Source organism: Ambystoma mexicanum, chromosome 6q (assembly GCF_040938575.1).
Source record: "Ambystoma mexicanum isolate Mex_15411 chromosome 6q, UKY_AmexF1_1, whole genome shotgun sequence".
NCBI lineage: Eukaryota > Metazoa > Chordata > Amphibia > Caudata > Ambystomatidae > Ambystoma > Ambystoma mexicanum.
Genome location: NC_090937.1, coordinates 785,785,917 through 786,074,274, shown reverse-complemented (window position 1 = coordinate 786,074,274; position 288,358 = coordinate 785,785,917).

The following is a 288,358-nucleotide window of genomic DNA, read 5'->3' as shown; positions in this document are numbered from 1 at the left end:
TCAAACTCTGCCTGGGTATCCAGGTCTTTCAAAATCAATTTATTGCTTTCCTCTTTCTCTCTGTCTAGTTGGATTTGCAGGGTGGCTACCTGCTCTGTGCATGCCCTGTTGAAATTGATCTGTTTCTCCTGCTTTTTCTGGCTCTGCAGTAAGGAGTCCAAACTGTCTTGGTGCTCCTTCTGCAAAGCCAGAATTCTGGTATCCTGGTCTGTCTTTTCCTGTTGCAGTATATCCATGTCCTCTTTTATTTTAATGATATACTGCCTACTATAATTTTCTGACTCCTGGCTCCTCTGCAGCCTCTGCTCAGTAGAGACCAGGTCAGATTGGGCCTTTTCTAACGCCATCTGTTGCCTATTTGCCAGATCTTGGCCTTCAGCACATTTGTCCTGCATGGCTCCCATATATAGATACAAATATGCCGCTATTCTGGCAATCTTATTGTGTTCATCTTTGGCCTTAGAAGCCATATATAATTCACTCAGGGCCACATGTAATGGACCCTGATCTCTCCATGTATCTGACCCTGTTTCAGTGACCTGTTGCGCGATTGCCTGCAACCAGACCGTTTGGTCCTGATGAGTCCACTCACCTCTCACAAATAGCTTATGTAAGAAGTGCTCTCTGGCTATTTTGTTGTCTACCAGTGTCGTCATTTTGGAGATTTGAGTTCCTTCCTGACTTACTGAAGTTTGTATTTTATTTTGCAAAACGGACCGTCTCCTTAGAGTGTTCCTTTGAGGGGTGCTTTCACAGTGTAAAACAGCATGGTGATCTACCCGGATATGTGTATCCGGTCAGTTGGCACACTGTATTAAGCTGCACAAATGGTAAATCTAACCCAGAATGTCCCGGCTCCGAGGCCCCACTTTGTAAGCGATATTCCATCAACACTACAGCTAGGTCAATGCCTAGTCTGGGATGCTGAGGAAAACCCTTATTGATGTATTTGTATGTCCAGTTCAGTACTCTGGATGACAACCCTTGTATAATACCCCCCTCTTAGAATCACCCCGACCCCACTGAGCCAAAAAGGAGGTTTGTTTTGCAAATTAAAAGGTTTATTTGAAAATTTAACAAGATATATATCACACTTTTATAATAAATTAATAATTGATATCACACTTATGATATAATATTGATCAACAATGGGTAATCTGGCACTAGCACACTTCTTTACAATCAATGAGGAGTTAGTATAGGATGGATAAGGTAGCAAACATACTTTTATGGTTTCAAGGGAAAAGCAATGAGGAATAAAATGCAGTATAGAAATACTTGATATGATTTTAGCAAAAGATAAGATAATCACTTTTTCTCTGGCAATTCACCCCCCACCCCCCTATGCAATGTAAGAAATGGAAGGAGATGGAAAGAGGAGCACACAGTTCTCAGGAATGCAATCAAATACAATACGAAATTCAGTTCCCCCCCAGCAAGCTTAGAGGAAACAGGTAGAAGTTTGAAACACAGGCCCAAAATGCTTTGAATGTGATGACAATGAAGTGAGAAATGTGCTAAAAATGCTTTTAATTCCCTCTAGAGGTTCAGGGTGGGTGATATCTAGTTTATATTTGCTCAGGTTCACTTTGGCAATGCTCTAGGAGTAACTAGCAGGTTAAAACGAATTTTAGCAAAGGAAAGCAAGGAGCTGCTGATTTTTACACGTGGCTGAAATTGTGCAAAATGTCAAATCGCGGCAAATTTAATCGCGTGCGTCGAGCTTGATTGCGGAGGCACTATAAGAAGTAGGAAGTCGGTTCTAGGTTAAATTCTGCTCCTAGCACAAACGGTTCCAGAGATACGGCCGATTTCGTGAAGGTAGTTTTTCGGATTTGAAATTTAAAAGTTCAAAATGACAGGTGACAGTTTTCAGCTTTAAAAAGGACAGAATGACACACACGATTCCTATGAGGTAGTTCTAAATAGGTTAAAATAGCTTGAATTAGATCATTTTAACTAAGAGATTGGTTCTGCACAGTTCTGCTAGGTACTCACAATATAAATTTGAAATAGGCCTCGTCACGGATCTGGTCAACACGTCCAGCGGCGGTTCTCTCTGCTCGGGGGGTCAATCAGGCACGGGTTCTGCTGACAGCGATCCGGATCTCTGGTTCTGCTCACAGCGGTCTCGGTCTGGTCTGTGGTTCTGGCAAAAGTTCTTGGCAAAGAATTCAAACAGCTCGCCCGGCTGTTGAATAGTTTGGTTAGGTTTTCTGGATTCTGAAGGCCTGCTGAGAATACTTTTGCTTGCAGTGGGCCTTCTAGGTTCAAAGTTCTGTAGTCTATGGGTCCCTGGTTCTGGTCTCTGCCTGGATAGGATGTCGGCCGTCAAAATGCTCCGCAGAAATGGAAAATTAATCTCTCTACCTGTCCCAGCAGTCTCTTTTTATGTGTTTTGGAAGTGGGTGTGTGCGTGGCATAACTAAGCCTGCCCCTATCTACTTATCATTGGCCCAATTCTCCCCTCTCCCATGATTGGGGGAAGGAAATGGATTGTCATCATGATGAGGTCTGTTTATGGGTCAGAGGATCCTCCCCTGGTCAATTTGCCCACAAATCTATATTTGATTCAAATACATATTTCCCAGATACACAATTTGTTGAAATTACATGTACACATTATATATTCCTTATGGTCCATGCTTGTCCGCCTCTGATCTTCCTGGGGGCTTGCATTAAAAAATGACGACATTTTGCGCTTTTTGACTGGTTTTGCAATATTGGATTTTCATCAAAAATAACACAACTGTACACCCTCCTTCTCCACACATTCCAGCTATTTACTAGGTTTCTAGCATAAACCCAGTGTCTGTAATATCAATAAATAGCGGGGTTTGGTCCTAGAACACCGTAGAAATTGGAGTTTGGACTCAAATCGTCAGGGCATTTTTCATACCAAGAATCTCAAAGTTGTACATTCCTGTCATTTGGTTACAATAAGTTATTAATGTTTCTATAAAATATATATTTGCTGCAATAGGAATACACACTCAAGTCTGGCCTGCCCCTTGAAGCTGGGTGGGTCAGGGATCACATGTCTCTGCTCAAAGGCAGCTCTTTGTTTACAGCCAACATTAAAAATTAACATACCCCATTCAACTGAAAGGGGCTATTGTCTCTCTCCGCCAGGCTGAAGGGGAAACCCCCTCCCTCTCACTCAGAAGGGCCATGTGATATCCTGCCTCCTGTTGTGAGTCTCTAGGGTGTTAAGAGTTCTCAGCCTCTTGGCCTCTGGGAACAGCAGGTGGCTAAGATTTCTAATTAACCAACAGGCTTTGAAGTCTCTGCCCCTCTTGCAACTCCTAAATACAGTTTCCCTGTCAGAGTTTAGACCGCTCGCGCCGATTTGTGGACAAAGCTGGTACTGCACCCATTTTTGGGATCTGTCTTGAATTACTGCATTTCAATAGAGTGGTCTTTTGCTTGATAGAATAGGACCCTTGCTTAACATTGTTTTGATGGCATCCTTACAGTAGAGTGGTGATGTGGAACCCCCCACAAGAAGGTTGTATCTTTGGAGTGGTCTTGTGCCAACTGCGCAGTTCTCCTGGATTCTGGCGTGAATGTGGGCGGCGACAATTCATCCCCACATCCACCCAGTCTATTGATTTAGTTTGTTCTGGGATAGAATAATGGGCGGCGACAGCTCATCCCCACATCCACCTAGTCTATTGATTTAGTTTGTTCTGGGATAGAATAATGGGCGGCGACAGCTCATCCCCACATCTACCCAGTCTATTGATTCAACATGGGTCAAAACCCTTGACAACACCTTGGGCCTCATTACGAGGTGGGCGTTAAGGGGTTAACAGCGCTGGTAAAGGAGCCGGAGCCGTTAACCCATGCCGCCCTATTATGACGGCCACTCGCGGGACCCGCTCTGGACGTCTGGTTTTACCAGATGTCCTTAGCGGGTCCCGCAAGAAGCCCAGCATGCTAACAACAGGCCCATCATTAATGGGCCCTTTGTTAGCATGCTCCCCATTCCCATTGAGCCCTAGGGGGGCTCAAATGGGAATGGGGATGGTCTGGGTTCCCTGAATGGGGAAATACCGGTCCCTCCAAGGTCGGAATGGCCCGTTTATTCCCCAGTGACGGCCTCGTTACGAGTTTGGAGGCAGCCAGGCCCTTAATAAGGGCATGGCTGGCTCCAAACTTGGATCCCGGTCCGTGGTTCCTGAATGGGGAACTAACGGGCCATTCCGACCTTGGAGGGCCCGATATTTCCCCATTCAGGGAACCCTGACTGTACCCATTCCCATTTGAGCCTCCATAGGGCTCAATGGGAATGGGGAACATGCTTACAATGGGCCCGTTAATGACAGGCCCGTTGTTAGCATGATGGGCCACTCGCGGGACCCACTAAGGACGTTTGGTAAAACCAGAAGTCCAGAGCGGGTCCCGCGAGCGGCCCTCATAATAGGGCGGTAAGGGGTTAACGGCTCCGGTGCCGTTAACCCCTTACTGCCCACCTTGTAATGAGGCCCTTCATGTAAGTATCCCCAGGGTATTTCAGCATTCACTCAGGCAACCTCAAACATTGCTTGAACAATTATGGCATTAGAATATTAGACCATAATGATACCTTCCTCTGGAGTTCATGTTACCCAGACAAAAAGTGTTGTACCGATTTGTAGGTACCTTCACAGAAGGGACAGTACACTTTCTCAGTTCTATACCATGGATTAGTTAAAGGTGACAATGGCAAGATGTTCAACCTGAATTTCATATAAAGTGCAAGCACAAACAGTGATTTTATATCCACTATTTAATTCTCGCGCTCCCACGACATTTTATTCTCCAGCTGGTACAAGCTGAAAGATACGCAATTAGTCATCTCTTTGATGATGACCCAATCTCTAAATGATAATTTAGCCATCATTACCTGATATTGACAAAGGGTCTAGTCAGAAACATCCACGGTTCAGAGAGTAGAGCATTGATCTAATATAGGCAAACCATGGGAGTCTTCTGGCTCCCTCACATTTCATCAGATCGATAAGTACCTCAAGGTAATTCCCCAATTTGTGGTTAGACCACAGTTTCACCCAGTACAACAGTTATTTTCAGGTAAATCATTTCACTAATCGAGGTGAGACCATGCTCGAAATGTATACGCTGGTTAGGCCCACTCTTGGTAATTTTAGCAGTTTTTTGAGAAAAACAAAGTCAGTAATTTCTAAACGAGAAATGTTCCCATGACCCCACAGTTTGGCTCCAGAGGTGGCTGCCTCTAATGCCTGACAATTAAACATTTCCAGGGCCAGCGGCACAAGATTGTTCCCACACTTCTTGACAAAGTTTATGACTGCTGTGCCACACCGGTTTAGGGTTAGATTGGCTTTGGCAATATTGCAACCCCATCTGCCATTGTTAGGGAATCTAAACCCGAGGTAATCAAGCACCTTGACTTCCACGATCACTTGCCCACCAATGTGGATAAATAAGAATATTTACTCATTCTCTTGCAGCATGCATCTCATCAGTTTGGTTTTGGAAGTGTTAACAAATAAACCCTGCAGGTCGCAAGACTTTACAAACTGTGTGGCAAGTTGATTAAGTCTACTTGGTGTTCAAGAGATCAGAACCACATTGTTTGTAAATATAAGGATACTGATTTGGACACCAGCTAGTTCTGGTGAATCCACAAAGTCAGCAGGGAGATAGCTTACAATATCATTAAAATAAATGGAGCAAGGCGTTGGAGCGAGAACACCCACCAGCCTAATGCCCCTCTCCACAGGGAACTCCCTAGAGCACTCTCCACTACTCACATACCTGAATTTGGCCGTGTTGTTGGTATACAACAGGGATTGCCATGAGTACTGGGAGAGGGATATTCTTGGCTTGGAGTTATTTCCATAACTCAGTGACAGGCATACCATCAAAGGCTACAGTCAAGTCTATACAAAGTAGTTTCAGCATGCCTTGGACCATGACAACATATTTATCAATTAGAGTACCCCTTCTGAATACCTGTTCGGAGGTGCTAAGACCTTTCCCACACTCTGCTTGCATGTCGATGATCCTGTTTAACTGTTCTGCCCATTCCTCCAGTCTAGTGAGGACAAGTTTACCATACATTTTACCAGTAGAGTCAAGGAGGGAGATAGGGTAATAATGACCCGGTTCATTTCTTCCCCCATTCGATTATTTGGGGATGCTCTCAGCTTGAACCGTGTTGGTCCAGCAAAATTAATTGAATATGCTCAGGAGATAGGCAGACCAGACCGTGTGTTCAAATTATGCACATAGATTCCATCCGGTTTGATGCCTTTGAGAAGTTATTCCAGGGAACCCGACAGAAACACAGGGCTACCGAGAAGGAGAACAGGGCAGCCTGTGAGGAATTATGCAAAATGAGAACTGCCATGCAGCACATGTCCTGGAGACGGCACTCCTACAGATGGTCACATTCTCCATTCAGAGCTCCACTCTGAGTGTTATCTCATAGGAACAACATACACCAAGTAATGCAGCAGTGGCTGCAGCACCATTGGCTCCATATGCAAGAGAGGAAGGACACGAAAGGACATCCCTGTCATTGAGGAAAAGTGACCAGCATGCACAAAGATTGTATGGGCAAGGAAGAGTGTTTAACATTTCTGTTATTGTTAGTTTTACTGTCAGAATAGCCATTTTCCTTGCCTTCATGTATATAGTTAATTGTTGAAAACTAATGTCTAATGTGTCATGTAAGGACCAATTCCACCAATGGTGTCTGTCCTTTTCATGATCAGATCCATTAAGCCAGTGAGTGGATCATACCATGTTACTGTAACAGACAAAGCAACCTCCTGTCGGAACAGTGATAATGGTGCTTGGTGCATCGCCTGGTTTATCAACACAGAGAGAATTGGTAGGTGTCTCAAAAAGCTACTGACAAAACCCTTCTTTATGCAATCTGATATTACCTGTTTACTTGCTCTAACCAATTGATTAACAGTTGTCTGATAACAGAACAGGGGCAGTGATGGACAATAACATGATGTATGGGCGACATGCCTCTGAGGCGTTTTGCATGTCAGAGGTTTTCATTGCACAGAAACAGATATAGGGCATGTATCACTTTAAGCATGAGTATTTTGAAGCAAAACAATAAATGAGTAAGTCCACTGACACTGTCTCTAGTTTGAATCACACCCATTCCCTGTAGGGTAATGCTGCCCCTAGCTTAGAGCTGATGCGCCACCTATCTAAAAGAAAGGGCAAGAGAGAATCTATCCCTACCTCTACAATGTATTGTTCATGTAACCTGAAAGAATTGAGCCTAATCCGTTCACAGTGTGGACATTTCTCAGAGGAGTATCTCCTTTCAGCTATGGGTAATTTCTTTATTCACCCTCGATGAAGTGTGTACACAGAGTAAAAGGCAAGGGATATACTATGACTCAATACGGTAAAAAATATTTTATATCTTCAGAGTTTGTATCAATAAGACAAATGAGCTACTTCACTGGTCGCCCCTGTCTTTAGCTCCAGTGTACTTCCAATCTGACCAATTTAGTCGGACAGGTATTGCCAATTTGTTGCCAGTGAAGCAATTGACACATGATATCAGTTCACATATACCGTATCCCCAGATCCCTTTAGTGATATTGTGCAAAGTCGGGGTCGCCCGGTTTCGAAGACACATTCAGTGTGGTCATCTTCTTCAGGACCAATATTTTTGGATGTGTAACAGTGTCCATCAGACAGCATGGGGCATCCAGGCCCGACCTAGGAAACAATTAAACCAATATTCATCTGTGTATTGTGCTGGGCACAGAGGTAGGGATAGATTCTCTCTAGCTTTTTCTATCAGGCGGCGCACTGGCTCTAACCTAGGGACAGCATTACCCTACAGGGTTAGGATCTGCTTCTTAATAGAGATAGTGTCAGTGGATTTACTCATTTATTTTTTTGCTTCAACATACTCATGCTTAAAGTGATGCATGCCCTATATCTGTTTGTGTGTGCTAATACATATTGAGAACTTAACAGTAGGGTGTATACCCTTTGTATTCAATCAAAACATTTCTTTTCTCTGATTGTTTTTAGAAGTTTCATTGACCAATGACCAGAGTACTTGATCATCATTCCTGCTAAGGTATCACAGATATAAGGCACATCACACCTTCATTGAAATATCTCACAAACCTCTCATCCCATATTGCAGCTGCCACATCCCTCTGCTCAATGGCTGCATCATGTGGGATAGGTGGTTGTCTGAGGGCAATGTTGTGTAGCACTATACAAGCAACTATCATGTTGCATAGTGCCAGGCATACAATAGCAATCCCCACCCCTGAGTGGTCCAGGAGCCTGTGGGATGTTTCAACCCACTTCTGCTCTGCAATGCGGCATCACTGTGTTATGATGGTGCCAGAAAACATCAAAATGGCTGCAAAGCCCTTGTGCATGCCAGAACCTCGGAAAGTCGCGCTTTGAAATGCACAAAAAGATGGCTGCCCAATCTGCCACGCATGTTGTAAGGGGTTGAACAGAGATCTCACTCCTGAAATATGTCACGGGGCTCCACAACAAGTAAAAATGGAGTACAGAAGGAAAAAGCAGTGTTTGGGTAAATGAAACCCCAAAAGCTTGCTTCAAATCCCTTTTTTTGTAGCGGAAACTGCAAAATTCCTGTACAAAACACCCTCAAACATCCAAAATTCTTGCTGGGTGCTACAATTCACTTAGTTAAGAAATCATTGTGAACTTGGAAGGTCCGGAAAAGCTGAAAGCATAAAGGGATATTGACAGCAAAACTGGCCTGTCTGTGGATTTCAAAAATCTCAGTGGGCTGCTGGAATGTCAGCTGCCAAGAGCTTGCCTGATTAAACTTTAAACAAGTATAAACTGAAATCAAATGTTTGCAATCTAAGAGGCCTGTTACTGAGCGTAACCATCTTGTAATTGTTTTGTTTGATCCCATGGTTTAATCTTGAATCAGAATTCTAGCTCCTGTTTTGAAATCACAAGTTTGTTTTAAGCTAAGGGAAAATGGAACAGAATTAACAATTAAATGAAGCCTGGCTAAAAGCTACCAAACTGGATTATCAGGTTTCTCCACAGAAGGATGGCCTTTCCCCATACCACCTGGAAATCACACCAAAGCGATAATTATAGGGTTCGGAAAGAACGTGGTCTACAGAGGCGAAAGGGAAAAAGGAACAACTGCTACTAAGGAAATCCGGGGTGTGAGGACAGTCGTAATGGCCTCTGCCAAGAGCAAACAGAGAGGAGACTGCTTCTGGACTGCAGGGAGACAGTAAGAGGCGGACCCGAACAACCATCTGTGGCTGAACCTTCACAAAGAACATTTTCTTAAAAGACTTATAATTTGCCAGTGAAAATTATACTAAATATAAAAGTAATAGATTTTTTAAACTAAATTTTGGCTGCACGTTTCAAGAGGTGGAAAAATCGTGTCACATGTTCTGGAGAGAAAGGGCAAGAAATGTGATTTTACACAAAATGTATTTCTGCTAGAAGTATGAAACTTTATACACTTATGCCCATGTTAAACGTGCACACTTGTAGAAATGTGCTTATAAATTGGACATTGTGTTCCAGATGAAAAGGGCAAAATTCTGTGACAAGCCGAGCCAAGATCCCACAGCTACGGGGTTTTGAGGGATCGATGCTATATAAAATATGTAATCTGTATATGTGATTGTTATAGAGGTTGCACATGTGTAAATATGTATGGTGCCAAAAGTATATTTTGTGTTCAAGGGGCTAGGGGTGGATTCTCTGCCTCATAAAATCACACAATAAAGGTGACACACTGTTACTCTCCTCCTATCAAGGCAGAGAGGAGACTCTGACTGTATCACCTGTTATAGGGGCGAGCTTAGGATAAACCAGCCCACACACCCCTTTATCATAGCATAAATAGAGACAGCTCACCACTCAAAAAATACAGACAGATTCACTCACCATCCCAATACTGGCGGAGCACCCTGCTGCTGAACTTTACATCTTCCTTGCTCCAGACTCCAGAAACTTGGCAAAGCAAAACCCAGTGCATAGCTGAACCATTTCCATCTAGGCCTCAAATTCCAGAACCAGAACCCCACAAACCTAAGGGGAAGCATCAAAATACAGCTGGGCTGCACTGTACTGCTTGTCTGCTAAAAGAATTATCATCAGAACCAAGAAGGGCAGATCCAATCCAGTTCTGTGCCATGCTGTGACCAGAGCTGGATTGGATCTGATTGCAGATCCAATCCGATGTGCCCAGCTGTCCGTCCTAGAGCCAGATACAGTTCCCTGACCAGAATCTTGATGGACCAGAATCCTGACGGTTCCGTTTAAAAACATATCTAGTGAGTATCTATAGATAGAACTGTGTCAGTAGCATACGTACTGTCCATAGTCAATCCCTATCTTAAACCCATCCTGTCTTGTATTCAGAACCTGTATTGTTAGGAATACTTTTGAATCATTTGAACTCTCTCTAAACCATTCTATCTTCCTCCTGCAATAGTATTGCTAAAACTATCTTTGTGCTGATCTTTTCCCATCTGAAGAAGGTGAGTCCTTAGCAGGCAGTCATTCTTATCAAGTGGCTGTGTTCCTGTGGGACCCTGCTTTTGTTCATAGTCATCCTCTAGTGTAAGACATTTTTTTGTCAATTTAAAAGTGCATTCCTGTTTCCCATTCTTGTGCCTATCTCGAAAAAACGACCTCAACTAAAAGGTCCATAACTTCCTCGGATTTGGTGCTACAAACACAATTTCAACTTCTGCTTGTAGGTAATATCCACAGCTTTAAATGGCATCTAAAACATCCCAAATCCCTATGGTTCTCCAGTTATCGTGATTATCGCGCAGTGAAAAGTTTGCCACAAATTTCGTTTTAGGGAAATTCTGACACGTGTAAAACAGCTTTGATTGCTTCCGACTTGAATTTTAAGATTTCAAATTGTTTCTTGGTATTAAATCATTGCTTGTGTTTGTGTGCAACTATCTGAAGTGGCTCCCATAAGAATGTATAACAATTTCAGCAATTTTGACCATATTTGGTGTTTTTGCCCAGTCCATTCTAAGATAACTTTAAAAGCCATTCTGACAGCTTGACAGTCAATTCTGTTTTTCTCATGTGTTTGCTGGGGGGAAAGTGGGATTGATATTTTGTGTGAATTTTACCATTCCTGAATACCTGCGCTCTCCTATCTCTTTACATTACCTATTGGGGGATTGGGGATTTGCTGGGGGAACGTTTAACCACAGTGCTATCTGATCTGAACACACACACAAAAGTATTATTTCTGTGCTGAATCGTTTTGCTCACTATTACTCCTTGTGTATTAAAGAGATTATTCAGTGTTACATCACCCCATTGGTGATGATTTTATATCCATTAAAACATAGCGTGATCAAGTTGTAAATGCCTAAATAAATATTTTAACTTTGCAAACCAGCCTGATTCCTGGTTCAGTGTGACCGGGGGGGGGGGGGGTTCTAGGAGAGGGGCATGTAATGAGTGGTATATCGTTCAGAATAAAGAACTTTTAGACAAAAATAAATAAGGATTTCAGTTGTGCATTACATGCTAGGCATTGACTTGGATGTGTGCTGGATTGAAATCACTTACAGCTTGGGAGCTTGTCACGGGATCCTGAATTAGATATACCACTTGTGACAGTCTAACACAGCGTGCTAACTGATGAGGTACATACACTTTGTTGGGCTACCATACTGTGCTACACTGTAAAAACACCCTCCAATAGAAATACTCAAAGGAGTTGGGCCTGTTTTGCAAAAGTAAAAGTAACCCTGAGATAAATCTGAAGGAAATAAATATTTCCAGAATGGCGATCTTAGTGGAAATCAATATGGAAAAAGAACACCCACTGCACAAATTGTTTGTCAGGGGTGAATGGGTAGAGCAGGATGAGAATGTCTGGCTGCAGGAAATCAAACAACAAATCAGTGCCATAGAATCAGATACATGGCAGGAGCAGGGTCCATTACACCAGGCACTTAGTGAATTGTATATGGCCCCAAAAGTAAAAGAAGAGCAATGTAAAATTGCCAAAATAACGCCTTACCTATACCTCCACATTGGAGTAATACAGGAAAAATATGCTGAAAACCTAGATCTGGCAAAAAGGCAAGTACAGTCCCTTAAGAAATCCCAAACTGATTTGGACTCTGCAGAGCAAAGGTTACAAAAGAGCCAAGAATCAGAGGGAGAAACCAGACAGTACCTGACAAAAGTAAAGGAAGATATGGATCTCCTGCAGCAAGAGAAGGTAGAGCAAGATACCAAATTACTGACACTGCAAAAGGAGTGTCAAGAAAGGTTGGATTCTGTACTACAGAGCCAACAAAAGCTGGAACAGCAAGTAAATTATAATAGAGCCTGTGCAGGGCATATAGTTGCCCTAGAAAATCAGATTGATGAAATGAAGCAGGAAAATAATAAATTAATAATGAAGGATCTCCACACTCAAACAGATTTTGATGAGGAGCGCCAGAAATTATGTGCCATTAGAAAACAAAGGGACAAACTGGCTGCACAGAGGGGTACTCTAAATCAGGAAAGGGACGCCTTAGGCCAGGAAGTCAGCCATTTAAAATCCAAACCAAAATGGAAGAAAATCACCTGGCCCTTCAGGGACTGGGTGAACTCAAAATGGACTGTGAAAAGCTGTTAGAGCATACCAGGAGGGTGGAAGATGCTCTGGCAAAGAATAATCAGGCCAATAAGGATCAGACTCAGGAGGTCAGTCTCCTGCAGCAACAGATGACCCAATACTCCAAATGCAGACAGGAAGCAGAGAGAGACAATGAGGCTCTCTGTGAAAGAAATGGCAGGTTCCATAGACAGATAGCCATGCAGGAAAATCTAATAGAGACCAGTAAGGCCTTAATAGAAGAACAAAAGGGTCAGATTCTTGCATGCCATCAGGGAGTAGGGGCTGAGAGAGATGAGGTCAGATGGGAGAGGGAAACCCTTGAGCATAACCTCAGGAACCCTGTTCTCACCTGAGACTTTAACCATTTCAAATCCATAGACTCTGCCACCCCCATGTCCACTGGCTCACATGAACCAAGGGCCATGTGGATGGTAGACTTCAACCGAATGGGAAATATGGGGCTAATAGGTCAGTGCTTCCCAGAAATGGATGGGCGGGCATCTCTGTACAGGTTCCCAAGTGCTAGGGCCATCTTCTCTGATCAGGGAGACCCTAGTGAGGGGAGAATCAGAGAAATGAATCCTTAGAAATATAATTTACCAAGAGATCAGGCAGTTTGGTGGGGAATTCCATGACTCTTCTGAGCGCCACAGGTCCCAAGAGTCTAGGCCCCCACATTCTGCCAGCCATTCCCAAGCTCGCAGAATCCGGGAATTTCTAGAAGACCAGACAGCCACCTCTGGTAGCAGTGCCTCTGAGTCAGAGGATGGGTGGACCAGGGTGACCAGAACTAAAAAGGCCAAAAAAGTCAAGAGGGCTTTACTTAAGGATCCCCTGAAAAAAATAAAAGCTATTAGGAGCGGCATCACGCCCTACCACTAAAATGCCAAATATTCGGTTTGGGAGCACCTTCAATTATTTGAGCAGATGATGGAGACTTTGCATCTGAAGGACAGCCAAAATGTATTCAGTATGTAAAGTGGATGTTTTCTCCTGAGTACTCCAGCTTCTTTGCAGGGCTGGAGGATGCAAACCATTCCAGATGGTCCACCTATAGGGCGGCCATCCTGAAACAGTTTTCCATTCATAGGAACCCTCAAGAGGCTCGCAAAACAGCCTATAACTTACAATGTGGGGAAGACCCGGCCCCACAAGAATTTGTTCAGGAATTGAAACGCGTCTTTGCGCAGACCACTAGAAGGATGCGCACTGACAGCAAGGAATTTGTGAACACCTTCTTTCATGCTCTCCCTAAATACATTATGACCCAGCTAGTGAGAGACTTTCATGAGAAAAGATCACTAGACTGGGTCATTGAACAAGCAACGCCCATCTATGAAGTTCAGAAGCCGTTGGAAAGTAAAACCATTCGCAAAAGCCCCAAACCAACCAACACCCCTGCTGCTGCTTAGGTGTCGGAGGTGAAGGTTGCCCCCATTTTAGATGTGGAGATGGGGGGCATAAAAACCTTCCGCGCAGAATCCAACCAACCCCAAACACAGAAGGTCCTTGGGCCAATCCCAAATGGGGAGCCAGGGAAGTAACCCCACAAATGGGACCCCTAACTCCCCTGACTGCATCAGCCCATGCTACAACAGAAATAGACCGATCCCGGGCTATGTGTGGACCCCTCCAGCCCAAGGGGGGGATCCAACCAGGCAGCTGGAAACCCAGGAAACTTCCCTCCTCACTTTCCCCACGAGCGCAGTAAACCCCCAAATGCCGGACCAAATTTCTTTCCCCAGTACCCGCCAAACTTCAACCCCCAAAACAACACATCTTTCTTTCCCCACTTTCCTGAGCCCAGACAGCCCAATCCAGGAGAGGGGAGGCCAAGGGTGGAGGGGTACCCAAACTTTCCTAACCAGGGGTATTATGCGAGAAGGGATAGCTACCCTTCCCAGGATCAACCCAGGGTAGATCTGAGGACCCCATACCAGCCAGAGCGGGTGTCCCAACTAGAGCACCAGGTCCAGGACATGGCACAGGATCTGGGTCGCATGCTGAGGGCTCAACAGAACCCTCAGATGAGCTCAGAACTCCTCGAATCCAGGGTCTGGTGCTCCAGAACAATGACGGGTGAAGACCCCCGACAAGTTCCCAGGCAGGAGGCACAAGGGAAAGGGGGGTGAAAGGCCTTAGAAGAAGGTCCCTTCCCCACTTGTGAAAAGCCCCTGAAAACCCAGGAACCGGAACCAAAATCTCCTACACCCGAAAGTCTGCAACCCAAGGAGCAGAGGGTGGGGAGGTGAAATAAAGAGTATAAAAAGGCCCATTTTGTGGAGGAGGTGGACATCTTCCAGTTTAAAGGAGAGGGGTCCCCAGAGGATTCTGGGAAAAGGATCTTCTCCTCCAGGGATGGGGGAACTCCTCCCAAAGGAAAATGAGTCCCAAAGGATCCAAATCCAGACTGGGTAGATGTGGGGACCGAGTTAAAACCGCCCATCATCAGTACCCAGAATGACCAGCACGAAAATCCGCTGGTTCAAACCCATCCTGTTGACTGCCTCCGACATGGGGGGGGGCAACCCAGAATCAGAACCAGGGTAACCCAAAACACCCCCCATATCTAGCTGTTACCTTTTTCTTACAGGTTCCCAAGATCCCAAACAGAATGCTGCCAAAATCACCTCTCTGTCAGTATCCCAAGAAAAGAAATTAACCCACCAGTCGGCCAAAAATGTGCATTATCTTTGCCCCCTTGAGGAAAAGGAGGGAAGTCCAAATACAGGGGCTATGTACAATTTTGGCACTGGTGGAAATTGGATCCCAAGCCACCCTTCTGTCAAAAAGGGCCTTTGATCAGCTGAATTCGGGAAGGGGGGAGAAATACCAAATTCCTCTCACCCCTCTTCCTGGGCAACTTCAGAACTTCGATGGGAAGGAAATTCCGGTCAAGGGGACTGCAGATTTAGACATTAAATTTGGGCGTCACAAGGTGAAGCACCCGGTCCTAGTTGTGACTCCAGAGGCACACCTTGTTTACTAGGGAATGACATCCTGCGTAGATTGTCTCCCCTCATAGATTGTGTAAACAAGGTCCTCTGGACCCGGAATAACCTACCAATAAAATTAAAACAGAGTGTCAACCATATTAGTTTAAATGGCACATGCCACATGGTTGAACAAAAACATGACCTAATTGAATTCCACTTCCAAAATAATCAAATCCCAGACGTGACTGTAATTGCAGTACGACAACAAACTGGTGATGGGGAGTCCTCTCTATTTCTGAAAATCAACCTTACTTCCAGGTGGCATTCCACACTGGAAGGAAACACTCTGAAAGTCTGTACAAATTCACAATCATAAAATCCCATTCCTATAGTCCAAAAAGATGAGAAATCAGCTCAAAGCTTGGCTGAGATTAAGAAATCTGGAGAGCAGTTGTTCATCCCTATTCAGTTAAATGAGGGGAAGCACTCTGTTCTCTTCCGAGTGTGTGTGAACAACGGTAAGAGCTTCATCAGCGAGGCCATGTTCCGGAAACTCCCAAAAGATCCAGCCATTCCCATATTTAAACTGGTAGACAAATGGGAAATGGACCTGGAAACACCCAATTCCAAACATCTCCTGCCAAGCAGGTGTATGCTCAAAATTTCCATAGGCAACATGAGCATAGCCCATAATTGTTGGGTCGTGCAAGATGTCCCTGCTGCATTTTATTTAGGCAGTGCCATTTTCAATTGCTTTGCCATTAGTTTGGACCTAATAAACTTCAAAGCTTGGTCCCGATTAGCGGGTAATCCCATGGACTTTGATGACCCCGAGAAAGCATTCGGTCAGCTCAACTCCTGCTATATGCAGTTGAAATTCAGATTGGAGAGGAAGTCGCCATCCCAGAATGGACCGACAATTCTTAATGGAAGTAAACATTAAAAGAGGACAGAAACTGAAAAATTCTGACGCCTATGTCCATCTCAATGTTCCTTTCCAACAGCAAGGTTTGGGGGTAAACCCAACTCCACTAGTCAACATAGAACACAACACCATTCCAATAGAGGTGGATAACAGTGACCTAAAGAGTATCACTCTGGGCGCAAGCACCATTATTGGAATGGCGGTTTATGACCAACATTTTTTCCATAGATTTAGGTACGAACTGTTAGGACCAATCCCCAAGGACTGTTTTGACAGTAATAGCGACGATGACACAACACCAGACAGGATCTTCACCCGGCATTTGGGGAATTTCCAGGTGTACTCATCCTGCCATTATGGTAAAGAATATGTGACCTGTGACTTCAGGCGGGATGAGGTGATATTTCAAGTCCACAAGGACTGCCTTTACCACCTGAAGCCATCAGTCCAAATTAACACTCTGACCAGGGACTTCGCCACCCAGCTGGAGAAGGCCGCTGAGATAGCCAAACCAGAAGTCTTTCCAGGCTTCAGGCAGATGGTTGAAGAGAGAGTCAACCTAGCTGATGCCTGTGAGACTCTGGAGCAAAAGCAAAAATTGAAACAAGTGTTCTTAGATTTTCAAGATCTCTTTGCGATGGACTCATATGACTGTGGTCATACCGACATCCACACAACAACAATTCCCACGGACCCTGGCTTAACTCCAGTGTTTGTGAGGCAATATCGCTTGCCTCTCACATCAATCGAGTCCCTTACTGAAATAATTAAGAAGCTTGAGTCCCGTGGGATAATTTGACCAGTCCATAGCACCTTCAATAATCCGGTGCTGGGGATTTTGAAACCAAACGGCCAGTTGAGACTCTGTGCTGACCTAAGGGAGCTCAATAAACAGGTCCATACTTCCCGATGGCCTCTTCCCTACATTGACCAAGGGCTTTCCCAGATCCAGGGGTCACAGGTATTCACCGCAATTGACCTGACCAATGGGTACTGGACTGTACCTGTCAGTAGGGAGGACCAATACAAGCTGTCCTTTATCTTCGGGGGGCAGCAGTACACTTGGACCCGGACTCCCTTCAGATACATCAACTCCGGCAATGAATTTAACATCTTTCTACATAAGGCCATGCCAGACCTGGGTGAAATGGGTAACCTGGCCTATGTAGACAATGTTCTAGTCAAAAGTTCAACTGTGGAGGAACACATAGCGGAGATCCGTTATGAAATGCCTGTGAGACTCTGGAGCAAAAGCAAAAATTGAAACAACTGTTCTTAGATTTTCAAGATCTCTTTGCAATGGACTCATTTGACTGTGGTTGCACGGACATCCGCACACCACCAATTCCCACGGACCCTGGCATGACTCCAGTGTTTGTGAGGCAATATCGATTGCCTTTCGAATGAATGGAGTCCCTTACTGAAATAATTAAGAAGCTTGAGTCACATGGGATAATTCGTCCAGTCCACAGCACCTTCAATAATCCGGTGATGGGGATTTTGAAACCAAACGGCCAGTGGAGACTCTGTGCTGACCTAAGGGAGCTCAATAAATGGGTCCATACTTCCCGATGGCCTTTTCCCTACATTGACCAAGGGCTGGCCCAGATCTAGGGGTCATAGGTTTTCACGCAATTGACCTGACCAATGGGTACTGGACTGTACCTGTCAGTAGGGAGGACCAATACAAGCTGGCCTTTACCTTTGGGGGCAGCAGTACACTTGGACCCGGACTCCCTTCGGATACATCAGCTCCGGAAATGAATTTAACATCTTTCTACATAAGGCCATGCCCGACCTGGGTGAAAGGGATAAACTGGCCTATGTAGATGATGTTCTAGTCAAAAATTCAACTGTGGAGGAACACATAGCGGAGATCCGTTATGTCCTGGCACAGTTGAGGGCTGCCGGAGCAAAACTCTCCTTTCAATAGGCACAGTGGTGCAGAACCCGTGTCAATTTCTTGGGGCATGAGATAACTCCTCAGGGTCTCTGTCCCCAGGAAAAGAAAGTAGAAGCCCTCCAGAAAATACAAGACCCCACAACTCTGCGTGAACTAAGGAGACTCCTTGGACTAACTAATTACAGCAGAAAGTTCATTGAGGATTATGCAGAGATCAAAAGACCCCTGATCCATCTTTTGAAGGGGATGCCAAGTGGGAGTGGGGTTCAGAACAAGCTGAGGCAGTAAGACAACTCAAAAGAAGCCTCTCTCAAGTACCTTGCCTGGCTTACCCTGTTAAAAACAAGGAGTTCTTCTTAGAGACAGGGTTCTCAAATTCATGCTTCACTGCAGTATTATATCAAAAGCATGACAAAGTCAATAAGGTAATCTCCTATGCGAGTAAAAGGTTATCCTCTGTGGAGGAAAAATTCAGCGATTGTGAGAAGGCACTCCTGGCAACGGTGTGGGCATTGAAGAATTACTGCCCGTTTATCCAGGGGGAACATATCATAGTGGAGACTCCACACCAACCTTTGCAGTATCTTCAAAGTGACAGAATCCGGGCCGGAAATGTGAGTAATTCCCGAATTACTTCCTGGATTCTGTCAATGCAAGGCTTTCCTGTGGAGGTCAGATATGGCCAAAACAAGAAGAGTCCCCTCGCGCAAGGTCTGGCTGACTTGCATGATTGTGCCAGAGGAAACTGTCTCGAGGATGAAAGTCTTAAAATCACAGAGAATATGGAGCCCTACCTTAATTCCCCACACAAAGTCTATGAAGAAGACCAGTGTGAGGGACTGCTCACGGTCATTGTGGATGGGTGCTCCTACCATGTTGACAACAACAGGGAGAAGGAAGTTATGGCCGGCGTAGGGAATGCATGGGTGAATGATGCCCCAGAACCCTCTGCTGGGTACAAAATTGGTCCCCGAATTAGTCACGTGGCAGAGTTGATGGTAGTGCATCAAGCCATCCTCACTGCTGTCCAATACCAACTCCACGAACTGGTCATAATCACTGATTCATATTATGTACGGAACGGTTTCGTGGAGCACCTGGTTAATTCAAAAACCAGAGTCATGCTATGTGCTAATAATGAACCTTTAAAACATGGAAAATTAATACAAAATATTGATGATCTGGTCACCTCGAATGGGATGACTATCTACTGGAAAAAGATCAAGGGTCATTCTAAAGTAGAGGGACCAGAGAATACTGGAAATGATCTAGATGATCAGTTGGCCAAAACCAGAGCCATCCAAGGAGACCTACTTCAGATTGAGTCCCTGTTGGGGGAAATCCAGGTCACTGCTATCACTAGGTCCCAGAAAAATGCTCACAATGAACTCTCAACTGCACAATGGAGTAAGGAGACCCCAGATGCTGATTTGATTACGGCTCAAAAAAGGGATCCAATAATTGGTAAATTTTATCAACACATTGAGGACCCTGAGAGCTTTCCCCTGACGGATACCAATTACATTGGGAAAGAGGACCTAAGAGTGTTGATGAAATGTCCAAAAATGTTCCGAATCCAAGACAGTTTGTTGATGAGGAGATCCATAGCTGGCCATGACCAGTGGATGGTCCCTACCTTATTCCGAAGCCTGATGCTAGGTCACGCCCATGATGCGGCCACAGCCAGTCATAGGGGGTTTCATACGACACTACAAATCTTGCGAGAGGTTGCATACTGGCCACACATGGGGCAGGACCTCGACCAATACTTGAAGGGGTGTCTTGTGTGTGCACAATTTCAGCCAACATCACTCACACACTGTGCTCCCTTCCAAAAGAGGGGGATGACACTGCATTGGTCAGATTTACAAGTCGATTTTATTGGGCCCGTGATTCGCTCCTCTAGGGGGAACAAGTACATGTTGACTGTGACATGCTTGTTCACTAAATGGGTGGAATGTCTCCCGGCCCCAAATTGCAAGGCAGAAACAGCAGCTGCCCTGATGATCAATCACATCTTCCTGTGTTTTGGACTACCCCAAAGAATTGAGTCAGACCGAGGTAGCCACTTCACTAGCAAAGTGATGACTAAGATGTGGGAGATACTTGGGGTCAAAAGGAAACTACACATTGCCTACCGGCCAATCTCTAGTGGTGTAGTTGAGAGATACAACAAGACTATTGTGAGCATATTAAAAAAGTTTGTGGCAGATTCTGGGCTAAGTTGGGATATTCGATTACCTCTTCTCTGGTTGGCCATCAGATCTACCCCTTCTTCGGCAACAAAAATGTCTCCTTTTGAGCTGATGACTGGACAAAGGATGGTGCTACCCCTGCATCTGCTCTACAGAAACCAAGAACAGATCTTGATAAATGCCTCCACAACTCATGAGTATGTTGACAATCTGAGAAAACACCTTCAACATGCTTTTTCCTATGCTCAGTGGAATCTAGAAAGATCTGCAGGTGGTATGAAGACCCACTATGACCTTAAGACAGCTAAAAAAGAATACCAAGTAGGAGACTCGGTCTACTTGTACAATTTCCAAAGGAACCAATCCAAGCAGCACACATTCCTCCCAACTTGGTGGGGTCCTATTGAAATTTTAGACAGAATCTCACCAGTCGCCTACCAAATCTGCATCCCCAAGGGCAGTTTGGCAGAAGGGGAAGACAAGTGGGTCCACATAAACCAGCTGAAGAGCTGCCATCCCAGGCATACTCTGCGGCAAATAGAGGAGCCAACCGGAAACCCAGAGGGGGACATTCCAGATACCTAGAAAAATCCAACTGTTAAAATCATTAGTAAATACAGGTGGGGAATATTGTAAATTGTATTTCAATGTATGCATCTGCCCCACTACATGAGTAGTAGTGGGGAAATTTCCATAACCATGCTCTGTTCTGTCTCATAGCATTGGAACCAAGAATTTCTAACTACCAAGCAGGAGCACTCGGGGACTGGGAGGAAAGACCCAAGGAGCCTGGAGCATCACTCCATACTCCCATCCAGAACCGGCGAGGAGAGCATGTCGATCCAGCATTGATGGGATCCCAATCTCCCGACTTCCCCGTGATGGGCGGTCAAACTCAAGTCGTGGGGGGGGCACTGTGGGATGTATCAACCCACTTCTGCTCTGCTATGTGGCATCACTGTGTTATGATGGTGCCAGAAAACATCAATATGGCTGCAAAACCCTTGTGCGCACCAGAACCTCTTAAAATCACTCTTTGAAATGCACAAAAAGATGGCTGCCCAATCTGCCATGTATCTTGTAAGTGGTGGAACAGAGATCTCACTCCTGAAATATGTCACGGGGCTCCACAACAATTAAAATGGAGTACAGAAGGAAAAAACAGTGTTTGGCTAAAGGAAGCCCCAAAAGCTTGCTTTAAATCACTTTTTTTGTTGCTGAAACTGCAAAATGCTGGTACAAAACACCCTCAAACATCCAAAATTCTTGCTGGGAGCAACAATTGACTTAGTTAAGAAATCATTATGAACTTGCAAGGTCTGGAAAAGCTGAAAGCATAAAGGGATTTCAACAGCAAAAGTGGCCTGTCTGTGGATTTCAAACATCCCTGCGAAGCAGTGGGCTGCTGGAATGTCAGCTGTCAATAGCCTGCCTGATTAAACTTTAAACAAGTATAAACTGAAATCAATTGTTTACAATCTAAGAGGCCTGTTACTGAGAGTAACCATCTTGTAATTGTTTCGATCACATGGTTTAAAATCTTGAATCAGAATTCTAGCTGATATTTTGAAATCACAAGTTTGTTTTAAGCTAAGGGAAAATGCAACAGAATTAACAATTAAATCAAGCCTGGCTAAAAGCTACCAAACTGGAATATCAGGTTTCTCCACAGAAGGACGGCCTTTCCCCATACCACCAGGATATCACACCAAAGCGATAATTATAAGGTTCGGAAAGAACTTGGTCTACAGAGGCAAAAGGGAAAAATTAACAGCTGCTACTAAGGAAATCTGGGGTGTGAGGACAGTCGTAAATGGCCTCTGCCAAGAGCAAACAGAGAGGAGACTGCTTCTGGACTGCAGGGAGACAGAAAGAGGCGGACCCGAACAACCATCTGTGGCTGAACCTTCACAAAGAACATTTTCTTAAAAGACTTATAATTTGCCAGTGAAAATTGTACAAAATATAAAAGTAATAGATTTGTGAATCTAAATTTTGGCTGCTCATTTCAAGAGGCAGAAAAATTGTGTGACATGTTCTGGAGAGAAGGGGCAAGAAATGTGATTTTACACAAAATTTATTTCTGCTAGAAGTATGAAACTTTATACACTTATGCCCATGTTAAACGCGCACAAATGTAGAAATGTTCTTATAAATTGGACATGGTGTTCCTGATGAAAAGGGCAAAATTCTGTGAAAAGCCGAGACAAGATCCCACAGCTACGGGGTTTTGAGGGATAGCTGCTATATAAAATATGTAATCTGTATATGTGATTGTACATATGTAAATATGTATGGTGTGAAAAGTAGATTTTGTGTTCAAGAGGCTAGTGGTGGATTCTCTGCCTCATAAAATCACACCGTAAAGGTGACACACTGTTGCTCTCCTCCTATCAAGGCAGAGACTCTGACCGAATCACTCTCAAAGGGGTGAGCTTTGGATAAACCAGCCCACACACCCCTTTATCATAGCATAAATAGAGACAGCTCACTATTCAAAAAAGACAGATTTACTCACCATCCGGATACTGGCGGAGCACCCTGCTGCTGAACTCTACATCTTCCTTGATCCGGACTCCAGAAACTTGGCAAAGCAAAACCCAGTGCATAGCTGAACCATTTTCAGCTAGGCCTCAAATTCCAGAACCAGAACCCCACAAACCTAAGGGGAAGCACCAAAATACACCCGGGCTGCGCTGTACTGCCTGCCTGCTAAAAGAATTATCACCAGAACCAAGAAGGGCAGACCCAATCCAGTTCTGTTCCATGCTGTGACCAGAGTGCATTGCAGATCCAGTCCAGTCCTGTGCTGTTCTCTGACCAGAGCACCTTGCTGATTGCAGATCAAATCCGATGTGCCCAGCTGTCTGTCCCTGAACCAGATCCAGTTCCCTGACCAGAATCTTGACGGACAAGAATCCTGACGGTTCCGTTTAAAAACATATCTAGTGAGTATCTATAGATAGAACTGTGTCACTAGCATATGTACTGTCCATAGTCAATGCCTATCTTAAACCCACCCTATCTTGCATTCAGAATCTGTATTGTTAGGAGTACTTTTGAATCATTTGAACTCTCTCCAAACCATTCTATCTTCCTCCCGTAATAGTATTGCTAAAACTATTTTTGCGCTGATCTTTTCCCTTCTGAAGAAGGCGAGTCCTTAGAAGGCAGTCATTCTGATTAAGTGGCTGTGTTCCTGTGGGGCATTCGTTTAGTTCATAGTCATCCTCTAGTGTAAGAAATCCTTCTGTCATTTTAAAAGTGCATTCCTGTTTCCCATTCTTGCGCCTATCTTGAAAAAACGACCTCCACTAAAACGTCCATTACTTTCTCCGTTTTTGTGCTAGAAACAAAACTTCTGCTTGTAGCTAACATCCACAGCTTTAAATAGCTTCTAAAACTGCATCCCAAATCCATATGGTTATCCCGTTATCGTGATAATCACGCAGTGAAAAGTTTGCAGCAAATTTCATTTTAAAGGAAATTCTGACACGTGTAAAACAGCTTTTGATTGCTTCCGACTTTAATTTTAAGATTTCAAATTGTTTCTTGGTATTAAATCTTTGCTTGTGTTTGTGTGCAACTATCCAAAGCGGCTCCCATAAGAATTTATAACAATTTCAGCAATTTTGACCATATTTGGTGTTTTTGCCCAGTCCATTCTAAGATAACTTTAAACACCATTCTTACAGCTTGACAGCCAATTCCGTTTTTCTCTTGTGTTTGCTGGGGGGAAGTGGGGTTGATATTCTGTGTGAATTTTAACATTCCTGAATACCTCCTCTCTCCTATCTCTTTACATTGCCTATTGGGGGATTGAGGGGTGTGCAGTGGGAACCTTTAACCACAGGGCTATCTGATCTGCACACACACACACAAACGTATTATTAAAGTCAATGGCACATCACCCCTGGGAGACCCACTATGCTCTCACTATGCCTTCCCTTCTGCATGAATCAAGGGGCATTGTGATATAGTGTCTGCCTGATAAAAGGATCACTCATAGGCTTGGTGCATTGCCCTTGACTGTGAGGGCTTGGAGATTCCCGAGGTGATGAACTGGTCCTCTGAAAAGAGCATGTGAAAAAGAAATTCAGACTAGTGGTGATATGGAATGGGTTTACATTATGGTCGTAGTAAAGCCCCCTCCTACTGACACGACTGGAAGTGGTACCTCTTAATTAGCCAGTTGAAATAAGGTCCTCCTCCTCATTTAGATCCTTTCCCTTCTCATTCTCCTGCTCCTCATAAAGTGGCGGAGCAGTATGGTGGCTTGTGGATTGGCCATTCCGGATTGTCATCATCCTTATATTGTTACAAACTATATAAAAAGTCACTGATTTACTGAAGAACATCAGAACTCCACAGTGCAATGAAACAGTTGTTAAGTAGATTCGTAATTGTCATTTTGCTACATATCTTTTAGAGTAGAATTGCATTCATTCTATTTTTGCCACAATATCTAAGTAAGTTAGCAAGACGTGAACCCAGAACGGTTCCCCTGTGAGTTATCTATAAGCTTCCTGGGCACTATCGCCCTGGTAGAATGCTGGCTGCTATATACGTAAGTCTATGTTTAAATGGCCAAAAGCATGCTGGGCACCATATACCTGAGACTGGGTGTGGATTTAAATATGCATGTTGCAAACTTTTCAAAATGTTCTGTATCACCTACAAGGCATCCACATCCCTTCTGAATTCACTTGCAGACAAACCTAACACCTCGGGCACACTCCTCTAGGAGACAGATCATTGCTAGACTGAAAACTACAGTAGCATACAGGGAAACAACCAGGCAACAGTCATTCTCCTGACATCATCCCAGTGATATCGGGACTTCTCCAACACTCCTGCAGTTCAGGAAGGGAATGAAAACCCTGAAAATCAGGTAATTCCTTGGCGTGACTTAGGTAACAGGGTGCCTAGTTCTACCACTGCTCAAGACTCATTGTAAACTTTCTCTGTGTACTTCAAATTCTTGTTCAGGGCTCTAGTGCTCTCTTGCTAAGTTTGCTCTACATAAAATACAAATACAAAAATAGAAAACTTTATCTGTGGGACAAACACCATGTAGGAAAGCAAAGGAGTACCATTATCCCTGTCGGGAAAGAAATCCTGATGAATTATAGTGTAGTTCTTCCACAAGTTTTCTGTTTAGATTGCTTCACGTGAAGAGCCCCTGATTTCTTTATAGAGAAGCCCGTATCACCAGTAGGCTTCTATTGCATTACTCCTCCTGACATGAAGAACGTCTTTTAAAACATTTTCTGTCATGTTTTCTGTAGGTCTGCCACAATTGTTCTCGTTTTCTGGATACATTCGGTCTCCCTCTTCCAGGATACTTTGCTTCCTTTAAATGGGCTTTCTAAATTAATTCCAGGAACTCCAATGTCAAGTTCCAGCATGCAACATTGTTTCTCAAAGTGGCTTTCTGGATGCTCTGTCGAATGTCACACTTCAGGCTCTAGTATGTGGTGTCGTTCTTAAGGCACTGTCAGAACTGTGTAACTTTTCAAGGCAGAGTTCTCAATATGCTTGAGGAATATAGCACATGTGAGGCCCACCCACATTGCAAGTTAAAAAATGTTTTATAGGAACTAACACATAAAGCTCCAGAATGCAGTGTCCCTTCTCTATCCAGCTTCCTGAATTTGCTGTAGGAATTCAAAATTCAAGCTCCATCAGACATTGTTTCTTCTGAATGTGGCTTGCACCATTCAGATTTCGCCTTGATTGCTTCTCCTCTGCATCTCAGCCAGTGCCCTCACTCTGGCCTCTGGCGTCCACCTCTGTCTCAGTACTAGTCATTACTTCAACCTCAGCTCTCGCCATATTTCCCTTCCTGCTCTCATGTTAGGATCCGCATGTCAGAGCACCTTACAGTGGCTTCCCCCAGCCTCAATGTTTGTGTCTCTCCTTGTCTTCTATACGTTTGTCCTGCTTACAATGGTCTTCTCCGCAATGGGAGGGTTCCACGTCTCATCACCTCATCACCTCAGAAGACAAAAAACAACACCTCGATGTTTATCACTGGTACTTCATACACTCATGCACAACAACAATATACTTCGAAAAACTACAATACTAAGCAGCATACCAGAATTTCAACACACCTCAAAAAGAGATGTTCAGAATGATTAAAGAAAATAGAAATCACAAATCATGCAACAACACCCCTATAACATTGATATTGATATTGATATTTTATTTGTATCCGGCTTATGCACATGTGTGGCAGAGCGCGACGAGGCAAGGTAGGGGAACAAGGGAGAACAAAAAAACAATCTTACTAGGCCCAGTGACATTGAAAACGCGCAAGTGCATGGGAGAAGGAAAGGGGAGAGTGCATGGGAGGGAGGAGAAGTGGAAAGTGCTCAGCAAAGGAGTACAGAGTGACATTGAACACACGCACGTGCATGGTAGAGGGAAAGGGGAGAGTGCATGGGAGAGGGGAAAGGTGGAAAGGGCACAGCAAAGGAATACAGATAAATAATAAAATAAATAAATGCATAATAAAAAGCCACAGACAGTGGTAGTGCAGCCAGAAGGCGCCAAGTGCTAGGTTTAAGGTAACTGACAGGGTCTGTCTGATAAGTGCAGAAAAGGGGGGGGGTTGTATGGTTACAGATACAGACTCCCAGTGCAAGCGATTGCCAGGAGGCAGTGCAGGTGGGTGGCAAGCTGAGCAGGTACCTGGGCCCAAAATTCAGAAGCTAAACCAGGTGCACAGTGCCAAGACAGAGCAGATCAGCAGGGGAGGGAAAGAGCGAAGGCAGAAACAAAGAGGAAGGTGCTTCCGGAACATGTTAAAAGATGTCAAAGTAATCACCAACCATTCAAAAAATAAAGACAATCCAGCAGACATGGCACAAACAGACAGAAAAGGCAAATCATCTCATGAAGATCTATGAACTGGCACTCGCTACACCCTACCCAGATACTCCCTCACTTCTAACTACTAAGAACATGCTGGTTGGCTCTCTATGAAAGAATGCTGTCTTTTCAAATTCCTCCTAGTCTACAAAGCTATCAATAGTTTGTTCCTCAGTAGCAGGCTCTCTGTAACAAGAAGAGAGCCCACATCCAAGCCCGGGTCTCTGTGGCATCAATTATCTTATTTTATTACCATCTCATTCACTTGGTACCACCTCTGCGCTCAACCTCATGATTCCATACCCACCCTTAGCCTCCTCTCGCTTTCGATCTGTCTCTCTAATTGCCCAGCTCCACTGGCACCCACTGCCCATAACAATCAAAGCCAGACCATCTGGATCACTTTAAAGCTGGGCTCAAACTTCACTTACTTGCTAAAGTGGGTGCACGCCCTGCTCTCTCACCCATTCACCTTACCTGAGGAAACGAGTGACTCAAGTGACACATAATAATGTAATGTTTCATGTTTAAATACTACTCATCTTTAGGTTGAAGCCATTGCCCCATTAAGGTGTGGTAACCTCTGTATGTCAATTGTTTTTGTATTTATATTTTGTTCTGTTTACTTTGTTTTGCCCCTGGTACTTGTCCCACTTGCTTACACCCACATAAAATGGCACACCTCTTGTTCTCATCTTTGTGCTATTGTACAGTCACGCTTCTAAATCCAGATATTGGGATCATATTCTCTCTTTGACCCATTTAGCTCAGCTACCTAGGAACGCACAATACTCCCAACAGGGAATGTTTGCTCCAAACTCCATTGTTTACATGATATTCACTCTGGAAGGCACACTCTGGATGGTCGGATCTCCTCAGACCTTCCCCTTTCTATCCCTCTCACCACTCCTCTCTCCTGGAGTGATACTTTCCTCCCAGCTCATCCTCTCTTCCCCTCATGCTAAGCCAATTCCAGCAATGCCACCCACCTTCTCGGTTATCCGACCCCTGAAGCGTGTGTCAGTTGATGCTTTCCCTGCCACTTTCTCACCCCTCCCTCCCCCCTTGGCTGACTCACACCCTGAAGCAGCCCTTTCCATGCTCCACTCTGCTATATCGGATACTCTCGATGTTCTTGTCCATGTCATGAGGATCCGCTTGAAGCCCAAAGCCAAGTGCAATTCCTGGTACGACTCAGACCTTGTCACCCTCAAATGCAAGTGCATGGTGTCTGAGAGAAAATGGCATGCTTCTGGCTCATCCTCTGACAAACTGGCCTGCTGCCTGCTCCAAAGGCAATACAGGCTCTCTGTCTGCAACAAGAAGAGAGCCCACATCCAAGCCCGGGTCTCTGTGGCATCAAACAACTTTGCCATACTCTTTAAAATTTGCATGGAACTGGCCAATCCTGCTGCAGTCTCTACCTCTCCTGTCCCTTCCCAGGCCCTCTACATGGCTCTGGCTTCTCATTTCATCTCTAAAACTCAGGACATCCTATCCTCTCTCTATTCCTCTACTCTTCCTCTGGCCCTTCTTTTGCCACCTCTCCTCCCTTCTTCTTTGCCTTGCCCCTGTTCTTCCCAGACAATGTTTCTATACAAGTCTGATCTATGAAAGTCTCGTCAAAACAGGTTCATCCCTGTTCCTCCAAAACAATCAAGGACCAAATTGACTCCCTGGCTCCTGCTCGGGCCATCTTCTCCAACCACTCCTTCACCACTGGAGTCTTCCAATTACCCTGAAGCACTCCCTTGTGCACCCTCTTCTTAAGAAACCGTCTACTGACCTGTCCTGCACGGCTAAATATGGCTCAATCTCCATCACTCCCTTCCTGGGCAAACTCCTGGAAAAGCTGGCCATCTCCCAGCTTAATCTTCACACTGAATCTGTTGGTTGTCTACATGACCATCAGTCTGGCTTTAGAGCTGCCAGAAGCACAGAAGCTCTTCAACCTTGATTCCAACACCCCCTGTGTCCTCATCTTACTTGATCTCTCTTCTGCATTTGACACGGTCAACCACCCCATCCTGCTCAATCGTCTCTGTGATAACATGGGTAACACTGGTCAGGCCCTGGCTTGGCTGACTTCTTTCCTCTCTGATTGACCCTCCCAGGTCAAAATTGGGTCCTTCCTCTCCTCTATCTCTATCGCTACCTGTGGTGTTCCCAAGGGGCCTAACCTCTCTCCCTGGCTGTTCAACCAATACCTGGCATGTCTTGCTACTGCATTTCTGCTCTCTGCCACAACATTCAGTGCTATGCGGATTACACTCAGCTAATTTTCAGGCTACCTTCGGCTACCTCTTCTCTGTCTCTCATCACTAACTGTCTGTCTGCTATCCAGGAGTGGTGTGCCACCAATGATCTCTACCTTAATGCCAGTAAGACTGACATTCTCCTCATCAGCACACCCACTCCCTTCTTTCCTGTCGCTCTCTTGCCGGCCTCTCTTGGCCCTCATCCTGCTCCCACCTGCGAGGCTAAAAACCTCAGGGTCATCTTCGACTCCACACCCTCCTTCTCTCCTCACATCTCTCACATCTCTAAGAAGTCACACCACCAACTACACCTCCTCAGAGGTATTCTACCTTTCTTCTCCTTCCCCATAAGCTCACTGCCTCCAGAGCTCTGGTTCTCTTTAGGCTGGATATTGCAACAGCCTCTTTCTAAATCTGCCTGCTTCTACTCTCTGCCCTCTGCAACTCATCCAGAACAGGACTGTGCGACTTGTCCTTGGCCTCAAGCCCAGGGATCGTATCTCTCCAGGAAGGAAATCTCTGCACTGGCTCCCCGTGGCTACGAGGATTAAGTTTGAAACCCTCTGCATTGTCCACAAGGCCTTCTGAGGCCTGGGGCCTCAATACCTTCAACTCTCTCTTCCTAAATATCTTCCTTCTCCAGTTCTTCGCTCATCCGCCTCCAACTCCCTCAGGGTCAGTTGCTTCTCCAAGCAACGAGTTGGTGGTAGCACCTCAAAACCTTCCTGTTTGCTTCTGCTTTCTCTCTTCCTCTCCCCTGCTGAATTCCTGGCTGAAACTGTACTGGTTACCTGGCCTCTCTCTGATCTCGTGCCCAGGTCCTCTCCCCCTGCAGTCCCCACCAGCACTTGACACTTGAAGTATGCACTTACCCTGCACTTGCCACCAGCTGGCCCTACTTCTCTCAATGTTTTATTATTCTTTTATCCCATGTTCTGCACTGCCCCACCCCCTCCCACTCGGGTCTTTTCCTCTTCCCCCTTCCCCTGCACTTGCACAATCTGAATGACACCTGACCGAGTAGGATCGTTGTCTCTGTCTTCCCTCTGTTCCCCCTACTTTGTCGCGTCGCGCCTTGAAACACTTGTGTATAGGCGTGTTATAAATGCAATATCATATCACATCATAAATGTTATGCTAAGTTACGGAATTTTCATCTTGATCAGTTTTGCAGCATGCCTTATGGCACAGAATCCCTTGTCATTACCTCCAACTCTTATCATATTTGGCAAATTATGAAAGATAGACTGTTAGTACTAGCTGGGAATTGAATATAATGGTAATTTTATTGTGCATTATTTTAGGAAATATTTATTGATTTGGGACTATCATGAAATTTGTAATAATCTAGTTTTTATTTTATCTGAAAGGTTTTTTGAACTAAATGCAAAAAATAAATAACCAACCATCTGTACATTTCTTATTGTAAGTAATTTTTGATAGAAATTGACATTCCTGTCCTTCAAATTAAAACAGTTTGAGATTAAGAGATGCTGCCTTAGATGCTACAAATAAGTGGACAATACCTAACTCATCTCGAAACTCACAACAAACAATGGCACAAATGCCGAGCATGCAAGATACCTTGCTCAAATGAACTTGTGTGTGACCAGAGGCAACCTGACCCTCAACCCAAATGAAATGGAAATCATTATATGTCCTACAAATGCCTCACTCACACAACAAACACGTGATATGATTTGATAGGTTATTTATAACACGCTTAATACCCAGAGGTGTCTAAGCATGGACCCGGGGATAAAACCTGCGTTGCTCCGTATCGTCTTGCTTCCAAGGTGAGCACGTTGCCCCTGAGCTATCCTCCCGAGACATGCGCTACAGAGATGACTTAAAGAGGCGGGCACTTGTCTATCAAAATTGAAAGTGGTTGAGGACCTCTGAAATACAGCAAACTACAGTTCCAAATCAATGCTGTGGTAACACATTGCAAGTTATACTATCCAAGGACCAACCATCCAAATTGGAGTTGATGATCAGCTATGAATTCTGGAGCAAGACTCATCGGGTTGACAGGAACTGTACCACTCAAAAGACACCATTGCCCTTTAACAGCTACTTAGTTTAACCTGTTCAGTTGTGGGAGCTTTGGCAGCTTTCAAGTATTTATTTATGTTTTCCAATGTTTTCCAATGTTGATTATTATAAAGCACGCACTGGACAACAGATAACCACAAAGGGTTTTCTCAGTGCTGAAATACGACAAATAATAAGGCATACAAATAAAAGGCAAACAAGAAGAAATATAGCCTATAGTAAAAATGTAAACCAAGATAAAAGAGCAAAAAAAGAAGACACATTGCCTGGAGCGTGAGACCACTCAAGCCTAAAGCTGAGCAGAAACAGCCAAAATTGACAGTAATCATCCTGGAGACCTGGGCAAAAAAGCCAGGATACCAGTCAAGTCCACAGGAGGTAACATACACAGGCCAAGTATTAAACAGCCCTCAAAAAGGAAAGATGGTCAGGTGGCATAGTGAGAGCCCTTTCAAGACTCTTGATGCCAGATCACAAACATTTGTATCGTTGCAAGTGTACATTTCCATGGCATTAACACAAGTGCAAAAAACATTTGGGCCATATTAGAAAACCTTTCCACCATCATAAATGCACATTTACATGGTATTAGCACTACGACAACATTTTCCGTTTGGTAAATAAAATATTCTCGCAATGCAATTGTGCACCATTGCAGATTTTCCATAGTGCTAATTCAGGATAGTATTAGTACTAGGGCAATCCTTGTTCAGAAATGCATTGAAAGCATATGCTATTTGCACTACAGAGTTTTTACATTAGGGCAAACGTAGCCCTAGTTCTAATACCATGCAAAATTGTACTTGCACCAGTGCACATTTTTCTGTAATCTGGCCCCAGGTGTATAAAAAAGATGCTAAAACAGGTCTAGGGTACTTTTTCATGTCTTGGCAAGTGGAGTGGGGGCACAGAATGGAAATCCAGTGTGTTGCCCCATATGCTCGGCCTGCCATTATTAAATGGTGTTCAACTAGCATGTCATTTCCATGTTGACAGAAAACCATTGGATTCCTATTGAAGCAGCCTGCTGGTGGGCAGTGATGGCTGGTGAATTATTAAATTGGAGGGCATATATGTCCATAACTAAGCAGTGAAGAGACATCAAGTGAGATGAGCATAGCGAGGAAGCATGAACCAAGCAAGACAGGTTTGAGGCTTTTCTCCCCCCAAAAACATATATTTTTTAATATTGGGTTAAAATCATACATTTTTAGCACACTTTCTGTGAAAAACTGGGTTAAAAGCTATTTTGCAGTGTGTTTTGAAGGGTGAAATATCAAAATATCTAATAGATGAAGTTATCGACATTGCACAGGAGCATTTACCAGCTCATTTTCATGATGCCTTTCCACACAATACACGCAAAATATTGTCATGTTGTATGTGCCAATGTTGTATGTGCCAATACTTGTCTATGCTGCACCAATATATGCCAGTAAGAAAACAAAGGCTGCCCATCAATGTGTGCCAATAGAGGAGAAGAGGGTAGAGATGGACTGGGCACCCAGAAAAAATGCTATATCACAGTAAAGACATATGCCCAGACTGGACCCACCAATGTGATTCAGTACCACGTAGGAACACTCATTATGCTGCCTCCACCCTTGATGCCCAGAAATAAAGGCCATGCCACAGTAAAGAAACAGGCAGACTGGACCCACCAATGTAGGCCAGTACCATGTAGCAATACTCATCATGCTGCTTTCACCCTTGATGCCCTGTAAAGAAATGCCCTGCCGCAGATAAAAAAAAAAAGAGCATGTGAAGACTGACCCACCAATGTGGCCCTGTGCACAGTAGGACAATGGTCATGCTGCCTTCACCTTGATGCCCAGTAAATACATGCCATACCACAGTAAAGAAACATGTCCAGACTGGACCCACCAATGTGAGCCAATACCACTTAGGAACTCCACATACACTCGTGTAGATGGGCTGCTAGCATTGCACATTTCATTGCACTTGTGCTTTTCATATGATGTACGCAGGCTGCAGGTCACATATTGATTTAACGGCAAACGGCTCCCGTCATGCCCTGCATGACATACTCAATGTCTCTGGCAGATGTTTGACTCAGTCCAGTCAGTGCACTGTGAGTCCAAGCAGCCTCCAACCTGCAATAGTAAAATACTGTTTTTCCACAATGTGTCCCCCCTTCACCACTTCAACAGGGAGGAGTGTTTCCACCAGATGTGAAGAGGTGGACACTCTTCTTCATCCAGAAGAGGCCAACTGACACTGGCTGACAGGGGTATGGGAGGGTAGGACAATGAGCATGCTCCAGGATCAGGGAGAAGCAAGGGGAAGGAAGGGGGCATTCAGACGACAAGGCCAAAAAATAACATTTAGGTAAAAGGAAAGTCCTAATCCTATGTTGCCACTACTTTACACATTTGTACCCGCTTCAGTGGCTATTTAAATGGTCCACATAGGTGTACATAGACAGGTGCTTCAAGATTATCTTGCTATAGTGCTGCTTTACCCTGAACCCCACACATAGGAAACCTTTATCTTACTCTCAGTGATACTGAATGGGCAAATACGGCCATACCTGCCTTTTTACACAGCACTGTCTTTGCGATGACGCAGCCATATAAACACAAAGTAGAATATTCGGATTTCTTATAATGTCATTTTCAGGAGGATGGCTAAAAAAGAGCCATACAATGACACCTCATCATACTGACTTTAATGCTCAAAAGATCTCATTGCCAGGGGAATCATTTCCTCCTGTGGATTTCTTATTTCATAGCGTCTCCTTTTTTTCCTACATGTTGCTAATTTTGTTTCTGGTTTATTGGGAATTTTGGAGGCACATTTTCATTTTTTTCTGCATGATGGATGATGCCGGTCAGGGGCAGTGAGTGAAGAGCGGGGCTATATATAATGGAAGATTTTATGTGCGTGCCCTTCATGTTGTTTATTGCTCAGGCACTGGAGCAGAGCCATCTGCACTTAGAACACGGCGATCCAGCATCTGAAAAATGCTGCACTGGAGAGAAAGTGAATCTTAAGTAAGGCTGAGGCCACGCAGCTGCACAGCACAGCATCTGCCTTGTGGCCAAAGGTCCTGAGCTGGGCCTTTACTTGTTCATGAGCTGCCATTCCACTTCCAAGATGCTTTGCGTGCATGTCAGACAGCCAGAATCGGTGTTGCTGTGTTTGAACCGAAAATAAAGCACGATATGCCCATTATATACATATGATAAGGATGCTATTCATGCCTTCCATTAAAAGAAAACCTGACAGATCAATCTAAAGTCACTGTAGAGGTGATGTCACAAAATGGATGGCAAGGGACACATCATGGGTTCTGGGGAAATCTGACAGAAAGGCCATTTCCTTAAAACGATTAATTTAAAAGGCAAAATGTGGCATATTAGTTTGGTTTGCATTTTAATACCCTATTTCTGTTTTCTGCAAACACGATCCGAGGCTCCCTAGACAGGAACTTCATTTAGGGGTCCCAAAGGTCAAAACGGTGTCCCCTGAGGTCTCCCTTGCTACCCCTGTGGTCTCCCTTGCTACCCCTAACAAAATAAAAAATGTTTTAAGGCAAGCTCCTGGGCTGTGGCCAGCGCCATGTGGCTCTTTGGTTCTGGAGTGGCTGGCTTTCCTGTTTAAGCATTTTAATTTTTTTTTTTTTGAAAGAACAGGGGTTCCACACAAGTCTAACCCTTTCAGCCGGGACCCTAAATAAAAAGGGTATAGGAGTCCCAAATAATGTGTCCTCCTGGAATTCTATAGAATAATTGCTAGCCTCATTAAAGGTTTATTTCAGGCACACTTCAGGGTGTGAGACACTGATTTAGTCTGTACTTAAACACCTCAACTCAGCCTTTCATTCTTTTGAGGTCGATAAATGAGTACCAACACAGGTTGGGTGATAGTGTATGTATATTTTTTCTATGTAAAGCGCTTAAGCGTAAGTGCTATATAATAACACATCATTACACACTGATCTTAATGATACATATGGTGATCCATTGTTGTATGAAATGTATATCACATTATAGTGATATCGTGACCATATTTTTCGTAGTGTACTTAGGAACAATACTATGTGATGCCACTTCCTATTTTGTCAAGGGGTGAAAGGTCATGTTCAATCGCTTCCCCCATTATAACTTTGGGGTGGGATCAAATTACATCACTTCCTGTGATGTCATCAGAGGTCAAGGGTCGTGTGATGTCACTTCCGCTACCCCTGGCATTTTGGTGAAATGACATCCCTGTCCCAAGAGTGTGCTTCAGTTCTCAGAGTACAGTGCTTCGTATGTAAATCATTAAGTGCGAGGACACAACATGACTAATCAAGGCCCTACTGATGGTTCTGAGGTCTGGAGTGAGCCACTGTACACTTACGTTTACCTTGCAATCGTGTGGCTTTGCTGTACTGTGTAGTAAACTCAGCACCCAAACTCCCTAATGTGCTTTGCATGGCCATGATTGTTATTCCCTAATGCTTCTATGAGCCTGGACCTACGAATTAAACTATTACTTTCACTTTGTCTCCCTCTCAGAGGAGCTAACTCTGAGTGTCTCCCTGATGCCACTCATTATATATCTCCTCCGCAGCCTATATATGCTCCCCAAATCTGTTGAACCTTGTACACCCAACTGTCTGACAATCCAATGAAGCAATAGAATAGTGGAGTCTTTGTGAAAATGCGCTTATTTTTCAGGGGCATACATTTTGGAGGAAACCCTTTTGTATAGGGGCACAAATCAAATGCATCTGACATTTCTGGATACAATTTAGACTAAAAGAAGTTTTAAAAAAAGGTTTTGTTTATGTACTGCTCAGTTGAATGCTTAGTAATGTAGGACGTTAGTAGTTCTGATCAGAATGCAGATGCCAATGTTGGAGCTCATCAAAGTGTAACCCCCTGATGGGGGAAGAACGACACAAACATAAATGTAGGATCCCCCCCGGTGCCTGATGCCATGTGGGAAAGGTTGAGGCAGCGCGAGCGCAGCACCCTTAGAAAAGGTTTGTGCGACCCTCAGGATGGAGTGTCGAGCTGGAGCTCCACTGAATGGTGCCGAAAAAAAAGAGAATGAATAGCTGATTGATCCTGCCTTTTTTGCATTGCCCCATTGCCAGGAGGGGGTGGGGTATTCACTGCTGCGGCCCGGACTCAAAGTTTATTTTAAATGGACTTCTATTATCTTTTTGAAGGACTTTGTCTTTTCTATTTTTAAGGAACTACTTACATATTTAAAGGACTCGTTTTGGTATCAAAGGCCGTGTTTTAGTTGTATGCAGTTATAGTGTACATGCAAGTCCTCTTTTTTATAAGATACTAAAAAACCTCTGGTGTACTGAGGCAAGGTATCAAAAGTCATATCCATCACTAAAGCACTTACACCATCATTCCTGTGTCTGCTTTTCCTTGTGTGTGGTTTATAGTTATTATAACCTCGTGTCTATTCCTAGGGGATTTTGGGATTCCTGCTAACCATTGCCTTTCCTGCCCACGTCCCTTTGCTAGAGAAGTAAAGTCAGGGTGAGCCCATGATCGGGTAAGCAGGGGTTGGTGGGGACAGGTAATAGGTGGGTATTTAAAAGTGTATGAAAAAGTGTATTGATGTGTCCACCTGCAACTGCCTCACACCAAGTATATTAGGTCCAGCCCCCCCCCCCGAAACAATAATGATACAACTTGGAGGGGCACTTGATACAATAAAGTGCACTGTTTGCAAGAGTTCCTTTTTTAAGCACATGTACACATAAACTAATGCAAATGAAATCAAGGTAACTTTTTTGATCATTCCCCAAGAGAAAACATGGCCACTGTTTGAACATACGCGCCGTGTGAGAGTTTCCCCCTGTGAATGAAAGCAGATCATCTGCATGGTAACAAGTGGAACCAATAACTAAGTCAATAATTCAGCAGACCATAACGTAGACTTTTGCAGTGAATTATTAACTAACACAGAAATAGAAAAACGTATTCAAACCTATGGTAGTGGTAAAAAAAAGGTAGTAAAACATATGACTAAACATAAAACATGCCATTTCTGTAGCACTCACAGCACACATTTGTCTTTTGGAGCTTAAATTCTAGGGTCTAGTATTTCCCAATTCAAATGAAACACAAGTATTATCCTCTGAGTGGCGAAAGGATGTGACAAACCTACTGGTTACATTGGAATCTCTGCAGCAGGGACACTAACTCACTGAGTTACTTTACAAACACACACTCACAAGTGAAATAGATGTCAAATGATTCAAAAGACTTGGTTGAGACTCTCCCAGGGGCTATCCATCCAAGAACAAGTCAATAGTCTGTGTTTGTGCTGGTAGAGAGTTTCCCAGACCCCCCTCTGTGTTGCATACCAAGTAACTTTGGGTCTCACCCTAAGTTACCATGGGAATCCAGACGTGGACCCGTTGCTCACTGCTCTTAGAGAGGCATAGCTTCACCTCACTGATGATTCCCAACTAGGCTGAAACACGTGTATGGGGTTGCTGTGGTACTCTTGTTAGAGGAGAATTGACTAGCATTTCGGTGCTGGACTGCCTCTGGGCAGGACAAAGACTGCTATGCAGGGACATTTCTTCTCTGTGAAAAGAACAGTGAGCTAAATACTTGTTTGAGACTCTCCCAGGGTCCATCTACCCAAGACCAAGTCAATGGGCTGTGTTTGTGCTGATAGAGAGTTTCCCAGACCCCCTCTGTGTTGCATACCAAGTAACTTTGGGTCTCACCCTAAATTGCCAGGGGAATCCAGACATGGACCCGTTGCTCACTGCTCTTAGAGAGGCACAGCTTCACCTCACTGATGATTTCCAACTAGGCTGAAACACGTGTATGGGGTTGCTGTGGTACCCTTGTTCAGAGGAGAATTACCTAGCATTTCGGTGTTGGACTGCCCCTGGGCAGGACAAAGACTGATATGCGGGGACATTACTTCTCTGTGAAAAGAACAGTGAGCTAAAGACTTGGTTGAGACTCTCCCAGGGGCCATCCACCCAAGAACAAGTCAATGGGCTGTGTTTGTGCTGGTAGAGAGTTTCCCAGAGCCCTCTCTGTTTTAGATGTCAAATGAGATTTGAAGGGTACGAGCTGATGGACATTCAAAATCAATGTGTACCAATAATGATAGGAAGTGGATTGTGCTTAAAAATAATTGAAGTTACAAATAAGTTGTTTCCATTTCAACAACAAATCAGAACCATGTATACAATGTATTGGGCATATAGTATAATGTGCCCTCTTTGCCAGAACTCCTGTTTATCTTCTTCTCAGTGTTCCCGATCCCCACCATTTATCTTATCTCAGAAATATGGGATACTGCTGCACAGGCACTGTCCTTAAGGTAAATGTATGTGAACACCTTATTAGCACACAACTATGGCTTTAAGCTGTGTAGCCATGTCTGCCTGGTAAATGAATGCTCAGGAGAGGGAACATCTGGTAAGGGTAGATAACGCATTATATGTCCTGGTGCTTTATTTAATATCTATGGGCCAGATACCACCATCAGAAAACACGCCGTGCGGAGGTCCATCTTCCACTCAGAGAAAACATGTCTCTTAACCAAGCAAAAGGCACATCTTGTTAACAGTTTAATTTCTTCAGGGCATCTTGTGTCTGCCTTATTAGAAACATTGCTCTTGTGAAATATGGAATATTCTGAATTGGTATCATCTGTGTACTCATAGGTTGTACAAAACAAAAAAACATCACTTATTGGTGCCCTCAGAGACCATCAGCAGGTACCAAGGATCTGCACGGAACTTTCACTCCACATTCTGATTCTCAATCTCAACAGGTGTGCCCTTTTGAAGTACTGGGAATATTGACACCAGAGACATGCCAGGAGCACCAACCTCAGGTATTAAGTGAAAGAGATTGTATTTGTTGCTGTTCAGCCAAGATTTAGTCCAACCATGGTCAGGCTCAATGTGTGGCAGAAGGTAGGCCAGATAGAGGGCCCAGCATGCCTACAGAGCAGACATCGTACAGGCGAGGTGCACAGCACAGGAGAAGGGGTTTGCACCAATTGTGCGCCACATTGTCAAATTAGGTCCCTCGCAGCTTTTCCATCCAAAAATCTGAAATCTAGATACACAAAGTAAATGAAGATAAATGACCCAATATGCATTCAAAGCACATCATCCCATATATATCGCTTGGGGTCAAGCAGGCGGGAAAATCCGGATGCACCCAGGCAAGTGCCCAATGCTGGAGAATGTCAGTTACATGTGATGTGACCCACTAGACCACCCAAGTCTATCCAATATTTGAGGCTCCATGATTCCAACAGGTGAGATCCTCCCTTCCTGAGCATATGCAATTGGACTGAGCAGAGTTATACAACTACATAGATGAACTTCAGAAACATCATACATGTGCCAGCACCAGTTCATGGATTTTGCTTTGAAGTTCCCAGAAGCTGATATTATGTGAGCTCTCCACAGCACAACCCATGGATGCGTGAAATTGTGTTGGGTTTATTAGCTACTGAGTTTTTTTGTTGTTGTAGTTATTGACTTCGAAATGATTCTTCACAATATTTCTTATACTCTCTTAAGAGTCCTCATTGTCCACATTACCATAATGTCTCAGTTGCATGGATGCAATTCAGGCTCTGAAGGCTTGATCAGTACCACTATTATGCAGACCTTAGTGTCCTTTTTCTGAGAAAGATAAGCTGTCTTCGACCAGTGGCACATGCACCATCTCCTGTCCTGCACATCGGGTGCACTGCACAAGGTCCTGCACCAGTCCTCTTCCCCTGACGACCCTGCACAACTGCCATCTAAATAAAAAAATAAAAAAATAAATCAAAATCTTAATTTCTTCTTGGGCTTCAGCAAGAGGACACATAATAAAAGGTAAAGCTGTGCATTTCTTTCTGTATACAATACACATCTTTTACTTAAAGGATTTCACATATGTTCTCTTTTACAGCACAATTCATCTATATGAGCTTTACCAGTAAAGCAAGATCTTCCTGGAACATACATGTGTCAAGAGCCATGTCCCCAGTGGTCCATTACAAAAGAGGGCAACATCTCCTTGCACACCATATTATTATAGTCACCTTCCACATCTCTGACAGTTGAGACTGATAGATAATAATCCCAGTGTGTAGGCAAACACAACATTCACTTATTTGGATGTCAATTGTATGCAAATATAATTGCATTTTATGTGTGATGGCAGTCGTCGTATGCACTCCTTTGATGCCACGTTCCCAATCACAGTATACTATGTCAGCCTTATTGCTCCCACACATTGGTTCAAGGGCTTTCAGCACACACAATGAGGAGGCTGAAAAAAGAGGGTCAGTGTAAACAATGTGGGGCTGTATCTCCCTGTACGGCGCATTGCAAGTGTGCAGCCAGCATGATGGGATGGCAAGAGTGACTGCCGGCAAGGTAGTAAGTCAGCTTGGAGTCTGGAAGAAGTGACAGCGCACAGGGATAGGCCATAGGAGGGAAATGCGCTGTGGAATGGGGCAGCTGGCGGGTGGGTGCTTCTCTCCTTGCAGAAGGTAAGTTACTGGGGGAAGGGATGGCAGATAGGGAGAAGTGAATGACGGTGTGTGAGGAAGCAATGGTGGGAGGACATTTTAAACTGAGCGAGATTAAAGGAGAACAGAGGCACTGTAATTGTTCTGGTTTGCAAGTACAGGGGGAGGCAGGGTGCAGAAAAGCGGACAAGGAGCAGCGGCAGACAGCAGCATGTGCACACAATGGTGCACCTCTATTCAGGATGCCAAGTTGTGCAACATTGAGAAAATAAAGGCAGATACTGCATCCAAACTCAGACTTTGGTTAGAACCATCTCTAACAGGAAAGCCTTGAGACCCCACATTTTGCGACCTCTGTTTAAATTCAGGAATGACTCAGAATCCGAAATTGTATCTATACAAGATAGAGTCAAGCCCACAAACTGCAAAGGAGACATCAGTCCGGCGTCCATTGTCAAATCCTGTGCCTCTCGGCTTTCCCTACTCATCACAAACATTGTGAACACCTCCTTCCAAGAACGCTTTGTCCATCTGTCCATCAAGCAGCCTTGGATTTCACCTCTGCTTAAAAAGACATCTCTTGACCCTAACCTTATGGGCAACTATCTTCCCATCACGAATACACCATTTCTATTAAAGATCCTAGATAAGGTTGCTTACCTTATCTCTTCAACTTTCATGCTGGACTTCCTTTGCATAATGTACTCATGGTGGTCCTGAATCATGCTGTTCCCATCTTCATCTTCTATCCTGGCTTGCAACATTATGCGTTACTACTGACTTCTGCAATTGTATTTGCTCTCCCCTCTTGCTTCTCCATTGTTTTTGACTGCTTACTCTCTGTTCTCTCCTCCTCTCCCTTTCTCCCTTTCACCCTTTTCCTATCTCCTCCCCTCCTCCCCTTACTTTCTTCTGTGCACCTACTCTATCAGAAATGTCCCTGAACCTAGTATAATAGCAACCTCGTCTGTCTCCTCCCCCTTACTTGTCCCCCCCCCCTCCCTCCAGCACCATCTGAAATGCTGTCAGGCCTAGTACGATAGTCGCTTGTTTTGTTCCTCCTCTCCCTTTCTGACCCCTCTCCCTCACCTTTTGTTTTTCCCCGGCTCTACCAGATATGTCGCCAGGCCTAGTATGGTAGATGCCTGTCAGACCAAGTACGATAGTTAATTTCACATCCTTATTGTTCATGGCCTGTAAGAATGTCATTGTATTTTCCCTTTTTCCCTCTCTTACCTTGAAGCACTTTGAAACACATTGTGTATAGGCGCTATTTAAATAAACTATCACATCATATCATAACATCAGATTCGAGATTTTTTAGGCACTCATGACATATTGGGACAGAAACAGTCAGGTTTCAGAAGTGCCCACAGCACAGAGTCCACATTACTGGGCTTTAATGCTAACATCCTGCACTACTGCGAAAAGGGAAAAACTGCACTCATGATGCTCTTAGACTTGACAGCAGCGTTTGACTTAGTTTATCACTCTACACTCGAATCCAGACTGCAAGACAGTGCCTCCTTCTCCCCTGATGCAAAATTGGAATAAATCCTTCTTGGCTGATCGTATATCCAAAGTCTATCATGAGGATGCTATGGCTGATGGTTGCCTGATAACCTGTGGAGTTCCTCAGTGGTTCTGCATGTCTCCAAGCCTGTTCAACATCTTTAATCTACCTCTTTTTGAAATGTTAGATGAAGAAGGCGTTGTGTATGCCAATTATGCCGATGACACAGTGTCTCATCCCACTTTCAGGCAACCACATAATTGACACCGTCACCATCAATGCCATCTATAACCTCATTCATATCTGGTTGGTAGATAATGGGCTGGCTCTGAACAATGCCAAAACTGACTCATGATCGCTGGCACTGCACCCCAGCTTTGTAAGCTTCATGATGCTTTCCGGGTCTTTCAAATTGCAGAATGAACTCTAGCTACCCTGCCAAAGGTCAAGACATGTGGAGTATTTCTAGACAAAGAGCACAACATGAAGGCTCATATCAACAGCCTTGTTTCCAGCACGTCATATTACATCACATGACTCCCACAACTCAGACCATTTCTTGATTCACTCAAATGCGCCACTCTTGCTCGCACAATCATTGCAGCTCGTCTTGATTACTGTGCTGGCCTTCTGCAGGGCTTTGGTAGGGGCAACATCAATCTCTTACAGGTTGTCCAAAACAATGCAGTATGCGTGGTAAAGGGTCTGCGTAGATCCCACCATGCAACTTGTGCTAGGTGGGCCTTACACTGGCTTCCCATTGACAGACGCATCCATTTTTGGACACAACTTATTACACACAATTGTCTTTATGGAAAAAGTCTGGGCTATCTTTCAGGCAGACTGTCATGGCTTCCAAAAAACATCAAACAAATCCTACCTCCTGCATATCCCAAAGTTTAAATTATCACTCGTTACTGGAGGATATTTTTGCTATGATGCCCTGCCTCCTGAACTAAGGGCCTGCTTGTCTTTGGTAGGTTTGAAGCATGGTGCGAAAATGATCCTGTTTGGCTAATAGCACCACCTTTTCGGCTATTGACTGGTCCCTTATGTGCCCTTCTGTTGCAAATTTTTGTATGTCCTTGTCTAGCGCTATTATGCATACGGGCTCTGTGTCTTAGCGCTTTAGAAATACAATCAATAAATACATAAATAAATGATCATGGTGGTTCAGCCAAGAAGGAAACATGAATTCTTGCATTAACCAGCAAGTTCAACCTGGAATTCCTACATTCTGAGTGACTGTGCCACCACTAACATTCCTAAAGTGCCTCATCTGCCCACCATGTGGCGCTTTAATGCACTGTCCTGTTGTATAAGCACCTTATAAATAACCAATAAAATAAATAAAATAAAATATCCTCTATTGTCATCTTTCTTGACCTTCCTACAGCCTTCCACACTGTAGACCACAATACTCATCTAACCACAATGTACAACCATGGTGTTTGTGGCCCAGCACTTAAATGCATGAAGTCCTACCTTTCTGACCACTTCTGCACATTGTCCTGGGACTCCCAGTACTCTACTCCCACACCTCTCCAAGCATTTCCACTGGTGCCCTCCTTTTCACACCTCTTCCCTTGTCTCTCTTATCCACTCATTTGGCTTATTCTACCAGCTGTTTGCCCAGGCTCAAATATCTCGCTCTCATTCTCTATCCACTGAATGGCAATGTACCATCTCATGCTAAACGTCTCTGATACTGAAATGATCTAACGTTTAAGTAAACCCCAAAGCTAGTGCTCTTTTAAAAAATGCATGCTCAAAATATTCCAGTAGTGGTGTAATTTCAACATAACTTCATGTATTGCAACATAAACTTTTATCACATATTTTATACGAGTGCTTGTGTGTTAGTAGAGTGATAGTAGTGACTTGTAGTGTACTCCAAGATGCCGGCTACATAGCCACGAGTTTCGCCCTTGAGGGCTTTATCAAGGCAATACAAACCTCTAAATTGTGAACACAGCTAGTGTAACTCGGTAGCTGATAGTAATTCACAGTCCAAATTGTCATGTCCAAAATGGGGGGAATGAAAGGAAAAAGAAATACAAGAAGAAAAAACAAAAGACCCTGTCTGAACCACTTTTCCCACACCACAGGAAGGAACATTCATACCGAGGTCAATTAGGAAGTTATTCTTTCTACGCAATTGGAGATTTCAGATGTTTTTTCATTTCGATGTAAACTGAAATTTACAATATACCTTGAATGGTAGGATTTATGCCACGTTATTTTCAAATCCAATTGATTGTTATTTAAATTTGCAAGACATTAGTGGCTCTTTACATTTACTTCCATGTGTATAGTCTATGCATAATATTCTCTTTATGTTCCTCTTTTCCCCTTGGGTGTTCTGTGTGATGGCCAGCCCTTGGTCTTTACATCTGTCCATCCACTGGGTTTTCTGCACAACCTATGGTTATGTATCCACTCTACCCTTACTTTTGGATAATCACAATATACTGAACAACCGTGGATATATCTACAACACCAGATATGAAAATGTTTGAGCAATACAGCTTAAAATCCTCTGCACCATTCCTTTGTAGAGTTCTTATTGAATAAGTAATACCTTATTCCTATATGTTATAATTTGGCATTTGTTTTAATTACTATTTAAATTATTGGTGATACTACAAGGTTTTCAGTATCATCCAGCAGCAGTAGTTTCTTGTTTCTGTTTAATCTCCACATGCACCCATCCTGCTGCCTGTCCATTAGGGCACCTTAACAATTATGTTTTTTTGAAGAACAAGCAATTAGCATGTTTATAAGTTGTGGCACCAAGAAATAAAAGACACGACTAGTGTAGGGAAATATATATTGAAAGATTATCACCTTGGAATCTGATATTAATTCAAGGTTAAACAAATCGTTCTGAGGTGGTCTGTAAGGTTCAAAGATGCTGGCCTAGCATAACAGCCTAGTTTGTGCTGGACAACAATATATCTGTTAAGCCAATTGAGAAAGACATATTTGTATCTTCTAAATGCTCTATATCATGATACGAGCACAGCGTTTAGAAACTACTCACATGGGCATTGATGCCGCTGTATCATCTTATTAGTTCTGTAGGCTCTGTAATTCCCTCTTAGAAAGTTACATGGTGCATCCTATATGTTATAAGATATGGAATTGATGCTGAATCTCACATAGTCTCATCTATTAATTAAAGTCCTTGTGCCATATGTACTTACTGTAATATGGGTATCAGGCCCTGTAGGGCCACACTTGGAGTGCCACGTGGTGAGCAAGCTGCCATGTAAAAACGTTGGTAATATAGTTGTAATGATGTCATCATGCGCTACACACGTGATGTCATAGGTAAAAAAAGTTACTTTGAAAAACATGACATGTTTGTCGCCAATCCGAATTGCTCGTTGAGCGAATTCAATCTGTATGGTATAACCTGTTGTGAAGTAGGGCTCCACCAAAAAAATGTTAGAGCTCACAGATTTCCATGATCCAGAATATTATGGCTAATTGTTATAGTTAAAGTATTATTCTTATGTTGTTGTGACTAATTAAAATATTGCCCATCTCAGACGAACAGGTATTTGCTTATTAGTTAGAAACTTATCTTTACAGCACACTCTCCCATAAGTAGATAAAAAAAGCCATTCCATAATACTCCTTGGTGCCCAATCTTATCTCAAATTGTTATGGTTGCAGTATTTTTCATAAATTGTTATTACTAATTGAAATATTGTCAATCATCATTCCTTAATTACATTAGACATTGCGCAATACTTTTCATGACTATACACATTCTGATGATGTAAATTTGTTTTATAGATCAACGGAACATTTCCAGTTCATTATCCATGTTAATCCCTTGTGCAATAGTCCTGAGCTTGCATATCTACCTTGCTTCCATTTTCTTATGCTCTTTTCTCAGTTGCCCCCGGTAGGTGATGGCTTGCCTGATCAATAGCTAAGAATCTCACTTCTTTTTGTTGCCAGTGTGGTGAGCATCCTTCCAATGCTGTGCACATTGTATCCTCAGATCCTGGCAACCAATGGTATGCAGGTGTCTCTTATGCGTACTCGCAATTCGAGAATTGTACTTCCTATATACAATTTCCTGCATATACACATGATGATGTAGATAACAAATTTGCTTCGGCAATTAAAACAAATTAATGTAAATGTTACCAAATCTTGGCACAAATGTTTGTGTGTTATCCATAGTATAAGGACACATCGAACAGAACCCACACTTGTAAAATCAAGTCACCTGTTGTGCTGTGGTAAGCCAGTTCCCTTGTGTCTTATGCGGTTTCATATAACTGGGACATAACCTATTGTGAGTGGTTGGAGCCTTAGTATAAACTAATGTAGATTTGCTTCCAGTGTACATCATAAGACATTCATCTACTTAAGAGATGCCAGTGCTTCCTGAGAATATTATACAGTTTTTTGCTCCTATCACTATACTGTGTAATAAATCTAACTTTATCCTGCACTTTATATTTGGTTTTACTACAGTAATTGTTGCCTGTGATTCATTTGTCTCTTTTCTTTGTCTTAGCCATTAGTTCTGCTGTCGCTATCTTATCATGTGTGTATCCTCTTCATCTAAACCTGTTATTTACCATCTCCATTTCTTTTGCAGTAATCTCAATTTCACTGCAATTACGTCTTGCCCTAATGATCTCTCCCACTGGAATGCTATGTATTATGTGTTGAAGGTGGCAACTTGTTGCCAACAGTGTTAAATTTACCTTTGTTGGCCTACGATAGGAATGAGTTTGTATAGTGTCATTGCTAATGTAAATAGTCAAGATGAGAAAACATATTTCTTTTTGTTAACATGACCCACGAATTCCAGTCCATAGTTGCTCGTAATAAGGTAAGTAGTGGATGACATATATTATTCTGGTGTGCCATCCAAAATTACCAATATCTCATCAATGTAACAAAATAATTTGAGTACGTACTGTGTCCAAGCCTGCTCTGGCAGTACATATGTCTGTTCAAACTGAGCCACAAATAAATGTGATCAATATAGGTGTATAATGCTTTTACATCAAAACTTGCTAAGCAAATGTTGTCCTTCCACTCTATACCACTCAACATTTGTATTATGGGTGACGTATCATGAAGATGTGATTTCAATTTAGTAACCATTGGTTTCAAATACTGATCTACATATTTCGATTCATTTTCAGTGACCCAACCTATGTTGCTAAGAATAGGTCTAACCTCAGGGAGATCCAAAAAAGGTTAGTGGATTTTAGGAAGAAAATAAATTGTAGGCAAAATTGGTTCCTCGTTACAAAGATAAGTTCTGTCTCCATCTATAAGTATGCCACTATCATGCCCTTTGTGTATGATCTATGTGTACTATGAGGATGTCCAAATTAAAGTAATCCCGTAATCCTCTCCTGTCCCTCACACTCAAAAACAACTTTAAGGTGTAAAGGGTTATGTTTCTTGCCTTCTCAAAATGTTCAACAATATTCAAAGTTTAACAGAAGAGTTCAAAATTCAACAAAAAGGTTTCCTTGTGGACAAAATTCACTGTTTCTCAGAAGAGCCTCCTTCTCTAGTCATGTTGCTTTAAACAATCAGTTCCAAAAAGAATCACCACATTTCGAAGAGGATTTCTGTCTCGCCTCAGAGCATTCACATTGCTTGAGGAAGTTGTTCCCTTCCCAAGCTTTCTCTTCACTTCCATTTCTAAAGTTACCATTCATCCTAAGGACCTTTCATTTCTGCACTTTGTTCACAGTTCTCATTTCACAATTCACAATGTTCTTGTCTTCCTTTACCTTTCTCTCTGAATAAACACCACAGTTCACATGTATTCTATTCAATTTTCTCTTGATAGTCCACAAAGCATGTCATGCACACTTCTCTTCACCTGGTATGCTCTCCTGCCAGGGCTTTGATATGAAAACACTTAACTTATGTTAACCTGATATACTCCCCTGCCAGGACTTTATATATATATATATATGTATATATATATATATATATGAAACACTTAACTTGCCTTCACCTGATATCCTCTCCTGCCAGAACTCTATATATAAAACACTTACCTTACCTTCACCTATTCCTGTTCCTTCATGAAGGTTTAATTGCCCCGTTTACTGCTTATTTAACATAGACTTTGATTTTTTTAATGGCTTGCCATTTGCTTTCTCTTTGTGTTTTCATGAAGCAGCATCATGTATTATACCATCTGGCTTCTCATTTATATTTAGTGCATTCCTGGTTAGTTACAGGCTTTCCCTCATTTCCATTACTTTTCTCTTGATTATTTTCTAAGTGAGGTTCTCATGTGCCACCAACCCAGCAATCCTTTTACACTCCCTGGGCTTACCAGTTGCCTTTGGTGTTGCCTCACCTTAATCTGCTTTGCTGCGCTGCCTCGGTCTGTGCCCGGTGAAGCGCAGCCTTGCTACTGTGCCTCATTCCTCTGTGCAAGGTTCCCGCAGCGTTTCCATTTCTTGCGGTGAACCGCTGGCATCTCATTCTCTTCTCTCCACAGTCAGGTCAGTTTCTCTGCTGTTTGCAACAGTGCATATTCTTCCCACATGGCTTTCAGATGCGTTCCTGACCAGCATGCAGACCAGTGTCTGCTCTCTCTGTTTCTTCACCTGACTGCCGTGAACTGGGTTCTCTGTCTTTCATCCCTCCTTCCTTTGCTTCCCATCAGCTGGGGTTAGGGTGAATTTAAACTTCCTGGTTCAATTCCTCCCCTTCCAACAACTAGACTGCTGTATTTGATACTTTGTCCTAGTAATCATCATTACTCCTCTCCTCTTCCTCCAGACAGTGTCCATAAAACCACCACTTGGATGGCATTGATGGAGTAACTGCTGAGCTTCATTAGGAGTAATCCCTACTACTCCTGGTCTCTTCCTCATGTCAGTGGCTGTATATCTTCCTCTTGATTTATATTGAAGAGTTGAACACTGTGCTCCATTGGGAGTAATCTTTATTGTTCCTGACCTCTTACTCATCCCAGTAGTTCATATGTGGTCCCTATTGGAATCTTGGGGGAAAACTAAAGCAGACCTATTAGGAGGTTGGGGAGAGATATGACAAGATGCCATAAGAGTTTGGGAAATTGATGGAACATCCCTCAAGGGAAAGAGGGGTATGTGGTTTCCTTCAACCATGTCCCATAATTCCCTAGAGATGTACTCCTACCCAGGATGTCCTCCCTCATGTAGCTGCCCCTGCCCCCGGGTCAGGAGCAGGTAGCGACTGACTTGCCCTGGCCACATAGGAGGAAGCTATCTTACGGAAAGTGGGGAGGACATCGCTAGATTCACACAGTATCTTTGTACAATTTCTGTTGTGGTATTCTTCCTCACTTTAATATAACATCATGGTGTTTCAAATGTCTAAAACTCATGAGAATATAGTCCTCTTTGTTCAGTATAATACAATATTTTGTTCCTTAGCTAGGTCATTTAGTGCACTGCACTCCTGCATTGTAAAAATTGTTGTTTCATGTGCGGAATTATCTTTGTGTCGTTATCCATAAGTTGATGAATATCTGTAAGTGTTGCCTTGTAAAATGTTTCTATGATGCTATCCGGAGCCATGGCTGTGGTAAATTTGGATTTACCTCTCAAATAGGAGTCCATGATAGTATCTGATGAAATGTCTAGGGGCCTCATTACAAGTATGGAGGTAGCCATGATGCCTTTAGCGGCATGGCTACCCCCATACCGGGTACCGGGTCTGGGTTCCTTTAATGGGGAAATACCGGGCCATTCTGACCTTGGAGGGCCCGGTATTTCCCCATTCAAGGAACCCGGAACCCGGTACATCCCCATTCCCATTTGAGCCCCCATAGGGCTCAATGGGAATAGGGAGGATGCTAACAATGGGCCCGTTAATGATGGGCCAGTTGTTAGCATCCTGGTCTGCTCATGGGTGCCGTTAAGAACGCCTGGTTTTACCAGGCGTCCTTAGCGGGTCCCACGAGCAGACCTTGTAATGAGGCGCTAGAGGGTTAACGGGTCCGGCAGCTCTACCGGAGCCGTTAACCCTCTACCGCCTTCTTCGTAATGAGGCCCTAGGTCTTTAAAAATGAGAGTGCCTGGTGTTATTGTGTCTTCGTTCAATGATCCGAGTAATCTTGTGTCCTCTATGTCTCCTGGTGTGAAGGTGCTGGGTTAATTCCGGTATCAAAAATACTTGGTTTCATAATTTTATTTGGAAAACACATTTTCAGCTTAAATGTTCTCACAAATTTAAACAAGTAAATTTGTGTTTCAATAGATATGGTGGGTGCAAAATAAAGACCTTTAATAAGTGCTCTGTTCTCTTGTATGTCCACTCGTCTATCTGAGAGATTAGTCATTAAGTTCTCAGGGTTTACGGCCCAGGACTTGCTGATTCCTTTAGTCTGACCTTGTCCTTAGTTTCCTTGTCTGTTGTGCTTCTTCCTCTTGTCTTCCTTCCTCCTCTTCTACATCCCATATGTCTTTGTTGTGTATTATATCTTTGGCGATTGCTTCTGCGAATCTCATGTTTTGTGTTGTCCTCCCTATTTAAAAAGCTTTATTTGTTCTAAGAAACTCTTCTTCATACTCGCTTGAGGCTGTCCTCGGTTGAGGCTGTACTTGGTTGAGGCTGTATATCACAATTGATAACTATCTCGCTTTCATTCTCAATGCCAGAGTTAGCCAGTGAAGAATTTGGTGTGCTATCTTGTGAGCGTACTGTTTTAGTATTATCATTGTATTTGGACTGAAAAATTTAAACTCAATCTTCCCTAGAATCTCTGTCATCCCTGAATAATTTTCGAGTATTACGCAGTTTAACCTCATCCTGGTGTTTTCTAAGTGTACCGTCCAATGTTTTATGATTCTCAGCTTTAGTTGATTCTGCAGATGGCAAATCCTCCATTTATTTTTCTAGTATTTTTATTTGCACTTCAATTCCCTTATGTTCCACATTTGCATGTTCAATAAGCAACTATATCACGTTACTACCATAGACATATACGAATATCAGCAATATGAGTCGACTTAATAAACACAGACCTGTTCCAGATGCAGCAATGAGGCTAAAGAGAAATCCCCCTGAACAACTCTACGCCCCTGCACTGAATTCTGGAGTCAGGGAAATAGGATTCCCATGGAAAGCCTCAGGTGAAGAAAATCCTGCCGGCGGAAGCCTTCTTTCTGGTGTAGGGATTGTGTCGGCTCTGGACCGGTTCCCTCTCTGCCTCTATAGTCGTGTGCTGATGTAGCCTGTCAGAATAGTAAAGAGAGAAGGTAAGATTGTTGTCAAAATGTGTGAAGGATTATTCGAGGGATTCTTATTCCTGGCTGCTGGTGGAAGCTTGGGTTGGATGAGTCATGTGCTGTGAAGAAACAGATGTTTAAGAGGTGTTTGGAGGGAATTCATCTGGAGAGCGGGAGAACTGATGAATTGTAACGCACCAGGGTCCACGATAATCAGAATCCGGGAACTGCGTTGGAGCAAGGGAGGAGCTAGGGGTTTGGAGGCCACGGACGGAGGATTCTGCTCTGCAGGTGTAGATGTAAGAAGTTAGAAAGAATCCAAAGATCAAAAGCGGCAGAGTGAAAGTTTGCTGTAGGCACATACCCATTTGGTGGTAGAGATGGGTGTTTCAGATCGGTGTCGGAAAGCGAGACCGAAGAGGGCATGGAACGGGCTGATGGAGAACCAGTGACTGAAGAAGCAGTGACGTGCTGCTCCATAGAATGCTCATGCAGATATCCATGGGGAAATCTGGTAGTATACACATTCTTAGTCCCCTCTGTATTTTGTTCTGTTGATAATATTTCTGCATAGTACCTCATTCACTAGATTTGTTGATTTCTTTAATAGACACTCTTTTATGTTGAAACATTTTACTGAATTGATCTACTTCCTTCCTCTAACCCACCTCTCCTCCATCTTCCCACAGCTCCTTTCCTCTCAACATTCTTACCTTCTCTGCCGCTCCTCGTACTCTATATGTCTCCTTTGGCTATAATCTCAAACTGTTCATCTCCAAATCTGTCACTGAGGCCTGCATCAACATGTTCACTCTCTGTACAATCCATCCTCTTTTACTGTTCTCTACCACTAAACACCTTATCTTGTCTTAAAGTCAATGTCTGTGTGAATGTTCTCCTGGGTCTCTTTAACTATGCCTGCACCCCTTAACAAAGTTCTTAACATTGCTGTACACACCCTCTCCACCCTTCATTTTTCTTCCTGACTTCCTTCTATCACCTTCAATCCAGATTAATGTTCTTGCAGTATTGTGCCAAATACACATTCTTCCTCCTTATTCTTAAATTCATTCATTTGCTTGAACCCTCCTGCCTCTTGGACTTGATCTCCCTCTAATCCCCATTCATACACTTCATTTTTCCACCCAATGCAGTATCTGCACATCCCACCCTGCTGGCTTCATTATGGTTCTGTTTCTAATCCATGCTTGTCACCGTCCTCCATCAAATATGGTAAATTTATGCCAATATTCAAATCTCTACTCAAAAGTCAATGGCCCTCATTACGACCCTGGCGGAGTGGGTTACCGCCAGCGGTAATCGTGGCGGACCCGTCCGCCCTACTACGAGTTCCCGTAGCGCCATGGAGCCTTTCTCCGCCTGGTTTTACCGGGCGGAGAAATCCATGGCGCTAAGGGACCTCGTTGTTAATTACGCCACCGTACTTTACTTTAATGAGGGCCAATGTTAGTATTTATCTGTACAATTCTCTTCACTGGCATGGATCCACACAGTCTCATGACTCATGTGGAGACTGCTAATGTTTTGTAGTTATATAATGGTTTCTAGGTAAGCTTTATACTTTGTTGTGTTTGATAGAAGAGATAGATTGAAATTGTTATAATGATGGCATAGCTCACTGGGGGGTACGGTTAGGAATAATTTCAATAATGTATATAATAGAACTTTAGTCTGACTTCTGTTGGACTCCTTTCAATCAAAACTATTATATGTTTTTGTGTAGTGTCTTTGTGTTTGTCTTTGTTGGAGAGGATAAGATGCTTTACACTTTAGCTTTGTATATTTCTAAAAAATCCACTGTGCTTACACTGTCTGTTCAAAATGTCAGGTAGCTATGCTAGTCTACCTAATGATGCAAATTCAAGGCACGTTAATCCTAATATATTTGCTGAGTACCAAAAGTCAGAGCTTAAAAACTCGAAAATGTAAGACATCATGGGATTGTTATCATTTGGTATGGCGGAACATGAAAGGTTTGTCCTGTGAAGAGAAAGAAAGTTTTGTATATATTTTGAAGGGAAAGAACTGATGTGATTTTTTTGCAGGAAACACATCTTGCAGAAGGCACTGGGAATCTCCTTACTGACTCAAAATACTCAAAAATATGGCTAAATTGTTATTTGTCAAAATCAAGAGGTGTAGGGATTTAATTTCGAACAGAGCTGTGAGTATGTGCCAATAAGGTAGCCATAGATGATGAGGGATGTATCATTTTGGTTGACTTAAGATATGAAGACAGACTTATCACCCTTGGTTCTATATATGACACATGTGTTGGTGGGAGAAGCTTTTTTGAATCCTTAACCAACCTGTTACGCGGTATGGGGGAGAATTGGTGGTTTTAGGAGGGGATTTCAATTGCATATTAGATCACAAGATGGATTGGTCTTCAACATGTGCTTTCAGTGGAAAAAGTCAAGCAGAGAATTTCGTGAGTTTTTGAATATATGTTACGCTCACCTGGCTCCCACAGGGGCTTTGGTCAGACCCGGACTGCTGCTGCCTCCACCAACGTGATGCGTAGTGCAGAGATGACAGACTGGGCTGGCCCACCTAATCTCGTCTGCTTGACCCGTAGAAGGATTCTCCTGCAAGTGGAGAGAGGAATTTAGCCACCCGTGGATTCTAGTGATGGCACCTCCCTGCTCTCCCCACTAATCACCTCCGAAATCCCCTTCCAGTACTCTCACCTTATATTCCTGAAAGATGAGCTCTCCATCCTGCGTGGAGTGCAGGGGCGCGTAGATACCAGTTGCTTCACTGGTTAGAAGGCGTTGGGGAGTTCCGGACGAGAGTTGACTCTGAGGTTCCTGGCGAAGACCAGTAAGTATAGAGTTCATAGAGTTCAATATGTCCGATGTTCACTCTTGTCCCATTCCTTTCTTATCTTGCAGTGGAGTTCGAGAAAAGATGGTCTCGTGGTGGTAGATGGCGTTCAGGTAGGAGTCTGTATTACCCGATGCTGTCCGGTAAATGATGCATGTAATTAACGTGTTGTTTTCTCTTTTTCAGATGCAGCGTTTGAAGATGTGAAGAGTTAAAGAATTATGCCTCCGGTGGTAAATCAGGTAAGTCTATGGTGGTAAGTGGTAGTAAGAGAGATTGTATTTGTTGACTCTCTCGGCTCACCTGGTTATTTCTTTTGTCCCCAGATGCCAGAGCCCGGCGAAGAAATGATGGAGGCAGCGCCGGATCGAAAGGTGCTGTGAGGATTGGTGAGTATGGCACGGCCCTGCACCTGGCGATGCGATGCATGTAGAAAGAATGTTCTTTCCAGGTGCTGAGACATGATGGTTCCGGAATCAGGTGAGAAACTGGAATGAAGTTTGTTTTCTAACCTTGCATCTACTTTCCTTCTTCTCTAGGAGCTGCGGATTCAGGACGGGCGTGGCTGAGGTCTGGAAGCTAACTTGCAGGCACAGTGAGCGTTACGCTGCTGGAGGCAGAATAACATGAAGCGTGTGTTGCTGGTCGGGCGTGGTTTAAATAGCCTCAAAAGTAGTCCCAGGTAAGAAGTCCCTAGAACCACACCCGAGTAAAAAATAGTCCCTGTGGTAAAATAGTCCCGTTCAGGCTTCATGTTGGATTGGAGTCATTTCCAGCATGGTCTGCCTGAGGTAAGTAATGACTATGAGCCTGGTGCCTTAGGCGCCAGGACTGATTTCTACACCTAAGGTGCCAGGACTGAACCCAGATAGCCCCTAGCAGGGGCTGCTGAGGTTTTACTAAATGTCTAGATGCCTGCTCCCAGGGCTGATGGGCTTGGCCCAGATGCCTGGGGGTAGGCATCATGACAATATATTTGATTTGGTTGATGCTTGGCGATATTTACACCAGGGAGAAAAAGAATTCTCATTTTACTCCCCGGTTCACGATTCTTTTTCTAGAATAGATTATGTTCTATGTCTTGATAAACTAGCTGACACTGTCATTGAGGCAAAAATCTGTGAGTGGCATCTCTCGGATTGCGCGTTAGTTGAGATTAAACTAGACTTCGGTTTGAGTAGACGTAGGTTCAGCAGGTGGATACTTAAACCGTTCATACTGAAGGAGGAAAACGCTTCAAAAGCTTTATGTAATTTTGTTGTGAATTACTTTAGTGAGAATAATGGATCAACCGAAAGTTTAATTGTATGGGACTCCTTTAAAGCCTCAATTCGCGGAGAATTCATGAATTTGGCTGCTAGAGTGAGGACAAATAGGGGAACGAAATTGAGAGAACTTGAATTAGAGTTAGGGGACTTGCAAAATGCTTATGCTCGGACTAGAGCCGAAGAGGTTTGTGTTAAATTGGACAAAGTAAGGGAACTGCTGAGATGTGAAGTTGATGCTCAGGCTGATAGAGGTGTATTTTACTTGAAACAATGATATTGGGAGGGAGGGGATTGTGGAGGTAGATTACTGGCAAATAAATTGAGGGGTCTCTCAGAAAGGTCTTACATTCAAAAGGATAATGGGCTGGGTGGTGATTAAAAAGGAAGAGATAAGTGAATGTTTTCACTCTTTTTATGCCAATCTATATACTGAGGACCGTATCCCACTGGAAAGTGAATTAGCTAATTTCTTTGATAAGATTGAAGTTCCTTGCCTTTCCAGTGAAGGTATAGTTTTTCTAGATTTTCCAATTTCTCTGTCGCAGAGGTTCTACAATCTATTAATGGGTTAAAGATTGTGAAATCTCCAGGTTTAGATGGTCTACCCATTGAATTTTATCAGGCATTTGGTGTTCAGTTAGCACCAGAACTGTGTGATCTTTATAACAGTTTCCTAGTAGAAGGTATTATGTGTCCGTCGATGAAGAAAGCCATTGTTACAGTGATTCCCAAGTCAGGACGAGATACATCTAAGTGTTGCAACTACCGTCCTGTATCATTGCACAGTGTGGATGTGAATATTTTTACAAAGGCACTGGCCAACAGATTGAATGAATATATATGGGACATAATTGATAAGATGCAAGTAGGATTTATGAAACAACGCTATGATTATGATAATATTAGAACGCTTCTTGATGTTTTGAATTTGTCAAACTCAGAGGCTGAAGAACTTTTGCTAATTATATTAGATGCAGAGAAGGCTTTTGACAGAGTAAATTTGACTTTTCTAAATCATACTTTGGTGAAAATGGGTTTTGGACCCTTCTTTATTAATTCTGTTGGAGCGTGACAATTAGATATTAGTGCCAGGTTTTGGGTGAATGAGGATTTATCAGCTTCTTTTAAACTATTCTGAGGCACACAACAGGGTTGCCCATTATCACCTTACCTTTTTAATTTGGCGTTGGAGCCCTTCTTGATTTATATTCAACAGAGCAAGATTCTTACAGGCTTCAAGGTAGGGGTGGTGAAATTAAAAGTACTGGCCTATGCGGATGAATTTACGATTATTCTTGGTAATCCAAACAGAGAGAGAGGTTCAATTTGATGAAGAGGTGGGTATGCTTTTAGGCTACAAGATTAATTTGGAGAAAACGGTAGTGTTCCCTGTTAGAGATACCCCATATGTAATCATTTGATAGACTGCGACTGCAAGTGGGAAAATGAAAATGTGAAATATTTGGGGGTGTATCTTACTAGAGATATGAGGAGACTGGTTGGATATAATGTGGATAAAGTTATAGAAATTCCTCATAGAGATGTTCGCAAATGGGGAAGACTTTTATTGAGCATCTGGGTGAAAGTTAATCCGATCAAGATGGTGCTCCTACCAAAAGTCCTATATATCATTCAGGCACTCCCTTTAAAGTTTACAAAAAAGGTTCTGGGATGTATTGTCATGCGCCGCCTTCCGCGGATACTGTGGTCCCGATCACGGCTGGCAGGCCGCTATCGAGGCGCCCCACCATGCCTTTCCAGCGTTGCTTTTTAGTGGTCTAGCTTTTCTGAATCCGTGAAAGAGGGAGGCTTATCAGCCACGCCCTCCCTGTTCACAGTGCGTTGCAACCCGCTTCAATCAGCTGCTCTTCCCGGTTTCCATTAACGCTAGTTTTTCCCTTATTTTTCCTCTGTTTTTCCCTGTTTCTGGTGCTTCTTCAGAGTGTTGCCTTCTCTTGGCTTCACTCTCTCTTGTTTCCCTTTTCCTAGCTGCGGCCCTTCCCCCACTTTCTTTCCTCTCTCACTCCCTTTCCGTTCTGTTTACTTTCCGTGCTCTGGCTTCCTCTCTGCGTCCCTCACCCTTACTGGTTTTCAGTCCGGTGCTGGTGTGTTTGCTGGCTTCTTTACCTTTATGTCATTACATTTACTTACCACGTTCCAGTTCTGGTTGCTCCGCACTTCCGAGCAGTTACTTCCTCTGGAATCCATTGGAGCCCACATTCCATTCTGCATCCATGCGGCTGACGCCTGCAATTGCTATTCAGCTGTTGGGGTTTTTTGTGCCCGGCTGGCTGTTTCCCCAATCTGTCCCTTTCGGGAGAGGGGCCGCAGGTAGTGCTTGTTATAGCAATACACTGTGGCTTCCTTCCATGAGAGAGACAATTGCTCAGAAGAAAAAGAAAAGAAGAAGAAGAAGAATGATTACTGCGCCCAAAGACCTCAGATATCTTCAATTCTGGACTATTCGTCAGGTGAGGAGGAGGAGAAAGAGGGAAGGACGGAGTTGGGGGAGGTACAGTCCTCGAATGCTGACACTTATAGATAAAGTGTTTCATAGTTTCTATGGGGGGTAGGTAAGAAACCACAAATACCACAATATGTTAAGATCCGCAGTGTGCGCGATGGGGGATTTGGATACCCTATTCTTGAAAATTACTGTAGAGGATTTATATTAAAAAAGTCAGTTAATTATTTCACTCCTGATAATCCATCAATACCATTATGGGCTCAGATTGAGATACAAAAGATGAGGTCATATCACATAGAGAGTTTATATTCATTGGGGAAGCTACCGAGACATGTGTCTGACTTACAAGCAGTGGTTGATACCAAAGAAGCAGTAACATCACTGATATTGGGAAGTGGGCAAGGATTGTACATTTATAGTCGGCTTCCATTTGGCACAATCCAGGATTGCATATTAATAATAAAATGTTATGTTGGAGGCGTTGGATTAACAGAGGCATATTGTCAATTGGAGACATCTGGTGTGATGGAGGAATGCTAACCTTTGAATTTGAGAGAGAAATTTGGTCTACACAGAAGGGAATTGAGGAGAAATTAATTGTTGGGGGCTCTGATATCCAAAAGACAACAAATGATGGATGTACCATTGATGCAATGGCCTAAAGGATGAGATTTCCACATAAAGTATCCATTTTTTTTAAGCTCTTCCCATTTGAGGATCGGTTATTAGTGTCATGGGACAAGTTGAGGCTTAATTGGTCTAAAGAATTGGGCAGGGTTATCTCAAAGATGGAATGGGAAAGAGTACAGAATGTTCCCATAAGGGCGAAAGTTGACTTGAATCTGTGCTAAATTCATCAAAGGATTTTTGGGCGCCTTTATTGGATCCCGGTTAGGATGAACAGGTTGGGCTTATCAGACAGTGAAAGATGCTGGGGATGTCAAAAAGAAAACACCACCTTGTTAGATATGCTGTGGAATTGTACCAGAGTCATGGGGTTTTGGAATGATGCATTGGATAGGATTGGCATGATATGGAATATTGTATTCCCTAGGATTCCATCAGTTGTGCTTCTGAAATCCCCAAAATGTAGTTGATACTTTTATTATACGATATTGAGTTGGGTTTACAGGGTTCTCTTGGTAGCAACCCGACAAATATTAAGAGTTTGGAAAACCAGGAAAAAACCAAGTGTTGAGGCATTCTCGTGAATGTACAGCTTCTTTCGAGCTTTGAGAAGATAAAGTTTGGTAAATGGCATAGAGAAAATACAAGGAACAGTGGGGACCTTTTAATGAGTTTTATGAACAATAATAAGCTAGAATGTGGTTTTGGCAGATCCTTCCCTAAACTGCCACCTGGCCTTTGGAATAATCTCCCCACCCACATTCGACTGGAAACCAACTACATGAGTTTCTGCAAGCAAGTGAAAACTCTCATTTTTAAATAATCTCTCTGTTGAACCCACTTCTAGGCCCACTGATCACTTGTCCGTCTGTCCCCTCTTTCAAAGCACCCGTCCATCTGTAACATGTCCTTGTTTCGGCGCCCGAAGCCCGCGGGCTACCGGCACATTATACATTTTTAAAATAAATAAATAAATAAATAATGTATAGGGTATGGTTTAACACTTCAAGGTAGAAGGGGGTATATCGTGGGAGGTGGTGTTGGTCATGTTCTGTGTTTTTTTTGTTGGTCAAATTAATGTATAGATCTGTAGTTATATCATCATTTAATTGTTGTTAGTTTGATGCTTCTAATAGTGTTTTGATTGTTTTATTGAGTGTTATTTTCTGGTTTTAATGATGGTATTTATCTTGCATGTTGAACTTGTTGTTTATGTAATGCTTTGTTGATGTTTTATGGTTATTGAAAATCTAAATAAAGAGCATAAAAAATTAAATAAAAAAGTCACATACTATCCACTGAATCTGACAGGCCGATTCATGGAATTAATGTGCGCTGAAATTTTCAGCGCAAGCCTGCGAAAGCGTGCGAAAATCACAGCAAAACCTGCGCACAGCCATTCATGGAAGTCCGTGCACGTGGAAATCCATGGATGTGCGCTTAAATCCTGTTTGGCGTACGCTGGCACACACGCCTTCAAACAGCGTGCGCTAAGCGCACAGCAAAAGCGCACATAGCGCGGTGCACACAACAAAAGTAGGCGTAACACGGGGCGTGACACACGGAATGGGGAACAACGCGTGAAAATGTGGGCATCACGGGGGATGTACAGGAGGCAAGTGCGCGGAACGCCCACACGCTCGCCTACAACACGTATTCATGGAATCGAATAGGGCAAACCAGCGCACGGGCAAAGACGCGCACAGGCCTAAACACGTCCGCCACACGAAGGCAGGCGGTAGCGTCCCTGCGCATGAAAAAATGTGCGCTAACAAAAAGCACGTACATACAGCTATGATGAATGTCCCATACTGTGTCCCTCTAGGACAAATGATGTGCAAAGGGGTACGCGACAAACACGGACACCCGCTGTGTGAAAAATAGCGTGTGCGTGTATTTCGGGGGGGGGCTCGGGAAGTTTCACACGCGATAGGCCTTGGGCGAGTGGGGTACATGTATAACTGGGGTTCGCGTGAAGTCTCACACGCGATTGGATCCGGGTACGTGTATTTCTGGGGTTCGCGTGAAGTTTCACACGCGATTGGCCCTGTGCGAGTGGGGAACGTGTATTTCTGGGGTTCGCTTGAAGTTTCACGTGCGATAGGCCTTGGGCGAGCGGGGTACTTGTATAACTGGGGTTTGCGTGAAGTCTCACACGCGATTGGATCCGGGTACGTGTATTTCGGGGGTGTGCAGGAAGTTTCACACGCGAAAGGGTCTGTGCGAGTGGGGTACGTGTATTTCTGGGGTACACGTGGAGTTTCACACGCGATAGGCCCTGTGCGAGTGGGATACGTGTATAACTGGGGTTCGCGTGGAGTTTCATACACGATTGGCCCTCTGTGAGTGGGGTACGTGTATTCCTGGGATTCGCGGGAAGTCTCACACGCGATTTCAGCAGGGTACATGTATTTCAGGGGTGCCTGGGAGTCCTACATGTGAATTGGCAGTGTGGGTCCTCCCAGATGTTCCCTCTACACCCTCCACGGCCCCTCAGGCATCCCACACCACAGGGGACTACTCTGCACCCCTGGTCATGTCCCGCAGGCAGCCCATCCACCATGGGCATGCCCCCCAGCCAAGCCACATGTCAGCTTGCACTACTGATCACCAACGCATGACCCCCTGCACCCCCACCCCCCAGCAGTGCAGGGCACCTGCCAGCAGGCCCCCACTCATGTCCCACTCCTGTCCCCCAGCACCCCCAACCCCCAGCAGTGCAGGGCACCTGCCAGCAGGCCCCCACATATGTCCCCCAGCACCCCCACCCCCCAGCAGTGCAGGGCACCTGCCAGCAGGCCCCCACACATGTCCCCCAGCACGCCCTCCCCCCAGCAGTCAGGGGCACCTGCCAGGAGGCCCCCACACATGTCCCCCAGCACCCCCACCCCCCAGCAGTGCAGGGCACCTACCAGCAGTCCCCCACACATGTCCCCCTGCACCCCACCCCCCAGCAGTGCAGGGCACCTGCCAGCAGGCCCCCACTCATGTCCCACTCATGTGCCCCTGCACCCCCACCCCCCAGCAGTGCAGGGTACCTGCCAGCAGGACCCCACTCATGTCCCACACATGTCCCCCAGCACCCCCACCCCCCAGCAGTGCAGGGCACCTGCCAGCAGGCCCCCACTCATGACCCACTTTTGTCCCCCAGCACCCCCACCCCCCAGCAGTGCAGGGCACCTGCCAGCAGGCCCCCACACATGTCCCACAGCACCCCCACCCCCCAGCAGTGAAGGGCACCTGCCAGCAGGCCCCCACACATGTCCCCCTGCACCCCCATCCCCCAGCAGTGCAGGGCACCTGCCAGCAGGCCCCCACACATGTCCCCCAGCACCCCCACCCCCCAGCAGTGAAATGCCGATCTCATGACACAAACCAAAAGTCAACTATGTACATCAACACATGTCCATCACACATACACTGGTTGGCATTGCTTGTGTAAACCCACATTTTCACATGCATCAACCCAATGAGCAAACCCCACACATGGAACTAAAAAATTTAAATGTATTATGTACATAAAATCAAAAATGAAATGAAAGCATACCAAAATATGAAACATGAAATGAAAAGCATGTGAAAAAGATGATTGAACGAAAATGATAACCAATCCAAAAACATTAGAAAGAAAAACAGTCCAAAGTCACCCTCCAACAACGCAAATACAAAGGAAATGTAAAAAAAAATCTCCATTGCTTCATGTTCATAATAAAAAAAAAAAAGAAATCAATCCATAGTCCAACTATTTACAATCCATTGTCCGGAAAAAATAAATCCATTGCTCCATGTCCATGATGCAAAAAAAAATGAAAAATGAATACATGATGAAACTATATACAATCCATTGTCCAAGGATTTAAAGGGTCCATGACCCCAACCAAACAAATGAAACCTACCTAACAAACTACCTAAAAATATTACTATATACAAATTTGTGTGGCATTGTCCATTGACCACAAATAAAAGGAAAACGAAAAGGAAACCTAACTCTAAAAACTATTTACAAGGGCAGCGGGCTAGTCCGACGGCTCACTTTTGGATGTCCCAGGCCAGGGCATCATCGAACTCCTGCTCAATGTCCTGGTGGCGGTCCTCTTCCATGGCCCCGAGGGTTCGACGACAACATGTTCTCCTCCACTCCCTGCGAATTGCCTCGAGGCACTCGGCCCGCCCTGACCATCGTGAGCCGTGCCTCTTCTGCCTGATGCCGCTCCGCATCTATAGCATGGCCTAACCGCTGCCACACGGAAGACACTTCCAGTCCTGGGTCCTCCTGCCCTCCGGCCGATGCCTGCCCCTCCGATGTCAAAGGCCCCGAGCCATGATGGCTCCCGCCTTGTTGCTGCTGCTGCTGTGCCTCTGCCTGTGCCCTGGCTCTTGCTGCCTGCACATCCTCCTCTGGCTGGGGTGCAGTTGTTGAGGTGGCCACCCCTGCTGGACGTCCGACTCCCGACTGTGGCAGGGATGTGTCCTCCACCAGCCTGGCCGCAGGGTCAGAGACAGCTCCACAGGGTACCCAGGTGATACATGGGTGGGAAGATGGCATGGAGGACGACTGGGGCATAGGGGGTTCAGTTGAGAAGGGGGTCGGAACAAGTTCCAGAAAACAGAGGAATCCGGCCCTGGTGAGCTGTCCCAGTAGGTCAACGCGGTCAACGAGCCAATCGAGAAGACGTGCAGTATCCTCATGAAAAGACTGCAGGTCACCTCGCATGGCCCGTTGACGCAACGCCACCCCACCCAGGGCAGGCTCAACCCGGTCCCGGATAGCCACCTCCGCAGGGAGAGGAAGGCCAGTTGTTGTAAGCGGATCCCCTCCCTGAAAACGGGTCTGGACGTAGGCATCCCTGCTGGTGCAGGATGATGCAGTCACAGGATTGGGGACAGGATTACACACAGGCACCTCCGCGGTGGCCTGTGCTGCCTCCTGTCCCTGCCCCTGCACTGCACCACTAGCACCAGTGGAATCCCCACCTCCAGACCCCATGTCTGTCCCTTGCACGGCCTCCTCCTCCACCAAACCCCCCACCAACCTGGATGACTCCATGCCATCTTCCTCCGTCGCACCCTGTGGGGTCTCAGCTGCCCCTTCTGCTGCCGAGGAGTCCAACTCCGACCTCCGCCTCTTGGACCTTCCCTCGGCAGCTGCGGCCTGGGACGCGGCACCGGACTCCTCACTCCCCGACAAGATGACAACCTGGGAGGGGAGCCGGACCTTGCGTCTCCGGCTGGTGGGACGATCCCTGCCGCTGTGCTCCACAGCACCATCTCCGCCCTCTTCTTCAGTTGACGCTGCAGACAGGGAGAGATAAAACACAGGCATCAGGGCACTGTACAATGGACTGATACACACATGACAGTTGCACATGAGAGCCATTGTTTAACTACAGACAAGGCATCACACTCCACGACACACATGTCATTTTAACTCACACACATGAACATTTCAACAGCAATATTGCACCGGGCAGCACCATCCATACACATTCAACAGTATGAACAGCCAAAGGTCAGCCTGACATCACATGAAACACAAGGAGTGCACTAGACATGCACACACGCCACCACACTTACATGCATGTCTACATATCCTCCAACTGTTGCAGTGATGAGATCCCCATACATGTCACATCTGCCATTCATCCTTCTACATATCAGTGTCACGTGCATCCATGTTGCATCACAGTGGCACACTTGTCAGATACACATACATGCACATGTACACAGTGCAGCTACATGCAGCTGGAACCAACATCCATGCGTGACACCACAACCTTGACAACTTACATACACAGTCATTCAAACATGTGTGCTCACACATCTGCATTTGGCCTGCATGCTTACCTACACATACTCCATCCATGTGTCTCACACATGAGAGGACTCGCATGTGTCAGCCTCACGGACCTGTACATACACATCCATACATGGCCCTACAAAACCACATGTGCAACCTGCACACTAGTGGCACACCACCACACGCACAGCTTACAATCAGTATGCATGTACACTTACCGCTCGACTCCAGACGGGTCTGCCTCCGAAGGGTCTGGGCGTGGAGCGCTGGGCCTACGCGTTCCAGGACCCTCATCTGGATGGTACTCATGCTGCCCCGGCCCCCCTAAGGGCCTTTCCTCGAATTACACGCTGACGTGCACTTTTTTCACGTGCCAAATCACTCCGTATCAAGCTGGCCACGCGAAAACACACAGAAGACCATGCTCCTGCCCTGAAGGCCATTTTCCTGCCCCCAGAGCTCCAAGCACGCTCCCACCTGCCATCTGCTGCTGCCTCACTGCCTGCTGCCCACGTGCCCTGCTATTTGGTGCCTGCACATCAGCGATCTGCAGGGGTCCAGTTGCTGTGTCCACCCCTGCTGGAACAGAAGACTCCCGACTTGGATACCATTGCTCCACAGCCCAGCCCCAGGACACAGTTGCCCACCCACGCCTGCCTCGGGGGTCACCATGTCGGGGCAAACACCATCTGAGACCACTGGCGACCCGCAACCAGAGGGGCAGATGGCCACCAGCTTCAGTCAGAAGGAAGTTGGTGTCCTGGTGGAGCATGTTCTGGGGCATTATGATGCCCTCTTCGGAACATCACGCGCCAACAAGGAAGGATGGGATAGGATCTGGGACGACTTTGTGGTTGCCATCAACGCGGAGGGGGTGGCAACCAGCAACATCAAGCAAGTCAAGAAGCGCTTGGAGGACTTGAGGTCCAGGACCCTCATAAAGGCCCGGCGCCTCGTGGAGGGGGGCCGGGGCAGCATGAGTACCATCCAGATGAGGGTCCTGGAACGCGTAGGCCCAGCGCTCCACGCCCAGATCCTTCGGAGGCAGGCCCGTCTGGAGTTGAGCGGTAAGTGGCCAAGCATTGCTGTGTGAGACAGGGCATTTTGCACGGTGCTGGTTGTCTGATACTTGCCTGTATGTGTGACATAGGCCATGTACGTATGTGTGTGTGCTGGGACATCATGGTCATGCATGTGAGACCAGTAATGTGTGAACCACATTGTTGGTGCATGTGTTACAATGCAACATGTGGAGCAGCATGCGGAATGCACACATTAATGCATGCCTGTCTCTGTTATTGGACATGGGTGGGGTGTGAGAGATGGGTGCTTCTGTCATGGACATGCATGGTGTCCATGTCTGTGTGTCTTACTTGGGTGTCTGTGACTTGTAAATGCCATGGATGCATGACACATGTATGTGACAATGTTCAGATTCACTGATGCAGCCTACTCATCCTTGTATCCACTGTGTCTTAGGTGTACAAGGCCAGATGGATGAAACTACGGTGAAGTGTGTGCATGTGCTTGGCATGACCCATGATGCATGTGAGTTTCAAACCAGCATTGTATGTTTCAAGAGTCCCTTGGACATGTATGCTAATGTTCATAGCATACGCCATGCCTGTTACCGCATGTGTTTTTCCTGCACTGACCCATGTGTTGTGGAGGGACATGATGGAAGTGATGTTTGACAGTGCCACTCATCTGCTATTGCTTCCTGTCTTGGGGACCATTGTACAGTACCCTGATGCTTGTGTTCTATGTCTCCCTCTACACAGCAGCAAGTGATGAAGAGGGCGGAGACGGCGCTGTGGAGCAAAGTGGCGGGTTTGCCCCCACCGGCCGGCGACGCAAGGCCCAGTCATCCTCCCAGAAATTACCATCGTCCGGGAGTGAGGGGACTGGTGCTGCGTCTGCCACTACAGCTGCAGCAGAAGGGGTGGGTGAGCCCCCACAGGGGATTGCAACAGCGAAAGACGGTGTGGAGCCATCCAGGTTGGTGGTTTCCACAGAGGAGGAGGAGGCTGCTACTGAGCCGCACATGGGGCCTGGTGGGGGTGGTACCACTGGTGCAAGTGGTGCAGTCCAGGGGCAGGGGCAGGAGGCAGCACAGGTCGCCGTGGAGGGGCCTGTGCATGTCACTGTCCCTGACACTGTGACTGCACCACCATGCACCAGCAGGGATGCCCCATCCCAGGCCCGTCCGCAGGTAGGGGGGATGTCCATGTCATCTGACACTCCTCTACCTGCGGACGAGGGGACCCCTGACCGTATGGAGAAGGTCCTGATTGGTGTCGCGTTGCACACGCGTGATATTCATGATGACGTGCGTGCTTCCCGGGGGGAGGCATCATGGCTCGGGGCCATCTACATCAGAGGGGCAGGCATCGGCCGGAGGGCAGGAGGACCCTGGAATGGGAGTGTCTTCCGTGTGGCAGTGGTTGGGCCAGCGGATAGGTGCGGAGTGGCGGCGGGCAGATGAGGCACGGCTCACAATGGTCAGGGCGGAGAACTCCATGCGCAGGGCACTGAGGCCGGCTGAATGCCTTGAGGGAATTCGCAGGGAGTTGTAGGTGGACATGGCGTTATCCCAGCGAGACCTCGGGGCCAGTGAACAGGCCCGCCTCCAAGACATTGAACAGGAGTTCAATGATGCCCTGGCCCATGACATAAACAAGTGAGCTGTTAGACTTGCCCGCAACCATTGTATATAGTTCATTAGTGTTAAGTTTCATTTCTTTTTTCTTTCATTTGGGGCGCATGGACTATGCCCCACATTTTTGTATTTAGTTAGTAATTAGGTAGGTTTCATTGTAGGTTTCATTTATGTTGTTGGCTCATGGACCCTGGATTTGCTATTTGTACATAGTTTTACAGTCGATTTTTCTCCTTCATCTTATTTTTTTTCACCATGGAGCAATGGATATTATGCTTTTCTTTCCCTTTGAATTTGCTGTGTTGGACGGTGACTTTGGACACATTGGGCCTCATTACGACCCAGGCGGTAAGTTACCGCCTGGGCCGTCACTTTACCACCATGGCGTAAACTACGTTTACGCCATGGTGGTTGGCGGACTTACCGCCCCATTCCGAGGTTGGCGGGGCGGTAAGTCCCCAATCCCCATTTACCCTTCCCCATTCCCATTTTTGCCCCATAGGGCATAATGGGAGTGGGGAAGGCGTTAATTACGCCACCGTAAATTACGGTGGCGTAATTAACTCCATGGTCCCTTAGCGCCATGGATTTTAACACCCGCTAAAAGCGGGTGTTAAAAGCTCCATGGCGCTAAGGGACCTCGTAATTGGCGGTAAGGGGTCGGCGCAGCTAACGCTGGCGTAAACCCCTTACCGCCAGGGTCGTAATGAGGCCCATTCTCATTTGGATTAATTTGGATTCTCATTTTATTTATTTATCATTTTTTGGGACATGCTGCATTTTGATTATTATTGGCATTATTGTGTGTTTTGATTTCATTCCCTTCATTTTTCATGTGTGGTCTTCTCTCATTGGTTTCATGCATGTCACAATGTGGGATTTCTCAGTCATGTGTTGCCATTGTGTGGGTCTGACAGACTTGTACTCATGCGCATAATGCTTATTTGTGATCTATCATGTAATGGGGATTTCAATTTGGAGTGGATGTAGAGCTTGGTTGGGTGTTTGGACTGGGGTGGCGTGGGGTGGGATTTGAGTGGCCATAAGAGCCAGGGATCTGGATTGTGATGATGTGTTGGCTGGGGGACATGTGTCGGGGCCTGCTGGCAGGTGCCCCTCACTGCTGGGGGGTGGGGGTCCTGGGGGACATGAGTGGGGGCCTGCTGGCAGGTGCCTGTCAATGCTGGGGGGTGGAGGGGCTGGGGGACATGAGTGGGGGCCTGCTGGCAGGTACCCCTCACTGCTAGGGGGTGGGGGGTGCAGGGGGACATGAGTGGGGGTCTGCTGGCAGATGCCCCTCACTGCTGGGGGGTGGGGGTGCTGGGGGACATGAGTGGGGGCTTGCTGGCAGGTGTCCCTCACTGCTGGGGGGTGGGGGTGCTCGGGGACATGAGTGGGGGCCTGCTGGCAGGTACCCCTCACTGCTGGGGGGTGGGGGTGCTGGGGGACATGTGTCGGTGCCTGCTGGCAGGTGCCTGTCAATGCTGGGGGGGGGGAGCTGGGGGACATGAGTGGGGGCCTGCTGGCAGGTGCCCCTCACTGCTGGGGGGTGGGGGTGCTGGGGGACATGTGTCGGGGCCTGCTGGCAGGTGCCTGTCAATGCTGGGGGCATAGGGGGTGCAGGGGGACATGTGTTGGGGCCTGCTGGCAGGTGCCTGTCAATGAAGGGGGGCGGGGGAGCTGAGGGACATGAGTGGGGGCCTGCTGGCAGGTGCCCCTCACTGCTGGGGGGTGGGGGTGCAGGGGGACATGAGTGGGGGCCTGCTGGCAGGTGCCGCTCACTGCTGGGGGGTGGGGGTGCTGGGGGACATGTGTCGGGAACTGCTGGCAGGTGCTCCTCACTGCTGGGGGGTGGGGGTGCTGGGGGACATGTGTTGAGGCCTGCTGGCAGGTGCCCCTCACTGCTGGGGGGTGGGGGTGCTGGGGGACATGTGTCGGGATCTGCTGGCAGGTGCCTGTCAAGGCTGGGGGGGTTGGGGGGCTGGGGGACATGAGTGGGGGCCTGCTGGCAGGTGCCCCTCACTGCTGGGGGGTGGGGGTGCTGGGGGACATGTGTCGGGGCCTGCTGGCAGGTGCCTGTCAATGCTGGGGGTGTGGGGGGGTGTGGGGGACATGATTGGGGCCTGCTGGCAGGTGCCCCTCACTACTGGGGGGTGGGGGTGCTGGGGGACATGAGTGGGGGCCTGCTGGCAGGTGCCTGTCAATGCTGGGGGTGTGGGGGGGCTGGAGGACATGATTGGGGCCTGCTGGCAGGTGCCCCTCACTACTGGGGGGTGGGGGTGCTGGGGGACATGTGTCGGGGCCTGCTGGCAGGTGCCTGTCAATGCTGGGGGCATGGGGGGGTTGGGGGACATGAGTGGGGGCCTGCTGGCAGGTGCCCCTCACTTCTGGGGGGTGGGGGTGCAGGGGGACATGAGTGGGGGCCTGCTGGCAGGTGCCTGTCAATGATGGGGGTGTGGGGGGGTTGGGGGACATGAGTGGGGGCCTGCTGGCAGGTGCCCCTCACTGCTGGGGGGTGGGGGTGCTGGGGGACATGTGTCGGGGCCTGCTGGCAGGTGCTCCTCACTGCTGGGGGGTGGGGGTGCTGGGGGACATGCGTTGGGGCCTGCTGGCAGGTGCCCCTCACTGCTGGGGGTGGGGGTGCTGGGGGACATGAGTGGGGGCCTGCTGGCAGGAGCCCCTCACTGCTGGGGGGTGGGGGTGCAGGGGGACATGTGTTGGGGCCTGCTGGCAGGTGCCTGTCAATGAAGGGGGGTGGGGGAGCTGAGGGACATGAGTGGGGGCCTGCTGGCAGGTGCCCCTCACTGCTGGGGGGTGGGGGTGCAGGGGGACATGAGTGGGGGCCTGCTGGCAGGTGCCGCTCACTGATGGGGGGTGGGGGTGCTGGGGGACATGTGTTGGGGCCTGCTGGCAGGTGCCCCTCACTGCTGGGGGGTGGGGGTGCTGGGGGACATGTGTCGGGACCTGCTGGCAGGTGCCTGTCAAGGCTGGGGGGGTTGGGGGGCTGGGGGACATGAGTGGGGGCCTGCTGACAGGTGCCCCTCACTGCTGGGGTATGGGGGTGCAGGGGGACATGAGTGGGGGACTGCTGGCATGTGCCTGTCAATGATGGGGGTGTGGGGGGCTGGGGGACATGAGTGGGGGCCTGCTGGCAGGTGCCCCTCACTGCTGGGTGGTGGGGGTTCTGGGGGACATGTGTCGGGGCCTGCTGGCAGGTGCCTGTCAATGCTGGGGGTGTGGGGGGGGGGCTGGGGGACATGATTGGGGCCTGCTGGCAGGTGCCCCTCACTACTGGGGGGTGGGGGTGCTGGGGGACATGAGTGGGGGCCTGCTGGCAGGTGCCTGTCAATGCTGGGGGTGTGGGGGGCTGGAGGACATGATTGGGGCCTGCTGGCAGGTGCCCCTCACTACTGGGGGGTGGGGGTGCTGGGGGACATGTGTCGGGGCCTGCTGGCAGGTGCCTGTCAATGCTGGGGGCGTGGGGGGGGCTGGGGGACATGAGTGGGGGCCTGCTGGCAGGTGCCCCTCACTTCTGGGGGGTGGGGGTGCAGGGGGACATGAGTGGGGGCCTGCTGGCAGGTGCCTGTCAATGATGGGGGTGTGGGGGTGATGGGGGACATAAGTGGGGGCCCGCTGGCAAGTGCCCCTCACTGCTGGGGGGTGGGCGAGCAGGGGGACATGAGTGGGGGCCTGCTGGCAGGTGCCTGTCAATGCTGGGGGGTGGGGGGGCTGGGGGACATGTGTCGGGGCCTGCTGGCAGGTGCTCCTCACTGCTGGGGGGTGGGGGTGCTGCGGGACATGTGTTGGGGCCTGCTGGCAGGTGGCCCTCACTGCTGGGGGGTGGGGGTGCTGGGGGACATGTGTCGGGGCCTGCTGGTAGGTGCCTGTCAATGCTGGTGGAGTGGGGGGCTGCGGGACATGAGTGGGGGTCTGCTGGCAGGTGCCCCTCACTGCTGGGGGGTGGGGGTGCTGGGGGACATGAGCGGGGGCCTGCTGGCAGGTGCCTGTCAATGCTGGGGGGATGGGGGACCTGGGGGACATGAGTGGGGGCCTGCTGGCAGGTATCCCTCACTGCTGGGGGGTGGGGGTGCTGGGGGACATGGGTGGGGGCCTGCTGGCAGGTGCCCCTCACTGCTGGGGGGTGGGGGGTCTAGGGTACATGAGTGGGGGCCTGCTGACAGGTGCCCCTCACTGCTGGGGGGTGGGGATGCGGGGGGACATGAGTGGAGGCCTGCCTGTCAATTATGGGGGGTGGGGGGCTGGGGGACATGAGTGGGGGCCTGCTGGCAGGTGCCCCTCACTGCTGGGGGGTGGGGGTGCTGGCGGACAAGTGTCGGGGCCTGCTGGCAGGTGCCTGTCAATGATTGGGGTGTGGGGGGGCTGGGGGACATGAGTGGGGGCCTGCTGGCAGGTGCCCCTCACTGCTGGGGGGTGGGGGTGCAGGGGGACATGAGTGGGGGCCTGCTGGCACGTGCCCCTCACTGTTGGGGGGTGGGGGTGATGGGGGACATGAGTGGGGGCCTGCTGGCAGGTGCCCCTCACTGCTGGGGGGTGGGGGTGCTGGGGGACATGTGTCGGGGCCTGCTGGCAGGTGCTCCTCACTGCTGGGGGGTGGGGGTGCTGGGGGACATGTGTTGGGGCCTGCTGGCAGGTACCCCTCACTGCTGGGGGGTGGGGGTGCTGGGGGACATGTGTCGGGGCCTGCTGGCAGGTGCCTGTCAAGGCTAGGGGGGTGGGGGGGCTGGGGGACATGAATGGGGGCCTGCTGGCATGTGCCCCTCACTGCTGGGGGTGGGGGTGCTGGGGGACATGTGTTGGGGCCCGCTGGTAGGTACCTGTCAATGCTGGGGGCATGGGGGGGATGGGGGACATGAGTGGGGGCCTGATGGCAGGTGCATCTCACTGCTGGGGGGTGGGGTTGCTTGGGGACATGTGTCGGGGCCTGCTGGTAGTTGCCTGTCAATGATGGAGGGGTGGGGGGGCTGGGGAACATGAGTGGGGGCCTGCTGGCAGGTGCCTGTCAATGCTGGGGGGCTGGGGGAGCTGGGGGACATGAGTGGGGGCCTGCTGGCAGGTGCCCCTCACTGCTGGGGGGTGGGGGTGCAGGGGGACATGAGTGGGGGCCTGCTGGCAGGTTCCCCTCACTGCTGGGGAGCGGGGGTCCTGGGGGACACGTGTCGGGGCCTGCTGGCAGGTGCCCCTCGATGCTGGGGTTAGGGGTGCTGGGGGACATGTGTCGGGGCCTGCTGGCAGGTGCCTGTCAATGCTGGGGGTGTGGGGGGGGCTGGAAGACATGAGTGGGGGCCTGCTGGCAGGAGCCCCTCACTGCTGGGGGGTGGGGGTGCTGGAGGACATGAGTGGGGGCCTGCTGGCAGGTGTCCCTCACTGCTGGGGGGTGGGGGTGCTGGGGGACATGTGTCGGGGCCTGCTGGCAGGTGCCTGTCAATGAAGGGGGGCTTGGGTTGCTGAGGGACATGAGTGGGGGCCTGCTGGCAGGTGCCCCTCACTGCTAGGGGGTGGGGGTGCAGGGGGACATGAGTGGGGGCCTGCTGGCAAGTGCCCCTCACTGCTGGGGGGTGGGGGTGATGGGGGACCTAAGTGGGGGCCTGCTGGCAGGTGCCCCTCACTGCTGGGGGGTGGGGGAGCAGGGGGACATGAGTGGGGGCCTGCTGGCAGGTGCCCCTCACTGCTGGGGGGCAGGGGTGCTGGGGGACATGAGTGGGGGTCTGCTGGCAGGTGCCCCTAACTGCTGGGGGGTGGGGGTGCTGGGGGACATGTGTCAGGGCCTGCTGGCAGGTGCCTGTCAATGCTGGGGGGTGGGGGGGCTGCGGGACATGAGTGTGGGCCTGCTGGCAGGTGCCCCTCACTGCTGGGGGGTAGGGGTGCTGGGGGACATGAGTCGGGGCCTGCTGGCAGGTGCCTGTCGATGATGGGGGGTGGGGGGCTGGGGGACATGAATGGGGGCCTGCTGGCAGGTGCCCCTCACTGCTGGGGGGTGGGGGTGCTGGGGGGCATGTGTCGGGGCCTGCTGGCAGGTGCCTGTCAATGATTGGGGTGTGGGGGGGCTGGGGGACATGAGTGGGGGCCTGCTGGCAGGTGCCCCTCACTGCTGGGGGGTGGGGGTGCAGGGGGACATGAGTGGGGGCCTGCTGGCACATGCCCCTCACTGTTGGGGGGTGGGGGTGCTGGGGGACATGAGTGGGGGCCTGCTGGCAGGTGCCCCTCACTGCTGGGGGGTGGGGGTGCTGGGGGACATGTGTCGGGGCCTGCTGGCAGGTGCTCCTCACTGCTGGGGGGTGGGGGTGCTGGGGGACATGTGTTGGGGCCTGCTGGCACGTGCCCCTCACTGTTGGGGGGTGGGGGTGCTGGGGGACATGAGTGGGGGCCTGCTGGCAGGTGCCCCTCACTGCTGGGGGTGGGGGTGCTGGGGGACATGTGTCGGGGCCTGCTGGTAGGTGCCTGTCAATGCTGGGGGAATGGGGGGGCTCGGGGACATGAGTGGGGGCCTGCTGGCAGGTGCATCTCACTGCTGGGGGGTGGGGTTGCTTGGGGACATGTGTCGGGGCCTGCTGGTAGGTGCCTGTCAATGATGGAGGGGTGGGGGGGCTGGGGAACATGGGTGGGGGCCTGCTGGCAGGTGCCTGTCAATGCTGGGGGGCTGGGGGAGCTGGGGGACATGAGTGGGGGCCTGCTGGCAGGTGCCCCTCACTGCTGGGGGGTGGGGGTGCAGGGGGACATGAGTGGGGGCCTGCTGGCAGGTTCCCCTCACTGCTGGGGTTGGGGGTGCTGGGGGACATGTGTCGGGGCCTGCTGGCAGGTGCCTGTCAATGCTGGGGGTGTGGGGGGGGCTGGAGGACATGAGTGGGGGCCTGCTGGCAGGAGCCCCTCACTGCTGGGGGGTGGGGGTGCTGGAGGACATGAGTGGGGTCCTGAAGGCAGGTGTCCCTCACTGCTGGGGGGTGGGGGTGCTGGGGGACATGTGTCGGGGCCTGCTGGCAGGTGCCTGTCAATGAAGGGGGGCTTGGGTTGCTGAGGGACATGAGTGAGGGCCTGCTGGCAGGTGCCCCTCACTGCTAGGGGGTGGGGGTGCAGGGGGACATGAGTGGGGGCCTGCTGGCAGGTGCCCCTCACTGCTGGGGGGTGGGGGTGATGGGGGACATAAGTGGGGGCCTGCTGGCAGGTGCCCCTCACTGCTGGGGGGTGGGGGAGCAGGGGGACATGAGTGGGGGCCTGCTGGCAGGTGCCTGTCAATGCTGGGGAGTGGGGGGGCTGGGGGACATGAGTGTGGGCCTGCTGGCAGGTGCCCCTCACTGCTGGGGGGTAGGGGTGCTGGGGGACATGAGTCGGGGCCTGCTGGCAGGTGCCTGTCTTTGATGGGGGGGTGGGGGGCTGGGGGACATGAGTGTGGGCCTGCTGGCAGGTGCCCCTCACTGCTGGGGGGTGGGGGTGCTGGGAGACATGAGTTGGTGATCATATTGCAATGTGACATGTGGCATGGCTGGGGGGCATGCCAATGGTGGATGGGCTGCCTGCGGGACATGACTAGGGGTGCAGGGTAGTCCCCTGTGGTGTGGGCTGCCTGCAAGGGCCGTGGAGGGGGTAGAGGGGACACCTGAGAGGACCCACACTGCCAATTCACGTGTAGGACTCCCCGTGCACCCCCAAAATACGCGTTCCCCGCTCTGACAGCAAAATCGCGTGTGAAACTTCATGCGCAGCCCAGTAATACACAAACCCTGCTCCAATCGCGTGTGAAACTTAGCGCGCAGCCCCGAAATATACGTACCAAGGCCAATCGCGTGTAAAACTTCCCTCGCACCCCTGAAATACAAGTACCCTAGGCCAATCGCGTGTGAAACTTCCCACACACCCCTGAAATACACGTACCCTGCCCAATCCCGTGTATAACTTCCCGCGCACCCCTGAAATACACGTACCCAGCCCAAACACGTGTGAAACTTCCCGCGCACCCCCAAAATGCACGTACCCAGGCCAATCGCGTGTAAAACTTCCCGCACACCCCTGAAATACACGTACCCTAGGCCAATCGCGTGTGAAACTTCCCGCACACCCCTGAAATACACGTACCCAGCCCAATCGCGTGTGAAACTTCCCACGCACCCCTGAAATACACGTACCCAGCCCAATCGCGTGTGAAACGTCCCGCGCACCCCTGAAATACATGTACCCAGACCAATCGCGTGTGAAACTTCCTGCGCACCACTGAAATACACGTACCCAGCCCAATCGCGTGTGAAACTTCCCACGCACCCCTGAAATACACGTACCCAGCCCAATTGCGTGTGAAACTTCCCGCGCACCCCTGAAATACACGTACCCAGCCCAATCGCGTGTGAAACTTCCTGCGCACCACTGAAATACACGTACCCAGCCCAATCGCGTGTGAAACTTCCCGCGCACCCCTGAAATACATGTACCCAGACCAATTGCGTGTGAAACTTCCTGCGCACCACTGAAATACACGTACCCAGCCCAATCGCATGTGAAACTTCCCACGCACCCCTGAAATACACGTACCCAGCCCAATCGCATGTGAAACTTCCCGCGCACCCCTGAAATACACGTACCCAGCCCCGTCGCGTATGAAACTTTCTGCGCACCCCTGAAATACACATACCCAGACCAATCGCGTGTAAAACTTCCCGCGCACCCCTGAAATACATGTACCCTAGGCCAATCGCATGTGAAACTTCCCGCACACCCCTGAAATACACGTACCCAGCCCAATCGCGTGTGAAACTTCCCACGCAACCCTGAAATACACGTACCCAGCCCAATCGCGTGTGAAACTTCCTGCGCACCACTGAAATACACGTACCCAGCCCAATCGCGTGTGAAACTTCTCGCGCACCCCTGAAATACATGTACCCAGACCAATCGCGTGTGAAACTTCCTGCGCACCACTGAAATACACGTACCCAGCCCAATCGCGTGTGAAACTTCCCACGCACCCCTGAAATACACGTACCCAGCCCAATCGCATGTGAAACTTCCCGCGCACCCCTGAAATACACATACCCAGCCCAATCGCGTGTGAAACATCCCGCGCACCCCTGAAATACACGTACCCAGCCCAATCGCATTTGAAACTTCCCGCGCACCCCTGAAATACACGTACCCAGACCAATCGCGTGTGAAACTTCCCGCGCACCCCTGAAATACACGTACCCAGGCCAATTGCGTGTGAAACTTCCCGCGCACCCTTGAAATACACGCACCCAGGCCAATCGCGCGTGAAACTTCCCGCGCACCCCTGAAATACACGTACCCAGGCCAATCGCGTGTGAAACTTCCCGCGCACCCCTGAAATACACGTACCCAGGCCAATCGCGTGTGAAACTTCCCGCGCACCCCCGAAATATACGTACCCAGACCAATCGCGTGTGAACCTTCCCACGCACCCCCAAAATACACATGTCCAGCCCAATCGTGTGTGAAACTTCCCGCGCACCCCCGAAATACACGTACCCAGCCCAATCGCGTGTGAAACTTCCCGCGCACCCCTGAAATACACGTACCCAGCCCAATCGCGTGTGAAACTTCCCGCGCACCCCTGAAATACACGTACCCAGCCCAATCGCGTGTGAAACTTCCCGCGCACCCCTGAAATACACGTACCCAGACCAATCACGTGTGAAACTTCCCACGCACCCCTGAAATACACATACCCAGGCCAATCGCGTGTGAAACTTACCGCACACCCCTGAAATACACATACCCAGGCCAATCGCGTGTGAAACTTACCGTGCACCCCTGAAATACACATACCCAGCCCAATTGCGTGTGAAACTTCCTGCGCACCACTGAAATACACGTACCCAGCCCAATCGCGTGTGAAACTTCTCGCGCACCCCTGAAATACATGTACCCAGACCAATCGCGTGTGAAACTTCCTGCGCACCACTGAAATACACGTACCCAGCCCAATCGCGTGTGAAACTTCCCACGCACCCCTGAAATACACGTACCCAGCCCAATCGCATGTGAAACTTCCCGCGCACCCCTGAAATACACATACCCAGCCCAATCGCGTGTGAAACATCCCGCGCACCCCTGAAATACACGTACCCAGCCCAATCGCATTTGAAACTTCCCGCGCACCCCTGAAATACACGTACCCAGACCAATCGCGTGTGAAACTTCCCGCGCACCCCTGAAATACACGTACCCAGGCCAATCGCGTGTGAAACTTCCCGCGCACCCTTGAAATACACACACCCAGGCCAATCGCGCGTGAAACTTCCCGCGCACCCCTGAAATACACGTACCCAGGCCAATCGCGTGTGAAACTTCCCGCGCACCCCTGAAATACACGTACCCAGGCCAATCGCGTGTGAAACTTCCCGCGCATCCCCGAAATATACGTACCCAGACCAATCGCGTGTGAACCTTCCCACGCACCCCCAAAATACACATGCCCAGCCCAATCGTGTGTGAAACTTCCCGCGCACCCCCGAAATACACGTACCCAGCCCAATCGCGTGTGAAACTTCCCGCGCACCCCCGAAATACACGTACCCAGCCCAATCGCGTGTGAAACTTCCCGCGCACCCCTGAAATACACGTACCCAGCCCAATCGCGTGTGAAACTTCCCGCGCACCCCTGAAATACACGTACCCAGACCAATCACGTGTGAAACTTCCCACGCACCCCTGAAATACACATACCCAGGCCAATCGCGTGTGAAACTTACCGCGCACCCCTGAAATACACATACCCAGGCCAATCGCGTGTGAAACTTACCGTGCACCCCTGAAATACACATACCCAGGCCAATCGCGTGTGAAACTTACCGGGCACCCCTGAAATACACATACCCAGGCCAATCGCGTGTAAAACTTCCCGCGCACCCCTGAAATACACGTACCCAGCCCAATCGCGTGTGAAACTTCCCGCGCACCCCTGAAATACACGTACCCAGCCCAATCACGTGTGAAACTTACTGCGCACCCCTGAAATACACGTACCCAGGCCAATCGCGTGTGAAACTTCCCGCGCACCCCTGAAATAAACATACCCAGGCCAATTGCGTGTGAAACTTACCACGCACCCCTGAAATACACGTACCCAGGCCAATCGCGTGTGAAACTTCCCGTGCACCCCCAAAATACGCGTTCCCCGCTCTGACAGCAAAATCGCGTGTGAAACTTCATGCGCAGCCCAGTAATACACAAACCCTGCTCCAATCGCGTGTGAAACTTAGCGCGCAGCCCCGAAATATACGTACCAAGGCCAATCGCGTGTAAAACTTCCCTCGCACCCCTGAAATACAAGTACCCTAGGCCAATCGCGTGTGAAACTTCCCACACACCCCTGAAATACACGTACCCTGCCCAATCGCGTGTATAACTTCCCGCGCACCCCTGAAATACACGTACCCAGCCCAAACACGTGTGAAACTTCCCGCGCACCCCCAAAATGCACGTACCCAGGCCAATCGCGTGTAAAACTTCCCGCACACCCCTGAAATACACGTACCCTAGGCCAATCGCGTGTGAAACTTCCCGCACACCCCTGAAATACACGTACCCAGCCCAATCGCGTGTGAAACTTCCCGCGCACCCCTGAAATACACGTACCCAGCCCAATCGCGTGTGAAACGTCCCGCGCACCCCTGAAATACATGTACCCAGACCAATCGCGTGTGAAACTTCCTGCGCACCACTGAAATACACGTACCCAGCCCAATCGCGTGTGAAACTTCCCACGCACCCCTGAAATACACGTACCCAGCCCAATTGCGTGTGAAACTTCCCGCGCACCCCTGAAATACACGTACCCAGCCCAATCGCGTGTGAAACTTCCTGCGCACCACTGAAATACACGTACCCAGCCCAATCGCGTGTGAAACTTCCCGCGCACCCCTGAAATACATGTACCCAGACCAATTGCGTGTGAAACTTCCTGCGCACCACTGAAATACACGTACCCAGCCCAATCGCATGTGAAACTTCCCACGCACCCCTGAAATACACGTACCCAGCCCAATCGCATGTGAAACTTCCCGCGCACCCCTGAAATACACGTACCCAGCCCCGTCGCGTATGAAACTTTCTGCGCACCCCTGAAATACACATACCCAGACCAATCGCGTGTAAAACTTCCCGCGCACCCCTGAAATACACGTACCCTAGGCCAATCGCATGTGAAACTTCCCGCACACCCCTGAAATACACGTACCCAGCCCAATCGCGTGTGAAACTTCCCACGCAACCCTGAAATACACGTACCCAGCCCAATCGCGTGTGAAACTTCCTGCGCACCACTGAAATACACGTACCCAGCCCAATCGCGTGTGAAACTTCTCGCGCACCCCTGAAATACATGTACCCAGACCAATCGCGTGTGAAACTTCCTGCGCACCACTGAAATACACGTACCCAGCCCAATCGCGTGTGAAACTTCCCACGCACCCCTGAAATACACGTACCCAGCCCAATCGCATGTGAAACTTCCCGCGCACCCCTGAAATACACATACCCAGCCCAATCGCGTGTGAAACATCCCGCGCACCCCTGAAATACACGTACCCAGCCCAATCGCATTTGAAACTTCCCGCGCACCCCTGAAATACACGTACCCAGACCAATCGCGTGTGAAACTTCCCGTGCACCCCTGAAATACACGTACCCAGGCCAATTGCGTGTGAAACTTCCCGCGCACCCTTGAAATACACGCACCCAGGCCAATCGCGCGTGAAACTTCCCGCGCACCCCTGAAATACACGTACCCAGGCCAATCGCGTGTGAAACTTCCCGCGCACCCCTGAAATACACGTACCCAGGCCAATCGCGTGTGAAACTTCCCGCGCACCCCCGAAATATACGTACCCAGACCAATCGCGTGTGAACCTTCCCACGCACCCCCAAAATACACATGTCCAGCCCAATCGTGTGTGAAACTTCCCGCGCACCCCCGAAATACACGTACCCAGCCCAATCGCGTGTGAAACTTCCCGCGCACCCCTGAAATACACGTACCCAGCCCAATCGCGTGTGAAACTTCCCGCGCACCCCTGAAATACACGTACCCAGCCCAATCGCGTGTGAAACTTCCCGCGCACCCCTGAAATACACGTACCCAGACCAATCACGTGTGAAACTTCCCACGCACCCCTGAAATACACATACCCAGGCCAATCGCGTGTGAAACTTACCGCACACCCCTGAAATACACATACCCAGGCCAATCGCGTGTGAAACTTACCGTGCACCCCTGAAATACACATACCCAGCCCAATCGCGTGTGAAACTTCCTGCGCACCACTGAAATACACGTACCCAGCCCAATCGCGTGTGAAACTTCTCGCGCACCCCTGAAATACATGTACCCAGACCAATCGCGTGTGAAACTTCCTGCGCACCACTGAAATACACGTACCCAGCCCAATCGCGTGTGAAACTTCCCACGCACCCCTGAAATACACGTACCCAGCCCAATCGCATGTGAAACTTCCCGCGCACCCCTGAAATACACATACCCAGCCCAATCGCGTGTGAAACATCCCGCGCACCCCTGAAATACACGTACCCAGCCCAATCGCATTTGAAACTTCCCGCGCACCCCTGAAATACACGTACCCAGACCAATCGCGTGTGAAACTTCCCGCGCACCCCTGAAATACACGTACCCAGGCCAATCGCGTGTGAAACTTCCCGCGCACCCTTGAAATACACGCACCCAGGCCAATCGCGCGTGAAACTTCCCGCGCACCCCTGAAATACACGTACCCAGGCCAATCGCGTGTGAAACTTCCCGCGCACCCCTGAAATACACGTACCCAGGCCAATCGCGTGTGAAACTTCCCGCGCACCCCCGAAATATATGTACCCAGACCAATCGCGTGTGAACCTTCCCACGCACCCCCAAAATACACATGCCCAGCCCAATCGTGTGTGAAACTTCCCGCGCACCCCCGAAATACACGTACCCAGCCCAATCGCGTGTGAAACTTCCCGCGCACCCCCGAAATACACGTACCCAGCCCAATCGCGTGTGAAACTTCCCGCGCACCCCTGAAATACACGTACCCAGCCCAATCGCGTGTGAAACTTCCCGCGCACCCCTGAAATACACGTACCCAGACCAATCACGTGTGAAACTTCCCACGCACCCCTGAAATACACATACCCAGGCCAATCGCGTGTGAAACTTACCGCGCACCCCTGAAATACACATACCCAGGCCAATCGCGTGTGAAACTTACCGTGCACCCCTGAAATACACATACCCAGGCCAATCGCGTGTGAAACTTACCGGGCACCCCTGAAATACACATACCCAGGCCAATCGCGTGTAAAACTTCCCGCGCACCCCTGAAATACACGTACCCAGCCCAATCGCGTGTGAAACTTCCTGCGCACCCCTGAAATACACGTACCCAGCCCAATCACGTGTGAAACTTACTGCGCACCCCTGAAATACACGTACCCAGGCCAATCGCGTGTGAAACTTCCCGCGCACCCCTGAAATAAACATACCCAGGCCAATTGCGTGTGAAACTTACCACGCACCCCTGAAATACACGTACCCAGGCCAATCGCGTGTGAAACTTCCCGTGCACCCCTGAAATACACATACCCAGGCCAATCGCTTGTAAAACTTCCCGCGCACCCCTGAAATACACGTACCCAGGCCAATCGCGTGTGAAACTTTCCATGCACCCCCGTAATACATGTACCCCACTCGCACAGGCCCTTTCTCGTGTGAAAGTTCCTGCGAACCCTGTAATACACATACCCTGCTGAAATCGCGTGTGAAACTTCCCGTGAACCCCAGTAATACACGTACCCCACTCGCACAAGCCCTTTCACGTGTGAAACTTCACGCGCACCCCAGTTATACACGTTCCCCACTTGGCGTTTGCTGTTGGCAGCCCTGTAAACTGGTCCAGGGTTAGCGCAACCCTTTGCGCTGAATTGGGAATTTTGATGGCTTTTCCCTGCGCGAGTGCGTTCTTGGGGGCGTAACTGGCGCTGCTGCAGGGTTGCTGCGCCACTCTGCGCCACGGCTGGTTTTGGAGGCTAAAATCCATGAATACGCTGTGCGCGGAAATCGATTTTAGCGCACGCGGCTGGCGCAGACATTCGCACGCGCACACTGTGCACCAGCCGCGTGCGCCACTTTTGTGCGAAATTCTATGAATTACCATGTTAGTGTGTGAGTCTCTTAATTTAGCTGTGTATATATGTCAGAAGTTTATGTACCATTTATTGGTTTTTAATATTTATTGAATAGTCATTTTGATCTTTTTTAACAGCTGGTGTTTTGTTAAATTGTGTTGGTATGTTATACTTTCGAGCTAGTTCATACAGTGGATATCTTTAAATCTACTTCCACCCCCATACTCTTGTTTATTGAACAGTTATAAGCTGCCACGCCCTGAAGCTCCCTGTTCTTGCATTGCATTCTTAACCTCGTGCAGTTGTGACCCATATGGAATCACTTCAGATGCCCCAAGAACGGCATCATATGCCTGGCCAGTCTCCATATTTAAGGTATGGTGATGCAGGTGCTGTCATCATATGCCAAGTTCAGGCTCGCATCCCCTGTTCCTGCAAGCAAACGTAGGCCGCTGAAAAAGATACCAATGGCCGTAGGTACCTTCACTCTCCAGTATCACCCTCAACATCATTTTGAGTGTCAATTAAAAATGTGTTTCAATAATGCATGTTCAGGGCTTGGACATTCAAAGATATGGCCACTAAACTTATAGGTCAAATGACTTAATAAAGTTAATGACCCCTGAGTATATTTCCTTAGGTAGGAGTAAAATTAATGTTTCTGAAATTAATAACTACTGTTTGTTTGAAAATATGGGTATTTCTGTCTGAAAAATGTATTCTATATTTATTTTATTATTTATGTTCTTTCATGAGGTGATTTAAGGCATACATTAAGTAGCAACAAACAATTAAGTAGTACCATTGCATAATTTGCTAAACAAAACCAAAGAGATGTTCATTATATTTGCTTTTTAGGTAGTGGTGGTCACTTGAGTCCCATTCCACTGTTAGAACATCAGTTGTGAGTAGCAGCAGCCATGATGGTTGAGCAAATGGCAATACTGTGCGCCTGGAAAAGGTGGGTTAGGTGAAATGAGGACATTGTTGTTGTTTCATGGAATGGTCTACAAGCTGCAGGGAGAGAGTGCACATTTGGGTCAGTCTGAAGTAGTTTCCCTGAATATTCACATTAACAAAGATGCACTTTGAACTAATTCCCTGTTGAGCAGTTCAATTTAGGAAGAGAGACTTGACTCAGGTTAAAGTTCTTAAATGGGTGCCTGCATCTACGGAATATATGTGTTTGCTTAAATAACTACCTTAATTAACCGTTATGATGTAGTAATTTTAAAAATGCAGCTCGTGCTGTCACCTCTTACTCACATTAGGTATCTCCATCTGTCCCATTACTTAAGTGACGGCAAGGTCATTTGGCGTGAAAGGTGTGGGCTGGTGACGAGTCTAGCAGCAATCACTGCACCTCTGATTAGAGTAGTAAAGACCAGTGCTTCATGAAATGCCACCCCTAGACACGTGTAGTGAGGCTGCTCCTTTACATATGCATACTGCATTATGACATTGTTACCAGTTAGAAGGTACTGTCACGAATACTTTTATTTGTAAACATTGAAATAATTACCAATGGCACATTCGATAATACTAACAGACCTATTATTGTTAAATTGCCTGAAAAATGAGTCTTCCTTATCGCTCTCCTCCTCTCCCCAGTATAGTGTCATGGCTCCTGTTACAAAATATCCTTCATTAACTTGACTGACCACTGGATGACAGTTACTTAACCAATGCAAGGTAATAGCTGCTCTTACATTTCAAAATCGAGTTTACTGTGGGAAAATGTAGTGCAATGATACTATTTTGAAATGGACTAATTCAACAATAGTACACGTCTGGTTCTCGTTCCATCGGTATTTGTATCTTTGTAGTCTTCCTTTCTCTTCTTCTCTTTTCTCTCATTTTATTCCGCTTTCCATTTTTCTTTTTTCATATTTACTCCATTTCTTTTCTACAGTTACCCATCCTCCTTTTTTCCTTTCTTTTTCATCTGTTTTCTCTTTACTGCAGTCCCATTTTCCTTTCTATCTATCCTTATCTCTTTCATGTATTTGTTTTAATTCTTTCAATGCCCTTCCCATTCCATCTGTTCATGTTATTTCTTTCTTTCATTTGATCTTTCTTTCTTTCTATGTGTCAGTGTTCTTTATTTCCTTTCTTCCTCTCATCCGGCCATATCTGTCTTATTTCTTTCATCGATCCATTTAATATCCTCCTATTTCTTCCCCTCACTTTCCTTCACTCACATTCTTTCCTTCCTTTCCTTTCCGTCTCTCACTATCTCTTTTCTTAGATTTGTATACTTTCTTTTTTTCTTCTTTTCCATTTTAGAATTGGAGAAGCGCACAAGAGTGCATTCCTTAGCAGCAAGCATCCTGCATTCTTGCTATGCCACCCACGTGTTGCCCATGGCGGATGCTGGATGCGCCACTGCAGGAGGTGAGGGTGCTCCTGTGCACCCTCCTCTGACTGCAACTTTATTGGTGGCTTTGAGCCCGCACGATATAATCAATGCCTTTATACTAGTGCTTCACAAACGTGACATCCTGACATATACTTCCTGGTTCCTGGCTCTGAATCGTCCTGGATGCAGAGTAGCAGAGGGACTGGGCAAACTGTCAGGTAGGTTGCTTTCTGTTTGCTTGTCTGTTAGTGTGTGTGTCTATGTGTTTTATATGTGCTGGGGGGAGTGTTCCCGTGAAAAGGCAGAATTGTTTATGTGCCTCAGCGTCCTGAAGTTCTTTAAAGTGATGATGCTGACATATGAAGAAGGTTCTAGCAGCATCATCATGATATGAGGCAGTGATTAAATATATGGGGGACCATGAGTTTCATGAACGGGATTGAAGTGCCAATAATTACAACTAGTTGGACACTTGCATCAGTAAACCACATTGCAGTGTCAACGATGACATAAATCCAATAGTTGTAAAATTATTTTACAATGGGAATGATGTCATATGGTATAGAAACCATCATTGGAAATGCATTTTACAATGGAATGATGCAATGATGATATAGAGTGTCGACACCAGCATAAGGAACGGTTTTAAAATGGCAATGATGACAAATGTTATGAGCACCAGTGTTATGAAAAACATTTACAGTGGCAATCATGCCATATATATTGGACAGCAGTAATTGAAGGTGTGTCTACAATGACAGTGAGGACGTATTGTGGGGACATGCATCACAAATAGTGGCTACATATGCTTGGAACCTTTGAGACTGAGTTCACTATTTTCTTGTGAAACATTGCGTCCACAACAGTGTAATATACTTTTACAAAACTCCACAGAAGTGTTGCCTCAGTGAAACATATGCTAATGCGTGTATGCTAGTATGAGCATGTTTTCTACTGGGACAAAATTGCCATTGTTCGTGCAGGCTGAAATCACAATTTACTTGAAGCAATACCGATGCCAGAATTATATTGTGTGTTACTGTGGCAACATTCTCATAGTATGTTGTGTCTGAAATAATAGTTCTCTGGGAGCAGTGTAAACATCAACTTTAGAATGTGCTGTAATGAGACAACGCTGGCATGGTATAACTGAGACATATGTGTGTTGCCATTGCCCCCAAACAGTTCTGAAGGCCATATCAGTGTTGCCCAAGTAAATCAAATGATCATGTCATCATAATAATGTGCTTTATTTGAGCTAAACTGGCACCCCCTGTTTGGACTAGCATAACAGTTTACCAGGGGGAAATAGAGATGCCGGTAGGATGATAATATTTGATTAAATGGGGCATCTTTGTTTGGCAATGAAAAAAGCGTGATGGTGAGGTTTAAACTGATCACCTGGCACATCGAACTGAACCTTGCCATATTTAGTTACCTGACCTCTAGTGGCAAAACACTTGAAGGTAACTCTGATTGTGTTTAGCAGTTCTCGAAGTTCTGATGGTATTTTACTAAGGGACACAGAAATAGTTTTTGTTCATTAAATTATACATTATAATGGCAGGCATTTTTAGGCACGTTTGACTTGCTAATTTACAACCGCCATTTTTCCCGCCGTCATAGTGGGCCACTGCATCCAATACTTTTTGTATGTGAGGTCTTCTGTGCCTCAAGTGTGAACACTTTGTTTTGGTGAAATGCCCCTTTATGCTCTTGGTGATCTGACATTTTAATATTTCATGTGGCGTTCTCTAAGATTGTCTGTAAATCGTATGCATCTGCATACCATTTTTTCAAAGGATCGGTATGTAAAATGAATCAAATTGACCCCTTTTTAAAAGAAATATTTTCTGGATAAAACCATTTCCAACTCCGCTGCTTTGTGCACTTGCTAGGCGCGAGGATACCCACAGATTCGGTGCTAAAATCTTTGCCTCGCCACGTTAACAATTCACCAAACCGCCAATGTTAATGGGAGGACACTTCAGTGGCGGCTGGTGAGTTTGAAAGTTGGTGGGGCGTAAAATTTCCAGGGCGAATTTAGTAGCGAGCACGCGCAGCGTGCGAGCCCACTCCCCCCGCGAAAATTTTGGAAAAATGGCCTACAAAATGTGCAATTTACTGTCCAAAAAACCCACCGAAATATGAAAAAAAGCATTCGGTTTTACATATTAATGGTGGTACACTATTCTTACGTGTGCAAGTGTGATGGTGTATTTTACAGCAGCTTGTATTGAGAATAGCTGGTACTATGGTGTATGCATAAAGAAATTCATTATATAGTCAGTAATGATAGAAACATGTTTGTCATGCTGTTACTGGCATTCACATGCACTCATCCTCTTACTAAGGTGGGATTTTAGGCATTTTCTGAAAGGGGGAAAGGAAGCTAAAATATTACTTTAATTTGTAACCACTTAATTAATGCGACAGGTAAGTCTCATAACCTTTGTATTTTAACACATGTACTACTAGTGTTACAGCCACACTTCCATTAGACAACCCACTTACCAGTCACATGTGTCTTTGTATTTCTTTAACTTTAGAATGTATTTGTTTATTTAGACGTTTTTTTTCATGCACACAACTTATAACTTGCGATTGCTTTAGACTGCTTAGTATGAAGTTAAAGTGATGGGAAGCACCAGGTGCAACTGTGACAAGCTTACGTGCCTGAAGAGCCACAGTTTAAAAAATAATAATAATAATGTTTTGCTGTGCTCTGGTTCTCTCTCATTCCTGACGTGACATCCCGTGAACCTGGAGGAAGAAGTGGTTGTACTGTTTGGAGTATTGGAGATGCTACAGTTAAAGCTTACTAGTACTCGGTTTTTCTATCATACCCTGCTAGCTTGCGGGCTAGCGCCTCCTGTACTTCCCCCCACCACTACTCAACGGACACCTACAACACTTCGGACATGATGTCACTCAGGAAAATGTATGTTCATATGTATGTTCCTTAAATGAACACATTGTCAGCAGGCCCTGCATGTTGAATCCTATTTATGTATGTCCCCTTGTTAATGTTCCTGGTCTATGTTCCTAGTTTGATCCAAACCCCACCATCGCCATGCGTATCGATGGCCCACGTATTCCTGCACATTATAAAGGGACCCTCATCCAGGACTGCATCTGTCATGACCACTCTAGTACAGCTTCTGGCACAGCTTGGCCGAACTTCTCTGTACTGGCCAAGCCTGCTTCACTCCCATGCCTAACATTACAACAGCTGCTGGCCTGCTCTTGTGATCTCCCCCAGACCGATGACCATTGCTACATCTCTTGTTTGTTTTTCTTTTATATAGTGCTTCATACCGGATTCCTCCCGCTTGTAAGAGCTGTAATAGGTGTTATTATTAACCCATTTTTAAAGTCCTTCCTCTTGCCAACCCACCTTTTCTGTTCCATGGTATACCCAAAGTATTGGCAATTATTAGAGTGGATGACTATGCATTCCCAGTTCTGTGATTCGGTGTGTGTGAGTGCAAATAATGAGGCTAGGAGTGGGAGTGTGGGGGAAGAATGAGGATGTCCAAAACGAAAGTTGTACTGCGGATTCAGTGTGATTATTGTAAGGTACCATACTATTCCCAGTCATTTTGGGGTTCGTATTCTATGTGGCGTAGACTAAAAAGCGTGCGAAAAACGCATGCATACAAATTGAACACATCCTTTTTATCTCTACATAGTCATGGCGGGGAGGGGGCATGAGACATAATTGAGATTGCCATAAACCCCCCATCCTCTTTGTCATACACATGCTCAAGCATTTACACCAGCATGACATGTACAAGCTGGCGCAAATGCTTTGTATTCCCCTGGAACCGGCCTGCTGGTCGTGTGAAATCAGAAGTATTCCAAAGGAATCCATTTTAAACGCTGCCTAGCATGCGTAAATGGCAGGTGCATTTGTGCAATTTGTACTACGAAGTGCGAAAACAAAGGCGTACACGCAATTACACCTTTTTTGGACTGTGTAGTGCGAATGACTAACTGCATGGAGAACCAGTTTGCACAGAAGTGCAAATGTAACAGATCCTCTCAGTTCAATGTATGCATTGGAATAAAATGACCTGCCCATCGTCTGAACGACCGAACTAACTGGTGCAGACGGCAGAAGGCATGAGCTCACACTCTGCCGCACATTTACTGGTGGTTGACTTTACTTTGCAAATTGAATGTTGTGCCTTCGATGGGTGAACCAAGCAACCCTGCAAAAGCAGACTGGCAGTGCCTCGAGTTCTGCAGAACTTCTGCTCACGTTTTAGGCCATCTGCTGCTCTACACTCTCGGGTAATTTCTGATGAGAGCACTAATGTCGCTGGGGATCGAATGAGTGGCGTTAAGCATGGCGTCATTGTAAAAGTGGCGCGGGCCCGGCAGTACCAATGTTTGTATGCGGCCTTCCTGGCATGCGGCCTTCCTGGCATTCGGCCTGCTGACGTGCCCTGCTGCCGGAGCAGGAAGCGCTGTCTTGCCTAATTGCACTGCACTCCGTGCTAATGACGAGAGCGCATAAGCTGGCATTCGGGATGACCTTGAGGCTGCGTGCCGCCGCCAAATGCACCCCCGGCACTTCTAAAGAACCTAGGAGCATCCAGTACTTGAGGAGCCAAGGTATAGGGCCATGCTCGGGATCTAAGAAACAGCACAAGAAAAATATCTTGTGCATGTGTAATGTAACTCACCAGCGATTTATGCTAGTCATCGTCACATCCCCCCACAGAGCTCTAACCACCCAATCAGCTTCATAGTGACCCCAATGCAGCTATTCTTTAGAAACGACTCCAGGGTGCATTCATATCCTCCAGCCATGGATACACACACCACGAAAGGTTCATTGGTGTTCAAGCTCTGATGAATGAAGCAAAACGGGGGGGGCTGTTTCCCATGCACTGTACAACAAAGAACCTTAAATGCCTGCCCCCTCCCCAACCCCCCCTGGAAGCCCTCCTGAAAACGCTGCTCCCTTGAAAGCTACACCCACTGGGAGCAAGGCGTGGGCACGGTTTCAATATCCATTGTTATAACAAGTGAGGATTCATACGGGGCATAACATATCCGAACCAGAGTGGGGGTGTCCCATAAATCAAATGCTGCGGAACGGTACGTTAATACTTCAGAGAGTTTGACAGCAAACCCAAACTTTAACGCTCAATACCAGAGCATGCATGAAACTGTCCCAGACGGATAAAATGCCATTCGTGAATGTGGGCTAATTTTCTATGATGCCCTGCAGCACCCCCCACCTTCGAGCTTTTCAATCCCCCGCGACGTTGCATTGCATTCTGGGATATGCAGTTTAACTGCAATGCTGTCCCTCGTGTCCTCCCCCCACAACTGCTACCCCCTTGGTGCTCACCCCAGAGCACTGACTACCCATCCTGTAGAGCCCTTCTAATGAATAATGGTTGTAAAATAATGGAAATCAAAATCACCTTCTATTCAAAATAACCACATCCACGAGCGCATTGCGTTCACTTGCATCTCCAGCGGTAACCGCAGTGTCTTGGTACGTGAAGCAACAAATAAAGCGGACGTGCGCCCTCCTCATATGAAGTGCAAATATTGAACCCCACCAAATACCTTTTCCCAACTACCTGTGGCCCAAGCCCCCACCTCGCCTTTATCTTGCAGGGGCAAGGTTGCCCTACTCATTTTTTCTCCACTCTATCTGACGGCGACAGCAGCAAGGACAGCTGCACGAAGTTGGAAGCAGGACAACACGGAGCAGCCGCGGTCCGCGACCATGCACGCCTGCCAGTGCCTGCCCTGGGCCTTGCGCACCGGTCCGGCTGGCATGGCCCAAGGCAAGGCCCTTGGGGCACGGACCGGGGACGGGTTAAAACAAATAGGCCCAGGCGGCCCTCGCCTTGGTGGTAGCGGGCGGCCCGCTACCACCAAGGCTCACAGCTCGGCAGCAACACTGAACGACGTGTAGGCCAAGGCCTACACGTCGTTCAGTGTTGACTGGGCCTGGGCCGTGGTGGACCACATAGTTTGGGCCCGGGGAGGGGAGTGTAAGTAACACTCCCCAGTCCCCGGTCCCAAACAGAGAAGAATAAAAGTTAAACAAACATGGGGATGGCCGGATCATGGGGTACTTACCACGGCGCCGCTGCAGCAGCACTCGTGTTTGGTGTGTTGTTCACTCCTCTCACTCGATGTCGGAGAAAAAGAAACAGTCAACAGACGTGTGAAGGCGGCGCAGGCGCACGTACACACCCTGCGCCGCCAGTGAGTCATCATAGATACAGTAATGTCATTGGCTGTTTGCCAGCCAATGACATTACTGTATCCATGGCAGGGGAGGGAATCAGAATTTAAGTGCGCTGTTTGCGCACATTTTATACTGGCGGGGCCACCCCTGAAGCGCCCCGCCAGGCTTCCAATTAAAGGGGCTACGTAGAGTGCGTGGGGCTAGGAGCTCCACGCACTCTACTATAGAAAAAAATAAACTAAATTGGGACGCGCCCCGCTGTTAAACCGGGCCCCCGCCTGTTACACGATTACCTTGCCACAGCGCCCCCGCGCTGTTGGCAAAGGAAATGCAGACATTTTCTAAGCTAAAAGAGATTCAATCAGAGAAGTTCTCTGATTGAATCTCTTTTAGCTTCCTCTTTCTTTTCTGGGGGGGGCGGCGCCCGGCCGCCCCATGATAGCAGCCGCCACTGGGACACTTATGTAGCATCACTATCATCTGGTTCCATTGTGGAAACCATCGTCACAGTGCGCCCAACTGTGGCAACACTGGCATGCAGGGCAGTGGTGAAAGTGGCATTACAATTTTATGTTAGACTGACAGTGTATAGTTATGCACGAGAAGGCTCAACTGGGGTGACATTGGCATTGCACTGTTTAAACTGTCATTGCTTTAACCATGGGTGAATAGAAGGGCTAGGGCATTTTGAAACATACTTCGCCGTGTGTAAACCTGAGAAACGAACAAACTGGCACATGGAACTAGGAGCGCCATAATGTTTCATCCCCGTAGCGCTTTAAGCGTTCTATTATTCTGTCGGTATCAGCAAGTATAATTTCGAATTGACCTGGCACAAGGAGGCAGCACCGTAGAAAAAGTACTGCATTGTATGCTCTGGTGATTTTGATGGTATTATCTAACATTCACTACGATTGGCGTTTTTTTCCAGTGTGATTGACACCGGCAAGCTGAATCAGCAAGTGTATCAGAAACATGGCGCACGCAAGCACATGTATATGATTTGCTGCTGTGAGATTCTCCTGTTTACTGTTAGTGTAATGAAGATTCGATTATTTCATTATTCCCTTTACAGAATAGCCAGTATATTTTATGGCTTTTTATCCGTCATTTTACGAGAGTTTTCCTGCAAAATATCACCTTTTTCGACCTATCATTTAAAGATGTTTTTGGGGTGGGGGGTGTGGGACGTGGGGGACCACTTAAAAATCATAAGCAATAGATGGGCTGGGCTTGCTCGCTTCTCTCTTTTGCTCGCGCATTATTGGCAACAATAATTATGCTTTAGCACGTTCCAACTTCCCCAGCCGCCACTCCCAAGTTGCATTAAATGAACCTGCTGAGGGGAGCTTGTCTTCACTTGGCAAGTCCACGCCTCCTTGTGTTTGGAACGCTGCATTCTGTGAGCAAAGCACTCCAGTATCTTTTATGATTGATGGAGTGCATGTTATTAATAAACAAAGGACTATTGTACAGTGACTGTGCAGCCTTCACAGCGATAGCGCCTTTGATTTAGGGAAGTGTAATCAGTATTCAGCTAATGAAAATCAATGGAGAGAATACACATTTCCGGTTAACAATTATTGGATTATTGGAATACTTTTTTTTCCAATGAATAGAGTGTTTTTTGTGTCTAACAGAATTTGCTTGCCTAGAAAATGCTTAGAAAAATGTGCACATTAATTTCCGAAGTGCCCCTCTGGGAATAAGACCAAGCCTGGTTTTGCATGTGGTCTTTTCCCTTTCTCTCATGACGTGGCAGACGAGAGATGGTGGTCTGGAGGGCTGTCCAGTCCTAAATAGTGTTCTACCAGAGGGTTATCCGAAACCAGTCACCAGTTTCACCATGGTACAATGAAATGGCAACATAGACAACAAACAAACTGTCTCACCAAGAATAGCATCTACATTATTATATGTCCTTGTAAACTGATCTACGTAGGCAAAACCATCAGGCAGGTCCGCCAGCGAATATCTGAGCACAGATCTTGTATTAGAAATAAAGTGCCAGACAAACTTTTGGTAGAAGACTATCTTAGGACTGGACATACAGATCAAGATGTAAAATGCTTTTTTGACATTGAGGAACTTTTTGGAACAGATATCATATGCTTGTACCTTCGCGACCTGTTATTGTTTGTTCCTTGTAGTTTTGGTTCTTGCCTTGTGTATTGTATTCCTTTGTCTATTGTTTTAAGACTTGTTGCATGAGTGTAGGCCACGGAGACACTGGGCAAACGTGGAGGTGATCAAGAATTACGTTTGCGGCAAGAAGAAGCCAGACTCATTTGCCTCTTCAAAGCGGTAGAACAAGGGTTAAACTCAGACAATGAGATGGTTCATTTTCTTTGAGAAGACAATAATAAGTGACAACCTTTTCAATTATGAACCTGTACCATGACAACAAATAAATGAATGCACAATATGTAATATGACATTGCGCCAGGGTTTGGTGTTTCGAATTTACATTTGCTCTATCAGTAATACAAATTGTTGTATTTCCTATAATGCACAAAATTAACGTGTTGGAAATAGAATCAAATGGCCATTTACCATAGAATAGAACTAGTTAAAGGAAAAAGCATGGTTCATGTAGAGGGAGGTTTGGTTAGTAGGTATGAGCCGAACTACTGACTAAATGACTAAAAGTAAAAATATCAACTTTTATTATTGTTTTGGGAAAACTACATTACCCACAATCCTTCACTTTGGAAACTGGTTCACATCGGAATTAAGTAATTCCTACGACTAACAAACAACATTAATCACATGCAGGATTTTTAGAATTAACTAGTGCCCAACAGGACCAATATTAGAGCAATATTCCTCGGCAAGGCTACATGTTAATTACCAAGCTAAGCAGGGTAAGGCATTCCAAAATATGGCCGCCGTTATTACTGAAATATAATTACTATGAGCACAATACAGGAAGAAAGGGTTCAAGGTAACCCGTTAACAAGCAAAACATGGGAAGATATCCCAAAATATTGCCGCCAATTTGGTGGCGAGGAAAGAGAGGAGGGATTTAGGGATAATGCTCCTTTAACATACAGTGATCATCAGGAGAGAAGGAATCTGACGCTTGGAGCAGGAGAAAATTTATTTGTCGGTAAGCCCTGAGATTAGGTGGGAAGCCCACCCACGGCTGCAGGCACGTTTTAGAATCATGCTAGGAGATTGTATTTGCCGTCTTTTTTACAAAGCCAGCAAGGAAATGGGCACTTTTTCGGATTACGCGTGACATGAGGGGTACACGGCGATCAGGAGCCAGCAGCTCGATCAAAACAGGCTTTTGTGTAGAGGCATTGGTACAATGCACGTAAGATTTGTATATGTTTACCAACACTAGAGGTGGCAACAGCCTGATTTATATATATATAAATACACTAATTTTGTATATGCTCATTAACACTACTGGTGGCAACAGCCTGATCATATATATTTTTTTCAAAGAGCACACAAACATGGAGCCAAGCCAAGTTCTAACGCTGATTTTTGAATAATGACAGATTTAATTCTAATGTTAATATATGGTTGTAAACAAACATCTATGCCTTTTTTGTGTAGGTGGGATTGAACCCAGGACGTAAAAGTCAATAATAGGACGGCAAAATTACACTATATTGGGTGAACTTCAACCTTACTAAAAAGGGTAAGAACTGTGATTGTACAGCACTATGAGCGTCAGGTAACAAGATGATAGCAGTTCTGGTATTTTACAAAGAGTGAGACATAGATAGAATATCGTTAAATAGTATACAGGTCAACAATATAATAACGATAAAAAGAACTTTATTTTCACCCTCCCCCCTTCCATGGCCCTGCAACACTGACACACGCACACAATATAGTTTTTACCTAGAAAGCACGAGGTGTCATGTATTGTTACAAGCATGGTTTCTGGAGATTCATGGTGTGGGGCTAAAACACAAGAAAGTCACATTTTTTAGTATGTGTGAAATAATTGAGTTGCAAGTTACATATGTATTTCATTTTTTTGTTTTTTTCATTTGTATCAATATGAATAGCCCAGATTTGAGAAAGGCGCAGTCGCCGAAACACGTGTCATCCAACAAGGGCTTTACCTTTATCAAAGCAAAAAATAAACAAAGAATTATTTGTTTGGAATTCTTTATTTATCTACTGTGGCGCAAAGAAGTGTAGGCACTGTTGTGCTTTTTCTCAAAGATCTAAAATGGTTTGTTTTAAAAACCATAAAAGCCCAAACACGAGGCAGAGACATAGCCACCCTCCTTCACCAGATGGAACAAAAATGGATATACTCCCTAGACAGTGTCTGTAGAGTGGAATAGGTTGATATATGAGCATTGAGTACTTTGATGACATACACACTGCCACAAATAGCATCTGATAGTTAGGTTGGGAGGCAATAATCCAGGAGGCACCTGCGAACGTTCCAGAGACATGAGCACATCTAGCTGGTCGGTAAATAGGCTGTAGGGTGAGTTCAGTTGGTCAGATAACAATGGTGCTGATTGGACTACCACATCCATCATGCAACTAGGACAGGATGCTCTGGCAGTTCCTGTATATGTGATATAATCAAACATCACGTTGTTACTTACCTGAGGATGTATATCACAATCAGAAGGTGTTACATTTGCACGACAGGACCCAGTTACTAATGAGGGCAGTACTATGATTTGTGGTCTCCAGTAACTCATTTGGTTATCTGGGACTACAATTACCATGAGGCATTAGTTTGTCAGACACCTGCCGAACAGAACTTGGCGAGCTGTCAGATGCAATAGCATGCTAAAATGCTGAATGCATTTTCACATTCGCACTCGGCCGGACTCATTTATAATCCCGAGTGGTTGGAATATCCCATCATTTTAAAAATGATGAGTGTTGACACTCACGCATAATTTCAGGATGCGAGGGACATATCAAACAAATCCTGCTGGCTGCTTGAGACCCTGGGTTTAGCAAGTCCTCTTTATATGCCAATGTGATTCTTCCCTTCTGTGCATAGCGCAGGTAGATTACAGGACGCACAGATCACCAACTACTCTGAAGGAGACGGATGTAGCTACCTGCGAGCCGCAGGTAAGTGGAAATAAAACCACATCCAGTTGTTTTGAGCATGCACAAGCTCTCGAAAACATTAAGATCCCTAGTCGCGTTTTAGGAGTCCCGCAGAGAAAATGTACCCACTCTCTTGAGCGGAGTGCAAGATGTGTCCAGCTGTATGTGCATATTGAATGATCTAAATACACACAAATTGAGAAATAGGATGGTACACGGCACGTAAAAGACACGGAAGAAGAGAAAAAAATGGCCCAGCCTTGAGCTGCCCAGTATATGGGCGCTGCATGGATGTGCATATCATGCGACCATGCAATATAATACAGATAGTAATAGGAACACGTGATAGCACACGACTGTGGTAAAAACAAACCGGGTTTTGTTAAAAACGTTGGAAAATGAAAAATCCAGAAAGGAGTGCCCCAATAGAGTTGAGCTTGGGGGTGCACTTATTTGTAACATGAAAGCGGTATCACTAATACTTGCTAACAGGGTATAAGGACAGCTCATGGCTAACCTGACTCAACGTGGGTTGATTTCTCACTTCCCCAGCAGTGGAATGCACGCGGATGAGGCGCGGAATGGTTAGAACTCTGAAGCCACCACTAACAAGCACTTTGGGACTACGGTGCCACGGATAGAAAACGGTGGGCCACCACGACACTCGGCAAGGTTTGCCCAAAGAGTGGCAGTAAGTGCAGATGCTGCATTAAATCTGTGACAAGATGCAATACTAAAAATTGCGTATAGCATGAGTAGGTGAGGTAGTTTTTTCCTTACCCTCTGCCTTTGTTGAACAGGCTCTTCTGTGAACGGGTTTAACCAAAGGCGCACTGAGGTTTTAGTCAAGGGTTTACACTACCTCCATGACATAATATTGGAGGTGAGTGTAAATGTGTATGATTACGAAATAATTATACGCACAATTTATTTGCGATGTTAAAATAATGAGGTTGGTTGGAGCCATCTGTTAATGAGGGTGTATTGTTTGCATTCTAGTGTTTTGAGAGGACATCTCTCACTCCATATGTGTAAGGGAGAGGCCGCATTGGAGCCCCACCATCATCCTGAAGAAGGTTGGATAAAGAGAGCACAACAATAGAAGCCCATAAAACCAACTGAAACACGTGTAGACTTGTTCACAAGCTGATGTGGCTCTTTAACATAGAGAACACATTTGTAATTGAGTATGGTGTGATGGAATAGTCATATGAAATGTTGAAGGTTACATAGAGCTGATAACTGATTTAATGATGCAAAATGTGGGTGTTATTTGTGAATGAGTGAGGTTGAATGTATGGTGGAGTCTAATGAGTGATGTGTGATTTATGTTCAAACAGAAATGTCTATTCATTTTTTATGAGAATACAGTATGATGTTTTTCTAATATGCCATTGTGTAAAAAATGTGGTTTTTGAAACTGTGTAAACGAGTGTCTTTCCAACTTAAGAGCTATGGTCCATTTTTGTTTGCTGGCTTAAATCTTACCTTGAGGACCAGTAGCCTAAAAGGTACCCTTATTTTGACATATTATACATGGACGCGGTAGCGTCCATGTCGTTATGATTAAGTTGGTGTTTCCATAGGAAGAGCACTTTTTGGGTGGCTTATAACTTCGCTCCCTCTGAACGAATCCTCACCAAACTTTGCAAAAAAAGTATATGGCCCAGTCTGATTTTTCTTGCAAGGTTTGGAGAGGTTTGGTCCAGGGGGGGCAAAGTTATAGGGGGGGTCCCAAAACTTTTGTTTTTTCCTATTGACATAATGGGAAAAAACTTTGCACACGGCTACAGCCCGAACCGCTGGACGGATTTACACCAAATTTGCGGCAGGAGTGGCGGCTTGGTCCCGAAAGCGTGCTTTTGCTAATTTGGTGTAAATCTGCCCAGTAGTCTTTTAAAAAATGACCAAAATGGAAGGCAAAAAAATGTGTGATATCTGTGTTCGCTTCGCGGACGGACTTCCCTGTTCGCTCCACGGACAGCACCCCGATTGGCCCATGGGCTTGCGTCATGTCCGCGGACATGCAACGTGTTCGCTGATTGGACGGCGTGGGACATGGAGCGCATCAGATTTTCTGTGGCGCCCGCCATCTTGTATTCGCCGTCGACCGCGTACAGCGCGGTGAAACTTGGATTAAAAATTGTATTTAGTGGAGTGTGTTGGTGTGTAAGAGTGTTTGGGGAGGGTGGGGGAGTATGAGATAGGTTCAATGTTTTGTTTTTTTATGTGCTATACGCTTTTGTTGTGTTCGATTTGTCCGCGGAGAACACGGCTGTTCTGACATTTTGTAAATAAACTAAATGGTGGGGTGTTCAGAGGACAGAGTATGTGTCCTTTTTGTTCGCAAGGAAGGTAAAATTGAGCTAAAAACACTCGCTGTGTATTTAAATGTTCGTAAATACACAAATTGGGGGTGTCCTGAGGACGCTGTCCATATTGTAATCTGTCAAGTTGAATGTGTTCTAAGAACACTTGCGGTGTCCCGAAATGGTTGCAATTACACAAAATGGAGGTATTCTGAGAACGTTGTTTGTATTGTTCATTGCCAGGTTGAAAGTGTTCTACGGACCCTCCTTTTGTCCGCTGATAGTACAATATCCTACGGGCCTTACCCGACTTTTTGTCCACTAAAGAAATGATAAATCAGGCTGGTGTGTGCCGACATTACGTGATAATCCTATGACTAGCGCTATTGACCTGGCTGACTTGCTTTTGCGACACTAAATCATATCTCCCGCCCCTAAACCTGACATTATGAAAGCATTCATATTCCCCGCCTCTCTCCGTGACGTAAACGCGCCCAGTCGTCTCCAGTCCTACGCGACTTTACACAGAACCCGGAGGACAACAAACATTATGTCACAACACAGCGCGCCACAATTTGGAATATGAAACTGTGATTTAAAAGCAAACAGCAAGATTGTAAATTTTGTAAAGTACATTTATTTGACATCAAATGTTTAGAGAATATTCAGCGATTTGCATTTGTCTTTGTTGTCGATCCGCAAAAGTTCATGTTGAACCACGCGATGTTCCTTTGCGGTACAGAGGGTGTTAGATCAGCTTACAACACAGTGCGCCACAATTCGGAATATGAAACTGTGGTTTAAAAGTAAACAGCAGGATTGTACATTTGGTAAAGTACATTTATTTCACATGAAATGTTTAGGGAATATTCAGCGATTTGCAATTGTCTCTGCTGTCGATCAGCAAAAGTTTATTTTGAGCCACACGCTGTTCCTTTGCGGTAGATAGGCTGTTGGTTTATGATAAAAGCAGTAAATGGTCGCACTGATAATCGGAAGGTTGGTCTAACAACGAGGCATTAGACCACCATAATGGTTGGTATGTTGCTTCTAGCTGCTAGTACTGCGTAAGGGCATATTGGTCCTTGGCGATTGTCCCATAAAATGGTGAGGGTCATGAAGTTGCTTACATGGAGCTGCACCTGGCAGTTGAAAAATCCATCCGCTGGAGTCTGAAAATCATGACATTGGCAAAATGGGGCAACATACCTGTTTTAAAAAACATAAATTAGTCTCACCAGCCGATCTTTATTAAAAATATTCATTTTATTTATTAGGGCGGGAAACTATTTTCTAGCGAAGATAGTGCAACGGAGTATGTTAATAATAAAATAATAATATTTTCGCATTTATATAGCACTAAGAGCTGTCCGGTATCTCAGCCCTGCTTATTATTACCCACGGTGTGTGGTGCTCATTTATCGACCACGGAAGGATAAAAGGCTGAGTTTGGCCGTGCCGGGATTCGAACCTGCGTTAGCAAGCTGTGCACGGATGTCAAAGCGAGTGCTCTGCTCGCTGTACCACTTGACCGGCTACAGTGAAGTGGCACAGAGAGTAGAGCGCTTTACCGGCTACACACCGGTTAAATTATTTCTATTAACTCACCCTGTGTCGTCTGCCTTTTTCAGAGCCCTCTAAACAACAGGGGACCAGTTCGGCGGTGATAGTGCGCGGTAGAAAACAATATGTCACATTGAACGAACAAGTACAACTTGACCGGGCTTTAATGCCACGCTATTGTTATTATAGTCCAGTATAAAATAATCTAAAGGGTTACTTACATTATAATTGCATTTTCCATTGTTCAAGTGTAGTGCAGTCCCAAAATACGACTCCGCATGTGCCAACGATCTTTCGCAAAGTGATATAATATACAAAAATGGTTTTGTTTCAGAAATGTCATCTTTATCGTGTCTTACGTTTTTGCTACACTTCTTCAAAAGAAGTCTTTCCGCACAATCTCTTTCTGTCAAGGTAAAAAAAAAATAGAACCTTATACTGGGAGTCGTGGGCCTCTCCGGGCCGCGAGAAAAAAATGGAAGCAGCTGACCTTCACTGTGAACGAGCATAAATGCTTACTTTGCAACATTATGTGTAAAGCCATCTGTGAGAACTTGCTGTTTACACTACATCTTTGTATATTGTTTGCGTGCTAATAAAAAAAGTTTGTTTAAGGGACGTTATGGTTCCAAGTAAAGCCGAAAAACCCCTAAAATTCGCCAGTTATGGTAAGCTAAGCAACCATAACTCGCGCCACCACCGTGCACTGCTAAGACTAACACCCAGGACATCAAAGATGACATCACAAATGTCATTGATGACATCACTGATGACATCACATGTGCATTTACTTTTCATGAAATTTGTGTACTAGGGATTTTTATTATAATGTTGCGAAAAAAGTTTCAAGGATCATTGCAATAAATATCATACCGTAATTAGTGCTTTGAACGATGCATTGATATAAATAGCATTGTATTATGGGGTTCTATCTAGTATACTGATCTACTATTGGACAAACATAGCATTGTGTGCAGCGTACAAGATGAAAGTATAATATTTGTAATGTTAATATGTTGAATAATGAAATGATAATTGTCCGGAAATGTTTGAAAATAAACAAAATGGGGGTGTTCTGAGGACGTTCTTCCTATTGTGTGACTGCTTAGCTGTATGCAATGAGGGAATGGCACAGAGAGTAAAGTGGAAATGGTAGAAGGGGTGTCGAAGAGTTACACGGTCCGCGGACACTGCGGCTGTCCGTGGACAGGGCGTGCTACATCTGGGGTTTTCCAGCAAATCCAACATGGAAAGAAGACTGTACGGATTAGCCAATCAGATGTCGAGGTTGTGGATTTGTGTTGAAAGAGACTGTGTGTGGAGAAGATGGCAGAAGTAGAGAAAGTCAGGGTGTTGGTGCTTGGAGATATGTTTGTGCATGGTTTACAACAGTACGCTCGATGCAGGCATGTTGAAAAGAACTTTGATGTGAAATGAGTGGAGGTGGTGTGGAGCACTGTGCCTGATTGCAATGTACAGGGAATTGTACAAGTTTGTGAGGATATGGCCACGATGAACAGTCCGCATATGGTAGTTTTGCACTATGGTGCTTTCCAATTGGGCAACGTCAGTGCCCCTACTTTGTTGGCTGATTTGGAACGCTTGGTTCAAGCCGTAATGAAGATCCTTCCAAATGCGAAAGTAATTTTTTCTGGATTACTACCTAGGGCAATATGGGACAATAGTTCAGTTTTTTGTCCTCGGCAAAACATTGCTAGGTGTGTCATCAACCGAAGCATGTGTGCCTTCATGCTTAGAGCTGGTATGTTCTTCTGTAATAATGAGAATATTGATGCCAGTAATACTGTTAATTTTAAAGAAGATGGCATCTCTTTATCTTTTACGGGAAATGCCTTTCTATTTTGGAATGTAAGGGTTGCTTTGGAGAAGGTTATGTGAAGATTTTAGGAGTAAAGTAAGAAAAAAAAAACAAGAAAAAAAATACAAAATAACAGGTGTCTGTCAAGCATCTGTAAAAAAAACAAAAAAAACGGCTCTTTTCAGAGCCAACTTCAAAGGGGAAATGGGGCACACTATTTAAATTTACATTCAACACGCTCAGATTCTCGATATGTCCGCGGACATCAAAATCACTACGTGGGGGTTCAGTATGTTCTATGTTACATGTATATGAAGTCAGGAATATTATGGTTAAGTTGTGCTACTAAAAACCTATGAAATTCAGTGAAAAAAATTTGTTAAAGGGACGTTATGGTTAAGTTGCGCTACGAAAAACCTATGAAATTCAGTGAAAAAACTTTGTTAAAGGGACGTTATGGTTAAGTTGCGCTACTAAAAACCTATGAAATTCAGTGAAAAAACTTTGTTAAAGGAACGTTATGGTTAAGTTGCGCTACTAAAACCTTAATGAAATTCAGTGAAAGTTTTCTTATTTTGCCACGTAGTATGATGTCAATGATGACGAGTTTTTACTGTATAACTGTTTTTTTCATGTAAATCCTTGAGGGATTTGAGCGAACGTCCGTAGATGCCTGTTGTACTCCCTGTTTTAAACAATTGCAATTAAAACAGCAATGATTTTCCAACTTCCTGAGTCAGCCTTCTTATTGGTATAAGAGTAAAATCTGCATCCCCATCAATCCCATATAGCGCTACCTTGCTTAAAGTGCCTACGGGTTCACAAGAGTTTCACAAGGCTCCAAACTCTTCCCTGTCATCCTGAACATCTACATAGGACATCTGGGAGAGCTCCTCCCCAACACCGACATCAAGATCCATCAATACAAAGATGACACACAAATTTATCTAAAAGAGCAAATTCATTAATGATATCCATCTAGTGAAGGATTGTCTGTCCTTCATCCAATCCTGGATGTCAAGGAGCTACTTGAAGTTCAATGTGACAAAAAGGAAATTAATTCTCCTAGGAAACAACAGCAAGCATGCACACATTCAGAAGTGTCTCACTGATGTGAAACCTCTTGTATTCATGGCTCAACTCTCACCCATTGAAAAATCTTTGAGCTTTACCTTCCTGACCTCTCATTCAAAGCAAACATTGTCAAGAAGACTCAAGCAGCATGGTGCATGCTTTTGCTCTTTCATATAGTCAAGCCTTTCGCCCCTACTCCTAGTTGCAGAACAGCTGTTCAAGACCTGGTCATCTTCCATTTTGACAGAGGTAATGCCCTGCTCACGAGAGTCCCCAGCGTCACCTTGGCCCTTCTGAAACCCACCAAGCATGCTGCAACACACAGGGCTAAGAAAAGAAAATTCAAACATCTCGCCCTTCTCCTAACCTTTGACCTGGATTACATCACAGGACAATAACTGAATGTTTAAGAAAATATAAAGCATGTGTTGCATCCTATCTCCCGAGCCTTCCATCATAGAACTTGGAAGATTCAGGAGATCCTGATGGGACGATTGCTGGAGAGCGGAGGTCATGGTTGTTGTCCCTGCAGGCCTATAAATAAAGAACCTTAAAAACTATTTACCGTGCATGAGTAGTTTTTACTCTGGCGACGAGGGTTGAGAACGGGCCTGTGGGAGACCAACCAATACAAAAGCCGGCTCCACACTGAGCCTGGACAGGATTCTGCTACCTACGACCCTCTGGAGGCTTGTGACACCAGAGACCTCACACTCATCTGACCCTACCGCCTAAAAAGGGACGGCAGTCAAGTAGTTAAGTGGTGAAGGTAAGGAGAGGGCCCAAGAGTTCGCTGGAAAAGCAGCATCCGTGTGAAGCCCGCAGGTTAGAGAAAAAGACCCGAGAACGTCGGCGCAATGTAAGGAAAAGCCATCAGTATTGTCATAGCAACCAAATAAACAAGTCCCGTTAAGGAGAGCAGCCCTGAAAAATGCTGGCAGCAAAGCAGATGCGCAAATAAAGGGAAAGCAACCAGTGTTATTATAGCAAAACACTTTAACAGGCCCTCTAAACCTGAAGTAGAACCTTGCAGCACAACGTTGATGAATAAAGACTGTAACAGACACAGAGCTAAAAATAAACAGCACATAACCAGCAATCCACAAACATGGCAGCTGCCAGCATGGCACCAGCACCACCTTTCTTACCGGAACCTGGCACACCAGCAATTAGCTGGGACAGATGGAAAAGGCTGTTAGATACATATTCGTTGGCAATAGGTGGTGACAAATTCACACCTGCTAGAAAACATGCTGTTCTCCTACACAACCTATGAGCAGATAAGCAAAGTGTTTGCGATGGACTCCGAGACGTAAGGGAGGAAGGCCAAGGAAATGTATATGATTATACACTAGCGGAACAAAGGTTGCAAGAGCATTTTGAACCAAAGAATAACATTACCTTTGAATGCCACAAGTTCTTTAACAGGTTGCAGGAACCACAGGAAACAGTAGAGTGTTTCATGGCAGCTTTAAGAATCTTGAGTCACACCTATGATTTGGGGACACTAACCAAGTCCCTAATCAAGAACCAATTGGTACACTGTAACAATAATGGTAGATTGCAAGAGAAGTTACTTTCAAAGGATTTGCCGCTCGTGCAAGCAATAGAAGTTGCAAGAGGAATGGAACAAACTTCTTGCTACATGAGAAGCATGAGAAACAAAAAACAGGCACAAGAGGTCTCTGAAATAAAACAAAACAGAAATATTAATGAAGGTAAAGAATATAAGTGCTATAAATGTGGCAGCAACAGACATCTAGCTTCAAATATATTCTGCCCTGCAAGAAATGTAAACTGTATCAAATGCAAGAGAAGAGTACACTATGCCCGAGTGTGCCGCAAATCATCAATATAACCAATTGAGTCAGGAGGAAGACGCCCAGAACAACAACAAGCTTCTGCAAACCAATCAATAACACAAGTTAAACACATTCTGGAAGTAAGCTCCCTGTCACGAAAAGGGAAGGGCCCAACTGATGTGTTTGTAATAAACGGGAAGGTGGTAACCATGAAGGTGGACAGCTGTTCTCCGTGGACTATAATGTCACAAGAGACATACAAAGAGTGTGTATAAGGCAAAGTAGAGAACCCTCTCTGACTTGATATTGAACCATATGCATAGGAAAATGTGAAGATTGAATTAATGGAAACATTCTCAGCTGTCATCAAATATAAGGGAAGAAGTTGTGTAGCAGATGTGTATGTCACTAAAGAAGGATTGTCATGGTTAGGTTGGGAAGAACAGTACAACCTGGGAATCCGCATTCAGGTGAATTTGTCCATACCAATAACTATAGCTGAAGGAGGGGACGAATTGGATAGAGAGATCCCAGATGTATTCTCAGAAGGCCTAGGTAAACTAAAGGATTTTGAACATTGCATTAGACTCAAAGCTGAAGCATTACCTAAAGTATATAACGTGAGGTCAGTCTCACAGTGGTTAAGGGAAAAGCTAAAAGAAAAATTGGAAGTGTTACTTCAAAAAGGTATAATTGAACAGATTGAAAGCTCCAAATTGTTATCTCCAGTGGTGATTGTGGCAAAACCTAATGGAAGCATCAGACCTTGTGTAGATTTAAGAGACTTAAACACAAATATTTGGGTAGATCGTCACCCGTTGGCTATCGTTTCAGAAGCTCTGTCAACCTTGAGTAACTCCAAAACATACACTGAGATATATTTGTAATCTGCGTATCATCAGGTAACTCTCACGAGTGAATGTCAACATCTTACTGCTTTTGTCACAACTGAAGGGACATTCAAATACTGCTGAATGCCTTTCAGATTGGTTTCGGTAGTGGCAGTATTCCAGAGAGTGATGGAAAAGGTGTTAGAAGGCGTGTCAAACATAATTATGTTCCAGGATGATATACTGATTCATGCAGAATCACCTGAGAGACATGATGAACTGTTAAGGATGGTCTTGAATAGATTGAAGACAGCAGGATTGACAGTGCAAAGGAAGAAATGTAAAATAGCTGTGAAGAGTGTTGGCTTCTTGAGGCACAGTATATCAGGCAGCGGCATCAGTCCAAAATTAAGTATGGTGGAAGCTATCGACAAAGCTCCCAATCCCATTGACAGGGACCAACTAAGATCATTTTTAGGCTTGGTGGAATATCACAAGTTTGTGAGGAATGTTAGAGTCATATCCACGCCGCTGAGATCTCTGCCCAAGAAAGGGGTCAAGCTTCATTGGTCAAAGGAATGCGAAGAGGCAATGCAAAGAATAAAAGAATACATTGTGAAGGCACCTTTGATAGGAACATTTTGTTCAAAGGATAAATGCGTTCTGACAGTGGATGCAAGTGTATTGGGACAGGGAGCGACTCACTCAGTATGATGGAAACAAGGAAGAACGGGTGATAGTGTTTACCTCAAGGACATTGGAGGGAGCTGAAAGGAACTATTCTGTCATTGAAAGAGAAGCATTGGCAATGTTCTGGGCAATAATACATTTCAAATATTGTTTGTGGGGCAGAGAATTCATACTTAGGTCAGACCACAAGCCTTTAGCACAAATGTTTGAATGTGGAAATTGGGGTGCAGGATCATCAAGAATTAGCAGATGGTACTTGGGATTGCAAGGTTATGATATCAAGGTTTGTTATCGGCCGTGAAATCAAAATGTAGTTGCAGATTGTTTGTCATGGATGCCAGTGGGACTAGAAGTGGGTGAAAATTGGAAGGAAGAGGTCATTTTTGCAAATGTAGAGGTTGGCAGCATGGAGCAAATGGAATGGGAGAATTGTGAAAATCCTGATGAGGACATGAACATCATTAGAGAATGGACAGTTTCAGGTTGGACCAATAAAGAGATTTTAGATAAAAGGTTTGAAGTTTGGTGGGAAGTAAAAGATGAATTGAGTGTCATTGATGTTAGGCTCAGTAGAGGGTTGCCTATTGTCCATCCAGAGAAACTTAGAACTCAATTAGTTGAGATAGCTCATCAGGGACATTTAGGAGTGAGTAGTACTAAAAGGAGGCTAAAACAGAGTTTTTGGTGGCCTGGAATGGACACTTTAGCGAAGACATTTGTTAGAAATTGTATGCCTTGTTGTTTAAGTGATAAGACCAAGGTTGTACGTGAAACCCTTTTTATTCCCAATTTTGTTCCAGATCAGACTTGGAAGAAGGTGGCGATTGATATAATGGGTCCTGTACATGGATTAGGTAATGGATTGAAATGCGTGTTTGTTTTAGTACATTTTCACACCAAATGGGTAGAATGGAGTGCAGTCAGAGAAGTGACGGTGAGAGAACTAGTGGCAATTTTAGAAAGGATTTTTTTTGAGGGAACGTTTACCCATAGAAATCGTCACTGCCAATGGAGTGCAATTTTGCTCAGATTTCATGAAAAAAAATTTGAACAGTGAAAAGGTGCAGAGAAGCCTGAAGTGCAGAATGACACAAAACCATCCATATCGGCAACAGACAACGGGAACCAGGAGCCTGTGCAGCCGAGTGACACAGAACCGCCTGTGTGGGAAGCCGACAGAGGGGATCTGGACTTTACGTGCTGGACATTGGGGAAGACGGAGGACGTCAAGACGGCTGGCTATCGGCCCACTCAGGGACCCCCTTACTTCTGCCACCCATGTGGAGTCCGCCATTACGGCCGAAGTGAGGACCCATGAGGAGGAGCAGCTATCCCTGCCCATTCTGCTCCAAGGGCACTCGCGAAGCACAACTCACTCACCTGACCATATGTACTTACCGAGTGCTTCCAGGATACACTTCTTACTCGAATGCGGGATACTGGGCTCCACGCCAGAGCCGCATAGTGAGACATCAAGGCAAACCTCAAGCCGTGGGAAAGGGGGCGGGGCATGGGAGGGTTTAAGTAGACTTTATCGATCTCAAGACTCGGATTGGCTCAGGGCTCAATGGCTCCTATATAACTCAGACAGGAAGGAAGGACTAGATGGCGTTTTTTCTATTCCTTGCAGAACAGGTGTGCCACCAACAAGGGAACATTGACAGAGATACACTGGGCATATGAGGACTGACCCACGGGTCCTCCCTGTTCATCCTTATTGCAGAACCTGAAGGAAGATAGGGTTGCTAAGAGACTGAGACAAGTCTAAGAGTCCCTGAGCCAAGAGAAATCTTTAATTACTGTATTTGAATAAAACGTTCATTTTGTTGAGGCAACTGGTGCCTCCCACTTCATCATTACAAACAGTTATGCCATTAAGCATACCCACATGCATTATATCACTCAAGGGTTAATGGAATGGTAGAAAGAGAAAATAGATTTATTAAAGGTGGCATTCAGTTATCGTTGAGATCATGGGTGCCATGGAAAGAGCTCATAAACCACATGATGTGTGGTTATCTCACCACACCACATTGGGTGACAAAGGTATCACCGTTTGTTTCATTAAAAGGGAGGGAGCCAGGTACCAAATTGTGCCCGGGGTGGTTAGGTTTGGCAAGTTCAGTAGATGTGGATAGGAAAGCTATAATGAATTTCATAAAAAAGAGTCAACGGATGCCAAGGAAATATTTGATGGGAAGAAAGGAGTGAAGGAGCAAAATTGGAAAGTGGGAGATTGGGTTTTGATACAGCATCCAATGTTCACCCACAAATGCATAGAAAGTAAATATATTGGTCCAAAAATAATTTCTGCCATAAGGAATGGTGTGGTGATAGTGGAAGGAGGGGAGGTGTGGTCAATATGTAAGTTGGCAAAATGTGAGGAAGGTCAGAATGGGATGTCAGTGAACACACATTCTGTTGATGTTGAAGTAGCCTTTTAGAGATTGAGATGAGGACCCAAATGGTTGGAGAATTATATGTGTGAATGATCAAATGATATGTAAATTTTGACAACAGTTGGAAAACTAATTGTCATCATTCTAAGTGTATTTCTGTTCTAATTGTTCTCACGATCACTAATAAGTGAATGTTCAGAAATCCTCTCCCTCAAGTTTCCATGTTTTAACCCCAACTTCCTTCCTGTGTTAAAAGGTTACTCAAGGGGCATTGTAAAAGTGGGGGAGGGTGTTGCACCCTATCTCCCGAGCCTTCCATCATAGAGCTTGGAAGACTCGGGAGATCCAGATGGGATGGTTTCTGGAGAGCGGAGGTCATGGTTGTTGTCCTTGCAGGCCCATAAATAAAGAACCCTAAAAATGACTTACCGTGCCTGAGTAGTTATTACAGCATGCTAAAGACTGATCTAGTTATCAATTGCATTTTAACAGGTTATTTCCTGTATTGCCATGGGTCCATGATATGATATGGCATTTGTAAAATGCCTATACACAAGTATTTCAAGGCACGACGAGGCAAGGAAGGGGGAACAGAGGGAGAACAGAGACAATAATCTTACTAGGCCAAGTGACATTGATATCGTGCAAGTCCAGGGGAGCAGGAGGGTAAAAGTGCCAGTGGAAGGGGAGGGGGCAGTGCTGTACATGTGATCAAAACAATAACAAGAAGGGTGGCCAGTAGGTGGCAGGTGCAAGTGTAAGTGCAGACAGCAGGTTTGCAAAAGTACAGGTAGGGGGACTGTAGATACAGACCCAGGTGAAAGGGTTGCCGGGAGGTAGTGCAGGTTTGCAACTAGGCTGTCAGTCTAGAAATATGGATACCTTTATTTTGAGACCGCAAACGCATTTTGGTGGCCGTGGGCCAACTGTCTCATGCACGATATGACAAAATATAGGTTTTCAAGTTTGCCATTGAAAGGCCATTTTAATGTAACAAGAATCGCCATTTTGTTTTCTAACCATTGCTCATTTCTTTCTGTTCCTATTGCTTCGCAGTATATTTTCCGCTTACACTGCTGGACTGTGAAACATTGTTGGCCGTAAGGATAACAAGAGTTCGCTGAAACACAAACATAGGCAGCGCCAGGAAGAATGCCCGGCTCCCTCCCGAATGGAGCCTTGAAGCAGAGCTGCAGGGCATTTAATCATTTCTCAGCTGCCAGCCAGTCTCATTATATGGTAGAATATGTTAGAATAATACAGCTAAAGGCTTGAATTATGCTTTTCTTACGGCCCACCTTTGCTGAGCCCGCTAGAGCATGTCGGCTCCCAGGACGCGAATAGCACCTGATAGATAGCAAGGTCCGGAATGCAAACTCCCCCTCGTATGTAGTTCGCTTCCAAGAACAGAAGCGCTGTGTTCAATTCAATAACCGAAAGATGCCTTCGCACTCACAAATTGCAAATTGTTACTAGAATAGATGTTTGAAGGTGTCATAGTGGTCGGAGATGTCCATCATCACACCAAGTTCAAAGAAACCCAATAAAGGGGGGTGTTAATCATGTCATAGCTGATTGTTTGATATGCATTTTGTATATATGTAACTGATGTACGTAATTTGCTCTCTTGCGTCCCTCGAGGTCTAGAGATACACATCGCGGGGCGTGAGACCGAGTTGGCCAACTGAGACTTTTGCTTTGCAATAAAACCCTAGCTTTGGGAATACAACCTCGTGTCTGGTGTCTCTATCGTGTGTGGTGACCTGCCTTGTTTGCATAGATGTCAGGGTCCCCTAGGGGCCCCTTTCAAGGCGGGTAGGGACCTGTGCCCGAAATCAGAGGGTAGCCAGCTGACCAGTGCAGTATCAGACAGGAAATCAGCAGGGAAGAGGAAGAGAGAAGGCAGAAGCAAAGAGGAAGGTCTTGAGGTGCTTTTGGAACCAGAGATGGCTCTCCTCGAGTTTCAGAGAGGCGGGGAGGCTGTTCCAGAGGGAGGCCTCAGCTGAAGAAAGAGATCTACCACCAACCCATTGCTTGGAGAAGCGACTGACCCTGAGGTAGTTGGAGGTGGAGCGGTGAAGATAGGAAGGTATTTACGAAGAGAGAGTTGGAGTATGGAGGACCCAGGCCCCAGAAAGCTGTGTGGACAATGCAGAGGGTCTTGAACATACTCCTTGATGCCACTGGGAGCCAATGCAGAGATTTCAGTGCTGGAGAGGTATGTACCCTGGGCATGGGCCAAGGACAAGTCTTGCAGTCCTGTTCTGGATGAGTTGCACAGGGTGGAGAGTAGAAGCAGGCAGATTTAGAAAGAGGCTGTTGAATTAGTCCGGCCTAGAGAGAACCAGAGATCTAGAGACAGTGAGCTTCTGGGGGAAGGAGAAGAAAGGAAGAATACCTCTGAGGAGAAAAGGAAAGTGTGGACTCGAAGATGACTCCAGGTTCTTAGCCTCACAGGTGGGAGCAGGAAGAGGGCCAAGGGAGGCCAGCCAGAGAGTGACAGGAAAGGAGGGTTCAGGTGTGCTGATGACGAGAATCTCTGTCTTACTGGCCTTAATGTTATGTTATGTTATGTTATTTTGCACTTATATAGCGCCTCATATACCATTGGTATTGTCTGAAGGCGCTGGTAGGTTGAACGCCCTTGGGAACCGAAGTTCAGGTCAGTAGAGAGAGTAGGGAGAGTCAACGGCGCGTGTGCGCACCGGGTATGTGTGCAGCTGGTGCGGTTTTCGTTAAATAGCTGCTTCTTAGCGGTAGGTGTGGTGGTTGAGATCAGGGGTATGTGTTCGTTCTGGCAGGATTTACCCAGACCGACTGTGGCTGCATTAGGCCTGAGGAGAACGCCTGGCTGGGGGCTGCAACCAGCAGTGTTTACTTAGCGTGATGGGGAGTGAGCGGGAGGTGTTGGTATGAGAACAGTTATACCGAATGGTGTCATAGTATCTCTGTGTTCTAGTGGTGGTTTAAAGAAGAGAGTAAGCATGGGGTGTGATATGATGGGTTATATGCTCTTTCATACGTTCTCTGCATTTCAGACCATACTATGTACGTCGCACAGTTCTATGCGCTTCTGTCCTTCTATGGACTTTTATTCATTCCATGCGTCCCCGTCAGTGCAACACACTCCGATCTGCTCAATGCATTCATGCATTCCAGTCCGCTCCACGCGCTCCTGACTGCCCCACGCATGCACTCCTGTCTGCCCTTCGCATGCACCCTGTCTGCGCCTGTACTTCGCGTTCAACCACCATGCGCAGTCATCCGCTCCCCGCATTCTCCCACTTCCGGCACTCACCAGCTCCCTGCACTCACAAGCTCCGCACACTCATCCGCTCTATGCACTCATGCTTTCCACGCATTCAACATTAGTATGCACTCATCAGCCCCTTAGAGTCATTCGTTAGTATGCAGTAGTCCAGTTCTATAAATTCATTTGCTCTCTAACCTCATCCGCTCTCTAGCCTCATCCGCTCTATAACCTCATCCGCTATATAACCTCATCTGCTCTACACGCTCCCCCACTCTACACGCTCCCCACTCTACAAGCTCCCCCACTCTACACGCTCCCCCACTCTACACGCTCCCCCACTCTACACGCACCCCACTCTACACGCCCCCCACTCTACACGCCCCCCACTCTACACGCTCCCCCACTCTACACGCGCCCCCACTCTACACGCTCATACATTCTGTGCAATCATCAGTTCAACATTCGCTTCTCTGTATTTATGCCCTCGTCCGCCATATGCGCTCGTCTGATATACATACCCAACCATTCTACATGCTCATCCGCTTATCATGTTCATCCATTCTATACCTTCATCCGATCCACATACTCATTCGATTTACACACTCGTTCGATCTATGTGGTTATCTGTTCCTCCACTTATGCATTCTTCCACTTAGTGCATTCAATTGTTTACACTCAACCACTCTACACACTCGGGCGCTTAACATGTTCATCCATTCTATACACTTATCCCATGTACTTATTCATTCGATTTACACATTTATCCAATCTATATAGTCATCTGTTCTTCCACTCATGCATTCTTTCATTCAGTGCATTCATCTGTTCACACGCTTCATCCATTATAACTATTTCATCGATGTTATTCACTTCGTTCCCTCCACGTGCATTATGTGCATTTCAGCAGTTTACATCTCCTTACTGTTTCCATATGATTTATTCATATTATCCACTTCACTGTTTTGATCTACTTTACTCGTTTAATTCTGTTTGTCTTTCTAGTTTATATTCGGGGTTGTCAGCTGTCCATTTCTCGTCTCAGGTAGTTTGATGGGTTGGTGTCGTTGAGATGCTGTTTGTCTGTTTGGGTTTGTTTGGTTACCGGTTGGTTTTAGGGGAAGAGCCAGGTTTTCAGCAGTTTGCGGAAGGATGTTAAATCCTCAGTTTGGCGGATGTGGGGTGGGAGTGAGTTCCACAGGGTGGGGGCCAAGGCTGAGAATGATGATCCGCCTAATCTGACTGAGTTTGTCTTAGGTATGAGCTTGATCTTAGGGTGCGAGGGGGGTGATATGGTTTTAGTTTGTTTTGAAGATATTGAGGTCCGGTTTTATGCAGTGCTTGATGGGAGATGCATAAGGTTTTAAAAGTCACCCTTCAGGCTACTGGAAGCCAGTGCAGCGTCTTAACGGCTGGGGAGATGTGGTCTCTTGGGCCGAGCGCAAGCAGCAATTTGGCTGCTGTGTTTTGTGCCCTTTGGAGTTTATTCAGTTGGTACGCGTGGGGTCCGAGGTATAGGGGGTTTGCATAGTCCAGTCTTGACATAACGATTGATTGGACCTCTGAGAGTCTGTTAGGAAAGGAGAGATATGGAAAGATACGCCTAAGGGTTTTAAGGTGGTAGTGGCAGGATTTTGAGACATTGTTGACTTGGCGCAGGAGTGTTAGGTCAGAGTCAAGGATGCATCCAAGATTTTTCACTGATTTGCAGGGGGTCGGTGAGCTGCCCATGGTGGGTGGCCAGGGTAGTGGTTGCGGAAGAAGCTTGGAGTTGCCACATACCATGATTTCAGTTTTGGAGGGGTTTAATAAGAGGTGGCTTTTGGTCATCCAGAGTTCTATGTCGAGGAGGCAGGAGGCCAGGTCAGGTCGGGAGTTGGGATTTGAGTTCATTAGTTTTAGAATTAGTTGAGTGTCGTCGGCGTAGTTGTAACACAGGATGTTGTGTGAACGAGCTATTGGAAGGAGGGTGATCAAGTAGAGATTGAACAGGAGTGCAGATAGGCATGCTCCTTGTGGGACTCCGGTGTCGACTGGTCGGGCTTGGGAGGTATAGGTGGAGAGTATCGTTATTTGGTACCTATCTTTGAGGAATGAAGCGATCCATTTAAGAGCGGTTCCACAATTTCCTAGGGAGTGGAGGCGGTCTAGGAGGATTGAGTGATTGATTGTGTCAAAGGCGGCGGATAGGTCAAGAAGGATTAGTGCCGCGCATCCCGCGGAGTCTGCCGTCATTTTAAGGTCATCCCAGATTGAGGTTAGGGTGGTTTTGGTTCCGTGACGGGCTCTGAAACCTGATTGTGCAGGGTCTAGGAGATTGTTGGCTTCGACAAAGGCATTCAGTTGGGAGTAGGCAGTTGGGTCAATGAATTTTGCAAGGAATCTGGTGTTTGAGATGGGGCGGTAGTTTTTGGGCTGGAGAGGGTCGAGAGAAGGTTTTTTAATAAGTGGTTTAAAATGAGCCGTTTTGAATGAGTCAGGAAAGATACCAGAGGAAAGGGAGGCGTTTATGATGGATCTTGCGTGTTCTCCTGCGCAGGTGGAAGCGAAAATTTCTTTGAGGGTTGTGGCCGGGCAAAGGTCCAGCGGGGAGCCAGATGGTTTGCGGGCAGATAGAAGTTTGAGAAATTTCTCTGGTGATATTGGACTAAAGGATTCGAACGTTGGTTGCGTAGTGGTTGCAGCTGGGGGGTTGGCCGCTAAGGGGGGAGTATTGCCTGGTGGCTGTGAGAGAGCCAGTTTGGTGGCTAGAGTATTTGTTCTTTCGAGAGCAGTGGTGTAAAAGTGGAGGGAGAGTGAGTCACACAGTGATTGTGAGGGGGTTGAGACAGCCGTGGTGCATGCCGGTTTGGTGAACGCAGAGATGATTTTGTGGAGTTCCTTGCTTGGGTTTTTGCAGTTTACGATTCGGGAGTTGTAGTGGGCTTTTTTGCTTTCCGGATTTCGGCGTTGTACTGATAGAGGTGTCGGGCCAAGATGGCCCTGTTCTCCTTGGTTTTGTCTTTCTGGCATTTCCGTTCCAGGTATTTATATAGTTGTTTAGTGGTCTTCAACTCAGGAGTGAACCATCTGGGGAAAAAGCCACGGCGGGATGATGGTTTACAAGGGGGTGTGAGCGGCATCAGAGATGCGTTGAGCCATGAGTCAAAGGCATCGGGGGTCAGTTGTTTAGTCAGCCGGTAGGTAGGTGGAGGAGATTGGAGGAGTGCGTCTGCAAGGTTTGGGACGATTATTAGTTTTTTCCAGCATTTGCGTAGATTTGATAGTTCAGATTCGAGTACGGGAGTGGGGTCGGGTGAGTGAATGGCGAAAGAGAGAATTAAGTGATCGGACCAGATGATAGGGGTGTGGGGGTTTAAATGAATCCGGGTGTTGGAGCTGAATATAGCATCAAGAGTGTGTCCTTTATAGTGAGTCGGGCCATTTATGTGGGGTTGGAGGTTAATTGTGTCTAAACCGTCAACCAGAGAGTGTGTCATAGGGTTGGTGGGGATGTCGAGCCAAATGTTGAAGTCTCCAAGAAGGGTGAGGTTGGGATGGTTTAGTAGAAGGGTGGCGATTGAGTCGCAGAGGTTGTTTGCGAATTGTCTATCGTAGCCTGGGGGCCTGTAGATTATTAGGAAGCTGTGCAAGAGCGACGGGGAGAGGGATAGTTTAACGAGGAGCGATTCGCAGGAGGGAATGGACGGTTGGTTGTCAATGATTGAGGCGTGGAAGAAAGGCTTGTAGACGAATGCGACTCCCCCTCCTCTAGAGGGACGGTTTAGTGGGATGAGGGAGTAGTCAGGGGGGAAGGCTTCACTGGCGATTGGTGCAAAGTCGTCAGAGAACCAAGTTTCGGTGATGAAAACCAGGTATGGATTGCAAGAGCTGAGGAGGTCAAAGATGCTACGGATCGAGCATTAAATAGGATGCAGTTCACATCGGCAGGCGAGGTTGGTCTCGGGGCTGGGGCGGAAGGGGGTAGTGGCGGAGAGGGGGGAAGCTGGAGAGGGAGGGGGTGGGTGATGATCGGTGGGAAGAGTGGGTGGGCAGAAGGATTTGCGGGATTCGGGCGGGATTGGGTGGCTGCGTGTGCTCAGATGATCGGGGTTGGCTCAGGGGATTTGAATGTGGGGTGTGGGCGGTTAGGAGTTTCCATTACAGTTGATGAGAAGTCGAGGGAGAGGTGTTTCAGGAAAGGCGAAGCTACGGGGGATGGAGGTGATTGGGGGAAAGTGGAGGTGGGTCGGGACAGGGGAGGCGAGGAGTGCTGAGATATTGAGGGGGACCAGGTGCAATTCCTTTTAAGTTTCCTTGTTGCGATTGGGGTGTGAGAGAGGGAAGGGGATTCAGAGGGGGAGAGGGATGCGGCTTCGGTTCTTGCTAGGGCTAGGCGTGCAGTTTTTAGGGATGGGAAAGGGTGTGTTCAGGGGGGGAGGTGGTGGGGTTTGTGGGTAAGGCGGGGGTGAATGCTTACAGGGCAAGGTGTGCCCGCTAAAATAGTGAGGGGAGAGGGCGTGGTTAACGTGGGCTGGTCGGTGGAGGGGATCAGGGGAGGAGTGGTTTTAGGGTGGTTGGCTCGCCATCGTGCCCCTCTGGCTTGGTGTTTGGAGAGTTGAATGGTAGGGCGTGCAAAGGGGGGTGAGGTGATTTGGGAAGGGGGGTATAGGGCAGAAGGCATACCGGGAAGTGAGGGCAGTCCACGGTGGTCGTTTCCCACTCCAACAGACTCTGTTGGAGTGAGTGCACTCATGCTTAGTACGAGCTGTTAGGAGTGGTCTCAATTGAAACTTAAGTTTATTGGACTTCAAATGTTTGGCTACATCACTGGCTGTGAGTAGTCTTGATTTCAGGGTTGTACTAGTTTATAGATATTAGGCTGTTTCGAGGTGTAGCTAGACCCTAGGCTATGGTAGTTAGGCAGTCTATTTAGTTGTAGCTAGAGCACAGTTACGCAGTTCGAAGAGTTTCTTTTAGTAGGCTGGCATTCTTCTAATAAGATGGAATATGGGTAAGCTGTTTAAGGAGAAGTTGAATGTAGCAACACTCCAGGTATGGTTTTAGTTGGACTTTTAGGTGGAGTTTAGGAGGGCTTTCTGATTGTAGTTATAAATTCAGTTAGGTACACTTCCAAGTTCAATTTGCACAGAGATGATATTAGACTATTGGGTGCACTTCTGGCTTCAACTGTACACAGAGATGATGTTAGGGTATTAGGTACTATTAAGTACACTTCTAGATTTGACTGTACACCGGAGGTGGTATTAGGTCTCCCTCTAAATTAAGTTTTGTATAAAAGGGATTTTAGACTATTAGGCACAGTACTAGATTCTACATTATACAGATGATATTAGACTATTAGGATATTGGCCTTAAGGCAAAGATCGCTGGTGGCACACCACGCCTGGATTGCGGACAGACAGTCAGAGATGAGAGAAGGAGAAAAGGTGGCAGAGAGGATCCAGAAAATGAGCTGAGTGCCATCCACATAGCACTGAGAGTTGGAGCAGAGAGTGGCAATGCGATGGGCGAGAGGTGCCAGGTATTGGCTGAACAGACTGGGAGAGAGGTTAGACCCCTGGGGAACACCACAGGTAGAGAGTGAGATAGAGGAAAGGAAGGACTCGAGTTGGACCTTGGAGGGTCGATCAGAGAGGAATGAGGTCACCCAGGCCAGGGCATGATTGGTGATATCCAGGTCATCACGGACACGATTGAGCAGTATGGCATGGTTGACCGTGTTAAAGGCAGAAAAGAGATTGAGTAAGATGAGGACAGAAGGGAAATTAGAATCAAGGTTAGAGAGCAGGTCTTCATGGATGTTCAGTAGAGCAGTGTCCATGCTGCTGGCTGATCTGAAACCAGACTGATAGTCATGGAGACAACCAACAGATTCAGTGTGAATATTAAGCTGGGAGATTGTCAGCTTTTCCAGAGGTTTTCCCAGGAAAGGAGAGATGGAAATCGGGCGACAGTTAGCCGAGCAGGAGGGGTCGGCTGAGGTTTTCTTGAGAAGAGGGTGCATAAGAGAGGGCTTCAGGGGGAAGGCAAGGCTCCAGTGGTGAAGGAGTGGTTGCAGAGTCAGCAAAGGCAGGAGCGAGGGTGTCAATGTGGTCCTTGATGGTTTTGGAAGAACAGGGAAGAACCTGTTTAGATGAGACTTTCATAGATCAGACTTGTCTAGAAACCTTCTCAGGGGAGAACAGAGGAAAGGAAGAGAAAGAGGGAGGAGAGGTGGCCACAGGGGGGACATAGGTAGAGGAGAGAGTAGAGGGAGGAGGAGGAGAGTACAGGAGTGTGGACAGATGTCCTGGGTTTTAGAGATGAAATGAAAAGCCAGGGCCATGCAGAGGGCCTACGAGGGGACAGGAGAGTTAGAAACTGCAGCAAGATTGGCCAGCTCCTTGCAGATTATAAAGAGCTCGGCCAAGTTGTTAGATGCCGCAGAGACACAAGCTTGGATTTGGGCAGACAGAGAGCCGGTATTGCCTTAGGAGCAGGCGGCAGGCCAGTTTGTCAGAGGATGCGCAGGAAGCTAGACATTTCCTCTCAGCCACCCTGCACCTTGTGTTTAAAGGTGACGAGGTCAGAGTCATACCAAGAGTCGCACTTGGCTTTGGGCTTCAAGCAGATCCTCATGACAGGGGCAAGAGCATCAAGAGTATCACAGATAGATGAGTGGAGCATGGAAAGGGCTGTGTCAGAATGTGAGTTAGCCAGAGGAGGGGGCGGGGGGAGAAAGTGACGGCGAAAGCCTCAAATGACATACGCTTCATGGGTCGGATGACCAAGAAGGTAGGTGGCAGTCCTGGAGTTGGCTTGGCAGGAGCGGTAGAGAAGGAGAGATGGGAGGAAAGGAGAAAGTGATCACTCCAGGAGAGAGGAGTGGTGAGAGCGATAGAGAGGGGAATGTCTGAGGAGATCAGAACATCCAGAGTGTGCCCTGCAGATTAAGTCAGGGCAGATGGGAGACTAGAAAGAGAGAGAGACTCGCAAAGGTCACAAAAGTCCAGAGGAGGGACAGGAAGCATCCAGGTGGATGTTAATGTCTCCAAGAAGGAGGAGTTGAGTGGTCGAGGCCAGGAGGAGGAAGAGAGGCATGCCTGCTCAGAGAGGAAGGAGCTGATCTGACTGGGTGGATGATAGATAGTAGCCACAGTAAGAGAGTGGCCAAGAGAGAGAGAGAGTCTGCAGACAAGGAGAGGGCAAGGTAGCCAAGGGGGAGGCAGAGGGGGAGGCAAGGAAGCTGAAGAAAGGAGAGAAGGGACAGCAGGGGAAGAATGGAAATTGATGAGGCGCGGGAAACATCTATCAAAGTGGAGAAGGTTGGCGTGAGGGCCTTGGACCAAGTTGGTGCCATTCAGGTAAACATTAATGATGACCTTAGAGGAGTGCAAAGAGGCCAGGAGGGCCTCCCACCGGGTGCCACCATTAATGGGAGAAGAGAAAGGAGAGAGCACAGATACCATATGTAGAGTCCATAGGTCTGGCGAGGGAACGACAAAGAGGATGTCAGTGAGGGTCTGTCTGGATGAAGCACTGGTATAGGTGTCAGTGATAGGGATGCCTGGGTTGGAGACCAGGATATCCTTTTTGAACTTCTTCCTACCAGACTTTGGGCCTCATCACGAGTTGGGCGGTAACGCGGGCGCTAATAGCGCTGGCGCTATCTGCCCTTCCGCCAAACCCACCGGCGCTATTAGCGCCGGATCACAGGTTTGACGGATTTGGAATTCCCCATTGAGCCCATTCGGGAATGCCCCATTCCCCATTGGGCTCAATGGGGAAATTTTGCGCTCATACCGCCGACAGATTACCCGCCGGCGGTATGAGTGCACATTTTTGGCGGCTTTCCCCCCAGCTCAGAGCTGGGGAGAAATGCGCCGAAGCCCTGATTTGGCGGACCTTTAAATCCGGCGGTAACAGCGCTACTGCCGGATTTAAGGGTTACAGCCAAACTCGTGATGAGGCCCTTAGTGAGGAGAGCAAGATAGCTGGTAGAGAAGCAGTTTGAAAAGGAGAAACAGAGAGCATCATACAGTAGGTGGGGGAAGAGGGGAGAGTAAGAGGGGTGGAGGGGAAAGGTGGGGGGAGACACTAGATGAGGACACAAGGAGGTGTGCAAGCAGATGAGACTGAAAGGGACAAGACAATAGTGGACGATTGACTAAGTAGACACGAATTCAGATGGAAGAGCAAGCAGAAAACAAGGCAGTCCGGTAAGCAAATCAGGTTTCCTGGCCCTCAGAAACAGAGCAGTCTGTAAAAAGAGAACCTAGAGGAGGTTGAGCACAGCAGAACACAGAATAATATACAAAAGAACAAAACAGTTGACAAATGTAAACCTAGTAGAAGGAAGAATGCAGCAGAACACAAAGCAATACAATGCAAATAAGGGCAGTCAATGAGGAAGAGCAAAAGGGGCACTTTGGTGCAGGAGGCTGGAGAAGGCGGGGCACAAGGAACACACGATAGGGAGTTGTGAGGGACCTGGCAGTCAGGGAGGTGCTGCTGCGAGCGAGCCGCACACACACGCTGCAGCGCGATAATATAACTTTTACAATACCCAATGTCCATATGCAGAGACATTGTAGGACAGCAGCATTGCTTTCCTATGTTAGTACAGATTCACAGACCCAGTGACTGTCTCTCATGCCAGCTATGGACATCATATTCTAGACATAGCCTCACACATGCAAAGTTACTGTGGCATCATGTGCCAAGTGCATCTTCAAATAATGTACACCGGTACTGGCCTCAGATACCAGATTTAGTAATCAGTTGCAAAGTACAACCTTGCATGCACGTATGCTGCCATCTTATGCAAATGCACCCTGAAATGGCCAGGCTTCCATCTTAAATTAGGTATAGCCTCTTACGACAGGTATAGCCATTATCTAAAGCCTCAAATTGCTAGAAGCGGCTGTCATAACATGAACAGTGTAGCTTTTAGCAATCAATTACTATGACGATGGCCAAGAGAGAAAAATGCTAAGCCGGGTGGAGGCTGTTAGCATCTGAGGTAATGACTTATGCATCTGTTTGATACCATACAGCAAAATAAGGTTTTCAATTCTGACATTAAAATACGTTAAACGGTTTGTCAGTTGCCCTGTAGAGGAAAGTCCTTCAACGGCAGAACCTAAGCTTGACGAGCATCTGCGCTATGTCTACATGTGACAGACAAACATTTGAGGTGTTTTTCACTGTTATCTAAATAGCTTGTCCTATACCACATCTGTGTTTCTAGAACAAAGGTATACATCAAACCTATGAATGATTTAGGTGTGCATTTCATACAGGTGAGTACAATATCCCTGTTTCTCATTTTTGCGGAACGGAAAATGACAAGGACTACGCTCTGTGCATAGAAATGACCACAAAAGGAACCTGTAAAGCAAACACGAGTGTGACCAGGATCTAACAATGAGGAAATGCCAAAGGCAATTTCGAAAACACGAGTCAGGAGCATACCTCCACACTAACAAGTGAGATATACACTAGAGATTATCAATGGGCGAGACTGAGAATTACATGTGACAAGGTACGCTCGATATACAATTTATAGGAGAGACATATGAGAGACAGGGAGCTTGCACTTCTCTGTATGAAAATGTACTATGATTGTCTGATATAACTACACCTAAGTCGTGCATGGGTGTGTGGAACAGCTATACTATTTGTGATAGCTTACAAAACTAGTTCAGGAAATAAGAAAATATTTCCCTAATGAGAACCGTAGCTCGAAAAACATGTTGGCAATGTACTGTAGCAAAATGGTATATTATCAAGCATGTGTAAATAATCTGTTGACACGCAAAATGTGAACACAAGTGTTTAAGATACCTCCAACCACTGGTAATTTTTAAAATCAGAGGTATGTGCAGATTGTTTACAGGACGCGAAAGAGAATGTATCATTGCTAATGTGTAAGTGAGAAGAATGTTTAGAAATGTATGTAGGTTAATAATTATCATTAGTACCCGTGAGGGTCAATGAGCGTGTTACAAACAAGCTCATTGGCCCTCGCCCACCCTTACCTCTGAAGCCTCTGCTTCTCCGCCGCGCCCCCGGGTTCCTTCCTGGAGTAGACGCCATGGAAAGGGAGAAGGGACTACATGTAGTCTCTTCTCCCTGTTCCTTGATGGCCATTTTTTTGGTCACATTTTTCTTCATTTACTCTAATGGCACTCCATGGAAGGAGGGAAGGGACTATGCGTAGTCCCTTCTCCCATTCCATGGCAGCCATTTTCTTTGTTTATTATGGTCACCACGTAAATGGAAAACAGACTTTTGTTTCCGAGTCTATGGAGTGTGGGAGGGTGAGTGTTTGGAGTTACTGGAGGGGAGCACGGTTCTTCCTTGCTATCTGTTTCTGGATGCTTCACTACTGTCTGCATCCCGCTGGGGGCCAGTGCCTTTAAGCCTAGAACTGTATTTAAATCCAAAAGAGCGCGGAGCGCTGCATGCAGAGTGTGGGAGCTAGAGTGTTTTGAGTCACTTAGAGGTGCACCGTTCTGCCTGGCTAACTGTTTCTGGACGCTTCACTACTGCCAGGATCCTGCTGGGCGCTTGTCCCTTTAAGCCTTGAACTGTATTTAAATCCCAAACAGCGCAAAGCTTGGCGCATGGAGTGTGGCAGCCAGAATGTTTGATGTTCGGTGCTTCAGGGCACCGGCCCAAGGCTGCCAGGCTGTCGGTGAGCTTCTTTCATTACTTGATTTATTCTGCGGAAGCTGCATTGGAGTTTGTTATTCTTTTCGATTTGTTGCTTTCGCAGTGTGGAGTGTGAGGTGTTTGATTGGGATGGTATGTAGCAGTTTGAACAGAGCTTGCCACGTGGGTCTGTCCACTTCTGCTCCCCCACACCACACTCTCTGCGACTCTCTTTGTGTGAACCTCTAATCATTGCAGCTGCCTGTTCTAGACATCTGTCTTCCAACGTTCGGCTGGAACCCTCTGCAAATCAAGGCCTCTAATCTGCTGTCTGTGCCGACAAATGAGGGCAAACAAATCTCAGCGAGCACGGCTTCACAGTGACACTAGAGCCTGGGGAAAATGATCTTGCAGCCCAGAATACAGCAAGAGCTCTGCTTGCCCCGCGCCAATTAGCAACAAGATCCACGGCAAGTGTCGCCGAATGTGGATCTCTTACAACCGAAAATAAAGTAATTTTTTGGGAAACGCATCAGTACGTGCCTCTCCTGGTGTAGGCAACTCAGTGATGGACAAAATAACCTATAACAGGGAGGATTGTGTCATTGACTGCAACATCTTGATTGTCAACAACGGTAAACTATGCCAGAGGATTCAAAGGAACTCAATGGTGCTGGCTGGTTTTCCCTGACAATGTATTACCATCAAATATCTCCTCCACCCCTGATCTAGAAAAAGGTATAACTTCCACAGAGTCCTTATCAGGTGAAAATGATGATGAGGAGGATTCAGTGATTTCAATTGACTCAGCTTAGGTGCTCGACCTGTCTTCCCGCTAACCCTGTTCCTCCTCCTAACACTGAATCAGAATCAGCATCTCCAGCTTTGGGACTCACCTCCTCAAGAGCAATGTTCTCGCCATGTAGGGGAGGGCTGCAGCAAGATGCAGCATACATAGTGGCAGAACCAGAGAGTGGCGTGCTGGAGGCAATTTGCCATGAACTCTTGCTCCTAGACTGCTCTGTCACTTCCACTCCAGCCCCCAAGCATAAATATACACTGTGCAAGAAAAGGACTATGCAGCAGCAAAAGCTTAAGGTTAAACACCAGAAGAATAAGCCATCTCACAAGGGACCACTCCAGGAACAAGTGCTGAAAGAAGGGGGAAGAATTGTAATAAAGGTGGTGGGTATTGGAGAGGTGAAGAGGGTCTGTTTACGTGATCCCTTGGATGAATGGCTGGCCCAGCCTTGTGGATAGACTGAACTACATTCGAATTCAGGCCTTGGGCACCTATCTGCCACTGAAATGGCCTCATCCCACCTCACCTATCAAATTAATACCAATCCTCGCTATCAGCCTCCTCTTGCGCGGGAGTCCATTGAAGCATGTTTGGCACACAAATCTAAGTGATTTGGCCGCGGTAGAAACTACAGCGGCCGAAACGTTCACATGAGAAAGGTGCAAACTACCAAATGTTTGCACCTTTCTCATGCGAAAACACATAAATACTCACACAAAAACACACAACACACCCATAACACCCACGACCCACACCATCAGCACATCCCCACCCACACCCCCAACATAAACAAACCCCACTTACCTTCATCTTCACGCTGGGTCCATGCAGAGCCAGTTCCCTTTCACTTCCGTGATCGGGAACCGGCGCCACATGGTTCTTTTATTTTTTAAACGGAAGGCTGCAGGGGTGTCCGCTGCAGCCCCCCCTCACTTTACCATGAAGTGTAGTGAGCGGGGTGATGCGGATGACACCCCCGCAGCCCCTGTTTTTTTTTTTTTTTTACAATGCTACCACCAAAGGTTTGAACTTTTGGTGTTAGAACCTTTGGTGGTAGCATTTTTAGAGCTTTTGGTCATTGCGACCATTTTTTGTCGGTCAAATCGCCTATACCTTGGCACACATCTTCCTGGTTTTCCGCCATGAAATCCAACTGAGGCTGGTCACCCTCACTGTTGCAAAGGGCTGTGTGTGCCTGTACTAAGGCCCCTGGGGAGTAACCACCCGTCTCGACAAACATTTGACCAGTGGTGACGGGCCTGGAGGCTGCAGCCTTGTTTACAGCTCAGCACACAGTCAATCAAGATACATGGCTTGAGAGGGTGGAGTCTCTGAGGCCCATAAACTTTGATAAGGTGGAAAAACAATCAGATGCATCTGGGTTCAAGGACCTCGTGCATATCAAATTTGTGGGGTTAAACCTACCTGCGAGTAGCCCCTTCTTCAACCGCACATGGTTGTTGGAGTTGCTGCATCTTATCCCAGACGTATGTACCATCTCAACCAGGGACATTGGAATTACCATCTCTGGAGAGTGTGGTTAATTGGTCTCTGGTAACTTTTATCTCTCTGGTGGTGGACGCTCTGTATCATTTGGGATTTGAAATCAGGGTATTTTATCCTGCAAGTCAAAATGCCCAACATTGGACTAATGCACAGGCACTAACTGTCCCAGAAGGGTATATGGTTCCTATAAGACAGCAGGGCAATGGCTCCAGGTGGGTTGCCAATGGCAATGAGCAGTTATTCGAGAGGAGGCCTCTTGTCCTGGAACTCTAGGGGTCATAATTATTTCTTAATTAACCCTAAATCCCTGGCAGTATTAATGAGCATGCAGTGCTTTTGTCTACAAGAGACCTGGTTATGCTCATCCTTTGATCTGGATGGTTATTCGATACTCTTTCATCCATCGCTGCCGCCTTTGAGGGGCCGTCCAAAGGGAGGTCTTAGTATTGGGGCTAAGGTGTTTTTTGACTTTCTGAATAGTCTCCTTGCAGACCGCACAGAAGTTTCTTGGCTGCCCGTGGGAAAAATCTCTAACTAGGACAACAGGCTTTGGTAGCTACTTTATATGATCCACCAGTTGGTAACATGATGACTGATTTGATAGAGGTGGTGGTTGAGACCCTTTGTTGTTGGCAGATACAATTCCCCAAGGGATTAATAACCCGGACAGGAGACTTTAACGCCGATTATCGGCTGAACTCACAGTATGATATTGGGGAGGAAAAGTGGGGTGATGCAGATTCTGGGGACATGCCATGGAGTGGAGTCCTTGCAGAGTTTGAGATCAGGCCCCTGCAGGTCAAAGGGGTCCAATGACAAATCCAGTAGTAACATTGATTTTATTTTCACTAACCCATAACTAGTCAGATATGCCCCCAAATTAGTGACGAGGGCCACTGTAACCATTGATCATTTGATGCTATTTATGAACTGTGTGAGTCCACAGGCCTTACTTGCGGATAGATTGTTTTGTAATCCCTCTGTTAACATTCAAGGGAATGGGCCACGCTGGCCTCCTGGCAGTATCAGAAAATTAAATTCCTCTTTGGATAGATCTGGCTATACTGAAGGGGAAATCTTGGCAAAATGCAATGGGGATTTGGGGGAAATGCAGCCTCTCTTTGGCCCGCCAGGACTCAGGCATGTCTTAAAGAATAACCCGTTGACTAGGCTTGGTGGTAGCATGATTACATTATATTTAAAAAGAAAAAAGAAAATGTGGTGGTGCGGAGGACAAAGAGAAACCGCTCTTTAACCGGGAGGGAGAAAACCCATATTATATCCGCAACTAGGGTAAGATATAAGAGTTGGTTGAAGGGGTATAGATTCTCTGCGAACAATCTAGGTTGGAATCATATAAACATCTTGGTGAAGACCCATGATTCCAAAAAGCTTTGGCATCTCATCCGCAGTCATGGGGCAGGTGTGGAGCCTACGAAGCTTTCAGGGATCAGGGAAGAGCAGTGGGGCTAACATATAGAAATGTTTATGGGTGGGATGGGGAACTGGCCATGAGGGTAGCAGTAAAAATGATGGGAGACACTGTGGTAAGTTGTTATATTAGGGGGGTGATTTAGCGGATAGCATTATGAGGTCGAAGGCTTCTAGGGCCTCGGCCCCCAATGGTCTGTGTAACTTGGTCTTAAACTTGATCTTAAAGGGTGACCTGCAATGGTGGGCATCACTCTTCCTCATGCTATTCAATCAGATATGTGAATCGAGGGTCATACCACTCACGTGGAAATCATCAATTCTCATGCTTGTCCACAAGAAGGGACCCCTGAATCAACCATCTAACTGTAGACTCCTGGCAATGTTGGATTGCAGTTCCAAGTTATTCGCCAGCCTCCTATTGGAGCTGCTGTCCATGTGGGTGAGGGAGAAGGGCCTGTTTAATTTCCAGCAGACGGGCTCTGCAGGACCACCCATTCTATATGGACCTTGCTAACCCTGATCTCAGACACACAATGCTATTCGGGTGCAGTGTTATATCTATGCTTTGTTGATTATTCAGCCGCTTTTGATAGCGTACTAAGAATGACACTTTGGGAAAAGATGGCTTCTTGGGGCATAGATGAATCACTCCTGTATTTCATCAAAGCATTGTATAGAGACACCCAGGTTAGGGTTGCACTGACGCAAGAAGGGGGGATGTCTGAATCATTTAGCACTGAGCGGGGGTTGAAGCAGGGGTGCATTTTGCCCCCCCCCTGCTGTATAATTTAAATACATCTGGCCTACCTTTGGTTCTGAGGGCGGTTGAGTACCACCCACCGTGGTATGGTAGGGATGCCATTCCATGTCTGACTTACGCAGAGTGAATTATAAGGGTACCTGTAAATACCACAGGTCCTCCTGGTAAGTTATATGTTAAGATACAAAAAATTGACCTTGGTAATTGGGGCTAGAGAAATCTACTATATACTCGATAGACAGTTTTGATCTCAAAAGATTTTTTGGTTTTATTTGCACAAAGCAATTTCAATATTGTTTGCTCATGGAGCACATAAGTTCATATATATTCAACATCTTCTCATTCATTTCATCATCCATACACTTTACCATTCCACACATCCAATGATCAATTTTTACAAAAACACAACAGGTAGTTGACACTGAACATAAAACAACATCTCAATATACATTTTGTTACACCTATAACAATCCTTTGTGTGTAGTTATGTAGAACAGCAATACAGCTTATTCACAAGATCTAGATATGTTTCAGTCGTAATATAGCGGCCTTATTCCAGTTAGCCCAATGTTCATTGACCTTCTTCAGGATCTAGGTAGACCTAAACTATGGTCTAAACTACTAACAATGGGCCTGATCACGACTTCGGCGGTAACCCTTAAATCCGGCGGTATCGTTAATACCGCCGGATTTAATGGTCCGCTGAATCAGTGCTTCGATGGATTTCGCCCCAGCTCTGAGCTAATTTGCGCAATTACCCCCGGCGGGAAATCTGCCGGTGGTAAGAGCGTGAAAATTCACCATTGAGTCCAATGGGGAATGGGGCATTCCCGAATGGGCTCAATGGGGAATTACTTTACCGCCGAACTCGTGATCCGGCGCTATTAGCCCCGGGGAGTTCGGCGGTAGGGCTATTACCGCCAGCGGCAATACCGCCGGCGGTAACGGCCAAGTCGTGATCAGGCCCAATAGGTGAACAATGTCTTCCAGTACATATCTAAAAAGTCAAACAAACAGTAACATCACATTACTCTGTAGCCTCTTATTTTATGGTGACACAGAATACTTGTGTATATACATCAAAAATGATTATACTAATTGACACTCACCTCCAACAACCATTGATGGGGGTAGTGTCAACAGAGGATCTTATCCTTCAGGCTTCTAGTGTGAATATTCAAAGAGGCCTGAAACCAAAAAAGAGAACACAGGCATGGAGTGAGCGCGGTTCTCCTTCTTTCTAAGTGATATTAGCTGATCAATCATCACTGTTACATAACGCAAAGTTCACTTACTGATTCAATAGAGTGAAGTCGCCCAATAACAAATGCTTCATCTCTTCGTCATACAAGTTAGTTCATTAATGGTCACCGAGGGTTGAGCAACGCATCTCAATAGTCCCGTGGTGATGAGTTAAGTCCACTTGAACCCAAGCTGCAGGGAAACACATAGGCCCTCATTACGACCCTGGCGGAAAGGGGTTTACGCCGGCGTAAACCATGGCGCCCCTTTCCGCCTGAGTACGAGTTCCCGTAGCGCCATGGTGATTTTTACGCCTGCTTTTTGCAGGCGGTAAAAACCATGGCGCTACGGGACCTTGTTGTTAATTACGCCACCGTAATTTACGGTGGCGTAATTAACGCCTTCCCCACTCCCATTATACCCTATGGGGCAAAAATGGGAATGGGGAAGGGTAAATGGGGATTGGGGACTTACCGTCCCGCCAAGGTCGGAATGGGGCGGTAAGTCCGCCAACCACCTTGGCGGAGTTGGCAGCTTAGCGCCATGGACCATCGTGCAAATTGCACCATGGTTCTCCGCCAAGGTCGTAATGAGGGCCATAGTGGGCGTGCGTTTAATCACACAAATGCTCGCTCATTCACCAGACCTTATTAATGGACAACATGCATGAGACTCCCCCATCCTCAAAAGTACACAGACAAAGGGCCACAGACTCACCCAAAATGGTGTCCAAGTTAGAACCCAGATGATTTTGTCTTGTGAAACTACTAGAGACAGCAGGCGTCCATAGTATTATTTTCCGGTTGAGTCTAATAAAGAAACATGGAAGGCATATTAGAGTTGGCTGATGGCGGTGCTTGCAGCCTACTAATTCTTAGGTCCTCACTCCATGTATTGTGGAACATGGCTAGGGCCCTCATTACAACTCAGGCGGTGGACCATGGTCCATGCCGGATTCCGCCATGATGGATGGCGGAATTACCGCCCCATTCCAAGGTAGGTGGGGCGGTAATTCCCCATTCACCATTTGCCCTTCCCCATTCCCATTTCTGCCCCATAGGGCATAATGGGGATGGGGAAGGCGCTAATTACGGCATCGTAAATTACGGTGCCGTAATTAGCACCAAGGTCGCTTAGCGCCTTGGGCCCTCATTACAACCTTGGCGGAGGACAATGGTGCTATTAGCACCATGGTCCATGCCGCTAAAGTTGTAATTCCGCCATGGTGGATGGCGGAATTACCGCCCCATTCCAAGGTGAGTGGGGCGGTAATTCCCCATTCACCAATGGCCCCTTCCCCATTCCCATTTTTGCCCAATAGGGCATAATGGGAATGGGGAAAGGCGATAATTACGGCACCGTAAATTACGGTGCCGTAATTATCGCCAAGGTCCCTTTACGGCATGGCTTTTAACGCCTGCAAAAAGCAGGCATTAAACAGCCATCCCGCAAAGGGAACCTTGTAATCAGGCGTTAAGGGTCGGTGCCGTTTACGGCGCCGTAAACCCCTTAACGCCTGAGTCGGAATGAGGCCCTTGCAAAAAGCAGGCGTTAAAGTGTGAATCAGGCGTTAAGGATTAACGGCGCCGACGGCGCCGTTAAACCCTTAACGCCTGATTGTAATGAGGGCCAATGTAAAGAGGCATAAAAACAAATACTCTATTGCTTGACTATCTCTTCTTGGTGATGGTCGAGCTGGTCAGCCCGTGGCTATAACTGAACCATAGCAGCAAGCTTGTGCAGTCCAAGTTGCACCTAGCACCCTCCTTTCTGTACAGCACTGTAGTGTTATGGTAATAGCATGCACTGTTTTGAAAAAATGCCTCAGAATTCGACTTCCCGATTCAGTGTGAGGGTCACTGCACCCTCCTACCTACGTATGCCTGCAGTTGTACCTAGATCCCCGTGGACTACAGGAATAAATCTCTGCATGACTAGCGTTCTGGGAATATTTACATATATAGCATGTGGGTTTGCTCTACAAATCCCGGCCATCGCTCTGACACCCGGCATGAAAGCACGGCATACCAGAACATGGACCGCTGTGATTCCATCAGGTGGACAAACGCTCGTAGCAGCGCATCGGCCTGTGTGGCAGCGCTTACCTCTCTTCTCCTTGTGACTCTGTATGGCGTATTCCTATTCAACAATGAGGTGAACGAAATGCATGGTGTCCTCGAGTAGAGAGAAAGAAAAAGTGGGCGTGGACACCATTTTCCCTTAACTAAACTATAAAGGGGACTACAGTTCCTCATATAGGAAAAAACTATGGTCATTTACAGACAGTATCTACCGTCGAAAGGAGATACACAATAATTGTGCAATCTTGCATCTACAAAAGAAGGAAGATATCTCCCATTTGCAACTACTCCAACTCCCCAAAAGTGGAAGGCAGAAAACCTTATAAGAAGGAAGATGAACCATCTTATGCAAAATTATTCTCCAGTCCAACCACTATATACCGACAAGGTCAGTGGGATGCACAAACAGGAATAAAAAACCTGATTATAAATGATCCATGCCACCACGTTTTTATATATTTTATTAATACACACTTCTTCACACCTTGTCATTTATCTCACAGCTTCCTGGAAAATCTGAACTATTGGGGAATAAGTGAACATCAGATCACTCTGTAAAGAAATCCACTGTCCTGAAGAGGGCTAAATTTAGAAGAGCAAGACACAAGGGATGGTGTCAATGCAGTATCTCAGCCGAAACATATGTAGACATCCTTAAAACACCAAAAACTGTGTGTATTTCTGAATACGGACTACAATAACGTCCCCCTATAACGAAATGCTATATTCAAAAAGCAATTAATATTTGTTATGAATGAACTCAAGTCACATACTAACCACAGTCACTGACATTGATGTTTTCTGAAAAAGTATACCTTTGTTTTTCTATTGATTTTGGTGTATATTGTGCCTTGTGGAAAGCACTTAGGACCAACATCTTTGTTTTTATACATTTTGCTTGACTAAACTTTGTTTTAATTATGTGTAACAACGTAGCAGGTTTTTCATATATAACCCAGGGTGTATCAAATAGTTAAGACACCCCTATATCCTTCTGCCTAGCTATCACGGTGGACTGAGAAAGAGGTAATTGGGCTGTTGCTGCTTCTGCTGTACTGCCTCCATGAGATAAGTCAATGACACTATTGTGTGAATCCCTTTAGGCACAACAGCACGCTCCCATCAGAATAACACTCCATCCATCACACTCAACTCATTAATCACCTCCCAGAACGGTACCACCTCCTACCACTTTTCTGGGCCACGTGCCTGGCTCATACGGTATACCAGTGCCCATGTATCAATTTGTACACAGAAACAGGGAAATGGCAGTTCCCAAAAGTCCACAGTATGCCTCCAAGATAAGCCAATTATTGCCTATGGGTTATGAGGTTGGATGTTCGACTTCCCACCACTTTTCTGAAACACGTTTTGTGGGACATGGAATACAAGTAAAGCGGTAGAACAGAGGATCATGTTCCCTGTAACCAGCAGTATGCTTATGAGCCAGGGGATGAGCTGTTAAACAAAAAACAAGAGAATAAGCAATGCCTGAGGGGACTTTGAAATCTTGGCAGATCACTCTTAAAAGTTAAACTACTTCTAAGTGATAGAAAGTGTAGACGTTTTTCAGCCTATAGCCCTCGCCAATGCCCTCATCGCTCCCTAACCATAGAGGCTCAGTTGATCTCTCTAAGGTTCCACTGTGTGCACCAGTATTCAAGTACTTCCCATGTTAAGCTATGCAAAACAAGTTGGGTTACCACTTAACACTGAAGCCAAATGTGGGCATTGCATCTATGGGAGAGAGGGTGGGCTTGTGTCCGGAGAAAAAGTACTTCACTAGCGCCAGAATATATATAAAAGCCACATGGCACATGTATTGCTTGTCTGCAGGAGGAAAAATAACAAACCAACAAAATAAACCAAAAATAACAAACCTTCCAGTTGCAGCAAAGTCGTGGGCCAGCTCTCCATCAGACAGAGTTCCTCCTCCCAGCCTTAGGGGAGGCCAGAGAGAATGAACGGCCAGCTGTCTTTCCCAGATTTAATAATGTTTCTTCTTCTTCTTCTTCTTCTTCGTCTTCTTCTTCTTCTTCTTCTTCTTCTTCTTCTTCTTCTTCTTCTTCTGTGCTTTCCATCACATATGATAAATTGTGCCTCCTCTCAGTTTTTCTTTTGCTGGTGCCCATAATGTATTTCTAAATCATTTTGTCTTTTTTTCTTACACTCTTTTTTTCGTTCCACTTTTAGTATATCAAATTAATTTATTACAGTGATTGACAATTTTTCTCCATATTGTTTGCACTCTACCATTTAGTGTTTTACTGATTCCTCCTTTCCGTAATATGATTTCTTTCTGTCCTAATTCGCCCAATTTTTTTGCAAGTCGTGTGTTCTGTTCGTAGGGTGTTAATTAATATTTTCTGATAGCGGTGTAATTTTATTTTCCACCTTGGTTGGTCTGTAACCACTGACTGTATTTTATATTGGTACCTGGTGAGAGACAATCAGATTGTTACAGGCAATCTGATTGGCCCTCGCCAGGGCTTTACCCAATGCAGAATCCCTTGAATCTTCACATTCCTTCATATCCACGGCGAGGGGGGTGTGGCAGCCCCTCATCCAATGAGTAGGCTCGGAACAGGTTAATCGCAGCTCCGACCCACCACACAACTGGAGGCTGCCATCCTCCCCAGCCAGGGATTCAGGTAAGCGTTTTCTCCCTCCCTCCTCCTCCATCCAAACAATCTCCTCCCTGCCCTCCCAATCCCATTAACACGCTAAATACCCAGAGGTTTCTAAGTGCAGACCTGGTATTGAAACTGTGTTGCTCCGTGTTGTCTTGTTTTCAAGGCGAGCATGTTGCCCCTGAGCTATCCTCCCAGAGGATGGTCCTTTTTCAGGAGCAAACGCGCTGGGAACACTTCTGTCCCCAGCATGTCTGCTCCTGATCTGTGACAGGCCATCATGGAAAGGAAGAAGGGATTACGTGTAGTCCCTTCTCCCTTCCCATGGCGGCCATTTTATTTGTTTACTTTTTTTCCTATCTTTTTAATGGCCGCCATGGGAAGGGAGAAGGGACTAGTCCCTTTCTGTTCCGAAATGCCAGACCGTTTCGGAACAGAAGAACATGCTTTTAGGCTTTTAGCACCCCGGTCTTACGGGCCGGGGTACTAATAGCAATAAGCCCCTTGCAAGCGGGGCATTATCACTTCAGGTAATGCCTCAGGCCTTTGTTATGTCAGTCTAGAAAAATGGATACCTCTACTTTGTGACCGCAAACGTATTTTGGTGGCCGTGGGCCAACCATCTCATGCACGATATGACAGAATATAGGTTTTCGAGTTTGCCAATGAACGGCCATTTTGATGTGACAAGAATCGCCATTTTGTTTTCTAACCATTGCTCATTGCTTTCTGTTCCTATTGCTTCGCAGTATATTTTCTGCTTACACTGCTCGACTGTAAAACATTGTTGTCTGTATGTGAAAAGGACAAGGCCGCAGGGCCGAGAGGATAACAAGAGTTTGTTGAAACACAAACATAGGCAGCTCCAGGAAGAATGCCCGGCTCCCTCCCGAATGTAGCCTTGAAGCAGAGCTGGTGGGCATTTAATTATTTCGCAGCTGCCAGCCAATCTCGTTACATGGTAGAATATGTTAGAATAATACAGCTAAAGGCTTAAATTATGCTCTTCTTACGGCCCCCCTTTGCTGAGCCCGCTAGAGCGTGTCGGCTCCCAGGACAAGAATAGCACCTAATAGATAGCAAGGTCCGGAATGCAACTCTTCCCCCGTATGTAGCTCGCTTCCAAGAACAGAAGCGCTGTGTTCTATTCAACAACTGAAAGATACCTTTGCACTCACAAATTGCAAATTGTTACTAAAATAGATGTTTGAAGGTGTCATAGTTGTCGGAGATGTCCATCAACACACCAAGTTCAAAGAAACCCAATAAAAGGGGGGTGTTAAACATGTCATAGCTGATTGTTTGATATGCATTTTGTATATATGTAACTGATGTACGTAATTCACTCTCTAGAGATACACGTCGCGGTGCGTGAGACCGAGTTGGCCAACTGAGATTTTTGCTTTGCAATAAACCCTAGCTTTGGGAATACAACCTCCTGTCTGGCATATCTATCGTGTGTGATGACTCGCCTTGTTTCCATAGACGTCAGGGTCCCCTAGGGGCCCCTTTCAAGATGGCGCCCGAATAGGGACCCTCCCCCACTTGTTCCATCGCATAACGTTGTAATTGAGTAAGGCGGAGAATGGCGAGGACAGGACGATCAAGCCGGGATCAAGAGGTGTTCGGGGCACCCTGTAAAAGTGATGAGAGACTCCTTTGCAGATCTGCACACATCTGATCCCTGATTGACGTGCCTGGCTAGAGAACAAGGAGGTGAGGGTCCTGAAACGAGGCAGAAGCCAAGAAACGCAGACACGGCGTCCTTTGTTGCGTCAGTATACAGACGACTTGATTTATCAGGTGAGTCATTCCCCGATTCAAAGTAATCCTGATATTGGTTGAGAGTTGACTTTGCAAAATGAAACGCCCTAGGTAAGGTTGATTAACCAGGGGGAAGGTTGAAACATGCCTGGGGTATTGTCCACCTTAGCAGGGTTTTTCCGCTGTGGTAGACAATCTTTGGAAGATGGCCAAATTGTACCACCTGGTGGAACGCCGGCGTATGAGATGTATGTGAAGTATGGAGAGGGTACGATAATATTCTGTGAGACTTGACATAGGCAAACCAGAAAGCAACAAGACCATCAGTGGCCGATTAATGGTAGTTTTGAGATAGCGAGATTAGACAACCTGGAAAGGGTGTTGATAAGAAAGAAAGCGTGTCCTGGAGAATTTGAGACTATTAAAGACTGGAGAAAGGAAGCAATGCTCCGATTTAAAAGCAGAGCAAAACATGCGTGCAGGCATAAATCGAAAGGTGAAGTAGTGGACGAGAAAGAAGAGGAGGAGTGGACTGAGAGTCTAAGAAGGGCAGGTAGGCGAGACCAGTTGAATATAGAAAAGATATATCCACAACGGGAATTACACATAGCAGATGAATTAATAGAAAATATATTGACCCATACAAAACAAGGCCCAAGATCAGAAGTAAGACCAGACACGTCAGTAACTATTGCCCAGACCCCACCTGTAGCCCAAGCTCCCCCTCCGGTAGCTCAAGCCCTCCCACAGCCACAGGTTCAGACCACGCATGTAACACTTCCTATTAACCAACCAGGCCCACACCAGACACTCCCTGTTCCCATTGTCCCATCCGTACCTCCCGCCTCAGACACAGACTCGGTACCGTCTGTTCCTCCTGGGGTCGAAATTGAAACCACGGGGGCAAGAGGCGGGACTGACCAACGGGGATGCACGAGGGTAACTCGCAGCGCAATCAGCAAAGAAAGGAAGGTGGAATTGCAGCAACCGGCAGAGATGTATATAGACGGGAATGATGGGACGGCAGCATTGGCTTCAATGTATGACTTCCGAAGGAGCAACGAGAGGCAGGTAGTGTTGGAATGCATGGGTGAATATTTGGTGGAGAAACGGAAACAGTTAATTGGGAAATTACCACTGCAGCAATTGCTAGATTTGAATGCACTAGCACGCTGTAGGGAGAGGGATGAAGAAGTGAGAGAACATGTATATGGACTTTTTGAACTTAAAGATGAATTAGATAACGATTATGCCGAAATGTTTGCTACACCTGGGTACAGAGGTAAGGATATCGGGAGACATCGGAAGGGAATGCAGGGGTCACATAATGAACGGCAGCAGTTACCATCACTGGGGCAGAAGGAAATGGTGGACGAATTATCGTTGTTAAAACAGATGGGGGCAGACTTGAAAGCATGCCTATTGAAAACGCATGCATTAATGCAGCAAGTAGTAGGACACAATAGAGGGCGAGGGAATGCACAAGGAAGGAGTAATTCAAATATGCATGGGGGAACAGTGGGACCGAATCAGTGTGCGTATTGTAAGGAGGAAGGACATTGGCGAGCGCAATGTCCGCATCTACAGAATAGAAATGGGTCTGGTCAGAGGAGACAGCATAGAGGACACCCAGGAGCGAATAGACCAAATAGGAATAGTATGCAGCAGCATCACAATAACGGAGGTATTCAAAACCAAGGCCAAAACCAAAATGCACCAAACCAGAGTCAGGGACAGCAAAATCAACAATATGGAAACCAGAGTGGGGGAAAAAGAGGGAAGAGTGGGAACGTTTTCGATACACAGCCAAACACGTATTACAGTAACAGCAATGATTACACATCGGACGATGTGTTATTTCCCCAATAGGACAGCCCAGGACAGGGGTCGGAACCAGTGTCTATTCCCGTGAATCAGAGAGGACCCTATGTAGAAATGAGAGTCGGGAATGAGGAGCACCGCTTTCTTGTAAATACAGGAGCGCAGAAGTGTTCAATAGACCTTCACTCGTTTCCGGATATACCACTGTCAGGGCAAAAGAATATTTCCGTAGGGTTCGCAGGTACACCAGTCATAAACCCAGTGTCCAAACCAGTCCCAGTTACAATAGGACCATTTACTGAACATTGTCCTTTCCTTTTAACAGACAATTGTGGGGAGAATTTGTTGGGATTAAATTTGTTGAAAAAACTAGGTTCCGTTATACATTGCACCGCAGACGGAGTGTTTCTAACGATTTGGCCACACAATGCCCCTGTGTCAGAATTCATGTCTGAAGCGTTACCAGGGGAACTAAGTAAAGTACCAACCTGCATATGGGCAATGCATGACAATGATGTAGGATGTTTAAAGATAGAGCCAGTCAAGATCATCTTGAAAGAAGGTGTTACCCTACCGCGAATACCCCAATACAGAATTTCGGCTGAAGGTGAGAAAGGATTGAAGAGTATTGTTACGGATTTGGTGAAATTAGGGGTAATCGAGGAAATTACAGGCAGTACATGCAACAGCCCCATTCTTCCGGTTTATAAAAAAGGAGGCAATGAGGTACCATACCTTTTTATAATTGATTTGCGCGCATTGAATAAGGTAGTAGATCCACAATTTCCTCTAGTGCCAGATGTCACTACAATATTGCAATGATAACTGTTTCAGCAGAATATTTTAGTGTAGTAGATTTGAAAAACACGTTCTTCAGTTCTCCAGTGGACAAGGACAGCAGATATTTGTTCGCGTTCACATTAGGAGGACGATCATTTACATTTACGCGGATTCCGCAAGGTTACACGGAAAGTCCAAGTATTTACAGTAGAGCATTAAAAGAGCAGCTAGACATGCTGGAATTACCCGTGGGTTGTGTACTCTTGCAATACATAGATGATCTATTGCTAGCTGCAGACACAGAGGAGATTTGTAAAGAAAGCACTGTATTACTACTGTCACACCTAGCGGCACATGGCCATAAAGCTAGTTTGAAGAAATGTCAATATAATCGAAAGGAGGTGGCCTATATGGGCTACCTACTTTCGAAAGGAGGGAGAAGACTAACGCAAGAACGCATAGAAAATATTTCTTGTATGCCTATTTCAAAGACACAAAAAGGAGTCAGAGCCATAATAGGCATGGCTTCATATTGCCGACAATGGATTGGTTATTTTGCGTTAATTGTGAAGCCGTTGGTGAATTTAACTAGAAAGGATGCGGTTATGCCTTTACAGTTGGATGAGGAATGTCAGAAAGCATTTGATGGATTGAAACTGCATTATGCTCGGCTCCAGTTTTGGGTACGCCGAATTATGAGAACATTTTTAGACTATTTGGGTGTGAAAGTGAAGGATGCGCATTGGCGGTTTTGACACAGGAACAAGGTGGAAGAAATAGGCCGTGCGGCTATTTTTCTTCTGCGCTGGACCCTGTAGCGCGTGCACTACCACGATGTTTGCAATCTGTCGCGGCGGCTGCTGCGTCAGTGAAACAAACGGAAGGGATGGTATTGGGGCACACTTCAATTTTGATGGTGCCACATGCCATAGACGTTCTATTAAATAGGACACAGACGCAACACCTCACCTCTGCTAGATTGACAAGATATGAGATTATCTTGTTCGCGCCCCATATCCAAATTATGAGGTGTAGCGCTTTGAATCCTGCAGAATTAATGCCACCAACCATAAAAGAAATTGGGAAGGATGAATTACCCCCCCACGATTGCTTAATGGTCACTGCGGAAGAAACCAAGGGGAGAGTTGATTTAAGTGATATCCCACAGAAAGAGCCAGATGGAGAGTTATTTTGTGACGACTCATGTTTTAAATTACCAGATGGCACGACAACTGCCGCCTATGCTATCACTACCCTAGAGAGCGTTGTAGAAAGAAAAAGAATTCCCTATAATTCAGCACAAGCCACAGAAATAATAGCATTAACCAGAGCCTGCAAGATTTCTGAAAATTTGAATGTGAATATAAATACTGATAGTCAGTATGCTTTTGGAGTGGTTCATAACTTTGGTCGACTCTGGGCTGAGAGAGGGTTTTTGACATCACATAGCGCCAGAATTCAACATGGCCCTTTGATTGTACGATTGCTGTCTGCACTCACGTTTCCAAAGCGCCTAGCAATAGTGAAATGCGAGGCACATAAAAAAGTAACATGCAAAGTAGCAGAGGGAAACGCGTTTGCAGACAGAATTGCGAAAGAAACTGCCACTGATTTGAATACCAAAATTATGACGGTTCAGACAGAGGAAGTACCCTGTATGATAGAAAATGGAGTTGCGACTGTCAAAGAAATGCAGGCCGAAGCTATGGCCGATTTAATACAGGAGTCGGCAGAGGGATCTGCTGAGTTGGATCTAGAGGGTTGTTGGGTGGACAAGGGAACTAGAAACTGGATGTTGTCAAATTCGTACGTGACTGCAATGGTCACAATGGCCCACAGCCCTACGCACATCTGTGCGAAGAAGATAATACAGCACCTTTCTACAGTTTGGCAGAATGTAAACATAAAAAAGAATGCAGAGAGGTTGGTGCAGAACTGTATCACGTGTTTGCAACACAATGTAGGGAAGGGTACAGTGACTCCAACAGGCAGTTTTGGCCCACCCGCTATGCCATTTAAGGTGATCCATTTTGATTTCATAGAGATGGAGAGGTGCCAAAACTTAAAATACGTCTTGGTGGTGATCTGTGCATTCAGTAAGTGGGTGGAGGCATATCCCTTGAAGGACTGCACAGCAATGAGCACAGCAAAAGTAATGTTGAAGGAATACTTTTCCCGATTTGGCTTGCCCCGTGTCCTATGGTCTGATAATGAACCACATTTAGTGGGTGCAGTGGTATTACAGATATGTGCTGGTCTTCAGATTGATAAGAGATTCCATAGTTCAAGGCATCCGAGTTCTGCCGGTCTTGTGGAGAGGCACAACGGGATTCTTAAATCAAAGATTAGCAAGATTTGTGTGGGAAGCAAATTGAGTTGGGTAGATGCATTACCAATAGCACTATTATGCATGCGTACGTCTGTGCAGGCTAAAACTGGGCTCTCCCTGTACGAGATCGTGATGGGGAGGCCGGCAAATGTATGGTGCGCACCACAGCCAAAACGACTTAGTGAGGTAGAACATCCTGTGCTTAGTACTTATTGGGCCTCATTCCGAGTACGGCGCTAACCAATGGCGCTATTAACGCCTTGGTTGACGCCGTACCCGGACCGGCAGCGCCTTGGTGGATGGCGGAATTACCGCCCCATTCCAAGGTTGGCGGGGCGGTAATTCCCCAATCCCCATTTACCCTTCCCCATTCCCATTCTTGCCCCATAGGGCATAATGGGAGTGGGGAAGGCGTCAATTACGCCACCGTAAATTACGGTGGCGTAATTAACATCAAGGTCCCTTAACGCCATGGTTTTTAACACCTGCTAAAAGCAGGTGTTAAAACCACCATGGCGCAAAGGGAACTCGGAGTATGGCGGTAAGGGATTACCGCCACCGCTCTCGTTAGCGGTGGCTGCTATCCCTTACCGCCATACTCGGAATGAGGCCCATTGTGGCCTTTTAATGCAGAAATTGCATTTGATTCATCAGCAGGTGCAGGAGGCGTTACCAGTGAGATACACCGGTCCGGGGCAAGCGCTGGAGCCAGGCGACTGGGTGCTGCTAAAAAAGTTTGAAAGAAAGTCATCATTAGCACCCAGGTGGCGCGGGCCCTATCAAGTACTCTTGGCGACGCAGACGGCAATACGGGTGGATGGAAGGAAGTCGTGGATCCATGCCACCCATGCCAAGAAGATTCCAACTGCACTGAAAGACTTGCCTGACATGATGACTGGAAAGAGACAGCGGTCCCAGAAACGAAAGAAAGTGTTGCCAGTAAGCAGCCACCTAATCTGCCAAAACGGGAAGTTAAACTCGAAACAAAGCCTGAGACAATTGCCAAAGAGGGGGAAGGGCAAAGAGTGCCCCAACGTTGGCCAGCAGAATCGACATCACTGCTGGCCAACACGAAATCTGCCTTGCAAATACCAGCAGAAACAAATCATGTACCCCTTTGACACCCACCAGCACTTGCCAGCACGCCAAAGAACGGATCTGCATCATTGGCGCGGCGCACACCAGCACCTGCAGTAGCGCCACAGGCTGACTTTGAGCCTGATTCTGGAAGTGCACCGGCACTGTTCACGGATCACACGATACCAGGAGCAAGTCGATACAAATTGCGGCCTCGAAAGACAAAGTGATCCGCAGTTCTTTTTGGTGTTTATGTCAACCTCTGGTTCAGCTCATGGACGGAGAAGGAACTAGAGGTGTAGAGGAGAGAAGCGTGAGAATTGTGCAAGTCGGACACTTCAAGACTCGCAGCTCCTCGGTGCGATCATAAAAGTACATGTGTCAGGTACCAGAGCGGACAAGCTGGGCGCACATGGTGCTATGGCAAATGAGATAACTGATTAAAAGTACATGTGTCAGGAACCAGAGCGGACAAGCTTGGCGCAGATGATACTAAGGCAATAAGAGAACTGATCAAAGGTCCTCTGAGCAGTATAAGAAAGGAAAGTGATCTTGCCTAAAAACAAATAAACGAATCCAGACTAAAAGGACAGGCAGAACTGAACTGTGACAATTCCGTTGAACTTATTGACATCAGAGCAAGCGCGACGAAGAGAGATATCCACAACGAACTGTGATAAGAAAGAAGAAGGACGACGAGAAACATGCCGGGACCGGTTCCAGCCTCCTCCTGCACCACCACCGCTGAAAATGAGTCAATTATAAAGACTGTAAGCTTAAGAAAAACGCATGGTAAAATAAATTGTATGCTGATACTGACAATAATAATGTGCTTTATGAGCGTGGTAGCACCAATATCGACAGCCCTAATATTATGGTGGGTGAAAACAATACACCCATTAGAAATGTTTTTACCAATAATTAATATATCCACTACTGAAAGCCCAGTTCAGGTGATCACTTATACCCTGCCCCCAATGGAAGAAAGACACAGGGAAGGTTTTGGAAATAATACTTTGCTATTGATCATGAACATGACACATGCAATTCTGAAGAAAACAAATTGCTGAGTATGTGCCCATTTACCACAGCATGCTGGGAAAGGAATAGGGTGGTATGTGCAGCCACTACCATTAAGTTCTGCATGTGGTGCATCTTTAGGTGCAATGTTCTATGGGAAATGGAATGAGAGTAATACGGGTCAATTAGACAGAACCAACATGAATGAGTTTGAGGAGATAATAATGAATCCTGTGGGTTGTTCCATTTTCCATAAAGTACAAGTAATAGCCCCAGAGCCCATGAGGAAAAATATACGAAAGATAACACGACAAAATAGACGAGATAGATTGTCCCCACCAGAAAAAACATCTGTAATGACGTTTCGTGTAAGAACAGAAGGGGACAAAGATGCAATTCCCCCATCTGACACGGTGAATTATAGCCCAAGAACTGTCCCTTTTTGTCTAAAAAAGAAAGGCTCTTTTTCAGTGGGAACATATACTGGATGCATGAATACAGTGGTATTAAAATGGGAAATAGAACCAGTATATGTAGGTGATCCAGTTTATTTTATATGTGGAGAGAAAGCATATCCTTGGTTGCGCAGAAACTGGAGAGGTACATGTTACTTAGGTCTACTGTTCCCAGGAGTATTCCTCTTAGAAACAGCAGCCATGGCCAGATTATCCAGAACTAGAGTCAAAAGGACTGACAAGGGTGTTTTAATAGCAACTGATGTAGCAAAATCATTCATTCCCTTCTTAGGGCAGATAGTGAACCCCTATAATATAAGGTAACTGTCCAGAATCCTAAAAAATACAATAAATACAACAACAGATATACTATTTAACATTATGTTGGAAGAAAGAGGAATCAGGTTAATGACGCTGAAAAATAAAACGGCTCTCGATGTGATCCTGGTTGATTGTGGGGGAATTTGCAAAATAGTGGGATCAGCATGTTGCGTTTATGTCGATGACTATTCCCCCACGATCTTTGAAGCAACAAAGAAAATGCACATCCTAAGCTCTGAACTCCCTACTTGAGAAGGAAGCTGGGGAATAGGATCTTGGTTTTGGGGAATACTACGTTCCTGGGGATGGAAGTTGATCTCAATATTAGTAGTGATGTTTGGAATATTCCTAACGTGCTGTTGTTGTATACATTGTCTACCCATAGTTTGCACTGAGGTAACTGAGGGATGTACGGAAGGATGTATGCATATGATGACAAAGAAAAAACAACCTCATGGTCGCACTGACCCAGACCCAAATGAGATGAGAGCAGTAAAAGAGTTGATGGCAATAGATATTGATGAAGACAATAATGTTTACGATAGCATGCAAAATTCAGACATAAGTACTTCAGACTCATCATCACTAGAGGAGGTTTCAATAAATAGATGAGACGTTTGGCATACGGCCAAAGGAGGGTTTGTCAGTCTAGAAAAATGGATACCTCTACTTTGTGACCACAAATGTATTTTGGTGGCCATGGGCCAACCGTCTCATGCACGATATGACAGAATATAGGTTTTCGAGTTTGCCAATGAACGGCCATTTTGATGTGACAAGAATCGCCATTTTGTTTTCTAACCATTGCTCATTGCTTTCTGTTCCTATTGCTTTGCAGTTTTTTTTCCGCTTACACTGCTCGACTGTAAAACATTGTTGTCTGTATGTGAAAAGGACAAGGCTGCAGGGCCGAGAGGATAACAAGAGTTCGTTGAAACACAAACGTAGGCAGCACCAGGAAGAATGCCCGCCTCCCTCCCGAATGTAGCCTTGAAGCAGAGCTGCAGGGCATTTAATCATTTCGCAGCTTCCAGCCAGTCTCGTTATATGGTAGAATATGTTAGAATAATACAGCTAAAGGCTTGAATTATGCTCTTCTTACGGCTCTCCCCTTTGCTGAGCCCGCTAGAGTGTGTTGGCTCCCAGGACACAAATAGCACCTAATAGATAGCAAGGTCCGGAATGCAACTCTTCCCCAAATATGTAGCTCGCTTCCAAGAACAGAAGCGCTGTGTTCTATTCAACAACTGAAAGATGCCTTCGCACTCACAAATTGCAAATTTTTACTAGAATAGATGTTTGAAGGTGTCATAGTTGTCGGAGATGTCCATCATCACACCAAGTTCAAAGAAACCCAATAAAAGGGGGGTGTTAAACATGTCATAGCTGGTTTCTTTGATATGCATTTTGTATATATGTAACTGATGTACGTAATTCACTCTCTTGCGTCCCTCGAGGTCTAGAGATACACGTCGCGGGGCGTGAGACCAAGTTGGCCAACTGAGACTTTTGCCTTGCAATAAACCCTAGCTTTGGGAATACAACCTCGTGTCTGGCGTATCGTGTGTGGTGACTCGCCTTGTTTCCATAGACGTCAGGGTCCCCTAGGGGCCCCTTTCAGTTAAGGCCCTTCCTTAGCTCAGGCCCTTGCTTCGCTCAGGACTGTAACTATCGGCCCTGGGGCATTACCTGAAGTGGTAATGCCCCCCTACTCTGGGCTTATTGCTTAAGTATTGCCTCCCTTTGGTCTCTCTGCTCCATTGTTTTTGCCAAATCTTTATTATCTTGTCTATGATTATGAGTCACAAATTGCCTTCACTTAGTTAAATATTTATGTCAATCTTGCCTCTTTCCATCCCAGCCTTTTTTGCTTGGTCTCCCACTTAATTTCTGTCTATTCCTGAGTGTCCAGGTAGCCATACCATTTTAATATGTATTCCTTCTTTTTTGCATGCATTATACCACTGTATAGTGTCCCAAGATAATGTGCTTTCTGCCTTCTTTACCATTTTGGATTGATTGAAAAGTGCTTCTACAGTCAGAGTATGTGATATTTGTCGTCTCCTATAGATCACACACTGCCAATACAATTTCTAACAATTCTGCTGTTAGGTTTTTGTTCCATTTTGGAAATGTTCAACAATTGTGTATAGTATGCCAAACCTACCTGACCTGTGATAGGATTGTTAGACCCATTTATGTAAATCACAAACCACTCTTCTTCACTTTCGGGTCTATCCTCTGTACCAGTTCCCCTTTCCCATGGGCCTGGATTATCTGGCCATTGTAATTTCACCTTTGGTCTGTCATATGTCCAAATCAGCTATCTTATATTATTGTGATGCATTACTTTCCTCATGTCTTTTTTGGCCAACGGTTTTACAGTGTTTTTGTTATGGTAACCAAACGTTCCTCTTGTTTTTGTCCAATGTATGTGAAACATACACGTGTGCCCAGTTTTGTTTAAAACATTAGTTGATTGCATCTTCTGTGATTTATGCTGTAGGTTTGCTCCAATATCAGATGTTAAGCATGTTTTGTTTGACTTCTGCTGGTCTGTCTCCCAGTATTACCTGTAAAGCCATGACTGGTGTTGTCTTACTTGCTCCTGAACACATTCTCAGAGACTTGACCTGGATTGTTTGTAGGTGCCTCATTTGTGCTTGTGTAAAACACACCCATACCTGACTGCTGCAGTCTGTTACACGTATGATTATCTCTCTGACGCACAAGGCTGTACTACTCTCATAGCCAGGAATTCCCTCCATCCTGCCATGGCATGTGTCATGCTTCTGTTTTGCAAAGGGGAACCACTCATATACATAATTGACACTAATTAATCACAGTAATATTTAAACACAGGAAGAACATCATGGTTACAGTTATCGAACAATGTACTATCTAATTCTTCCACAATAAACGCTGTCACAACTCTCCCACTCCTTTTCCAACATCCTAATTGAGTGGTGTGTTCCAGTATTTAGGGAATACCCCAATAGAATTAAGGTCACTTCATGCGAACATGTGATAGCAATTTCCAACCAGGTGGCCTATCTGCAGGTAAGACAACTGTGCTTCCTCACAACTCTTCCGAACAAAAGACAGGTACATGTTTACTTTTCAGGTTTCTTGTCATGAGCATTGCACTGCAACCGTCCATACGTGGCTTTTAATGCTTTGAACCGTAGCAAGCATTAGTGTTTAGTACCAGAGTTTCCTGAAAAAGAACATTATAGTTGACTTTCCTTACGAATTGTTAAATAATTGAGTTTCCCCTTACACTCTGCATGTAATCAGCAGTTTATAATCCTCACCTCTGAACCTATTAATCCTCATACCCTCAAATTGCAACATCACCACGTGAACAAATTAGTAGCAACTAAAACAAAGCAAAATATGAACACAACACCGTAAGAAAAACAGAGTGTTTCGGTCCAGCACTCAGAATAGTGAAGCAGACAGAAAGGAAAACAAGAAAGGACATAAATCATGGTTCACTGCTATTGAAATAAACACTGGCCATTTCCAAAAATAAATACTTCCTTTTCCCTTTTTTCTTTGTCGCTCTATTGTCAGCCTTTGCACACCTTAACCCCATATCCTTACACCTGAATGAGGTCCCTTGTTTCTTTTTTATTTTACACAACTTTGACATTTCCCAGCATGTGATACCAAACAGCATGCAAAACGTGTTCACTATAAATCCAAATAGCTTAAATTAAATAAATATTGAAAAGAGGGTGCCATTGCCAATAGTCTCATATAGGTGTTTTATTTTTTTATTTTTGCATTTCTGCAGACCTGAACAGGCCCTGTCTCAGCGCTGCATAAACACCTTGATAGGACACCTAGATAATCTAGGGAAAGTGCAAGTGTGAAGGCTTCTAGCCTCCCAAAGATAAGGAGTAAGTATATTCCATTAGCTGGTCCTGGGGGTCTCACGACAATGTGGAGAGGAGCAGGAGATCCTCGTTCATTTTAGTTCTTGCAAAATTACTTGCATTACGCAAAGGGTTTTTTACACCTTACCTCACCCATAGGATGCTGTAGTGTACAGACTAAGATCTGGAAATCCATACCCCTACCAATATTTTGCCTCTGTCTGCCCCCAACCCTCCGTGTGTAATCATGGACCCTATATAAAAGCACACTTTCTTTTTGCAATATATAAAAACACACTTTATTTTTGGCTTAAAAGCAGTCAGAACAATCGCGGATCTGTCATTATCCATTGGAAATGTGCTTCAGGACTGGACTCGTAAGGGAAACCATTCTTCATCACAGAGTCATCATCATTATGGAACTTGGAGGGACTGCAGAGAATCCCCTCACAGTTGTTCTCTAACCACCTTACTCATTAAGTTTGTGAAAGAGTTTAGGCTTAAAACATATTATTTCCTGGGCAGTCTAAGCTGTGATACCACAAAGTGGTGTGGCCAAAGGTAGGTCCATGGTCTGTCCCTTCCCCTGGATGATTGGGCAATGGCCTGTGTCTGCCCCCAACCCACACAAGGGCCAATGCAGGCTACAGTCCTGATATGTGTTTCAGAGCTGGCACTGTAGATTTGCATTATAATGTTTCAAAACCTCTTGGGGTCGCCCCTACCCTAGGAAGAGTGCGGAGAGCCCATTGTTTAGGAAACATTCCCTCCCTTTTGCACCCCCAAGCACCCCTTATAAAATGTATTTTTCTGGCTGCAATGGAAAACAATCGTGGATGTCTCAGATAATGGTCCCTGTGCTTCAAATCATTCCATTTTACGTGATTGGATGTCTTTTGAAAGGCTAAACTGCTACCCATTCCCATTACTAAAATACGCATATTCTAATCTAAATACGCATTTGTTCTAATCTGCAAAAGCAGCTGCGATTGAAGCTTACCGAACGTTTGGAAGTGTTGTCCTGAACCACAGCACTGCGAGTCAGCACGGACTCTTGCTGTGGGATTTTCGTTCCCTGGAGGGGGCGGAGCCAACTGGTGAACACGTGACTCATCACCTGACCAGAAGTGCCTTTAAAACGCGCCCGCATTCAGCTGAGCGGGGCGTTTGTTCTAATCTGCAAAAGCAGCTGCGATTGAAGCTTACCGAACGTTTGGAAGTGTTGTCCTGAACCACAGCACTGCGAGTCAGCACGGACTCTTGCTGTGGGATTTTCGTTCCCTGGAGGGGGCGGAGCCAACTGGTGAACACGTGACTCATCACCTGACCAGAAGTGCCTTTAAAACGCGCCCGCATTCAGCTGAGCGGGGCGTTTGTTCTAATCTGCAAAAGCAGCTGCGATTGAAGCTTACCGAACGTTTGGAAGTGTTGTCCTGAACCACAGCACTGCGAGTCAGCACGGACTCTTGCTGTGGGATTTTCGTTCCCTGGAGGGGGCGGAGCCAACTGGTGAACACGTGACTCATCACCTGACCAGAAGTGCCTTTAAAACGCGCCCGCATTCACCCTCGCGGCGTTAAGCCCGGTAGGAGACAAGGCCACTGGCTGTGCTGTTGTGCGGCTGTTTGGCGCGTAGGCGCGTCAACCACTGAGTCGCACTATTGAGTGTGGAGTAAAGGGTAAGACCGCCCGCATATTCAAGTTTCCTCCCTCTGCACAGTTTATGGGAGACTGTGGGAGATTACATTCTCCTTTGATCCCTTACGCAGAAGTAATAATTTTTCATACAGATTACTAACTTGTCTTGCATACAATTGAGTGCTGAGTGATTTGGTCTCGCCAAAGATACTAGCCCTTCTGACTACTTATTTTTATCTTCTCTCCTGTAATTTTACTGAGCTACATGCCGCCTAAAACACGCGGGGCAAAAGTGCCCTATAATCTACGGAAGGGCAGGACAAATCATCCCTGCATGCCCAATAACAATCTAAGAGGTGGGAACAGTTTGAAATCGCCAGCCAACGCCGGAGGCACCATTGCGGAGTTATTTAAAAAGATCTTACCTACATGCACTGACGAACAAACTGAGGAGACACTTCCGGCTACACATAACGCAAGCCGACCACTAGATGTTACATCCCTAGACGACATTGACAACAATTCGCTATTGGACTTATGCCTATCTATACAGAAATCTATGGCTCCTCCACCTAATTCAGGAGAGCCGGGGATTAATGAGATGGGGACTAGTAAGAAAGCCGCAAGTATAACAGTGGAAGCCCAAGTGTTACAACCTGCTAATTCTACTCAGAGAACTTTATGCTCTGGTCGACTGTCTGAATCACCAAACTTATTGATTGACTTAGAAGAGTCAGGGCAAACTAAGGACGATCAACTTAGTGAGCTTTCACAGCTAAACTCTGCAGCCACTGCAGAGATGCAGGCGTCCTTAACTTCTCTCCAATTTGCCCTAAAAATTCTCCTCAAATTATGCGGAAGAATACATGTGAATACAATCCTACAGCTGAATCTTCCCGCTCCGGACCTAGAGTATGAAGTATACCCTGAAGAGGTGAAGGAGCCGCAGATTCCACCTAGTCCAATTAACGTTGAGGAGAACGAACATCTGACAAATGAGGGTAACACTCATCTGACTAAGAAACAGCGTAGAATGGCGAAAAGAGCTGCCCTAAGAAATGTTCCGGTAGAGGTGGCCTCTCCACTCCCAAACACAGCAATCCCACAACAGAAATCCAAAAAGGCAAGAAAAAGGGCACTAAAAAGAAAGAAAAACCGAAATAAAGGTCCGGGCACACTCACTAGCTGGATATTGGTGGAAAAATCTAAAGAAATTTCAGCTGTGAGTAATGCTAGCCAAGACTCCATCCTTACAGAAAACCATTCTATTGATAATCAGTTTTCCACCCCTCAAAGGAACAGCCCGAATAGAACACTTGAAAGCATGGATACTGAAAGTGATACACCGGTTCCAGCAAGGAAAGAGAATAGAGAAGAAAACAAGATTTGCATTGTGAAGAATCTGAACCAGCAATGCCATGGTAAATGGCTCTCACGTACAGGCATGCTTGAGAAACTTCATCTAATACCTCAATTAAGAGTTATTAGATCTGAGGATTTCTCATTTGTAGAGCCTCTATGTACCACTAACCCTAATGTGACAGCACTACATTGTACGGTCCTGGCCTCGGCTCAGCTGATTCGTAAACATAGAGTCAATTTAGCGCAAGTAGGCTTGGGGGTAGATGTGAATCCTGATGATGTAGACCCTCTGATTAAAGAAGCTCCCAAGCCTACTAATACTGACAATAATACTAAACTACCTCCTCTTACTGGGAACCGAGTGCAAATGAGCGACATTCAGAACACTCTGAAATGGCTTGCAGAGGCCTTGCCCTCGGTTATAAATAAACCCTGAACTTGCTCATTGCTATCCTGGAACACCAGGGGCTTCAAACATATTACTGTAACTAATGGCTCGCTACCTTTTATTATGAACTACTCCTTTTTCCTATTACAGGAAACCTGGCTAACTGCACCAATCATAATAGATGGGTATAAGTTGTACCACACTTTTGCTAAAAAAGGCCAAATGGGAAGACCTTTTGGGGGACTGATGATAGGTGTAAGTAAAACTATAATATCTAATGAAATCAATACTGATCTTGAGGATAACATTAATGCGGTGGAGGTGGTTATACCGATCAAAAATAAGCAGATGAAACTCTTGCTGGTCAATGTTTATAATCCACACGATGCGTCAAAGAGTGATCTAATACAAGATAGACTACATGATTTGCTTACTGAGTGGACGAACGAATGCCAAAATAACCTCTTGATCATTGCTGGGGATTTTAATTGTTCTATTAAAGGGGATGGTGGTACAACTAACAATAAGCACTTACATCCGTATCCCCTTATGTCTCAGGATTGTAATGATGAAGAAGGGGAGAAGTGGTTATGTTTTATGAAGAGCTGGGACTTGGAATGCCTAAACGGTCGAACTATGAGTGACCGTCCGGGACATTATACTTGGAAAGCAGGTGCCGCTCGTCGCACTCTAGATTATTGTTTTACTAGCCCGGAGGTGGCATCCCTGGTTAATGACATGGAAATAATAGACAACGATTGGAGTGATCACAGCGGCCTGAGTTTAAGCCTGAAATGTGATTCTCTATTTCCTTTAACAATAGCGACAGGAAGCCTGTTGATTAATCATGCTGGTTCACGATTAGTATGGTCTGAGAAAAACATATCCAAAGCATGTCATGATTGCGGTGAATGGGACGCTGATTATTACACCATGTTTGTTAATCTATCAATAGAACATCTTGAAGGTTGGATTTATAATTTTACGGGTAAATATGCTACAAAAAAATCTTTACTTGTTATCAGAGAGCAGGGCTCGAGCAAGGGCTATGATAAGACAATTCGAGATGCTAAACGTACTCTGAGAAGGGAGATACGTAGAATCAGAGCCCATTCCCATTTAATTATGGATACACATACTAAGATCAGAGAGATAAAAAATAGGTATAGGGCATGGTTAAAATACTGGAACAGATCGAAGAAATTGGCAAACTGGCAAAAAACCGTGAAGACTATTTGCTCGAGAAATTCCCGAAATATCTGGGCACTTCTAGGAGAAGCTAGAGGGAGCAAGGTAACCCCCCAAATAAACCCGATTGATGCTGAGGAATGGGTTAATTTCCTGGAAACGCGTAATGGCATTCCAGCAGTTAACCCCGAAATTTTTTCAACCATCTCTCAAGTTCCTAAGCCGTTCCCTATCCACCTAGAAGACCTGATAGGTAAGATTGCTAAACTTAAATCCTCCAGAGCCCCGGGGCCTAACGGTCTCTCCAATCTACTTATGAAGAATAACCCAGTTTTCTGGGCTAACTTTCTGAAAATCCTCTTTGAAAAAGTTTTAAAAGGAGGAATAATACCTGAGACCTGGCAGAGAGCAATCTTAGTGCCAATTTTCAAAAAAGGCAATAGATCTGATCCGGGCAATTACCGTTACAGAAATTACAATCTTGGTCTGAAACGGAAGGGATTCTGGATCGCTTTCAAAGCGGATTCAGACCTGGATATTCTACTACTCACAATCTTTTCATCATGAATAGTCTTAGAGATAAAGCCCTACTTCCTAATAATCCGCCTCTGTATGCCTTATATATAGACTTTAAGGCAGCATTCGACACGGTTAATAGAGAGAAGCTATGGAGGAAGCTTAAGAGACTGGCATGCCCTGAAGACTTGCTCTATTATTTGCAACTTCTACATTATAACACCACAGTTCAGTTGAGGCTTGATGGAAGTGGATCCTCAACTAGGGTGATAAAGCAAACAAGAGGGGTGAAACAAGGCTGCGTCACTGCACCCATGTTATATAATCTGTTTGTTTCCGATATTCCAGAGTATATTAGAGAGGTGAGTAACTGCCCTCCCAAGGTTGGCTCTCAACACTGCTTAATCCTGGCGTATGCGGATGATGTGGTTATTTTTGACCACACATTTAGCGGCATTCTACGCTCGGCAGAGCGACTTTGGAAGTATGCTGAGGAGAACGAACTCACAATTAATCACATGAAAACAGAGTTGATCCTCTATAGCCATGGCAAAGTGAGCCGCCCTAGAATGGTTGTAAGAGGACATGAAATTCAATATACCCATAGTTACAAGTACTTGGGAGTGGAATTCGACTCTAAGGGAAATTCCCAATCATGTGTACAATCCCGCAAAATAAAAGCAGCGCAACTTACCTCTATGATACATCAGTTCTCCCGTAAGAAGAGTGGATATTCCATGTGGGCAGCTCGCCAACTTTACGTCCAATGCCTGATACCCATGGTAATCTATGGACTGGAAGCCCTGGTTGGCCTCAATTTAGATTGGCTACAGACATTGGAAGGCCGCTTTTGGCGAAAGCTGCTGGGACTGCCACCGGGAATACCAATGGCGATACTAAGATTGGAGCTGGGTTTACCCTCTTTAAAAGCTCTGGTCTTGAAGAAAAGAGCCGAGATCTATATTAAGCTGCATACTAATCTGACTAATCCCCTTCTGATAACCGTGAAAGAAGACATTGTTAAGAATAAGCAGGCTCGTTTTGTTAGAGAAATGAATGCTCTATTTGAGACGATTGAATGGACCCCTAACTGGGAGGACAATTATATAAACCTAAAGTCCCAAATGGCTGCACGACTCAAAATTTGGGACTGGCAAGATAATTTTAGACATCTTGCGAGCCTCCACAGCTACGGCTTCATAACTCATGTTTTATACACCTTCAGAAGGGCACAAGGATATCTCAACCTTTGCCCCTCGGATAATCTAAGACGCTTTTTGTTACTCCTACGCATCAACCATTTACCTGTTCTAGCGGTGTTGGGCCCTGAAAGGGCCATCTCTAAAACAGAGCGTTTTTGCAGGATATGCAAGAATAAAGATTCATTAGAAACTGCAAGACATGCTCTCACACTATGTCCCAGTCTGGGTTCAACCTACATAAAACATTATAGCAGATTTGTACATAATCTTGACCATATTAAGTCCAAAGATTTTTGGCTAACATGCATTAACACCTTGAATCCTAGCCTACATTTGGCCTTATATAGAGTTTGGTATACAGTTAAGGGAATACTTGAAATCTGAAGACTAGCCAATTTCTCTCAGCATCAATAAACAGTAAACGAGTGATTATATGAAATAATATGAAATTGCATGAAAGTTATCTCTAGGATAAGGCCTATGAAATTTGTAACAAAATTGAATATGATTTTAAGTGTTTTCCACTTTTAAATATTGAACAGTTGTTTAAATTATAAGAAGAAAATATTATTCTGTTGATTTATGTGTAAAGTTTTTTTTGTTTAAAAACTGTATCACATTAAAATAAAATAAATAAATAAAATATGCATATCTTCCCAGGGTCCTCAAATGCAAATGGTCCATGGTAGGCAGAGTTTGTATGCAGTACCCTTTGGGACCACTACACACAACTAAGACTACAGGTGCAAGCAAAACCAACCTTTGGTATAAGTCTGTACTACACAGTTTTGTGGTAGCGTTGCTGAGCAGCCAGGCTTATCTCAAGAGGGAATGTGAGCTGTAAGGGTGTTACACAGAGGTCTATAATTACAAGTATTCAAAGAGACTCTTATACTCAAGGTTTCTTGGTAAAACACTTTTTAATTTATTTCATAGTCAGTTATAAAACATTCACTAGAAGGAGGCAATCTATATCACACAAAAATATACTTCACTACTTCACAATGTGAGATTCCGAGGCATTTAAACTACTTGGAAGGAGGAGCAAAATGGCATTCAAAGTATTTGAGTAGGAGCAAAAAGGCATATGTTAATAAAAAAGAATAGTACAATTACTCTAAAACAGTGCAAATAGTTTGAGTTCACCAGAGGAGTTGATTCAAAGCAATAGGTTAGGCCAAAGTCAATGGGCTAACGTCTTGTATAGGATAAAACAGTTCTGGAGGTTAACGGAAAAGTCTTTGCCAAAGTTCTCAGAAGTAGTCCGTAAAAGAAAGATTCATATGTTGGGTCACAAGCTGACTTGGCCTGTAAATTGCCAAAGTTTCAAGCACTTTCGCAGTGAGAGGTAAGTTCTCTCGGTCAGGTTTTCACAGTACCTTACAATGAAGAAAAAGATGCAGCTGAAGTAGTCTGTTCCTGGCAGTTCCTGCAGATCTCGCTGTTCCTGAGCCTCAGTCGTGGGGACAAGAGGTAGGACTTCGGGGGACTCCTGCACTGCACTGGGACTGGTCAAAAAGCTGGCAAAGGCAAATCTTCAATTCCGGTAGCTGTAGACAAGCACATAAACTGGTGTTATTCTCCCTGGCTATTCGGTTTCTTGCAGCACTCTGAGGAAAATACAACCAGCTCCGAGAATGGTATCCAGGTGGCTTACGAGTTGATTGGTCCCACCAACTGTGGTCCTTGAAGGGCTTCTCCGTCGAGATGAACTTGCCATTATGGACCTGCAGCAGGGCTTCATCAAGCAAACCAAAGGTCAGGAGTTGCAGCAGCCGTCCTCTTCCAGCTCGTCTTCGGTTCTTTCGTTCCAGTGGTCGACTCTGCCTTCCAAGCCAAGAGACTCACCTTTTAAACAGTTTTCTCCCATTCATTCCAGCCTAGCTGCCACTCACCCAGCAGGGTGGCTGCCCTTGCCGGACAGTCAGCCAGCCAATCACGCCACAGTGCATTCGGGTCTCCTAGGAGACTAAGCATAGGGAGTTTCGGGCACCTCCCTCACTTCCTGCCCACCCAGACACTCGGGCTCCAGAGGCGGTCTTCAGTCCTGAAGCCTGTCAAAGGCATAGGAACAAAGGGACCAAGCCAGGTTTGGCGCACAGAGGCAAACTCTAGAAGGATCTTTCCAAAAAAAAAGGTGAAAAATGAAGACCTAGACCCGTTTAAACAAAGGAGGCTCTAAAAACATAGCTCCCACGATTTAACGCTATCAGCTATCAATGTTCGCGGTCGGGAAAAATCATGGTAGTTTGTTGTAAAACCACTGCCACCAGCCATTTCGAGAGGAAAGGGTAGCATTTGACTGCTACATGAGTTTCTAGACATAGGGGATACTAAGTAACCCCTCCAGCACTCTATTGTAAGATAGTGTGTGCCTGATCTAGGAATTTGGAAAGACTAGTAAAGTCAATTTCACTTTACTTTCTCTGGGAAACAGTAGTTTATCCCAGAGAGGGTATTTAAATCTTGGGACAGCCTAAAAGGCAGGGACGTCATTTGGGGGTCGCCAGGGGTCGCAACTGCGACCTCTGTGGTGTCCCTTGCGACCTCTGTGGTGTCCCTTGCGACCTCTACTAAAAAAAAAAATACATTTTTTTTTTTTTTTTTTTTTTTAAGTTATGCAAGCTCCTGGGCTGTGGCTCTTTACTTCTGGGGTGGCTGGCTTTCTTGTTCAGGCCCCTTAAAAAAAAAGACTTGAGGCACTTGTTCTTATTTTTCTTCTAACACTTTCAGCACTGACCCTAAATAAGAAAGAATAGGAATACCAAATAATGTGTCTTTCTGGAATTCTATACAGTAATTGCTGGCCTCATTAAATGTTTATTTCAGGCACACTTCAGGGGGTGAGTCACTGATTTAGTCTGTTCTTAAACGCCTCACTAAGCCTAAGCCGTTCATCCTTCTGAGGTCGATAAATGAGTACCAACACAGGTTGGGTGATATTGGGTGTATATTTTTTCTATATAAAGCGCTTAATGATGTGTTATTATATAGCACTTACGCTTATCATTTGGTCATGGACGTCTGCTTGCATACACAGTCATTTGGTAATACGGGCCAATAAACACTGAACTTAATGATACATATGGCGATCCATTCTTGTATGAATGTACATCATATAGTGATATCATAACTATATTTTTCATAGTGTACAATGCTATGTGATGCCACTTCCTGTTTTGTCAACGGGTGAAATGTCGTGTTCCATCGCTACCCGCTATATCACTTTGGGGCGGGGTCTAATGGCATCACTTCCTGTGATGTCATCAGAGGGTCAAGGGTCGGGTGATGTCACTTCCGCTACCCCTGGCATTTTGGTGAAATGACGTCCCTGCTAAAAGGCTTCCCTGTATCACTGCACTGAGGGTGCTTTGTGATACAAACAAAAAGATGATGCCTTTGGAGTTATCTAAACGCCACGATCAAAGAAATAAACACAGAAAACCAACAGTACTAAAAAGTTCAAAGTCCCAAAGTTTAGCAAAAGAGCTGGAGGTCTCTAAGGTGGGAGGACTTGGCACATTTATGAGAATTCTTCCTAACAGTCCACACAAGACTGGCAGGGTCATGTGTTTTCTGCCAATATACACGTGAGCCATGATATCTTTAAAACGATTCTGCCATGTTATGGTGAATTTCAATTAAACTAAACAATTAAACTAAACAAGAGCAAACAAGCTTCCAGAACTACATTCCATCTTCCCACCAAAGTGTGCTATGAATCTTTCCACTATGTTGGAGTGCAGGGGAGAGCAAAGTTCACCCTTTGAGATATTGCATTGAAAACATGTGTTTTGGTACCCCATTTAACATCTCCCCACCTTCCCCCAGAACACATTTAACAGAACTTTCATCTGCTACAACTCCAACACTTGCCTGTAATGAGGGAAAGGTGGCCAGGTGCACTGGTACAGCCATATTTCCAGTGTGTTGCACCTTGGTAAATTTGTCTATGGTGAAGTGGGCTTTCTCACCCTATGACCTGTCCAATGCCTTTCCAACAAAGTCCTACTTTGTCATACAATTGAGGTACAACCTTCCACACAAAATAATTGTGACAGGGACATTTTCAAGATGCAGTAATAGCTTGCCATTTGCTCTGTAAAATGTGTGTTTTCCACAAAACACTATGGGCCTCATTACACGGTAGGTGGTAAGGGTTTACCGGTAGCGGTAAGGGCACCGGTACCGGTAAGCCCTTACCATCTTATTACGAGGTCCCTTTGCAGGACCCGACCTTAACGGCTGGTGTAGACCAGCCATTAAAGTTGGGACCCGCAAAGGGACCATGGTGCTAATTACGGTACCGCAATTCGCGCTACCGTAATTAGTTCCTTCCCCATTCCCATTATGCCCTATGGGGCAAAAATGGGAATGGGGAAGGGCCATGGAGGAAGGGGGAATTACCACCCCGCCAACCTTGGAATGGGGTGGTAATTCCCCTTTCCTCCATGGTAGTACTGGTATGGTACCGGCGGCAACCATGGTGCTAAAAGCACCATGGTTTACCGCCTACCGCGTAATGAGGCCCTATGACAGACTGTAAACTGTCATCATTTTCATGAGTTTGGCCTGAAGCAGATAATTTCTTGCTCCAAATGGGCAAGTGATTGTTGGGATACCTCTTTTTTGCCACTTTGCCACTGCAATTACATTGCCTTACACTGTCACACGTTCTGTGGTAACCCTGCCATCATGTGTCAACATGCTCCTAGGTGTCTCACGATGGCCTGCTGTGTGATGTTGATAAGAAAAAAGTATCCTTCGGTGTGGGCCGTACACCGTTAACACCCACTTCGGGTTTGAACAACTTAGTTCCGTCTGCATAATAATTCTGAACAAATTATGAAGTGTTTCAAATTCCTTTATTTTCTCAGAAGATATATATTGCTTTAAACATGGTAGTAATTGGTTCTGTTTCACCAATTAGGCTAATGCTGAAAATAGGGCAAACAATAACCCTGTGGCTAATGCATTTCGGAACAGTTCCTTCTTCAGACCCTGGTTATGTGCGCGATTTTTATACTGTGGTAATATGTCGTTAATGCATATGATTTGGCACAGTGCCATTAATCATTAAATCCAAAAACAAACAGGGCACCCACAGGTCAGAACAAACATGTAAAATAAAGAGAAAGAAAAAAAGAGAAGAAAGAAAGCATAATTAACTCAGCTGCTCTTGATGTTCACAAAAATTCGACTAGCTATGCAACATCTCATTGACATGTGCCATTCAGCAATGTGCTGTGTGATGTTCCCATTGTGTGGGTGCTGAGGCTTCAAACAGGTAAAAGTACTTTTAAGTTTAGTTGATTGTAGGGCCAACCAAGACTACAAATGCAGCTCAGCATTTTCATCAGGTGTCATAGGTGTCCCACTGATCTGTACTTGGTTGGCGTTCTGTTCCAGTCGTACTGTTAATAGCTGCAAATCATAGCAACTGCACATCCCATGCTGTCTTAGATTTACTAGACCGTTCCTCCACTAACACCTCATCAGTCCACTGTTGAAATGGATGTGTACTCTCATGTCAGGGCGTCAACAGAAAAATCAGCATTCTGAAAAGGAGATTTAAAGTGATATATTTCCCAAAGGAAATGTGAGAAGGGTTTAGGGTAGCATGAGATCAGGCTTCTGGGATACTTAACGAAGACAATGACTAGCAATTCCAGCTTGCTTGAGTACCATTGTCCACTGGTTTTAAGTGTCGTAGTGTTTCTTTCTTGCCTTGGCTGAGTGTTCACCCTTTCTTTGAACTTATTAGGATGTGTCACATATTAGTAGACACATGGTTCCATGTAAGTACACAACAAACTTGGTGGCATCAGAGGGTGTTTGTGGTTTGGGATATGGGCCCTGGGAGCACAATGTTCAGTGAGATGGAGATGCATTGCCTAATACAGTATGTGGCATGTTATATTCCATGTATTGTGGAGTTGGTTGGACAGGACAACATCCTCCTTGAAAGTAAGTCATTGTGGGACACTTTGGTCTCCAAAACTGCAGTGAGAACTGGAGAAAAGCTAGCACCCAAGCAGGCCCATCATCAGTGGGACAATGTATTGCACCGGCACACTAGATAGAGGATTGCCAACCTGTTTAGTGATGTGATGAAATCTGCACCATTTTGCTATGCCAAATAAAGCAGAGGCTTGTCATGTATGTCAAAAGCTCATCATCTGTGAGATATTAATCAAGTGCCTCTGTGTTGAACTTGCAATGCACGATTGAGTCTGTGTGGACGGGGGAAGGGGAAGTGCAGTACATAGGATAATTAGTAAAAACATAAAAACAATAAATAAGAAGTGCAGCCAGCAAGTGGCAGGTGCAGGGTAAGTGCAGACATCAGGTGCAAGTGCTGGTAGGGGGCTGTAGGGATACAGAAACAGCCCCAGAGTGCAAGGGTTTATAGGGGGGCAGTGCTGGTGTTCAACTGTCGGGGATGGGACCTGGGCCCAAGAACAGAGGGTAGCCAGGTGACCAGTGCAGTTTCAGATCCAGCCAGGAGTTCAGCAGCAGACAGGAGGAGAGAAAGCAGAAGCAAAGAGGAAGGTCTTGAGGTGCTTCCAGAAACGGAGATGGTTCTCCTCAATTTTCAGAGAGGTAGGGAGGCTCTTCTAGAGGGAGGCCCCAGTCAAAGAAAGAGATCTACCACCAACTTGGGGAAGCGACTAACCCTGAGAGAGTTGGAGGTGGATGACTGAAGAACTCGAGAAGAAAGATATTTAGGAATAGAGAGTTGAACGTATTTAGGCCCCAGGCCCCAGAAGGCCTTGTGGACAATGCAGAGGGCTTTGAACTTAATCCTCGCAGTCACTGGGAGCCAATGTAGAGATTTTCAGTCCTGGAGAGATGCAATCCCTGTGCGTGAGGCCAAGGACAAGTATCACAGTCCTGTTCTGGATGAGTTGCACAGGGCGGAGAGTAGAGGAAGGCAGATTTAGAAAGAGGCTTTTGCAGTAATCCAGCCTAGAGAGAACCAGAGCTCTCGAGACAGTGAGCTTCTGCGGGAAGGAGAGGAAAGGAAGAATACGTCTGAGGAGGTGCACCTGGTAGTGTGACTTCTTAGAGACATCAGAGATGTGAGGAGAGAACAAGAGTTTGGAGTCGAAAATGACCCTGAGGTTTTTAGCCTCAGAGATGGGAGCAGGAAGAGGGCCAAGAGAGGCCAGCCAGAGAGTGACAGGAAAGGAGGGAGCGGGTGTGCCGATGAGGAGAATCTCAGTCTTACTGGCATTAAGGCAGAGATTATTGACGGCACACTACTCCTGGATAGCAGACAGACACTCAGCGATGAGGGAAGGAAAAGAGGTGGCTGAAGGGAGCCTGATAATGAGATGAGTGTCATCCGCATAGCACTGAAAGTTGGGGCAGTGAGCGGCAAAGCGGTGGGCAAGAAGTGCCAGGTATTGGTTGAACAGCCATGGAGAGAGGTTAAACCCCTGGGGAACACCAGAGGTAGAGATAGAGATCCAGGAGAACAAGGACGCAAGTTGGACCCGGGAGGGTCGACCGGAGAGGAAAGAAAAGGTTATCACAGATATGGTTGAGCAGGATGGCATGGTTGACCGTGTCAAAGGCAGAAGAGAGATCAAGTAAGGTGAGGACACAGTGGATGTTGGAATCAAGCTTAGAGAGCAGGTCTTCACGGGTGTTCAGTAGAGCAGTTTCCATGCTTCTGGCAGCTTCGAAGCCAGACTGATGGTCATGAAGACAACCAACAGATTCAGTGTGAAGATTAAGCTGGGAGATGGCCAGCTTTTCTAGGAGTTTGCCAGAGGAAAGGAGTGATGGAGATCGGGCAATAGTTAGACGGGCAGGAGGGGTCGGTAGAGAGTTTCTTAAGAAGAGGGTACAAAAGGGAGTGCTTCATGGGGGGAAGGCAAAACTCCAGGGGCAAAGGAATGGTTGCAGAATTCAGCCAGGGCAGGAGCAAGGGTGTCAATGTGGTCCTTGATGCATTTGGAGGAACAGAGGTGAACCCGTTCTGATGAGACATTCATAGATCAGACTTGTCTAGAAACCTTGTCTGGGGAGAACAGGGGAAAGGCAGAGAGGGAGTGAGGAGAGGTGGCTGAAGAAGGGCCAGAGGATGAGCAGCGTGTAGAAGGAGGAGAGGAGAAGAAGTGAGAGAGGACAGAACATCCTGAGTTTTAGAGCTGAAATTATAAACCAGAGCCATGCAGAGGGCCTGGGAGGGGACAGGAGAGGTAGAGACGGCAGGAGGATTGGCCAGGTCCTTGCAGATTTTAAAGAGTTTGGCCAAGTTATAAGATGACGCAGAGATACAGGCTTGGATGTGAGATCTCTTCTTGGTGCAGTCGGAGACCCGGTATTGCCTTTGTAGCAGGCAGCAGGCCAGTTTGTCAGAGGATGTACCAGAAGCACGCCATTTCCTCTCAGCCACCCTGCATTTGTGTTTGAGGGTGACCAGGTCTAAGTCGTACTAGGTGTTGCTCTTTGCTTTGGGCTTCAAGTGGATCCTCATGACAGGGGCAAGAACATCAAGAGTGTCAGATATAGCAGAGTGGAGCATGGAAAGGGTTGTGTCAGGGTCGGAGTCAGTTGAAGGGGGAGAGGGGCGAGAAAGTGACAGTGAATGCCTCAACTGACACACGCTTCATGGTTCAGATAACCGAGAAGGTAGGTGGCAGTGCTGGAGGTAGCTTGGCCTGAGGGGTAGAGAGGGTGAGCTGGGAGGAAAGGAGAACATGATCATTCCAGGAGAGAGGAGTGGTGAGAGGGATAGAAAGGGGAAGGTCTGAAGAGATCACATAATCCAGAGTGTGCCCTGCAGAGTGAGTCGGACCAGAGGGAAAAATAGAGAGTGAGAGAGAGTCACAAAGGCTGCTAAAGAGTCCAGAGGAAGGACAGGAATCATCCAGGTGGATGTTAAAGTCTCCAAGAAGGAAGAGTTGAGTGGTCGAGACCTGGAGGGAAGAGGAGTGGTCCGCCCACTCAGAGAGGAAGGAGGAGATCTGACCAGGTGGCCGATAGATGGTAGCCACAGTAAGGGAATGGGCAGGAGAGAGAGAGAGACTGCAGACAAGGCATTCAAAAGAGGAGTAGGTCTGAATAGGAATGTCAGAGGCAGGGATCCACTCAGCGAAGATCAGGGACACAACCCGTCTGGAACGGTTGGATCTGGGTGCGGAGAGGATCTTGTAGCCATCAGGGAGGAGAGTGTCAAAGCTCGTGACAGAGCTGCCCGTGAACCATGTCTTGGTGAGACCGAGAACATCAAGGTCAAGTTTTTCAAGGAGGCGGCAGATGTCAGAGGAGTGTTTGACAGCAGAGCAAGAGTTGAGATTGGCACTATGGAGAAGGTTGCCATCTATGAAAGAATTTTGGGGAGGGGTACAAATTAGAGGTACACCCAGCAGAGGTGTAGAAGAAGCCTGAGGGTGGGCAGAAGAGGAAGGAGGTGAGGGCAAGGTAGCCAAGGAGAAGACAGCAGGGGGAGGCAAGGAAGCCATGGGGGGAAGAGAGGAGAAGAAATGAAATTGATGAGGTGCAGGAAGCGTCTATCAAAGAGGAGAAGGTTGGCATGAGGGCCTTGGACCAAGACAGTACCATTCAGGTAAACATTAATGATGACCGCAGAGGAGTGGAAGGGGGCCAGGAGGGCCTCCCACCGGGTGACACCATTAATGGGAGAAGAAGAGAAAGGAGAAAGCACATAAAGCATATGAAGAGTCCATAGGTCTGGTAAGGGAACAAAAAAAAGGATGTCAGTGAGGGTTTACCTGGAGGAGGCGCTTGTATAGGTGTCAGCGATAGGGAGGCCTGGGTTGGAGAGCAGGATGTCCTTTTTAAACTTCTTACTACCAGATTTAGTGAGGAGAGCAGGTTAGTCGATAGAGAAACAGTTAGAAAAGATAGGATAAACAGAGAGCCCCATAGAGTAGGTAGGGAGAGGAGAGAGAAGAAGGAGCAGTGAATATGCCAGGGACGGACACAGCGAGGGGTGCAAGCAGACTAGACAGAGAGGAGACAATAGTAGACAATTGGACAAGACAACAGGAGATTAGATAATGGTAGAAAAGTTTGCTAGATGAATGTTTCGCTAAGAAGGCAAAAAGCACAGAATGGCACTACTTTCACAATGCAATTTAGAATACCGGAGCGAACACACCTAATTCTGAGAGTCTGCTAAGTGGAAGGGTTTTCATGGTAGAGTGAAGGCTCTATTCCTAACCCGAGCCGCTCCCTCCTTACTTAGTAGCTGCTAGTTAACGGCTGGCTGCTGGCTTCCCCTGCTGACACCTGCAGACACGATAGCGAGCTGCCTCTGCAGGAGCCGACCTTTGCCTGGGGCCCTTAGCCGCAGGGGCTGCACAGGCAGAGGGCTGCCCTTGGAAGTTCGGCTAAAAACAGAGATCAAACCTCTCAGGGAGGTGGGGCTGGCTGGGAGGCGGTAGTGGGGAGGGAAGGAGGAAGTAGAGACACAGGAGAGGGTCAGGCACAAAGGGTGTATGCGTGGGCTGGCGGCCTCAGAAGATATTAAAAAGGTCCAAATGGCAAGGCCCAGGAGGGTCTGAACAGGCACTCACCTCGCTATAAGCGGCGTGCAAAGTGGTGATTGCGGTCCGGAACCAGCAGATACTCCAGACACCAGAGCAGGAAAATCAACCTGTCAGGGGAGGGGGCGGGCTGGGATGCAGGAGTGGGGAGAGAAGGAGGAAGCAGAGACACAGGTGAGGGTCAGGTGCAAAGGGTGTATGCACAGGCTGGGGGCCTCAGAAGATATTAAAAAGGTCCAAATGGCAAGACCCAGGAGGGTCTGAACAGGCACTCACCTCGCTAAAAGCCATGTGCAAAGTGGCAATCGCGGGCCGGATTTGTGAGATAGGCCAGTCAACACAGCAGGAAAACCAACCTATCAGGGGAGGAGGGTAAGCTGGGAGGTGGTAGTGGGGAGGGAAGGAGGAAGCAGAGACATGGAGATGGTCAGGCGCAAAGGGTGCAGGTGCTGACTGGGGGCCTCAGAAGATATTAAAAAGCTCCAAGCGGCAAGGCCTAGCAGGGTCTGAACAGGCACTCACCTCATTTAAAATCACGCACAAAGTGGCGATCGTGGTCCAAAATGGCAGATAGGCCATGCACCAGAGCAGGAAAACCAACCTATCAGCGGAGGGGATGGGCTGGGAGGTGGCAGTGCAGAGGGAAGGAGGAGGCATTGACACGGGAGAGGGTTAGGCACAAAGGGTGCAGGGGTCGGCTGGGGGCCTCAGAAATATTAAAAAGGTCCAAATGGCAAGGCCCAGAAGGGTCTGAACAGGCACTCACCTTGCTAAAAGGCACATGCAAAGTGCCGATTGCGGCCCGGAACTGGCAGATAGGCCAGGCACTAGAGTAGGAAAACCACTCTATCAGGGGAGGGGGTGGGATTGGAGGCAGGAGTGGGGAGGGAAGGAGGAAGCAGAGACACAGGAGAGGGTCAGGTGCAAAGGGTGCAGGTGTTAGGGAGAATTCTCCAGAATGGCAAATTTAAGTCCGTCAGCAGCTTTGCTGGATTTCTAGGGTTTAATTTTTTCACCTGGTAAGAGTGTGAGCTTTTTTCCCACTTTTACATGTGTTTTGCTGTGTGTTGTACATTTTTATGCTCATGGACTATGGAGTCTCACCCACCCCATAGCCATCATCTTTTTACTGTGTGTCACCCAGTACCTTCAGTGCAGTGACACAGGGTGGTCTTTTCAGACTTCCCACTTTAAACTCCATTTTCTGGGACTGACTACTCTCTCCCAGAACATGTAAAGTTACCATTGACTTTACTAGTCTTTTTAAATTTACAGACCCGGTACACCCTATCTTACAATAGAGTACTGGAGGGGTTAATAGTTATCCCCCTTTGTCTGATTTTTATGGAGCATTAGAATGTTCCCCTTTCTCTAAGATTTGGCTGGTGGCAGTGGTATCTACCATTTGTATTTTACTGCGTACTATGAAAATAGCCTTGGTACCGTTAGAGGCAATGGTGGTAACCTCAAACTCAAACCTGGTAATCCACATTTATTTTAACTTGGTTCCGGTCGAGTTGTTTCACCATATCTTTTTGTAAAGGTCTTTCTAGTGTTTTACTTTGCGCACCAAACCAGGTTTGGTTCCTTTTTTCACCGTCCTTTGGCAGGTTTCTGCACAGAAGCCCTCCTTAGGCGCTTGAGTGTCTGGGTGGGCAGGATGTGAGGGAGGGGTTTGAGGCCCCCTGCACAAGGTATCCTTGGAGACTCAAGTCGCATTCTAGTTTGATTGGCTAGATGGCTTCCCTGCCAGGACAGCCATCCTGCTTTGTGATTCACAGCCAGGCTGTGTGAATGGGGGATTGGTGCATAAAAAGCCAGTCTCTGGGACTGGAAGGCAGTCACCACTGGAACGAGAGAACCAATGAGAAGCTGAAGGAAGATGACTGCTGCAATTACTGGACACCCAGTGAAGCCCTGCTGCAGGTCCGAATCGCCAGAAATGTCAACGACAGAGGAGATCCGCAAGGAATCTTCTTCCCTTGAGCCTGGTGGCAACCAGCTCGCAAAAAACTCCAGACACCGGTCCTCATCCTTGTCGAATTTGGTGTGCATCACTGCAGTAGATTGGATAGCCAGTGGGGAGAGAACCAGTTTGGGTTTTAAGGAGCGCACCTTTTATTCATTGTTTTGCTCTGTTGCTGGCTTCTTCCCTGGGCATTGCAGGACCCTCCAGCTGTCCTCCTTCTTGTCCCCACAACGGAAGCTTCAGGAACCGTGAGCCTGCAGGAACTGCCACCAACAACTGCCTCAGCTATAGCATTCTTCTTCTTTAAACGTACTGTGCTTATTCGGTCGTTCGTTTCGTCCGACCGCGGTGAAAGTGTTTGAAATCTTTCGCCTCTCCGATGGCTTGTCCTTTTCTTCTCCTTTGAATAACTTTTCCTCCGACCAACTTCGTTTTGAACTTTTCGCAAAGACTTAACCGGAAATTACATTGAACTGTGTGATCCTCTGCAAAGACTTTGAACCATTAACATTGGCCCAGGCCTATTGACTTGAATCCTAGTTGTAGTAGCCTTTTCTAGATTGCTCTGCCTATAACTTGTTGGTGCCATTGATTTTGAATAACTTTGTCTTTCCTCCTATTTTTAAATCACTAGAGTGCCATTTTGCTCAGACTTCATTTTGAGCTTAACTTGTCCAGAATTGGTTGGGGATTGTTGTAGTGTATTAAGACTGTGATTTTCTGCTGCTTTAAGATAGTGAACTGTTTTATACATTATGGTGTAAATAAATGTATATTCTTTTACTCAGAAACCTTGAATCAGTGTTTGTTTGAATCATAGTAATTGTTGTCCTTTGGGCAAACTCTTGTACTGCTCACTTTACTCTTGAGATAAGTCTGGCTGCTCAGCCATCGCTATCACTTTACTGTGTAGTACAGGCTTGTAGCAAAGGTGAACATGTAGTTACACTTGTAGTCTTAATTGTGTGCGGTGTTCCCAAAGGGTACTGCATATGATTCTGCCTTACACTGGTGTACAGTGTTGAGGATAACGTATAGTGATTACATTAGAGTGCAGCTATTACCTTGGCTCAACTAACCACAAGGCTAAACACCACTAAAAGCAATTTTAATCATGTCTGATATGGAAAGCTACAGTCAGGAGACCCTCCTTACTTACACTGTTGATCATTTGAAAAATCTGTGTAGAGATAGGAGTCTCTCTGTTAAAGGCAAAAAGTCAGAAATTAATTGAAAAGTTGTTGGAGAACCAAAGTCTGGGGAGTGGGTCTGGAATGCCTACCTCTCCAGCAAATGTAGAAAGTGATGAAGAAGATAATGGGCCTCATTCCGACCCTGGCGTTAACCAAGGCGCTATTAGCGCCTTGGTTGACGCCGTTATCTTTCCGACTCCGCCATGGTGAATGGCGGAATTACAGCCCCATTCCAAGGTTGGCGGGGTCGGTAATTCCCCATTCACCAAGGGCCCTTCCCCATTCCCATTTTTGCCCCATAGGGCTCAATGGGAATGGGGAAGGCGCTAATTACGGCACCGTAAATTACGGTGCCGTAATTAGCTCCTAGGTCCCTTTGCGAGTTGGTTTTTTAACGCCTGCAAAAAGCAGGCGTTAAGTACCAACCCGCAAAGGAACACGGAGTAGGGCAGTAAGGATTTAACGGCACCGGTCTCGTTAACGGTGACCGTTAACCCTTACCGCCCGACTCGGAATGACCCCCAATGTTTCTAATGTTATAGATGAGTTAGATGAGGCAGATGAGCCTCCCAGTGTAGGCCCTATTGCTCCACTACCTGCTCAGAAACCTCAACCCTTGTCCAATAGGACCCCTACAGGTCCTACACTCAGTCCTGAATTAATTGCTATAGAAAAGATGAGACTTCAATTGGAATTCAAAAGTATTAATGCTCAATCTGAACAAAAGCATCAAGAACTTAAGCTCAGAGAAATGAAGTTGAATCATGTACTAGAAATTAAAAAGTTGTCTATTGAGAATGCTTCTCTGCCAGAGTCTTCTAGGTCTTCTAGTCCTAAGAGACCCTGTATGCCTAAAGAAATTGTTGGTATGTATGAGGCTAAACTTGATATTTTGGATTGGTTGGCAATGTTTGAGTATAACCATGGGATTCAAGACATTACAGGGAATCAGTTGCTTCCTTGAGTCTTCTCTAGGCTACCCACTGTTGCATCTGATGTTGTGATGGAGTCGGGGCAGGTGGATAGGATGGATTATGAGTGTGTGAAGCTGGTTTTAATTGCTAGATTTGGGAAGACCCCTTCCCAGTACCTTAAGCGGTTTAGGACCCTCAAATAGCATGATGGTACCCCTTGGGCTACCTGGGTATGTGAATGTTTGAAGAACTTAGATGGTTGGGTTAAAGTGTTAACAGTTATGATGGTATGATGAATCTTGTTATGTTGGAGTCAATATATGATGCCTGCTCTCCTGAGCTCAGACAGCACTTGGCTGATTCTAGGGAGATAGATTCCAAGAAGTTAGTGAATGCTGCTGACTTGTGGGTTGCCAACCGGGCTACTCACAAAGATTCTGGGGCAACTCAGAAGAAGGATGAGGGAAAGCAGCCAAAGAAAGATAACAAGGAGAATTCTAATACCTACAATCCAAAAGAGGGTCCAACATATAACAAGGGCAATCCCCCAGGGAAACCGAATCAGGCTAGTGTACCTCCTGGCGCAAAACCAGAGGTGGTTCAGAACAAACCCCCATACCCCCATTCATCAAAGCATTTGGTAGTAAAAGTTATTTTTGTGGGTCAGCTCACCATGTGAAAGGGGATCCCAGATGTAAGGATAAACCTTCAGGGTCCACACTGTCTCCTTAGCCTTCTCCCCAGAGGAGGAATTACCTATGGCAAGTGAATACTTTCACCTACTGGCTGATGAACCTATGTGAGTTTCAGCCAGTGTTTCTTTAGTGTCCCTGGGTTTGTGGGAACAAAAGAATTTAGATGTCTATAATTCAATCGCAGATAATACTAAAGAGTATTTTTATTTTTTTTTATTTTACTTGATTTAATTGTATAAAACAATTTTTACAAGGTTTAAGATCCTTAAAATCAGAAAGAGAGAAGAAGAGAAAGGAGGAGAAAAAGAAAAGAGAAAAGAGTCCTTGATGATAAGGGGATGGCACAGTCAGAAGAGAAGACAACGAGCAGCCGAAGAAGAAGAGGAGGATGATGAAGGTGAGCAGAACAGCAAAAATCCTGCTTGTTCCCTAATACCTCTCGTGAGGGTGCTAGAGAGAAAAAAAAAGCCGTGATTTCCATTTACTTTCCCCTCCTTATTGGGTTATTAGACCAATAGCGCGAAAAAAGCCCACTACTGCTATAACCCAAGACGTCTTTTCCCCGTTAATTAAGCGACACCACCATTCCTCTTCCTCATAGAGCTGAGAATTTCTGAATAGAGGACCGAGATGTAGTGTACGTGCCGCCAGCAGAGCCGGACAATTCATTAGCAGATGTTTAATAGTTTCCACTTCGTCTCCAAGTTTGCAGAATCTGCACTCTTTTTCTTCTGACTTGTTCCTTCTTGACAAAACTTCCTTAGTATGAATGATATTCAGTCGGATTCTCAGAAAGGACTCTCGTACTTTCTTGTCGGGACATTTCAACAGATACTGCTTTGTAGAGTTGATTTTCTGCCAGCTCAAAGGTAGATCGAGTATCAATTTCGAAGTCGAAGCCTTCTCCAATGTGTCGATCCAGTCTTGTTCCAAAATACGCTTTTTCACCTTTGCTGGATTGTTAATGAGTTTGTCTCTAGAACTACTCGCCCAAGCTAGGAGAGTTGTCATTCTTAGGGACCAGTCCGTCAGCATTTTACACGACCCTGATATTATTTCCTGATGTATTTCCTTTAGTATCAGCGGCGGAGAGGGTAGTAACGTTTTTCGGTAAAGCATAATTTCGTTTCGAGCCACAATGGAGCTCAGCGACTGTAGCGACAGCTCTCTCCTTATTAATACGATTGGAAGCGACTGTGGCAAGTTGAGCAGTTTTTTCCAAAAGAGTCCCTCCACTTTTTCCCAGAAGTTCGATGGTAGATTGGGTAACGCTTCAACTCCATAAGTCAGGGTAGGGACTACCTTCGCTCTGTAGAAGGTCAGGACTGGCGCTAATGTGAAACGGCCAAATTTGGTCGCTACTGCTCTTGCCTGGGTTGTGAGTAGGCGAGTTTTAGTCATTATGTTGTCTTGCATTGGGACTTCTTTTAGGCTTTTATTTAAAATAATCCCAAGGTACTTAAAGTTGGTCACTTTTTCCAGCTGTATGTTGTCTACAGCCCAGACGAATTTCTCCGTCTCATGGGACGCCTTTCCAAACGTCATTATTTTGGTTTTATCAAAGTTCATCTGGAGGTGGTTTTCTTTAAGATAGGCGTTAAGATTATTAATCTGTCTCTGCAGGCCTATGGGGGTGAGGTCCATGAGAATAATGTCATCTGCGTATAGCAGGCGTGATATTTTGGTTGTTCCCAATGTCGGGGGGAAGCTGCGTACTCTCTCCTCGTATTCCTTGTAATCCGCTATATAGGCGTTGTACAAGGCCAGGGCCAGTGGGCAGCCTTGCTTGACGCCTCTCTCTGTCTTGATCTCGGAAGAGAGGCGACCCAGATTATTTAATCGTACACATATTGAGGTTTCTGAATACAGGGCCTTTATTGGATCCAGGATCTGTAAGGGGCAGGCATGATGATGTAGTTTCTCCCATAGTAATCCTCGATCAACATGGTCAAAGGCCTGGACCAAATCAATAAAAGCCATGTATATTTTGGGCCGTCCCTCTAATACCTTGGCTTTCAGTGTACTCAAAGCCAATATATTTGCCGTCGTGCCAATGTTTTTCACAAAGCCTCCCTGCAGAGGATCAAAAAGGGCTGATGTTAGTATCCAAGATTGAAAATTGTCCAGCAATAGAGCTCCAAAAACTTTACCTATGGAGTCTAGCAGCGCTATTGGGCGATAGTTCGAGGGAGTGTCTTTAGAGCCCTTTTTGAAAATGGGTACCACTAACGCCTTTTTCCATGATAGTGGAATCTCTGAGAGCTTAACGCACGTCAAGAACACCTCTTTGATGAAAATAGACCACGCTTTCAAATTTTTTTTCAAATCATGGTTCGTGATGCCATCAGGGCCTGCTGCTCTAGAGCCATTCATTTTTTTAATTTTCCGTTCGATCGTCTCGATATCGGTTGAAACAGCCAAACGATCTTTTTTGTCTGCTGATCTGGTGTTAGTAGATTTTTAGATAATGATGGGACTTGATAGAGGTCCGAGAAGTGAGATACCCAATTTGCATCGTTTATTGAGTTTTGAAGAGCTTGGTTCAGAGCTTTGGAATCCCCCTTTATTAGGGACCAGAAGTCTCGCGCGTTCTTACCACAAATGGTTCGTAGCATTAGCTCGGCGTCATCTTGAGCACGCTGGTATTTCGATGTCCTTAGCCAAGATTTGTAATTACGCGCCGCCACAATTGCTTCTTCTTTTTTCTCTGGGGACTCCGAAGTAGCTGCTGCTCGCTTCAGTTTTCTCACCCATTTTCTGCGTTCTACTAATTGTGGGTTAAATATGTGATTAAATGGCGTTGCTGTTGGCTGTTTCTTTCCTTTATTAGAGGCGAATATCGAGAGAACTGAGGCGTAGTCTGTCGATGCCTTGGCCCCAATAAGGTTCCCATTTTTCTCCTCCTTATACAGCTATGTCAACTGGGCGATTGCGGGTACGGACATCTTCAACCGTGTGCCACTTTGATTGACTTCCAAATTTGCGTTTGCGTAGCGGGCTTCTGCTCTTGGCGAGACCCAAGAAAAGCTCACGATATTATGATCGCTATATTTAGTCCTGGTCACTTCAAAGGATTCTTTTATTGTTAAAAAGCTCCTTGATACCTGGATGTAGTCGATGATGGCCGTTTGGTTATTTCTCTCCCAAGTTGGGATAACCTCTGCATTAGGGGCTACTCTTTGTAGCAGATTATGTATATCTCTTGCCTTTATTTGGTTTATCCATCTGCGGGCTCTTCCCATCGGAGAATTTAGTCCTTTAGTTAAATCAACATTCAAATCCCCTACCAGGATGGTATAGTTGGCGGTGCTCGAAGTTAGATGATCATCGATAATCGTCTCCATTTGATTGATGTAATTGTCACAGATGACCCGTTGTGGGTTCCAGTAGGTGTTCACCAGCAATATCTCAAACTGCTGGGCCTTATCACCAACCTTATGGGAAGTATTCCAGGTGATGATTACCGCTAATATAAACTCTGTTGTTTTAAGTACCTTTTTCAGGTAAAGGCCACTTCCCGATCTGATGGCGATGATAAGCCCTGATCTGGGTCTGCCCTTGTTTTCTTTAAGGGCCGGCGAGTGAATCAGGTGGTAACCGTCCAAAATAGGTTTTTCCCTTAACCAAGTTTCCTGTAAGCATAGCACATCGAAGCTTGTGAGGTCAACTTCTGACTCCACAGTCAGGTGTTTGAAGCCCCTGGTGTTCCAAGACCCTAGTTTTAGAAAGGGTGGGTCCCATGTCGAAGAAGCCTTGACATCCTTAAAGAAGTTGGTGATTAATCCTTGTGGTGACTACTTGCTTCTTTGGGTACCTCTGCTGGATTCCGGCTGATCTCCATTTCGATCGTTGAAATTCGAGGGCTTTAGATCACGGGGAGGCGCCCTACAAGCCCCTCTGTCACTCGAATGTTGTTCTACTAGTTGAAAGATTCTACGAGTAGAAGGTGTAGGCTTCTCATCGGGTTCACAATCCCTCCCATTTCTACCTCTTCCGGAGGAGTGTTGCTGGTTGCTCCTTCTTGCTGGAGGGGCGTCCTCTGTCTTGCCAGTATTAGTGAAACCCCCCTCTTCACTTCGCAGTTCGTATCTTCGTCTGTTTTGCAGGATCGGCCTTTGGCGTCCGTAATTTTGTTCGTTCGCCTTATGATTTGTCACGTTTCGTGACGCCCCCTCTTGGGGTGGTTTAGGCCCCAGGATACCATCTGCGACATAGGACAGCTCGAAACCCAGTTTGAAAAGGTTTGATCTTTCCCCCCAGATCTGTTGCTGTGTGTAATTTGAGTCAATGTGGAGATACGAGCTGTCTTTTCTTCCATTGGGATTTGGCTCGAGGATGTTGATCTCCTTTGTGATATTAATTTGCGAGAGATGAGAATCACTGAATAGTTTTGCCAGGGCTCTACGGTTCAGGATCCAACTGTCCTGTTTTTCATGGATCCTTTGGAGTTTGAAAATCCTGGTAGTCTTTTCTTTTTTTCCTGGAAAATCTTGATCCACAGCTGCCCTTCGTGGGAGCCCCTCCGACACGGCTCCTCTTTCATTCCACCTTTGCCCGTGGACTCGTGATTTATAATGCGGGTCTAGGCCTGCTGGGGAGCCTCTTCCAGCCTTTGATCTCTCCTTACGGTCTCTTTCTTCCTTCAGCAACCTGATTCTTAGATCTACGGAAGCTCTTTTGTTATCGCTGTAACACTTCTTCCTGGTGATATGTCGGGGGGAATGCGTATCTTCCCTGGAATTGTGTGCGAGATTATCCTTCTTGGATCTCGCTCCCTCAGGACCTGCCCTAGAGGTCTGGCTCGAAATCCTCTTGTTCTTGGCCCGAGGGGTACTTGTTGGCGAGTCCATGAGGAGGGCTTTTGTTTTTGGTTCTTCCGCGGCTCGGTTTTCGCGAGTCTCTGGTGTTTTTCGTTTTTGCTGGATTGGGGGCAGCGGGTCTATCGCGTCCTCTTCCATCGAGTATGTACTGAGGTCGATTAGATCAATTGAGTCTAAGTCGCTACAGGATTCCATGTCAGGGTGGTCCTCCTGATTTTGATCCGCTGGCTTTAGTTTAAACACTTTTCTGTTTTGCACAGGTGACGAGTCGTTTGCCGTCTTTGAGTCCCTTTTGTTATTCGGTTTCAGCGTTGCTGTTTTTCTCGAGACAATTGACGCTGTTTTAGCCGCTCTCTGGGCTTTTTTTCTTCCTTGGGCCGGGTAAGGAGCTCCTACGTGCTTAAAGATTTCGAAAGTTGACGGGACCCTAATTGCTGCAAAATTGGTTCCCGTCATTGCAGGTTGAATCTGACCGACTTTCGGGGGGTTGAGAACTGCCACACCGTTTTTCGTGCCTACTAAGCTCTTTGTTTGTGGGTCAGTTAAGTCCACCTCAATCCTAGAAGGTTGGTGGAGGATGGAATTTCCACTTGTGGATCTCAGGTCAGCTGAGCTGCAGACTTCCTCCGTTGTTTGGGATTCCTGGTTACTTAAGCACACCAGGTTGGGCTCCCTTGAGTTGTCAGTCAGGCCCCCATCCGCATGCTGAGGACTCTTATTACCTAAAGCGTTTTGAGAGTCATGCACGCAAGTCCTGTGGGCCAACACAAAACCTTCTAGATAGGTGAGCTTCGAATGCATAAATGCTATTAGAGTGTTTTGATCTTTCAGTGTCTCATGGATCGATTCGTACAGCTTCCCAAACGGGGCCAATGCTATCGTGACGGTGGACAGGATCGTCATTGGATTTAGCTTTTTGACAGGTGTTTCTGGCTTCGGTTTTGCCGTAAGTTCACTCATCCGTCTAGGGAGCACCGGGGAGTTTTCATGCTGGTTGTTCCCAACGTATTTATCTTGGCCACTTCCTAACCCTATCTCCTTAGGTCCCTTAGGAGAGGGAGGGGAGATCGAGTCAAGAGGAGCCAAGGGGAGGAAAGGTTTGTGCGGGGAGGCTACCCCCTCTTCAGGGTCAGATGGAAGAGAGGTCTGCCCCTTCCTCTCCCGTAAGCCCCTCGTGTCTTTATCCTGATCTCCCCGGGGCTGCCGGCGGGGGTCCTGAACTTTAGCGGTGAGAGGGCCCTCTTTTTCTCTACATGCCACTTCAGGAGCGTCACTTATCTTTGAGGTATTTTTCCTCGCTTCCGGGCCAGCATGAGTGTCTCCTTCATCATCAAGCCCAATCTCCAACCCTAATAGCATATTACTGGATGGGTCGTTTGCAGATCCGGTGGGTGACTTCGCTGGCGCCGTCTTGTTAATAACTTCTTCCACATGAGGTTTAAGTTTTGAAGGTAGAATTAGATTTGAGAGTTGTAGGGCCGTGTCCTCCATTATGGCCAGCAGCTCTGCATCAGAGAAGTCCTGCTGTCCGCGACCTTCTCGGCGCGATTTTTTACCAAAAAAGTCTTTGAGGGTGGTCATTGCGTTTGAAGGGTTCTGATGCTGAGTTTTTTTCCCTCCTACTCCCCCTCTCTTATACGGAGCTTTTAAACGCGCTGGTTTTTTGGGGAGCTTTTTCTGTAAATGCCCCTGTGTCTTTGGGTGAACAGAGGGTTCCGTCCTCCTTTTATCAGATTGAGGACTCGATGATGGAATGATCACTGGAGGAGCATTGGGCGGCGGACTTGCATTTGGCTGAGACAGCGCTACCGGGCTAAGGGGCGCTGTGATAGCCGAGGCACTGTGATCCTGGGAACTTGAAGAGTGCATAAAACTGACCTCTCCTTGAGGCGACAATGATCTCGCCCCGGCTACTGGCACCGGTCTCTTCGGGGAGGTAGAAGGATCGGAGTCCAGTGCTACGGGGCTAGCCTCTGGGTCGGTTGATGGTGTAGGTGGGGAGATCTCCTCGCCACCTGGCGGTGTTCGCAGGTCATCCATTTCCCCCATCGTGTGTATCATGATGTGCACTTGACCCACTCCCGTAGGAGGCGTATAGGGTAGGCCCACCCCCAAGCCCCCCTTCCTCGGGTTGGCGTCCACTGGCTCTCTCTCCGATGCGAGCGGGCATAAATGGATCTCAGGTCTGATGGGGGGGGTTCTATCCGTGGGACTGGACTTGTCGTAGATGACGCTTGGGGATCCCTGCTTCTCCCTTTTGTCGCATGGGGTAACATTTTGGGCGGGGGTGTTTCGCTAGTCATGGAGAAGTCTGTGATTGGTTCCTCCCCCCGATGTTCACTCCTCTCAATCGTGGGGAAATTAAAATTGCACTCAGAATGTTGTAGTTGGTTTTTTGCATTATTGGAAAATGTTGTTAGGGGGAGATTATGATGCATATCCAACGAGGGGCCATGCTCCATTACCTGCTCAGCTGCATCGGTGGAGCTGCGATTTAGAAACTCTGGGCACCGCGGTTTCTTGCTCTGTAGGTTTCTCGGCTCAAGTTCATTCACCGAGGGTTTCCTTTTGGCTCTCTGCGCCAACTCAGTCATGGTAGAGAGGGCCCCTCCCTTGAGGCGCGCTGATTAAGGAGGACTCCTTCCTCCTCCCGCCAACCGCGGACTGCTGACTGCCCTTGTCAGTCCCTTCGCGGTCCGCTTCGCGGAGGGAAGTGGTTATGTGCCAGAGGCTCACCAGAGCACACGCCTCTCAGCACACGCCTCCAAAAGAAAGTGAAGAAATACTGCGCTCTCGAACAGCGCTCACTGCTCACACTGCTGACTGCCCTTGTCAGTCCCTTCGCGGTCCGCTTCGCGGAGGGAAGTGGTTATGTGCCAGAGGCTCACCAGAGCACACGCCTCTCAGCACACGCCTCCAAAAGAAAGTGAAGAAATACTGCGCTCTCGAACAGCCTCACTGCTCACACTGCTGACTGCCCTTGTCAGTCCCTTCGCGGTCCGCTTCGCGGAGGGAAGTGGTTATGTGCCAGAGGCTCACCAGAGCACACGCCTCTTAGCACACGCCTCCAAAAGAAAGTGAGGAAATACTGCGCTCTCGAACAGCGCTCACTGCTCACACTGCTGACTGCCCTTGTCAGACCCTTCGCGGTCCGCTTCGCGGAGGGAAGTGGTTATGTGCCAGAGGCTCACCACAGCACACGCCTCTCAGCACACGCCTCCAAAAGAAAGTGAAGAAATACTGCGCTCTCGAACAGCGCTCACTGCTCACACTGCTGACTGCCCTTGTCAGTCCCTTCGCGCACTAAAGAGTATTAAAAAGATAGTGTTCTTAGGCCTGTGCAAATGCTTCTCGAGTTACCAGCTCTCCTCCAGTGCAATGACATGACTGTCAAGATACCTGTTAGTGTGCAAAGTGAAGTGCCTGGGAGAGTTCTGTTGTGTAATGACCTTGAAACTATTGGAGTTGTGTCTAGTACCCCCAGGCCTCCCAGTAAGAGGAAACAGAAGCCCACTAGGCCTGCAAGGGAATGGACCTTGGGAGGCTCTCCAGGGGACTTGATAGAGGAAACTATTACCCCCAGTCCACAGGACTTACTAACTGCTATTTCAAAAAGGAAAGAGGCAAAGGGGAAACCTAAGACCTCCCAGAAGAAAGCAGATAGCACCCCTGTGCTACCAACCAGGACATCCCCAAGATTGTCCAAAGTTACACCTGTGACTCCTCCACCAGCTGAGGATGAGTGTGAGGTAAAACCCTGTGTGGTTGATCCAGCCTCTGAAGAGTCAGAATTGGAAGAAGACCTTACTCTAGTTGGAAATTTGGACCTGGCTGGCCTTCCTGAGCTACAGTCTTTACTGGCATAAGGTGGACCCAACAGGGCAGACTTCAGCAGAGGACAAAGAGAGTGTCCTACTCTTGAAGGTCTTCGCCTACAGGCAGCTTCTCAGCTCGATGGGCAAGGGCCTGGGAAGCACAGGTTGCATTGGGAAGATGGTCTCTTCTACAGTGAACCGACTGAGTCTATCCCAAAGGCAGGATCCAAGGAGTTGAGATTCTGTGTGGACTATAGAGCTCTAAAAGCAGTCACTAAGACTGATCCCAACCCTTTGCCAAAGACTTATGAACTGGTGGATAAAATTGGTGCAGCCAAGTACCTCAGTACATTTGATCTTACTTCAGGCTTTTGGCAAATAGCCCTGACGGACCATGCCAAGATGAAAACTGCATTCTTGACCCCAGCAGGCCTCTACCAGTTTAAGGTTATGCCTTTTGGATTAAAGAATGCACCTGCCACATTCTAAAGGATGGTTAATCAAGTTCCTAATGTGATGGCAGACTTCTGCATGACATATTTGGATGACATTGCAGTGTTCAGCCCTACTTAGAAAGAACATGTTGACCACTTAGGTTATGTATTGCAGGCTCTTGAGCAGGCCCATCTGACCATAAAGGCAAGTAACTGTCAAATTGGTCAGAGCAAGGTGGTCTACCTTGGTCATGAGGTAGGACGAGGTGAAATAAGGCCATTGCCTAGCAAAGTACAAGAAGTACAAAACATGGTCAACCCCTACTACTCAAACCCAGGTGAGAGCCTTCCTAGGTCTCACTGGGTACTACAGGAACTTCATACAGAACTATGGGACCATAGTTTCACACTTGAATGTGGTCTCCTCTCCAAAATTCCCTAAAAAGGTCACATGGAATGTGGAGTGCACTCAAGCCTTTGAAAACCGGAAGAAAGACCTTTGTTAAGCTCCAGTCCTAAGAGCTCCAGATTATCACCAATCCGACATTGTGCAGACAGATGCCTCCAGTACAGGTATAGGTGCAGTCCTTAGTCAACTGGATGAGAAAGGTAAGGCGCACCCCATTTGCTTCATCAGCAGGGAGCTGAAGGAACCAGAAACAAGGTTGGCATCCATTGAGCGTGAGTGCTTTGATATTGTGTGGTCTGTGAAGAAGTTTAGACCATTCTTGCATGGATCTACTTTTGTGATTCAGACAGACCACCAACCCTTGAGATGGTTATGATATGATATGATATGATAGTTTATTTCTATAGCACCTATACATAATGTGTCTCAAAGCGCTTCAAGGCAAGGAAGGGAACAAGGATAAATTCAACGATATTCTTACAGGCCATTAACAGTAAGGATGTGAAATTAACTATCGCACTCGGCCTGACGACATTTCAGATAGTGCAAGTGCTAAAACATATATAAGGAAGGGAGGGGGAGAGTGGGAAGGAAATGGAAACAGACAGGCGACTACCGTACTAGGCCTGACGGCATTTCTGGTAGAGCCGGAGGAAAACAAAAGGTGAGGGAGAGGGGTGCAGAAAGGGAGGGGAGGAACAAAGCAAGTGACTATCGTACTAGGCCTGACAACGTTTCAGATAGTGCTGGAGGGAGGGGGGGCAACAGTAAGCGGATAGGGGAGCGACAGACGAGGTTGCTATCATAGTAGGTCCAGGGACAAATCTGATAGAGTAAGTGCATAGAAGAAAGTAAGGGGAGGAGTGGAGGAGATAGGAAAAGGGAGATGGGAGGGGAGGGGAGGAGAGAACCGAGAGTAAGCAGTCAAAAAGAGTGGAGAAGCAAGAGAGGAGAGCAAATACAATTGCAGAAGTCGGTAGTAACACATAATGTTGCAAGCCAGGATACAAGATGAAGATGGAACAGCATGATTCAGGGCCACCATGAATACAAGATGCAAAGGAAGTCCACCATGAGAGTTGAGAAAGGGTGACGCACCATGAATCAATGCAGTCCATAAAAGTAAAATCCAGCATTGCCACAAGACAGTGATGGTGAAACCAGAATGTATCAGGACAGACTCCTGTGTGCAGGAAGGGGGGGGGGTGCACAAGGGAACAACACAGGGGGGCCAGAGAGATTGGGGATGGCCTGTTGGGACAGAGGGTGTAAACACATGTTGGTGCATGCTTACCTGTTGTTTTAGCAGGGGGTCAGACCCTGGATCCTCCTGGTACGAACAGGTCCAAACAGCAATAGCCCTTTTATTTTATTGCCCTTCACTTTGGGCACCCGGGCGAGAGACGCCCTTCATCTATGAGTGAAGAGCAGGAAGGACGAGGCAGGGCTAAGAAGGTGGGTGGGGCTTAGGCCAGGTAACCTAGATCCACTTACACCTGCTTCCTGTCAGGGCTGGAGCAGGTGTGGGGTTAAATGCACTCATGTTGTGTACTAGGGGTGCAAAGGGGGCCAGAAAGCACCCCACCAGGTATTCCAGGTGTGTTCTCCACCCCTTCTGCAGGACCGTGGCCCAGGAATGGAGAACAGCCAGGAAACTACACTTCCCAGCAGGCCGTCTTCCAACTGGGCCTGCATGAGGGAAGATCGCCATGCCCCCGGCTGTGCCCCCATGAACGCGCATGCGCGAGCTGCGCCCGTGGGACGCCGCTCGCAATCATGACCGGCGAACTGGAAGGACGTGTCTAGAGGAGCTCCGGTGGCAAGCTCACGCGGGGCGTTTCCGCCCACCACCTGCAAGACCCCAGGCCCCGCGTACAAACTGAGATAAGTGCATTACTTACCTAGCGCTGACAGCCTGTAGCATCCGAGGTGCCACGTAATAGGAGCGGCTCCTACTCCGGCCAGCCCGCACTTAGCAGGAAGCGTGAACGAACTAAAAGGGGACGCAAGATGTCATAACATCATTAACCCTGTATGCGACTTGAACTAACAATGCCTGCATGTGTTTAGACTTGTAGTCTCTTGAATCTGGAGCGGTTGTTCCGCCGCGCGGATAACCTTACTAAGAACCAAAGCCCAGAACTCAGTCGCACACACATTCCGCACCTGTATTGACTCGATTCTTGCTTATTGCAGAGACAGGAGAAAGCTGGTGAAGATCGTGGCTAGAGGAAATCACTAAACTAGAAACCAAAGGTATCCCTCATCATTCCAATCTTAGCATAACAGAACAGAAGATCTTGAAAAATTTGGGTGCCAATGAGAAGATAATCATCCGCCAAGCGGACAAGGGAGGCGCCATTGTAATATTGAACCGAAGTGATTATGTTAAGGAATGTGAAAGACTTTTATCAGATGAGAATCATTATAAGAAAATAGACAAAGAACCCAGTAATGACCTCTTAGACATCATTAGAGATAAAGTGCAGAAGGCTGTAGACGAAAAATGATCAGCAAACAAGAGGGTGAATATCTTACTAGAGGGAACGGCCGGGTGCCTATTTTTTACACTTTGCATAAAATCCACAAAAGTTTAGAGAACCCGCCAGGCAGACCCATTGTATCAGGTGTGAGTTCCCTCCTCGAACCACTCTCCAAATTTGTAGATGTCTATTTGAGGCCATTTATTCCGACTATGAAAAGCTACATCAAAGACACCACTGATGACATCAACAGGATAGAGGGTAATATATTTGATCTCAAAATTAATTTACTAATTTGCTTGGATATCCAAGCTTTATATACCAACATACCTCAATTGGCCACTTTGGAGGTAGTGGAAGAGATTTTATTGAAAAGAGAAGATAAAAATCCGGTATCTAACTCTTTCTTCAAATGGTGTACGGAAATGGCCATGACAGAGAATTTCTTCTTCTTTCAATTCATGGGACAATTCTATAAACAATTTGAAGGTACAGCAATGGGCTCAGCTATGGCTCCAAATGTCGCTAATTTGTATGTAAACATGTTCGAAGAAACGGTAGTCTATAACGAACGCAATCCCTATCAGAATAATATTCTCTGTTGGCCTCATTATATAGACGATGTTTTCATCATTTGGAAAGGGAGTGAGGAGGAAGCAAACAACTTTTTACAGTGGTTGAACCAACAAAACAGATATCTCAAATTCACCAGCAATATGAGTAACAAGGAGGTGAATTATTTAGATATCTGTATTTACCATCAGAATGAGTCCCTCCTCATTCGACCTTATACAAAAGCCACTGACAACAATGCTTTGCTGCACTTTAAGAGTCACCATGCACAACATGTTAAGAATAATCTCCCGTTTGATCAATTCTTACGGTTGAAGAAAAACAGCAGTACAAATGAATCATACGGAAATGGAGCGAATAATCTCATTTCCAAATTGGTACATCGAGGCTACCCGCCCCGTTGGTAAAAAAAGCAGCCAAGAGGGCTTTTAACAACAATCGAGAATCCCTCCTTGATCAACAAATTCAGAGAGAAAGAAGGTCTAAAGAGACGCCTCTGGTTTTTGTTAATACATTTAGCAATTTGTCTTACAAGGTGAAGGGTATTATTAGAAGAAATTGGAACAAGATTATGACCAAATAAATGGGGATTCCTATTGTAGCATTCAAGAAAAGTACTACTGTACGCAATCTCATAATGAGGAATGATGTAAGTGTCAAAAGAAAACCCTCCCAACAAACTAACTTATGGGGACTACCTCCAGTGGTAGGACATTTTCCTTGTGGTAATTGTTCCATGTGTTCCCAAACAAGAAAGACACTGAGTGTAGACTTGGGCTTTGAGAGGATGTGGAATATTAATGAACATACCAATTGCAATACGAACAATGTCATTTATTTGATCATATGTCCATGTAAACGTATGTACATTGGGAAAATCAATAGAAAATGCAGAACGCGAATGATCGAACATAAAAGCTGTATCAGGAAAGAGGTGGAACAAGCTCCTATGGTTAAGCATTTTATGGAAATGAAACATTCATGTAATGATTTCGAGTGGTGCGTCTTGAAACAAATCAAAGGTCAGTCTCAGACAACAATCAATAAGAAACTGTTACACTTGGAGCAGAAACAAATGTTTTTATCTAAAAGCCATATTAATGGTTTGAATGAGGGAATTGAATGGCATAATGCCTAATCTTATCAGGGGAGAACCATAACTTATGTTTTCTAAATTGGAATCATCACTTCACAGGATTTGGGTAATTAAGGAGTGACACTAATATGCCTTATGACAGTGTGAATTTCATCTCTTCACTATATTTGGGAAATCAAGAAGTGACATTTAATGTTTTTTTTGTCTGCAACAGTATGCCCCTTTGCTTTGTGTTCTATGACCACCGACGTAGGGCACTGTAATACTGATGTGATACAACTATTGAGTATACGAATTTGTACAACTTTGTCAAAGTACCTCATGAATGGGGATGGACCAGTAGTCATGTGTGTTTGTCCTTGCAATAAATATGATTGGTGCACTATGTTTTGTACTATAACTATCAATTTGTGCAACTGTGCCTAAGTATCTCTGGAATAGGGATGGACCAGGAGTCGTGTGTGATTTTCCTTGTAATAATTGTGATTGGTGCACTGTGATGTGTTCTGATACCCTAGGTATTGCCATAACTCACTGTCTTCACAGTTTTCTTAAATAGCCTTTGAAATGTCATGTGACAAATATAGAACAACTTTGTCTCCTTTTACAAAGGGGATGTGTCAGGGATACATCCCCTTTGTAAAAGGAGCCAGCCCTGAGCCACGTACCCCTCTATCCCCTGGGGGCTCACCTTATTTCCGGGAGTAGTTCACATGAGCAACGTGATTTTTCCTTTTCTTTCCCTTTGGATTTGGCCTATAGGGTGGGAGGACCTCCTGCGTACCCTGTGAGTTGATTCTGCAACGCAGATACTCCGGGGACTACAGTTCCCAGTCCCGCGGAGGTTTGACTATAGACGGGCGCGACGTTGTGACGTCATGACGTTTCCGCCCGTGTGTGATAACGTCACGACGTCGCGCTAGTACGTTTTCTACCCGCGATCCAGGAACACAACTGCAGAACCAAGCGGTACTGTAGTGGGATCCCATGCTATCCTGGAGAAACGATTTGTAGAGGTAAATGGACAGACACCATTTGGGTAGTTAGAGATTTGTTTTTTCGATCTAGAGGATTTCTAATGAAAGGTGTTGTACACCTTTTCTTCCCCCACAGAATCAGACCCAGAGAAGGGAGTGGAGCGGCCACTTATATTTCGTTCCCAAGAGTCCTCCAGACATTATTGGGGTGGACTCTGTCTTTTTCAGTAACTAAGAAGTGAGTGTTGTTTTGACCTTTTTGGGTAGCTTTTTTTGCTCATATTTGTTTGTACATTTTGAAATATTTGTAACAGAGTGCTCTAACTCTGTTGCACAGGGTGGCGTCCATCTACCACTATGCTGACTAGAGAAAATCCATAGGAATTCTGGATCCTATTTTTTTTGCCCAGATAGGTAAGCTTTACCATCCTATATACAGATGCTCCTGACACTGCATGATATTGGAAATATGAATCTTTAGAAGAACTATAACACTGTTTACCTCTATTGTACACTAGTGTAGAGAAGGAAAGTGGAATCACAAGAATTCCTGAAGAAATTTGGAATCTGCAAGAAGTACCAGAACAGGCCCCATATTTAACTACGGGAAAGAGAGGTATGTAATAATTAACATACCCATAACACCCTTTTAGGGATAAGGGTATATCTTTATATCAATAGAGATTGTGACTTTGTGATTTGTAATACTAATAGGGTGTCCATGTTTTGATTAACAGGGTTCTCTACCCAACAAAAGAAAGTTTTTTTTAATTCCGGCACAAGACACTTCCCCCTGAAGAATGTCCTACATGTTTGTATATCAAGGACAGAAACTTGTACAAGTCGGGTTGTTTTGAGATACACTAATACAAAATAGGCTGAAAGTAGTGAAGCTTAGGAATCAAGGTGTGATATTTACACACATCATTGTGATCCTCAAAAAACCATTACAAAATGACTCACCTATGGTGTTCTTACTTGTGTTGTTTTAACATATTGTATATGTCTTATGCACTATGATCATTTGTATGATTGTTTTATGAAATGTATCAACTCTTAATTAATAAAATGTTGTGATATTTAATGCCAATTGATGTGGGAAGAGTGTTTAGATGACACCCAATATACTATCAGACTTTCTTTTTGTATGGAAAAATATATGCTCAAAGGGCAAGAAGTTTGTTGATCCCTATCTGTGACTCAGAACCATTTTTTGAGAATAGAGAAGATTGTGGCCAACCAACACGAAAAGGCCAGAAAAGCCATAGCACTCAAAACGAAGCTAAGTGCACTTTCAGGTTATTTCTGGGGGGAATTGCAATTGTTGCTGCATGAAGTTAATGCAGTGTGAAAAACCTTGCATGCAGTAATGTGGGGGCAAGAGTAAGTCGTACATGAGTTAATGTATGATCTGCTGCAAGGAATATACTTGTGATATGTATTTTCTGAGAAGTCTGAGAATGTCCTGGTGAGGGCTCCAGCACAAAGGCCCAGTGTGAAAACAGACACACAGTAGAAGAGTGAGTGGAGAGTGCAAGTGTGAAAGGGCAGAGTATTCTTGGAACTGGAGTCGAGGAGCATGTGACCCTGTTATTCCCCCTTCCCATCCACAACCTCTACCTATCCCTCTTACCGGTGTTCCTAACTACCCGTACCTATCCATTCAACGGACCCTAACCCTCTTTCCCCGAAGGGTCAAGGTGGCCTGTGTTGTCAATTCCCAGGTGCTAAGACCTAACTGGGAGGGAGGTGTTCTTGCTGTGTTTGTGCTGCCTCTGCGTCAAGAAGAAGCAAATTCTGACAGAATTGCGAGCCAAGGTATTGATCAGGCACCCAGGCAGCACAACCATGGTGGATGTGGTAACCCTACTTCAAGAGCTAAAGGCGAACTGGCAGTAAACCAAGCAGGACTATCAGACCTTGGCAGGGCAGGTGCATGCCTTATCTGTGCAGAATCATGCCCAGGCCACTCCTTTACCCAGAGCACCCCCGCCAGTCCCAGTCCAGGTACAGGTAGCTACTGAACCATCCTTACCCCTAGCAGCCCCGGAGTGATACCATGGAGATCCACAAAACTTTAATCAGTTCATTATGCAATGTCAACTGCATGGTTTGACTAAGCCTGCTGTGTTCAAGACCGCTCAGGCCTGTACTAGGTTTGTAATTTCCTACCTCACCGGGGATGACGCATCATGGGCCACGCCGTTAGTCCATAAGGATGATGCCCTGCTCTACAGTTGGGACACATTCCTTGAGGAGTTTGGCAAGATATTCAACCATAGGGCTGCGTCCTTGCTGAAGGATAGGGAATTGCTAACCTTAAAACAGGGGAACAGAGACTTGGTTACTTATGTTACAGCGTTTAATCGGCTGGCCATGGAAACCGATTGGCCACAGGAGAAGAGGATGGCCTTGTTCTATCAGGGCCTCAGGGAGGAGCTCAAAGATTTGGTAGCTCAAGTGGACCCCCAACCTGGGGATTGCTCAACTATGATAGATCTCGTTCTTAGGCTAGACCAGAGGCAGAGTGAATGGCGACAGGATCAGCATCGTTGGGAGAACAAACCAATAGTGAGATTGGATCAGCAGAAAACCACTAGGGTATCAGAGAAGGGGGCTGACAAACCCATGCAAATAGGTTCCGTTCGGGGGCTGTTGTCCAAGGAAGAGAAGGAGAAGAGGAGAAAGGACAAACTATGGGCCTCATTACATAGTAGGCGGTAAGGGTTTACCGGTACCGGTATTTTACCGGTACCGGTAAACCCTTACCGCCTTACTACGAGGTCCCTTTGCGGGTTGGTGAATTTAACGCCTGCTTTTTGCAGGCGTTAAAAACCAACCCGCAAAGGGACCAGGGAGCTAATTACGGTACCGCAATGTGCGGCACCGTAATTAGCGCCTTCCCCATTCCCATAGAGCCCTATGGGGCAAAAATGGCAATGGGGAAGGGCAATTTTCCCACTTTTACATGTGTTTTGCTGTGTGTTGTACATTTGTAGGCTCATGGACTATAGAGTCTCACCCACCCCATAGGCATCATCTTTTTACTGTGTGTCACCCAGTACCTTCAGTGCAGTGACACAGGGTGGTCTTTTCAGACTTCCCACTTTAAACTCCATTTTCTGGGACTGACTACTCTCTCACAGAACATGTAAAGTTGCCAGTGGCTTTACTAGTCTTTTTAAATTTACAGACCTGGTACACCCTATCTTCCAATAGAGTACTGGAGGGGTTAATAGTTATCCCCTTTTGTCTGATTTTTATGGAACATTAGAATGTTCCCCTTTCTCTAAGATTTGGCTGGTGGCAGTGGTATCTACCATTTGTATTTTACTGCGTACTATGAAAATAGCCTTGGTACGGTTAGAGGCTATGGTGGTAACCTCAAACTCATACCTGGTAATCCAATTTTATTTTAACTTGGTTCCGGTCGAGTTGTTTCACCATATCTTTTTGTAAAGGTCTTTCTAGTGTTTTACTTTGCGCACCAAACCAGGTTTGGTTCCTTTTTTCACCGTCCTTTGGCAGGTTTCTGCACAGAAGCCCTCCTTAGGCGCTTGAGTGTCTGGGTGGGCAGGATGTGAGGGAGGGGTTTGAGGCCCCCTGCACAAGGTCTCCTTAGAGACTCAAGTTGCACTCTAGTTTGATTGGCTACATGGCTGCCCTGCCAGGACAGCCACCCTACTTTGTGATTCACAGCCAGGCTGTGTGAATGGGGGATTGGTGCATAAAAAGCCAGTCTCTGGGACTGGAAGGCAGTCACCACTGGAACGAGAGAAACAATAAGAAGCTGAAGGAAGATGACTGCTGCAACTACTGGACACCCGGTGAAGCCCTGCTGCAGGTCCGAATCGCCGGAAACGTCAACGACAGAGGAGATCCGCAAGGAATCTTCTTCCCTTGAGCCTGGTGGGACCAACCAGCTCGCCAAACTCCAGACACCGGTCCTCATCCTGGTCGACTTTGGTGTGCATCACTGCAGTAGATCAGATAGCCAGTGGGGAGAGAACCAGTTTGGGTTTTAAGGAGCGCACCTTTTATTCATTGTTTTGCTCTGCTGCTGGCTTCTTCCCTGGGCATTGCAGGACCCTCCAGCTGTCCTCCTTCTTGTCCCCATAACGGAAGCTTCAGGAACCGTGAGCCTGCAGGAACTGCCAGGAACAACTGCCTCAGCTATAGCATTCTTATTCTTTAAACATACTGTGCTTATTCGGTCGTTCGTTTCGTCCAAACGCGGTGAAAGTGTTTGAAATCTTTTGCCTCTCCGAAGGCTTGTCCTTTTCTTTACCTTTGAATAACTTTTCCTCCGACCAACTTCGTTTTGAACTCTTGGCAAAGACTTAACCGCAAACTACATTGAACTGTGTGATCCTCTGCAAAGACTTTGAACCATTAACATTGGCCCAGGCCTATTGACTTGAATCCTAGTTGTAGTAGCCTTTTCTAGATTGCTCCGCCTATAACTTGTTGGTGCCATTGATTTTGAATAACTTTGTCTTTCCTCCTCTTTTTAAATCACTAGAGTGCCATTTTGCTCAGACTTCATTTTGAGCTTAACTTGTCCAGAATTGGTTGGGGATTGTTGTAGAGTATTAAGACTGTGATTTTCTGCTGCTTTATGATAGTGAACTGTTTTATAAATTATGGTGTAAATAAATGTTCAATCTGTACAAAAGCATCAAGAACTTAAGCTCAGAGAAATGAAGTTGAATCATGAACTAGAAATGAAAAAGTTGTCTATTGAGAATGCTTCTCTGCCAGAGTCTTCTAGGTCTTCCAGTCCTAAGAGACCCTGTATGCCTGTATGCCTACTTGATATTTTGGATTGGTTGGCAATGTTTGAGTATAACCAGGGGATTCAAGACATTACAGGGAATCAGTTGCTTCCTTGGCTCTTCTCTATGCTACCCACTGTTGCATCTGATGTTGTGATGGAGTCGGGGCAGGTGGATAGGATGGATTATGAGTGTGTGAAGCTAGCTTTAATTGCTAGATTTGGGAAGACCCCTTCCGAGTACCTTAAGCGGTTTAGGAACCTCAGAAATCATGATGGTACCCCTTGGGCTACCTGGGTATGTGAATGTTTGAAGAACTTAGATGGTTGGGTAAGAGTCACAGAGTTAACAGCTATGAAGGTATGAGAAATCTTGTTATGTTGGAGTCAATATATGATGCCTGCTCTCCTGAGATCAGACAGCACTTGGCTGATTCTAAGGAGATAGATTCCAAGAAGTTAGCGAATGCTGCTGATTTGTGGGTTGCCAACCGGGCTACTCACAAGGATTCTGGGGCAACTCAGAAGAAGGATGAGGGAAAGCAGCCAAAGAAAGATAACCAGGAGAATTCTAATACCTACAATCCAAAGAGGGTCCAACATATAACAAGGGCAATCCCCAAGGGAAACCAAATCAGGCTAGTGTACCTCCTGGTGCAAAACCAGAGGTGGTTCAGAACAACCCCCCATTCATCAAAGCATTTGGTAAATGTTATGTTTGTGGGTCAACTGACCATGGAAAGGGGATCCCAGATGTAAGGATAAACCTTCAGGGTCCACACTGTCTCCTTAGCCATCTCCCCAGAGGAGGAAGTACCTATGGCAAGTGAATACTTTCACCTACTGGCTGATGAACCTATGTGAGTTTCAGCCAGTGTTTCTTTAGTGTCCCTGGGTTTGTGGGAACAAAAGAATTTAGATGTCTATAATTCAATCGCAGATAATACTAAAGAGTATTATAAAGATAGTTTTCTTGTCAACGGCCAGGAGACTCCTTCCATTAGAGACACTGGAGCCAGCATAACTGTGGTTGATGAATCATTTTTCTAGGTAGAGGATTTTGCTAAGGCACCCAAACACCTAACCAAGTAAGCTATAGGCCTGTGCAAATTCTTCCTGAGTTACCAGCTCTCCTCTAGTGCAATGACATGACTGTCAAGATACCTGTTAGTGTGCAAAGTGAAGTGCCTGGGAGAGTTCTGTTGTGTAATGACCTTAAAACTCTTGGAGTTGTGTCTAGTACCCCCTGGCCTCCCAGTAAGAGGAAACAGAAGCCCACTAGGCCTGCAAGGGAATGGACCTTGAGAGGCTCTCCAGGGGACTTGATAGAGGAAACTATTACCCCCAGTCCACAGGACTTACTAACTGCTATTTCAAAAAGGAAAGAGGCAAAGGGGAAACCTAAGACCTCCCAGAAGAAAGCAGATAGCACCCCTGTGCTACCCACCAGGACATCCCCAAGATTGTCGAAAGTTACACCTGTGACTCCTCCACCAGCTGAGGATGAGTGTGAGGTAAAACCCTGATGTTGTTGATCCAGCTTCTGAAGAGTCAGATCTGGAAGAAGACCATACTCTAGTTGGAATTCTGGACCTGGCTGGCCATCTGGAGCTACAGTCTTTACTGGCATAAGGTGGACCCAACAGGGCAGACTTCAGCAGAGGACAAAGAGAGTGTCCTACTCTTGAAGGTCTTCGCCTACAGGCAGCTTCTCAGCTCGATGGGCAAGAGCCTGGGAAGCACAGGTTGCATTGGGAAGATGTCTCTTCTACAGTGAACCGACTAAGTCTATCCCTGGGGACTGCAAAAGACTTGTAGTGCCCCTAGAAAACATACTCCAGTTCCTACAGTTGGCCCATGAGATACCTTTGGCTGGTCAGTTAAGTTTCAAAAAGACCAAGGAAAGGCTCTCTTTATACTTCTACTGGTCTATCATGGGTTCAGAAGTTGACAAATTCTGTAGGAGCTGTCACACTTGCCAAACCTCCGGCAAGCGTGCAGCCAAGAATGTGGCACCATTGGTGCCTCTCCCAGTGGTGGCAGTTCCTTTTGAGAGGGTGGGAATCGACATTGTTGGTCCCCTTGACCCTCCCACAACTTAAGGAAACTGGTTTATCCTGGTTGTAGTAGACGATGCTACTAGATATCCTGATGCGATACCTATGAAAACTATTACAGCTCAGGCTGTGGCTGAGGCTCTACTTGGTATTTTTTCCAGAGTAGGGTTTCCTAAGGAAGGGATATCTGACAGGGGATCCAATTTTATGTCCCACTACATGCAAGCCATGTGGCTAAACTGTGGTGTCACTTATAAGTTCTCTACAGCCTACCATCCACAAACAAATGGAAAGGTGGAGAGGTTTAATCGTACTATGAAGAGCATGATAGGTGCTTTAGAAGAACCCCTTAAAAGAAAGTGGGACCTTCTACTGCCATGCCTTCTCTTTGCTTATAGAGAAGTCCCTCAGGAGGGAATTGGATATAGTCCCTTTGAACTTCTCTATGGCCATCCAGTCAGAGGTCCCTTGGCCCTGAATAAAGAGGGGTTGGAGAGTGCTCCTTCCCCCAAGCCAGTCAGAGTGACTGACTATGTGATAGGTCTCTGGAGGAAAATGTCACACATGATGGCAGAAGCTAGTGATAACTTGAAAGCAGGTCAGGCTCTGGTCAAACAGTGGCATGACCAGAAGGCCAACATGGTTGAGTTTGCTCAAGACCAGCATGTGCTAGTTATGGTGCCCACAAGGCAGAGTGCCTTGCAGGACAAGTGAATAGGACCCTTCAAGTTTGTGGGAAAATTTGGAGAGGTGAACTATCTGGTGGACTTAGGCAAACCTAAGGAGGCTCCCAGAGTCTTTCACACCACCTGTTTGAAGACCTATATCTCGAGACCAGAAGAGTGAGCTTTGCTTCTAGCTTCAGCTCAAGAGGAGGAGGAGAGTGAACCTCTACCTGACCTACTCAGAATACAGCCTTTAGATGATAAAATAGAAGGAGTTAATCTCTCTTCTAATCTGACGTCTGAACAATAGGAGGAGTACACGTTTCTGTTAAATCAGTTTGCCTCCCTGTTTTCATTATCACCAGGCTTGACCCCTTGGGGCCAGCATGAAATTCTAACTGGTGACATTTTACCTGTGAAAAGCAGAGGTTACAGAATGTCAGACCATGTAAGAACCCACATAAAGAAGGAGGTCTACAAGATGCTTCATCTCGGGGTTATAGAGCCATCTACAAGTCCATGGTCTAGTCCAGTTGTTCTAGTACCAAAGGCAGGATCCAAGGAGTTGAGATTCTGTGTGGACTATAGAGCTCTAAAAGCAGTCACGAAGACTGACCCCAATCCTTTGCCAAGGACATATGAACTGGTGGATAAACTTGGTCCAGCCAAGTACCTCAGTACATTTGATCTTACTTCAGGCTTTTGGCAAATAGCCCTGACGGACCATGCCAAGATGAAAACTGCATTCTTGACCCCAGCAGGCCTCTACCAGTTTAAGGTTATGCCTTTTGGATTAAAGAATGCACCTGCTACATTCCAAAGGATGGTTAATCAAGTTCTGAATGGGATGGCAGACTTCTGCATGGCATATTTGGATGGCATTGCAGTGTTCAGCCCTACTTGGAAAGAACATGTTGACCAGTTAGGTTATGTATTGCAGGTTCTTGAGCAGGCCCATCTGACCATAAAGGCAAGTAAGTGTCAAATTGGTCAGAGCACGGTGGTCTACCTTGGTCATGAGGTAGGAAGAGGTGAAATAAGGCCATTGCCTAGCAAAGTACAAGCTGTACAAAACGTGGTTCACTCCTACTATTCAAACCCAGGTGAGAGCCTTCATAGGTCTCGCTGGGTACTACAGGAAATTCATTGAGAACTATGGGAACATAGCTTCTCATTTGAATGTGGTCTCCTCTCCAGAATTCCCTAAAAAGGTCACATGGAATGAGGAGTGCACTCAAGTCTTTGAAAACCGGAAGAAAGCCCTTTGTTGAGCTCCAGTCCTAAGATCTCCAGATTATCACAAACCCGACATTGTGCAGACAGATGGCTCCAGTACAGGTATAGGTGCAGTCCTTTGTCAACTGGATGAGAAAGGTAAGGAGCACCCCATTGCTTCATCAGCAGGGAGCTGAAGGAACCAGAAACAAGGTTGGCATCCATTGAGCGTGAGTGCTTTGATATTGTGTGGTCTCTGAAGAAGTTTAGACCACACTTGCATAGATCTACTTTTGTAATTCGGACAGACCACCAACCCTTGAGATGGTTATGATATGATATGATATGATAGTTTATTTCTATAGCGCCTATACACAATGTGTCTCAAAGCGCTTCAAGGCAAGGAAGGGAACAAGGATAAATTCAACGTCATCCTTACAGGCCATGAACAGTAAGAATGTGAAATTAACTATCGCACTCGGCCTGACGACATTTCAGATAGTGCAAGTGCTAAGACATAGATAAGGAAGGGAGGGGGAGAGTGGGAAGGAAATGGAAACAGACAGGCGACTACCGCACTAGGCCTGACGGCATTTCTGGTAGAGCCGGAGGAAATCAAAAGGTGAGGGAGAGGGGTGCAGAAAGGGAGGGGAGGAACAAAACAAGTGACTATCGTACTAGGCCTGACAACGTTTCAGATAGTGCTGGAGGGAGGGGGGCAACAGTAAGGGGATAGGGGAGCGACAGATGAGGTTGCTATCATAGTAGGTCCAGGGACAATTCTGATAGAGTAAGTGCATAGAAGAAAGTAAGGGGAGGAAGGGAGGAGATAGGAAAATGGAGAGGGGAAGGGAGGAGAGGAGAGAACAGAGAGTAAGCAGTCAAAAAGAGTGGAGAAGCAAGAGAGGAGAGCAAATACAATTGCAGAAGTCAGTAGTAACACATAATGTTGCAAGCCAGGACCACCATGAGTACAAGATGCAAAGGAAGTCCAGCATGAGAGTTGAGAAAGGGTGACGCACCATGAATCAATGCAGTCCATAAAAGTAAAATCCAGCATTGGCCACAAGACAGTGATGGTGAAAGCAGAATGTATCAGGACAGACTCCTCTGTGCAGGAAGGGGGGGGATGCACAAGGGCACAACACAGAGGGGCATAGAGTGTGGGGATGGCCTTTTGGGGCAGAGGGTGTAAACACATGTTGGTGCATGCTTACCTGCTGTTTTAGCAGGGGGTCGGACCCTGGAGATCCTCCTGGTCTGAACAGATCCAAACAGCAATAGCCCTTTTCTTTTACTGCCCTTCACTTTGGACGCCCGGGCGAGAGACGCCCTTCATCTAAGAGTGAAGAGCAGGAAGGAAGTGGCAGGGCTAAGAAGGTGGGTGGGGCTTAGGCCAGGTGACCTAGATCCACTTACACCTGCTCTTTGTCAGGGCTGGAGCAGGTGTGGGGGTAAATGCACTCATCGTGTGCACTAGGGGTGGAAAGGGAGCCAGGAAGCACCCCACCAGGTATTCCAGGCATGTTCTCCACCCCTTCTGCAGGACCGTGGCCCAGGGATGGAGAACAGCCCTGAAACTACACTTCCCAGCAGGCCATCTTCCAACTGGGCCTGCACGAGGGAAGATCGCCACGCCCCCAGCTGCGCCAGCATGAACGCGCAATCCTGATCGGCGAACTGGAAGGACATGTCTAGAGGAGCTCCGGTGGCAAGCTCACGCGGGGCGTTTCCGCCCACCGCCTGCAAGACCCCAGGCCCCGCGTACAAACTGATATAAGTGCATTACTTACCTAGCGCTGACAGCCTGTAGCATCCGAGGGGCCCCGTAATAGGAGCGGCTCCTACTCCAGCCAGCCCGCACTTAGCAGGAAGCGGGAACAAACTAAAAGGGGACGCAAGTTGTCATAACATCATTAACCCTGTATGCGACTTGAACTAACAATGCCTGCATGTGTTTAGACTTGTAGTCACTTGAATCTGGAGCGGTTGTTCCGCCGAGCGGATAACCTTACTAAGAACCAAAGCCCAGAACTCAGTCGCACACACATTCCGCACCTGTATTGACTCGATTCTTGCTTATTGCAGAGACAGGAGAAAGCTGGTGAAGATCGTGGCTAGAGGAAATCACTAAGCTGGAAACCAAAGGTATCCCTCATCATTCCAATCTTAGCATAACAGAACAGAAGATCTTGAAAAATTTGGGTGCCAATGAGAAGATAATCATCCGCCAAGCGGACAAGGAAGGCGCCATTGTAATATTGAACCGAAGTGATTATGTTAAGGAATGTGAAAGACTTTTATCAGATGAGAATCATTATAAGAAAATAGACAAAGATCCCAGATCTTAGACATCATTAGAGATAAAGTGCAGAAGGCTGTAGACGAAAAAATGATCAGCAAACAAGAGGGTGAATATCTTACTAGAGGGAACGGCCGGGTGCCTATTTTTTACACTTTGCATAAAATCCACAAAAGTTTAGAGAACCCGCCAGGCAGACCCATTGTATCAGGTGTGAGTTCCCTCCTCGAACCACTCTACAAATTTGTAGATGTCTATTTGAGGCCATTTATTCCTACTATGAAAAGCTACATCAAAGACACCACTGATGACATCAACAGGATAGAGGGTAATACATTTCATCCCACGATTAATTTACTAATTTGCTTGGATATCCAAGCTTTATATACCAACATACCTCAATTGGCCACTTTGGAGGTAGTGGAAGAGACTTTATTGAAAAGAGAAGATGAAAATCCGGTATCTAACTCTTTCATCAAATGGTGTACGGAAATGGCCATGACAGAGAATTTCTTCTTCTTTAAATTTATGGGACAATTCTATAAACAAATTGAAGGTACAGCAATGGGCACAGCTATGGCTCCAAATGTCGCTAATTTGTATGTAAACATGTTCGAAGAAACGGTAGTCTATAAACAACGCAATCCCTATCAGAATAATATTCTCTGTTGGCTTCGTCATATAGACGATTTTTTCGTCATTTGGAAAGGGAGTGAGGAGGAAGCAAACAACTGTTTACAGTGGTTGAACCAACAAAACAGATATCTCAAATTCACCAGCAATATGAGTAACAAGGAGGTGAATTATTTAGATATCTGTATTTACCATCAGACTGGGTCCCTCCTCATTCGACCTTATACAAAAGTCACTGACAAGAATGCTTTGCTGCACTTTAAGAGTCACCATGCACAACATGTTAAGAATAATCTCCCGTTTGGTCAATTCTTACGGTTGAAGAAAAACAGCAGTACAAATGAATCATTTGCAAATGGAACGAATAATCTAATTTCCAAATTGGTACATCGAGGCTACCCGCCCCTTTGGTAAAAAAAGAAGCCAAGAGGGCTTTTAACAACAATCGAGAATCCCTCTTTGATCAACAAATTCAGAGAGAAAGAAGGTCTAAAGAGACGCCTCTGATTTTTGTTAATATATTTAGCAATTTGTCTTACAAGGTGAAGGGTATTATTAGAAGAAATTGGAACAAGATTATGACCAAAGAAATGGGGATTCCTATTGTAGCATTCAAGAAAAGTACTACTGTACGCAATCTCACAATGAGGAATGATGTAAGTGTCAAAAGAAAACCCTCCCAACAAACTAACTTATAGGGAATACTTCCAGTAGTAGGACATTTTCCTTGTGGTAATTGTTCCATGTGTACCCAAACAAGAAAGACACTGAGTGTAGACTTGGGCTTTGAGAGGATGTGGAATATTAATGAACATACCAATTGCAATACGAACAATGTAATTTATTTGATCATATGTCCATGTAAACGTATGTACATTGGGAAAACCAATAGAAAATGCAGAACGCGAATGATCGAACATAAAAGCTGTATCAGGAAAGAGGTGGAACAAGCTCCTATGGTTAAGCATTTTATGAAAATTAAACATTCATGTAATGATTTCGAGTGGTGCGTCTTGAAAAAAATCAAAGGTCCGTCTCAGACAATAATCAATAAAAAACTGTTACACTTGGAGCACTAATTTTTTTATCTAAAAGCCATATTAATGGTTTGAATGAGGTAATTGAATGGCATAATGCCTAATCTTATCAGGTGAGAACCATAACTTATGTTTTCTAAATTGGAGTCCTCACTTCACAGGATTTGGGTAGTTAAGGAGTGAAACTAATATGCCTTATGACAGTGTACATTTCATCTCTTCACTATATTTGGGAAATCAAGAAGTGACATTTAATGTTTTTCTTGTCTGTAACAGTATGCCCCTTTACTTTGTGTACTATGACCACCGACGTAGGGCACTGTACGACTGATGTGATACAACTATTGAGTATATGAAATTGTACAACTTTGTCAAAGAACCTCGTGAATGGGGATGGACCAGTAGTCATGTATGTTTGTCCTTGCAATAACTATTATTGGTGCACTATGTTTTGTACTATAACTATCAATTTGTGCAACTGTGCCTAAGTATCTCTGGAATAGGGATGGACCAGGAGTCGTGTGTGATTTTCCTTGTAATAATTGTGATTGGTGCACTGTGATGTGTTCTGATACCCTAGGTATTGCCATAACTCACTGTCTTCGCAGTTTTTTTTTTTTATTATTTATTTGTTGTTTTTTAATACAAGATATCTTTACAACAATTCTTAATATTATTTCATAAATTTACAAATGGTTTTGTTAAAAAACACATAATAGCTAAAAACATAATCGCATAACCGAGGTGTTTTACATAAAATCAATGAATAATCAAATAATGAAAAGGGAGAACCATATTTACAATCTAAGTACGATAACAAACAAAACATCATTTCGATAACACATCACAACCAATTGCAGGTTATTTAACTAAATTAAAATCAGTAATTTTTCATTTGAAATAACCTGGTTTTGGTATATTCATTCATCTATTGGGTTCACTAAAATCGTATTAGCTAATATATCACAACGGTCATTCACCGCTCCATTTTTGCCTGAATTCTTGGACATCAGATTCTTCTCAATTTCATGCAACAGTTGTGTTAAATCGATGATCATAGACATACGATAACCCCACATACATTGTGTCCAGAGCATTTCACTTTGGTAGGCTGTTGCTACATTTTGATGTTTCAGCAGATTGTTTTGCCGTGCTTTTGCAAAGAAGACGCAATGTAAGACAAGATGTTTCAACGTTTCTTTTTGAGCATTACTACAAAATCTACATCCTTCATCTTCTAAATCGGAACAGTTGAGCCAATTCTTACTGCACTCTAAAGTTGGAATTAAGTTAAATTTAAACCTCATGTACATTGTGCGCATTTTGTGGCCAGGACACTGTCTCAAGTATGGCAATAGTGGTGATTGTTTATGCCGAAATTTTGCATACTCCTTGTGTGAATTATATTGCCTGATTTTATCTGAATTCACTGCCCAATTGTATTGAATTAGTCTTGCCTTTACAACCTGAGGATGATTTAGATCTTCCCTTCCCATGGCTAATTGTGCAAGATTTTCATCACACCTATTCCCTTCATCTGCTACCGAAGCCGGATTTCCCTTTTTTAGCATTTTTCCAAGATCTTCATAAAGGTAATTTGTCAAAGGGTCTAGGATTATTGCATGAGACGCAAACTTGCGCCATAGATGTTTGGTAGCTAATGATGTCAATCCCAGTTCGTGCATAATAATCGAATTTGGTAGTGACATAGGAAAATGCAAGACTTTCTTCCATATTTTTCCTTGGATTTTGTTTAATATAGAACCAATTTCCAAGTAACACAGGTCTAGGCCGTATATGATGAATGCTTCCACTTTAAGTTTGTAAAAATCTATCAATGGAATTATGGAGAAATTACAGATTTTTGAGTAGATTCATTTCATTTGTGCGATCAATGGCATCGCTTTTATTGAAATTTCTTTATTCCATTTGTCAATTGAATCAGAGTTGTTCAAGTAATAACCCAAGTAAATCATGCCCAAAGCACGTGGAATCAAAAGACCCTTTATTTTCCATTGGTATCTTACAAGCTTTCTTTTGTTTGAGAATACCAATATGTGTGATTTATTCAGGTTTACCTGGAGAATGCGCTTCTCACAGAATTCAACTAAACATTCAAGTTTATTTTGCAGCCCAAACGGAGTAAGATCAAACATTATCAAGTCGTCTGCAAAAGCTAGCCAATCCAAGTAAAGATCCCCTACTTTAATCGCAAATGAATTACACATAGACCACATTGAAGCTATTTCAGATAGATACAGGTTGAACAGTGTGGCTGCAAGGTTACAGCCTTGCTTTACACCTATAAAGGTAAGAATGGGTGGTGTTAGCGAACCTTCCTTATCGATCTTGATCCTGTAACTTATATTGGAGTGCAACATAATGATCATAGCTATCAGGTGCAATGGGGTATGAATGTCCTGCATCCTTTGCCACAACTGTTGTCTAATTACAGAATCAAATGCCCCGGATATGTCAACAAGCGCCATATACAGTGGCCCATGATCTTTCTTTCTAGATATTTTCAGTAAGTGTGCCAACAGGGTTGCGTTCAACTGTGTACCCATGCCTTTACGAAACCCAGTTTGAAACCGCGAAAGGATTTTCTGTTTTAGGATGATATCATTTAAGTCCTTCAATATTAGGGCAGCAAAGATCTTTGCAGAGATGTCGATTAGAGCTATGGGTCTGAAGTTGGAGGGGTCGTTCAAAGGACCCTTTTTGTGTAGTGGAATTATGATCGCGGATAACCACGTCTCTGGTACTCTCTTTGCTTTAAATACACATTCCAACCTCCTTAAGATGATTTTTGCCCATAGTTTCGTGTCGTCCTTTAAGACGCACGGTGGAATACCATCCGACCCAGCAGCTTTAGATGGTTTTAACTTTGCAATTATAGAGATGATGTCATTCAATCCCCAGGGACATATAGAGGGAATATTTATAGCCAGATCCGGGGTTTGTAACCCACAAAATTTCTGTGGCATAGCATATTTGGATTCATAGATTTTACACCATACTTCTCCACTTACGGCAGAGCAAAGATCTGGTTTTCCTTTCAATAATGGGTCCTTCAGTATTGCCCAAGTTTCCCTTGAGTTTTTGCCAATTAAGTTCTGGATAATTTTTTTGTTGGTTTCGATAAATGAACTAATCTTCAGGTGTTTGACATCATTTCTATAAGTTGCAAGGATTTTCTGTTTCTCAGTTGCATTACCTCCTATATTAATGGATAATTTCAACAGTTTACGAATTTCGCTGTTTTTTTGTTCTTTCCTTAATGCAATTTCTGCATTAAAACTCTTCTTGTAGTCAAACTTTTTGGCTGTTGAGCTTTTCTCCACCAAAGTGTCAAGATGCCTGCGTATCATTCCAGCATTTTTCCTTTCCCAAATGTTAAGATCAGAACTGGACAACGTTTCAACATTAGCTTTTACCATGTCTCTATTAACCAGATAGTTTAGCTGCCTATATAATCTAGCATTCCACCTGATGGAAAGTGCCTTGCGATCTATTCTTCAGCAATGACAGTACGGGCTTAGCTTCATACACTGGTAAATTACACTCAAATAGACACTCCAGAATGCAATGATTGCTTAGATGTGATTGAATAATATTGTAATTTGTGGTGAATTCAGCCAGTGAGTTCGAGGTTACTATGTAATCTATTGCTGTGCATTTTCTACCATGAGCCCAAGTGTATGCATTCTCTTTTTGTGCAAAGGGCACAACTTGCAATTCCCAATCACTCAAAAACTCCCTCCATATTTGCCCCCTTTCAAAAGCCAATGTTTCATAATAGGATGCTATATCTGATTTCAACATACTTCGTCTCCTTTTACAAAGGGGATGTGTCCCTGGCCCTGAGCCACGTACCCCTCTATCCCCTGGGGGCGCACCTTATTTCTGGGAGTAGTTCACATGAGCAACGTGACTTTTCCTTTTCTTTCCCCTTGGATTTGGGCTATAGGGTGTGGGGACCTCCTGGGTACCCCTGTGAGTTGATTCTGCAACGCGGATACTCCGGGGACTACAGTTTCCAGTCGCGCGAAGGTTTGACTATAGACGGGCGCGACGTTGTGATGTCGTGACGTTGCCGCCCGTGTGTGATGACATCATGACGTCGCTCTAGTATGTTTTCTACCCACGATCCAGGAACACAACTGCAGAACCAAGCGGTACTGTAGTGGGATCCCATGCTATCCTGGAGAAACGATTTGTAGAGGTAAATGGACAGACACCATTTGGGGTAGTTAGAGATTTGTTTTTTTCAATCTAGAGGATTTCTGATGGAAGGTGTTGTACACCTTTTCTTCCCCCACAGAATCAGACCCAGAGAAGGGAGTGGAGCGGCCATTTATATTTCGTTCCCAAGAGTCCTCCAGACATTATTGGGGTGGACTCTGTCTTTTTCAGCAACTAAGAAGTGAGTTTTGTTTTGACCTTTTTGGGCAGCTTTTTTTGCTCATATTTGTTTGGACATTTTGAATTATTTGTAACAGGGTGCTCTAACTCTGTTGCACAGAGTGGCTTCCATCTACCACTATGCTGACTAGAGAAAATCCATAGGAATTCTGGATCCTATTTTTTTGCCCAGATGGGTAAGCTTTACCATCCTATATACAGATGCTCCTGACACTGCATGATTTTGGAAATAGGAATCTTTAGAAGAACTATAACACTGTTTACCTCTATTGTACACTACTGTAGAGAAGGAAAGTGGAATCGCAAGAATTCCTGAAGAAATTTGGAATCTGCAAGAAGTACCAGAACAGGCCCCATATTTAATTACGGGAAAGAGAGGTATGTAATAATTAACATACCCATAAAACCCTTTTAGGGATAAGGGTATATCTTTATATCAATAGAGATTGTGACTTTGTGATTTGTAATACTAATAGGGTGTCCATGTGTTGATTAACAGGGTTCTCTCCCCAACAAAAGAAGATTTTTTTTAATTCCGGCACAAGACACTTCCCCCTGAAGAATGTCCTACATGTTTGTATATCAAGGACAGAAACTTGTACAAGTTGGGTTGTTTTGAGATACTCTAATACAAAATAGGCTGAAAGTAGTGAAGCTTAGGAATCAAGGTGTGATATTTACACACATCATTGTGATCCTCAAAAAACCATTACAACATTACTCACCTATGGTGTTCTTACTTGTGTTGTTTTAACATATTGTATATGTCTTATGCACTATGATCATTTTTATGATTGCTTTATGAAATGTATCAACTCTTAATTAATAAAATGTTGTGATATTTAATGCCAATTGATGTGGGAAGAGTGTTTAGATGACACCCAATATACTATCAGACTTTCTTTTTGTATGGAAAAAATATATGCTCACAGGGCAAGAAGTTTGTTGATCCCTATCTGTGACTCAGAACCATTTTTTGAGAATAGAGAAGATTGTGGCCAACCAACACGAAAAGGCCAGAAAAGCCATAGGACTCTGGCAAAACGAAACTAAGGGCACTTTCAGGTTATTTCTGGGGGGAATTGCAATTGTTGCTGCATGAAGTTAATGCAGTGTGAAAAACCTTGCATGCAGTAATGTGGGGGCAAGAGTAAGTCGTACATGAGTTAATGTATGATCTGCTGCAAGGTATATACTTGTGATATGTATTTTCTGAGAAGTCTGAGAATGTCCTGGTGAGGGCTCCAGCACAAAGGCCCAGTGTGAAAACGGACACACAGTAGAAGAGTGAGTGGAGAGTGCAAGTGTGAAAGGGCGGAGTATTCTTGGAACTGGAGTCGAGGAGCATGTGACCCTGTTTTTCCCCCTTCCCATCCACAACCTCTACCTATCCCTCTTACCGGTGTTCCTAACTACCCATACCTATCCATTCAATGGACCCTAAACCTCTTTCCCCGAAGGGTCAAGGTGGCCTGTGTTATCAATTCCCAGGTGCTAAGACCTAACGGGGAGGGAGGTGTTCTTGCTGCGTTTATGCTGCCTCTGCGCCAAGAAGAAGCAAGCTCTGACAGAATTGCGAGCCAATGTATTGATCAGGCGCCCAGGCAGCACAACCATGGTGGATGTGGTAACCCTACTTCAAGAGCTAAAGGCAGAACTGTCAGTAAACCAGGCAGGACTATCAGACCTTGGCAGGGCAGGTGCATGTGTTAACTGTGCAGAATCAGGCCCAGGCCACTCCTTTACCCAGAGCACCCCCGCCAGTCCCAGTCCAGGTACAGGTAGCTACTGAACCATCCTTACCCCTAGCAGCCCCGGAGTGATACCATGGAGATCCACAATACTTTAATCAGTTCATTATGCAATGTGAACTGCATTTTCTGACTAAGCCTGCTGTGTTCCGGACCGCTCAGGCCCGTACTGCGTTTGTAATTTCCTACCTCACCGTGGATGCCGCATCATGGGCCACGCCGTTAGTCCATAAGGATGATGCCTTGCTCTACAGTTGGGACACATTCCTTGAGGAATTTGGCAAGATATTCAACCGTCGGGCTGTGTCATTGCTGAAGGTTAGGGAATTGCTAACCTTAAAACAGGGGAACAGAGACTTGGTTACTTATGTTACAGCGTTTAATCGGCTGGCCATGGAAACCGATTGGCCACAGGAGAAGAGGATGGCCTTGTTCTATCAGGGCCTCAGGGAGGAGCTCAAAGATTTGGTAGCTCAAGTGGACCCCCAACCTGGGGATTGCTCAACTATGATAGATCTTGTTCTTAGGCTAGACCAGAGGCAGAGTGAACGGCGACAGGATCGGCGTCATTGGGAGAACAAACCAATAGTGAGATTGGATCAGCAGAAAACCACTACGGTATCAGAGAAGGGGGCAGACGAACCCATGCAAATAGGTTCCGTTTGTGGGCCGTTGTCCAAGGAAGAGAAGGAGAAGAGGAGAAAGGACAAACTATGTCTTTATTGCGGTAAAGCAGGCCACTTCGTACAGGAATGTCCCAACAAACCACCAAAGGGAGGCACATCGGGAAACGCGGTAGCTCCCCCGTGAGGGTGGCAGGAGCGAGCGAAGCTAAAAACACCCCACATATGTTGGCAAATGTTCATACGAATCAGACTACCCATGTGACTTTAGTGGGCAGTTTACAATGGCAGGGAAAACGTGTTCCGGTGACATTGATGGTGGATTCTGGTGCCAACGGAAACTTTGTATATGTTCAAGTGGCCAGGAAGTTGGGCCTCCCGGTAAATATGAAGTCAGTACCTGAAGAGGTAAAATCTGAAGACGGCTCACCTTTGATTTCGGACCTGTCACGCAATAGACAGAACCTTTGCATTTGGAGGTTAATACCACACATCAGGAGGTCCTCAGGTTCGATGTGATTGCAGCTCCACCGTTTGGCTTCATTTTAGGGCTCGTCTGGTTGCAACTTCACAACCCAACCATCGATTGAAATACCGGAACGGTCCAGTTAGAATCCAGCTTTTGCCAAGGACACTGCCAAAAGACCCCGTCAAAGCCCTTGGCACATTTTGTGGGAAGTAATGAAATCGCAGGCTTGCCAACTGAGTACGAAGAGTACAGGGATGTTTTTAGCAAGGCAGAAGCTGAAACCTTGCCCCCACATTGGCCGTTTGACTGCCGGATTGACCTAGAGGCAGGTGCGGTGCTACCCTGTAGTCACATATACGCTCTCACTGAAACCGAAAACAGGTATTTGAAGGACTATATAGAATCCAATTTGGCAAATGGTTTCATTAGACACTCTACGTCCCGTGTTTCTTCTCCCCTATTCTTCGTCCCCAAAAAGACTGGAGACCTAAGAACCTGTATAGACTATAGGGCCATCAAAAAGATAACCATTAAGAATCGTTACCCCTTACCCCTGATACCGGTGCTATTGGACCAGGTACGTGGATGCACCGTGTACACTAAATTAGACCTCAGGGGGGCCTATGAACTAGTAAGAGTACGCAAAGGGGATGAATGGAAAACGGCCTTTCGGACCAAGTTCGGCCTCTACGAGTACCAGGTCATGCCGTTCGGACTATGCAATGCCCCGGCAGCATCCCAACATTTCCTAGATGAAGTTTTACGTGGGTATTTGGATGTATTCACAAAAGTTTATATCGATGACATCTTGATACACTCCCAGAACGTAGAAGAACATCGAAAACACGTCAGAGCAGTACTGCAAAGGCTAAGCGAACATCATTTGTATGCGAAGCTCGAGAAATGTGAATTCTATCAGACCACAGTCGAGTTCCTTGGATTCGTTCTGTCACCACAAGGGGTCACCATGGACAAGAAGAAGGTGCAGACCATCTTAGACTGGCCGTCCGCAAAATCGGTCAAGGACATACAATCTGTTCTTGGCTTTGCCAATTTCTACCATCGCTTCATAGATGGCTTTGCAAAGAAAGTGCAACCCATTACCAGGCTTCTACGAAAAGGAGTGCAGTTTTTGTGGGATAAGGACGCCGAAGCAGGATTTGAGGCTCAAAAGAGAGCGTTCGTCACCGCCCCAGTATTACAGCATCCAGATACAGCTAAACCATATATCATCGAAACTGATGCTTCCAGTTATGCAGTTGGGGCGATTCTTTCTCAAAGGGATGCAAATGGACGATTACATCCAGTCGCCTACTACTCCTGAATGCTTTTACCAGCGGAACAAAACTACGCAATAGCCGACAAGGAGTTGTTAGCGATTAAGACAGCATTTGATGAGTGCCATCAATACCTTTTGGGGGCCAGCACACGGTGGCATTTACACTGACCATCGTAATTTACAGTTTTTAAAATCAGCCAAGGCCCTCAGTCCCAGGCAAATAAGATGGGCAATGCAGTTTTCGGAATACGATTTCGTGGTAACCTATCGTCCTGGAGCTGAAAATCGGAAGGCAGATATACTTTCACGGTTTACAGAACCAAATCCCGACCCATCGGAATCCAGAAAAGAGGAACCCAGGCCTATGGTGGACCCAAGCCGCTTCATATGGAGTGTTACAGTAGATACCATGTTTGACAACATTAGGACAGCAATGTCAGGTCAGCAATTGGCTCAATGGGCGATGCAAGACAAGGACCAGACAGTAAAGGATGGATTACCATTTTATAAAACAGCATTACTTTTACCCACAGCGCCGCTTCATCAACAAGCAATTCAATGGTTTCACGATTCCCCGTTTGTTGGCCACCCTCAAAAAGCAAAAACCATCGAACTGGTGAAACGTCACTTTTGGTGGCCAACCGTGTGCAAAGACGTTCAGCAGTATGTAACGGAATGCGAAGTCTGCCTTAGAAACAAAGCCGACCATCAAAAACCAACTGCACACTTACAGCCTTTGCCTACGCCACCTACCCCATGGCACACCGTGTCAATGGACTTAATAGTAGAGCTACCCCAAAGTCAAGGATTCACAGCAATTTTTGTTATAGTGGATTATCTAACCAAAATGGCGCATTTCATACCTTGCAAAGGAACCCCATCAGCCATTACTCTAGCAAACTTGTTTTCACAGCATATAATCCATCTACATGGATTACCTTATAACATCATCTCTGATCGGGGACCACAATTCACGTCAAGATTCTGGCAGGCATTCTGCAAGTCAGTGGGGATAGACATGCGTTTATCCACTAGTTATCATCCTGAGACCGACGGTCAAACGGAGAGGCTGAACCAGACTCTGGAGAAATACCTCAGGTGCCTCACCCAGGGAAAAGAAGAGGACTGGGCAGATGTCATTTGGCTCGCTGAACTCGCATACAATAATGCAGTACATTCCTCTACTAAAACAACACCTTTTTATAGCCTGTATGGCTACCATCCCCGTTTTCAACCCGTACCTCAAGACAACATACCTGAAGTACCAGCAGCAGCAGAAAAGCGAAAAAAAACTAAAAGACATCTGGCAATCTGTTCAACGCAATCTGATTGCGGCCAAGCAGGTTTACAAGCATCAAGCTGACAAGAAAAGACAAACTGGTCCCCCATATCAAGTCGGGGACAAGGTGTGGCTGTCTACGTGAAATCTCCATCTGCAAGGATCACGCAAATTCATCCCTCGTTTCATAGGGCCATTCCCAATACAGGCTCTGATAGGCCCAGTTGCAGTAAAATTGACTCTGCCCCGGCATATGAGATACACCCTGTGTTCCATATTGCCTTGGTGAAACCAGCCCCTGCCTTGATAAAAACTAAAAGACCTCCACCCATTCTAGTAGGAGGTCCTCCCGAATTTGAGGTCAAAGCTATTCTAGACTCTAGTATCAGACACAAGAAATTATATTATTTGGTGGAATGGGTGGGATATGGCCCTGAGGAAAGATCCTGGGAACTCGCAGGTAATATCCATGCTCCTCGACTCCTTTGCCAGTTTCATCTGAAATACCCCCTTAAACCAGGGCCTGCAGGAGGGAGGGGGAGAACTGTCAGGGCTGGAGCAGGTGTGGGGGTAAATGCACTCATGGTGTGCACTAGGGGTGGAAAGGGAGCCAGAAAGCCGTCTTCCAACTGGGCCTGCACGAGGGAAGATCGCCATGCTCCCGGCCGCGCCTGCATGAACGCGAATGTGTGAGCCGCGCCCGTGGAACGCTGCTCGCAATCCTGACCGGCGAACTGGAAGGACGTGTCTAGTGGAGCTCCGGTGGTAAGCTCACACGGCGCGTTTCCGCCCACCGCCTGCAAGACCCCAGGCCCCGCGTACAAACTGAGATAAGTGCATTACTTACCTAGTGCTGACAGCCTGTAGCATCCGAGGGGCCACGTAATAGGAGCGGCTCCTACTCCGGCCAGCCCGCACTTAGCAGGAAGCGGGAACAAACTAAAGGGGAAGCAAGATGTCATAACATCATTAACCCTGCATGCGACTTGAACTAACAATGCCCCCATGTGTTTAGACTTGTAGTCGCTTGAATCCGGAGCGGTTGTTCCGCCACGCGGATAACCTTACTAAGAACCAAAGCCCAGAACTCAGTCGCACACACATTCCGCACCTGTATTGACTCGATTCTTGCTTATTGCAGAGACAGGAGAAAGCTGGTGAAGATTGTGGCCAACCAACACGAAAAGGCCAGAAAAGCCATAGGACTCTGGCAAAACGAAGCTAAGTGCACTTTCAGGTTATTTCTGGGGGGAATTGCAATTGTTGCTGCATGAAGTTAATGCATTGTGAAAAACCTTGCATGCAGTAATGTGGGGGCAAGAGTAAGTCATACATGAGTTAATCTATGATCTGCTGCAAGGTATACACTTGTGATATGTATTTTCTGAGAAGTCTGAGAATGTCCTGGTGAGGGCTCCAGCACAAAGGCCCAATGTGAAAACAGACACACAGTAGAAGAGTGAGTGGAGAGTGCAAGTGTGAAAGGGCGGAATATTCTTGGAACTGGAGCAGAGGAGCATGTGACCCTGTTATTCCCCCTTCCCATCCACAACCTCTACCTATCCCTCTTACCGGTGTTCCTAACTACCCGTACCTATCAATTCAACGGACCCTAACCCTCTTTCCCCAAAGGGTCAAGGTGGCCTGTGTTGTCAATTTGCAGGTGCTAAGACCTAACGGGGAGGGAGGTGTTCTTGCTGCGTTTGTGCTGCCTCTGCGTCAAGAAGAAGCAAGCTCTGACACTCCCCAGCTGCAAAGGAAAAGAGGTTGGAGGGCTCCTTAAGAGCGATTGATGCAAATCAAAGGGGAAAACACAAAACCACTAAGATGGTCAATCTGCCTGCAAGGGTTTGATTTCACCATTGAGCAAAGGTCAGGATGTCGCCACCAACATGCTGATGGTCTCTCAACGATGTTTGACCAACTAGAGTGAAGAGACTCATCCAGGAGTGGATTAAATCCTCCTGTCCCTTAGTCTGGAGGGGGGGAGTGTTAGGGAGAATGCTCCAGAATGGCTAATTTCCATTACCTTTTGAGTCCCTCAGCAGTTTTGCTGTATTTCTAGGGTTTAATTTTTCCACCTGGTAAGAGTGGGAGCTGTTTTTCCCACTCTTACATGTGTTTTGCTGTATGTTGTACATTTATATGCTCATGGGGTATGGAGTTCCACCCACCCCATAGGCATCACCTTTTTACTGTGTGTCAACCAGCACCTTCAGTACAGTGACACAGGGTTGTCTTTTCAGACTTCCCACTTTAAACTCCATTTTCTGGGACTGACTACTATCTCCCAGAACATGTGAAGTTGCTATTGACTTTACTAGTCTTTTTAAATGTACAGACCCAGTACACCCTATCTTCCAATAGAGTACTGGAGGAGTTAATAGTTATCCCCTTTTGTCTGATTCTCATGGAGCATTGGTATGTTCCCCTTTCTCTAAGATTTGGCTGGTGGCAGTGGTATCTACCATTTTTATTCTACCGCAGACTATGAAAGTAGCCTCGGTACCATTAGAGGCTATGGTGGTAGCCTCAAACTCAAACCCAGTAATCCACTTTTATTTTAACTTGTTACCGGTTGAGTTGTTTCACCATATCTTTTTGTAAAGGTCTTTCTAGTGTTTTTTTACAAACCAGGTTTGGTTCCTTTGTTCGCCGTCCTTTGGCGGGCTTCTGCATAGAAGCCCTCCTTAGGTTCCTGAGTGACTGGGTGGGCAGGGTGTGAGCAAGGGGTTTGAGGCCCCCTGCACAGGGTCTCCTTGGAGAACCAAGTTGCACTCTAGTTTGATTGGCTAGGTGGCTGCTCTGCCAGGACGGTCACCCTGCTGTGTGATTGACAGCCAGGCTTTGTGAATGGGGGATTTGGTGCATAAAAACCCAGTCTCTGGGACTGGAAGGCAGAGTCGCCACTGGAACAAGAGAACCAATGAGAACTGAAGGAAGACGACTGCTGCAACAACTGACACCCGGTGAAGCCCTGCTGCAGGTCCGAATCGCCTGAAACTTCGACAACAGAGGAGATCCGCAAGGAATCTTCTTCCCTTGAGCTTGGTGGGAACAACCAGCTTACCAAACTTCAGACACTGGTTCTCATCCTGGTCGAATTTCCTGTGCATCACTGCAGTCGATCGAAAAGCCAGTGGGAAGAGAACCAGTTTGGGTTTTAAGGAGCACACGTTTTATTTGTTGTTTTGCTCCTTTGCTGGCTTCTTCCCTGGGCAGTGCAAGACCCTCCAGCTGTCCTCCTTCTTGTCCCCACGATGGAAGCTTCACGAACCGTGAGCCTGCAGGAACTGCCAGGAACAACTGCCTCAACTACAGCATTCTTCTTCTTTAAAGGTACTGTGCAAATTTGGTCGTTCGTTTCGTCCGACTGCGGTGAAAGTGTTTGAAATCTTTCGCCTCTCTGAAGGCCTATCCTTTTCTTCCCCTTTGAATAACTTTTCCTCTGACCAACTTCTTTTTAAACTCTTGACAAAGACTTAACCGCAAACTACATTGAACTCTGTGATCCTCTGCAAAGACTCTGAACCATTAACATTGGCCCAGGCCTATTGACTTGAATCCTAGTTGTAGTATCCTTTTCTAGATTGCCCTACCTATAAATTGTTGGTGCTATTGATTTTGAATAACCTTGTCTTTCCTCCTATTTTTAAATTACTGGAGTGCCATTTTGTTCACACATCATTTTGAGCTTAACTTGTCCAGAATTGGTTAGGGATTGTTGTAGTGTATTAAGACTGCAATTTATATGCAGAGATATGCCAGGCACCAGGGCATGGAAACCCACCTATTAGGGGAGGGGTCGTGTTGGGAGGTGGGAGTGGGAAGGGAAAGAGGAGGCAGAGACACAGGAGAGGGTCAGGTGCAAAGTGTGCAGGAGAAGGTGCTGGGGGCCTCAGAAGATATTTAAAAAGTCCAAATAGCAAGGCCCAGGAGGGTCTGAACAGGCACTCACCTCGCTAAAGGCCACGTGCAAAGTGAATCAAGCATTTCCTAAAAACTCAAAATATTATGTCACAACTTGGATTTCTGAAGATGGAATAACTCTCACATCTGTATCAAATCCATGTAGAAGTTAGAATAACTTCATACACCAGACTTTCCAGTCACGATTTCTGCAGCAGACCCAGGCACACTGTTGGTACTGTTGTCATCATCTGCTTCGTCATCATTGAAGTCAGCATCAGGAATATACTAAAATCTCCAATATGTGCTTGCTACAAATCCACCACCTGAAAAGCGCATGCGCGCGGTAGGAAGTGCTGGTTCCTCTTCAGCAGCAGCAGGATTTCTATATATATATATTGCTGTCTCCATTGATGGCCACCGCAGTACTAAAAACGCATTCAGAGTTTAGGCTAACAGCAGATCACACCAGCTATATTCACTGCCTGCCTGTTTAGTGTTGACCATTGGTCAATTTTCCTGAACCAGTAAAGCAAATCCTTGTCATCTATGGTCAACAGCTCATTTTCTGAAAGTTACTGATCAAGTGTTACTTTCTTTACATGGACATTGTTCTATTGGGTCTATATTGAATCGAAATTTGACAAAGCCTTTCCAAATAGAGATCTCCGATTTGGACTAAACTTGGGAAGCTCCAGTATAAGAAAACAGACTTGAACTTGTGCTGCTTTGCTCACTGGTAATATATGGAGGAGGCTTTTGAGAGGCTAGTGATTTTCATCATCCATTGTCCTGTGACGCAAGGATGGGGATGGGTCCACTGGAATTTCTCTCTGTGGAGAATGAAGAGACATGCATTTCTCCAGTTCATTTCCTGGCACGTTTTAAATGAGAAATGTCCCTCTTATGTGTTGCAATTCTGTCCAGGATCCAGGTCTTATATCTTGAAATATATGAGTTTATAACTGTGGTATGGAGAAACTTGATGAAATCTTTCTAATCACTCCACTGTTACCCAGGGCAATACATTGTTCCTCAATTCCCACAAAACCCATGATTGCAATTTGGTCATTCTTCTTATCAGTTGTGAAAGAAAGCGATGCGCTTGATGTGGGCTTTTCTACTCTGGCAAAGTCTGTGATAGAGCTCACTATTTTGGTGGTGGTGGTGGTGGAATAATCTGTAGTGTAACACATAGAAGAACCCTGGGCCCTAATGGATGTAAGACTGTCATTTGTTGCTGCCACTGGGCGTCCAGTCGTATTTGGACTATTGTCCCTACTTACTGAATTTCTTGTCAAGGGAGGATAGCTCAGGGACAACGTGCTCGCCTTGGAAGCAAGACGACACGGAGCACCCGCGCTTAGAAACCTCTGGGTATTAAGCGCATTATAAATACCCTATCACATCTTTGTTTTGGGCATACATTTCCACTGATGAATAACACAGGCACTTGCTGTTGCACTCACACATCCATGGATAAAAGCAGCAACATGCCATCATCATTAGAGTGTGTCGCCTGCCGATGTCAAGAGTGGGCAAATAGCCTTCTTGTCAACATTGCATCAACCTGGTGGTGGTGGTTGTGATGAATGTCTGGCCTTAGCCTTTTCCTCACTTACACCACTATTCCCACATTGGTCTGAAGAAATTGCCCTGCGTGAAAATACAACTGGATTGTATTGTTTTTTCCAATTGCTTGCCTCTCCTCCTGTTACTGTTCCTTGCCATTGAAGAATCCCTCCAGCATTACAGCATCAGGCACATTCTTTTCCCCAAAACTCAAATCAGATGATGCCTGGGGCTCAGAGAAAGAAGCAACTGCTTGTTCACTACCGGTCCATACTGGTGGATGCACCAGGTACACATATGGTTGCTTATGTCATTTTCTGAAGAATTAGGGTGGATGGATTCCAAACTGAGCTACACTGCTGACTGCCTTGGAGATGGTTATTTTCTTCCTTTCTCCAGCTTGATTGTTTGGGTGCATTCTGTGGACAGTGTGGCCTCCCGCTAAATGGAATCTATTGATTGATTATTTGGTCTATCTGCAAAGAAGAGAAAATGTATTAAAAATGCATGCAACATATGAATGAAATGCATGTATTTGTTTGCACATGCGGTATTTAAGGTTTATTAGAGGGCAAAATATAAATATTATTGAACATATATTAGTGATATTGAATTACATTTTGTTACGAATGTATTGCATATGATGCCTGTAAAAACAGGTGGACGAAATTACTTCCACAAAGGTTTTCTGAGTCGAGTCATGCTTGTCTGCTTTCCTTGGGGAAACCACCTTCTAATGGATCTTTTTTCAAATCTGCTAAAAAATTGAATTTCGCCAGAAATGTTGCACTTTTTCCCTGCCTGAGTCTCTCGCAATGCATTTGTCTAATCCCTGCACAGAATCTGCATTAATAAAAGAGGTGCAGTTGCTTTTGTCATTGCCTCACTTATCTTCCGCAATGCATTAATCCAATCGCTGTGCAGGAGCTTTGTGACACAAGCACCATGGTTGCTTTCATCCCGGTCTCCTTCATCTATCATGACACGTTCATCCAATCTAGGGGTGCACAACTGATTTTGGCCGAGGGCCAAATGTACCTTAAACACTGCATATAGTGGGCCGAAAAGTAAATGTGGGAGGGACGAGGGACAGGGCAGAGCGGTTGGCCTTTTCAACCCCCAATTTAAATTAGACAGATGGAAAAAGAATACCTTTTTGGAGTTTTACCGTCTTTATTTGTATTTAAAACTTACATTTTGTAGTATACATTTCCCATTCCACTTTTATTATTTATTTCTTTGCAAAGGACATATTGGCATAGAATAGATATGCAAATCATACAGGATGAAACAGTGAACCAGACATACTTGATCAGTGAGAAACATAGCAGCGTTTCTCAGCTGTCAGTTTCTGGATCTCGGGATCCAGTGAGGTTGTTCCTACTCTCAGCATAGCATGGAGATGTTGGTCAGTGAGTCTTGTCCTTAGGCTAGATTTGTATAGTTTCATTTGTGAAAAATCTTGCTCACAAATGTAATTACTGCCAAAAATAGATACCATCTTTAATGCTTCCCGTGACAGATTGGGGAATTGAGCAGTGTCCAGAGACTGATAGAAGGCTAATAAAAGCATATCTCTGTACTTATTTTTGAGGGCCCTACAGCACTGAAGTTCAATCACTTCCAGTTGCAGTTCAGGTTGCACACTGTCAACATCAGCAGAGAAAGTGTCTGCAAAAAGTTTAAAAGAGGCTCGGTTGGATTTGAAGTGTGTGAAACGATTCTCAAAAACATTTTGCAGTTCCTTCAGGACCTTCACATGCCGATACCATCCTACATACTTGTCATGGGGGAAAACCTCTGCACATGCGGGGTAGTGTACCAGCATCCCTTTCTCCGTTGAGCTGTCAGAAGCCTTAACTTTATTTCAAAGGCACGAACTGCCTCAAACAGATCAGATATTACATTCTGGCTCCCTTGCAACTTTAAATTTAAATCATTGAAATGGCCTGTCTGGTCAGTCAGAAAAGCAAAGTCAGCTATCCAGTCAATGGCCCTCATTAGGACCCTGGCGGAGTGGGTTTCCGCCAGCGGTAATCGCGGCGGACCCGTCCGCCGTACTACGAGTTCCCTTAGCGCCATGGAGGTTTTCTCCGCCTGGTTTTACCGGGCGGAGAAAACCATGGCGCTAAGGGACCTCGTTGTTAATTACGCCGCCGTACTCTACGGCGGCGTAATTAACTCCTTCCCCACTCCCATTATACCCTATGGGGCAAGAATGGGAATGGGGAAGGGTAAAATGGGGATTGGGGATTTACCGCTCCGCCAAGGTCGGCATGGGGTGGTAAATCCGCCAACCCCCATGGCGCTATCGGCGGCTTTCCGCCATGCTCCGCGGTGCATTTAGCACCGCGGATTCCGCCAGGGTCGTAATGAGGGCCAATATCTTGTATGACAGAAGTGTCCATTCCCTTTTCATCAAGGAATGTTTTCATTTTGTGCCGTAAAGCAAAGAATCGCTTCAGCACATTGCCACGACTAAGCCATCGAACATCAGTGTGACATCGGACATCACCATAATCCGCCTTTACCTCTTTTAAAGATGCTTGAAACAACCTGTGTTTTAAAGAGCGTACACGGACAAAATTAACAGTTTTCACAACAACGTCCATCACTTCTTTGAATTCCAAATGTTCTGCACATAATGCCTCCTGGTGTAGGATGCAGTGATAATTTTTTTAATGGACAGCCTCCTCGCCCATGTGTCTTTTCAAGCAGCCAATAAAACCATTTTGCTCCCCAACCATGGTTGGCGCCCCATCAGTCATCACGCCTACCAGAGTATCCCATGGCAAATTGAAATCATCGATGACTTTTTGAAAGGCATTAAAAATGTCAGCACCAGTTGTCCTACCATGCAAAGATACGAGGGAAGCCAGTTCCTGAAATACTTTGAATTTGTTATTGAACCCCCAAATGAAAATTATGAGTTGGGCTATGTCACTTGCATCTGTGCTCTCATCAAGGGAATCTGAAAAGAACTTGACATCCTTACATTGCATTTTCATTTGGCTGTAAGAATTGTCAGCCATGTCTACAATATGTTGCTGGATACTCATCCGTGAAAGGGAAACATTAGTAAAAGCATATTTTTTTCTTTACTCACTGCCTACAAATCTCCATCAGGCAGTCTTTTACGAAATCCCAATCTGTGAAAGGACGTGCTGACCTTGCAATAAGCTGTGCAACCTTATAACTCGCAAAGGTGGCACATTCAGATTCTTTTTTTTTCTGGGCAAAAACACACCCTGTTGCTTAGTCAGCTGTGTTTTTAACACCCCAGCTTTCTTAATTCTCGCTTCCCCTTGCAAATCCTTATATTGTGAATGTTTCGTTTCACAATGGCAGCAGATATTATACTCCTTGGGGACTGCAATGTGTTCGAGACAAATGAGACACGAGTACACATTAGGTTTGGACTAAATGAAAACAAACTTGTCAGTCCACTCATCCTTAAATTGACGGTGCTCCTTGTCAATCTTTATTTTTTTAACTGCACTGGACATTGGCAGGGACATCTTTGGAGCACAAACAGTGATGCAATGCACCCTGGGGCCTGTGTACTGAGATGGAGTACCAATGGTAAGGGGCAGGTTCAAAGGTACTTCGGGGAAGATAAAAACTCCACTGTTATGCTCCCACTACGACGCTCCAAGTCTAGAGTATATACAAATTATATACTTTTTAGAGAAGCCTAGAAGTGACAAAAGAACAAGATCAGATAAAGAACATAGCCTTGCCAGCATACCTTTTCATGCACTTATTGAAGGATGCTTCCTTCAGGAATAGCGGGCTGCAGAGCATATCAAACTGCTATGAGATGAAGGTGGTAAATGCACGGATTGGCTGGCCCTACTACAGTAGTCATTTGAATTTGTAGCTGAGCTGCACCGTACATATCCCACATTCAGAACATTCAGCCAGAGCACAAAATGTAGAAACTGGCACAAATGCACTGTAGGAAACCTCAACTTTCTAGAAAAGTCATTTTTGCAAAATTAAAACTGCCATAAGGTGTACCCTGGAAAGTTAATGCTCAATATAGGAGTGCAGGGGCGGGACAGTATTTTGGACTGCTATACCTTGCTGTTTGGGTTGGCCATCTTCTTGGGAGTGTAGCCTTATTGGGTCACATTTCAACACAAGGCAAAGGTGGAATCCTAATAAATCCTTTTCAGTACGAATAGGCGACTTACATGTATCATGGCTAGTCTATGCCAACGACGTGCTCCTTTTAGATCGAACGCATGCAGGGCTTCAGAAGAAATTGGAATGTTTTTCTCAATACTGTATGATAAACAATTTAACTGTAAACTCTACGAAATCCAACATTATAATTTTATCATCAAACAAAAAAAAAATGGCAGAAATTTTGATGGACAAGTGATTCAACTGAAATCCATCTTGTCAACTGTCTAACCTATTTAGGTTATAATCTTACAAATAATACATCATCGATATTCTGGCAGAAAGTGCTTGCTGAAAAAGTAACCCCTTTGATTGGACAAATGAAAATAATTTTTCGGAAATGTTGTAAATTTTCATTGATTCCCCTCTTTGAATATTATTTGAAAAAGGTGGAAGCTATAATACTATACAGACTTGACCTTTGTCTTGTAGATCTCAAGGCTTTCCTAAACAAATTGCAAGGGAGGATTTGGAAGTCTACATTGGGTCTCCCAAATTATCTACCTAACGCCATTTCAAGACATGAATTGGGTTTAAATTCTTTAGCAGCACGTTACAATTGGAGACTCTTAAATACCTATATAAAAATGCGTTTTCCACCTTCAAACTCCATCTATGAAGATGTTTCATTGATGTTAATTATATCTCAACCAATATCCATTGAATGCGTCCAAAAACGGATCTTCAAGCTGCTGTCCCAGATTAATATTTTGCCTGAAGAATTACAATGGAAATGGCGTCTTGCTAGAAAAAGAATTTTCCTAAACGATTGGGCCGTGACATCCGACCTAATTTCAAAATATTCTTCATTTTCTGAATATGCCAGCTTCATACATAAGCAATATCCTCGCTTGCAATATTTATTGCTTTTCCCCTGTGCAACTTCTCGCAAACTGTATATGCGATTTCGTCTTGATCTATTCCATACTAAATCTAGAACAATGTCCTGGTCGATACAATCAAACTTACATGACACCCTTATTTGTTGATTCTGTAAAAATGAACAGGCATAAGAAACTTTAAAACATCTTTTTCTGTTTTGCACGCACTTTGAAGCAGAGCGACTTAACATCTTGAAAGCCTTCCACCATGCAAACACGGTTACAGGAAGGAATCTTGTGTGGGCTACTTGCATGTGGGGAAGTTGTAATTCCATCATTTTAGCAAATGTGCACTTTCTTAAAATCATTGAATCTGCTCTCACTGTTTAAAGTTTCAAGAAAGGTTACAAAAGCTAAACTTACTTGTTATTAGTCAAAAAAGAGAAACATGATTGCATAATGATCCTGTTGTGGAAACAAAAAATATACTTTTGTGCTCCTATTAGAAATGTTATGTCAGTTTTTACTTATGTTGTGAGTCTACATATTTTATATATAGGCAAGCGAATAACAGGCCAATTCATGGAATAAATGGGCACCGAAAATCTCTGTGCAAGTGCGCGAAAGCATGCGAATCGCAGCGCAAGTGCGAAAATCGCAGTGCAAGCATGCGAAATCCGCGCACATCGATTCATGGAAGTCTGTGCGCGTGTAAAATCTGGGATGTGCGCTAAAATTCTGCGTGGCACACGCAGGCACACACGTCATCAAACGGCATGCGCTAGGTGCACAGGGAAAGCGCACATAGCGCGGAGAACACAACAAAAGTAGGCGTAACACGGGGCGTAACATGCGGAATGGGGAACAACGCGTGAAAATGTGGGCGTTACGGAGGAAGTACAGGAGGCAAATGCGCGGAACGCCCTCACGCGTGCCTACAACACGTATTCATGGAATCAAACAGGGCAAACGCGTGCGCCAAAAAAGATGCGCTAATCCGGAAACACGTACGCCAGCAGGAAGCAGGCATACGCGGACCCGCGCAGCATAAAAGTGTGCGCAAACAACAAACAAGCTCAGACGCTAAAATGAATATACTGTTCCTCGCAGCAGTGGTCGTGGGGCACCACAGGAGGAGGAGGATAGTCAGGCCCAGAATTTTTACACCCAGGACCAGCCTTTTTGGGATGCCGGATGACCAGGTGTATGGGACGTACAGGTTTCCACCTCACATAATACTCGACCTGGTGAGTGAGTGGAAGGATGACCTCACATCACCCACCCTGTGCTCCCAAGCAGTGAGCCCCTTGGAAAGGGTGCTCAATGTACTGCACTTCTTGGCCACTGGTTCATTTCAGCATACAAGTGCCATGGTGGGGGGGGTGTCACAGGCCACACAGTCATGCTGCCTACACCAGGTGTTGGCCGTCATGACTGCACGCCCATCAGTCCGCAGACACATATACCTGCCCAGAACACCTGCAGAACGGCAGGCTGCCATCCAGGATTTTCACGGGGTGGCATACTTCCCCAAAGTGCTAGGTGCCATTGATTGCACCCATGTGGCTCTACGTCCTCCCAGGGCAACTGAGCACATCTATAGAAACCGCAGGCACTGGCATTCCATCAACGTGCAGGTAGTATGTGATGCCAAGGGAATCATCACCTCAGTATATTACAACTATCCAGGGTCCACCCATGACAGTTTCATTTACAGAATGTCAACCCTAAACCAGGACCTAGAAGCTGGGCGGCATGGCGATACATGGCTGCTTGGTGAGTATAAATGCCACTGCACATGTATGCATGTCAGATACTGAGAAATGTCACAACCCCACTAATGATACCCATCATCACCTCCCCAGGGGACAGTGCCTACCCTCTGAGCACCCACCTGATGACGCCAATTCGGAACCCCACCACACCACCCGAGGTAAGATACAACACAACACATATAGCAACCCGGGGCATAGTGGAGCGCACATTCGGAGTGCTCAAGTCATGCTTTCGCTCCCTTGACCGCTCTGGTGGCCAGCTGCTATACACACCCCCAGTAGTGTGCAGGATCATAGTGGCAGCATGTGTCCTGCACAATGTTGCAACCCGCCGGGGCCTGCTGGTGGACATGGTGGTGCCCCCACATCCCCAACCACATGCACGGCCTCTGCGCATGGGATGGGAAAGGGCACGTGGTGAGGCAGCCCGTACGCAGCTGGTGGCCAATTACTTCAACTAAAATCACACCCCTGTGGAGTGCACACAGCCCTGGTACATACCAGCTGACAATCAATGATGATGACATAAGGGACAGTCAACTGTCACAACCATACCAGCCTGAGATTGGTCACCTGGAAGTGTTACATTGTGTGCATCCCTACCTACCGAAAGACAACCCATGCTGTGTCACAAAAAGACACACATTCATGCTGCATGAATGACTACCCCCTTGCAAAATACAACATGAAAACAGCGCCATGTCACCCAACCCCTCCCCATCTCCGCTACCCAACACAGCATGGCATGTCATGCAATGTGAAAGCAAACAAAGGAATGCACAACACATGACACAAGTGTCACAAAGTGCACTGTCCCAAATGGAAACAGGCAACAGACAATATTCTCCCAGTAATCAATAACAAACAGCACACATGACCAAATACTTACCAGCAACACAATACAGCAACACAGGATGAAACATTGCCAAAATATGACAGTACCAAACTAAAGTAGTGCAAGTTTTACAACCTGAATAAGCCAGCACAACCACCCCTTCCAACAGCAGAGTGTTGACGTCAGGCAAATGTGTCAGTGTACTGCATACAACATGAACTGTATCTGCAAAGAAGACGGCCTTGTGAAGACATGAAGAAGGTACCTGTGAATAAGGAGGAAGACATGGATGCACAAGCACATATCAATACACCATGCAGTGTTCAATACAACAATCCCCACTAGGGATGTACACACAGTTTTGACTACAGACTGCCCACACAGCTCATGGGAGCCCAATGTCACTGTGTAAGTCATTGTCACTTTGTCACACCCTTTGCAAGCACATGGAAAGGGAAGCAGGAGGGGTGTGTGTGTCAGGAACCCAAGCATCTAACCCCAACACAGGACAAGCCTGCATGTGCCCAGCTGAAATACACAGTGGATACCCACCGGAGCCACACAAGGCAACACACTTTAAAAAATAAAAATACAAATAAAAATCAAAAATGGCCATGTGGGGGGTAGGGAGGGGTGAGGCCACCCAGGAGGTTCGAGGACAGGGTGCACACCAACAGCCACCTGTGTGGATGTTGCGAAAAAAAATACCTCCATGGGCTCATGGCCTGCACGGCTACGCTAGTGTGGGAGGAGTGCTGCTGTCGCTCTCAGGCAGCCCACGCAAAGCCCTGGTATGGTCCTCCATGGCAGCAAGCATGCAGGTGTGGAAGGTCTCGTTCTGGAGGATGATAGTACGGAGATCCCCATGCAGCACCTGACGGGTTGCCTGCATTTCTGCACGCATGGCCTCCCGTGATGCCCAGATCTCCTCCCGAGTTGCCTGCAGCTCAGCTGAAAGCGAACGTGTGAGCTGCTCCAGCTGCTGTACTGACCTTAAATTTCGGGAAGCCTCAAGTTCACCCAGAGTCTCCCTGAGGTTATGGAGCTCTACCCTCAGGACTTCCCTGTGGCCCTGTGACTCTATAGATATGGCTTTGCACAGAGTCTCCAGTGCCGCCCGTCGGTCCCTGTTAGACGCCAACATGTCTTCCATGTGTGATTGGCAAATGGAGTCTGCTGCCTGCTGTTTTTGCTCCATCTGCCTTTCAGGGGGGAGAATGGAAGTGGCCACCCTCTCCATTGCCTGAGCCATCATTTCAACCGATGATCCCTGTTGGGCTGCTATACTGTACATGGAGTTTTCCCATACAGTATTGCCTGGTGGCGTACGGCCACTGCGTCGGCGGGCACCACACCTGTTTGGGGCAAGGCGATGTGCACCTTGCTGTGCTGGCACTGCCTGAGGCTGCAGGACTGCATTCCCCCTCTGATCTGCTGGCCCAGGAACAGGATCAGATGTTGTGGAGTGTGACCCTGTATCCGTAACCGCCAAAGGCGGAGTTACCAACACTGATATCCCCATAGAGGGTTCTACCCCTGGTGCAGGTGGGTTGTACAGAACAGAATCCCTGCCAGAAACACTCACCTGCGACGGCACATAAGTCTCATCATCCGATTCAGCACCTGAATAGAGGTCTGGGGAGGTGCACCCAGAGACACCCCTGGACAGTATGGTCTGCAGTAAGATTGGGTTTTCACCCACCACCACACCACGTCCCCCACTGGTGCCCGGTCGTGGCTGAGATTCCTCCTGGGTCTGTACCATCTCCTCAACCTCAACAGCATCAAGTGCGTCATCACCTGCAAAAACATGAAAGACACAAAATGGAAACAGGCATTAGCACCATAGCACACACATAGGCCTGACAAGCCAGAGATCCAGTACATGATTTACACATGTGCCACATGACTATAACCCTGGCATGCATGCACTGTCAATTAGTTGGAAGGGGAGGCAAAAAGCAGACGCTGATGACACCAAGATGGAAAAGCAACACATTTGCTGCATGCTGGGTAGCACTGGCATCACACATTAGCCTGTGAGTGGCATGTCAAATACACATACATGACACATGCCAGCACACAGATGGCATATAGCATAGCCATGGTACATTTGACAAGTACAGCCATATATCAGTGAATGAGTACTGTCACCCATCCATGTGAGATGGACATGATGAGATGAAAAATGCAAAATAGTGTGACAAAATATGCATGTGCCACACACTGCAACACATCCAGTGTACAATAATCCAGTGATGGCAGGCAGATGTATACATCAATGGTTGGTCACTTCAACATGACAGGAAACAACTATCACGTACGAAATTCAAACAGGCACCAAAAATCAATGTGAGCAGGCCAATACTCAATCAGCCTGAATGGTCTAATCATTCACATGACAAGGAAATGTGGCCCAATGAGGGGTGTAATCAATGACAGAAGCATGTCACATATGTGGCATTATGGCTGATAAATGCATTGCAAAAATTGGAGAATTGAAACAATCAGCCTGAATGAACCCTGAAAAAATCTGAACAATGTTGTTGCAAGATGACAGTTCAAGGGCAACTGCAGTAATGTTGCGCTAATTGGCTACTGTGGGCAGAAGGGATACTGTCATACCCATTCAAGGCCGGTGTTTTGGAGGAAGCACATGGGTGACCCATACCACTCAGGAGTACATACCCTCACCAGGCACTCAATCAGAACCCGTCACCCAAACAACATACACATGGATTACACACACATGCATGGGCACTCACCGCACAATGCGTCATATTCTGGTAGGTCTCCCACGCCTTGGATCTGTTCCTCTGTGACGAAGGTTCCAGCAACAGACTCATGTTCAGTGAGTTGGTTGTCCTCTGGTGGAGACCCACCACCAGTCACCAGAGTAGAGGCATGATTTGAGGCCAGCTTTTTCTTTGCTCTGTGTTTCAGGTCATTCCACTGCTTGTAGCAATCATCAGCTGTGCGCCTCACAAATCCAAGGTTACTAATGATGTCGGCGATGGTCTGCCAGTGTGCATTACGTTGACCAGGTGTGGTCTTACACCCTGCAGTCACCACCATTTCACGGCTATGTGCTGACACATAGGCCACAAGTGCATCAAGTTCGGCGTCATTAAAGCTAGGCTTCCTTGACGTGCCGGAGTGTGTAGCGGTGTCTGGGGTCTCAGCCAGTACTGCCAGAGCACCCTTCTTCTTCTTTTTCAAAGGTGGTGCAGATCCTGAGTGGCTTACACTGCTCTGGTCAGTAGGGGCAGAAGCGCCGGTGGACTGGGTACTAGGAGTGTGCGAATGCACAATGACCATAGGTCTTGGTGCAGGCATTGGCTGCAGGGTGATGTTGGCAGGGCAGGGCCAAAGTCGGTTTGATGTACCTGGACCGACACTGTCCCGGCTGGGAGACTCAGAGCTGGGGTGGATAGAGCTGCAGCTGCCCCTGCAGCCTCCCCACCCTGAATACTTGGGGCAGCAGATGACATTGCTGCCCCAGATCCACGTGGCCTGGTGACAGCAACTTGCACCGCCACACGTGGCTTAGACTTGCTGACCTGGAAGTCAGCCTGGGAGTCATCCTGTGCCGGTTCTGGTGCCAAAATGGGCTGGTCCAACAAGGGCTGAGCTGGGATGGTGTCAGCTACGTTTCCCACAACCATGGGGGGGGGGCATGGGTGTCCCTGATTGGTCCTCCACACACGGGGGTCTAGGGGCACCCTGCAAATCCTGGCCACATCCCGTACCACGCCCACCACGCCCACCTTTTGGAGGTCAGCCACCTTTGCCTCCCTTACCGCTTGGTCGCCTCCCAACCATGGCACTGATGTTGTTGTGCGTATGGGAGTAGCAGTAAACAATTGTCCTGGGCAATTGGGGGTGAAAGGGGTAGGGTACTAGATGGAATTCGTACCCTAGTGCTCTAGCAAGGCTGTCTGTGACCCCTGGGGGAAGATGACGGGTCACGCAACGCACAGGCACCCCGAAAAAAAAAATGAACATGCATGCAACCCCTCGTAGACCACGTGCGTGGAAAAATGAACCGGCACTACACTGTGGCACCCAGAAACACAAAAATACTTGTATGCGTAATACACGCAGCCTACACTGACCTCTGAAGGGGTACGTGACTCACCGTATGCCTGGAAAAAGAACGTGAAAAAGACGCGCGTGTGCGCTTTGGCAACACCCCCGCCAAAAGAAGAATTGTACAATTGTACGCTGTCTGAGGAAACAGGACAAAAGAAGAAGTGATCGCTGTTTGAGGAAACAGTCCAAAATAAGAATTGAACGTGCTCAGAGGTAACAGGGAGTATGAACTTGAACCATTGTGAAGGAATTGCGTGTGAACTGACTAGAAGTACAAAATTCACCCACTCGCTCTCCACGAAAAGCATGTACAAGAAAATGGCGTGCTACACGTACCTTTTCAATTGGCCCACACGTACAACGTCACTTACGCATGTACGCGCTAAGGCCCTTTCCTCCAATTACACGAGCTGACACTCGGACGTGCAGTTTTTGCACGTGTACGATGAACATGCACCCGTTTTGAGGGAAACGCCCTTGCATGTCACGTCACAGATGCGCTTACGCGCTAAAGGGCCTTTGGTCCAATGAATTTGCGTACGTGCGGTGTATTCACGTGCTGATTCTCTATGCACCCATCACAAGGGAAACACCCGTGTGCGTAACGTCACAGATGCGCTTACGCGCTAAGGGCCTTTCCTCGAATTACACGCTGACGTGCAATTTTTTCACGTGCCAAATCACTCCGTATCAAGCTGGCCACGCAACAAAACACAGAGACCACGCTCCTGTCCAGAAGGCCAAATTACTGCCCCCAAGAGCCCCGAGCACGCTCCCACCTGCCATCTGCTGCTGCCTGCCTGTCTGCTGCCCACGTGCCCTGCTATTTGCTGCCTGCACGTCAGCCAGGGGTGCATTTGCTGTGATCACCCCTGCTGGAACTGAAGACTCTCGACTGGGATACCATTGCTCCACAGCCCAGCCCCAGGACCCAGTTGCCCACCCACGCCTGCCTCTGGGGTTGCCATGTGTGTTGGTGAGTGTGCATGTGTTGTGTACTCCCCGTGTTTCATGTGACGTCAGGCTCACCTTCGGATACTGATGCTGTTGTATGTGTATGGATGGTGCTGCCTGGTGCAATATTGCTGTAGAATTGCTCATGTGTGTGACTAGAAATGACATGTGTGTTAGGGAGTGTGATGCCATGTCTGAAGTTTGACACTGCCACTCATGTACAACTGTCATGTGTGTATCAGTCCATTGTACAGTGCCCTGATGCCTGTGTTCTATCTCTCCCTGTCTGCAGCGTCAACTGATGAAGAGGGCGGAGAGGGTGCTGTGGAGCAAAGCAGCAGGGATCGCATCACCAGCCGGAGACGCAAGGCCTGGCTCCCCTCCCAGATTGTAATCTCTTCGGGGAGTGAGGAGTCTGCTGCCGCATCCCAGGCCGCAGCTGCCGAGGGTAGGTCCAAGAGGCGGAGGTTGGAGATGGACTCCTCGGCAGCAGAAGGGGCAGCTGAGACCCACAGGGTCCGACGGAGGAAGATGGCATGGAGTCATCCAGGTTGGTGGGGGGTTTGGAGGAGGAGGAGGCCGTGGAAGGGACACACACGGGGTCTGGAGGTGGGGATTCCACTGGTGCCAGTGGTGCAGCGCAGGGGCAGGGACAGGAGGCAGCACAGGCTGCCGCGGATGTGACTGTGTGTAATCCTGTCCCTGATCCTGTGACTGCATCATCCGGCACCAGCAGGGATGCCTACGTCCACACCCGTTTGCAGGGAGGGGATGGGCGCACAACAACTGGACTTCCTCTCCCTACGGACGTGGCTATCCAGGACCAGGTTGAGCCTGTCCTGGCTGGGATAGCGTTGCGTCAATGGGGCATGCAAGGTGACCTGCGATGTTTTCGTGAAGACACTGCACTTCATCTCGGATGCCTCTTTGACCGCGTTGACCTACTGGGACGGGTCACCAGTGCTGGATTCCTCCGTGTGCTGGACCTTCTTGCGACCACCTCCTCACCTGAACCCCCTATGTGCCAGTCGTCCTCCATGCCATCTTCCCACCCATGTATCTCCTGGGTACCCTGTGGAGCTGCCTCTGACCCAGCGGCCAGGCTGGTGGAGGACACATCCCTGCCACAGTTGGGAGTCGGACGTCCAGCAGGGGTGGCCACCACGACAACTGCAACCCAGCCGGAGGAGGATGTGCAGGCAGCAAGAGCCAGTGCGCAGGCACAGGCACAGCAGCAGCAGCAACATGGTAGGAGCAATGATGGCTCGGGGCCTTCAACATCGGAGGGGCAGGCATCGGCCAGAGGGCAGGAGGACCCAGGATTGCAAGTGTCTTCCGCATGGCAGCGGTTGGGCCACGCCATAGATGCGGAGCGCCCACGTCTAAAGACACTAATAAAAATACCCATGTAAACACCGGTTCACTAAAAGGAGCCTTACTTAACGTCAGATCCCTTGTTGCCCACCCTACTTAAATCGCCGACCTCATCCGTTCAGAAGATCTGGACTTCCTTGCCACCACAGAAACTTGGCTTCACGCAGCAGCAGGTCCCTATCTAACCCTTGCAGTTCCTGACAACTACTCCATCCTTAGGGCGGACAGACCCAATGCTCGCGGAGGAGGTGTAGCTCTCATATTCAAATCCTCGCTCGATATTAGATCTGTCACCGCCCCTATACTAAATTCATGTGAACACCTCTCCATTAAAATACAAACTACACCTAAGACCACTATCACCTTGGAACTAATACAGGCCCCCTGGCCCAACAGGGACCTTTGAGGAAGATATAACTTCCCTCATAGCAGAGAAATCTAAACCTCTCTCACAGAATATTATCCTAGGTGACTTTAACCTGGGTTACAATGATCCTCACGATACCCCTGCCTCCTCCCTTGCCAATGCCCTCTGTGAACACAACTACACTCAACTTATCACCTTACCCACACATCAGAAGGGCAGAACCTTAGACTGGCTCGCTGCCCACAATTGCAACATCACCTGTAAGGACCCCCTACCTCTCATATGGACTGACCCTCTCCTTCTTTCATTTGACATTAGCACCAACAATCCAAACCACATACAGTGCCCCCCGGCACCAGCATGTCTGACTAGAAATAAGCGTAACATTACCGTAGAAACCCTCATTCCACTGGTTCTACCTACCCTTAACACGATCCCTGACACATCGGACCTCAACCTACTTGTAGATACTTACAATGACGCCATGACCAGAGCCATTGACATCATTGCCCCCTTAAAATTACGTAAAGGCAAACCTAGAGCCCATCTTAACTCTTGGTACACACCGGAACTTAAAATACTAAGAAATAAGAAAACTAAAATGGAAACCCTTTGGAAAATGAATCCTTCTGAGGAACACAAAATCAATCTCACCAATGCATCCTCCCTCTATAAAAAAGAAATAATTCGCACCAAAAAGGAAGCTTACAATGTAAGAATAAACAATGCTAGTTCCAGTACTAAAGAATTATTTACTATCTTGAAGGAGCTAGAAAACCCCAATCCACCTATGGAAATGACCGCGAAGGACCAATTATGGTGCACCAGCATCCAAAACGCCCTTGCAAATAAAATCACCGGCCTGCAAACGAAAATTGAAAGCAAAAGACTACAACTCTCCAATAGTAACCTGCCCACCCCTAGTTCACCCACTACGTCCAATACCAACTGTGGCTTCACCTTCAAAAAGGTAACAGCACTAGAAGTGCAAAAAATTATAACTTCTCTCAAACCATCAAACTGTAAAGGGGACAGCTGTACCGCACAGATTATAAAAGATGCAGCAAGAGACCTCTCCCCATTTATCTCTAAACTTATAAACGTATCATTCTCTACTAACTCAGTACCCAACAATTTGAAACAGTCATGGGTCCTTCCTCATCTAAAAAAACAGACCTTGGACCCAGCCATACCTACTAATTATAGGCCTATCACCACCGTTCCCTTCCTGCTAAAAATCCTGGATAGAGTTGCTTACTTGCAAATCCAGAATTATCTAGAGTCCAACCAATTACTGGGACTGCGTCAATCTGGCTTTCGACCTCAGCATGGAACAGAAACTGCCCTTGTTGATCTCAAAAGTCAGATTGATGATATTAAAGACAAGGGCAAGGCTGCTATCCTACTCCTCCTAGACCTCTCAGCAGCCTTCGATTTGGTCGACCATAAAATACTCTGTAACCACCTCTCTTCCGCCGCTCATTTCTCCCCTTCTGCTGTCACGTGGTTACAGTCCTTCCTGGCCAACAGAACCATGAGGGTCTTTTCCCCTGTGGCAGCAGCAGACCCCATCCCCATTACTTGTGGTGTCCCACAAGGCTCATGTGTTTCCCCCACCCTTTATAATATCTTTACAAAGCCTCTCTTTGATAAATTGGATCGTCTGGGTGTCACCTATACAAATTATGCGGATGACACCCAGATACTCCTCACCATATCTGGCAATTACAATACTGATGTCACCAGGATCAATGACATTTTCTCTCTCATTCAGGCATGGATGGCCACACATGGCCTCTGCCTGAATGACGAGAAGACTGAGTTGCTCATTGTGGGTTCACCTAACAACCTACAAAAACTGAGCCCGAACTACTCCAAAATCATCATCGATGGCAACACCATCCCTGTCGCCAAAAATGTGAAAACTCTTGGCTTCTATCTTGATGCCAAAATCAATCTCACTAAGCAAGTCAACTCAACCGCCTCCTCCACCGCCTATACAGGAAAACTAATTCGGGCCTGTAGACCTTTCTCTCTACTAATAGTTGCCTTACACTAGCGAGAGCCCTCATACAGTTGAAGCTAGACTACTGCAACAGCCTCTACCTAGGTGCCAACCAAGCTATAATTAGTAAACTCCAAGTCATGCAAAACAATGGGCTACGAGTAGCACTAAACATTCCTAGGCGAGAGCATATCTCTGACACTAGAATTACATGCAAATGGCTCACCATCCAACAAAAAATTGACCTAAAAGCTCTGTGCCTCACATACAAAGCTCTCAACCACTTAGCCCCCCCCACCTTACCAATAAATTCACCTGGAAGCAGTCCATCAGAACTACTAGATCTTCCAACACCCTATGTCTCATGGTGCCTAGATTTATCTCTAAAAGAGCCGGAGGCTCTAGCTTCACGGTCCTCGCCTCGCAACGTTGGAACTCCCTGCCATTAAACATTAAGTCGGCCAATTCCTTCCAGTCCTTCAGGAAGCTTGCCATTGGGTGGCTATTGGCACAAAGTCAATTAGTATGTTAGACACAGCTACTATCTGTATATACTGTACATGTATCACTTATGTCTTTAATGGATGTCTTCATTGCCATGGCCCGTACTCTCTGTATATAATGTATATAATATGTCAATTACCATGTATTGTGCTTTGTAACCTGTACCAGTGCCCATTTACTCCGGGGTCCGGAGCGCTATATAAATAAAATAAACAAACAAACAAACAATGGTCAGGGCGGAGAACTCCATGCGGAGGGCACTGAGGCGGGCCGAGTGCCTCAAGGCAATTCGCAGGGAGTTGGAGGTCAATATGTCATCGTCCCTGCGAACCCTCGGGGCCATGGAAGAGGATTGCCTCCAGGACATTGAGCGGGAGTTCGACGATGCCCTGGCCTGGGACATCAAAAAGTGAGCCGTTCGGACTAGCCCGCTGCCATTGTAAATAGTTAGTTAGTTAGTGTTAGATTTCATTTTTGTTTTCATTTTTTTTTGGGCACTTGGACAATACCCCACATTTTTGTATATAGTTCTTCATTAGTTAGTGTATTTTTGTAGGTTTCATTTGGACAGTTGGGCTCATGGAACCAGGATTTCATCCTTGTAAATAGTTGGAGTGTGGATTTGTCGGCATTTTCTTTTTGGATTTTTCCATGGAGCAATGGATTTTACTTTTTCATTTCTGTTTGGATTTGTTTTGTTGGAAGGAGACTGGAGACATTTTTGATTTCATATATTATGGATTCTGATTTCCTTTTTTTATCATTATGTGACATTCTGCATTGTTTTCCTTATGTTCATTGTTTGGTCTTTGAATTTCTTTCATCACATTCTTTGTTCAATACATTTTTTCCCGTACTTCAATGTGTGGTATTCTCTCATTGGTTTCATGCATGTCACGATGTGGGTTTTCACATTCACTGGCACCCATTGTGTGTGTGTGACGGACATGTGTTGATGTACATACATGCCATTTGGGTTGTTTCATGTAATGGGCATTTCAATGTTGGGTGTATGTTATGCTTGGTTGGTTATTTGGGCAAGGGTGGCGTGCCGTGGGATTTGGGTGGCCATGAGGGCCATGATTGTGGGTCATGTTGATGTGTTGGGGGGGACATGAGTGGGGGCCTGCTGGCAGGTGCCCCTCACTGCTGGGGCGTGGGGGTGCAGGGGGACATGAGTGAGGGCCTGCTGGCAGGTGCCCGTCACTGCTGAGGGGTGGGGGTGCAGGGGGACATGAGTGGGGGCCTGCTGGCAGGTGCCCCTCATGGCTGGGGGGTGGGGGTGCAGGGGGACATGAGTGGGACATGAGTGGGGGCCTGCTGGCAGGTGCCCTCACTGTTGGGGGGGGAGTGCAGGGGGACATGAGTGGGGGCCTGCTGGCAGGTGCCCCTCAATGCTGGGGGTGGGGGTGCTGGGGGACATGAGTGGAGGTGCCCCTCAATGCTGGGGGTGGGGGTGCTGGGGGACATGAGTGGGGGCCTTCTGGCAGGTGCCCTTCAATGCTGGGTGGTGGGGGTGCAGGGGGACATGAGTGGGACATGAGTGGGGGCAGCTGGCAGGTGCCCCTCAATGCTGGGGGGTGGGGGTGCTGAGGGACATGAGTGGGGGCCTGCTGGCAGGTGCCCCTCACTGCTGTGGGATGGAGGTGCAGGGGGACATGAGTGGGGGCCTGCTGGCAGGTGCCCCTCACTGCTGGGGGGTGCTGGGGGACATGAGTGGGAAATGAGTGGGGGCCTGCTGGCAGGTGCCCCTCAATGCTGGGGGGTGGGGGTGCTGGGGGACATGAGTGGGACATGAGTGGGGGCCTGCTGGCAGGTGCCCCTCAATGCTGGGGGGTGGGAGTGCAGGGGGACATGAGTGGGGGCCTGCTGGCAGGTGCCCCTCACTGCTGGGGGGTGGGGGTGCAGGGGGACATGAGTGGGGGCCTGCTGGCAGGTGCCCCTCACTGCTGGGGAGTGGGGGTGCATGAGGACATGAGTGGGGGCATGCTGGCATGTGCCCATCACTGCTGGGGGTGGGGGTGCAGGGGGACATGAGTGGGGGCCTGCTGGCAGATGCCCCTCGCTGCTGGTTGTGGGGGAGCAGGGGGACATAAGTGGGGGCCTGCTGGCAGGTGCCCCTCACTGCTGGGGGTTGAGGGTGCAGGGGGACATGAGTGGGGGCCTGCTGGCAGTTGCCCTTCACTGCTGGGGTAGGGGTGCTGGGGGACATGAGTGGGACATGAGTGGGGGCCTGCTGGCAGGTGCCCCTCAATGCTGGGGCGTGAGGGTGCTGGGGGACATGAGTGGGACATGAGTGGGGGCAGCTGGCAGGTGTCCCTCAATGCTGGGGGGTGGGGGTGCTGAGGAACATGAGTGGGGGCCTGCTGGCAGGTGCCCCTCACTGTTGTGGGGTGGAGGTGCAGGGGGACATGAGTGGGGGCATGCTGGCAGGTGCCCCTCACTGCTGGAGGGTGCTGGGGGACATGAGTGGGAAATGAGTGGGGGCCTGCTGGCAGGTGCCCCTCAATGCTGGGGGGTGGGGTGCTGGGGGACATGAGTGGGACATGAGTGGGGGCCTGCTGGCAGGTGCCCCTCAATGCTGGGGGGTGGGAGTGCAGGGAGCATGAGTGGGGGCCTGCTGGCAGGTGCCCCTCACTGCTGGGGGGTGGGGGTGCAGGGGGACATGAGTGGGGGCCTGCTGGCAGGTGCCCCTGACTGCTGGGGGTGGGGGTGCATGGGGACATGAGCGGGGGCATGCTGGCATGTGCCCATCACTGCTGGGGGTGGGGGTGCAGGGGGACATGAGTGGGGGCCTGCTGGCAGATGCCCCTCGCTGCTGGTTGTGGGGGAGCAGGAGGACATAAGTGGGGGCCTGCTGGCAGGTGCCCCTCACTGCTGGGGGGTGAGGGTGCAGGGGGACATGAGTGGGGGCCTGCTGGCAGTTGCCCCTCAATGCTGGGGGGTGAGGGTGCTAGGGGACATGAGTGGGACATGAGTGGGGGCCTGTTGGCAGGTGCCCCTCAATGCTGGTGGGTGGGGGTGCAGGGGGACATGAGTGGGACATGAGTGGGGGCCTGCTGGCAGGTGCCCCTCACTGCTGGGGGGTGGGGTGCAGGGGGACATGAGTGGGGGCCTGCTGGCAGGTGCCCCTCACTGCTGGGGGGTGACGGTGCAGGGGGACATGAGTGGGGGCCTGCTGGCAGTTGCCCCTCGCTGCTGGTTGTGGGGGAGCAGGGGGACATAAGTGGGGGCCTGCTGGCAGGTGCCCCTCACTGCTGGGGGGTGAGGGTGCAGGGGGACATGAGTGGGGGCCTGCTGGCAGTTGCCCCTCAATGCTGGGGGGTGAGGGTGCTAGGTGACATGAGTGGGACATGAGTGGGGGCCTGTTGGCAGGTGCCCCTCAATGCTGGTGGGTGGGGGTGCAGGGGGACATGAGTGGGACATGAGTGGGGGCCTGCTGGCAGGTGCCCCTCACTGCTGGGGGGTGGGGTGCAGGGGGACATGAGTGGGGGCCTGCTGGCAGGTGCCCCTCACTGCTGGGGTAGGGGTGCTGGGGGACATGAGTGGGACATGAGTGGGGGCCTGCTGGCAGGTGCCCCTCAATGCTGGGGGGTGAGGGTGCTAGGGGACATGAGTGGGACATGAGTGGGGGCCTGTTGGCAGGTGCCCCTCAATGCTGGTGGGTGGGGGTACAGGGGGACATGAGTGGGGGCCTGCTGGCAGGTGCCCCTCACTGCTGGGGGGTGAGGGTGCAGGGGGACATGAGTGGGGGCCTGCTGGCAGTTGCCCTTCACTGCTGGGGTAGGGGTGCTGGGGGACATGAGTGGGACATGAGTGGGGGCCTGCTGGCAGGTGCCCCTCAATGCTGGAGGGTGAGGGTGCTAGGGGACATGAGTGGGACATGAGTGGGGGCCTGTTGGCAGGTGCCCCTCAATGCTGGTGGGTGGGGGTGCAGGGGGACATGAGTGGGGGCCTGCTGGCAGGTGCCCCTCACTGCTGGGGGTGGGGGTGCAGGGGGACATGAGTGGGGGCCTGCTGGCAGGTGCCCCTCACTGCTGGGGGTGGGGGTGCAGGGGGACATGAGTGGGACATGAGTGGGGGCCTGCTGGCAGTTGCCCCTCAATGCTGGGGCGTGAGGGTGCTGGGGGACATGAGTGGGACATGAGTGGAGGCAGCTGGCAGGTGCCCCTCAATGCTGGGGGGTGGGGGTGCTGAGGGACATGAGTGGGGGCCTGCTGGCAGGTGCCCCTCACTGTTGTGGGGTGGAGGTGCAGGGGGACATGAGTGGGGGCCTACTGGCAGGTGCCCCTCACTGCTGGAGGGTGCTGGGGGACATGAGTGGGAAATGAGTGGGGGCCTGCTGGCAGGTGCCCCTCAATGCTGGGGGGTGGGGGTGCTGGGGGACATGAGTGGGACATGAGTGGGGGCCTGCTGGCAGGTGCCCCTCAATGCTGGGGGGTGGGAGTGCAGGGGGACATGAGTGGGGGCCTGCTGGCAGATGCCCCTCGCTGCTGGTTGTGGGGGAGCAGGGGGACATAAGTGGGGGCCTGCTGGCAGGTGCCCCTCACTGCTGGGGGGTGAGGGTGCAGGGGGACATGAGTGGGGGCCTGCTGGCAGTTGCCCTTCACTGCTGGGGTAGGGGTGCTGGGGGACATGAGTGGGACATGAGTGGGGGCCTGCTGGCAGGTGCCCCTCAATGCTGGGGTGTGAGGGTGCTAGGGGACATGAGTGGGACATGAGTGGGGGCCTGTTGGCAGGTGCCCCTCAATGCTGGTGGGTGGGGGTGCAGGGGGACATGAGTGGGACATGAGTGGAGGCCTGCTGGCAGGTGCCCCTCACTGCTGGGGGGTGGGGGTGCAGGGGGACATGAGTGGGGGCCTGCTGGCAGGTGCCCCTCACTGCTGGGGGGTGAGGGTGCAGGGGGACATGAGTGGGGGCCTGCTGGCAGTTGCCCTTCACTGCTGGGGTAGGGGTGCTGGGGGACATGAGTGGGGGCCTGCTGGCAGGTGCCCCTCAATGCTGGGGGGTGAGGGTGCTAGGGGACATGAGTGGGACATGAGTGGGGGCCTGTTGGCAGGTGCCCCTCAATGCTGGTGGGTGGGGGTGCAGGGGGACATGAGTGGGGGCCTGCTGGCAGGTGCCCCTCACTGCTGGGGGGTGGGGGTGCAGGGGGACATGAGTGGGGGCCTGCTGGCAGGTGCCCCTCACTGCTGGGGGGTGGGGGTGCAGGGGGACATGAGTGGGACATGAGTGGGGGCCTGCTGGCAGGTGCCCCTCACTGCTGGGGTGTGGGGGTGCAGGGGGACATAAGTGGGGGCCTGCTGGCAGGTGCCCCTCATTGCTGGGGGCTGTGGGTGCAGGGGGACATGAGTGGGGGCCTGCTGCCAGGTGCCCCTCATTGCTGGGGGGTGGGGGTCCAGGGGGACATGAGTGGGGGCCTGCTGGCAGGTGCCCCTCAATGCTGGGGGGTGGGGGTGCTGAGGGACATGAGTGGAGGCCTGCTGGCAGGTGCCCCTCACTGCTGGGGGGTGGGGGTGCAGGGGGACATGAGTGGGGGCCTGCTGGCAGGTGCCCCTCACTGCTGGGGGGTGGGGGTGCAGGGGGACATGAGTGGGACATGAGTGGGGGCCTGCTGGCAGGTGCCCCTCACTGCTGGGGTGTGGGGGTGCAGGGGGACATAAGTGGGGGCCTGCTGGCAGGTGCCCCTCATTGCTGGGGGCTGTGGGTGCAGGGGGACATGAGTGGGGGCCTGCTGCCAGGTGCCCCTCATTGCTGGGGGGTGGGGGTCCAGGGAGACATGAGTGGGGGCCTGCTGGCAGGTGCCCCTCAATGCTGGGGGGTGGGGGTGCTGAGGGACATGAGTGGAGGCCTGCTGGCAGGTGCCCCTCACTGCTGTGGGGTGGAGGTGCAGGGGGACATGAGTGGGGGCCTGCTGGCAGGTGCCCCTCACTGCTGGGGGGTGCTGGGGGACATGAGTGGGAAATGAGTGGGGGCCTGCTGGCAGGTGCCCCTCAATGCTGGGGGGTGGGGGTGCTGGGGGACATGAGTGGGACATGAGTGGGGGCAGCTGGCAGGTGCCCCTCAATGTTGGGGGGTGGGGGTGCTGAGGGACATGAGTGGGGGCCTGCTGGCAGGTGCCCCTCACTGTTGTGGGGTGGAGGTGCAGGGGGACATGAGTCGGGGCCTGCTGGCAGGTGCCCCTCACTGCTGGGGGGTGCTGGGGGACATGAGTGGGAAATGAGTGGGGGCCTGCTGGCAGGTGCCCCTCAATGCTGGGGGGTGGGGGTGCTGGGGGACATGAGTGGGACATGAGTGGGGGCATGCTGGCAGGTGCCCCTCAATGATGGGGGTGGGAGTGCAGGGAGCATGAGTGGGGGCCTGCTGGCAGGTGCCCCTCACTGCTGGGGGGTGGGGGTGCAGGGGGACATGAGTGGGGGCCTGCTGGCAGGTGCCCCTCACTGCTGGGGGGTGGGGGTGCATGGGGACATGAGCGGGGGCATGCTGGCATGTGCCCATCACTGCTGGGGGTGGGGGTGCAGAGGGACATGAGTGGGGGCCTGCTGGCAGATGCCCCTCGCTGCTGGTTGTGGGGGAGCAGGGGGACATAAGTGGGGGCCTGCTGGCAGGTGCCCCTCACTGCTGGGGGGTGAGGGTGCAGGGGGACATGAGTGGGGGCCTGCTGGCAGTTGCCCTTCACTGCTGGGGTAGGGGTGCTGGGGGACATGAGTGGGACATGAGTGGGGGCCTGCTGGCAGGTGCCCCTCAATGCTGGGGGGTGAGGGTGCTAGGGGACATGAGTGGGGGCCTGTTGGCAGGTGCCCCTCAATGCTGGTGGGTGGGGGTGCAGGGGGACATGAGTGGGACATGAGTGGGGGCCTGCTGGCAGGTGCCCCTCACTGCTGGGGGGTGGGGGTGCAGGGGGACATGAGTGGGGGCCTGCTGGCAGGTGCCCCTCACTGCTGGGGGGTGGGGGTGCAGGGGGACATGAGTGGGACATGAGTGGGGGCCTGCTGGCAGGTGCCCCTCACTGCTGGGGTGTGGGGGTGCAGGGGGACATAAGTGGGGGCCTGCTGGCAGGTGCCCCTCATTGCTGGGGGCTGTGGGTGCAGGGGGACATGAGTGGGGGCCTGCTGCCAGGTGCCCCTCATTGCTGGGGGGTGGGGGTCCAGGGGGACATGAGTGGGGGCCTGCTGGCAGGTGCCCCTCACTGCTGGGGGGTGGGGGTGCTGGGGGACATGAGTGGGGGCCTGCTGGCAGGTGCCCCTCACTGCTGGGGGGTGGGGGTGCTGGAGGACATTAGTTGGTGATCATATTGCAAGGTGACATGTGGCTTGGCTGGGGGGCATGCCCATGGTGGATGGGCTGCCTACGTGACATGACCAGTGTTGCAGGGTAGTCCCCTGTGGTGTGGGCTGCCTGCAGGGGCCGTGGAGGGGGTAGAGGGGACACCTGGGAGGACCCACATTCCCAATTCACGTGTGGGACTCCCCGCGCGCCCCACTGGATACACGTACCCTGCTCTGACAGCGAAATCGTGTGTGAAACTTCACACGCACCCCAGTAATACACGTACTCCGCTCGCACAGGGCCAATCACATGTGAAATTTCCTGCGCACTCCCGAAATACACGTACCCCGCTCGCACAGGGCCAATTGTGTGTGAAACTCCCCGCGAACCCCAGTAATACATGTACACCGCTTGCACAGGGCCAATCTCGTGTGAAACTTCCTGCAAACCCCAGTAATACACGTACCCCGCTTGCACAGGGCCAATCGCATGTGAAACTTCCCGTACACCCCGGTAATACACGTACCCCGCTCGCACAGGGCCAATCGCATGAGAAACATCCCGCGCACCCCCGAAATACACGTACCACGCTTGCACAGGGCCAATTGTGTGTGAAACTCCCCGCAAACCCCAGTGATACACATACCCCATTGCACAGGGCCAATCGCGTGTGAAACTCCCCGCGCCGGGATGTACATGTATTCGGAGGGGTGCGCAGGGAGTTTTACGGGTTTTTTCGTGGTTGGGGGGCTGTATGCTGGTCCAATGGCCTGTGCGCCATGTACGGGATTTGTGCGCTGTGCATGGCGCACGGGTAGGGGTTTGGGGCGTAACTGGGGCTGCTGCAGTGTCGCTGCGCCACTCTGCACCTCGGCTGGTTTTGGATGTTGAAATCCATAAATACGCTGTGCGCGGAAATGGATTTTAGCGCACACGGCTGGTGCAGTCTGACGCACGCGCACACTGTGCGCTAGCCGAGTGCGCCACTTGTGTGCTGGATTCTATGAATTACCCGCTTAGTCTTTCTTTTTTCATTTTGCTATTTTTAAACCAAAAATTAAATAAGCAGTTGTTTTTTTGTATTTTTTTGTAAAGGTGCTTAAGCACTAAAAACAAAATAAAAAATAAATACAAATAAAAAAAAAAGGTTTCTGATTCCAATTGTATGAATGAGGCAACAGAGCAGGGCTTCCTCCCTGCTGCACATAGGTCATTGGAAAGACTCCGCTAATCCAACAGTCTCGCTTCTGCCCGTCAAGCTGTCTGAGGAGGCCAAACTGAGCAAAGGTTGCTTACTATGAGGGCCAACAGATGGGCTGTGTCTGCACAATGATCATTCTAGATTACCCCTCAAACATGTCACATGCATGTTATGATCCTATCTTAAATAGATTCACATTCTGCACAAATATACAAATTAAGTGATTTGGCCAGGATCACACAGTGTGGTTGCAAGGTGAAGCCACGATTAGAATGTACATCTTGTGCTTCCACGATGGGTAATTTAGGCAAAATTGAACATCTCACCCCTGAGATTCATAGAAGGTGGGAGTCAAGTGAATGTGAGTGAAGGGTGGGGCCAAGACAGCAAGAATACCCCAGCATCTCAACATACACTGCACTTGCACACAAAAACAAACATTCAGGCGACCCGACATCCCCCACCGAGTCAAGTGCATGTGAGTGAAGGGTGGGGCCAGGACAGCAAGAAGACCCAAACAATTATGTACCCAAAGAATTTCTTTGTTTTATGTACAGAGTTTTATGTAAAGTTTTATGTACAGATCTCAAAGAAACCATGGGGTGACAGAAGAGAGAGCCCTGGTAATAGGTGGCTGGAAGGCAGCACCGGATCCCAAGTGATTCTTTAGAAATCTCTCTGTGTAACCTGCTACACAGGTCAGGATCCGCCTCAGTGCAGACTTCATCCTTCCGACTTGGATACATTGAGTTGGGTAGTAATAGCAGCTATCATCAAAGTGCTTAGAGGCCGGAAGAATCCAACCTCAAAATTATATATTTATTCTTTATTATTAAGTGCTGAGGGTCCCTGTCGAGACCAACCACCCATTCCATACCTGCCCAACTTTGACTGTGGAAATTCTCCACTCCCCCCCCCAAAAAAAATCTCAGTTTTCCAACAGCCATACTTTGCTTTTCTTAAGAGCTAATGCTGGATATATATGCAGGTGCTTTATACAAACTCTCAAATAAACATTAAAGAGATATAGCATTAAGCTTAGATCTCTCCTGTATTGCACAAGGCCTATTTTATAAAGCAGACAAGGGGGCACGAGAGGCTCTTAACCCTACCACTGCTCATTATATAAGTTACTTGCATACATTGTGTTTGTTGCTGTCTGTGCATAAGTTAAGCAAAAGAGGCAAGCACACAGTGACTGGTTTTCAGAGAGAGTTGGTGCTGGCAGGAGGAAGTGCACAGGTCTGCTTTCAATGCTGTCCCACTGCACGCCCATACAAAAAGCATACACCATGCACCCATACAGATCTGAACCCTCCCACCTCCAAACTCACCAAACAAACTCACAAGCATGTACCCATACAGACCCGAACCCTCCACCCCCAACTCAGAATGCAAACTCACAAGCATGCACCCATACAGACCCGAACCCCCACCCCCAACTCAGCATAAAAACTCTCAAGCATACATCATGCACCCATAGAGATCCAAAACCTCCCACCCCCCAACTCAGAAAATAAACTCACAAGCATGCACCCATACATACCCGAACCCCCTGTTAAACGGGAAATCATTTTATGCCTCCTTTATAATGTATATTGGCCTAAGCCCAGTCGCTCTGCAAAGAAAACCGTGTTTCAAATGTTCCGATTTTGGATCGACTCTGCCGCCATTTTGGGATCATCTGCCATTTTGAATTCTGTTCAAATGTAACTCTGTGTTCTAAAATGGTGGACTGTGTTTCCAACTTGTAACCGAGCCTTCCCGAACCTTGCACCTTAGTTAATGTTTAGGCTGTTCGTGGGCCGAATGTTTAGACTGGGTAAAGAGACCTTGTCCCATTCCTGACTTGTGCTCTAAGGATTGTCTGCACTAATAAGCCTGACCACGGACATACATCGAAACAATGTAAAGCAAATATCGAACGTGGACACTGGCTGATATGTATTGTGAAGGGATATGAGCTAAGGCTTACTGCTAAACCTGGAATACACTGTTGCCATTGTAACTTGTTTGTATGTAAACTGAACGTAATCCGTGTGCATATTGTCGGATAAGCCATAAGTGAACTCGGCACAAACTCTAGACCATGGATTATTAACTTGCAGAGGGGCTGGACATTATTACTGACAATGTATAAATGTGCAAATGTCCAGATGTCCAGTACCTCTCACTTCTCACACTGAAGGGCTGGTATTCACTGTGATGTACTGAGGGCCAGATAGCTATCTGTTTTGTTCTTTGTAAACTGTGCAGTAGTAATAAAGATCTGTGAATCTTTATAAGCCAGTGTTTGGTGTATTTCCTTTTGTGGTACTCAGCCTCGATATTTCCTCTTGCTTTTACCGATGGCGCCCGAATAGGGACCCTCAAGATTGATGCCATCTCGTTGAAGGTTGACACGGCTATCGGACCGGGATCAGACGGTGAAAAAGGAGGCCCATATGTTGGATGAGAAGCGATACCTCAACAGTACTGCACGACCCGATCCCTGGACGGTGAGCCCGCGGTCTGAGATGCCATCTTGACGAGGGTCCATATATCGAGTTTTGCCGAAATCACCAACCACTTGGGTTCTTTGTGTCCTTAGAAATCCGATCGGACCTCCTTAGTTCTTTGATCAGGTGAGTCGTGACCCGATTCTTAAGTAGCCTGATCATTTGTTTTGGCGCATTGCACTCGCGAGTACAATTATTGACCAGTTAACACCAGTAATCTGACATGCCTGAGAAATGTTCTGCCTGCTTCAGGGCGTTATTCCGCAGTGACAGACAATCTTTGGAATTTGGCCGAGTGGCGCCAATGGAGGGGTAGCCGGCGTGTACTATGTACTGTAAGCACGGCATTGGTAGTATAGTATTTAATGATATTTGGCACAGACAAACTAGACAGGCTTCTGAACTTCAGTGGCCAACCAATGGTAGTTTGGAAATCCCTCGTATAGAATATTCAGAGTCTATATTACTAAAGAAAAAGGCTAGACCTGCAGCATTTGATGTATTACAGAATTGGAAGAAAGAAACTATGCAGCAACTTAAAAGTAGGGAAAAACATGCGCGCCGTCATATGTCCAATGGCGAAAAAGCGTTGTTGTACGATCAAAATAAACAGTCTGAGTCCGTTAGGAATATGGATAGGGCATTTTCACTTGGTATTCAGAAAATCTATCCGTCTAAAGACTTTCATGCGTCTGATGAACCAATTGACAAACTTCTAAATGAACGAAGGCCTGGTGCCACTGCGCCACCTCCGTATAATCCTATTTCTGCTGTTTTGCCTCTTCCTGCTTTTGTTCCTCCTCCTGTAGTTGTTCCTGCTCCTCCTATCTTTCCTCTTAATGTTCCTCTTCCTCCGGCTGTTGTTCCTCCTCCTATCATTGCTCCTCCACTTGCTCCTCCGCCCTTGCCTACTGTTGTGGGTTTGGTAGATTTGCCTTCTGCACCAGTGATAGCACCTTTATAACCGATTGTACAAGATTTGTCTACTCTTTCTCTTCCAAGTGGTTCTGTCCCACTTGTAGTTAAGGGAGTGGAATCAAAGATTGTAACTCGTAATACTGTATCTAAAGAGATAAAGTGCGATTTGACTGCATGGGCTAGACAGTGCATGGAGAAGGGTGAACAAGCTGATGTTTTTACCACACTCTCTAATCTAGCAAGTTTTCCTGAGAAAAACGTTTTTATTGAAGGGTTGGGAATTCATGTATGTGTAATGTGGAAGAGATTAGATGATATAGATCTCCCACAAGAGTTGAGGGATCTGAATGTTTTAGCATATTCAAGAGATACTGCGGAGAAAGTACATGAGCACTTCGAGAGGGTTTTTGAGCATAGAAGGGAGTTGCAAAGGTTACGGAATGAAGTGATTGATGGTGATAGTGTGGACGCTATGTTTGTACAGAAATGGTTTCTTCCTTGTTGTAAGTCGATAAATGAGGAAACACAAATTTGCACAAAGGATGCGATTAGTTGGATTTCAGACATGTCGATAACTCCCGTAGAAGTATATGACATGTATAGTCAGTATACGCCAGAAATGCAGAGGAAAGTAATACAGGTAATGGTGGAATACCTGCAGGATGAATGCATAAAAAGAAAGGTTTGTTGTCCCACAGAATTATTGGATATCTACAAGAGAGCTTTTTCGTCTAACACTCCTTCAGCTGCTTTAGCGCTCGATTTAGCTCTGTTGCTCAGTAAGTGTTCGGAGTTTCCTATCTCTCATTTGCCTATGAGAGGGGTTCCTCCAACATTTGTCCCAAAGGTTGAGATTCCAGCTAATCCTGCAACAGGCGCAGCTGCTCAGGATATTCCTGCACATTATGTGTCGCAGTTTGTTCACGTCCCGTTCGCAAGACAGGAAGTGAACACCAATAAACAATAAACAATCCATTCCCGATATTAGGAAGAATCCGACAGGGTTCTATAAAGAGATAGAATCTGTCTTGCAGTCATCAGTATTTACCTTGAGCGATATTGATTTGTTATTTCCTGTGCTCCTACCTGTTGATTTGTGGAAACAAATTAGGACTGTAGATGATGCAGCAAGGTTAGGAGATACATGGGTAAATATAGTTTGATTAGATAGAGAAAGGCCAGCTGGCGAAAGACGGCCACAGGTAATACTGACTTTGCCTGATAGAATAGTCACAAAATTAAAAGCTATAATTCCTGAAAGAAGGATTATTTGAGACAAACTTACTTCCTGTGTCCAAGGGAAGTCTGAGGGTGCTACCGAATTCTTTCATTGGTTCGAACAAGTGTGTTAAGATTACAGTGGACAAGATTTGAGCACAGAGACTGGAAAACAACTTTTTGTGGACACATTTGTGCGTGGATTGTTGCCTGACATCCAGTCACAAATTATGTCTTCGGAGAGCGCTTGGCAAGCTAAGTCTCAGTTTGAAGTATTGCATATGGCTCAGTACTATGAGAACCGAGTTAATAATGAGAAAGAAAGAATTGAAAAAAGAAAGGGAGACCTGAAAACTAAAGTTCTATTGCAACAAATTGTTAGAGGCCCTACAGGGGGTACTTCACAATTTAGGGGACAGTATGATCCACAGGGAAATGTGCCGTTGGGTCCTGTAAATGTGAACCAGTGTGCTTATTGAAGACAAGAGGGTCATTGGCGAGCACAATGCCCAATCCTCCAGCAGAGGTCGAATAACGCATTTGGTAACATGGGTAGACGATCCAGAGGCCGCCCTGGGGCAGGGGGTCCTGGTAGAAGTCAGTTCTCTCAAAATGTGAAACCTTTTTTGCAGGATAATCAGGCACCAAGTGTGGACAAAAGAAACATTTTTGATCATCCTTCTGCTGCATACCTCTCTGAAGAACTTTCTTTTGATGACATTCTGTTTCGCTAGGATTGCCGGAAGCAGGGTTTGGAACCGATGCCTATTCCCGTTAATTAGAAAGGTCCCTACATTGAAATGATAGTGGGAAATAGGAAACCTCTATTCTTGATAGATACAGGAGCACAGAAGTGTTCCATTGACCATTCACAGGTTCCAAACATTCTACTGTCAGGGCAAACCAATGTTTCTGTAGGGTTTTCTGATACGCCAATAGTTTGTCCGGTTTCTTCGCCGGTACCGATTACATTGGGTCCATTCACAGACCACTGTCCATTTCTTTTGACTACGAACTGTGGAGAGAATTTGCTGGGGTTGAAAATGTTGAAGGAATTAAAGGCGGTAATTAATTGTTCTTCGGATGTAGTGCGTTTGATGATTTCACCACAGCAACTTTCTGTCCCTCAGTTCTTAACTAGACCTTTGCCGTCAGAATTTAGTGATGTTCCAGAGTGTTTGTGCGCAATTGGGAACAATGATGTCGATGTTCTACAAATGAGCCTGTTAAGATCATTTTAAAACATAGAGTAAAGTTGCCAGGTATTCCTCAGTATAAGATTTCGGTTGATGGTGAGCAAGCTTTGAAATGCATAGTCTCCGATTTTGTACATTGTGGGGTAATTGAGGAAATTACAAGTAGTTTGTGCAATAGTCCAATTTTGCCGGTGTACAAGAAAGGCGATTATGCAATTACTTTTCATTTCATTATTGAGTGTTGTGCCATCAATAAGATTATTGCTCCACAATTTCGTATTGTGCCTGATCTGACGACAATATTAACCATGATTCTGGCTTCTGCTACTTACTTTAGTGTTGTGGATCTTAAGAACGCTTTCTTTAGCATTCCTATACACAAATATAATAGATATCTGTTTGCGTTCACCTTAGGGGGACGCTCGTTTACATTCACCCATGCGCCGCAAGGTTACACGGCAAGTCTGAGCATCTATAGTAGGGCTTTGAAAGAGCAGCTTGACACACTCGAGTTGCCTACCACTTGTACACTGCTTCAATATGTAGACAATCTACTTTTAGCTGCTGGCTCAGAGAGTGCCTGTAAGGAGGGCACCGTGTTGTTGCTTATTCAGCAAGCAAAACATGGACACAAAGCTTCACTCAAAAAGTTTCACTATTGTCAACAGGAGGTCGCCTATTTAGGCTATCTCCTGTCAAAGGAGGGAAGAAGGTTGACGCCTGAGCGGATAAAAATCATTTCTAGCATGTCTATCCCAAATACACAGAAGGAAGTCAGAGCCTTGATAGGAATGGCTTCTTACTGTAGGCAGTGGATCCCAAACTTCTCGTTAACGATTAAACCAATGTTGGCTTTGACACAGAAGTGCATTTCTTTGCTATTGCTGTGGAACTTGGAACACCAGCAAGCGTTTGATCTGCTCAAGACTGCACTGTGTTCGGCACCAGTTTTGGGCACTCCAAATTATGAAAAGGCCTTTGTGTTGTATGTGCATGAACGTGATGGATGTGCTTTGGCTGTAGTAATGCAGGAACATGGAGGGAAGAATAGGGCGTGCGGCTACTTTTCTTCCGCCCTTGATCCTGTTGCATGTGCTTTGCCAAGATGTTTGAGAGATGTCGCTGCTGCTGCATCTGTAAAACAAAGCAAGGGTATGGTCCTAGGCCATGCTTTAACCCTGATGGTACCTCACTCTGTAGATGTTCTATTAAACAGAACACAAACGCAACACCTCACCTCCGCATGATTAACGAGATACAAATTGATCTTGTTTGCTCTGCACATTAAAATTCAGAGGTGTTGCGTTCTGAATCCGGCTGAACTTTTACCTTCCCGCAAGGTACTGCTTGCAGTGACGAAGCATCACATGACTGCCTTTACACCACAGAGCAAGAGACTAAAGGCAGAATCGATTTGAAAGATACTCCTTTGAACAATCCACAAGGGGAGCTGTTTTGTGATGGCTCCTGTTTCAAACTTCCGGATGGTACATCCACGGCTGCTTATGCAATCACCACATTGAGCACGATTGTGGAGACCAAAAGAATCACGCATAACTCTGCGCAGGCCGCAGAGATTATAGCATTGACCTGAGCTTGTGAACTTTCCGAAGGGCTTAGAGTAAATATATATACTGACAGTCAGTATGCTTTTTGGGTGGTTCACAACTTCGGTAGTCTTTGGGCAGAAAGAGGTTTCTTGACCTCGCATAGAACTAAGATCCAGTATGGCTCCTTGATAGTACGGTTACTCTCAGCGCTTGCACTCCCCACTCAGTTAGCGATCATGAAATGCGCAGCACATCAGAAAATCATAGATGATGTGGGAAAAGGGAACGCTTTTGCTGACTAGATAGCCAAACAGACTGCCACTGATCTCTATTCAGAAATGTATACTTCAAGGGAAGCCACTAATGTTTGTACTGTGGATGAGGGTATCAAATCTTTAAAGAGTATTCAAGCTGATGCCACATTAGAAGAATCTAAGAAATGGGCTGAGGGTTTGGCAAGATTGGATGATGATGGGTGTTGGGTGGACAAGTTAGAAGGGAAATGGTTGTTGGCAGACGCGTACATTACAATGATGGTCGCTATGGCTCATGGCCCCACCCACATCTGTGCACGGAAGGTTTCAAAAATGTTACAGAATGTCTGGGTGAATGATAAAATCTCCAAAGTAGCTGAACGTTTTCTTCAGAGTTGCATGATCTGCTTACAGCATAATATGGGAAAGGGCACATCGACTCCAAGGGGTAGTTTTGGTCCACCTTCTGTCCCCTTTGAGGTCATCCACTTTGATTTCATTGAAATGGAGCGTTGTAATAACTACAAGTATGTACTAGTTGTTATCTGCGCCTTTAGTAAATGGGTTGAATTGTTCCTGTCAAAGAGGCCACAGCAATGACAACGGCGAAGACCATGCTTAAGGAATATTTTCCTAGGTTTGGTTTGCCAAGGGTCATCTGGTCGGACAATGGTCCACATTTTATCGCTGCTGTAATTCTGCAGATATGCGCGGGATTACAGATACAGATCGATAAACAGTTCCATTCGGCTAGACATGCTCAAAGTGCTGGTTTGGTAGAGAGACACAATGGCATCATAAAGAACAAGCTCGCTAAAATGTGTGCCGGCACCAAACTGATATGGCCGGACGCCTTACCAATCATGTTGTTATCAATGAGAACGACCCCACAGACTAAGACTGGGCTCTCCCCATTTGAGGTGGTTATGGGTAGGCCAGCTAACATTTGGAACCTGGCTAAGCCCCGATCTTTGTGTGACATTGAACATGTACTTCCTTCTGATTGCTGTGACCGATTAACTAAAAATCTGTATTTGATTTATCAGCAGATGCAAGAAGCCCTCCCTGTAAAGTACGAGGGCCCAGGTCACAGCATACGGCCTGGGAACTGGGTGTTAGTCAAATCATTTGAAAGAGCATCCTGCCTCGCACCGCGTTTGGGGAGCCCGCATCAAGTTCTATTGGCCACACAGACCGCAGTACGAGTGTCCTGGCGAAAGCATTGGATCCACGCGTCACACATCAAGAGGATTCCTTTCCCTTTGCCACACGATACAGAAGACACAGAAATCCTTACCAGCGCTGCTCCCAGCAATCACGAAGCATCGAGCAGAATCGAGAGTGCATCAGAGACTCTCCCTGAGCCCGTGGGGCCTGGGGAAACAGCCGCTTTATCTCCACACTCTCCTACAGATCCTTTTTCGTCATTGGAAGGGTCTCTCATGGATCCGTCACTTCCATCAGGAAGCAACGACACATTGTTCTCAGATCACGCAGTACCAGGAGTCACAAGGTACGATATGCGTCCGTGGAGCTAGACTTACTGCACGGTTCGGCTGTGCCACCAGGAAAAGTCATCAGAGGGCTTGTCTTTTGGCCCCATTCTTTTGTACATAAGGAATTCTGTTGGCTGGGGTTAGGGAAGGACTAAGAAAATGCACGATCAGGAGATTGCCAGCAAACAAACTCTGGAGTGTTCGTTTGAAGAAGCAATGCCTGCAACCGCTCCCACTTGTACGGAACAAATAAGAGATTGTGTGTCTGATAGTAATAATGAACAATCGAATGCGTGGTCCCTGAACACGTATTGTTGTCTTGTGATTATGTTAACCGGCTTCCCAATAGTAATTGCCTTAGGATTTTGGTATTTGGAAGAAGTACATCCGCTTGAAATTCTGTTACTCACTGAAAATGTACCTACTGTTTCTACACCCTTTGTGCATCTGCACACTCTATCCCCCAGAGACTCTCAGCACAGACAGAGTTACCACAGCAACACTTTATTACTCATCATGAATGCAACACATGCCTTTTTAACAAGTCTAATTGTTGGGTCTGCTCGCATTTACCGCAACACGGGGATATGGGGCTGGGCTGGTATATTCATCCTTTACCACTGACTACTTCATGCTGCGCTTCTTTAAGGGCACTATTCTTTGGTCGATGGAACGATAGCATCTCGGGGAACTTTGATGGAACGAATTTGAATGATTTTGAAAGACGAGTTCTAACGCCCCTGGGATGCTCACTCTTTGCGAATAGGAGCAAGCTTAATGTTGCTTCTATTAGGCCTTCTGATAGACTGTCTCGTCCTTTTCAATCTTTGATCTCTTTCAAGATGGCTCCTATAGGCAATAGGGATGACACACCACCTTGCTACACTGTTAACCACAGCCCAATTCAGTTTCTTTCTGTATACAGAGGAATGGTACTCAGTCAATGGGTGATTTCAAGGGTTGCGCCAACGTTGCAAATTTGACCAGTGAGGACAGACCTTTGTATGTAGGCGAAGCTGTCTACTTTGTTTGCGGTAATCTAGCTTTCCCATGGTTACCTAGGGATTGGCAGGGAACCTGTTATTTAGGGATTCTGTTACCCGGGGTATTCATAGCAAGCACCATAGAAATATCTAAGCCTCGTTCAAGGCGGGACGAGAATGGCGATACTTCAGCACAAGTTCTGGGTGACGTAGCTAAATCCTTTGTACCATTTTGGGGGCAAATATTAAACTCTGAGGATATCAGAAGACTAGCGAGAGTACTGGAGAGGACCATCAACTGGACCACTGATATACTCTATAATATGACTTTAGAACAGAAAGCGATAAGGTTAGTGGGACTTCAGAACCAGATGGCATTAGAGGTCATCCTGGCTGAGCGTGGTGGGGTATGTAAATTAGTGGGGTCCGCTTGTTGCGTTTTCGTGCCAGATTCCTCCCCAACCATCTTTAAGGCAATACAAAATCTGCACGGCCTTAGTTCAGAAGGCTGAAATGCCTTCTGGCATCAAGCCTTATTGACCATGCCAGCCGTAGTGTTGGCCCTCCATTGGTGCAGCACACACGCACTACATGACTCGTAGGAGCTGCGTGGTGCGTGTGCACTGAGCCAATGAAGGCCAGTGTTTTGCCCAGCCCGGAAGATGAACAAAGATTTTCCTAATGGAGGGCGGCCGATGCTGCTTGCGGGCGGCACTCCATTAGGAAAGTCTTGGTTGCTGGCGTGCTGGAAAAAACAGCATGGCGGGCCGCAAAAGGCCTGCGGGCCGTAAGTTGTGCATCCATGGTCTAATCTATGCATGTTGGTCCTGTGAAGGCCATGATGCAAGTGGTTCAGCTGCTTTCATTCTCACCTCCTTTGTCTACTGCAATGCGTTCATCCAACCATGTGACAAATGATTGGGGTACTTGTATTGGCACCCACAATTGCATAACATGAATCAGTGTTTTTTTCACAAAGGAGATGCTGGTACCCCTCCCCATCCTTATTAATGGCACCCCGAGACGGCCCACCTCCATGGTAGCACAGTTATAACACAGCACACATTGTCACCAGGAACATAGTTGTATGGATCCTTGGCTTTATGAGGTTTCACTTTTGATACCTTGATCACTCAGGATGGTACTCTTGTACAAACCTGATTTTGTGCTTGGCATCACCCTGACCTGTTGTATTCTGCATAACGTTACTGTGCACGGGGCATACACATTGTCCAATTACCTGACTTCAGACTCAGCCACTTGTTTGCCCGCTTCCAGCTGTGGCCCATGGAGACAATGTTGTGTGAGTGAGGGATCAGCTGGTCCACAGCTTCTTTACCTGAGTATGACAAGTTAGGGATATGACAACGATAGCTTTTAAATGTATGTGTCAATGATGACATAATGAGAAGTGACTTAAGCCAGCTGCCCCCGTACAATATCCTGAGACACTTATGTTAAGATGTCAGTGGACATGTGAACACATGCAAAGGATGCACATAGGCAAAACATATTTCCTGGGATCAGGAAAATGTGTCTGTCTGTAAGCCATAATGGCACATACACACTCACAACCATGCTGCTACGTCAGCATCATTAAACACTCACTGTACACACATAAATGAATAGGTGGTGATAATGGACCGGATACATGCCAGCTACTGTGTAGCACAGATGGAGTGTCTGATTATGCTGTCTGGCCTGTCTCTGTCCTTACGAAAGCTTTGGGAACATATGCAGCATTTGCATGCATTTTACAAAATGTAAACCCTCTGATCACACTACTTGGTGGTGTGCAGCATGCCATTTCAAAGTTCATCATTTTTATTTTATTTATTTATCTATTGAGCATTTGTAAGGCGCTTTATACAACAGAATTGTGTCTCAAAGCGTCACAAGGCGAAATGCAAAGGGAACAGGGGAAATAAAAACAATGGCAAACAGTAATATACAGTCTTGGTTCTACTAGGCCTTGTGGCATTCGGCCATGCAAGTGCATTGAGGAAGAGTGCAGGGGAAGGGGATGGAGAACAGAGGAGTGGATTCGTACTTGACGAGGGCCCAGGAGGTAAGTGTTAAGGAGAGCCGAGGAGGAGAACCTCAGGCTAAGTGCTGGTGCAAGTGACTCTCAAGGTGGGATGTGGTGCCACCAAGAGGGGCCCGCAGGGCAAAGCAGTGGGGTGAGTGGTGCTGGCATTGACTGGGAGGAAGGGCCTGGGATCCTGTAAGATTCATGAGGATCAGGCCAGCAGTCACAGCAGCAGTGGGGTGATTAGATCACCCTGCTTCCTCTGGGCCCGGAGACTCGCCTACTGCTGCCTGCCTCTGCGACTGTGCCTGCATTCCTGTGGGCTGCGCTCCAGACTGCCTGTCCCCATGTGTGTCCTCTCTCCAAGTGGTGCCCCGACTCCCAGGCTGCGACCTTGGAAATGCTTGAGTGAATGACACCTGAGCCCTCTTCCGGTTAGTTTTCACTGTTTAAGTCATCAAAACAAGGAACTGATTCTGATTACATCAAAAATGATTGTATGGGAAATCCAGGGGTATGACGTGTGCAAACAACAATCTTTGAAACATGACAAACTGATGTAAACCATAAATAATTGGGTGACATCCAACAGCATTGCAATGTATTGTTAAAAGCTAACAGGTTTTTATTAGAAAGAAGTTCTTCATGAAAGAGAAAAAATGGGTTGGCACACCCATTAGCCAAAGAGCAGATCTGAAGGGAGAATCCATTCCTATGGAATGCCTCTTGGTAGAAATATATGTGGCAGTGGTGTCTCAATCACAATTCTGTACTGAAAGTGAACATTCTATTGTTCAATGGAGCAGAGATGGTCCAGATGCCAACTTGGTTATTGTTCAAAAGGAAGAATCCATTATTGGTAAATGGTATCAATATCTTCAAAACACAGAAGCATTTTCACTTTCTAAACATGATAATGGGGGGAAGGAAGATCTGAGAGTATCAATGAAATGTCAAAATATGTTCCAAATTGAAATTAATTGTTGTTTAGGAATCCCAAGTCTTGTGATGACTGGTGGGTTGTGCCAACCTAAATCAGAAGGATGACATAAACTAAGATGAAGATGTTCTTACCTTCTTGGAAACAATGCTTTGAAATTATAGAGAAGATACCTTTGTTTCCCTGTAAAATTAGAATTCTGAAAGGTGATCACTCAGAAGAATGCTGGGTAAAAATTGATCAACTAAAGACCTCCCCTTAATAAATTGCTCCGTCAGACCACAGAAGAACAATCTCAACCCATAGTTGAGGGTACCTTTGAGCATGTCCTTGAGAAAAATCCAATGAATGAATGAATAAGAATTATTTTTAAAGGGTACCCAAAGGTTATTTATGTGAAGGCAGATACATGCTTATATTGTAGATGGTAAAGTACTGAGCCTCATTACAAGTTTGGCAGAATTTCCCTTGAAAATACTGCCAAACATGTTTATCTTTGCAATCACCTGGTGTGGCAGATATACGGAAAACAAAATAGGTGATGTCTGGAAGGTTTGGAATTAGTCCTAACCACTGGCATTGCTCTGGGCAACCCTGCAGACCATCCCATTGCTGTTCAGCCTGCAGTCATTACAGAAGGGGAAATACCATATGCAAATCAGGCTTGTTTTGCTGCAAAAGGGTCCGTCCAGCCCAAACTACTAAGTCACATCCCTTCTGCCCGAGACCACAGCATCCCCAGATATGTTTTGGCCTCATTGGGTGTCAAGTGAGGAGTAGCTTGGGTCTCTAGGCCCAGCAAAGCTGGAGACCTACACCTGGGTTTACAGGACCAACTCGGGGTGACTTATGCAAAACAAAAGCGGTGATGGCTGGCAGGTTTGGAATTAATCCTAACCACTGGCATTCCTCTGGGTAACCCTCCAGACCTTCTTCAGCCTGCAAAACCATTAGAGAAGGGGAAAGTCAACATGCAAATCAGGCACGGTCCCACCCCAAGAAGGGCAGTTCAGCCTGAACTGCTAGGTCACATCCCTTCTGCCCGAGTCAACAAGCATCCTCAAATAAGTTTCGGCCTCATTTGGCATCATCAGTGAGGAGTAGCTTGGGTATGTAGGCCCAGCAGGATCGGGAACCATGTCTGGGCATACCTGTCCCACTCAGGGTGACTTATGCAAAATAAAAGAGATTTACTGCCAGGTAACGAGGGGGGGACGTCAAAGTTAATCCCCATGGCATAATTCTACATATGGTAATTACTCTGGTTTTTGCCTTTAAAGTTGACAGTACTTCCTACAATATGATGGATGTATCTCATTTATTTTTAATTTAAACTCATAGTTTGATGGTGCAGAAGAGTGACAGTAATTCTAAGTCTTTTACCATCATTTCTTTCCACACAAACAAACACAAAATAGGCCGTTATCTGAAATGTACACAGAGTTGTACGTTATCTTTGTCCCTAGCTCATATATCAGCCTTTCTGTTGCTGACAGTATAATTAATGCAAATTCTTCAAGAAAAGGTGACATGGGCTTGTGTGAGGCTGTGTGAGAAAAATGACTGTCACAAAGAAAAAGAAGACCTAGACGAATTAGCCTTCTTTGTTGGCCGCACGGCCTATTTACCACTTGGTGTTTCTTAGCTTTATCTTCAAGATAATTCAGCTTTCTGTTGACTTTTTCTCAAAGATTTCACTGTTTCAATTATAAGGGTCTATACGTTTTATTTCTTACGTACGGCATTCATTGCAATTGCGACGATTGGCCCATGCATTTCGGACTTATCAGTCCTTCGTCAGGGCCTGTGTTGCTCGCCTGATCAGAGGTCATCATTAATAATACAAACATTCAGAAGAAAATGGTGTGGTGCAATGGTGACAGAGTAAGAAATATGCATGAACACAGCATCATGTTCATATAAATATGCATTCAATCCCCAAACGGTTGATCCGAAATTCATATGTAGTTGCAAATGAAAAATAATATAATTTACATTAAACACCTACATTGTTCACGTACTTAAATCTGTCAAAAATATATGCATAGTAAGCTGCACATTTCTTGTGCCTCTGTGTTCTGTATGGATTAACGCTCAGTGCGCATTTTACCTCTCTCCTCTGCAAGGAGTTGATCGCCCACCGCAGCAGTGCAGCGCGTGTATGGCTGTCTGCCTAGGTTTTGTGAAACTATGTAAACTTTGTTACCATGGTAACCATGAAGCAGTCTGTCTGAAAAGATGGTGGTTCGTATGTGACATGGGTGGCCATCTTGAGCAGGGGTCCACTGCCTTCTACGAATCATTGTGTGTCTTAAACATATTGAGTACCTCACATTTCTAGTGAAGATCATATCTGTCAACTCCAGCGTGTATATGTATTGAAACGTATAGAAATCTGAGATGTGTAAAAATCTGCTACCTTATCAGTGTTACTGATTAATTTGTAGTGTGTCCAAATCATTATGTGTTTTCCAACTTTTAGGTACCTCGCATTTCTAATAAAGGTCATAATTATCAGCTCCAGTGTGCATAAGATTTGAAATGTATTTGAATCTGATAGCATATCAGAGTGCATGATTAATTAAGAGTTTATCAGAACTACTTAATTGAAAAACATGTTTTACAGACACAATTACAATGTTGACATGTGATCGGATCCAATATCTGTATTGGTAAGCAAATGTATAATGGCTCATCAGGACTACTCAGTGAGACATCTTTTTGTCTTGCACACAATTACTATGTTCCGATTTTCACTTCATTCTTTAATGACTTGCTCTATCTCTATTATTGCTTATGACGAGTGTAGTTGTGCAATCTAACTCACATCTCTTTTTTTAGGTTTGATTGTGCGTTGCTTGAGTCACATGAAAGTAAATATAGTTAATCAATGTTGTATGGTCACAAAAAGCAATTAAGGTCCCAAATTTCATTCATGCCGTTCGATACTAAGGCATCCAGGCGGTCAATCCAGTATGTTTCTCTTTGTCCTCTCAGTTTCTTCATGTCTTGCTTTTGGTCTCATTCCTGCATCATTTCTAGTACCTGGAATTTAAGTTGGGCCACATTATGATTCTTTTCTTCAAAATGTCTCATTACTCTTATTTCTGATACATGACTTATGTTTGCTCATGCATACACTGATTTTTCCTCCTGTCTCGCCAACGTAGTATTCATCGCATGGGCACCTTATGCAGTACACAATGTTTTCAGTACTGCATGTGGCAACATTTCTGAGTTAAATTTGTTCTCCTGTGTGGGGGTGTGAAACAAATGCTCCCTTAATTATGTTGTTACAATTCCCACAATTTATTTATTTATTTCTTACTCCTCATGGGTATCCTTTTTTCTTCTCTTGTTCACCAATAGATCTCTCAAGTTACTGCTCCTTTGGTATGCAAAGACTGGCTGATCAGAGAAGAGTTCTTTTGTTCTGTTGTCACTTGTTAGAATACTACAATGTTCGGAGATGCATCTTTTAATCTGGGTGCTTTGAGTGGAAAACTTGGAAACATACACCACTGTGGGTGTTTCTTGTTTTTATTTTGTTTGCAACAGGCTCTCATGTGACTTTGTTGGTGGCTCTTCTCAGATCTTTATCTGGGTATCTGAGAACGCTGATTAATCTTTTTAATCTTAACATCTGGCCATACCCATACGGTAAGTTTCTCAGGGTATAGTGTGAATGAAAACTCAATCTATGTAGGAGGTTATTTCTATCTGTTGGTTTTGTGAAAATATTATCGAGATCTTGAGATCATGAACTTTTACTCTCACATTTAGATAGTGTATTCCCGGATTGCCTATTTCAGCTGTAAAATGTCACTAAGGAAAAAACAGTATTTGCCACAAGGAGGAGGAGGCAATGCACTAAGGAAAAGAATCATCAAAAGAGGACCAAAGAACTTCTGAAACAATTGTACTGTTGGGTGTCCTGACCCACGTCTGAGCTATCATGCTGCAACATTTGGTGCTGTGGGCTTAGAAAATCCAAGATGGCCAAAAAGCCCACAAGTGCGCCAGAATCCAGGAGAACCACGCAGTTTGTGCGCACACCAAAATGGTTACCTAACTTGCCACCCACCAGTGTAAAGAAAGATCTTTGTTAACAAAATCCACTGTTACTGATGTCAAAAAGTTGCTGAAATCGTGACTCATTGGACCACTTTAAAGATTCAACGCTTTTGTGGGGTTCCACATAACCATCTTACTGTAAGGAGCCCCATCAAAACAATGTTAAGCAAGGATTATTTACTACCATGTAAGAACCATTCCTGTTTGGAATGCATTAATCCAAGAAAGATCCCAAAATTGCATGCAGTACCAACAAAATCCTCAAGGCGGCGCTAGCGGTCTAAACTCTGACAGGAGAACTGAGTGCAGTTGCTGACAAAGGGATTTGACTCAGCTGACTTCAAAGGCTGCATTCTAATTAAAAATTAGCCACCTGCTGTTCCCAGAGGCCCGAAGCCTGGGAAACCCTCTCACCTCCAGAGATTCACACCAGGAGTTAGAATCTCACATGACCTCTTGATTGATAGAAGGCAGACTGGCTGGGAGCCTCCTGGAGACCACACAATAGGCTCTTGCAATTGAATAGGATATGTTGATTTTGACTGTTTCCTGTCAACAAAGGCCTGCCTGCCAGAAGACACATGTGACTGACCCACCCAAGTCTTGGAGGCGGACTCCAACACTCTGAGAACTGAATTGAAAGCAAAATATATATTTTACAGAAACACTGATAACTCTTTGTAATCAAATGACAGAAATGTATAACTTTGAGAGCCTTAATTTAAAAAATGTACCTTCAATTCAAGCCCAAACTCCAATTTGTGTGATGTTCTGGGGCAAAACCCTGCTATTTATGTATACTACAGACTCTGTGTTTAAGCTAGAGACATGTTAATTTACTGGAGTATGTATGGACAGGCCGTGTACATGTGTACAAATCTGGAGAAAAATCCGATGTTGCGAAACCACTAAAATGCACAAAATATCGCCATTTCTGAATGCAAGCCCCCAGGAAGAGCAGAGTTTGAACAGGGGCTACCATCAGTAAATGCATGATGGGTGCATGTAATTTCAAACCACTGTGTATCTAGGAAGTGTGCATTTTGATCAAATATAGATTTTGTGGGCAAACTGACCAGGGGAGGATCCTCTGACCCATAAAACCTACAGCATCACTCTGACTCACAGTTCCTTCCCCAATCATGGGAGAGGGGAGAATTGGGCCAATGGTCAGTTGAGAGAGGGGCTGGCTAGTGATGCTGCACACACACCCACTTTCAAAACACATAAAAGCAGACAGTCAGGACAGATAGGGACATTAAATTCCATTTGCTGCAACGCGCTCTGCCGGACCACACAACATCCAGAAGATACCAGATTCAACACTTAGACTTTAAAACTCCAAAGAACTTGATTCAGAACTCAAAGCAAGGGCCTAAACCCACAAACTGAGAACTCTTCTCAGTGGGCCTCAGCATCCAGCAAACCTAACAGCGATAGCAGCATCCAGGAGCCGTGCAGATCAGCGCTGGGTCCAGAGAAAGCTGTGCAGAAAGATCCAGAAGCAGTGCTGTACCCAGAGAAAGCAGAGCAGTATCCAGAACCAGAGGCAGAGCAGAGCTGACCCAGACCGCTGTTCGCAGAACCAGAGAGCTGACCCAGACGCTGTGCGCAGAGACTGTCCGTGGCGAGTGAAAAAAACCTGACCAGATCCGTGGCGAGGCCCATTCTATTTCTAAATATATTGTGAGTACCTAGCAGAACTGTGCAGAACCAATCTCTTAGTTAAAATAATATAATTCAATCTATTTTAATCTACATTTTTTCATTCAACATTACATCCATCTGAACTTATATAAAGCATTCTCTACCACCTTATTCTTCTGTTCCTATTCACAAGTGTGCTAGTGCCAGACTATCCATTATTGATTACTGCTCAGATTAAGTGTGATATCCAAGTATTAATTTATCATAAAGTGTGATATATATATATATATATTGTTTAAATTCTCAAATAAACCTTTTAACTTGCAAAACAGAACTACTTCTTGGCTCAGTGGGGTCAGGGGGATTCCAAGAGAGGGGTGTTATATAGGGGTAGTCATCCAGAACGCATGAACTGGACATAAAGATATATCAATAAGGGTTTTCATTCAGTATTCTAGACTAGGCGTTGACTTAGCTGTAGTGTTGAATTGAATATCTCTTACAAATTGGGGGCTCGTGCCCGACGTTTGAGTTAGATCTATCACTTGTGCAGATTAATACAGCGTGCCAGCTGACCAGATACACATATCCGGTCGGATCACCACGCTGTGTTACGCTGTAAAGCACTCCTCAAAGGAACACTCTAAGGAAAAGGTCTGTTTTGCAAAAATAAAATACAAACTTCTGTAAGTCAGGACAGAGACCAATCTCTAGAATGACGACCTTGGTAGATATGAAAATAGCCAGAGAGCACTTCTTACATAAGTTATTTGTGAGAGGTGAGTGGACTCATCAGGACCAAACGGTTTGGTTGCAGGCAATCGCGAAACAGGTGACTGAAACAGGGTCAGATATATGGGGAGATCAGGGTCCCCTACATGTGGCCCCGAGTGAACTATATTTGGCCCCGAAGGCCAAGGATGAGCACCACAAGATTGCCAGGGTAGCGGCATATTTATATTTACATGTGGGAGCCATGCAGGACAAATGTGCTGAAGGCCAAGATCTGGCGAGTAGGCAACTGCTGGCATTACAGAAGGCCCAATCTGATCTGGACTCTTCTGAGCAGAGGCTGCTCAGGAGCCAGGAGTCAGAAAATGACAGCAGACGGTACATCACTAAAATAAAGGAGGATATGGATGTGCTGCAACAGGAAAAGGCGGACCAGGATACCAGATTTCTGGCCTTGCAGACGGAGTACCAAGAAGGTTTGGACTCCCTACTGCAGAGCCAGAAAAAGCTGGAGCAACAGTTAGACTTCAATAGGGCATGTGCTGAGCAGGTAGTCACCCTGCAAAGCCACCTAGATAGGGAGAAGGCAGAGAGCAATAAACTGATTTTGAAAGACCTGGATACCCAGGCAGAGTTTGACCAGGAGTGCCATAAAACTGGTGCCTTCCAAAGGCAAAGGGACGACCTGGCGGCACAGATGCAGGCTCTTAGTCAGGAAAGGGATACCTTAGGCCAGGAAGTCTGCCACTTAAAAAGGAAAATGGAAGAAAATCACCTGGCCCTCCAGGGACTGGGTGACCTCCAAAAAGAACACCAGAACTTGTTAGAGCACACCAGGAAGGTGGAGGATGCTCTGGCAAGAAAGGAGCAGGCCAATAGGGACACAGCTCAGGAGGTAACCCTCCTCCAGCAAAAACTGGCCCAGTGCTCCAGGACCAATCAGGAGGCACAGAGAGAGAATGAGGCTCTCTGCCAGCACAATGATAGACTCCAACAACAGGTAGCGATGCAGGAGAGACTGATAGAGTCTAGTAAGGCCTTAACTGAGGAACTGAAGGCGCAGGCTCTTGCATTGCAACAGGGAGCAGGGGCGGATAGAGATGAGGTTCGCTGGGAAAGAGAAACTCCTGAGCATAACCCCAGGAGCCCCCTGGCGCACATGAGCACAGGGCCACAGGGATGGCAGATTACTATCCAGCCAGAAGCATGGGGCTCATAGGCCAGTACCACCCAGGAATGGAGGGGCGGGCATCCGGGTATGGGCACCCAAGCACAGTGCAATTTAATAGGGAACCCCAGGAGAGTAGGCCCATTAAGGGCATCCTGAAAACCTCTGCCCATTTAGGTCAGTGGGGGGGGGTACCCATCAAATCCTGGCAGCAAGGAGGGATCTGAAGACTCCTCTGAGTGGTACAGGACACAGGAGACCAGGTCCCCACATTCTGCCAGCCATTCCCAGGCTCACAGAATCCGGGAAAACCTGGAAGAACAGACGGGAACCTCTGGGAGCAGTGCCTCTGAGTCAGAAGATAAATGGACCAGGGTTACCCGGACCAAAAGGGCCAATAAGACAAAAAGGGCCTTGCTTAAGGACCCCTTAAAGCAGATTAAGGCAATCAGGAGCGTCATCACGCCTTATCATAAGAACGCCAAGTATTCTGTTTGGGAGCACTTAGAGTTGTTTGAGCAAATGATGGAGACTTTCCATTTGAAGGACAGCCAAAGCTGTATTCAATATGTAAAGTGGACCTTCTCCCCGGAATACTCCAGTTTCTTTGCGGGGCTGGAGGACCAAAATCATTTAAGATGGTCCACCTATAAGGCGGCCATCTTGAAACATTTTTCTACTCATAGAAATCCTCAAGAGGCTCACAAGGCAGCCTACAATTTACAATGTGGGGAGGATCAGGCCCCACAAGAGTTTGTGCAGGAGTTAAAGCGTGCTTTTGCACAGACCACAAGAAGGGTGCGCACGGATAGCAGAGAATTTATTAATACGTTTTTCCATGCCTTGCCCAAATACATAATGACCCAGCTCGTGAGGGATTTTCACGAGAAAAGATCTTTAGACTGGGTCATTGAACAGGCGACCCGGATCTATGAGGTGCAGAAGCCAATAGAAAATAAAAATAATGCGCCCAAAAACCCCAAAGCCAACAACACCCCTGCTGCTGCCAAGGTGGCAGAGGTAAAGGTCACCCCCGTTTTAGATTTGGAGATGGGGGGCCTAAAAACCTACCTGCACCCAATAATGCTAGGCCCAGAAGGTCCTCGGGCCAGTCACAGACAGGGAGCCAGGGAGGCAGCCCCACAAATGGGGTCCCTCGCTCTCCTGATTATGTAAGCCCCCGTTACAAGGGAAACAGACCCATCCTGGGTTATGTGTGGACTCCTCCAGCCCAAGGGGGGGGATCCAGCCAAGCACCTAACCCAGAGAACTTCCCTCCCAACTTCTCACAGGAGGGCAGAAACTCACCAAACCCTGGGCAGAACTTCTTCCCCAGGTATCCACCCAACTTCCAGCCCCAAAATCCTCCACCCTTCTTTCCCCAATTCCCTGAGCCCAGACAACCGAATCCGGGAGAGGGGAGGCCAAGGGTGGAGGGGTATCCAAATCTTCCCAACCAGGGGTACTACCAAAGAAGGGATAGCTACCCTTCCCGGGATCAGCCCAGGGGAGAAAACAGGGCCCCGTATCAGCCTGAGCGGGTTTCCCAGTTAGAGCGCCAGGTTCAAAACATGGCGCGGGATCTGGGTCACATACTGAGGGCTCAGCAGAACCCTCAGATCGGCATGCCAGCGCAGAACGCACCCAACTCTGGACCTGGTGCTCCAGAACAATGACGGGGGCAGCACCCCGATAACTCACCGGTTCCCAGGGAGGAGGCACAAAGGGAAGGGGAGTGTAAAGCCTGGGAGGAAGCTTCCTTCCTCACTTGTAAACAGCCCCTGGAAACCCAGGAACCGGAAACAAAATCTCTTGCCCCTGAAAGTCTGCCTCCTAAGGAGCAGAGGGGGGGTAGGAGAAACAAAAGACCCAAACAGACTCAGTTTGAGGAGGAGGTACATATCTTCCAATTTGAGGGAGAGGGATCTTCTCCTTCAGAGAGGGGGGAACTCCTCCCAAAGAAAAATGGGTCCCTAGGGATGCAAATCCAGACTGGGGAGATGTGGAGACTGAGCTACCGCCGCCCACCATCTCATCCCAGAACCAACAGCAAGAAAATCCCCTGGTTCAAACCCATCCTGATGACTGCCTCCAAAAAGGGGGGGGCGGCCCGGAACCGGAGCCAGGGGAACCCACAATGGCTCTGATCTCCAGTTGCCAATTTTTTCTTTCAGATTCCCAAGGCTCTCCACAGAATTCAGCCCAAATTTCTTCTCTTGCAATGTCCAAAACCAGAAAGTTAGCCCACCAGTTGTCCAGAAATGTGCATTATCTGTGCCCCCTTGAGGAGAAGGAGGGAAGATATTATGCCCCGGTACAAGTACAGGGGCAGGGTACGATTTCAGCGCTGGTGGACACGGGATCTCAAGCTACCCTTCTGTCCAGAAGGGCCTTTGATGAACTGAATGCAGGAAGGGGAGGGAATTACCAAATTCCTCTCACCTCACTTCCTGGACAACTCCAGAACTTTGACGGGAAGGAAACTCCCGTCGAGGGGACGGCAGATTTGGACATTAAAATTGGGCGACACAAGTTGAAACACCCGGTCATAGTTGTGACTCCAGAGGGCACCCCTTGTTTACTAGGGAATGACCTCCTGAGGAGGTTGTCACCTTTAATAGATTGCGTAAACAAGGTCCTCTGGACCCAGACTAGCCGACCAATAAAATTAAAACAGAGTGTCAACCATGTTAGTTTAAACGGCACCTGCCACATGGTTGAACAAAAATCTGACCAAGTAGAATTTCACTTCCAGAACAACCAAATTCCAGACGTGACAGTAATAGCAGTAGGACAACAGACTGGTGATGGGGGGTCCTCTCTATTTCTGAAAATCAACCTTCCTTCCAGTCTAAAGTGGTACTCCACGCTGGAAGGAAACACTTTAAAATTCTTTACTAATCCACAATCAGAAACTCCCACTCCTATAGTCCAGAAAGATGTGAAATCAGCTCAGAGCCTGGCTGATATTCAGCAAATTGGAGAGCAGTTGTTTATCCCTGTTCAGTTAAATGATGGGAAGGACTCTGTTTTCGCTCGAGTGTGTGTGAACAATGGTAAGAGCTTCATCAGCGAAGCCATGTTCCGCCAACTCCCAAAAGATCCAGCCATTCCCACATTCAAACTGATAGACAAATGGGAAATGGACCTGGAAGCACCCAATTCCAAACATCTCCTGCCAAGCAGGTGTCTGCTCAAAATCTCCATTGGCAACAAGAGCATAGTCCACAATTGTTGGGTCGTGCGAGACGTCACTGCCGCTTTTTACTTAGGCAGTGACATTCTCAATCGCTTTGCCATTAGTTTGGACCTAATAAACTTCAAAGCTTGGTCCCGATTAGCGGATAATCCCATGGGCTTTGATGATCCAGAAAAAGCATTTGGGTCAGCTCAATTGCTACCTTATGCAGTCGAAATTCAGATCAAAGAGGAGGTCACCATCCCAGAAAGGACCCGACAATTCTCCCTGGAAGTGAAAGCTAAAAGAGGACAATATTTGCAAAACCATGATGCTAACATACATCTAAATGCTTCTCTCCAACAGCAAGGGTTAGGGGTAAACCCAACACCATTAGTCAACATAGAACATGACACCATTTTAATAGAGGTGGATAACAGCGACTTAAAGAGTATTACTCTAGCCGCAGGCACCATTATTGGAATGGCGGTTGATGACCGACATTTTTCCATCGATTTAGGTAATGAACTGTTATGGCCAATCCCCAAGGACTGCTTTGACAGTGACAGGGATGACAATACAACACCAGACAGGATTTTTACCCGGCATGGGGGGAACTTCCTGGTGTACACTTCTTGCCCTTATGGTAAGGAAGATGTGACTTGTGACTTCAGGAGGGATGAGGTGATTTTCCAGGTCCATGAGGGCTGCCTTTCCCACCTGAAGCCTCCAGTCCAAATCAGCACTTTGACCAGGGACTTCTCCACCCAGCTGGAGGAGGCCGCTGAGATAGCCAAACCAGAAGTCTTTCCAGGCTTCAGGCAGATGGTGGAAGAGAGAGTCAACCAACTGATGCCTGTGTGACTCTGGAGCAAAAGTTGAAACAAGTTTTCTTGGATTTCCAAGATCTCTTTGCGGTAGACTCATATGACTGTGGTCGCACTGACATCCACACAACAACGATCCCCACGGACCCTGGCATTACTCCTGTGTTTGTGAAGCAATATCTCTTGCCTCTCGCATCAATGGAGTCCCTTACTGAAATAATTAAGAACCTTGAGTCCCGGGGAATAATCCGTCCAGTCCACAGCACCTTCAATAATCCGGTGCTGGGAATATTGAAGCCAAACGGCCAGTGGAGACTCTGCGCCGACCTCAGGGAGCTCAACAAACGGGTCCATACTTCCCGATGGCCTCTGCCCTACATTGACCAAGGGCTGGCCCAGATCCAGGAGTCACAGGTATTCACTGCAATAGACCTGACTAATGGATACTGGACTGTGCCTGTCAGTAGGGAGGACCAATACAAGCTGACTTTTACCTTTGGGGGCCAGCAGTACACATGGACCCGGACTCCCTTCGGATACCTTAACTCCGGTAATGAGTTCAATATTTTCCTACAAAAGGCCATGCCCGACCTGGGTGCGAGGGGTAACCTGGCTTATGTAGATGATGTCCTCATCAAAAGTTCATCTGTGGAGGAACACATAGCAGAGATCTGTTATGTTCTGACACAGTTGAGGGCCGCCGGAGCAAAACTTTCCTTTCAGAAAGCACAGTGGTGTAGAACCCGTGTTAATTTCTTGGGGCATGAGATTACTCCTCAGGGTCTCTGTCCCCAGGAAAAGAAAGTGGAAGCACTTCAGAAACTGAAAGACCCCACAACTCTGCGGGAACTAAGGAGCCTCCTTGGGCTGACTAATTACAGCAGAAAGTTCATTGAGGGCTACGCAGAGATCACCAGACCCCTGATTCATCTCCTGAAGTGGGGGGTCAAGTGGGAATGGGGTCCAGAACAAGCTGAGGCAGTAAAACAACTCAAAAGAAGCCTCTCACAAGCGCCCTGCCTAGCTTACCCTGTCAGAAACAAGGAGTTCTTCCTGGAGACGGGGTTCTCTAATACGTGCTTGATGGCAGTATTATACCAAAAGCATGACAAGGTCAATAAAGTAATCTCCTATGCGAGCAAAACTTTATCCTCTGTGGAGGAAAAATTCAACGATTGTGAGAAGGCACTCCTGGCAACGGTGTGGGCATTGAAGAATTACCGCCAGTTTATCCAAGGGGAACACATCATAGTGGAGACTCCACACCAGCCTCTGCAATATCTCCAAAGTAACAGAATCCGGGCCGGAAATGTGAGTAATTCCCAAATTACTTCCTGGATTCTGTCAATGCAAGGCTTTCCTGTGGAGGTCAGATATGGCCAAAACAAGAAGAGTCCCCTCGCGTAAGGTCTGGTTGACTTGCATGATTGTGCCAGAGAAAACTGTCTCGAGGACGAAAGTCTAAAAATAAAGGACAACATGGAGGCATACCTTAATTCCCCCCACAAAGTCTTTGAAGAAGACAAGTGTGAGGGAATGCCCACTGTATATGTGGATGGATGCTCTTACCATGTTGACAACGACGGGGAGAAAGAACTGGTGGCCGGCATAGGGAATGCATGGGTGAATGAGTCCCCAGAACCCTCCGCTGGATACAAAATTGGTCCCCGAAGTAGTCAGGTGGCAGAATTGATGGCTGTGCATCTGGCCATCCTCACTGCTGTCCAGCATCAACTCCACGAACTGGTCATAATCACAGATTCGGATTATGTACGGAACGGGTTCGTGGAGCACCTGGTTAATTGGAAAACCAGAGGCATGTTATGTGCTAACAACAAACCCTTGAAACATGGGAAGTTGATCCAAAACATTGATGATCTGGTCACCTCGAAAGGAATGACCATCTATTGGAAGAAGATCAAGGGTCATTACAAAGTAGAGGGACCAGACAAAACTGGAAATGACTTAGCTGATCAGCTGGCCAAAACCGGGGCCATCCAAGGGGATCTAATTGAGATTGAGTCCCTGTTGGGGGAAATCCAGGTCACTGCTATCACTAGGTCCCAGACAAATGCTCACAACGACCTTTCAATTGCACAATGGAGTAAGGAGACCCATGATGCTGATTTGATTACCGCTCAGAAGGTGGATCCAATAATTGGTAAATTTTACCAACACATTGAGGACCCTGAGAACTTTCCCCTGACGGATACCGATTACAACGGGAAAGAGGACCTTAGAGTGTTGATGAAATGTCCAAAAATGTTCCGGATCCAAGACGGTTTGTTGGTAAGGAAATCCAAAGCTGGCCACGATCAGTGGGTGGTTCTTACCTCATTCCGAAGCCTGATGTTAAGTCACGCCCATGATGCGGCCACCGCCGGTCATAGGGGGTTTCACACCACACTGGAAATCTTAAGAGAGGTTGCATACTGGCCACACATGGGCCAGGACCTCAACCAATACTTGAAGGGTTGTCTTGTGTGTGCACAATTTCAGCCGACGTCCCTCACACACCGCGCGCCTCTCCAAAAGTGGGGGATGACACTGCCATGGTCAGATTTGCAAATCGACTTTGTAGGCCCTGTGATACGCTCGTCTAGAGGAAACAAGTACATGTTGACCGTTACATGCTTGTTTACCAAGTGGGTGGAATGTCTCCCAGCCCCAAATTGCAAGGCAGAAACTGCAGCTGCCCTGATGATTAACCACATCTTTTCCCGTTTCGGTCTACCTCAAAGGATTGAGTCAGACAGGGGTAGCCACTTCACCAGTGAAGTAATGACAAAGATGTGGGAGATACTGGGGGTCAAAAGGAAGTTGCATATTGCTTACCGGCCAGCTTCTTCTGGGGCAGTAGAGAGATATAACCGAACCATTGTGAGCATATTAAAGAAGTTTGTGGCAGATTCTGGGCCAAGTTGGGATATCCGATTACCTCTGGTCCTAATGGCCATCAGATCTACCCTTCATCTGCAACCAAAATGTCACCATTTGAGTTGATGACTGGGTGCAAGATGGTGCTTCCTCAGCATTTGCTCTACAGGACCAAAGAGCAGACACTGATAAATGCCTCCACAACTCATGAGTATGTGGAGAATTTAAGGAAACACCTTCAACATGCTTTTGCTTATGCTCAGCGGAATCTAGAAAGATCAGCTGATAGCATGAAGACCCACTATGACCTGAAGACTTCCAGGAAGGAATATCAGGTGGGGGACCGGGTCTATCTATACAATTTCCAAAGGAACCAGGCCAAACAGCGAAAATGTTTGCCTACATGGAAGGGACCCTTTGAGATTATAGACAAAATCTCCCCTGTGGCCTACAAGATCCGCATCCCCAAAGGCGGTTTGGCAGAGGGGGAAGACAAGTGGGTCCACATAAACCAGTTGAAGTGTTGCCATCCCATGCACACTCTGCAACAACTGGAGGAATCCGCTGGAATCCTAGAGGGTACTGTCTCAGATTAATTCAGTTCTAACTTAAAATATCCTACATATCACCTATCAAATTCTGAGTTTCTCAATGTGGGTGTTTTTTCGTTTTTGAATTCAAAAAGAAATCCGCATGTCCATAGGTTTTGACTATAAATTTATATGCCATCCCACTATATCAATGGTGGGGGAAAAATGTCTATAAATAGGTATTGCCGCTCTTCCTTTGTTGTCCTAGGAGAAAGAAAACCTCGAGACTGGCCAAGGAGGACGATCCGGAGACCGGGAGCAGAGACGCGGGGGGCCCAGGGTACCGCCCAATATTCCCATCAGGACCGGCGAGGAGAACCGATCGATCAGTACTGGATGGAGGAAAAGATGCTGAACTGTGCCATTTGCAGAATTGGAAGAAGATTATGCGGACAGACCAGTGCGTGGGTGAAAACCCTTGTGAACCCGACTCCCCATCGACTCAAATTCAAAGGGCAGTCACGTGGGGGGATCTGTTGGGTGTCCTGACCCACGTCTGAGCTATCATGCTGCAACATTTGGTGCTGTGGGCTTAGAAAATCCAAGATGGCCAAAAAGCCCACAAGTGCGCCAGAATCCAGGAGAACCACGCAGTTTGTGCGCACACCAAAATGGTTACCTAACTTGCCACCCACCAGTGTAAAGAAAGATCTTTGTTAACAAAATCCACTGTTACTGATGTCAAAAAGTTGCTGAAATCGTGACTCATTGGACCACTTTAAAGATTCAACCCTTTTGTGGGGTTCCACATAACCATCTTACTGTAAGGAGCCCCATCAAAACAATGTTAAGCAAGGATTATTTACTACCATGTAAGAACCATTGCTGTTTGGAATGCATTAATCCAAGAAAGATCCCAAAATTGCATGCAGTACCAACAAAATCCTCATGGCGGCGCTAGCGGTCTAAACTCTGACAGGAGAACTGAGTGCAGTTGCTGACAAAGGGATTTGACTCAGCTGACTTCAAAGGCTGCATTTTAATTAAAAATTAGCCACCTGCTGTTCCCAGAGGCCTGAAGCCTGGGAAACCCTCTCACCTCCAGAGATTCACACCAGGAGTTAGAATCTCACATGACCTCTTGATTGATAGAAGGCAGACTGGCTGGGAGCCTCCTGGAGACCACACAATAGGCTCTTGCAATTGAATAGGATATGTTGATTTTGACTGTTTCCTGTCAACAAAGGCCTGCCTGCCAGAAGACACATGTGACTGACCCACCCAAGTCTTGGAGGCGGACTCCAACACTCTGAGAACTGAATTGAAAGCAAAATATATATTTTACAGAAACACTGATAACTCTTTGTAATCAAATGACAGAAATTATAACTTTGAGAGCCTTAATTTAAAAAATGTACCTTCAATTCAAGCCCAAACTCCAATTTGTGTGATGTTCTGGGGCAAAACCCTCCTATTTATGTATACTACAGACTCTGTGTTTAAGCTAGAGACATGTTAATTTACTGGAGTATGTATGGACAGGCCGTGTACATGTGTACAAATCTGGAGAAAAATCCGATGTTGCAAAACCACTAAAAAGCACAAAATATCGCCATTTCTGAATGCAAGCCCCCAGGAAGAGCAGAGTTTGAACAGGGGCTACCATCAGTAAATGCATGATGGGTGCATGTAATCTCAAACCACTGTGTATCTAGGAAGTGTGCATTTTGATCAAATATAGATTTTGTGGGCAAACTAACCAGGGGAGGATCCTCTGACCCATAAAACCTACAGCATCACTCTGACTCACAGTTCCTTCCCCAATCATGGGAGAGGGGAGAATTGGGCCAATGGGCAGTTGAGAGAGGGGCTGGTTAGTGATGCTGCACACACACCCACTTTCAAAACACATAAAAGCAGACAGTCAGGACAGATAGGGACATTCAATTCCATTTGCTGCAACGCGCTCTGCCGGACCACACGACATCCAGAAGATACCAGATTCAACACTTAGACTTTAAAACTCCAAAGAACTTGATTCAGAACTCAAAGCAAGGGCCTAAACCCACAAACTGAGAACTCTTCTCAGTGGGCCTCAGCATCCAGCAAACCTAACAGCGATAGCAGCATCCAGGAGCCGTGCAGATCAGCGCTGGGTCCAGAGAAAGCTGTGCAGAAAGATCCAGAAGCAGTGCTGTACCCAGAGAAAGCAGAGCAGTATCCAGAACCAGAGGCAGAGCAGAGCTGACCCAGACCGCTGTTCGCAGAACCAGAGAGCTGACCCAGACGCTGTGCGCAGAGACCGTCCGTGGCGAGTGAAGAAAACCTGACCAGATCCGTGGCGAGGCCCATTCTATTTCTAAATATATTGTGAGTACCTAGCAGAACTGTGCAGAACCAATCTCTTAGTTAAAATAATATAATTCAATCTATTTTAATCTAACCAGAACTGTCTCCTAACTGTCGCCTGTCATTTGCAAAGCTGTCACCTGTCATTTCTAGTTGCTAGCTGTAACTTGTCACTTTGAACTTTTAAAATTTCAAATCTGAAAAACGACCTTTACCATATCGCTCATTTCTCCGTGACCGTTTGTCTTAGAGACTTGCAGTAACTTTCCTCTGAAAGCTGGGAATCTTGGCTTTTCAACTAACCTAGAACCGCATTCCTATTCCCTATACCTATGCCGCAATCGCAAAAAACGCACTCGCGAATTTGCCGCGATTTGCAAATTTCTCCATGTGTGAAAACAGCAGCTTCCTTGCTTTCATTTGCCAAAAATTCGTTTAACCTGCCAATCATTCCTAGAACATTGCTAAAGTAAGCCTGAACTAATTTAAACCAACTAATCCTCAACCTGAACCTCCAGAGGGAATTAGAATCATTTTAGCATATTTTCCAATATATCGCTATCACATATAAAAGCATTTTGGGCCTGTGTTTCAAACTTTTGTAGTCTAAGCTTGCTGGGGTGAACTGAATTACATTTGATTGCATTTCTGAGAACTGTGTGCTTTCCTTCCATTTCCTTGCATTGCATAAAGGGGGGAGGGGATTGCCAGAGAAAAGTGATTACATTGTTTTGTTGAAATCATATTGAGTATTTTCTGTATTGCATTTTCATTCAACATTACATCCATCTGAACTTATATAAAGCATTCTCTACCACCTTATTCTTCTGTTCCTATTCACAAGTGTGCTAGTGCCAGACTATCCATTATTGATTACTGCTCAGATTAAGTGTGATATCCAAGTATTAATTTATCATAAAGTGTGATATATATATATATATTGTTTAAATTCTCAAATAAACCTTTTAACTTGCAAAACAGAACTACTTCTTGGCTCAGTGGGGTCAGGGGGATTCCAAGAGAGGGGTGTTATATAGGGGTAGTCATCCAGAACGCATGAACTGGACATAAAGATATATCAATTAGGGTTTTCATTCAGTATTCTAGACTAGGCGTTGACTTAGCTGTAGTGTTGAATTGAATATCTCTTACAGTACAATGCTTCACCTTTCTGGTTGCATACATTGCCATTAGGAAACCTGTAATCCTGCACAAAGAACATTAAATACCTTCTTTGTGAAATAATGAACATTAGATTTATAAAAGTAACTGCAACTCATTGATCATGAATGATACGGTACACAGCTCATGAACCAACCACCCCCAATGCGGTTTTGGCGCCTGCAAATCTGGGCTTACGCAGGCCTCCACAACCCCAGCAGGGAAGGAGGGTTAGGGAACGTTGATTGGATAAGTTCGCGAACAGAGGATAACCCGGTAGAGGTTTAGGAAGAGGTTGTGAATGGGTAGGGGGATATAGGGTAAGTGAAGATCATGTACATGATGTAATACCCAAGCACGCTCATACACCTACATGCATATATCCCCAAGAATGCATAGGTAACCAACAATGACACTGGCTTGCACCAGTAGAAGGCACTTACCTCTGGTTTTGCTTGCTGGCTGCTTGATTGTCCCTTGTTGACTCCTCACCTGCGTGCTCTATGGTCCGGAAAGTGACAGCAGTTCAAATGCTGCAAAGAGAGCTCATATTAGTTTGCATGGGTTATGACCGCACGTGGCTCACATGTGCTGAGCAAGATAGCTATGGGTTAGTTAGTAGCCTGGGTGTGGTAAAGCAATGCGGGGGCTGCATGTGGCTTTGGCATGCAATGTCTGGGTTTAAAGGCCACACATGGCTACATGCAGTTTTATTTTTGGGGGTCATACGTGGCTCTGATCATGCAGCCTTTCTGTGGCTAGGTGCACGTCGCTTTATTTTAGGAGACACGCGTGACTTGGTTCATGCGACTGTGGTTCGGGAGCCGTGTGTGGCTAATTTGCATGCAGCTCGGTGATCCGGTTGTCTGCCAGCCTGTAAGCTGTCCAAAATGTTGCGCAAACTTATGAGGTTCATTCAGAAGCGTGGGTCATGCAGGGAGGGCCTAGGCACTTAGCTGCCGCACGCAACACTTAGCTTTATGAGAGCAGGGGCATTCTCTGGGCAGGGCTGGGCCACCTGCATGTGTTCCTATGTGTTCCCACTCTCAGGAAGCTCTGCAGCCCTTATCTGGTTTAAGCGAGGGGCTGGGATAGAGGTCCTGTGGGTGTGGCCCCTTGCGTGTATCCTGTGGCTGGAGCTGCTCGGGCTGTGTCTTGCCTGGACGGACAAGCCCTGTGCTTTGCTGAACAATCATGCGTGCGAATGTGCCACTCCCAACGTGACCTGTTTATTGTAGTTCTTGGCCCTAAGGATGCTGGGTAGTATAGTCCAGTGCATGTCTTTCCTGCAATGAGGGCACAGAAGCCTTCAATGAAGCTTAAGTCTTTTGCAATGTGTTTATTTTGGGCATCTGTTTGAATTATTTGAGTCCACACTGCACTCATGACACATGCACTCAGACCCCCAGCCCTGACAATGTAGGACTGTAGTAAGAGTCCGAGATCCTAGGGACCTCGCTTAGCCCACTACATTTTACAGTCAGGAATTCGGCAAAGGATGGGTTTTCAGGGTTTGCATGAAACAAAGGCTCCATTTGGTTGTGCTTTTTCATTTCACATTGTGATAAAAACAAGCTTAAGGTGGCATAATTGTAAATGCTACCTTACTGGTTGCAAAACACACACTAAATTATAGATGTTGTTTGCATGATGCATTAGCAGGTATAATAACATTTATTCTCTAGTTAAGATTGATGAACCATTATGGTTGATTTGCCAGAAGATATCCAGTTCTTTTCACTAAATCAGGTTAGGCTAGAAAGTACAGTGTATATGTGGTCCTGTTTAGAAATCCTGAATTGAATTGCACTTTTGAATTGATGGATGGTGACTTAATGTTAAAGCAAATGATGCCTTAAAATTAAATGGCTTGATGGTCATTATTAACCTTTTCCTAAGAAATCTTAAGTCAGAGTAATGGTAGCTCTCTGTGTGAGTTCAACGTCACCTTAGTATAGCTAAGGGTTGGAAAAACTGATCCAAGAGCTCGATTAATATATTAATTTGCAACACCATGCATTAAGAGAATAATATTGATGCCTTTTCCACAGCAGATAGCTCATGTTCTCTGACCTCTCAAGAAACAGGCTTTCAAACTAACGATATCAAAACAGCTTGCATGAAAATATTGTACATGTTAAAATCCTCTTTATTTAGGAACATTTGCCATAACTTCTAATCTGTATTTACCAGCAATTAATGAAATACAAATTCGTTTTTGTCATACAATTTCTTTTCATAAAAGTATAAATATGTGTTTAGAAGATGTATATGGGTAGATATGTTTAAAGCCAGTATGAGGGTTTATGCTGGGCCACAAGATTCCAAGATAATGAGTTTGAATTGGCACATTTTGCCAAACAATATGTGATTGAGTGCCAATGTTCCCTGTGAGGTGCGTGGCTGTGTGGTCGTGCACCGTTGATTATGAAGCTGCGCATATGGCTTACTTTACCGAGCACGCATTGATTTACGATGGATAGTGCACTGTGTATTGTGTTCACTGTACTGTTTTATCCTTCATCCAATCATCAGGCCGTCTCACTGACACAGCACTGACACACAATGCTGTTCATGTGATTGGCTCATATAGCCCAAAGAAATAAGAGGGGAACACTGATTGGCTGTAGCAGTGCTTGGCTGCATGCACTGCACTGCCACAGCCAATCAAACACGGTTGCTCCCACCTCCCACTCCGATGGTCTGCCTGCGTAAGGCGTGGTACCTCCTTTGGAACTCTCTGTGGTGTGTTGGGCTGTGTGAACCTGCGATCGCTCGTACCGGCATGCTCCAGCCTTTTTCAGGCCCATACACAGTGGGCAGTGAGCAGTGGTACTGGTGGTGGCACATGACAATTTCCACAAGTGAAGGGGTGAGTAGTAATACTGTGCAGCGGGCACGTGTTATGTTTCCTGCTCTTGCCTTCATGGGGCTTGTCCATTTGCCTTTCTGTATGGTCCAAAATGTGATCTCCCCTGTAAATTGCGTGGCTCTAGGATTGGTGAGGGTGACCAAACCCATGTCGCAGATTCCCCAGCCAGTGAGACCTTGTAGCCAGGGCCAACCAACTCCAGCTCCAGGCATTGAAGAGCCTATCTATTACTATCCAAAACTTGTGGTAGTTAGGTGTGCAGAGCAATCTATTTGTGATCTTGTAGATGCACCAGGATGGGCCTTATTTGCCTTTGGGCAGTTTTGCACAAGGATCTAGCTGGAATTTTCAGATCGATCGGAATGATGATTTAAAGAAAGATGTGGACATGCTACTATGTGTTCAATGATGTCTTGCCACAGGCTAAATTTACCAAAGCTAGTCTTTTCTGGCTCAGCTTTCCCTCTATTTGCGCTGCATGCTTTCTTTCCGCTACCACATCTAATGCCATCTAATGCGGGGTGCACCCAAGCAGGCCCTGTTCTCCCCCCTAGCTCGATGTTTGCTGTGGACACCCCATCACCCCTTTTCCTCACTGAGTCCAGGGACATCCGTGCAGCCCCTATGGCCTGTGCTGGCTGTCCTATGTTTCCTCTCTCGCTTCCCTCACCCACTCCCATGATTCTTACTTTACTTTCTTTTGGCCTCCACTTCTTCACACCCCCTTTCCCCCCAAGAAAAACAGGGCATTTGCGAATGTCGTTCACTGTGCTATGTTCTGTAAGCATTGTTCAGAAAAGTGAACAGAACAGGTATTACGGACTCGTGTCTGGCTGAGGTTTGCAAGGAGATTTATAGGGGGGCACTTTAGAGGGCTACGGATGTGGCAATACAGAGGGCACTGTGAGACAGGCATGGTATCATCAAGAGAGACACAGGGCCTCATTATGAGTGTGCCGGTCCGGTAACAACAGTGCCGGTAAGGTTAGCGGCACCGTTGTTACTGGACCGGCACACTCTGAGTCTGCGTGCGGCTGCCATCCCTCCCGCCAGATCTAAACTGGCGGGCGGGAAGACACCCGCATGCAGCCTTTCCGGGAAGCACCGTTATTAACGGTGCTGGTGCTTCCATCATCCTCATTCCCATTGAGTCCTATGGGACTCAAATGGGAATGGGGATTTACATTTTTCGAGCGCCTGACTTCCCAGAAGACCGGGGTCATAATCCCCAGTGTTTTGTGGAGTCAGGTGCTGGAAAAAATCACAACTCGGGCGGCAGCCTGCCGATTTTACCGGCACGGCTACCGCTAGAGTTGTGCTAAGGCTCACAGACTCAATTAATCCTATCTAAAACAATGGCCGTTTCAGCTCTGGCAGTTTGTGTAACTCCCATTGAATTTCTTGTATAACTTTAGCGATCTCTGCCGCCAATGGATTTGCCTGCTCTTTCACCCCCAAGGCCTGAGTTGTCTGATCATAAAAGAGGTAGGGATGCCAGTGCATGGCTGTTTATTTTATGGACATGTGAGGGCAGACGGCAAAGCAAAACTATCTTTGACAATGGGGGCATAGGGGCTGGTAGGAGAGGGCTGTGCATGGCTACCTCTGGCCATTTGTGTTAACTTAAGGCAGAAAGGGCTGCCAATTTGCCAAATAAATTCCTGTTCACAAGGTGTTTGGATTGCAAATTCCAATATTCCAATACACTGCGCAATCCGGCCATTAGGGAGCGTGCCATTGTGGCGGTCTCTGGTCTTATCTGGTATCCCTTGCTTACCATGGGAGGTTGCAAGTGCATCCGCGTCTCTGAGCATTGGGTGAGCCTGCGCCTATGCATGGTTGATTTGGCAAGGCGTCAGTGTCGTTTTTCTGTTTGTGCAAGGCAGCGACTTCCTGGACATAGTAAGAAAGGAGAAGCTGTGTGCCAGTGTGCACTCAAGGAGTGTGACTAACTAGCTCATTTCTGGGTGCAGTCGGCCTTGTGTGCTGATGCCGGATTGCGTCAGGGCCCGAAAGGGGGTTTATTACCAAGGCAGGTCCCTTGCTGCAAGTGAAACCCGAGTGAGGGTTGACACTGACAGACATACCAACCAACATAATGCTCTCAATGAACATAGGCCTGTAGTGCGTGTCACGCAGGTGCAAGGCAGTCTGCTCATAGGATTGTGGGTGCGGGTTGTGTATCTGGGCATTTGATTAAGAGAGGAGTCGATGCATGGTCTATTTGTGAACATGCAGCAACAGATATGTACGTGCCAAGGCAAGGCTTTCCGACCAAGACTACACGTGGTTACATATTGTACAAGTTCGCATTTGTAGAAAGGTGTAACTTGCAAATTTGGCAGATCCATGGGTAGGAGGGGCTGCACATTTGTGGGGTGCCTGTGTGCTGGAAGGAATGTGCCATGTCTTTTTAGAAGTGTACTACCACTCACGAAGGAATAAGGTTTTAATGTGCTCTAGGTGAGTAAGGGTTTGATATGTTACCCGATACCACCTTGTTAAGCAGCACATTTATATCCCATAAAGAATGGTTAGCACCAACATGTGAGATGCATAGAAATATTGAATTGCAAGGTCCTAAAGGTCAGTGTTTCACAGGTGACACAGAGACCCCAGCCATTCGAGACATTCCACGCACAAGATATGTAGCACACTGCATTGCAGAACACAGGTGTAGGACAAAAAGAAAACAATGTTAAAAAAAAGCTAGCTGAAAATTGCAGCTACCATGCGATGTTCGGGTCCAAACTGTGGTAATAAAAGGACTGGTGGTGGCCGTGGGGTATGGGAGCATGAATGGGTAAAGACACTGCAGAAAGTGTGCCTGTGCACGCACACAAATGCAGCGCTTGGGTTATTCCATTCTGCAGCACATCATGCTCTGGTACAGAGCTGTTTCCCTAGATGAAATCAGAGCATCAGTGGAAGGACGCTCCTTGCAGCTTCAACAACACAAAACAGCCTGAGTGTTCTTTAACACTTATCCCCTTTCAACACATTATTAAATCTTCTTGATATACAGCTTTTGCAATCAGCCTGCTGCCTTATTTTTCCATTTTCCAACAGATTCTAATCTGGAGATATGTGTTTACCTTATTCAAAGTAATTGTTTGAAATGTCAAATTAAATGTTATTTCTCCTGTTCCATTGGCCTACATTTTTATGTCTAAGACTCTGTATAGGCTTTACACTTAAATTGAAGCAATGACTTTGGTGGGGTAATTACTTTAAATGGCATGAGGCATCAAGAGGGATGCTTTTTCTGTTGCACAAACAGTGCGTCGGACGACTCCTCTATTTTCTAGGCAGTATTCAGTGCCTTCTTGTGAAATGGTGAAAACATCTTTTCAGTGGCTTACGATGGCGATTACTTTAAATGGATTGAGGGAGGTAGGATGCACGTTCTAGTGTACACAGCATGCCCAGCAGATTCCACCCTTTTCTAGCCACTCTGAAATGCCTTCTTGTGAAATGGTGGCAACTGGCAATGCCTTCGGCGTGCAACCATCACATGCACCTCATCATGGAGGTCCGAATCATATCATGTAACATGGACTTAACGCGGCTAAAACCAGAATCCCAAAGTCATTGCACTGGGTTTCTGTTTCATTAGATCACGCCATGACACTTCTGTGGAGGTGTCATGGCGCCATTGCATAACTCACTTGGCTGCTTAGTCTTTGAGGACAGCTTGTGACATGAGTCACAAAGATATAATATATAGCCTGTTAGTGAAACACAGCTTGTTTATCAGCGCTACATCTAAATATTTGCCTCCCATGTACTAGGAATGCACAGACTAAATTAATGTGACATCAGGGACTGCAAACCACAACGGCTAAGTAGAGAACGCCTATTTGGATTTTTTTTTGTCCCGTAAAATCAAAATATAATGTATATATGTATATTCAATAGAAGCACGTTCCTACAGGGACATAATGGTTACAGGTAGAACCGAAAACCGCCAGAAATACGCTAGTTATAGTAAGGTACACAATCATAACTCGCGCTACCACTTTGCACTGCTAGGACTAACACCCATGACCTCAAAGATGACATCACAAATGTCATTGATGACATCACTGATGCCATCACATGTCTGGCTCCCTCTTTTATTGTTCACTGACATATGTAGGGCAGGTGGTTTTCTTCAATGACAGGCAGGAAGTGAACATTCAAATGGTACTATATTTGTAGTCCTTACCCTTCTCATATGTCCTCACACTGTTTTCCTAAGGGTTCATTCACATCATGTGATACATGTACATAGGGGAAGAAGCAGCCCTGAAACACAGCAATCATTTCTGTGCATTAAGATAATCAGTTAGGTTAGGAACACGTTCTGGTAATACTGCTGCATTTTTGCTTACTTTACTTTCCCAGTATATGGGCATATTTGTGTGCGTTGTGGTCTCTTTATGGTTTGTGTATAGTACTACAAATATGTAGTAAGTGACGGGGTATTTGCTACTTATTACATGTTTCACAGTAAGTGAAACTCTGAAAATAAAGCATTCACCATGATACTATGTAACATGGCAAAAATCTGAATATTGGACGTCTATGGTGCATGCTGCAGACAATTCATTCGTTTCTGCATGTGGTGGTTGCTGTACTGGAGTATAGTCTGTAGTGCAATGGTGTTTAGAGCAATGGATTGTGTACTGAATTTCTTTACCTCATGATAGTTCTCCCAATCACCTCTGATAGTTTTGTGGCAACATTATATTGACAATCCCTTGTGGAGGCTTGTTATTAAAACTAAAGGCACATGTGATCGCATCAGTGATGTCATCAATGTCATTTGTGATGTCATCTTTGAGGTCATGGGAGTTAGTCCTTGCTGTGCACAGTGGTAGCGTGAGTTATGGTTGCGTACCTTACCATAACTGGCAAATTTCTTGGGTTTTTCGGTTTTACCTGTAACTATAACATCCCTTTATTTTGTGTGGCTGATTACGACATAACGTTCCGTTCAGAGTGTCACAATGTAAGTGGAAATGAAGGGAGGCAGTGCAACGCGCATCGTATACCCTCCACACAATTGTATGGTAAATGGAAGGAAGTTTGTTACTGTAGAAAACACTGCAGTCGAAACAGGTAGAAATGGTTGGTTTTCAAATAGATGGTTGTGCGAGTTGCAGTGCGTTTTCAAGAAGAAGCACAAACATTATTCCTAAACTTCCAAAAAGGGCAGCAAAGCAATGTGTGTACAGCGTGCAGAATTCGGAAATGCAGTAATATCACGAGGAACGCTGTTTGTGGGGAAAATTGTTTGTGCTGTGAAACGATAAATTCCCATTTGTACAGTACGACTATGTCACAGGTTGTAAAAAGACACAAATACAGTTCTTCACAATGTACTGTGCTTTCTCCATTTCCGGACCAAATAAAAAATAATGCACCTACATGGGTGTCTGCATAATGGGATACACAATTATGCGACAGATATGAAACAGAAGCATTACCTGGCCTACTGCCTCCGTCAGCACAAATGGCAATGAAAATGATGTTACATGGTGTTCATCTGCCCCTCCACAATCAACAACAATAATATCATTGTGATTGAGTGTAACCAAAGTCAAACCAAAAGACAAACCAAAAGCAATCACTTCATTGTAGGTGCTCCATAGGCGTACAAACCCACATGCTACACTCCACACATAACTCCCACCGGACTCTGTTTTCCATTCACTGTCAAGTAATATATTTGCAATTCACCCACAAAGCATACGCTTTGTCTCGTACAACACACAGCCATAAGCTCACCCTCAGCATTTAGGTCGACAAATATACTGTATGCCATAGTCTGTGCATGCACTCAACACCCAGAAAGTTCATTGCGCAATCCCGTGTCCTCCACAGTCCCAAATATAAGGTGGCCATGTGCAAAAGGGGCGCATGTTACACGTACATACCTACAACTGTCACGATTTATGCTGACTATTCCAGGTGTGTGTGCGCGGGAGTAGGGGAAAAAAAGTCAACCAGGGTAGGGGATGTCCTTTGTAGTGGTGGCTCTTAAAAAAGCTGTTTTATTTTTATTTTCTAAAACAGTTCCCACAGTAATAACTCTTTTTTCTGACTTTTACAATTGTTTTAATATGTTGCACTGTGCCTCACAATCCTACAATATGGTCTTCAGTGCAGCCTGTAGATTGGAAAACCAAATGTCACTGTCACTGGGTGACAAAGAAATGCCATTTCCATTAAGAAGGTGCACATATCGATGACCAATGTTGTAATTGTCACAGGAGTACATCCCAGCAGCATGCAAAAAGTTACACATGCTTCTGTTGATAAGACGCCTTCCCACCTCTGGCTGCCGATAACATTCATTAGGATACTTATATACTGGACTTGGTGGTATACATGAGAAAAGCACCTTTGCACTGGCATCAATGTGCTGCACTTTTTTCATCATCTTTTTGAGTTGACGGTACACACAGGCACAAGCTATGGAACCCAAAAGCAATGCTCCATAATGCACTGCCACAACGTGTACAGTATCTAAAGTAGCCACTCATCGACATTCTGCAAGCAAATGGTGGAAAGTACGGACAACAACACCACACCACAAAGTCTCCACTTCGTCCAAATTGAAATTGCTATTAAGGCCTCTTTCCACGGCATACTGTAGCATTTCTAGCACGAAGCGATCACCCACTATGAAAACCGTGCGTCTGGCCATCTCTACCAGCCTCACTACACAGAGTAATGAAACAAAATATGTCCGCCCTTTCCTGTGATGCACACCACCTGATTGGACAATTGCAACAATCACATTTCCATTGGCAAGCATGTTCAAAAGCGCAGAATGTACCACATTGCTATGCACAAAGTATCGTAAGGGCTGCTCCCCAGTAAATCATGAACAGTCCTTCTTCCCTTTCCACTATCCTCTTCCCACCATGCCCTTATTAGGTACTGCTAAGTACTGACACACGCATCCACTAATGCCCTCCAAGACTTCAGCATCTTACAATGTCAGTTCTCCACAAGACTGCATATGTGCCGTTACAAAATCAGCCTTCACGTGTGCTGTTATTGGAAAGCACATCCAGTGGAAAGTGCAGTAAAACATTGCATGAGTTATACATGCACATTAATCCACATAAGCACCCACCACCACAAAAGAAAGGTGTGAACAGTTTTTTTGCAGTATGTTCACAACTCTGTTATAAGTGCCTCTGCACACAATGTCTGCCTCTAACAGTCCACTACATGTTTAAAAAGCATACTGCTGTACCTCCCATATCCTACCATAAAGTGATATTTTGTAGGTATGTGCTTGCAACGTTTTCATTTACCCATATCATACACTATATAAGCGAAACAGGAACTCTGTTCTTTCCTTCCGACATTGCTACGAAAATTGTTCCCCACTAACCCACCTACTACATAACTCATAAAAAGAAGGCACTACAGCCACCACTAAATGTATCTTAGCAACCTACAGTCACTTTCCAAAAGGTCAGTGTATGCACGGCTGTGGTGCTATGCACGCTGCACTGCTGCCACAGGCTCTTTTTAAATCTGCCAGCTTCCACTCTGCACCTTCAACAACTCATCTATAAGAGGAGTGCGCAACTTGGCCTTGGCCTGAACGGCAGGGATCGTATCTGTGCTGGACTAAAACGTCTGCAATAGCTCACAGTGGAAGTAAACAATAAAATAAAAGCCCTGTGCATTATGCAGAAGGCCTTCAGGTGCCTGGAACCTCAATACCTTGCACTCTCGCTCCCTAAATATCTGCTTGCTCCAGCTCTTCCCTCATCCGCCTCGTACTGTCTCAGGATCAGTTGCATCTACACACGACCAGAGGGTGGTAGATGTGTTTCTTCTGCTGGGGCCTTCCTGTGGAACACGCTCTCTGTCTCCCTGTACTTTGAGGAGAACCATCGTAGGGTCTGAAACACCTGAAAACCTTTCCATGTGCTTCTTCTTTATCCCATCCTCTCCCCTACTCACTTCCTGGCTAAAAAGTGTTGTGCACTGCTTTCCTACCCACCCTATAATCTGTGCCCGAGGCCACCTCCCTCCCTACAGTTCCACCCCTGCACTGGCTTTCTACCAACCCCTGCTCTTGGGGACTGTTTTATATAGCCCTAACAGTCCATCCACAACTTCAAGTCTACACTTATCCTTGCACTTGCCAGCACCGGCCGTAGTTGCATGTATTTCTATGTTTTATTGTTCCCATGTACTGCACTTTGCCCTCCCCCTTCCCATGTGCACTCTCAATGTCAGCTGGCCTAGAGGAATCAATGACTCTGTGTGGCCTCCGTTCCGCCTCCCTTTCCTAGGCGCGCCTTCACACACTTATATGTAGGCAGGATACAAATGGCACAAAATACCATAGCACATCATATCATATTATGCACACACTGCATTCAAAACAACATGATGTCTGCCACATACTTTGTACACTTCACAATGCCATAGCTACCATCCCAAAAAGAGCTGGATGTGCCGCGTCCAATCCTCAAAGTTCTGCACAATCTGCTGCACTACCGTGCTAGAAGCTGGAGGGAGAAGGGGTTCAGGTGGTTTGAGGGGGAAGGAATGTCAAACAGGGGTGGGGTTTGTGTCTTTAGGATTGTCTCTAAAAACACTTTTTTTTGTTTTTGTTGTGTTTTTATTATTTATGTGCATTCATAATTTTTTTTTCTTGTTTTTCTCTCTTCCTGACATTTTCCTGACATTTTTCTCGCCTGAAGATGAACGCTTATGTTACATTTCAGCAGAATTTTCTGCAACGCTTCGTGCAGAGTGGCAAACATAACAGCATTGCCAATGGAAATTTAAAAAATGCCATTTCTTTGAAACCACTGGAAATCTGGCTGGTTGTTAATTCCTTCATAGTCGGTACGGAACATCCCAGCACTGCACATAAAGTGGCACATGATTCTCTTTATCCAACATCTCCCGATCTCTGACTGTGAACAAATTACATTGTCCTGTTGGTGTCATCGATGAGAAAATCACCTTTGCAGTAGGAAATATCTGTATCACAGCTTTTATCAACTTCTTTAAGTAAGCGATCAAACGTGAGCACGGCATGTGCCCCAAATGTAGCCCTACAAAATGCACGACCACCACATCTACAGTACCAACAGAGGCCACACATTTGCAAATGAGATCCATGTATCTGAAACCCCGCTCATAAACTGTGCCCCAAAAAGCCTGCACTCCTTCCAACTGAAAGTCAGTATCAAAGCCTCTTTCAATGGCATACCTGTGCAGATCGTGCACAAAGGTATCACCGACTGTCCATCGCTGCCAACCTCACTGCAATGAACTTTGGGTAAATATGTCACCGCCCCTTCTGGTGAACCACACCCTTAAATCCTGATTGGAGAATCCCCACAGTTCCATTTCCAAAGGCTCCATGCTCAGAAGAATTAAATAGATACAAATAGAGTCAAGGGGCTGTCACCTCCTGTCTATACCCAAATATCCATAACACATAATTGACAGAAGTTTTTAGTTTACGGGGAGTTATTCCTATGTCTAAGTCCCTTTGCAATATCTTGTTTGCCCTATGTAGACGTTCTACATATGCAGCGGTCAAATGCGCCCTAGAGTTCACTGCTGTGGCGACAACAAATAGAATGTAGAGGTCCTTTCCCTTTCCTCTCTCAGTACTGTCCTATGGTAAAAAGGTAAAGTGCACATCCATCGGTGGTCGGTTCTTGGCTTTAATATTTCTGCCTCCAATGTATGTGTCTTATCAGTAAAATAGTTTCGACCAAGTGGTCGAAACACAGCTAAAAAAACGATGGGTGTCCCTCTTGTAGTTGTTAGGTGGGTCACTTAGATGTTCTCTTTACATTAAACTATTTATTCAAGTCCTATTATCACACATATAGTGGTTCTTGGAGTCAGGGTCATCAACCCAAGACTGCTTGATGAAAGTCAACCGGTTTCAGCGGTTCTGGTTATTTGCCGCTTTCTTCAGAACAGGTGTAGTCTTGCTGTATTCTACGCAAGATCTATAATTTCTTTACAATACTCCTTTTCAAGGATGTCTTGAGGAAATCTTCGGGTTTCCAGACGGGCATAATGGATCCATTTCCAGGCCCTATGGGGTTAAAAGGACAGATGGGGCATCATCAGTCTCAAAGTGCTGGATCAGAACAGGTAAGTAAGTTTTTTAGGAATCAAATATCCTTACCTGTGGTGACCTATTTCTCATTATTAATACATCTGTCATGGATCAGATGTAGCCTTTATATTCTGGTATTTGGTGTCTTCCAGGTTCTCACTCAGGTAAGTTTCTACAATTGAATAGAGAATGGGAATAATACTTGTAATCTTGCCACTCTTTTCCTATCTAAAGTCATGTTAAACATCAGATCAAAAATCCATTTTACCTTTCTGTGTGGCTGAGTTCTGATTAATCTTTCACATTGCAGGATTGTATTCTTCAATGGGTGTCTGGTAACCATAAAAAACAAATCCCAATGTCAAGGTATTATGGATCTGTTAGAGTAAAACACACTCACGTCCATTTGTTTAGTATGGTCTCGGTATCTACAGGTAATGCTCGAGGTCATTTGTAGTGGCCATCCATCAACACACAGTCTATACTGTAATAGGTGCATGCTCTAGTTATTGGGAGTGATTTTAAGCTACAAGTTGCAGTAACCAGAGTTCTGCATTATTATGTAGCGGTCCTTTATGGCGGGAGCTCAAAATCCCTACAATCAAGCCAAGAATCCTTTCGGATGTCTTACCTTCAATTTCGATATCGCCACGTTCGATTCCTTGTTTCCGGTTGTGGACGCCATCTTGAAGGATTTCCCTATTTAAAGTCACACGCTACAGTCACGTGACCTGTTGCCATGCTCAGAAGGCCATGATGTGGCACGTGCGCTTTCCCAGCTACAGCTAGGGCCACGCCTCAGTAAAGCAGACACAATCCCTCTTAACTTTGCACTCGAATTTTCCAACACTTCCTTTGTGACGCCGATTGGCGACTATACAATTTCAAAAACGCCTGCACCAATCATATACTAAACGTCGGCATTGCACACTATAATTTCTGTACACAACTCCATGTGTCCCGTTAAACACTCTGAGAGCATGTTCCCTTTGCTTCCAAATCCCTCCACCAGAAATGTTTCCTACAGGATGCCCTATTTCAGCATCCACAATGATCCTGTGATGCACCCAGCACACCTTTCGCCATGCACACACCAGTCTACCCTTGCCCACAAACAGCACAACACTATGAATCCATGCATGTGACCATGTGGGAAGCTAACATTGTGCACAACCGTAACATACGTAGATGCACTTCAAACCAACTCCCTCGCACCATAAAACACCCAATCACGAAAACAGGTCGCAATTAGCAGCATCCACAAACATACTGTGGCCTCCATCACCCCTACCCACTGCCATTCACAAAGTTGTTTGTCACTACCAACCTAACCACAACAGTTTCACAACATTGGCCCTACTTCAACAAATCTGCACATAACATAACCCATACAAGCTAAACTTCAACCATACCTTCTCCCGTACTGCCAGTATGCACACATTGCACCCAGTGGCCACACTGCATGACTTTTCAATGCCCGATCTACAATCACACATCCAAAACTTGACCATGTTCTACCAGCGACCTCACCTGATGAACCAAACATATACACCTGCCAGCTCACTTCTGCTGCTCTATGGCTTCTGAAATTTACTCCACAACCATTCTTTACAGGTCATCACCCTCTACCAGATACACAGTCAAAATTGCATTAGTAGCGTGGGTTTCCTCAAGTCCTAGGCTCTTCAATGCATGGCCTAGGGCCTACGCCCTAAGGCCATGCACCCAATATGCTAGACCTTGAACACAGGCACCGCAACGTAATGCCACCATGCTTGTGACCATATCACCAACTACACCAATCCATAAACACCACTGCCACCAGCACTCCTACCCAATCTACACATGCATCCACCAATCACATACTGAACCTCTGCATTGCACCCATGCACGAAAACAGGTCCCTAGCAGCAGAATCCACAAACATACCACAGCCTCCACCACCCCTACCCACACCCATTCACACAGTATTGTCTCTCTACCAACCTAACCGCAACTGTTTCACAACATTGGCCCTACTTCAATAAATCAGCACATACTATGGTAACCAAGCACAATCCATTTGCACTTCTCCATATCCTCTTCCATATTAACAGTATGCAAACCCAGCACCCAGTGCCCACACTGCATTGCTTTTCACAGCACCATCGCCAAGTACACATCAAATACGTTACCATGCTGTAACTGTGTCCTCACCGTGGAGCGGACCCAGATATCACACATTTTTGGGTATGCACATTTCAGTAATTTGCAAAAAAAGTACTGTTGGGATTTCCCCCAAACTCAAAAAAGCATGCTTTCTGACCTAAGCCCCTGCTCCTGCCGCAAATTTGGTGAAAATCCACCCAGCCGTTTGCCCTGCAGCCGTGCGCAAAGTTTTTCCCCATTCAGTGTATGAGAAAAAAAATGTTGGGACCCCCTATAACTTTACCCCCAACGCACGACACTTTGCCCAACTTCACGAAAACATTCAAAGCCACCCATATAGTTTTTTTTGCAAAGTTTGGTGAGGATTCCTCCAGGGGGAGCAAAGTTATAAGCCGCCGAAAAAGTGCTCTCCCTATGAGTTTAGCAACTTAACCATAACTACACGGTCGCTACCGCGGGCCGTGCAATACGAAAAATGCCTGATTCAACAAGAAGAGAGCCTCCTTGTGAGCATGTCAGTGCAGGGCCTTTCGAGAATAAGATCAGTGTGCCTGCTAGTCTGGTGCTAGAGAAGCCTGTGTAGAGCTGAGCGGACTGAGCATAGCGGACTAAGAGCATGTGCCACCAAAGGTTGTCTGTTTTGGAGTGTAGGCTTACAGTTCAGTACGTAAGGCGTACAATTCCTATAAATGACATAGAAATATTGTCAGTCATCTAGACAGGTTTGTCCACAGAAATTAAGTGTTCACAGTCTGCACTGCACTACTGCAGTTGCGGAAAATCCCTCTGAATCTTCCTCCAAGGTCTCCCCAAGAGGGGAAGTCATACTCCTTGTCTTTGCCCCTCCTGGAGCAAGTGTACAATGTCACCTGCAAATGTGCAATATTTAATGTTAGTGTGCAATGTCTCAAGCAAGTGTGCAGTGTCTCAAACCAGTCTGCAAATCTTATGCAAGCACTTTAGCAGTCAGCTACCCATTGCATAGCAGTAGGAGGACGTGTGGGGTGGTGTGATTTTTTTTAAATTAGAAAGACACATCTTTATAATAAAGCTAGATGATATATGGATAAAGAAATGAAAATCAAAGTAGAAAACATGGTGAGACAATGGTGTTGTGCAATGCATTCTTCATTGGATTCTGGCCCCTTGGCCAGGTGGTTTCTCTTTAATGATGACTTGATTCAGCAGATGATTGCCCATTTATGTTGTGGAGAAAGATACTGGGTAGGGCCCACAATTTTTTGTTTTAGGGGGATGAAGCAATATAGGGACCAACAATGTAGGGTTTGAAAAGAACAAACTGCTTGATTACCCCTTTCCTAGTCTACCTTAAAGAGTGGTCAGTGAGAAGAGACAAAAGGATAGATTATCTAGTTAATCTATCCAAATAGTTGTGCCAAACAAGTAATCATTATAAAAAACACATTTTAATCAACAAACAATTTATTACAAAATGATATGATGTATGCTTTCCCGCAACATCACAAACATTCAGAGATAATTAAAACTTCAATTTAAAGAAAAACAGTCCAACAATTATTGCATTCTTGTCATTTATCACCATGACTTCAACATTTTTACCACATGCTATTGTGGCAGGGGAATACTGGTCCTGGAGCAAGTGTACAATGTCACCCGCAAATGTGAAAATGTGCAATATTTAATGTTAGTGTGCAATGTCTCAAGCAAGTGTGCAGTGTCTCAAACCAGTCTGCAAATCTTATGCAAGCACTTTAGCAGTCAGCTAACCATTGCATAGCAGTAGGAGGACGTGTGTGGTGGTGTGATTTTTTTAAATTAGAAAGACACATCTTTATAATAAAGCTAGATGATATATGGATAAAGAAAATAAAATCAAAGTAGAAAACATGGTGAGACAACGGTGGTGTGCAATGCATTCTCCATTGGATTCTGGCCCCTTGGCTAGGTGGTTTCTCTTTAATGATGACTTGATTCAGCAGATGATTGCCCATTTATGTTGTGACCTTCATTGTGTTTGGAAAGACTCAGAAGAACATAGAATAGTTTAAAGATGGCACAGAGGAAGTCTTTACAGACATGCACGTTTTCATAAAGATAATAGCCATTTTATTGCAAACAAAAGCCTTTCAATGGCTTCTGAACTGCCACAGCGTTTTTCCACAGTGGAGGACAGGTGGCGGGTGGCTATTATGCCCAAAATTATCTTGGGAGACGTCAAATGCCAGCAAAGTTGGAGCAAGGTCAAATACTCATTAGCACCCAAATGTCCCTTGAAGTAGAGCCTTTTTGTGCCGCAAATTCGCATTCCTCGCTTGCACAGTGTGGATCACTAAACACGTGCTCACTGGCGTGGCGCCGACTACCACCGGCACATTACTCAGATGCGCACATGACTGAAAAACAGCCCGCACACAACTATTTTTTGGCACACATGTCCCAATAAATTTAGAGGCATCATTGTTGAGTGACATCTCAAATGTAGACAAATGTAGCTATGCATCCAATTTTAATAGAGGTCACAACTCCCTCATAGGGGTGGAGCCAAAAGAATGTACTAACACCGTCTGATGGCATTCTCATCCTTAAGACCAAGGGGAACAAAGAGGCTGGCTTTCTGGGTGTGCTTTACTGAAATTCAGAGGGTCCATCGCATGGTATATTTCTGTTTCAGATTGCACTGAGCTGGGAGGTAACAAACTAATGAAAGGCTCAAACCCTACGGGAAAGGATCAGTAACACAAACCATTTCACCAAATAAATTCATGTCATATTTAAAGACAGGGACCTAAGGCAGCAAATAATTCATCTACTGGGCCAGAATGGGGGACAGGCCTTGGAATATCAAATTCATGCTATATTTAAAGACAGGGACCTAAGGCAGCAAATAATTCATCTACTAGGCCAGAATGGGGGACAGGCATTGGAATATATTGTGATTCTGGTCCAAGGACAGAGGAGAAGAATCAAATGACCCAGTTTTCTGTAACATCGGACAGCATGAAACAGATAGCCCCTGATATTGATTACTGTCCAACATGATTTTTATTCCACAACTGGAATCCTAAGGGAACTGTATTCCAATGTGTGTGTTTAAGTATTAAATCTGTTATAAAAGTTCAATCCTAGAAAGGGGAACAGGTTTTTGATTGAATAAAATCATCTAATTTCACCAGTTTTTTTCAGAGGTCAAAGGGTCTCCCTGGAGTCAACGGCATCTAATTATGAGTATCAACAGATTTGACAAACAGATTAAAATACATTACATTGTGAGTTGAACATCCTTGATAAAATGTACATCCTCAAGTAGAATCTTTTTTTTTTAGTGTTTACCAATTGGGGAAGGGCTTTGATATCAAATTGGATCCAAAGAACCTGTGGTTTGAATCTATTCCGCATCTTGCTTGCTCATAGTTGCAAAAACAAAACATTTCAGAATTTAATTTCCTTAGCGGCATTCCATAAAAACTAAAACCCTTTTAAATGTTCCTTTAATTCTTTCTCACTTCAACACCTAATTCATTTTTTCATATTCTCTTTTCATGTTTCCTTAGTTGGAAACAATCCTTATGTTGATATAAATAATATTTAAACATAACCCTGCAATGTCTAGGTAGAGAGTATTCTATAGAAATTGTCAATAATGTATGATGAATCAGGCACTGTTTTTAACCAAACCTTTGAAGTGTTCGAATCATGAAGTTATAAATATATATTATGTGCACACTCTCTCAATTTAAAAGTAGATTTGGTATTGTTTTGCTTCAATTTCCACAGGCTAATTATCTTTTAAATGATTGACTGTTTCTTGTTTTTTATTGAAGTAAAGCATTGTTTATGGATATTATTAAGAATAGCCTTTCAGTTATGATTATTCGTGTATGTTTGACTGCATGAATAAAATATATATGTTCAATTTCCATTTGTTTTATTCTGATTAGCCAGAGAAAAGTAGGCAGACTGTTGTATTAGCATTTACATTTTAATTCGTCCTTTAGTTATCTGTGCTTGTTTTTGGTGAATCCCCCAGCATTGTGAGCTAGGGGAGCCCTGGTATTTCGTTTTTTTTTTAATAAAACAAACACAATATGCCAGCAAAGACAGTGGGGGTCATTCTGAGGTTGGAGGTAAGGGAAAAACGATGCCGGTAAAGGATTACCGGCATAGCTTACCGCTATGGGCTATTCTGACCAACCAGACCGCTCTTTACGGCATCGTACTTTACGATGCCGTAAATAGCGGTCAATGTGACTCACAATGCCATCATTAGCGGCATGCCGTAAACCGGAGCGGATCCCAAGTAATGCGGACATGCAAATAACGTCCTCCTGAAGGCCGAAAAAGAGCTTACCGTCATGTTGTAAATACCGGCATCTCCGAGAAGGTGTAAAGAACCCTGAGCAGTGTTAAGAAGTGCCACAGGTGCACACAATCAACACAGGTGGAGGCAATGGAGTGAGGGCCAGTACAAAAGGAGCACACCCACACACCACACCCTCTCCCACACTAAGATGATACCAATAGTAGTAGCATTACTGGAGCTGGAGGCCCTGCTTGCAAGGCCTCAACAACAACAACAACAACAACAACAGCCCCACCACAGAAGAGACACAGGAGGAGAAGAAGGGTGAGACAGTCCCAGCATGCCCCATCAGTGCAGCCACCGTTACCACGCCGGCAGCCCCCAATCCCTCGCATCAGAGCCACCCGCTTCAACCCATCACCTGAGCAGATCCACACCCTGTACCGGCTTGACCGTGACACCATCACCACCGTAGTGGACCTGATACACGACGACATAGTGAGCCTCATAGAAATATGTACCGCCATCCCCCCTCTACTGAAGGTAGTGTCTGTGCTGCACTTCCTTGCCACAGGCACCTACCAGCACACAGTGGGGTACATGCATGGCATATCACAACCCTTATTTTCCCAGATACTGAACCAAGTGCTGGATGCCCTCCTCAAGCACACAAGGGACTACATACCCCTAACACAGACTCCCCAGGAGATATTCGATACAAGAGTTGCCTTTCATGCACTGGCAGGCATGCCAAATTGTGTAGGTGCCCTTGACTGCACCCAGGTGGAGTTGGTAGACCCGCATGCCATGGAGGTGGTGTATCACAACCGCAAGCAATACCACTCCATCAATGTGCAGATGGTATGCAACACCAGCAAAATCATCACACATTGCTGTGCCCGATATCCAGGATCAACTCATGACTCATTGGTCCTGCGGAACTCCACGCTACCACACTTCATGGAGCGACATGCTGGACGACGTGCCTGGCTGCTTGGTGAGTTGCCTGACTGACCCATGGC